At 47.0% G+C, this 285,569-nt stretch overlaps 7 protein-coding genes, 1 long non-coding RNA gene and 1 other non-coding gene across 17 annotated transcripts; 6 read left to right on the top strand and 3 right to left on the bottom strand.

The window, feature by feature from the left end:
• Positions 1-7,140: 7,140 nt before the first annotated feature.
• Lrrc14b (leucine rich repeat containing 14B) lies at positions 7,141-11,483 on the top strand. The gene is made up of 2 exons (XM_020174792.2): positions 7,141-8,127; positions 9,777-11,483. Exons 1-2 carry the CDS (start codon positions 7,175-7,177, stop codon positions 10,420-10,422), a joined length of 1,599 nt encoding a protein of 532 aa, XP_020030381.1. The 5' UTR covers positions 7,141-7,174; the 3' UTR covers positions 10,423-11,483.
• A 2,120-nt stretch (positions 11,484-13,603) lies between these two features.
• Positions 13,604-23,813, bottom strand: Ccdc127 (coiled-coil domain containing 127). The gene is made up of 3 exons (XM_020174784.2): positions 23,655-23,813; positions 21,054-21,184; positions 13,604-17,275 (listed from the first exon to the last, which is right to left on the bottom strand). Exons 2-3 carry the CDS (start codon positions 21,172-21,174, stop codon positions 16,617-16,619), a joined length of 780 nt encoding a protein of 259 aa, XP_020030373.2. The 5' UTR covers positions 21,175-21,184; positions 23,655-23,813; the 3' UTR covers positions 13,604-16,616.
• Positions 23,814-23,982: 169 nt separating this feature from the next.
• Positions 23,983-50,082, top strand: Sdha (succinate dehydrogenase complex flavoprotein subunit A). 2 transcript variants are annotated; one of them, XM_020174786.2, is made up of 15 exons: positions 23,983-24,140; positions 27,513-27,599; positions 28,917-29,078; positions 32,012-32,155; positions 32,567-32,731; positions 33,787-33,935; positions 36,299-36,423; positions 37,694-37,862; positions 38,807-39,002; positions 39,709-39,880; positions 42,900-43,018; positions 44,300-44,411; positions 44,628-44,758; positions 46,053-46,166; positions 49,786-50,082. In XM_020174786.2, the coding sequence occupies exons 1-15, from the start codon at positions 24,078-24,080 to the stop codon at positions 49,870-49,872; spliced, it is 1,995 nt and encodes a 664-aa protein (XP_020030375.1). In that variant the 5' UTR covers positions 23,983-24,077; the 3' UTR covers positions 49,873-50,082. The 2 variants fall into 2 exon arrangements, with proteins under 2 accessions (XP_020030375.1, XP_020030374.1); XM_020174785.2 differs by having other exon boundaries at positions 23,990-24,140; positions 27,510-27,599.
• Positions 40,194-40,300, top strand: LOC141424429 (U6 spliceosomal RNA). Its single transcript, XR_012449363.1, has one exon. It is a non-coding gene; the product is annotated as a U6 spliceosomal RNA (small nuclear RNA).
• A 6,165-nt stretch (positions 50,083-56,247) lies between the features above and the next one.
• Pdcd6 (programmed cell death 6) lies at positions 56,248-69,954 on the top strand. 2 transcript variants are annotated; one of them, XM_020174788.2, is made up of 6 exons: positions 56,248-56,427; positions 57,153-57,214; positions 59,856-59,900; positions 61,391-61,543; positions 65,899-66,008; positions 69,417-69,954. In XM_020174788.2, exons 1-6 carry the CDS (start codon positions 56,327-56,329, stop codon positions 69,513-69,515), a joined length of 570 nt encoding a protein of 189 aa, XP_020030377.2. In that variant the 5' UTR covers positions 56,248-56,326; the 3' UTR covers positions 69,516-69,954. The 2 variants fall into 2 exon arrangements, with proteins under 2 accessions (XP_020030377.2, XP_020030376.2); XM_020174787.2 differs by having other exon boundaries at positions 56,250-56,427; positions 61,391-61,549.
• On the bottom strand, positions 66,003-69,417 carry LOC141424243 (uncharacterized). Its single transcript, XR_012449261.1, has 3 exons — positions 68,875-69,417; positions 68,362-68,466; positions 66,003-67,297 (listed from the first exon to the last, which is right to left on the bottom strand). It is a non-coding gene; the product is annotated as an uncharacterized lncRNA (long non-coding RNA).
• Positions 69,955-89,336: 19,382 nt separating the features above from the next.
• Positions 89,337-182,087, top strand: Ahrr (aryl hydrocarbon receptor repressor). The gene is made up of 11 exons (XM_020174793.2): positions 89,337-89,431; positions 98,329-98,401; positions 106,666-106,847; positions 127,675-127,772; positions 163,292-163,381; positions 170,213-170,342; positions 171,609-171,742; positions 175,025-175,224; positions 177,481-177,542; positions 177,704-177,845; positions 178,625-182,087. The coding sequence occupies exons 2-11, from the start codon at positions 98,340-98,342 to the stop codon at positions 179,646-179,648; spliced, it is 2,124 nt and encodes a 707-aa protein (XP_020030382.1). The 5' UTR covers positions 89,337-89,431; positions 98,329-98,339; the 3' UTR covers positions 179,649-182,087.
• A 3,745-nt stretch (positions 182,088-185,832) lies between these two features.
• On the top strand, positions 185,833-212,105 carry Exoc3 (exocyst complex component 3). 5 transcript variants are annotated; one of them, XM_074077795.1, is made up of 14 exons: positions 185,859-185,913; positions 186,753-186,873; positions 187,605-187,794; positions 189,594-189,813; positions 194,593-195,274; positions 197,228-197,345; positions 198,188-198,313; positions 199,409-199,509; positions 201,438-201,548; positions 201,623-201,773; positions 203,131-203,253; positions 209,976-210,137; positions 210,715-210,842; positions 211,853-212,105. In XM_074077795.1, exons 3-14 carry the CDS (start codon positions 187,651-187,653, stop codon positions 212,022-212,024), a joined length of 2,238 nt encoding a protein of 745 aa, XP_073933896.1. In that variant the 5' UTR covers positions 185,859-185,913; positions 186,753-186,873; positions 187,605-187,650; the 3' UTR covers positions 212,025-212,105. The 5 variants fall into 5 exon arrangements, with proteins under 5 accessions (XP_020030378.1, XP_073933896.1, XP_073933898.1 ...); XM_020174789.2 differs by lacking the exon at positions 186,753-186,873 and having other exon boundaries at positions 185,833-185,913; XM_074077797.1 differs by lacking the exons at positions 185,859-185,913; positions 186,753-186,873 and adding an exon at positions 185,915-185,933.
• A 2,590-nt stretch (positions 212,106-214,695) lies between these two features.
• On the bottom strand, positions 214,696-260,996 carry Slc9a3 (solute carrier family 9 member A3). 3 transcript variants are annotated; one of them, XR_012449260.1, is made up of 18 exons: positions 260,647-260,996; positions 233,133-233,435; positions 230,757-230,917; positions 228,852-228,930; positions 228,085-228,262; positions 227,020-227,240; positions 226,412-226,614; positions 225,824-225,913; positions 225,633-225,703; positions 224,183-224,312; positions 221,341-221,456; positions 220,645-220,774; positions 220,219-220,395; positions 219,958-220,033; positions 219,428-219,541; positions 218,778-219,027; positions 216,559-217,143; positions 214,696-216,492 (listed from the first exon to the last, which is right to left on the bottom strand). XR_012449260.1 is itself a non-coding variant. In XM_020174782.2 (17 exons), exons 1-17 carry the CDS (start codon positions 260,861-260,863, stop codon positions 217,140-217,142), a joined length of 2,520 nt encoding a protein of 839 aa, XP_020030371.1. In that variant the 5' UTR covers positions 260,864-260,996; the 3' UTR covers positions 214,696-217,139. The 3 variants fall into 3 exon arrangements, 2 of the variants coding, with proteins under 2 accessions (XP_020030371.1, XP_073933895.1); XM_020174782.2 differs by having other exon boundaries at positions 214,696-217,143; XM_074077794.1 differs by lacking the exon at positions 260,647-260,996 and adding an exon at positions 242,145-242,553 and having other exon boundaries at positions 214,696-217,143.
• Between the last annotated feature and the right edge of the window lie 24,573 nt (positions 260,997-285,569).

The following is a 285,569-nucleotide window of genomic DNA, read 5'->3' as shown; positions in this document are numbered from 1 at the left end:
CTATGGAGACACAGTGAGTTATCACCACCCTTGCCACTGGGGTGTGTCCCCCGGACCACCAGGAGAAGATCCCACCAGGCACCAATGGACAGCTTGATCTGGAGGAGGGACTCACCCTCCTGGTGAGTGAAGGGTGAGAGCCTTGGATGCACAATGGAACCTGGTGAGGTGCAGGAGCCAGTGAGGGAAGGGGAACACCACTCATCACACTGGTAAGAACACAAGTTCGAATTCAGGCCTGCCTCAGGAGGTAGAAGGGGAAATTGACCACCTCCCAGAGACCACTAGTAACCACTAGTAGCCACAGTGAAACTGTGTCTCTCAAATTTAGGGAGTGGGGTGGAAGTACTGTGCTATGTGAGAGTGTATGAAAGTGCGAGCCTGGGATGCAGCCCAGCTGCAAAGTGAGTGAGGAATCCCGATCCTCGGGTCCACGATAAGGTCAAGGGTGAGCCCCAACAGGGCCTCCAGTCTGGGGTTTATACAGACTATGGCCAAAGAGATGCCTAAATCCTCATGAGGGGAGCGGCAGGAGATGGACAAAGCAGCTGCTTTTCCAAAACCCCTCCCCCTCTGTGTCTGTCTGGCAGGCTGATAACAGGAAGAGATGGGTGGAAATCAGAGTAAAAAAACTCCCTTGGAGTGTATGATTAAAAACCTTAAAAAGATATTTAATGGAAACTATGGAATTAAGTTAACTCCTAACAAGCTTAAGATCCTTTGTTAAGTAGATTGGCCTGCTTTTGGTGTAGGATGGCCCCTGGAAGGGTCACTAGCTAAAACTGTGGTTAATGAAGTCTACAGAGTAATTGTAAAAAACCCCTAACACCCAGGAGAATAGGAAAAGCCAAGAGGCTGAAATTGGTCTTCAAAAACCAGACTTTGTTGTTTATTTAAATTCAGTTAGCAATTTATTGGGCAGACTGAGGAGAAATCAGAGTCTTCCGGTCTTGATGGGTAGCTTTGGTGTCCCAGTTTGCACATCTTCACTCAAAATAGGCATCCTGAAGGAGGACTGAGGCTCAGCACTAACTAAGCACTAACTGAGCACATGAAGGATGGACTTGCACTGATACATAAGATCTGGTCTACTTGAAAGAAAAGGAATGTTGCAGAAGGGTTGCGAATGTAGACAGGGAGAAGTGGAGGAATGGAAACAAAATTGGGATGAGGTCTTCATGGACAAAATCTAGTAAATTGAAAGTGTAAATGTCATGAAATGTTTGGAGACAGAAAAAGGATAAAAGGTTTAATATGCTCCTTCAGTTGAGTGTATTAAAAATAAAAAGTAAATAGAAAACAATTTAGGATTATTAAAATATGTCAAAAATACTGAACTTGCTGGCACCTTTACTTCTAGGGAGCATAAACAGGGAGAACCTATGTAAAAGGGTGAGAAAAAAGGAAGCGACTTCAACTGTTGCTGGTAAAAAAAATAATAATAATAAAATAAACAAACAAAAAACCGTTCCAAAAGGTTGGTGCAGTGAGCTTGGTCTGTTATTGAGACAGTCATGAGATGCTTATATTTCCCTTGCTAATGGCTGGTCAGATTATGCATCCATCTAATGGTGTGCTCACAGTGTATGTGTATGTGTAAGCATCTTCAAAATAGTTCTTAAAGTGCTGCTATAAAGTTAATATGATATTCAAGGTAACAAAAAAACCCAAGGTATTTGTTTTAAAGATCTCTGTTACAAACTGCTTAGGGTTTTTACACATAAATATGTAAACATCTTGAGAACGGTTTTTATTATAGAGTTAAGAAAACAGGTTTTCAAACTTATTTCAATCAGGTCTCAGTAGGATACAGACCTTCAGGGGTTAACATTATGGCTCAGACCAGAAGAAAAAAAAAAAAGATAAAGACAAGCTTCCCCAGAAGATATAAAATAAGTTGTCATAAAAAGATGGAGCTTATAGATGCTTATGTGAGTGATTAAGTTAACTAGAATCCAGTTACACTGAAAGTTTTGTAAGGTCAAAATTTAATGTGCTGATGTTAAACTAAAACTTAATTCTCTAAGCTCATAACAAGGCTATCTTTAAAATATTGTACTGTTCTTGATAACATTTACAAAAAATTGTCTTAAAATGGTTTTTGTTTTGTCAAGATAACTGCCAGGAATTTTCGGTGCTACAGGTTAGTCCACAAATTAGTCAAGACAACAAAAGTTTATTAAAACACAGAAAGACAAGAGGCAGCTGAGCACAGGGAGTGCTGCTGCACTGATATGAAGATTGAGACAGATTTACTTATGTAAAACAAAGCCAAAGGGCACTCTCCAGACAGGATTTAAAAAACTCAAAAAGGAACACTACCCTGGAAGTCAAGACCTCCAGTTTTTATTGGACTCAACAGAGTGGAGATGTTAGTCCTACTCCTTCCACATGGCAGGCAGAGGGAATTTTTAGCCTGGGATGTCCAGATTGGGCCTGTTATTTTAGGGGGGTTCCATTGACTACAGGTGGGTGGGATCCTGTTGTATGTCATGAGCCATCTGTTAATGTCAACAATCTGGGATGTGATCCCTTATCAACATCTGAGCCATGGTTCTTGGCCACTATATTTCCTAACTCTACACTTAGTCCCCATAAATATTTACCTGTGTTCTCTGGTGACTTTTGTCGGGGTTTTGACTACTAAGGTAGCAAGTCATGTTCATTTAAGAGTTGGTTTATGTAAAATTTCCCAGATGACCTCATGGTTAAACTACTGTTGTCTTGGGTGATTCTAATGCAGTTGGCATCCTATATGTGTCTGTGACTGGGCTATTTGGAGTCACTGACCCTGTTCTCCTCCCCCAACTGATGAAAAAATCTAAGGTTTTACTTCAAGAACAACAACTAAACTAATATGTATATATAACCTCTATAGAGCTGTGATGCTGTTGCTGGTTCCTATATATTAAGTATATTTATGTTTTTCAAGTATATCAAACCTTCTAAAATACAAAATTTAGATAAACACAGTAACAAAAAGTTAGTGGTACTGATATACTGTTCTGTTAGTTGCTAAATTGTCCATCAGAATTTTAATCATGACTCTTAAGTTTTTGTCATTACAGTCTGATCCTTCTGAGGCATTTACAACCAAGTCCATAAAAAATGACTCTAATAACTACTTATGTATCAACCATGTTAGCTTTTTAGACATCCTCTTTTGTTAGATTTTGTTTTGTATTGTCCTTCTCTAAAAGCCCACTGCCTAAGAATCACTCCTTCTGAGCTTCTTTGTTGCTTTAATTTGGCCAAAAGAGTCTATTTGGCACTGACTCCCACTTGATCTGCTTGTTATTTTCCCCCAACGTGGGACCAAGACCAACCAAATAAACAAAATCCAGGAAAGAGCACATCCTGACGATGAGAAAAAAAATGGCCCATCAAGAAAGATTTTCAGTCTATGGCCATACCACCCTGAACACTCCTGATCTTGTCTGCTCTCAGAAGCTAAACAGGGCCAAGCCTGATTAATACTTGGATGGGAGACAGATCTTCAGAAGAGATTGCTGGGGGGAATGCCATCAAAGTTCAAACAGAGTCACTGGTACAAGACCTCTCAAAAATAACCAAGGCCGAGCGGATTGAGGAAATGGTTCTTATGCATGTGTGGCCATCTGGTATTAAAGCTCTTCCAGACACAAACTCATATTTTTATACAGGGTCTTCTACTAAAATAGAGACAAAATATCTATTTTTACTGGCTCTAAATATGTCCTTTGATACTTAAAGATGGTGGTTTTAACTTTCTTTAAAACAATCCATTTTCTTGCACATATATACTGATAATATACTGTTGCCTTGGTAATTCTACTCAGTTAAAAAAACCCAAAAGACGTTGTTAAAAAAAAATAAAATGTCCACCCATTAAAACCCCATTGGAGGGGCCCTTTTGTTGTTATCTTGTCTACTACCCCCACTGCAGTTAAAGTAGCAGAGATTGCTCCTTGGATCCACCACAGTCAAGTCAAGCCAGCTTCTCTCCAGTAGGAGTGCATCCCTGATCTGACTTCACTGTGCAGGATCACCCTCCAGAGCCTGAGCACCCTCCCTTAGCAGAACTCCACTTCCCAGGAAACAACAGGGAATCAAGAATGGTGGGAAAACAGCCCTGCTCTAGTCATCCCTGGAAGCTGACTAATTATGCACAGCAGAAGCTTGAGGGGTCCAGTCTCCAGTGGGACAAGTGGGTTGTTTTTCACACCAGTTATCTCATTGTCATGAATTGTCACCTCTTGTCTGTATCTGCTACTGTAGTTCTCACCCTAGTCTTCACCATAGGCTTGGCAGAAACCACCCCTGCTGATTGGTCTCACAGTTTTTATTTACTCTTTTCTATTTCTTTTAGGCAGGATACATAGTTACTATTTATTGTTACTGTGTGGTTTCCCTTTGTGGCCCCAGAGCCCTCTTCCTGTGACCTATATATGCATACTACTCGGGCAGGAAGTGTTGTCACTAGGACTTTGCTTTTCTATACTTACTATTCCTGTACAGGCTCTGTCATTGGGCCATGCACTCACAATAACACAACCTATCCAGTGTGCTCCCATGGTAATCAGCAAATCTGCTTCAACCCCACTTACCGCCCTCGGGAGCAATGGTTAGAGATCAGGAGCGTCTGCCACCCTGGGAACCTCATCAGCCACACCCAGGTGTTTAGTCCTGATAAACCAGCGTCAATGCTCTTTGATACACGTGCAGCCATAGACAAAGGTGGATGTGGAGATACAGGCTGTGGCTGTGGGGACCTAGCTTGAAAAAGAGCCTATACGTCAAATGATAAGTATACGTGCCGGGGAGACAACTCTTGGCCATGTGATGATGTGGGTTCTTATTATTGCCCTTATTGGGTTTGTGTTTCATGGGCCACATGGCAGGGGGCTAAATACACAGCCTTCTTCACAAGGGGAAAGCTGCCCCTGACTGCACCTGCGGCACCTGTATAACCCTGTAAATTTCACTGTACTTAAGCCATCTGATTGGACACAGGGACAAGTAATTATCATAAGGATAGATAGAAAGGGCCTTGACCCTAAGAGTCTGATGCACCTCAAATTAGTAACAGTTACCCATGAGAGTTCCTCATAACAAGTTTTTCACTCCTTTTGTGAGGAGATAAGGAGTGAATTTTCCATCTCTGCCAAAGCTAAAAATTTGTTCCTCTCACTGGCTGAGTCTATAGCCCAGACACTGAATGTCACTTCGTGCTATGTTTGTGGGGGGACCAACATGGGAGACCATTGGCCTTGGAATGCAAGGGAGCTGGACCCACAGGAGCCTTTTAATGAGACTGCTTTCCCAAAATGCAGGAAAGGCATCTGGCTCCTAAAAAACTTCCATCATTGGAAATGATTGTATCTCCTGCCTGGAAGGCCAATTCTCCATCTCGAGGGGTCATTTAACTTGTTTAGAACAGAAGTTTTACAATGACACTGCCCAAGAGACCCAATGGTGGGGAGCTCCAAACCATACAGAACCCCAGCCCCACCCACTGACCAATTTTTCTAATCTCCAAAAAAGCACAGGACAATCTTACTACAAACAGATTGGCGGGCACCCAGGAAGCTATATTGGATTTGTGGAAAGCAAGCTTATAGGGTGCTACCTAGAAGCTGGTTTGGGTCTTGTGTGCTAGGCTCAATCAGACTATCCTTCTTCTTGCTTCCCCTCAGACAAGGTGGAAACCTGGGAGTCCCCATATATGAAAAAAGATTAAGTAGACAAAAACAGGGTGCCTTACAAGTTGGCAATTAAAAAGATGGCAAATGGCCTCCTGAGTAAATCATCCAGTACTGTGGTCCTGCCACCTGGACAGAAAACAGGTCCTGAGGCTATCACACCCCTATATATATGCTCAATCACATCATCAGACTGCTGGCTGTTGTTAAAACAATAACTAATAAAACTACAACTAATAAAACTATAAGGGCTGTCAATTTGCTGGCAAGACAAAGCACTAGGATATACAATACCATCTATCAGAACCGCTTGGCTTTAGACTATTTGCTTGCTTCTGAGAGAGGAGTTTATGAAAAACTTAACCTAAACAACTGCTGCTTACAGATTAATGATTTTTAAAAAAAGGTCATAAAAGTGATCACAGACAAAATGAGAAAGCTTGCCCGTGTCCCCGTCCAGACTTGGAGAGGATGGGATACTAATGACCTGTTTGAAGGATGTTTTTCTGCCTTAGGTGGATTCAAAACTCTGATGGAGCAATGGGTCTAATTCTAAAAACATGCTTAATATTTCCTGCCTGGTTCCCCTGGTGCTGTGGTCTATCAAGACTATTATAAAGGCCATAATAAAAAGGAAAATAGCCACACATGTAATGATGTTATGAAAATACAAACCCCTAGATCAAGATGATGCTCTTTGACCCTAGGTGGGTCTGAGCATCAAAGGGGGGAATAATTTAGCAGGGAGGAGGATCAGAAGAAAATAGACTAGGCCTGAGTCCTGAGAAAGTAGCAGGGAGGTAGGGATGGCCTAGCAGAGAGATAAAACCTGAGGAATCTAAACATGAGGAAGGCCACGTAGCACTGGGGAGGGGGAAAAAGTCCCGTAGCACTAGGGTAAAGTAGCTATAAAATTAAACATAACCATATATGGATTAGACCTTTCTTTTTGCTTCTGTAACCTGCTTGCAAGGGTACATAAGGTGAGACCCCTTTGTTCTCAGGGCTCAGCCTTTAGACATGAGTCCGCTGGGTCTGTGCTGGCACAATAAAATGTTGCTTCCTGCTAAATTGCCTCAGTGTTCGTATCTCAGACAGATAAATCTCACAACACCATCCCTGATTTCCAAGTGTAAGGAAAAGTGACCTTAAAGGTCATTGCCATCAGCTAGTGTGCAGTTCAGGCTCTAGCCTCACTCTCCTTCCACTGGGACAGGCCAGTGCTGGAAAGCAGATCTGCAAAGATGCTGATGAGGCCTCAGGCTGCCTGTGCAAACACCCAAGCTCAGACTCTGACTAGCCTCACATTTGGCACCTGGAGCCAAGTAGCTCTGCTTTCACCAGCTGTGTACCACGAGGCAAAAAGAAGCCTTCACAGTCATAGCCAAACAGGTGCCCCAGGTCCAAAATAGCAGTCAGATGATCAAAAGGGCCAGCTCACCACTTTCTGCCCAAACCCTAGCTGCTCCCAGCAACAGCAGCTAAAAATAGGCATGAAAGCCACATACCTTGCAGAGGATCAGCAGGGACAGCCCTATCCCGCTAGGGTCCAGGGCACAATGAGGTCGCTCCGCTTCATTTCTGCTGAATCCCTTGTGTCCCACCCTCAGCTGGCTGGGGAAAGCCTGGACAGCGTGGCCCACAACCTCTACCCGCTCCTATTCAAGGCCAGTTACCTGCAGGAGCAGGCAGAAGTGACCCGCGCTGTGCTGGGGCACTGGCCACAAGAGGAATTCCGGCTGGCAGCGCTGCTGGGGCCAAGTGCTGACCACCCTGAGGACCTGCGTGACCGGGCCTGCAGGACCTGCCTGGAGGCCTGTGTGCAGGGGCTGGCTGACCATGTGCTGCAGGGCATGAGTGGCCGGCTCTGGATAGCTGACTTCACAGGTGTCCGGGATGTGCAGGTGCAGCGATGCCCTTGTGGGAGGGCACTGGGAAGGTGGGGCCGTACTGAGTTGCTGGCCAGGACCTGCTGCCAGTTGCAGGCAGAGGCCAGCAAAATCAGGCACACCATTGAGGTTCTCACTGACCTCTTTGTCACTGAGGGAAACTTTGAGGTGGTGGTACAGGCCCTGCAGCCAGCAGGCCTGGCTCCTCTGAAATTGAGCTGCACCTCATTCCGGGCAGACAGCCTGAGTCCTGGGAAGCTCCTGCAGGTCCTGTGCCTGGCCAGACCGGGTGAGCTGCGCAAGCTGGAGTTGGTACACAACGTACGGCTGCATGCTGGCCATGTGCAGCAGCTGTTGGCCCAGGTGGGCTTCCCTCAGCTGGCCTCACTCACCCTCCCCACCAAGGCCTTCAATGCGCCCCCGACCTGTGCCCCAACTCCTGAAGGTGAGGACCGCCTCCTCACCTCTATTGCCTTGGAGCTCAGCCACATGACCCAGCTTACTGAGCTGAGCGTGGCCTTCTCCACGCTGACCGGGAAGATTCAGACACTGCTCGGGTGAGTCTCAGACTGGGCAGAGGAGTGTCTGGGCAGGCTGGAGAGGCACTGAGGGATAGGAATGAGACCTGCTTACTCACAGTCTCCCACTTCATTGCTCCCTGGAGTTGTATTGGCCAGAACAGGAGGAGTGGAATGAGGGGAGGGTTGACCCTGCATTAGAGCCACCAGCAAAGAAACTGAGGGAACTCAAAAAACTGCTTTCATTTAGCAAAAGAGAACATGCCAGCTTGGATGCAGTAGCCACACTTGCAATCCCAGCATTTAAGAGGCTGAGATAGGAGAATTGTGAGTTCAAGGGCAGTCCAGGCTACAAAGGGAGATTGTCTCAAAAAACCAAGGGCTAGAGGTGTAGCTTAGTGGTGAAGTGCTTGCCTAGAACATGGCAAAGCCCTATCAGATCCCCAGGACTGCCAAAAAAAAAAAAAAAAAAAAGGGTGGGAGGAACAGAGAGGGAGGGGGAAGGGGGGGAGAAAAGAATGGAGGGGGAGAGAAGGAGAGAGAGAGAGAGAGAGAGAGAGAGAGAGAGAGAGAGAAAGAACATGTAAACTAGCAGGTCTACAAGGCAGAAGTAACTACAGTGAGTCCTATGCTTGACTATTGTACAGCAAAGTGCTCAATACTCATTGGCTTAAAACAACCAGCATTACACCCCAGGAATGTGTGGCTAAGACCGGCAGCTTCGACTCAGGGTTCTGTCAGCTGACTGTGGGCACTTCAGACTTATCTTAAGACCTGGCTGGACAGATGATCCTCCAGGATCATTCATGGGAGGACTGGGCTCCGAGGCATGTGAAGTCCTCATGGGGCAGGAGCTAGTTGTGTCTCCCCCACAGCAGCTCTGCTATGAATAGGGGCAGGAGGGCAGCAGCCAGAGAGGGCCACAATCAAGGTGGCCTCACATACAGAATGCTGTCACAGTTGCAGGCTCTCAGACAGGTGGGACCCAACATGGGCAGGCAGTGGGGAAGAAGCTAGAGCAGAAGGATGGAGGAAGAGGACACAGAGCAGGACCCCAGGTACATTCTGCCCTGTTCAGCAAGGATTGTGAGGGGATGTCCTCAGACAGGTCCAGGATCCTCATAGGGTGGGGTGGCATGACAATATACATTCTTGCAAGTCCTGGATGTGGATGCTGTTCTGGAGACCTTGCCTAGCTACTCCTTTACTGATGCCAGCTGCCTATGCCAACTGAATCAGAATTAGTGATTTTGGGATATAGAGCCCAAGTCGGGGTCTTTGGGTTCCCTTTCCAGCAATAAAATTGTGTGGGCTCCACTATTGTTAAGAGTGACAGCATCTTCTTCCTTGAGACTTCTTGTGCAAGTTGATTCCTGACCACACAGCAGACCTAGCAGCCACAGACAAGTGAGGGAACATGGCAGTGTCCCAATAAACCAATAAATTTATGGACACAGGTATTTCCATTTCATGTAACTTTCACATGTCACCAAATATTCTCGTCTTTTTCAACTATTTAAAAATATCAAAGTCACTATCAGCTCTCAAGCTGTATGAAATCAGGTGGCAGCAGGACAGTCCTGTAGGCCATGGCTCTTGTGACACACAAGTGGATGGATTGCTGACATCCACCTATTGCTCATCTGGGGACTTCCTCTCATCTGTGCTGTTTTCTGCCTGCCCTACAGCTCCCTCAGGACCCCACTGCGAGTGCTGGACCTGGCCAACTGTGCCCTGAATCACGAAGACATGTGCTTCTTGGCAGACTGTGCCCATGCCACCCATCTGGAGGTGCTAGATCTCAGTGGACACAACCTGGTTCACCTCTACCCCTCTGCCTTCTTCAGACTGCTGCGTCATGCTGCTCATACACTGCGGGTGCTAACCCTGGAGGAGTGTGGCATCGCAGACAACCATGTGGGCATGATGACCCTAGGCCTGAGCCCCTGCCGCCAGCTTCAGGAGTTCAAGTTCCTTGGGAACCCTCTGTCAGCCTGTGCCCTTAAGAGCCTCTTCTCTGCACTCTGTGAGCTCCCTGAGCTGCGCTGCATTGAGTTTCCAGTGCCAAAGGACTGCTACCCTGAGGGTGCTGCCTACCCCCAGGATGAGCTGGCCATGTCCAAATTTGATCAGCAGAAGTATGCTGTGATTGCAGAGGAGCTGCGTGTGGTGCTGCTGCAGGCCGACAGGGACGACATCCAGGTCTCCACGCCTCTCTTTGGAGGTTTTGATCCAGACATTCATGAAACCAGCAATGAGCTTGGGGCTTTCCTGCTGCAAGCTTTCAAAACTGCTTTAGAAAACTTTGCCAGAGCACTAAAGCAGATGGAGTAGAGCCTCGAATTATGCCAAGGACAGACCTGGCATTTCATCTGCATAGTGCCCTGTGGTCAGTACTGGATCAGAGGCTTAGGCCAAGCCTTCAGCATCAGCAGCACCACTGCCAAAGGCATTTCTTTGTGAAAGTCATAAGCGCACCTGTTTAGACACTGTAGGAGGATGCCCTGCCTTCTAGATGTGACATGAGGGGCCCCTGGGTGTGAGCGCAGCAAAATTCTAGAGCTGGGGTGAAGCTGCCATGGTGAAGGCTTCACCACCCTGGCAGAGGGAGGAGGACTACTCAGCTGGACTTCAGTGGACATCTGCCAGGGCAGGATGTGGGGAGCAGGGTCCACCTGACTCTGAAGCAGTGAAAGGGAGAAATGATAGAACTCATCACTGAAAATGAATAAAAGAAGTAGCCCCCCAAAAAATCTACTGAGAAATAGACTAAAAGTGAAAAGTAAACATGAAGACAAGAAACAGTGGCTCATGTCTGTAATCCCAGCTACTTGGAAGGCTGAGATTGGGAGGATCACGGTTAGAAGCCCACCTCCGCAAATAGTTCACAAAACTCCATCACCCAAATAATCAGAACAAAATGGACTGGAAGCTAGCTTTTAGTGTGCTTTGCAAGCGCAAACACCTGAGTCCCACAAAACAAATAAATAAATGAACATGAAAAGTGAACCAGATCCCTGGTCCCAGCAGGAACTCAGCCATCTGGTGGTGCAGGGAGTGGCTTTCAGTTGCTGTCAGTGGCTCTGTCCTCGCTGTGCATTCAAGTGGGTACACACCAGCTTCTAAGCAGGCCTGGACTGAGGGTGTCTAATTGTTGCAGGGCGCCTCAATGTTTCTCAGCACTGCTCCTACTACATTTTCTGCTGAGCAGCCAGACTCTAAGCCATGCCCCAGCTTCTTTGCTCCTCTGGGTGTGTGAGGCCAATTCACTGAGAAGCAAATTAACCTCTGAGAAAGACCCATTTGGATTTCGTTTCCTCCAAGATCTGCTTTGTCAAAGAGCTGAGTGTTAGGATGATCAAATGCTAATAAAACAAAAGCATGATTTACCCAGATACAGCATTTATTTATTGTAGTTCTGAATCTTTAAAAGAATCTGGAAATAAAACATTCTCAAGACAGAGGTGACAGCTTGGACCCAGGACCAACTGAGTGCAGGCCAAAGGGTCTGAAACTCTGCTCCGCTGTGTGTTACCTCTCTGACATGTATCTCCATCCCAGACCCTCCAGTGCCACGTCCTGCCCAAGGTGCCTCCATCCCAGGTCCTCACAAGCCACCTCTTCCCCACCACGTATCTCCATCCCAGATTCTCTTGTGTAACCTCCTCCCTCCAGATGTGTCTCAATCCCAGGTCCTCCTTTGCCATCCTCTCCCCTAGATGTATCTCCATCCCAGCTGTTTCCATATGGCCCCTGGCCTCAGGTATATTCCCAGACATTTTCTGTGCAGCAAAGTCGGGCAGTCTTGTGTTGGATCTCTAGCATGAAGCCATCACAGGGTCTGTCTGCTGAGGACAACTTCCTCTTGGCTCTAGGCAGCCAAGAACCACCCAAGTGCACAAGTATGTCTCCCAGGTAGGAAACAATGCCTTCTACCCCTCTACATCTACCCACTGCTTTCCCTGCAATCACCTCAATTGTTCTCATCCCGCTCTGTCTTACTAGAAAAGGCTCATGCTGGCAAAATCTTATACGAAGCCTTTTCAGCCCATAGATTTGGGTACTTTGGCAAGCTCTTAGAGTAGGCACCATGAAAAAATTTTAAATTCAACTTCAACTCTAAAAAAGCAGAGTAGCTTGTGCTGTTTTAAGTATGTGATTAAAGACATGGCCTCTAGTGGCACTGCAACTAATTGTATGACAGCCAGCCCACCCAGGAGGTTCTCATACCTTCCATGTGACTGAGTCAGCAGCTGTGGTAGAGCAGGGCCCATGATGTTTTATAAACTGGGCAGGGCAAGCACACAGAAGTCTGCAGGTGCTAAATGAAGACTGTGAAGGCAAATGCTCCAGGCAACACATCCTGTAGCCTGGCTCAAAGCTCTCAGGGCAACAGCCAACTCTTATCAAGCCAAGAGACCAGGGTGTATATTCAGCTCAGAGTAAATGGGTCTGTGCCTCTTACACCCGTCCCTGTGCGCAATAGTGACTTGCTCTACACCTGCTCGGCCCTGGCCCTAAATGTGCTGTTTTGACATCCAATGGATGTTTCTCATACCTGCCCCACCTTGGTAATGTGCTTCTGGCTAGATGGCATCTGGGACTGCACATCTGGTACCTCAGGGTCTAAGAACATTGTTTTTGTGGAAAGCAGATCTCTGATGCAGAAAGCAGGCCTTCCCACCCAAAGGCAATTTTTTTTTTTTTTTAAATGCATTGGCCCAAGAGTGTGCTGATTAGAACCAGAGACCATACGTGGTAGCTGCCACTGGGGCAACTTTTGGTGAAACTCTGGGGGGTGGGGTCCACTATCACCTGCTCAGATCCAGCTGGTCTTTCTAGGGTCACATGGGTGAATTGAACAGAAACACAATGTGAGACAGTATTCAGGACACCATGAAGTCCAGCATCAGAGACATGGGACCCCGAGGACCAGTGTTTGGGACATCATGGGGACCACTTGTTTTTTTTTCTTAGTGGTACTAGGGTTTGAACTCAGGGCCTCATGCTTGCTAGGCAGGCACTCTACCACTTGAGCCACTCCATGTGTGGAGGGGGGGGACCACCTCTTTGCATTCCTAGGTCTTCCATTGTCATGTTAATCACTGCCTGCAGTTCCCTTAGGAATATGGCAGTGCTTCCTGTTGTCTATCCTACAGGTGTGTGTGTTGGGGGACATCAGGGGCTCCCACTTGTGCCATTTCTAACTGTTCTTTGAGGTCTGACCTGCATTCTCCATTCTTGCTCTGAGATGCCCTTAAAATAAATCCCCTTCTTAAGTGTCTAAACTAGCTTGATATCTGTGCTTACAACCAGGGATACAGTGACTATTTTGTTAAATGTAGAATAAAGACAGGAGCACTTTTGGCATCACAACACAGCATGGGGGCCAACCAGAGGAAGATGACAGCTGTGTGCTGGAGTCACACTGCAGCTCGCTCCTGCTCCTGAGTTCAGGTGTGTTTATTGTAGTATCTGCTGCTGTTTAATCAAATTAAGACAGTAGAAGCAGCTAGAAAGTCTTTGCTTCCTTTATTTTAAAGAGATCATCTTGGTAAACTATTAAGCAATAAGGTTTTTAAAGTAATCCAACAGAGAAATAACTATACATTTCAATGCACGCAGGTTCTCTGAAGAAGCTTCTCCCTGTCCTTACATCATATTACTGGTACAGTATGTGAACTGTTATCATGAACTCAACACTCTGTAGTATATACACATATACAAAATACACATATAAGAATTATGTGTCTTTATCTGTGAGCTTTAAAAAGGGGAAAAGGCACCTCTACCAAACAAGTTGATGTGATGAATGCACAGAATTCTTGCTACTATTTCACCTTGAAGAGTCCAAGTCAATCATTATGTTCCCAATTTCATTCCAAGGCAAAGCAGCCTGAAGCAAGCACAGTTAGAAAGCAAAATCAGAATTGTCCCACCATTTCTTCCATTTTAAGCCATTGCAGCCTCATATACACAATTTGACACCCAAATCTAAAATAAAAAATACACAACGAGCTTCCATTGTCCACGAAGTGGAACCCACACATCTAGCCTCTCCCAGAGCACAGCTTGTGTCCTGGAGGTTTGATAATTATCAGGGCCTCCAGGACAGCAGCACAGACAAGTGTTGGACTCTAAAGTCCCTACAAATTTTGCACACACATCAACAAATACTTGGGTTTCTATCCTTTTCTGCAATTATAACCTGCTTTGAATGAATAATGTTCTGCTGTAATCTCACTATAACCACATATGCTTAAGTGCCTGTGAAGTCATTGAACAGCCACACTACATGAATATTCAAACCTAATGAATTCAATTTCAAAAGACAGACACCATCAAATTACACTCAGACTTGAGATGGAAGGTGGCTAAGCCACCCAGACACAAAAAGTCCTGATGTCATTCCTATGAAAACTTTGCCCTCATTTTGCAGTACTGGGTCAGTGTCTTGACTTGCATGATCTGAACATGCATTTCTTAATGCTAAAGAAAGCCAGGCAGTGAGCAGGTTGAACTTTAAAGTATAATAGGGGTTAACAATTCACCCTGAAATCCATTCATCTTGAAATTCAGCTATCAAACAGCTGATCATGTTTTCTTCACTTTAAAGACAGATGCCAGAGAAAAGTGCTAAATGCTCTACTGTGGTCACATAGCACATCAATGGAGCAACAGAAACCAGAGCCTGCAATCCAGCAAGGGTACCAGGCACCAGGAAGCAGAGAGCTGTTTGGTTCCGATGTATCTGAGAAAATAACTTTTTCCTCAAAGTTCCAGTGATACAGCAGAAAGATATTACAAGTAGCCACTGGAGATAAGCTTCAAACTAAGTGGGCAGAACTCCTGGAAATGAAAGTACCTTTCTCCCACTGGAGGCCTGTTGCCTATCATCATGATGGTTCTGAGACTATAAAACATGAAATAATGTGAAATCCAGTGTGTAACATATACTCAGCAAGTAGTAGCTCTATAACTGCACTTCAGTTTTCCATAAGCTTAGTATTTTTGACAGTTTTTCTTACTCCTACATAGAAAGATGGCTCAGGGCAAAAGGACACAGGATCTGATTGTAGATACTCCCTTCCTACTTGGCCACTTCCAGTAACTGCATGCAGGTTCCTAACAGTTCTGAAAACCAAGTACCTGGCTCAGACCAGTTCCAATACTGCTACCTATATGACCTACACAGCTCACCTTTCCCACACCTCAGTTCTACATTCCCCCCTGCCTCTGTAAAGTAAAGATATGTGAAGAGTTCATGCAGCAAAAGGCCCACTTAGAAGGCCGGCCCCTAGGAACCTGGGTTCTGCAAGCGTTCCTGGCACCATCGACCAGTAAGAGTGGCTCATAGCACTTAAAACTGGGTGCATAGCATGAACCACATCAATCCCTGCCTTCCTGTGGTGCCTGGAACTGGTATGCACCAGGCACAGGTGTCCAGTCTCCAGTGAGCTTCCCTGGGGGACCTGTCCCATATGTTGTCCCATCATGTTTCATGTGACTCTACTAGGAGGGATCCCTGGAAACTCAAGGCAGGTTCTCTCTGGACTCCCATGTGCCTTCTCCCTCTGCTGGTTCTGTATCTCTCACTTTAACAAATTCTATCCATGAGGATGACCACATGCTGAGTCCTAGGAGACCCCCCCAACCAGGTCACAGAACTTGAGGTGTTGTAGGAAACCCCCACCCAGAGGATAATAATAGTACTTAGCTCATAGGATCAGAGTGAGGATTATATGAGTGACATACACAGTGGCTCAACTCATATTAGTGTGAAATGAGTTATAAGTACTTGTGTTAACTTTTAAGTTGTGGTAAAAACTGAGATAATATATGTAAAAACATTTCAGAAAAAGAAAAGAGTAAAGAACAACACAAATTAAAAAAATTACACCAGTACTTTTAAATGGCAAGAATTTTTGATTATGCATCATTGCTCAATAATATCTGCTTACTGAAAACAGATACAAGCTAAATTCCAAACACACACTGGGGTTCCAACTGGACACAAGAAACATGTTTTCTTTCCTTTGTGGATGAGAGCTCTTCCAAACAAGATAAACCCTTGATGACATTACTACTACCATCTGTGAAGCAGTGCTAGACATGACCTGAGGCTTCTGAATGGACTCTAGGGAAGGAGAAAAGTAATTCTAGAACTAGACAGAACATACTTAAGATGAAAACCAACAGAAAATTACTTATGGTGGGGATCAATATTGTATTTGGTCTTTAAAAAACTATTTTTACCCCAGAACTAATATATGAGATTATACTATTCTGCTAAATATTAGCAGCTCAAAAATGCTTCAGAAAAACTGAATCCTTCACAGCTGCAGGGCACACAGAAGAAACCTTATCTGCCAAGGCTTTGCTACACTGTTCAGAGGGTGGCAAGAGCAGAGTCCCTGTACAGGGTGACTGCACACGGCTACACACAGGTGACAGGGAAGCAGAAAACTCTGGAGAAAATGCAGAACATCATGACCAACTGTCTGGCCATGAATTTCATTAATTCTCTCTTACTTTTCTAGTATGACCTTCTCCACTCTCTTAAACTTTTTCAATTCGACAACTAGTTCCCAATACTTGAGATATAGCCACATGAGCTTCCCATTTTGGCGTTTGTTGGTATTCCAGACATCACCACAATGCTTATCATGTTTAAATATGTCAGTTAAGCCAGATGCCACCTCTAGATCAGCAGCCACAGGGTCGACAGATGCACGCACAAGTAGGTTCTTCTCCAGCTCCAGTCGTGTGCTTCGGGGGAGAACTGGACTACAGTAGATATTCTGCCGTTCCATGAGAGCCTCTCCCACCTCCTTCAGCACAAGCCGGGCTCGCCTCTGCCAGTCCTCTTCTTCTTTCAGACAGTTCAGATACGTACTCCTCAGAGGTTGCTGGCTTTTTTCTTGCATTACCTGAGCCCATTCCTGTTCCAGAAGCTTCTTTTCTTCCACCAACTTACGTCCCTGAGAGATAAGGGCTTCTCGATAACTAGTTGTTCTGTTTTGCTCCTTTTCAAGTTCCAAAGACAGCTGAGCAACAGCACGCCGATGTTCTGAGATAACAGCATGGTACTTGGCTTCAAGATCCTGTTGGAAAGCAGCAGTTTTCTGATGATATGCTTCTCTCTCTTTTTCTATTTCTTTTTGGGACTCCCTAGACCAAATCCAACCTGACATGAGTAAATGAGAGGAGAGAAACACACATAAAGAAGAGTCGCAGCTCAGATCCTATAAGCTTTCAAAGAAACCATAAGAGTAAGGATAGCATTTCAGTAAAAGCCTAAGACAACAGTACCAAGAAGTTAACATTTTGTAGGAAACTGGAAAATAGGCATAGTTCTTATTCTAAAATCAGACCAGGGTTGGGTGCTCAAGGCTGCACATATAACATGCTCATTCCACCATCTAACTTCCATGGTAGGAAAATTTACCACTGCTTCCTTTGCCTTCAAATCTACCATTGTTTACTTGCTCTGGCCTCAATGCCCCATGGACTATTGGCTTCAAGTATTGTTGGAAGTGGTGCTTGGCTTTAGCCTGTCATTATTAGCAAACAACTTGTCTGCGATATTTGCTTATCTTCTACAAAAATAAGGTGAACAATTTCAACCTTGGGCTGAACATGGTAGTACATGCCTATAATTCCAGCACTCATGATGCTGAGGCAGGAGGATGGTGACTACAAGGCCAGCCTGGATACCCAAAATGCCCAGGTTTCAAAGGAAAATCATTGGACACACCAAGGGGCAGGAAGATCTGAAGGTGAATGAAAAAAGATAACATATGTCAGTGCCAGGATGAAAGATATTAGTATAATCTGACAAGACCTTAAAGCAGTTATCATAATAAAAAGTCTAAGCAAAGAAAACAGAAGATAAAAAGAAGGACTGGCGGAATTGCTCAAGTGGTAGAGTGCCTGCCTAGCAAGTGTGAGGCTCTGAGTTCAAACCTCAATACCACCACACACGCAAAAAAAAGTTAGAAGATAAAAAGAACTAAGTGAAAATTTTAGAAATGAAAAATACAGTAACAGAAATTGAAAAAAAAAAAAAGAAGAGAATAGGTGTGCCAAGAAACTGAAATACTTAATATAACCCTTATAAACAGGGACAAAAATATATATAATCCAACATATTAGTAGGGTACAGAAGGCAAATTGCACAATCATAGCAATTGATAACAAGATTCAAAACCAAGTCATAAAAATAGGAATAGAGGAAAACATTCTTGACTTGATAATGAGCCTACAGAAACCTAACACCATGCTGAGTGGTAGAAGTTTGGGTCTTCCCTGTAAATTCAAAGACTACTTGACAGAGCCCTAGATATCACACCAGCACAAGACAGCAAGTTTTTACCTTTTACCAGTAAAAGGTAAACAAATGATAAGTAGGGAATAAAACCAAAGTCTTACATCTTATACAGAATGAACTCAAAATGGGTAATATAAAATATAAACCTGAAACTTCAAGAAGAAACAGGAGAGAATCTGCAGAATTAGGGCTAGGCCAAGAGTTCTTAGACTTGGCACAACAAGCCTGGTCTATGAATGGAAAAACAGTAAATTGTGCTTCATGAAATTAAAACTTTTGCTCTTTGAATGGCATTGTTAAGAGAATGAAAAGTCCCAGGAACTGGTGGCTCATGCCTGTAATCCTAGCTACTTGGGAGACAGAGATCAGGAGGATCATGGTTCAAGGCCAGTCAGGGCAAATAGTTCACAAGACCCTATCTTAAATATACCCAAAACAAAAAGGGCTGAGTGGCTCAAGAGGTAAAGCACCTTCCTAGCAAACATAAGGCCCTGAGTTCAAACCCCAGTATGGGGGGGGGGAGAGAGAGAGAGAGAGAGAGAGCGAGAAAGAGAAAGAGGAGAGAATGAGAATAAAAATACAAGCTAGACTGGGAGAAGATATTTGCAAACCACTTATCCGACTAAGAGGATATAACCCAATGGCATGTGAAAAGATGCTCACATCATTAGCTATCAGGGAAAAACAAAATGAAACCACAGTTCATACCTGTAAGAATGGCTAAAATAAAAACCCTCAGAACACCACCAAATGCTGGCAAGGATGCTGGGAAACTGGATCATTCATATATTTCTTATGAGACCATAAAATGAATGGTATAACCACTTGAGAGAACATTTTGGCATTTTCTTTAAAAACTAAATAGGGTGTGGCCCAAGTGGTACAGCACCTCCCCTGAGTTCAACCACCAGTATCACCAAAACAAAACAAAAGCAATTGCACATCTAGCCATTTACTCCAGAGAAATGAAAACTTAAGTTTACATAAAAACCTGCACAAGAATGTTGGTTACAGCTTAATTCCTAACAGTCCAAAGCTGGAGAGAGAAGCCTGCCAGGGTGAAATGCTGCACACTCTCCCAGGCTAGCTAATCAGAGCAAGAACGCTGCTATACGGATTTCTCTTTCAAGTGGGCATGTCTACTAGTCCCTACATGTGTTAAAAGTTATGAAGTTTGGGGCTAGGGATGTAGCTCAGAGGTAGAGTGCTTGCCTAGTATGTGCAAGGTTCCTGGGTTTGATCTCCAGCATGATAGGAAAAAAGTTAGGAAATTTAAACGATCAGTACTCCATCAATCGTCAATCATGTTGACCAAACATAGCATTCATCTGTCCTTACTGCCAGCCCATGCTCTCCACAATACAACACAACTTCTCAGATGTATAGTAACATACTTTTGGAGAACTCTTATAAGAAGGCAAAACTAAAAAATTACCTCTGAACATATTACCTAAGCAATATAATCAAGATGAAAAAATAAAGCATTCCTCAACCCTCCTCAGGGACAGAAAGTATCAACATGAACTACTTAAGAAGTTCATGTGAAATGTCTTAAAGTTCATTTGAAAGTTATTACAAATAACTATAAAAGCTCAAATGAATCTGGAAAAAAAAAACAAATGGAAAATGAAAGGGCCTCTCCCAGTTTCAAAGCCAAATAATCATTATATCAGTTAAATGCAGTTTTAACAGCCACTGTGTTGAGTCACAGCTGTCTTTTCACGTTGAGCAGTACTGTGCAAGAGCACAGACAGCAAGTCTTGCCTGATTTATTTTTGGGATGGAACCCAGGCCCTTTACATACTAGGCAAGCACTCTACCACTGAGCTACAGTCCCCACCTCTGCAGCAAGGCTTTAGGTGGCACTTTCGAGGCTGGATCTGTAATGCAGCAGGCACTGCTCGGATTCCTGAACTGTGAATACCCCTCTACTTCCTCCATGGCAAACCATTGACCCGGGAAATCCAGGCACCTAACCAGTCATTGCATAAAAAGGATCACTACACAGGGATGGTAGTTTTTGCTTTCCTTCCACTCAATTATTCAGTTTCTCAAATTCTTAAGTGCCAACCAGAACCACAGGATGTCAGGAGATACAAACTCTACATCTGTGAACTGGCAGTTAAGGGTTGTGATGCTGTAGGCCTGTGTATGACTGTTGAGGGTCCCCGTGGTGCCAAGTCAGCTCAAATGAGAGTTCTTCTGGCCCAGCTGAACGGTGCTTTCATGTGGGAAGTATCCCAAAGACTGACTTCCCATATACACATCTAAGTGAGTTTTCTTCTGGTCTGTTTTTTCCTATCAATCCTGAAGAAGGCAACTAATATAAGGGAGTCCAGAGCAGTGAAGTCATAAAGGGGAGCTACAGGTTATTAAAACCTATCTTATACAAAATATTTTTAAATATTTTCCACAATGTATTGAGGAAAGTGTGACCAGCCATCTCCCAGAAACAAGTAAACTGAGGGTTAGAAAAGTTTAAGTACCTTGCCCAAAAGTCATTTCATGGGGTAAAACTGGGTTGTAACTGTCAGGTCCCAAAGTCAGTCTTTAGGCACCCACCCCATTATTCCCCTGAGCAGTACGCCATACTTTTAGCCTGGAAAACAGAAACATCAAGAAAACCATGACTTACGAAATGCTGCCAATCCCAACATTGGCACCAACAGGGCATAATTCCACCTGTTTCCGTCACCCCCATCGGCCCTGGAATTAGGCTGAATGTTCCAATTTGGGGGATCATTTAAGTTATTCATGGAGATATACCTTAAAGGAAAGAAAAAAATACTAACTATATGAAAGAAACAAGATTCAGTTGTTGTAATTACACCATCAACATAGATCACTTCTTTTATTCAAGAAAATTTTTTCAGTTCTGCCTATGCACACCCTATGGGATTTCAAGAAGGAAAAACACAACCTACTGGGGGAAAGAAATGTGTCTCAAATAAGTGAAGCATAGGTAGAATGTGTGAGTTCCTAGTGTAAGTATATTTAGATGTATGATGACTGTGATGGTTAATTGTATGTGTCAACCTGAGCCATGGTATGTTCAGAGACTTGGCTGAACACTATTCTAGCTATGTCTGAGAGGTGTTTCTAGATGAGGTTAGTATTTGAATCATTACACCAGTTCCTTATAACAAATCAAATGCTCTCTCGTGCTATACACACATACATAGTCAGGTACCCTCAAACATTATGGGCGATGATGATATAGGTTTCATAATATTGTATTTCCTAATAATATCATTGCTGGCTCAACTTGTGTTATGGTGTTCACACATGTTCAAAATCCCTTATCAAAACTTCTCAGAACATGTCTCTGTTAAGTGATGCTAGGTTTATGTTTATGTCTCTTATTGGTTCTGTCTCTGGAGGACCCTAGCATAGCTGTATATGAAGACATAGAATCAAGTCATTAAGTGAGTTCACTTATGAGCTGGGTTTTGAAAAATGAGCAGTATACTAAGAGGCAGAGACCAAAGGAAAGGGTCTTCTGAGCAGAAAGAGGAGTGAGGAAGACAGGAAGGCATGAGAACACTATGGACAAGAGCAGAGGCTGCATGTAAGGAGAAAGCAGGGACAGTCATGCCTCCTGACATGGTGGTTGTAGAGGTCCCTGCTTTATGCTCAGGGTATACCCTCCAAACTAGGCTTGGGGCTAATGTTAGCATGACTCTACTAGTTTACCATGGAAGGGTGTTTTCACAAAGTAAAGCCATGAGAATGTTCAACATGCTTATAAGTAGCCTCCACAAATACACTGATCATAAAATTGTTAATCATAATGCTTGCAAAAAAAAAAAAACAACCAAGGGCTGGGGAGGGGAGCATGGCTCAAGTGGTAGAGTGGCTACCTAGCAAGCATAGGGCCCTGAGTTCAAACCCCAGTATCTCTCTCTCAAAAAAAAGAGAGAGGCAAGGAATTCCTCTACAGCCATACTGCCATACCATCCTAAATGTGCCTGATCTCAGAAGCTAAACAGAGTTAATACTGGGATAAGAGAAAACAGGAATTTGATCCAAGTTTTGGAAATTTTTAATAGGTTCACAACAAATACTTGTTTAAAACCTAAAGATGTAAAATTATGATAGACAATAAAGATATGCCTAAAACATAGGGCTCAGAACTTAGTATTAGTCCTATGGTTCATAGAAACCATAGAACTAAAAAATTAGATACATACTAATTTTAAAAGTACTAAAACTGCTCAACTTTCAAAAATCATATAGTAAGTACAGCCATCCCTTGCTATCCATGGGGCATTTGGGTCCTGGACCCCCAGCAAGAAACAAAAGCCTCGTGAATGCTCAAATCTCTATGTAAAATGGTGTACTATTTGCATACAACCTATGCACTTACTTTAAATTATGTCTAGATCACTCAATATCTAACAGAACATGAATGCTTTTAAATAGCTGCTATGTTGTCTTAAGGGAATAATGACAAGAAACAAAAATCTGTATATGCTCAATACAGGTAACAATTTTTTCCAAATATTTTTGATCTGCAGTTGGTTGAATCCACCCATGGCAGAACTCCCGGAGGGCCAGCTGTATCATGTTTGTTCCTTCCACACCAATGAAGTTCACTTCTGGGGCATAAAGCCTAAGGAAACAATCCTAAAGATAAAGCTTTGTGTACAAATATGTTCCTACGTCCTTATTTGTTAATAGGAAGAAATGAAAACCTCAACATTAATAAAATGTGAATGGTTCGTTATAAACTTAATTCATAAATTTGTGCACAGGAGGAAGACTTTAATAACCTAAACTTAGGTACAAATGCAGGAAACGTAATTCTTTATGATTAGTGGTACAAGAGATTTCAGCCTGTCTTACAAAAATGCATACACTAGATAAAATACTATCCGAACCAGAGGTAAAATCTGAGCAAGTTGGCAGAAAGGCACGCAAACCACGGCCTAGGCAGTTTCCAAACTGACCCCAGGCCGGCTCTGAGCTCAGCGTCCCAGCAGCCGAAGCCGCAGGAAAGGCTTTGGATCCCGCCTCACGTCCAGTGTCCCCTCCTCGCCGCTGGCCTGTCGCCTTTGCTGGCCCTCTCCTCAGGCCGTGCCACTGCACTCGGACCTCATTCCCTCCGTAGGGATCCTAAGGCCCTTTCTGTCCTGGCAAACTCGGGCAATCCCCCAGGAACCTTTTAAAGATATCGGTGCTCGCCCCTCCCCTGAGAAGGGCCCAGTCCACCCGGCCCCCGAGCGCCTTGACCTACCTCGGCAGGACTCTGGCGTCCCCAGCTCAGGCTGACGCGGGTCCGCCCAGCTGCAACACTGCATCACCCGCTCCACAACGCGTGCGAAGTGGTGCGCAGACGTGGCAAAGCCCACTGGATCGGACAAGGGTTTGGTGCGCAGACGCGACATCCCTTCCCCCGCCCGCCCCCCTCCCTCCCTCCCTCCCTCCCTCCCTCCCTCCCTCCCTCCCTCCCTCCCTCCCTGCCTACCGTCGGACCCTGCGTGGTGCGCAGGCGCGGCATCCCACCCTCTACCCGGGCACGGCGTGGTGCGCAGGCGCGGCATCCCATCCTCTACCGGGCACGGCGTGGTGCGCAGGCGCGGCATCCCCCAACTCAACCCCAGGCGCTGCGTGGTGCGCAGGCGTAGTCAGGCGCAGGGACTGGTGGGACGGTGCAGACATGGCGGGGGTTGGGGCTGTGTCGCGGCTGCTCCGCACCCGGCGCTTGTCGTTGGTGGTTGGGGTGAGTTGGCGCCGCGAAATGGTGGGGCCGGGGAGAGGCGGGACGGTCCCGGGTAGAGCATAGTGGAGCGCATGCCGAGTCCCATGATCGCCGCCCCTGTCGGGCGGGACTAGGAAGCTTCTGGTCGGGAGCCGGCCGCTCTCTGGTGAAGGTCACGAGCCCGCGCTAGCCGGTCTCCCGGCGGCCCGCCTAGGCCTGGAGCGGCACCACCCAAGGTCACCGGGTGGGAGGGGCCGCGGGCCTGGCCTCCGGGACTCTGCGGAGGTCAATGGGTAGCGGGCGGGCAGGTGAAGGGCGAGTCAACGGTCTCCTTCTCCAGGGTAGTCGGTGGGAGCTGCTGGCAAATCTGCGTTTGGACACCTAGACTTTAAAAGTTAGGAGCTTTTATTTTAGGTTCTGTATGCTACCGTTTACGGTGACAAATTCAGCGTCAGTGTCCTAGCGTTTTATCTAAGCAAACCAAATTCGGAAGGTTTGGTTATTTAGATCTTTTAAATGAACTGGCCTACCCTCCTACTTAGTAATTTAATTACAAAGTAAAAGTTCCGATAGGAGCCAGGACATTTAACAATATTAACTTGTGTTATGCTCGTAAATATTACTGCAGTTTTCTCTTTTTTGAAATAGAGCTGTTAAAATTTATGTCCAATTAAATGTGAGAAGAACTAGTTAACAGCCATCCCTCCAACCCCAGAAGGCATTTTAAAAGCTTTAATCCTTGCTATGATTGGTGCTTACTGAGCAGAACCCTTTCCCACCACACACATATACCTTGGGCTCTCACAACACTGCAGGAAGTAGATTCATGGTCAGTGGGGCATTTAAGGGAAATAAATCACACGTTGGTAAGCTGTGATTGGAGCAGATAGTATGTACTCACCCGAGGCTGGTGCCCAGAGTTCTTCTGTAGACTAAATGACAAACGTTGATGTCTTTTATCTAGACCTGAGTAATCTATCTGCAAGTGAGAATAAAGTTCTGAGCAGGTAACAGGTCAGAGTCCATAACCTTGCCTTTCATAGGAGCTTGATTAGAAGCCATCTTTTTCAAACTTCAATTGAATCAGACATTAGCTGCCAGCATTTTACCTGTTTTGTCTTTTTGGATCTTTGCAGTGTCATTGGTTAGGTATTTGTAAACAGATGACAAGATAGTGATAGCAAAATTGTGTCCCAAGTGAGGCCTCCCTAAATAGGTTTTTGAGTTTTTGGGAAGTCTTTGTATCTGTACGAGGATAGCTCTGCCCCTATTATTGTTATTTAAGATTGGCTCTTTTCCTCAAAGAATTGGAGTTTACAAAGGAACAAGAATATCAGATTAGCAGAAAAAAGAGAAATATATGATGGCCAATTAAGAAATCTCTTTGCAAAGTAGATAAGTCCATAGAGAATTTTTCTTTATCTCATTTTGGTCAATTTTGTGGTGGTTTCAAGTTATTCTGTATTGCCACTTGCTTTCAGGTTATCAGCTTGCCATACTTCTCTTTTTGTCTTTTCATGGTTCCAGTGCACTAACAGAATTTGCAAACTGTTGTAAAGCAGTTTAATTCATAGGAAGAACAAAACCAAGGACCTAAGTAGTTGTTAATAGCTCACTTCCATGAAGTTTTCAAGTCCTCTAGGGCAAATATATAAAATGCTGTTCTAGAATAAGTCAGTTCTTTTTCTTTGAATGGATTGTCCTGAATATGTCTTAATGGTGTATCTAAAATTCACACTAATTAGGCTACTACAGGAATAATATCTTGCTTCTTGTGATTACTATAACACCAGTGACATTCAGTTCTGCATTCTACGTGATGTTTTTCCTAGTTCATTTGAGAAATTGTGACTTGGTTTTTATGTATAACCAGGATTTTAATCTTGGTTTGCAATCACTCAGATTTTTTCCATAGATCTTTGGATAGTGGGAAGGTATAGGATTTAGGGCCAGAGTCCCCCAACCTTCATTTTCTCTATGGGGCTAATGAGGACCATTTAAGGTAACCTCTGAAATTTTGGCTGTGCACTTGGGAAGCTTGTGCTCCATGTGAACTGTATTTTAAGCATCCCTATTTAAAAATTAATAAACATTAAAAAGTTGATGAAAATAATTGCACATAGTTCTAAAAAAAATGAGTAAATACAGAAAGGCTTATAAATAAATGTTTCATCAGTGGAAACAGTTCTGATTGTCTCATGTCCCCCTGGTGTTTACCTCCGTTTCTCTTAAGTTTGCTTTTCAATTTTAGACATCAGCTTCCTGCATGATAGAGAAGGGTGTAGTTCATTTTCCTTTTTCCTACTTCTCTTTCTGCTGCCCTTCTAGGATAAACCATTTTTAGGTCTTTGTTGGCTGGTTTTGTAATTGTGTAGGTTATACTTATGACTTAGTTTCTTGTTTGATGGTCTGGGTTTCTTGAGCTTACAGGGAGGTCTTTTGTCTCACAGAATTTTTTTTCCAGCCCCACAAGTCTTCTAAATTACAGAATACTTGAAAACATCTGTCCTTTCCTATCCTTTGATTGCTAAGTGTACTTTTTTCTTGAAACTGTTTTTCATGATACTTCCAAATCTCTTCCTTTTATCTTGGTATTCTAAAATAAAGTCAGCAGAATGGAGAACATATCCCATAACAGCTGACCAGTCTTAGTATGTGGAGAATGTTGTCTTTCAGATTGGGTAGTGATTTCACTACTAGTTTTTTGAGGAAATGTTTATAGGATGGGACTTTGGTGAGTTGAAGTTCACCAGGGAATGGCCTGGGCAGCCAGGCAGAGGGAACAGCTTGAGAGGGATAAGGGGTGACTCATAAGTGAGGGTGTGGCTAGAGCCTAGTAGGTGAAACTGGGGTCCTTTTGTGTAGAGTAAAGGGAGAAATAACGGTTTAATGCTAACAGCGTTTTCCAATTGTGAAAAGCAGTCTATTCCATGATAGAGATCTGATACACTGCTGAGTGCCTTTTCCACTGACCACAAGGCCTAAAGGACATTGAGGGCTACAGTATGGAAAGGGCAACTTTTTTTTCCAGCAAAAAATGCTTTATTATTAAACTTAACACATACAGTGACACAGTAGGGGTGTTTTTCCTGTTCTCCATTGAGTAATGCAGATTAAGACAGTTCAGAGCAATGTCAGAGGCAGTGAAACAAGCTTTATCCAGAAGAGGTTTTCCAGGAGTACCAAGTTAGGGGTTTGGGGGTGGGGACCTGAGACCTGAATCCTTATTCTTGGGTCTCCCTTCAGGGTTAAGTAGAGGGTCCTAGGTGAACTTTCTAGAAGAATGAGAGCAACTGGGTACAAAAAAAGGTTAACAATTTAGAAGGAAAATTTTGATTCATTCACCTTAACTTCTGTTTCTTCAAGACCCTAACACCATCTGTCTCTCAGCAGTGGCCTGCAACATTCCAAACACGAAGCCGTGGCTTTCACTTCACTGTTGGTGGGAGTAAAAGGGCATCTGCTAAAGTTTCAAATGCAGTAAGTCATTGCTTTTTGCTCCATTTTAAACACCTTTCTTGACTTAGAAGGGTGATAGTCTATACCAGTTCGTTTTAATATATTTGAGTATTGAACTTAATTAAAGAAAAAATTCTCTTGGGCCTCCATTGCATGCTAAAATTATTTTTAGTGTAATAATACTTAATTGTGAGGCAGGTGTGGTGGCACATATCTGTAATCCCAGCTACTCAAGAGGCAAGGACAGGAGGATCAGGATTCTAGGCCAGCATGGGCAAAGTTAGTATGAAACCCTATCTGAAAAACAAACTAAAAAGCACGGACTGCTTACGTGACTCAAGTGGTAGAACACAAGGCCATGATATCAATCCCCAATACCACACACACACAAAAAAAACCTTAATTGTGGTACAAACATAAACAGATACTAACCTTTTTTTTGCTTTTGCTTTTAGCTGTTAAAGTATCTATAGATTTAAGTATAAATCAAGTAAAGCAACAAAATAATAAGGTACAAGTGAACAATATTTGACAATATTGAACAAGATTGTGATGGATTGAACAAGATTGTGAAGATTGTGGTGGAATTCCTACTCAAAATAAGATCGTATATGGGGTATGGGTTCTTTTGTATTTAGTGTGCCTATTTGCCCTGTTGAAAAATGAAGTTTGCGTGCAAGTTCTTATGTCAGAAGCTGACAGTAGTCCTGAATAATGCTTGACACCTTCTCAGACCCCCTCAAGCATGGGCTTAAAATAGAGTTGTGTGGTCTGCACCTAGGTGAACTGGAACCTGGAAGGTGCTTATCTAAATGGAAGCACCATTATGCCATTTTTACAAGAATCGCAGCTCACAGTGGAGAAGCATTGTCTACACTACATTATAAGGTTAGGCTGTGTAAAACGGATAAGGATAGAGACAGAATATAAGTGACAACAACACTGGGAAAGAATCCATATTTACAGCAGCTGTGTTGTTGGTTTCTTCAGCCTCTACACTTCCTTGCTTTGGTAACAGAATTGACAGATTTGGGTCTTCATAGTTTTAAGCATTCTCAAAAGTGGATGTTTTGAGGGTGTGCCTCTTAAGTGTGCAGCATCTCAGCTAATGGTGGGTTTCCTTATCTATGGGACAGATCCTTTATGGCTCATACCTAGTTGTTGGTTCCTTGTCGCCCCCCATACCTTGACACCAAATGTGTGTGCTCAGCCTGGGTGAATAGGGGGTCCTCTGTGTATAGCAGCTGCCGGATATCTCTTCATTTTCTTCAGGCTAATCTGCTATAACTGTAGTCTTAAGACTGAATGCATGATTAAAAACTGAATTTCCTTTTCCAGATTTCTACGCAGTATCCAGTAGTGGATCATGAATTTGATGCAGTGGTGGTAGGTGCTGGAGGGGCAGGCTTGCGAGCAGCATTTGGCCTTTCTGAGGCAGGGTTTAATACCGCATGCCTTACAAAGCTTTTTCCTACCCGGTCACACACTGTTGCAGCACAGGTAAGAGAAAGACCCTTCATTGATGCTCTTGATGCCTACAGATCCTGCCCAATGAAACTCACTTACTCTCACTTTGGAGTCACTGCCTGGAGTCTCTTTACCAGGAACCTTGATGGGGCTGGACCCTCATTGTCACTCTCACACTTGGGTCTTCTGTCTCATGTTATACAAATTTACCCATTATGATTTGGTTTCCTCCAAATCATAATGTGCCTGCACAAAATGTGCCTGCACAGGCTAGGCTTATATTAGTCAGCTTTTTGTAATTCACAAAATAAGTATGATAATCAACTTAAAAGGAGGTAAGGTTTGGCCAGGCACCAGCGACTCAGGCCTGTAGTCCTAACTACTCAGGAGGCAGAGATCAGGAGGATTGCAGTTGAAGCCAGCTCTGGGCAAATAGTTCATGAGACCCTATCTTGAAAATACCCATCACAAAAAAGGGCTGGTGGAGTGGCTCAAGGTGTTGGCCCTGAGTTCAAACCCCAGTATGCAAAAAAAAAAAAAAAATCACAAAAGAAGAACTAGCAGAGTGACTCAAGTGTTAAGAGCACCTGCCTAACAAGCATGAGATGAGACTCTAACCCCAGTGCCCAACCCCCCCACCCAAAATGTAAGGTTTATTTTGGCTTGTGGTTCAGATATTTTAGTTCATGTTCACTTGATATGTTGCTTTGGGCCTGTGGCAGCACAGTACATCATGGTAAGAGCATTTGGTAGAGGAGGCTACTCGCCTCATGGCAATGAGGAAGCAGAAAAAAGGAAGAGAGGACTGGAATGCCAATATTCTCGAGGCCATACCCCCAATGACCTGACTTCCTTACCACTAGGCCCCACTTCGTGAAGGTTCCACCACCTCGCAATAGCACCATGAACTGGAGACCAAACCTTCAACAGATGGGCCTTTGGGGAATAGTCCAGGTCCACAGTGGCAACTGGTTAAGTTTGGGTGGCAATGAACTTTGATGATGGCATTGGTGTGCAGGATAAAAACCAGTGGATTTGAATGCTTTCAACTTAGAGAAGATAAGTAGGGTGAGGAAAAAAAGCAAGGTGGTTTTATAATTTTGTTTTTTTATTCTAGGCTCACTAGCACCAAGCTATATACAGGTAGCAAAGTCATGTTCCACCATCTTTCCTAGTATGTGGGTGTGTCTTTCTTCATAAAAACAGTAGGGAGTGTGGGGGCTTTCAGGAGCTCAGAAAGCCACTCTGATCCCTACTGTCACTGAGAACAGTGCTTCAGGCACTTAACTGCACAGGTGGCTTGTCTTACAGCTGTTTGTAAGCCAAAGAATAAATACACCTTTGTAGGAAGTCTACTTTGTAGGAAAAGTAGATATGAACAGATAATTCTTGCCACATTGTTAAGGTATTACAGTAGTAACGAAGGGAAAAGGTAGAGCTTGATTGAGTACTAGTTCTTAAGAATTAGCTAGAGGGGAATTTCAAAGAGAACTGGCAGCTCTCAGGAAACCAGTATCTGCAGCCCAGGTTTTCAATAGTAGGAACAGTGAAGTGATGGCCAGGATCAGTTATGCATGTGCTATGCTACATTTTTCTGTTATTTCAGGCTACCTTTCTGTGTTCTACTACTGTGGAACTTAACATTTGTTATCAGGAGGCTTTGCAAATGGAGGGGTTGGAGAAAGAGGGATAGAAAGTATCTGGGCAACTTTTATTGCCATAAATTTCTTAGGTCTATGCTAGTAACTCATCCTAACTGTTAAGTGGGGGCAACAGTTGGGAAAAGGAGAAGGAAGTTATAAGATGTGTGTATTTTCCATTGCTGTAACAAAATGCCCAAGGTGACGTACTGTGTAAAGAAAAGAGGTTTATTTAGCTCGTAGTTCAGGATGCTGAAAGTCCAAGATTGGGCAACCCGTGTATTTGACCTCTGGCAAGGGCTCCATTGGCCATATTACAATGTGGCAGATGGCATCGTGATGACAGCATGTGTGAGGGAGAGGTCATATAGCCAAGAAGGAAGCCTGATAGCAAGGGCCATTCTTGGTCTTTTACAAAAGCACTCTCCCAAGAACTAACAATCCCAAAGGTGTGCCCCCAGAGATGTAACATCCTCCTAAAGGTCCCATCACCTTTTAGTATCATCACACTAGGGACCACACCTCCAACACACAAACCCTTGGGGGACATAAATCATACCAGCATGCCTTTTGAAAAAGAGATTATATAAACAGGAGGAATTGAAATTTAAGTTGCAGAAGAGTGTGAGAGTAACTTGTCTCTGAACCTGCATATTTCATGACTCTGAGGGGCAAGATAGAGTGATGTCTACAAACAGCCAAAGGAAGTGGGATGCAGGGGTGTTTAACTCTGAATTTGGGGGTTAGTATGCGGTGGGAAGTACTTCTAGTCTTTAACACATGCCCACAAGTGCCACTAGAGACATTTTGTCACAAAATTCCCTAATTTGTTTAGTGCCTTTATGTTCCAACTTGTTAACAGGCAAGTTTAAGCTGGGTGCCATGGCTCACACCTATAATCCTAGCTACTCAGAAGGCAGAGATCAAGTTCTAAGCCAGCCTGGGCAAATAGTTTGTAAGACCCGTTGTTGAAAATACCCATCACAAAAAAGGGCTGACAGAGTGGCTTAAGGTGTAGGCCCTGAGTTCAAACTCCAATCCAAAAAAAAAAAATAGGCCAGTTTATATGCACCCTCTTTCCAGTCTTCCTGGTGGGCCTTGGATATCAGCTTCAACTCCATCACAGAGACAGATTAAATCACCCAACAAGTTAGGAGAAGAGGGAGTTGACCTAGCTTTGACCTGCCTTGCCGCCCCTCAACTCTCAAGGAAAGTCATCACACAAGGAGTTGACTTTCTCTAAGTTAAGTCCTGGGGGACGACAAGGATCAGGAAGTGTAGTGGGGATTTCAGTTAAATTGTGTAAACAGTGCATGGTGTTTCCAGGGAGGGATCAATGCTGCTCTGGGGAACATGGAAGAGGACAACTGGAGGTGGCATTTCTACGACACCGTGAAGGGCTCTGATTGGCTGGGGGACCAGGACGCCATCCACTACATGACAGAGCAGGCCCCTGCCTCTGTGATTGAGGTAATGAATTGGAAGCCCTTGGGTTCTTGTGAGCATGATCTGCTTCTAAAACAAAAGGAATCCTGGAAAAATAAGGAAGAGGGCTGGGGATGTGACTCAGTGGTAGAGCACTAGCCTAGCATGCGTAAGGCCCTGGAGTCCATCCCTAGCACCTCCAAAAAAGGAAAAAGATTGAGACAGATGTGATCAGCTAAAAGAATGACAATGAACGGAGCTAACAAGGTCAATATTTTCCTATAACTATTTAGTTCATTTAACAAGCAAACTTTCCTAAATCGTCAAATGTTTTTATGAAATATGTTAGCATGGTGTGTCAGATCTGTGCTAAAGTTGTTTGGTGAAAATCAGCCATCAGTGTCTTCACTCCTTTAAGGTAATAGGTTTTTGCTTGTTTGTTTTTGTGTTTCATAGCTAGAAAATTATGGCATGCCATTTAGCAGGACTGAAGATGGGAAGATTTATCAGCGTGCATTTGGTGGACAGAGCCTCAAGTTTGGGAAAGGTGGGCAGGCCCACCGGTGCTGCTGTGTGGCTGATCGGACAGGCCACTCGCTCTTGCACACCTTGTATGGAAGGGTGAGATTGCCATGGGGTTGTAAGAAATGGGACGCGGTTGGTCAGTTAGGCTTGTGGTGATGGTGGGAATGGCTTAGGTCAAGAGGGAGTCAGTTCTTGGGTGGCCTACATAGCAATAGAGAATAACTCTGCAAGACGTGTAGTAGTTAATGTGAAAGTATTGAACAGATATTGCGAAAAGCCTTCTTTAAGGCAATATGTTATTTGTCATATCTATTTGCATACCAGCTTGAACTTGTGGCCTGTCATACATGTCAAGTCTTGGAACAGAGCAAATATTTAGGGCTCTTTTACCATCTCTGAATTCTTAAACTGGTTAATTTGTTTTAAAATTTAACTTTAAAACTGGAGTAAGACTTGAGGGATAGCAGTCACTTGGATAATTGAGGCCCACTTACTTTACATTGTGTTGTCTTCGCATAGGTGAAGATAAGTGATTAATTTCCAAGTGTTAGGACATTAGTGGCTTCCCTGTGGCTGAGTACGTTGACAGGTGTGTGACAGGACCTGCCTGTCATGGAGTTGTCTCAGGAGCTGATCCAGGCTCCTGAGAGCCACGTGATTCACCACAGGGACTGTTAGATCCAGCCCAGGTGACATTATCCAGTGCTGACTGCTCTTAGGTATGGAAATGGGCTTATCTGTACTGCCCAGTCGGTCAGCTGCCAGCCCCACTTAGCCATTGCAGATGTGCTGGTATGACTGAGGAGACTGATGTTTTGTTTTATCTTGACTAATGAAATAGCCACATGTGCGTAGCATCTCTGGTCTGACCTGCTGCATTCTCTCCACTGGGTATGTTGTTGTGGGTTTGTGTTGTTTGTATGTTTTTTGTATACTGCCAAATACAGAATGCCTTTATGTCCTCTTGCACAAAGGCACTGATGGCCTGTCACTATTTCAAATTCCAGTAATCTCTTTATAGTTAACCTGTTCATTTGTTAACAGAACTGGATCAAGTCCCTTTACATGGTTTAGCCATTCACATTTTAATGATTTGTTGGTTTAACACTTATCCTAAATGCAGTTTAAAATGTGGAGTCTTTTTCTTGTAGTCTCTGCGATATGACACCAGCTATTTTGTGGAGTATTTTGCCTTGGATCTCCTAATGGAAAATGGGGAGTGCCATGGTGTCATTGCATTGTGCATAGAGGATGGGTCCATACATCGTATAAGAGCAAAGAACACTGTTATTGCTACCGGGTAGGAAGCTAACTTTTATTGTATCTCATTTCATTATAGAAAAGTTGAGTTTCAGACACTCTTTAATAAAAATGTGGGCATTACAGAAAAATGGTTTGGACATAGGCCTTGACATAACTCTGTGAAGGAGGTAGCCATTTCCAACCTTGGTGCCTCAGCTTAAAGAGGTGACGGGAATACACTGCACCTCAGTCACAGCCAAGGCAGTCACCTGGGCACAGCAAGCAACCTTGAAAATCATACAGCTTAACCCACCTGCTCTCAGGTGAGGAAACAGGGCTGGAGAGTCACATGGTGTTTTCTGGATATAACCTTTATTGCTGTCATAGTTACTGGCACACTGATTCCTGGAATAGAAAATTGTTATCTGTTCACATGATAAAAATAATTAAGTTTCACTTTATATGCTATCACTTTTACTATTTTAAAAATTAACTTTCTATACAGCAAAAACAGCAAAAGGAAAAAGCAGTCTACAAATTAGGAAGAGTTAATATTTAAAATATATAACGAATTCATACAAGTTGCAAAAAACCCAGACAACCCAATTAAAACATGGGCATAGAACCTGAATAGACTTTTTTCCAAAGAAAACACACAGGCCACAGGTTTACGAATAGGTGCTCAACATCACTTAACCGTTGAGGGAACTTACATCAAAACTACAAGGGAAGCTAGGCGCCAGTGGCTCATGCCTGTAATCCTAGCTACTTGGGAGGCTGAGATCAGATGATCGTGGTTCAAAGCCAGCCTGGGCAAATAGTTTGTGAGATCCTATCTTGAAAATACCCACCACAAGAAAGTGCTGGCAGAATTGTTCAAGTGGTAGCGCACCTGACAAGCAAGTGTAAGGTCCTGAGTTCAAACCCCAGTACCACCAAAAACCGCCCCCAAAAATACTAGACAATGTTACCTCATTCCTCCAAGAATGGTTAATGTCAAAATACAAGAGATAGCAAGTTTGATGAGTATGTAGACTGTTGATGCTAGTGTAAATCAGTCTGGGGGGCAGTTCCAGCAGTCCTACCACTGGGCACATATCCCAAAGAAGTAAAGCCAGCACATGGTGGAGATGTCTTCACACCCATTTTATTGAAATACTATTCACAATAGCCACGATATAGGATTGTATTAGTCAGACTTTGCATAGCTGTGATCAAACACCTGACAGAAACAACTGAAAGGAACAAAAATTTATTTTGGCTCACAGTTTCAAAATGTTCAGTCCAGGGTTACTTGGCGTCATGTGCTTGGGCAGAACATCATGGTGGCAGGAACACGTGGCAGAGGAGCTTCTTAACCTCATGGTAGACAGGAATTGGAGAGTAAAAGGGAGGACCCAGTTAGGCCCTACCCAAATTTTCCAGATTCTTCTAAAATAGCACCACAGGCTGGGGACCAAGCATTCAACATGAGCCTGTGGGAGACATTCAAACCATAACAGGGGTCAACCTACATGTACATAAAGAAAATGTGGAAAACCAGGAATATTATTCTGCCATTAGAAAGAAGAAAGTCCTCTCGTTTGTGACAGTGTGGATATACCTAAAGGTCACTGTCCTAAAGGAAATAGCCAGGCACAGAAAAATAAATATTGCGTGGTCTCACTTCTGAGTGGAATCTAAATAAATTCAAGCTCAGAAACACGATAATAGTAAAATGGGGGTTGCCAGGGGCTGGGGGAAGGGGTTGGTCAGAGGTACAACTTTGAGTCATAAGATGAGATCTAATTAATCAGCATGCTGGTAACATTCTGTTAGTAATAGTTACACTGTTAATAATAACTGCTAGTAACAGTAACACTGTTAGTAATAGTTACACTGCTAGTAATAGTAACACTAGACATTTGCCAAGAGTATAGGTCTTAAGCATCCGTGACACACATACATACAAAAAAATGGGATAATTATGTGAGGTTATGAATGTGCTAATTTGATTGTGATCAATTTCCAGTGTACACACATCTGGTCATGTGGGACATTGGACACCTTACATATGTGTAATTTTTATTTATCAATCATACCTCAGTAATCTGGGGGAGAGAGTAAGGAAACAAATCTATAAACATTTAAAAATTTTTCATTATAAAAATTATATATACTTAGGGAAATCCTCCAAATAGCACAGAGTACTAAGATACAAATAAACAACTGTTCTGTATCCCCTAGGCCCCCACATCCCAGGGAAGCATCATCAACAGGCAGTGTCAGATGTGGTGTGTGTGTGTGCACATGGAGTGGGTGTACATGCAGATGGAGCCTGAAAGATGATACCCCCAGGGCTGTGCTGTCTGTTTTGTGGTCCTGTAAGACAGGAGGTCCTTGCGTAGCTGCTGCATACTCACGATGTTCTCTTGTCTCCAGAGGTTATGGGCGAACCTACTTCAGCTGCACATCTGCCCATACCAGCACAGGGGATGGCACAGCCATGATTACCAGGGCTGGCTTGCCTTGTCAGGACTTAGAATTTGTTCAGTTCCACCCCACAGGTAGGATGGGGTACCTTGTCTCGTGCTGGGCTCCTTTGGGTTTTGCGTGCATGCTGTATCTAGTCAGTGTTCTCTGGTTTCTGGTACTAACACTTCTAATTATCAACTTCTCCTTCCTTGAGTCCTCTAAATTTTCCTGAGTTCCTCAGAGCAGGTTTTGTTTTCATGGGGGAACATCAGGCCCTCATGGTGGGAGGATGTAAAATTAAGACACAGCTATGACAGATGGGACTCCACCTGATGCTAAGGTTAAGTTAGTTTGGGAAGGAGCTAATGTGGTAGATTTGAGCTCTTCCTGGCCTTCAGTTAAGGATACAAATGTGGGGCTTTATGACAGAGAGAGTGAGAATGAAAATGAAAGGTATTTCTTGGTTTTTTAATAACTGTTGTTATCCACTAAAACGTCACTGAGCCTCTGGATTCTATTAGGTGCTGTGCTTAGAGCTGCATTTCTTAGGCTTCTTCACAATGTATGAGGAAAAAAACCACCCTAAAGAATATCACGGGAACTAGAAAACAAAAGCCTGGTTAAATGAAATAATTTGCATTTTTTTTGTTCTATTTACATTCTTTTAAAGAATGTGATTTTTTGATGTACTCAAGAAAATTGTAGCTTTCAGATCACATGTACTTATTTATTTACTTACTTGCCTCTTCTGGTAAAATTCAGTACTTGGCATTGTTTATTCATTACATTGAGAGTCACAGTCATGGTTAACAAGGCAGACTGCACCATAGTGCCTGGATTTGAATTTGGACTCTGCTGTCGCCAAGCTGTGTGACTTTAACAAGTTTCTAAGCTTTAACTTGCTTGTCTCTGAGCATGAGATGACAGTACCTAGAGCCATTGTAGAACTTGAGTGAATGTGTATGCAGCAAGTACAATATAGTAGTTGTCCTTGTTGGTTCCAAGCTGGTTATTCCTGACTAAAGTAGATACCATGATTTTATAGTACAAAATATGAAAATATGTTCAGAAATTGAAAGTCAAGACATTTAGCATACATGAGATTTAACCAGACTATGGACCTTCTTGTTGGGTGATGATGTTCTTCCTAGACTTGTTTTGCACTTTCCACTTTGTGAGTGCCATTTGTTATACTTTCTGGTATTCCTCAACTTCTTTGCTATATTCTGTTCTGAGTATAATGCACTTTGCATACATTTTCCTTTCCCCCTGCAAAAAAAATCTTAAAAAAGAATTAGGCGTTTGAAATATGTACCTAGCAATCATTTGCTTATAGTTGTTTAATGACCTGGCTTTTTGCAGGCATATATGGTGCTGGCTGTCTCATCACAGAAGGATGCCGCGGAGAGGGAGGTATTCTCATTAACAGTCAGGGTGAAAGGTTCATGGAGAGATATGCCCCTGTTGCAAAGGACCTGGCCTCCAGAGATGTCGTGTCTCGGTCCATGACTGTAGAGATCCGTGAAGGAAGGTCTGTGATTCACCTCTAGAGATGTGAGCACGTGCAGGCAGGCACCCCCAGATTCTCTTTTCTTGGCTTTCTGTTGGTCATATGTACATTTTAACATTGGGGCTGCTGTTGCTTCTGAGTTCCAGCACACCCCCAACCCTTGTCCTTGGGGGAAGGCACACAGGGCTAAAGTAAAGACCAACATTTTAAGGATCTTTTTTACATGGGTGTGGATGTGAAGAGGATGTGTGTGATAGGTACTCAGTATGGGGGGAGACACGCTGCCTGAAATCTACACATGTTTTCTAGGAGTTTGTCTTATATCATTTACTACTTACAAGTGTGTTGGTAACTTTCAGGGCCTGTGTATTACTTGCCCTCAATGAAACAATTTTAGGCTCCCAGTGCTGATCCTATTAATGAAGGACACTTATTAAACCTCTTTTGTGCAGCCCTTGGTAGGGTTAACACTGTTAAAAAAAAAAAAACAAGAAAGCTGAGTATGGTGGCACACACCTAATCCCAGCTACTCAGAAAGTGGAGGCAGGTGTTTTTGCCAGTCTTTGTCAACCTGGGCAAAGTTAGAGAAACCTTATCTCAAAGACAAAATAAAAAAAATAAAGGGCTGGGATGAGGCTCAAATAGTAGACTGCTTGCCTAGCAAATGCAGGCCCTGCATTCATTCCCAGGGTATTGAAATAAAAATGAGTCCGGTGGTTTTGAGGGGTGCTTAGCATAAGGAAATTTCTAATGCAGTGTGAGGCAGATGAGGGCAGGGATTTCTTGACTGTGGCCCAGCACAGTTGTCTTTGGAGCACTGTAGGTGCTTAAAATATACTTGATGAAGAGTGACCATAAAAGAAGGGGAAATTTTCCTCAGTATCTAAAAACATTGATGCTCACATGGCTTTGATTTGAGTTTGCATCACAGTTCTTTGCCTCATATTACAATCCTCCACTTGCAGAGGCTGTGGCCCTGAGAAAGATCATGTCTACCTGCAGTTGCATCACCTGCCCCCTGAGCAGCTGGCCACACGCCTGCCTGGCATTTCAGAGACAGCCATGATCTTCGCTGGCGTGGATGTCACCAAGGAGCCGATCCCTGTCCTCCCCACTGTGCATTACAACATGGGTGGGATTCCCACCAACTACAAAGGGCAGGTGATGGCACTGGGCCCACCTCACAACTGTCCCCTTAGATCTTAGAAGCAAAGACAGGCATTAAGTAGTTGTTCCTGGCAGGAGAGGGAAATTGGTTATATTAAGACTTTCTTGGTAATAACCAATAGTGTATCAATTCCCTCAGATATGTCAAGCAGTTTCTTCATTTTATAATTATTTTCCTATGCAATCTCAAGTTAATTTATGATGACTTTATAAATTGGTGATCATCATAATTGGTATCTGCGGTGGTATGCAGTTCATAAAAAGCTTAATAACCAGTCCTTTTGCTTTGGTTTCCTGGCTAGGGAAAGGGTTAGGAATTGCTACTCCCCCTTTATGGAGGAACAGTGAATGGAAAAATCTAAAATAACTCCTCCTTCCATTGGTGTTCCTGTACCTGTCATGTTCCTTATTAGTCTAAGCCAGGGCCACACTTCGGTCAAGTCAGATGACAAGTTGGGCTTTAACCTCAGACCTAGAGGTGATGTCATAGGAGTTGATGGGGAATCCTCTGATCTACTTGTAACAGTGAGTGTTCAGGGACAGAGGGAGACTGGGGATGTATTTAGAAGGCTTCCTCTGAGACAGAGCAAAGTCTTTACTTCCTCCCCCTCTACCTCAAGCATAGACAGCCAGTTTTGGGGGAGGAGACCTGGGGAGACAACAGACCCCTTTTAACGTCTCATCTGAAATCTTTCTCCAGGTGCTGAAGCATGTGAACGGCCAGGATCAGATCGTGCCTGGCCTATATGCCTGTGGCGAGGCTGCATGTGCTTCAGTACATGGTGCCAACCGGCTGGGGGCAAACTCCCTCTTGGACCTAGTAGTCTTTGGCCGGGCCTGTGCTCTGAGCATCACGGAGTCTTGCAGACCTGGTATGTGTTCTCAGCAAGCTGCCATGCTTTTTTAGGTAACAGGAGACTGCAGAGTCTTGATTTGTGGCTGAAAATTTGCCATAGTGATTGTAGAGGAAATCCTTTTTTTCCCCTAGAAGTGAGGAAACAAATCCAGAAATCATATGGAGGTGATACAGAGACTGGACTTGGGCAGGGTGGGGGTCTTGTTACTTAAGGTAAAGATTTTTTTGGTTAAATTTTTATATTTGCAATCATTATGTTCTGTTTTTAAAAGTCACTAATAGACAGTTATTTTGATGGAAGTTCATTATGCATTACAAATTGCTTATTTGTGCACTTCCTTTGGCAGCACATATCCTATAATTGGAATGATGCAGAGAAGATTAGCATGGCCCCTGAACGAGTATGACATGCAAATTCATAGTGTTCTATATTTAAAATAAATAGTAGGTACAAGTGAATATATAATTTCTTGGTACTTACAGAAAAGTATTAACCGGTTCTTAAAACAAAATATAAGCTGTTGTGTTTTGTTTTCTGGCAGTGCTAGGGATCAAACTTGAGGCCTAGTACATTCTAAACTAGTGCTCAACTGCTGAACTACATCTTTATTAATGAAGAGATGATGTAGGCAAACAGAACAGAGGGCTGGGTCACAGCCTCCCCTCCTCGGTGATAGAAAGGATTTCAGTTGATGTTTTCTTATGGTTGCTTAAAATAATGCATAGAAGAAAACATGCCATGCCCACGTGCTAGAGTGTGGGTCTAGTTATGTACACAGAGCAGGAGGTTACAGCAATCCAGCCATCCAGGAATCTCCCTGGTAGCTTTCTTGGAGTTGCTTGCTTAGAATACCAATGTTAAGAAGACATCTTGTGATGAGGATGATGGGCCCCCACCCATTCTGCCCATTACTCTTTGCAGGTGTTGACTATGGAGTGTCAGTTCTGTAGTTTTCACAAAGCATCTGCTTTCTGGGTGGGTTGTAGTGATGTCATGGAAACCAACACAGCCTTGACCCACTGGTTAAGTGTTTATAAGGAGGTGGGTGAAAGCATGAGGCCTTGAGTTCAAACTCCAGTCCTACAAACGAACCAAAAAAAAACCATAGATCATCAGAGGGTGGGTGCATCTTGACATTTCCCTGGATCAGGTCCTAGTGTAAGCCTTCATGTGTAGATGGTACCTGGTCCTTAGTCTCTGCTGACTGACTGCACAAGCAGGGTTCAGACCATCTTCTCTGACCCAGGGCGGGTGCTTGCCTCAGTTGGTAACACTGAACTTAGTAGTGAGGACTAGTACCACTTCTCTTAGAGAAAAGGGGAGAATTTCCCCTTTGAAAATGAGAAAAGGTTTTATAATAATACCTTCTATATCTACAACTGTGTGATCTATGAATACATTTTAAGACTTTTAAAACTCATTTCGAAAAGGAACAAATGGAAGGCAGCATATGTATGCTTCTGAAAAAGGCAACCTGGGGGAAGATGATGGACCACATTGGCCAGGCTGTGTCCCATTGTCAGTAGTGCTTAACTCGAGAAGTCCTTCTGTAAAAGCAGTAAAGTTCATTGTATCTTAATTAATACTTGAATTCCAATTTATTTATTTTTGTAGCACTGGGGATTGAACTCAGCAAGGCCTCATCCTTGCTAAACAGGCACTCTACTACTTGAGCTGCTCTGCTAGCCCTGCTTTAATTTTTTAATTGAAAAAATGTACCATTATGTCCCTCAAAATATTAATTTTCTAATATTTAAAAAGTTTAAGTCCAGCCAGGGGTTGGTGTCTTGTGCCCATAATCCTAGCTACTTCTGAGGCTGAGATCGGATTACCATTCAAGGTTAGCTCAGCTAATAGTTCATGGGACCTTCCCATCTCCAAAATAACCAGAGCAAAAATGGACTGGAGGTGTGGCTCAAGTGGTAGAGCACCTGCTTTGAAAGCTTGAAGCCCTGAGTTCAAACCCCAGTCCTACCAAAAGGAAAAAAGAAGTTTAAGTCCTATTATGTATCTTGATTATGGTAACGGTTACACAAATCCATATGAATGTTGAAATTTATAGAACCAAAACAAAAGCCAATTTTACTGAACAGTCTTTTTTTAAAAAAAATATTAAAAACAAGGAGCCAGGCATAGTGGTACACACCTGAATTCTCAGCACTCGGGAGGCTGAAGTCAGAAGGATTGTTAGTTCAAGGCCAGCTTGGGATACATAGCAAGACCCTGTCTTTTAAAAAAAGTAGGGGGGTAGGGGAGAACTAACAGAATGCCTTGAAGTATCAGCAGGACACACATGAGCCAGTGCCCTCATCCGTTGGAAAGAAGGTAATGGAAGCAGCTATTTGTGTTTTGTATTTCACATGAGAAAATGCTTTTTGAAAAATATACCAGCTAAAAATACTTTTTAAAATCCTCAAAACATCTGTTTAGAAAGTTGAGTTTTGTTGGTTTTGGGGGGGTTTTTTGTTGTTGTTTGTTTGTTTGTTTGTTTAGGGGGTAAGGGGCTTGGCAGTGGTGGGATTGAACCCAGTGCTTTGAGTGTACTAGGCAAGTGCTCTACTACTGAGCTGAATCCCTACTTTGAAAGTTGAAGTCTAGGTCAGAGGACACAGGAATTAGGACCAGCAGGTGACTACAAAGTATGCAGGGCAGCCACCTGTCCCTGCATGAAGATAGTTCAGTTGACCCCTTGGGTGAAGAACAACTTTCAGGAGGCTGTCTTATTTCCTTATTAGAGTAATAGCACCAAATCTATTTATACAAATTGCTTCTTTAATTTCAAACTTTATTTATTCAAGGGTTACTTATTGGGCACCCAGAAATTTTAACTCTGTATATGATCTTTAAAATTGTCTGCAGGTCAATAGCTGGGTCCTCAGATTCGGGGCGAAGACATTTTTCACTCAGGTTACTTGTGTATCTTCCAGATTACTGGAATAGCTGTGGTACAATTTGAGTGTCATTCAGAATCCATTTGGTTTTCCTAAATGTTTTTGAGAAGTTAAATTCCAGCTTTTTTTTTTTTTTAATAAAGGAGATAAAGTTCCTCCAATTAAGCCAAATGCTGGAGAAGAATCTGTCATGAATCTTGACAAATTGAGATTTGCTGATGGAAGCATCAGAACATCAGAACTGCGCCTCAGCATGCAGAAGGTAGGAGCAGACACCAGCCACAGCTGCCCTGCATGGGTGATTGGGGGTCAACACCAGAAGGACTTATTCCTTGCTGTCTTAGTGCATTTCTCTCACTGTAGAACACTGCAGGTGTGCAGTCCAGGGCAAAAACAGTGACTGCATGGCATGGGACACTGAGCCTGCTGTGGCACTCTGTGCTTGAGCCTGGTATCCATCTGCAGACCAACCTTAGCTGTCATGTGTGTAACAGGCAGAAAGGAAGTAACAGAGCAAGAGAAAATGAGCTCCAGTGCTCCTGGAAGCCAGCATACACACATGCCTACTTCTCATCACCCAGAAACTTAATTTTATCACCTTACCTAGCTAGCTTCCAGCAGCTCTGGAGATGTCTTCATATTGGGCCCATTGATGGGCCTAAACAAATCAGGAAGGGGCAGAGGGCATAGAAAATGACCTTTGACCGCTGAAGGATATGAAAGAATGTTTTACCAGTGTTTACCAAATTATTAAAATTTTTTTCATTTGTTCTTCTGAAAAACCATTAAGTGAAGGTGTACATCAGAAATAGACCTGTGTCCATGCCATGCTACAGCAAGGAGAGTGACAAGTAAGAAGAAAGACCATCCAACATATGGTGCCTGTACATTAGACAGGAAGCCAAAGGGGAACCCTACTTCTCAGTATACCAGAATGAACTTCAGCTTTGTTTCATAGCACATTTCTGATTAGCATAAACAATGTACTGTAAAAGGCACTTGACATCTGAGGAACTTAACGGAATAGTCAGAGGACCAGAATGTCCTTAAACAGCAAGGCCAAGCTGAGTCAGGCAGGTCAACAAAGGTTCCTAGGCCTCTCTCCCTCAACCTTATGACCTCCCACCTCTGCACTCACCACTGTGGACTCATCGATCCTGGTTATGTTTCAGAAACTTGCCAGGGATATAAAATGCTCCTCTTTAAATGATGTATGTGATTGATTTGTAATGAGATCAGTACATAATGAAAAGAAACATTTTTTAAAGCTTTAGTCAAAACTTCAATTGTAGCTGGGCGTGGAGGTACATGCCTGTAACCCTAGCACTCAGGAGGCTGAGACAGGAAGGTCTGGAGTTGAGTTCAGGGCACTGTCTCCAAAAAAAAAGTTTTCATAGTGTGAATTTCCTACTTTACCTATCTAATTTACATAAATCTTTTGTACAAAGTGAAATGAAATGCAAAAATAAAAGTCTAAAGATTTGAGAGTCTTTGCAGGCTGCTTCCATGGACTAAAAATTTACAGATGATAACCTTATTACAGTCGATGCAGAATCATGCTGCAGTGTTCCGTACTGGAAGCTTGCTGCAAGAAGGCTGTGAGAAAATCAGCCAGCTCTATGGAGACCTGAAGCACCTGAAGACATTTGACAGGGGTGAGCCAACAGCACAATCTGGGTATGCTGCCTTCTGTTGGTGGTGTGGTGTCTGTCCTGTGTATCTGTGACCTTGCTCCATACCTGCTGTCCACACAGCCCTTGCCTATGGCTTTGTAGTCAGACCAATAGCCCAGTGTGCTAGAGCCCACCGCAGCCCACAGCACCCCATCACTGGATCCTGCCTGCCTCTCATGGGTTCTTGTGTATCCCCAGGAATGGTCTGGAACACAGACCTGGTGGAGACCCTGGAGCTACAGAACTTACTGTTGTGCGCGCTGCAGACAATCTATGGTGCAGAAGCGCGGAAGGAGTCACGGGGTGCTCATGCCAGGGAAGATCATAAGGTATGCCTTTGAGATAGACTGCATGTACCTGGTGTTCTCCCACCTGCTGCTGCTCACCCCTACCTTGTGCTTTCACTCCATATTCCTCAAAAGTAAATCAAGGAAAATGCCTTTTGTTTTTCTCCTTTCATCTTTGTTCTCGCCATTTTTAGAGTCATTTGACCTTTTTCTTGGCTTTGGGTCAAAGTGTCAGTGAGTCATTAGCTCAGACCAGTCCTGAGGCGTGGAGAAGAGATCCTAGATCTAGCCCTAGTCATGTGTTTTTCAGGTGACTAATGTCTTTGCAGAGAACACGTGGGAATGAGCATGTGATGACAAAAGACACGGGGAAGGGCAGAGGTCAGGACAGTGTGAGCTGACAATGGGTGAATGGAAAAGTTGGCTAAGCAGGAGAAGTTTTAATTTATATATCAATCAATAGTTGTATTGACTTATCCTGCACTAATCAGATAGATGAAGACATAGACAAACGTATTGCTGTTATATGCCTAGGGCTGGGAGCTTCTCCAGGGTTGGGTGTTTGGGGCTGAGATGAACATGGCTTTGGATACGAGGTAGAATCTGCTTGCTCTGGACAAGCTCATCCTGTATTTACATATGTAGTGCTTGGGCTGTGCTGTAGCCCCATTGGCCCAAGTAAGGGGGCTCCCCTCTTTACATCCTCCCCTGTAAGCAGAAACAGCAATGTCTTTGGTTTTTATTTGAAGAGGCTTTCATTCATCTTACCCATTACCACACTCAAGATTTTCCTAATCAGCATTCAGCTTCTCTTTTAAGAGTTTGTGAAAATTTGAGCCAGGCTCCAGGGGCTCACACCTGTAATCCTAGCTACGAAGGAGGCAGAGATCAGGAAGATTGAAGTTTGAAGCCAGCCCAGGTAGATAATTTGTGAGACCCTATCTCAAAAAAACCCATCACAAAAAAGGACTGGTGAAGTGGCTCAAGGTATATGCCCTTGAGTTCAAACCCCAGTACCAAAAAAAATAAATAAAAAGTTTGTGAAAATTTTAAAATCATTGCTAAAAATTGAAACATTTTAAACAAAAAAGGCTGAAAGAAAAAAAATTAGGAAATTTCTCAGAATGCAGAGCAAAAAGAGAAAGTATTTGATGAACTATTAGGTGCACAAATGCTGCATCCATGATGTTGTAGAAGAAAACACAGAAATAAATAATTTGTACTCACACTGCTGGCTCTAAAAACCCACTGATCTTTGGTGGGTCCTAAACTGAGCGTGCCTGCCTCCTTGGGCTGATACTTTAATGTTTGCTGTGTTTCTGATTTCTTACTTCAGGTGCGAGTTGATGAGTACGATTACTCCAAGCCCATCCAGGGGCAGCAGAAGAGGCCATTTGGAGAGCACTGGAGGAAACACACCCTCTCGTGTGTGGACATCAAGACAGGGAAGGTAGGTGGGGCATATGTCTGCCCAGAGATGCACTGTAAGCTGCTTTGTAATCTAGTTTTTGGTGGTGACCACCTGGGGAGCAGCCCAGACCAACTGTTGACAGATCTGAGGTACCTTTGAAAAAAAAATTGCTGAATCAGGCTTCTTGCTAGAGACAACAATCCAGAGCCTTTGGTGGCTCAGGTTAGCTTTAATTCAGGGTCAGTTGGTATAGTGTAAGCAGGATAAAGGGGAACAGGGCAGGGATCAAGAGTCTGAGCCCTATGGCACGGAGGAGGTAGAGACTGTATTAGTTACTTTTGTGTCACTGTGACAAAATAGACAGAAACAGCTTAATGGAGGAAAGATTCTTTTTTGTTTCATGACTTCAGACAGTTCAGTCTATGGTCGCTTGGTTCCATGAACTTGGGCAGAGCATCACGGCAGCAGGAATGTGTAGCAGAGGACAGCTGTTCATCTCAGGGCAGATAGGAAGCAGAGAGAGAGAAAAGAGGATTGGGTATCTGGTATAACCTTCGAAGGCTCACTTCTAGTACTTCCTTCTACAAGGCTTCATCTTTGAAAGTTTCCGGCTGGGGACTAAGCATTCAAGACATGAGCCTGAAGAGAATAAATATTTACCCTCACAGCTTCACACATCACCTTTTCAGGGGCCTCTGCAGGGATCTTGACCCTACTTCACGTTGCCTGACCTCCCAGCCCTTCCTTTGAAATCTGGCTAGAAGCCTACATGACCCCATAACTCTTTCATTCTACATGCCTGCAAAGCCAGCATCATATGGATGACACCAAATTCTACCACCAGCTCCAGCAGTAGCTGGGCCCTTGGACCACAGCTTCAGCAGCCTGTGAATGCCTGAGTGACTAAATTAAAAAAAAAAAAAAAAACTTCTTGGGTTTCCCTGGGAAAGCAGAGTTCTCCAAGTAGCTCTCTTCTCAAGGGAAGGTCTTTCAAATTAGTTTACAGTTTTATACTGTGGGTAGGGTATGGCTAGTTACTGAGTTGCCCACCCTGTTGTCCTAGAAGAGTCCTTTTGTTTTGTGTTCCTCATGGTTCTCTGTAAACCTAGCTAAAAGCAGCCAGCAATAACCATGCCATGGCCTGGATGCTATGCTACTTGGAAATTTCTTCCACCAAATTAATTAGTCTATTGCTTTAAAATTCAACCTCAGTCAAACTCTGAGGACATGAACAAATACAGACAGATTTTTGCCAAAGTGTAACATGAATGGCCTCTCTCCGATTTCCAATAGAGGCCTCATTTCCACTTGCACCTTTATGAACCCAGTCTTTACCATACAGATTTCTGTTAATATTCCAGTGTTTTGAGCTCTCACTGGAATAACCCATTAAGCTCTATTACAAATACTGAGCCCATTTCAGCAGTCTTGGGCTTCTCTAGTCCACTTCTCCAAACTTCCAAATTCCTCCCATAAACCAGTTCCAAAGGCTTAAGACGCACATGGTCAGGTTTAGTCACAGCAATGACTGCACTTCTGTGGTATTAATTCTCTGTATTTGTTACTTTTGCATTATTGTGACAAAATACCTGACAAAAACAACTTAGGGGAAGAAAGGCTTATTTTGCTCACAGTTTCAAAGGGTTCAGTCCATGGTTGCTTGATCCCATGTACTTGGGCAGAATATTGTGGTGGCAGGAATATGTGGCAGAGGACAGCTGTTTACCTCATGACAGACAAGAAGCAGAGAAACAGGCACGGGGGACCATTTATAGCTGTCACCGTGGTCTGGTGGGAGCCCTGACAACATCCTGCTGAGGGAGTAGACTAGACATGAGACAAGGTAAGAAACTGACAGAGGTGTATTCAGCAAGCGAAGCAAAAGGAAAGACACCACTTCGTAGGCAAAATGCTGGCATATTGAAGAGACATACGGGGCCTTCTAACATCGAGAATTTATGTGCTAAAGTGGGCAGGGGGTTGGATAAGTAAGTACTCTCCTATTTTGAGCACTCAGTCATTCTTGTTAAAATGTTCTGACACTGTCAACCTGGCCCTGATACATTAAGTCTTGGACAGTTTTATTAAATCTAGATTAATGTCTGATTTTTTTTTTGTAAACATTTGTATAATCAAAGGAATCATATGTTTCTCTCAAGTGTTTTTCCTTTAAAATTTGCTTGCCTGGTTCTCAGAGTCCAGTAGTCACCTGAGCAAGGTCAAATATACCATATGTAGGTGTTTTTCTACATATGCTCCTACTCAGTAAGGGAGTATAAGACCAAAGAGAAAGGCATATGTGTTCCTAATCAAGTTATTTATTAATAAAGCATTTATCCTTAGTTCCTAGCTCTTGTTTCCCCATACCTTACTTTCCCTAATCTATCCTGACTCATAACCTTCTAAGGAACCCCATCCTGAACCCCAAGACCTACTTCCTCCTAAAATCTCCACAAATTTCCTCCCAAAGTAGCACCATCAACTAGGGGCCAAGTGTTCAAAACATGAGCCTCTGAGGAACAATTCATATTCGAACCATAATAGTGATGGGGGAGGGGCAGGAATACAGCCACTACCAGAAACCCACCTGGTGCCCAGGGAGCCAGAAGAAACCATTCCCCTCTTTGCCATTGTCTGGACCACCCAGAAGCAGCTTCAAAGGAGCCCCAAGATTATACTGCAGCCTTAGCATCCTGGCCCGCAGCGCAGCTGAGGAGGACCCAGCTGAAGTTATGACAGGCTGTGGTCACTAACGTATAATTAACCCCATTTGGCATTTCTCTGGGCATTAAGATTTAGAAATAAGTGAAGAGATAATACTAGAATCACTTACCTTTGTCTGCAGAAAAGGTGAACTCTTATCATTTTTGTATAGAAGCCTGGTGTCTTGAATTCAAGTAGTCATTTTCAGAATTTATTATGAAGGCTATTTTCCAGTATGTATAGAAGTCAAATTTCCACTCTGACCATAAGCCCATTTTTAATAGTGTTTGAAGTTTTCTTTTTGATTATAAAAAGTTGGAATAGCCAGGCACTGGTTGCTCACTCCTGTAATCCTAGCTACTTGGAGGTAGCAATCAGGAGGACCAAGATTCAAAGCAAACCCTGGGCAAATAGTTCTCAAGGCCCTATCTCAAAAAAACCCTTCACAAAAAAAGGTTGGCAGAGTGGCTCAAGGTGTAGGTCTTGAATTCAAACCCCAGCACCACAAGAAATATGGAAAGTACAAAAAGAATGAAACATTTATAAGTTCATTAATCAGAGAAGCCCATTATCATTTGAAGTGTTTCCTCTTAAGTTTTATGTATATGCGTACATATTAATGTATATAAATACTTTCAAGTAGGAAAAACTGAAAGTACATAGTTAATATGACAGTATGTACAGTGTAGCATGTGAGCATTTTTGTAAAGCATTAAGAATCTCGTTCAGTATTTTAATCGTTCTATTCCACTGTGTGGATTTTCCATAATTTATAGCCAGCTTATGGCTCCTTTGACATTAAGTTGACCTTTGTTAAGTTTTCCAATTGGTGACTCCTTTGTTGCTATGTTCCCATATCTATAAATGTACTTTGTTGGTTAAATTTTGGAGAAGTATGTAAGAGATGGCCCTTTATACATTCTTGTGTTCTTAACTCACTGCTCTTCTTTTCAAGGTCACTCTGGAGTACAGACCTGTCATAGACAAGACCTTGAATGAGACAGACTGTGCCACAGTTCCCCCCGCCATTCGCTCCTATTGATGGGACCCACAGTTTGCAGAACCAGCTTCTGTAATCATGTATCATAGCTCACACAGGCGTTCTGTCATACGGCCTTGGGAAAATTCTGTATTCCTGTCAACAAGTTCTCTTAATAGCCCAGTGACCAGTACTTAGCATGAGGGATGGCTACCCCTATGATTGTCCCTTCTTCATTCTTGTGAAGTAATAAAACCAGGCAAAATTCTTAAAGCATATGAGCAACATTTTATTTCCAAATCCATTTAAAACTGTGTACTGTTTGACATTAGGCACATCTGTTGAACTGAAATAGCAAATGTAATTATCTTCTTACTCTGTTCCATCAAAATCCAGAAAATGTTGTTTATTTTTAAAGAATTTTGTTGATGGCAAATGAAAAAAACTAACATTTCTTCCTTGTTCTTGGCAAATACTTTAATAGGTAAGCGTGTGTCCTAAAATGTTGAAATAACCAAACACTGAATGAAACTGGTGGAGTAAATGGATTTTTTTCATTCCTTTTAAAGGTCCAACTCACTTTTAAACAGTGAATCCATTTTTTACAGAATTTGTCACTACAAAATAATAACACGAATTTGTTCCTTGAAGTGTGTTTTGGTAAAAAACAGTTTTCATAAGGCAAGCAAAGTAGCATTGAATTAATTTTGCATTTGGAGTCATGGCCACTGTGGGGCATTGGATAGTAAAGGGATGCAGCTCCAACGCCCCTCACAGTTAAGTTCCTTATTTATTCCTTGTTCCAGACACTGGACTGGACTTGAGAATGTGGTATATGGGTGAGTACTTGACAATTGGGTAGGAAGTTTAGATGTGGTAAATACACAGCTAGTGTCTCTTTAGATTCTTGACCAGAAACAAAAGCAGAAGATTAGTGGAAAATTAGCCACTAAAAGTGAGTCAATTACATAAAGTAACTACAGAAAACCAGTTCATAACACCTAGGAAAGGATGGTAGGACACCTCCTAGCAAGCACTAGGTCCTGAATTTAACCCCAGTACTACCAAAAAAAAAAAAAAAAAGGAATGAACTGTTGATACATACCACAGGATGGTGAATCTCAAATCATGCTGAAGAAGAGAAGCCAAAGGTGTGTGCTCTGCAGTTCCACTTAGGAAGTCTAGAGAACACAAGCACACAATGTATGATAACAAAAAGCAGATCAATGGCTCCCTGCAGATTCTGAGAGGAATAGGAGGAAAGTTGTGGGTGCTAAATATGCTCATTAGCTTTTAATTACACCTCAAAACTTAATGCAAATCAAATAAGAAAGCTTTATATACTAAGATAAAATTTCCGGTGTGATCCATAAGCACACAGAAGTTTGCTGTGGTACATTTTCTGCAGAGCTGTGGCTAGTGGAAATGCAGAAAGTTGCAGCCATTGTGGAAGAGAATTTGGCAACGTGTAACAAGATTACCTACACATTTGCCCTTTGACCCAGCAATTCTTCTAGAAATTTACCACAAGTGAACCAACTTTATGCACACTTACATTATGGTGGTTTTTTAATATTGGAAACAACAAAATGTCCATCACCCAGAGGATAAGATACATTCATCTGAGCGGTAGGGGTAGTGTACAGCTGTGAGAAGGAATGAGGAAACCTTGATAAAAGCTGGGTGTGGTGGTACACACGTGTATTCCCAGCACTTGGCCAGCTGAGGCAGATGAACTGAGAGTTTAGCCTGGGCTACATAAGACCCTATCTGGAAAAAGAAAATTAGTGCACAGCAGTAGACTTAAAATGCAAATGTATATTTCCTTTTTTTCTGAAAACAAAAGGTGAAAAACTGAAGTAGGGGATTGGTAAGAAGTAGGGCCGAATACACTGGGAAGTGATACTTTTAGATAGGTGTTTTGCATATTTTAATTTTTAGACAATCCCTAAAATTAAAATTTTGAAATGGATGAACTTAAATGCCTTGAATTGAATTCTACAGAAGCTGCCGAGAAACATGAATTTAGAAGTTGACCCCAAGCAGCAGTTGAGAGGAAGTGGAATGTAAGAGGCACAGGAAGGAAGAAGTACAGGTGTGTTAGGAGCTGGCTCCTTGGTTCCATGGGTCAAGGGTCATGGGTGGCTTGAGGAGCTTCCTGGTACCCCAGTCTGCTCAACAGATTACTACACCACAGAACATCTGCAGGCATCGCAGGTGCTGGAGCAGGTCTGAGTGAATGCCTGGGACTGTGGCATCTACTGTCCAGCCTGCCTACAAGTTGAACTGGTGACAGTCCTGGAGGGTTATTTCAGGGGATATTAGAATAGCACTCTACAAATCCAGAGAACTTTAGTGTGAAGACTAGAGCCACCAAGAAATTCTAAATTTCAGTTAGTCTCGTTGTTACTGGTCATATTGGTATTAGTCCTTCGAAATTAGGTGCGGTGTGGGTTAAAGCTAATAACTATCAATGTTAAAATGAAAGTTTTTCTATGAAAAAGACAAAATTCAAGAGTTAAGTAACATACAAAAAATCTGTAGTTGAAACTTTAAAAAATACATGTTAATTATTAGCTCTGCCCCAGCAATATCGGACACCAAGCAAGCACTGAATTGTCCTTTAAGTACCATTCCCTAATGAGGTACCAGGGCTCCTTGAAATTGCTGGTTCCTGGATGGAGCCAGGAAATATGCAAGGTAGGCTAAAATGGCTTTCTGGGTCAGAAGGCAAGAAAACACAAAGTCTCTCAGCCAAGGTTGGAACAGGTTAAGCCTCAAGACAGTGATGACTACATCTATAGGAACAGATTGAGTATATTAAAAAGCATGAATTCAAGAAAGGCCAAACCAACCAAACAAAAACATTGGGCACTCCTGGAGGGAGCTAGGGTATCAACTCCTAACATTGAAAATAGACACAGGAAAATAAGCAATTATCTTGCCCTTTACCATGTAGCCTAGTGGATTACAGAAAGTTCTTTACAGAATTCCTGCAAGTGAATGAGCAAGGATGACAGAATTTAAAGTCACCATCTCCAAACCGTGATGCAAGGGCTCCAAGCAGCCTGTGTGTGCACCCACTGCTTGCAGGGCTCTCCCCAGGACTTGATTCTGTGGATTCTGGTTGCACCAAAGAATTGTGTTTCTATCATGACCAAAGACTGACTCTACCTTGAAAATTGGAATGACATGGTCCAAACAGCACTGATCTCAGGGTACATTCATCCCTTCCAAGGGGCTTAATGAAGAATATGCCAAAACAATTTGTAAGCAGGGCATACTAACATGGGCATTGGCACAACATCCCAGGTTAGGACATAGATTGAAAATTAGCATGGGCTCCCCTGACAGGCTGACAGCAGAAAGGCCTGGTGGGTTTCAAACGACTGACGGAGGATAGTTTTCTTAAGTCTGTTTACTACTTCTGCACCCAAAGCAAACCAAACTGTTTTCAAGAATATTCTAAGACCCAAAAAACCATCCCTGAGTGGGTAATGTGCAAATTTCCATGGTACTTTGCTAATGGGTCATGCACCAGAATATTTTATATTGGAAGTGTCTGATAAGTGCAGATCTCAGTTTTTAAAATGAAGCGTGTGTTTTAGAGAACTGACACACTAGAGAAGTAAAGAAAGGTCATAGGGAAAGTGAAAAACTTCCCAGAAAAGGTGTGGGTGATTTCTAATATGAATCAGATTAGCTTTGTCCCCAGAATTCTAGAGCTGGAGGCTATGAAGGGGAAAGTAACTTGGAAAAGAAAAGGTCTTCAGGGTGCAAATATCACTGTGCATCTATCAATGAGCCTGGGAAAGTAAGAAAATAAGCCAAAGTGGCTTCAGAGGGACACTTACGTTAGATGTATATAAAAGCACGCATGTCTGTGTGAGTGCACACATACCCTCACACGAACGGAGGATGGGGTGGGCACATAGCTCCTTTAGTCATCCATTCATTTAAAAAATATATGTTAAAGGCCTCTTATGTGCCAAGCCAAGATGTATAAGTAGATGCATTGTGGAAAGTAGCAGGCACCCCAGTCCCCAGAAGAACCAATGTTTAGAAAAGTTCCAAGGATGCAGTAGCTGCATTTGAGCATTTTCAAGTCAACTCAGAGAAATGAGGCCAAAGGAAAGACTGGCCCAATATGTGGACACATGATATGATTGATGATAATGTAGATAGGACAATAGTTATCTTTCATTTATTTCTCAACTCCTGGAAAGCTTAGAGCAGACCTAGTCAGGAGGAAATTGAATCCCGAACAGGCCAGGAAATAGATGGCAGCACCTGGAGCATAGCTGCCTCTGATATCCCTAGGGTGGGGGTGGGGTAGTAGTTAGTTGCCTCCCTGGGGCTGCATCTTCCTGGCATAGTGACAGGGCTCAGGCAGTGTCCCCTATCCGTGGCAACACCCCACCTCCATGTGACAGGATCATGGAAAGGACTTGTGGGTGGCAAGGATGTCCCGGGTAGTACAGTCCAAGAAAGATGGTGGCGTGACTCAGAGCTCAGGCTAAGGTGAATGGACTGAAGCTGTGATGTCTGAGGGTGAGAGGACCAGTATCTCTGTCCTCTGGACTCATCCATTTGTGCATTTATATGGGCATACATGGTGGTGTTTTTTCTTTAAACCTTACTTTCATGGTAGTTACCCTCCCTTTTAATAACCTTGCCACTGTTGATATAAGCACAGGAAGATCTAGGCTTGATCATTCTCTAAGGCCTGTTTGCCTTAGGCAAGTTATTAACCTCTGAGAGCCATGCTTTTCTCATAAGTAAAATGTGGATCGTAGTGAAGATTAAACAAAGTCACATTTAAACAGCACAGTGGAATTCAGCTCCTTGTAAGCATTTGATAAGTGCTTCCTTCCTTAAATGAAAGCATTTTCCTCCCTTGAATAAATGCATTCCCCACCCCCAAAACTAAACAGCAGAATAGAACACTTCTGTATGTCATGCATGGTGGCTGTGGTGTTCCAGTTTGGGGTCTTGGCCAGTGACTGGTGGTGCCCCAGATGCTATTGGGAGCATTCTGTCTCTTGCTAAAAGGAGCCAGAAATGGGAGAGAGAATAAAGATGGAAACTACAGATCAAAGATCTGTGGGAGATTTTAGAATTATTCAACAAATGAGATGAATAGTTTATGAGAGAAAATAAACCACTTCAATTCACCAAATCATGAAAAAAAACCCCACATTTTCAATGAGCGTGCAGATTAATATTTGAGTGCGTGCCAAAGCTGCAGAGTAGCTTAATTTCTTTGAAGAATTTGGGGGAAAAAGCCTCAAATAGACGCTTCATGGACAAGAGAAAGAAAAAATGGGACAGAGTACAATGTAGTTGGGAGCTGATGAGATCTATAGCTGTGCTGAATAATAAATTGGTGTTCAGATGGAAGAAAGTCTCAAGTGACAATGACAAAAGGCCATGTCCTTGGCTCTTGGTCTGTTCGACATTTGCAAGTGAGGTAAACCCCACAAAGCTTACCAGCTCTGAGGAAGATAAATCAGCCTTTATTGAATCAGGAATAGAAAAGCTGGGATAATCCTACGAAATAGAAATAATATTAGTGTCCTGAACCTACTCACTGTATATGCGCCTGGGTGGAAGGCTGGCTCGACAGCATAAGTGACAATGATTAAGAGTCCATAGTTGCCCCAAAAGCCGTGCATTTCTGAGTTTGGGGGATTCACGCTGAAAACACCGTGGCTTTGTCATATTAAAATGTTGCATTGTAGAATTAGTGTTCAGAATGAAGGCCGCCTTGTCTTTAACGACCGAAAAGGTCAGTTACCACCTGGAGTGTGTCTAAGGATGGGTGTCCAAGAAAGGGGAGTTGAGGTACCAGATCAATGAGGACGCAATGAAGACTGAGGCTCACTGGGGCCATTAACAAATAGTGAAATCATTTGTGCAAAACTGGGGAAGATCACAAAATAAGGAAGCATGAAACTGGGGTGAGGGGAAGAGAACTGAACAAAGTCAAGAGTACAGGGAACGTTACGCCTCTTCTTCGCCGCGAACTTTCAGTTGTTAGCATCCATTATATGCGCGCCAACACTTTTTTTTTTTTTTTCCCACGAAGAACCGGAGGTCATCAACCCAGCTGAAGCCTTCTCCACCACTTCCCATTCCGGGTAGCGGCCGTTCTGGAAGTCCAGGTCTCCCCGCGCGGTCTGCCCTCCTGGTGCCTCCACCGTACAGTCGCGGTCTCGGCAGGGGCACCAGGGTGGGGCGGGACCGAAGCGGCTGGGCAGAAGTGACAAGCTGGGGCGGGGCCAACAGGACCAGGGAGCCCCCACGCGGGCAGGAGCTCCAGCCCAGTGGGCCACCAGCACGCTTCGGCGTTGCCTGGCAACCAAATCGCGAGGTGATTGGTTGCACTCGGCCCCGTGATCCCGAGGACACGCACTTCCTGTGTTCCCGGAAGTCACGTGGGCTCCAGACCCCGCCCGAGCAGAGGCGGAAGCAGAGCCAGCCGAGTAGAGCTGCATTGCCGCTGTCTCCTCAGTCCATGGCCGCCTACTCCTACCGCCCAGGCCCGGGGGCCGGCCCTGGCCCTGCCGCGGTTGCAGCGCTGCCGGACCAGAGTTTCCTGTGGAACGTCTTCCAGCGGTGAGGCCGGGCCCCGCCCGGTTCCCCGGCCCTTAGGCCTGAGCGGTCTTCGTTGGCCTTCTCCCCTCCCTGTCCTCCTTGTCGTCCTCATGGGTCCTTCGTCCTCCTGGGCCTTCCTCCCTTCACTCTCCCTAGCCTCCCTCCTCCTTTCTGGCATTGGAGCAAAAGGCCCAGGGTTGCGGCCTCACCCACTTGGTCCTGGCGCTCAGGGCCGAGGGACTGGTTCCAAAAGTCCCAAAGGGTCCGTGGTGCTTGTTTTAGGAACATGCCTGATCCGGCGCTACGAAAGCCACAGCAGCCGAAATGGCAGCGTAGAATTAGCAATATCTTCTGCCATTCGACGTCCTTCTGAGTGTATGAGCGTTACTGCAGTGACTCATGGCCAGCGAATGACTTAATTGTCCCAGAGAATCTTTTCCTGTCCGTGAACAGTAACCAGTGCAGGTGTGAATTCAGACGTGCCAGGGGAAGAACAAAGGGAAGACTTGAGTTGGGAAAACAAGATGATTTTGCCTCTTTAGGGGATCTGGGATGGTAGTGGGAGATGTCTTAATCCCCAGTACACATAGGACATGGGAAATTCTGACAGAGCAAGTGAAAGGTCTGCTAGAGAAACATTCCAGAATTAATGAAGGTTGATGGAAGAGGTGAATTTTAGTTTTTGCTTTGTTTTGCTTTTCCTGTACTCTTCATCACTAGCTTACCTAGTCTTCTTGATTTTGTAGGGTTGATAAAGACAGGAGTGGGGTGATATCCGACAATGAGCTTCAGCAAGCACTATCCAATGGTGAGTTTAAGCCTGACCCACAAACAGTAAGCACTTTCCTTTCGTGATCTTCCAAGTATGAAGGCAACATTAAGACCAAGTTGCTATTAACTGATGCGTGGTGGAGGTGTTTCTAACTTACTGTGCCCATGGTTATTGTCATTTTTTCTGCCTCACTGTGTATGAGCTGTGAGGAACTGCTGCCTGAGAACTAGAGGCTAGGCTTTAGGTCTTAGGGGAAGAATAAAAAGGTCAGCTTTGTGCAGCAGAAACCTGTTAGGTGTCTTGGAAGGTCCTTGAATTTCTTGGGTAAATGAACCTCAGCCCTTCCTCTAGAAAGGATCATCAAGGACACTAAAGGGTTGTCAGATGACAGGAAGACGTAATTGTTTAATTGTTGAAGGGTTTGGAGAAGATTCATGTAGCAGTTATGTGGGGAATGTGATTGCTGTAGGAACTGCAGAAACTCTAGGACCAAATTGGGAAACGAGGGTATTGAAGCACTGTTAGTCTGGTCATAGGGTTTTGTTTTGTTTTTGCTGTGTTTGTTTGTTTGTTTTTAACTCAGGACCTTTGTACTTGCTAGGCACATGCTCCACCACTTGAGCCACACCTCCAGCCTGGGGAGGTGCTCTTATCAGCATGGTGAATAACAAATGTTTGGGATTGGGGAATGCAGCCCTAGTGGAGGGTCTTGGCTCTCCATAATGTCATGTTCTTGCTGGTGTCAGTGTGATTAATCCTTGGCAGTGCCATTATAGACATTTTTCTTCATTAAATTCCTTTTATAATCTCTCAGATGTAGCTGTCTTTTCTGATTATTAATAGCTTGATTTTCCCCAGGTCCCATGTAAACTGGGAAAAGGGCCAATTCTAAGATGTGATGGCAGTATCAAAAAACTCATCTTTGTTAACGGAAGCACTTTTTTTGTTGTTGATTGGACAAGGGAGTGGGCATCTGGGCTCCTGAACACTGCTCAGAGCATTGGAGCCAGGATTAAAGGGGAACCCCTCGCTATTGGCATGTGCTAGGCATTCCCTGTTCATATCTGAGGATTTTGTGTTCTCAAGGCAGCACATTTTCCTTATAGGATATCACTGACATTCCCCACTATGGACCACAGACACTGAGTGCTAGTCCACACCGTTTATTTGGAGATTCCATTTCCTTTGCCCTGACTGTTGAGCTTTCTTGATTATTCTTTTCTGTGGTTTGGACATCTAGTGCATGTCCTTCTCGGGCAGTACATGGCAGGATTACTAGAAAGACCTTGAGAACACCACAATACCAGTAGGCTACAATTTGGTAAATCCGGGCCTAAAACTTTCCAGGTGACCAGAATGGATGGTTTGGTCATACCGTGTTTTAAATGTGTTGTAGGTGATAGAGTCACAGAGCCCTTCTTGTCATGCTTTAGAGATGTGCATCTCTCATAGTTTCCACTGAGTAGTAAAGATCCATGAACCTTATAAACAGTCTCCTTTTTGTCCCTTTGCTTGCATGTTTGACTGTATGGACCAGGTTTAGGTTTTGCGTGAAACTTTCTAACCTGGTGGTGGTAATCTAGTACTCAAGCTCATTAACACAACAGACAGCCTATCACCCTAACAGGCCCTATTAGGGGCCCTGGATCTCCCTGCATTCCATTTGTTCCTCTACCTTTTTAGCATTGTTGACCTTGGGCAGGCACACAGCACTGGGAAGGGTAAATCAAGGAAATGCAGTCAAGGTGCTTCACAGACTGCATAAGCAAGACAAGTCCCTGTAGAATAATTATCAGTCACATCACCATCCTTCCCACACACAGGCCCAGTTACAAGGATGACATTGTTACCCTGTGTTAGAGCAGAGGGAGTTTGAGATCTCCCTATGGTTTTGATTCCTGGGTGGGGAAAGTAGCTCAGCAGGCTGGGTTGATAGGCCCTCACATTGCCAAGAATAGTCTAGATGACTGGCCCTTACCAGGCTCCTAGGAACTGAGCTCCTAGGAGGTTCTGACTGAGAACCTCCTAGGTTTTGAGCCTGCATTGTGCCACTTTGTATAGTTTATACCAAGGGTGTGATTTGTGGCAAACACCAGCTCTGCCTCTTGGTGGCCAGAGAAACTCTGGACTTCAGGCTCAGAACAGTTCCCTGCTGCAGCCTGTCCATGTGCTGCTTGATGGGTTGTGTCCTCGAGACTCTGGGAGCTTGTGCCTGGTTTTCCATTCATTTGTCCCCTGCTGCTTTTACTCTATGTCCCTTCTGTATAAGAAGCTGTCACCAGGAATCTCATCCTAGAGGGTTGTCAAGCCTGAGGGTATAGTCTTAGGGATCCTCAGCACAGCCTGCTATGTCTGCTGTCCCCCAAAACTAGCCCCACCAAAGCTCCACAGAGTTAGTATCCAGTCTCTGGATATTAAGAACATCTGGCAGGATGTGGAGGATTCCCACATATAACAGTACAGACTTGATGCTAAGGAGACGCACTTAGGGCTCCTGTGTGGTCATGCAACCAAAGATTTCCCTGGGCCAGGCCCCTACTGAGAATCTCTGTTCTAGAGTAGGCCACTGACTCATTATAGGTCACTCTCACAGAGTTCTTACTGTAGGTCAGGTACTAAAAGTTTTCTGAAAAATTATTTTCTTTTGTTTAATTGCTGTTGTGTCATTCATTTTCAGGCACATGGACCCCATTTAATCCGGTGACTGTCAGGTCAATCATTTGTAAGTATGTGTGCAGAAGGCAAAGTGGATCAGCTTGTGTTTCCCTTTTTCTCTTTCTGGAACCCCAGTCAGATGGTGTTGGGCCCTTGCATCCCACCTTCCCTGCCTCTGTACCTCCTCTCATCTGTGTACATTGCTTTCACTAATTCTTTAGTTTTAACCTAGAGCTTATCCTGTCCTTTCACTTCCTAATTTTAAAGGTTTTAGATGTATAAAATTTCTGGATTATTATGTAGTTATCGTCATGCCTTATTTAGTTATTGTTGACAGTCTTCTTTGTTCATTTTTGCCATTCCATCTTTTATTCTAAGTATTATATATGCTTGTCTTAAGTTTTAAGTAAACATCTCTACTGAAAAATTGTACACATGAACTTAGAGCTACTTTATGTTTGACTCAAGTCCATGGGAGGGTGGTCTACCATGTTCCTGCTGAACCTCATACATGTAGCTAATTACCTTGATTTTTTTTTGTGATTTTTTTTGTGTTTTGTGGGTGCGTGTTTAGTTAAACTTGATGTGTGAAAACCAAGGTCTGAGCTGGGGGGTGGGTCCTACAGGAAGGATTCCCGTAATTTCTGTCCATCAGGATGTGGGTTCTTTCTTTGGGTTGTTCCTGCTGCACAAGTAGCAGGGATTTGAGCTCCAGATGCAAGAGGGAATTAGGTATGCAGGCCCACATTCTCACAAGAGATTTGCCGTCCTTTCGATTTGTGGAAGGTTTCCTTTGCTGGGAGGTGGGTTTTTCTTTAGTCTTCCAGGGAGGTAGTTCCCTCCTAGCTTCCTTTTAATACAGAATCAGAGGCCCAGTTCTTCACAGGGGCCGAGGTATGTGCTCACGTTTTCCATCTTGCTTTCCTTTTCATGAGCATTTTTAGTTTCTTGAATTTCCTGAACTATCTTGTGAGCTCAGCAGAGTACTTCAGAGTGTGTTGGTATCAGATAACCTGAGTTCCAGGCATTGTATTGTGCTGATACATGTAAAGACTTGGCAGGATAGCTTGTGGGTTACTGGCCAGGGCTGAGCCTTCAGTAATAAGATGTTGACACATGGGGCAGGTGTGCATCTCCCTGCCAGAGGTGGGCCTGGAAGCAGCTCTTCTCCTTGGCCTTACCTGAGAGCTTTCCTTAGCATTTGCCTATGTGCAGCATATCCACACCATGCCTTCTGTGCAGTTCATGTCTCTAGGCATTGATGTGAAAAAAGCCCATGGTTGCAAACATGATTCTGCACTTTGTGAAGCAACATTGGTACTCGGTTTCTCACAAGTTGCTTCGTTAAATGAGATGTTACTGAATTGTAATGGGCTTCTGAACAAATCAAGGGCAAACTTGCACTAGCCTCTGCACCTGAAGAGACTAGACTGGCCTCACACTGGCACCCAAAGGACTTAGATCTGCTGTGAAGCTTTAAGTGCTGTGCTGTGATTAAGCTTTTTGCTGTTTAATATGTAAAGTCCTGATGTGTCACGGTCTGCCTCTGTGTCTCAGCTATGTTTGACAGGGAGAACAAGGCTGGTGTGAACTTCAGCGAGTTCACGGGTGTGTGGAAGTACATCACAGACTGGCAGAATGTCTTCCGCACCTACGACAGGGACAACTCTGGGATGATCGACAAGAATGAGCTCAAGCAAGCACTCTCAGGTTTTGGTAATTCACTTGTCTCAATTGTGTAGCATATTTCATTTTGGAACTCGGGAGCCCCTGGAAGCTTTGTTTTACTTTGTTCCACTTACTAATTTTTAATCCATATGAAATTTGTTTACATTGTATAGGTTCATATTTTGATATTATTTAATGTCATGAAGGCTTATGTTTATATAGAGTCATTTATGCAGTTTTTCATCCAAAATGAGATAAGGGCTATGCAAGTGGTCCACTTTTGTGAAATGGGGTGATGTCATGAACAAAATTGAGAATGTGGCTTTTGAAACAATTTAAAGTGGGTTAAAATAAAATGGTGTGGGGCAGCTTATATTTTATGATATATCAGTGTACAGTGCTAAGAAATGATTCTGTAAGTGATCAGGACTAACTCTGTCCAAATTGTGCCCTGATGAAAAATTGGAGAGGAAGAGTGCCCGTTCTCAAATACATTCAGCACGTATGTGCTCAGCATGTGTGCACATTTGTTGTGGGCATACCTGTTTGCTCAGGCGTGACAGTGTGCCGTGCTTCTCACACATGTTCATAGTACCTGTCCAGAGTGCATCTGAGGCTGCCAGAATTGGCCTTGGATCTGGGAGGAAGCTGGGATTTTTATTTACAAAGGAAATATTGAAATGTGTGGGACCAGCCCAAGCAAGGCTTTTTGTGATTACACAATGATTCTAGTTTGTTTGGGACAGTTTCACTCAGCACTCTGTTCATCTGCCTGTGTTACCAAACCCTTCTGTGTTTTCTTTAAAAGGATACGTATAAATATAATCTAACAGATTAAGGATATTCTTCATCGTACTTCCCTAAGTCTGTTATGTCCTATGGCTACTACCATGGCTTCTGCAGTTGTCCCCATCTCTCTTTTGAGTGTGTTTCAAGGGCCACTTCCTCCTTTTCCTTCTTGCTTTGAGATCACTAGATTTGGGCAGGGCAACTCTGAATTGGAACTTGAAATACAGCTTACTGGGTGGAAGAGTATTGGAAAGAGATCCTAGGACACAGGAAGGCCCCCAGTCCTACATAGGGCCACAAAGGACACAGGTGGCCCACTGCTGCCCAATAGAGGAAGCTACAGGAGCTTGGGATTGGCCCAGGCCCGTGAGTTACCTCTGGTCAGCTCACCTCGGCTTCACAGAGTGCCCGCCTATTCCAGACTAGAGACCCTCTCTTAGCACAGTGACCATAGGGTCCTCAGAATTCACAGAGGAATCAGTAGTGTGGACATTGTTCGCAGCCTCTTAAGCCTTCTGTTTCCTGGTCAGACCAGGGATGTCTCAAAAACTTACGGGGCATAGTCATGGTGGGAGGCTGCCTTGTTTGGGCAGTGCCAGCATGCTCTCAGCTTCTTAAGCATCTTGTAGAGAAGTGGTGCCCTGTGTACCACTCTTCTGGTGGTCCTGCCACATTTCTTCCTGTGTTTGTCCTGATTTCCCATGTATCTCCCCAGTTTTACATGTAGAAGAACATGGTTTTCCTGTTTGCATATTTGTTATTTTAGAAGGTTTTTGATGATAACTGTCAGGAAGTTGGCTTTAGAAGCAAGAGTTCCTGTTCTGTTTTGACTCCTGAAAATGGGTTTGTTGCTGTCAGGTAATGGGGGTGCAGTAGTGGCCAAGGGAGTCACTGCAGTGTCTCCAGCCAGCAATAGTAGTGCTGGTGACTCTGATAGGGCTATCTGGTGGGTCTGATCATCCTTCCATCCACTTATTTAAACCATTGTTATTAACATCTGTGGCCAGGTATGGAGTCCTGGGTGGGTACACACACCTCTCCTGCAGGCACTGTCGGCCAACCTGCAGGCATGGCTTAGGTTGCTTGTTGCCTTGAAGTTGGGTTCACCTATGGTAAACCCATCTCTTCTGGTGGGCAGCACTATCAGGAGGGAATGGGCCCTCACTACAAAGCCCCAGTCTTCTCTTGGCATCTCCCATCTCCACCCAGCCTTTGGCACTATCTGTGGTTTAGTTTTTTTATCATGAAAAGTTTGTGGACGTACAATGAACTCATCAACTACTGTCAGCATTTCTCATCTTTTTGTTGGATTTTTAAGTAAGTCCAAGGCTTGTACCATGCCTTCCACATTCCTCATTCTGCAGCTATAGCATATGACACCTGCTTACAAGATCAGTGCCATCAGTTCACTTTATAAGTGATGTTTTGCTTGAATTAGCCCAGTAAGGCCCTTGAGCAGGCTTGGCATGAGAAGAACATAGGATAGTGCCATGCACATCTTTTAACTTTCTCCCTGCTGGTGCTCACTGATTTTGGTCCAGCTATCCCAGGTTGTGGCTGTGACTGCAGTAAGATCCTTCAGGGAACACAGGCGATGCTGCTTCTAGTGCTGGGACTGCTGGTGGACCAGGGGCTCATAGCCTGGTGCTGACCACATAGGCTACAGGCTGCATGGCCTAGGCCAGTAGTGTCCATGATGCTGTTTTCTGGTGGCATTGTCCCTCCTGTGAGTTTCTAGGTAGAGAAAGACTTAGCTCCATCATCAAAGAAAGGCTGGTTGGTTCCTGGAAGTAGACACAGAGAATGTCTCCATTTAGTGAAGCCATCATCACCTCATTGGTCCAGAAGAATATACCTGGTGGAGGCAGGGAGGACTGAAGGGGCAGGGAGCAGCTCCACACAACCTCACTCTGACTCTACAGTCCTACTGTGAGGAGTGTACCTCTTCTGTCCTGAAGAGGAAGACAGACCTCAGAGGGTTGAGATCGACTTGATGGACACCCCCTGTGCTCTGAGTGGTTCTGCTGCTGTTCAGGCCAGAGGACCCTCTGGTGGCCTTGTCTTGTTGAGTGGGTACAACTCCAGTTAGAGTGAAATGTGGAGTGCATAGCTCTGCTTGACTCATTAGCAGTATTTTCAAAATCAGGGAGTTTTCCTCTGAGAAAAGAGAAGGGCTGTAGAAAGGAACCCTCCTGATTGGGCCATAGGACTGAGCACAGAGAGCACTTTGATGCTGAAAACATGATTCTCGTGTGGACTTTCATTGAAGGAGATCCCTGGTGGACAGTTTGCTGCCAGGTTTTGGCCTCTCAGATGAGTCAAAACCTGGTTCTCTTGTTCGTGGTTCATTTTAAAGTTAGTTCCAGGAGCAGTGGGGTTACGTCCATTGTTTGTACAGAGTGGAAATTCTTTGTTCCCGTTCATCTGTCCCTCCCCTGTTTTGGCAGAGGACGAGTGATGACTGTCATCACCCCATCCACACCTGGATAGGCAGCACCCTGTGGCCATGTCCCAAGTTCTGCCCTCAGTTGCCAGTCACAGGCTGGGTGTGAAGAGGTGAAGCATGGCAGCTGCTTCCCACCTGCTGTGTCTTTGTGACTTAAGTTCAGCACCCTATCTTTTCAGCATGCAGGGAGAGGGGCTCCTCTGTCACTCTTATGTTCTAGCTTACCCTGACCACTCTGGAAAGTGCTATGAACATGTTTGCATGTTGAGCCTTCATCAGTAGAATGATGAAGTATTCATACAGGTAATTAACTGTGAGATTCACTCAGACAGTCGGTGTGCAGGTCCTTCCAAAGATTCCAACAAGACTGAAAACCAGTTAAAATATGTTGGCACCTGGATCTTGACTCCTGAATCAGTAAGGATACTACGTTCACACAGGTAGTGGGTGATGAGGGAAGAAAGCAGGCAAGGTGCTGGTTAAGCATCACCTCTAGGAATGCCTCGCACATCAGGTGTGTCTACACATCTTTAGAGCCCTTTTTTCCTGTTGAGACCTCTTCCAGACATGCTTAGTAAGTTAGAAATGGAATCATAATGCTTGACAACTCTGAACTTTGTGAAGCCCAACCACCTTGTACTCTCAGTTCCCTGGTGTCACATGCACTGATTTGGGGAGGGGGGGTCCCCATCAGTTAACCTCTTATGTCAGCATATGTTCAACTTAGCCTTCTGTGGTGTTTTAGCTTTCAAAGCATTCTCTAATAGTGCATGGCCCAGGGCAGCAAAACATTTAGAACTTTCATGTCTAGATTAGGTTGTGTGGTGAGGTGGCTCCCCTGGGTTCAGAAATGCCAAGCCTAGTTGCCCTGTGGGATGGTTTCTGTAGGCAAAGTGAAGTTAATTAACCCAAGCTTCCAGAAAATGGTACTGGCCTTTATGTGAATTGCTTCACAGTACTGGAAACATAAATTTATTTCAGCATGATTTATATAGGCAATGTCTCTTAGTTCTTAGAGTGCATTTGAACACGTTTGCACTTTCATTCCCATTATTCCTGTTTGTTGTTGGGAGGCTGTGGGCTCTTGGAAGGGAGCACTTGAGCATGATGTACATCTTCTGCCTCTCCTGGCCTGTCTTGACTCTGATCTTCCCTCACCAAGGCTATCGGCTCTCTGACCAGTTCCATGACATCCTCATCCGAAAGTTTGACCGACAAGGACGAGGGCAGATTGCATTTGATGACTTCATCCAGGGCTGCATCGTCTTACAGGTGACTGAGTGACTTTGTTTGGGTTTGTTGCAACCCATGGAGGCCAGTGTGGGGGCAGAAGGTATAGCCATCACACCAGGATGCTTGGTGTTTGAGTTTATGAGCCAAGCATGTATAGAATTAGTTTTTAAAACTTATAATGGTTAGTCTTATCTTTAGAGAAGTAACTAGTTCTGTTAATGGTAGTATTTTCTATCCTTGGACATTTCAGTACATGTCCTATAAGATTATAATGAGCTGGAAAATTGCTACCACCAAATGATGACATAGCTGTTATCATACCATAGTTGTCATGTTGTCATAGTCCAAGGCATTGCACTTTTACAGTGACACTGGTATAAACCTTTGCTGCCAGTCATATGAAAGTGTAGTACATACAATTACATACAGGATAATCTTTGATAATGACGATAACTATGTAGCCAGCTTATGTAATTGCCACACTATACTTTTTATCATTATAGCATACTTATTAAGAAAAGTTTTACTATAAACAGCACATGTGGTAGCAACCTTTACTGCACCTCTTGATTATATTAGAGGCCATGCTGAGTGATTAACCTGCGCCATCTAGCATAATAAGCACACTCTAGTGTGCTTAACTAGAACATTGTTCTAGTTAGAACAATGATGTATCTCTCAAGATAGGTCCCTGTTAGATGCACAGAGCAACTTCCTCACAGGGCATGCTGCTGCTTCTAGGTGGAGATCCAGGTTCCGTAAGGTTAAGTTTTGAAAGTGTGGTGTGTTGATTGATCCTTAGTTATCTTATGAAAAATTTCAAACAAGAGTAGTAGCAGTGGAGTGTAATGATTAGATTCAACAGCTGCTAGCTTGGGGTGGACTGTGCGTAACACCTCCTCACACCTGCATGCCCGCCAGTTGATCTGAAGCAGATTCAGTTCATGGAAAGCAAATGTCTTCTCCATAAATACCTTGGTAGAACCTGTCTGCTATCACTGAGTTCCTATGAGGAATACTTTCAGTATTCTCCAAACACTTAAAGAGGTGCACTGTAAAATCTCATTGTGGACTGTCTCTGAAATGTTGTAGAGTTAGAGCTTTCATTTGTCCCATAAGTATAAACTTCATCCTTATGTTTCCAACTAAGTTCAGGGCTTTCAGCAGCTGGTGTAGCACAGTTGAGTCCTTGATGAGCTCTCCAGCCCCCACAGGCCCATGCCCTGCAGCCTGGTCAGGGGGTCATTTTCTCCTGTGGAGTGAACCTGACAGCCAGTTGCAATCTACCTTCATCCTTGGAGAATGACCCTAAATGTTAGATGAAGAATCTAAAAGAGAAGAAAATGGTGCATGCCTGTAATCTCAGCTATTTGGAAGGCAAAGATAGGAGGATTGTGGTCAAGGTGAGCCCAGACAAAAGTCAGTAAGACCTTATCTTAAAAACAAGCCAGATATGGTGCTGCATGCCTGTGGTCCCAGCTACTATGGAGGCCAACTCAGGAGGTTGCATTTTGAGGCTAGCCCAAGCAAAGTGTCAGACCTTATCTGAAAAACAAACTAAAAAGCACAAAGACTTGAGTGCGTGGCTCAAATGGTAGGACGTGTATAGCAAGCTGGAAGCCCTGAGTTCAGTCCCCAGGACTGAAAAACAACAACAAAAAGAACCCAAATTCCACATGTAAAAGTATCCTCAAAATGTTTTCCTTCAGCTGGGCGTCAGTAGCTCACACCTGTGATCCTAGATACTCAAGAGGCAGAGATCAGGAGAATCACAGTTTGAAGCCAGCCCAGGCAAATAGTTCATGAGACACTATCTTGAAAAACCCATCACAAGAAAGTGCTGGCAGAGTGGCTCAAAGTGTAGGCCTTGAGTTCACATACCAGTCCCGTAAAAAAAAAAAATGGTTTCCTTCAGCTTTTTTCCAAAAAGAAAAAGGCTTTTTGATAATTATTTTTTACAAAATGACATGAATACTTGTAGAAATCTTAGAAAAATACAAATAAAATATAAAGAAAAATTACCCATTATTACTTTTTTATGTTTTGTTTTGTGGTAATTCAGAATTGAACCTAGGACCTTGCACATGTTAGGCACATCCTCTACCACTGAGCTACATCCCCAGCTCTACCCAGTATTCTTTAAGCCAGAGTTAATTACTGCAGATGTTTTTTTGTGCAGCCATGTGTCACTTAGCAGCAGGAACACGTTTTGAGGGACACATCATTAGGGAGATTTGTTACTATGCAAACATCATAGTGTATGCTTAGACCTGAATGGCAAAGCCTACTGCACACCTGGGCTGTGTGGCATAGCTACTGTCCGCTTTCTCTTACTGTAACAAATATCTGAGATAAATCAGCTTCATAAGAAGAAAGATTTATTTTGGCTCACAATTTTGAAGTCCATGGCTGGTTGGCCTGTTGCTGGCATGTGGCCAGGCAGAAGTACATCATGGCAGGAGTGCATGGCAGAGAAACCCTGTTCACCTCATGGTGGCTGGGAAGCAAAGAGAGACACAAGGAGCAAGGATCTCATTATCAACATCAAAGGCATGCCCCCAGTGACCTAACTTCCTTCCACTAGCCCCCACCTCCTAGAGGTTTCACCACCTCCCAAAAGTGCTACTGGGGATCACTGTATCAGTCACTGGTCATACAATCCACCACTGACCAAAACAAAATTTTGTGGTGCGAGACTATAGTTTTTGTGCTGGCATTTTTCATACAGAAATACCTGTGGCTGACATTGGAGGTGGGGGTCACCTGTACTTTACTGGGTCTTAATGTACTGGGGCTGTTTTCTCCTGTTGCCACGTGGAATTGCCTCATACCTGTGTTTTCTTGTCATTATAATTTTTCAGAGCATGTCATGTTTGCCCCAGGTCCATCCACAAGTGGCACATACCTGTGTATATTACAGAGTGTGGATGGTCTCCTCTCTCTACTTCGAACCTGGCCTGGATCTTCAAGCTGTTAGAAGGGAGAGAGGCAGGCAAAGCAGGGGGTGGGGTGGGTCCTGCATATGCTTATACACCTTGTGCTGCTAGGCCCTCCCCTGCTGAGCATACCCAGGTAGAGTCTGGCATACCTCTTCTAAACTGCACCTGGCCCAGGTCCCCACCACAGCAGAGGCCAGCCATTTGGAGGAGCAGTTCACAGGGTGGTCATGGAGTGGGAGAAAGGACTCAGCTTGAGTCTAGTTGGGCCAGGCCTGCCCCACCCTCTGTCCCTTGTCCTTGTCCTTGTCCACAGGACTTTGCTGTCCTGGGGGTGGAGGCAGTGACCAGTATGCTCAGGGCTTGCGCCTCTCTGTATAGCATAGGTGTCCTTCTGGTGGATGAGGGAACACATGTGCTTCAGAAATTGGGTCTTTAGATTAATCTTTTAGCTAAGCACGCTTTCCTTATGTCCAACAAGCATCAGTCTGAATGCCTGTTCTTCTTCCAGAGATTGACAGACATATTCAGGCGCTACGACACAGATCAGGACGGCTGGATTCAGGTGTCTTATGAGCAGTATCTCTCCATGGTCTTCAGCATTGTATAACCAAGCCTTGCAAATATCAGCACAACACGTGAAGAAAAATCTGAAAATGCCAAATCCCTTACCTATGATAAAACGGGACAAAATAAAGTTAGATGCTGTTCCTCCTGTAGATTTTGTATAATTAATACTTGGGGACCTGGCTGTACATATGTGAATAAGCTGATTAGTGCTTTGCTGTAACAGTAGCTGCATTGTTATAATACAAACCTTCGGTTTGCTGACTGTGCCATGAGTGAAATGTAATAATGGTTCAGATATTCTATATGCAACAAGTGTATCGTGTCCTTTTCTATCTGCAATTCTGTAATTGAAATGCTTTTATTAGCCAGTAGGATTTTAAAATAATGTGGAACTTGCACAGACTTTTCATGTGCCTTACTTTTTTAAGAAGGTTCACTGGAGTATGCAACATAAGCAATAAAGTAATGATACAGACCAATGGCCTACTTTTGGTTTCTCACATAAAACAGGTGGAAGAAATGTGCCCATGTCTCCAGCTTAGATGCACTTGGGTGTCCAGTAGACCATTTGAACATGCGGGACAGGACGATAAGCTGTAACCAGAACTGTGAACATCATAGGAATGAGGGCTATGCACAGGAGCCCCATGCCAACAGGGACAGCATAGAGGAGTCCTTCCATGTCCCCACATGAAGGAGGTGGATGATATATTCAACTTTTGGGGGAGCAAGGGCTTGACATTTGGGGTGTCCAGTGGTCTTTTGGAGCCTGTGTTGTCACAGATGAGGATTTCTTGCCTGTGATGTCCAGTCAGTGGTGGTCATGTGGCAGAGGAGTTGTGTTCTCTCTGAGGCTTTGACCTTATGGCCTCATTGTGGGAGTCCCTGTGGGCCCTGAGGATTTCTCTCATGAGCTTTCTCATGAGCTCTTGTTCTACTGACCTAACTGGGGGCAACTGGAGATGCAGAAAGGACAAATGATAGAAGACAGACATGCAGAAAGTTGGGGTCAGGTGTGTTGGGCACTCAGATGGAGATGCACAACAGCCTTGTTACTTCTTTTCTCCTATTAACTATTCTTTTACTTTGTTTCTTTTCTCTTATTCTTTAAAACCTTACTTCTAAAGTCTTCTTTTCTGTTCTTTAAAGTCTCTTGCCTTAGACTCACATTGTCCCATGTTTTCTTTCATCTCTCTTAAAGTCTTGGTCCTTAGACTCACAGACACTCAGCCAGCAATCATCAGCAGCAGCAGCCTCACAAGCAGCCTGCAGGCAGCCAATCAAATTCCCCATCAATCAAAAACCTCATGTCCTCCTTCAGTGAGTCTTTTATATTCAGTGGTAAACAAGGAGGTGGGGCAGCAGTACTCAGGGAGGTGTGTGACATTGTAACAAGAGAAACCTGCATTCCTACTTCTCTGAATGTAAACAACTTAGGAAAAGTAGCTGTGCTGCATTTTGCCTCTGGCTGTCTTCTGTGGCAGGGGCCATGCCAAACTCAGCCTGTAGATCATTAAGCACAACTGTGCTTACGGTCAAGTTCTCATAAGCTTCTCATAATCCACTCCCCACAGATTTCCACTCCAGGCTGGTTGTGCCCCAAACATCTACCCATGACCCAGACCAGCAGATGACCACAACCTGCTCAGTGAATTCACCTACACCCCATAGCAATGAATCCTGCACTCAATGACACCTCTGACAGTCTTCTTGGGTACCTTAACTCATCTTCTGGCTAGAGTCCCCACCCACCTCAACTCTTTGCAGTGAGTGGAGAGCCAGGATAGCATGACTGGAGAACTGGTTATGATGGGTGAGTGGACAGCTGGTGAGAATGGATTGAGTGTAGAGATGGTGAGGATTTATGGACCAAGTGCACCATAAGGACTTGGGGTGGTGCCATAATGTCTCCAAGAGCAAATTGTGGCCACTGACTTGCTTACATTGGGAAGAAATTTGTTTAGAAATGACAGCTATGGAAGATGGCGACTAGGGTACAGCAGCAGAAAGCCTAAGCTCTGTGACTCCAAAAACCTCCCTGAGACATTGGAGCCACACTTGGGTAATTCTGACTGCTTCTAACCAAAATAATAAATGCCATCACATCAGGTGCTGGAAAAAATTCAAAGATTGATCCTCAAATCAGCCTTTAATTGCACCTAATGGCTGTGACCCACAACACAGCCAGCAAGGTGGGTCCAGCCCCAGGGAAACCTTCCTCCCCCATGGTGATTTTACTTTTTTTCTTTCTTTCATTGTCCTCTCCTCCCTCCATCAAGTGGAAATAAAGCATCAACCAGAATCTTTTGACATCCTGAACTCCAAGCTGGTGGAAATCCCCCCCATGCCATGCTACACTGAGAAAATTTGGCGCCATTTCTTGCCACCACCACCAGCGCCACCACCGCCAGTGCCACCACCACTGGTTCCAAACCTGCCTGCACGTCAATTGACAGAACAAACAGGTGAGCACCACGTGTCATGCGGGAATCCCCTAACCACCCATGGGAACATAAACCAGTGCAGCCCCTGGGCAGACTGATCCCTCCACCCCCCCAACAAAACTGGAAAACAGCAAACTGTAATCAAACATGGACAGTGGAAGTGGCAGGTAGAACACTGAACCTGCACTGGAGAAGGGGTGGGGTAAGGAGCTAAACCCAGAGCTGAATACTCAGTAAAAAAACACAGGAAAGGTAGTGAAGGCTGAGAGTGGGTGGACAATAAGTCATTCCACAAATAAGGACAGGAAGTGCATCACAGAGCTGCTCTCCTGAGCCAGAGAGCAGCATCCAAAACCAAACTGCCCACAAAACTGAAAAACAAACTGAATTGTAATCTAGAACGGACAGCAGAGGGGGCAGGTGGCACGCTGAATCTGCCCCAGAGAAGGGGTGGGACACAGAACTACACTCCCATCACTGAACTCTCAGTAAACAAACAGCAATAAGTAACTGAACTCTCAGTAAACAAACAGCAATAAGTGACCTCCAAAGCAAGGCAGGTAGTGGATCTCAGAGCTGATCTCCTGAGCTAGAAGGCAGCATTTAAAACAACTTCCCCACCTCGCTGGGGGAGGAGCTGACCAAACAGCTGCAGCTGAAGGATAACACAGCTATCAGGTGGGGGAAACAATAGCTCTGACCACTCTGCATGAGCTGACAAACCAACTGCACTTCACAATTTCCATTAAACTGGTAGACAGAGGAACAAAACACTACTCACAAGCCAGTCACCTGGTGAAACCATGTCAGACCTTCTGCTTATATGCCAATATCAGGACTGGATGCCGGAGGAGTAACTCCAGAACTTAAACTAAGACTGAAATTCTATTGTTCCTGAGCCTGGTGGATTTGTTTTTGTTTTTGTTTTTTTTATTTTTTATTTGTTATTGTGGGTTTTTTTTTTTTTTGTAGCCCAGTCTGGCCTTGAACTCATAGTCCTCCTGCTTTTTCCTCTTCACCTTGTTGATTACCAGCATGCACCACCATGACCGGCAGGTTTTTATTTTTATTCCTATTTTCTTTTTTTCTTTCTGTACTATCAAGTTTATCATCACTATCTCCTCATCCCTACTCTCACCCCCTTCACTTTCCCTCATTCTCCTGTGCTAAAATCCATTGCTCTCCTTCCCAACTACTCTTTCTGCCCCTTCTCCTCCACTCTCTCTCCCTGCCCTCACCTTCCCCTCCTATTCTCCCCCAATCTGTCACCAGACTACCCCTTCCTCCTACACACTCACCACCTGCTGACCAGCCTACTATACCAACTTTACACAACCCCAACCCCCTACAGTCCCTGACACAGGCACCCTACACAACAGAAATACACCTAAACACCCACAAGGGCCACAAAACCCAGCAGCCCCCACACCACTTCTCCCACTTAACCACCTCACTTACCTCCTCCCCTTTTAGTGCCACCCTTGCCAATCCCCAAATTTCTATAGCCTAACAAACGTTAACCCCCGCCCTCCCATCTCCTACTGTTTATAGATTTTACCACCAAGGGGTCTTCTATGTAATATATAAACAACTGGTCGGGTATTGAACCTGTGAATTAGTTATTGCTAAATTACACCTCCAGACCAGGGACAGAAATAGCACACCAACCTAGCTAACAACCAAGTGAGCCACAACACAAAAATTAAATCAAGGGAAAGAAAACAGGTGACTAAAACCACCAACTAGCCTATCAAGAACATAGTTGCACAGTACCAAGTGGAGTGATGGGAAGAATAAGAAGGGGTGGAAACCACTATCCTCAAAAAAATTTTTTAATATAGGATTCAGAGAGAAATGAAGAAAACGGATACCCAGTTCCTGACCCCCCGCAACAAAACAATGAAAACAACACTAAGGAACACAGTGATGCCCACAAAAAAAACCCTCAAAGAAAAAATCACTGAGAATTTCGTAGAGAAGATAGTAGACATGGTTAACCAAAATGTACAAGATGCACTCAAGAAATTTCAAGACACCAAAAGTAAAGAACATGACAAGACAGAGAAATGAACTTAGAGATGCCCCAAATAAACACCAAAGTGAAACAGAGAACACTATAAATAGAGAGAGAAAGATGAAAGTAAAACATATTAAAGAGGAAATGACTCAAGATATGGAAAACCTCAGAAACACAAAACACAGTGGACTGTGTTTTGTTTGTTCCAGCAGACTAGAAAAAATGGAAGATAGACTCTCAGAAATTAAAGAAAAACTGAAGAAATGTTATTCAAACACTCAAGAGCTGTGAAAGGAATATGCAAGAACTCACTGACTCCATCAAAAGACCAAACCTGAGAATCATGGGTATTGAAGAAGGAGAAGAGGTCCAAGCAAAAGGGATTTGTAATATATTCAATAAAATAATAACAGAATATTTCCCAAATCTTGAGAAAGTTTTGCCCATTCAGGTACAGGAAGCCTCCAGGACACCAAACAGACTTGACCAAAATAGAACCTGCCCACAGCACCTTCTCATTAAAACAACAAGTACAGAGAATAGAGAAAGAATACTGGAGGCTGTAAGAGAGAAAAAAAAATAACATATAAAGGTAAATCCATCAAAATCACAGGAGATTTCTCAATGGAAATTTTAAGAGCAAGAAGCAGATGGAGTGAGGTATTTTGAGCACTGAATGAAAATAACTTCAACCCTAAGATACTCTACCCGCAAAACTATCATTCTAAATAGATGGAGCAATAAAATTCTTCCATGATAAGCAGAAACTAAAACAATATATGACCACCAAACCACCACTACAAAAGATTCTCCAAGGAATTCTGCACACAGAAGATGAAAGCAAACAAAACCATGACAGGACAGGTAGTAGCAAACTACAGGAGAAGAAAAGACAAGGAATCAGAGAGTAGCATTGATTCTGCTACACACAAACAAGCCCTAAACAACAAAAACAACTAAATGGCAGGAATCATCACATACCTATCAATAGACTCAACTTCCCCATCAAAAGACACCATTAAAGATCCAACAATCTGTTGTTTACAGGAGACCCATCTCATTGACAGAAAAAAACACTGGCTTAGGGTGAAAGGCTAGAAGATTTACCAAGCCAGCAGCCCCTGAAAACAGGAAGGAGTAACAATATTTATATCAGACAAAGTAGACTCCAAACTTATATTGATCAAATGTGATAAAGAAGGACACTTCATACTAATAAAAGGGGAAATAAACCAAAAGGAAATAACAATTATCAACTTATATGCACCCAATGTCATCAAACATACTCTAAAGGACTTAAAAGCACATATAGACTCCAACACAGTGGTAGTGGGAGATTTTAATACCCCTCTATCACCAATAGATAGGTCATCCAAACAAAAAATCAGTAAAGAAATTCTAGAACTAAATCACACCATTAGATCAAATGGACCTAATGGATGTCTACAGAATATTTCATCCAACATCTGCACAATATACATTCTTCTCAGCAACCCATGGAACTTTCTCCAAAATTAATCATGTCTTAGGGCACAAAGCAAGCCTCAGCAAATATAAGAAAACAGAAATAATTTCCTGCATTCTAACTGATCACAATCCATTAAAACTAGAACTCAGCAACAAAAACAACAGCAGAAAATACACAATTGGAAGCTGAAAAACACATTGCTCAATGATCAGTGGGTCATAGATTGAAATAAAAGAGGAAATTAAAAGGTTCTTGGAAGTTAATGAAAATGAAAACACGACCTACCAGAACCTATGGGACACAGCAAAGGCAGTCCTAAGAGGAAAGTTTATAACCATGAGTGCATATATTAAAAGGACAGAAAGATCTCAAATAAATGACCTAATGCTATATCTCAAACTCCTAGAAAAACAAGAACAAGCAAAACCCAAATCAAGAAGAAGGAGAGAAATAATAAAAATAAGGGCCAAAATTAATGAAATAGAGACCAAAAAAAAAAAACATACAAAGAATCAACAAAAAGCTGGTTCTTTAAAAAAATAAACAAGATTGACAAACTCCTGGCAAATCTGACTAAAATGAGGAGGGAAAAGACCCACATCAGTAAAATCAGAAACGCAAAAGGGGAGATAACAAACAGCAAGGAAATCCAGGGAATCGTCAGAGACTATTTTGAGAAACTATATTCCAATAAATTTGAAAATCTTGAAGAAATGGAAAAATTTCTAGATACTTATGACCATCCAAAACTGAACCAAGAGGATATTAACCACCTAAACAAATCTATAACAAGAAATGAAATCGAAGCAGCAATAAAGAATCTCCCAAAAAAGAAAAGTACAGGACCTGATGGATTCTCTGCTAAATTCTATCAGACTTTTAAAGAAGAACTAATATCAGCTCTCCTTAAACTTTCCCATGAAATAGAAAGGGAAGGAACACTGCCTAACTCATTCTATGAAGCCAGTATTACACTCATCCCAAAACCAGACAAAGACACCTCCAAAAAAGGAGAACTATAGGCCAATCTCCTTAATGAACATCGATGCAAAAATCCTCAATAAAATAATGGCAAACTGAATTCAACAACACATCAGAAAGATCATTCACCATGACCAAGATGACCCACTACCAAAGAATGGATTAAGAAAATGTGGTATTTATACACAATGGAATTTTACTTAGCCACAAAGAAGAATGAAATTTTGTCATTTTGCAAGTAAATGGATGGAACTGGAGAACATCATCTTAAGCAAAGTTAGCCAAGCTCAGAAGGCCAAAAATTGTATGTTCTCCCTTGTTGCAGATTATAGACCTAGAATAATTGCAGTAATATTGGACATGGGTCATACGCTAAGGAAAGAACGCATACAGGAGGAATAGGGAAAGGGAAGGAAACCTAAAACTTGAAAGTGGTTGATGTGCCCATTGTAGAGGAGCAAATAAAGTAATCTTAAACGGACAGAGGCCACCATAGGAAGGTGAATGGGACATAGTGATGAGTTTGGTAGAAATGAACCAATTCAGGTTGTAATACACATGTTCATGGAAGCAATGCTAGGAATCTCTCTGTGTAGCTATCTTTAATCTCAAGCTAGCAAAAATGCTGTGTCTTCCTTATTATCGTGTATGTTTTCTCTTCAACAAAATTGGAGAAGTGGGCAGAACAGGTTCTTCCTGGAAGTGAGGGGGGTGGGGGGAGATGGAGGGGGTAGGAGGCAGGGGGGAGAGATGGCCCAAACAATGTATGCATATATGAATAAATGAATAAACAATAAAAGCTTTTAGGTCTATGAAAATGTATTACATTTTACCTAAAATTCAAAAATTCGAAGTAAAAGAAAGAAAGAAAGAAAGAAATGACAGCTATGGCCAGGGGACAATTACCAGACCCTAATCAACCCTAGCAAGTCAATGAAAGATCTGCCTCTTCTTCTGGAGGCAGTCTGATCTCTTCCTGTACCAATACTGCTTCCTTTGTCCCAGAGAAGCCTCCAATATAATTTTGCCTATGTGTTCTTTACTTGGTTTTGTTTCTACTTTGTTCAAGCTGAAAGTTCCTGCTCCTTTATCACTATGGCCACCACCCACACCTGCATCTGTGCATGTGAGCAGGTGCAGGGATCTAGCAAGTGAAATCAGGATGGAGAAGGGTAGGGCCTGGGATGCTTCACTTTCTGTGGGGTCACGGAAATACATCATCCCTCTAGGGAAGATGGGGACTCTAGGAAGGCAAATGTGGGACCCATTCTTCTACTTTGGGCTCAGCCAATCCCCAGAATGCCCATGTCACATTCTCTTTCCTGCCTCTACATTCCCGCTGACAACCCTAATGCCCAGACCAAGGGGCCTCCCTACAACCCTGGAAGGTGGGAAGCCAGGAGTAGGGCTTCTTGTCACTACCCTGTCACCCTCACATGGCCTAATGATGTGCAGATTGAGGGCCAGCCCCACACTCCTGGGCTTCTTCCCTGCACATAAATGCAGTTTCTACCTCCCTCCCCACCCGTCTCATTTGATCAATGAGATTCACTGAACTGAATATCTGCAAAGTTCATCCATGTTGTTCCATGTGCCAGAATGTCCTTTTAAAGACTGAGTAATATTCCATTGTGTGAATGGCCAGTTTGTTTATTCATTCATCCACTGATGGAAACAGGTTATTTTCAGCTTTTGTCTATTATGAACAATATTATACTTGTAATGATGATATACAAGTATTGCACATAAGATTTCCAGTTCCTCCATGTCTTTGCCAACATTACCTTCCCCCTCCCCTCCTTTTTTTCAATCAATAGCCATTCTAGTGGCTGTGAGATAGTATCACATTTGTGGATTTGATTTGCATTTCCATAAAGATTGGTGACTAAGCATTTTTCATGTGTTTATTGGTCATTTGTATGTCTTTGGAGAAATATCTATTTAGCTTTTTGCCCGTTTTTGAATTGGGTTGTTACTCGTGTTGTAGAAGTTCTTTATATATTCTGAATGTTAATCCCTTATCAAATATATGTGTAATATTTTGTCACTTTCTGTGAGTTGCTTTTTATTCTGCTGATTGTGTCCTTTGACACACAGAAGTCTAAAATGTGCAACTTGTGTACTTTTTTCTTTTGGTGTCTATTCAAGACATCATTGCCAAACCTAGTGTCATGAAGTTTCCACTATTTCTATTTCCCCTTTAAGAATTTTATAGTTTTAGCTCTAGAGTTTAGATCTTTGATCAGTTTTAATTCATTTTTGCATACAGTGTAAGAAGGGGACCAACTTCATTCTTTTACATACGGACGTTCACCTGTCCCTGCACCATTAATGAAAAGATTGTTCTTCCCACATTGATTGGTTTTAGCACCTTGTCAAAAATCACTCGAGATTTTTCATCAGGGTGAGATGGTGACATAGTGACATCACGTGGCATTCTTCCTTGTGAACACATCATAATGAACAACTTTTATTACACCTGATTCCCTACAGAATTGCTAAGAAGGTTGGTCTGGCAGTAAAATGGTTTTGAATCCATCAACACCTCACAAGGACACTGATAACTGCCAATAATTATGGATTCACAGTCCAGGGCAGCTATGGCAGCTGGGGGGAGAAGCTGCAGTGGGCAGTTGGAGTGGACAACTCAGGGTGGAGAACCCACAGCAAGCATCTGGGAGTGGAGAAGCTGCTGTGACATGGGGTAGAGATGCTGGGGCAAGTCCAGTGCAGGTCCAGTGCACAGCTCCATCTAAGAAATAATGGCAGCATGCACTTTGTTGGAGGATGTTGGGTTGTGCTTCCTGCAGAAGCACGCCACCAGAGCAGACATCTAACAAAGGACTGTACCCAGACTACAACAATAGACTGAATTGTTGGGGACCTGGGAGAAGGAGGCAAGCTGAGAGCCCAGCCTCCAGAAGCTCTCACTATAGATTGCATTCAATCTCTAAATGCACACACACTCTCTCTGGAAAAGGAGCATGACTGTGAATAGACACCATTCCAGGGCTGAGTTTCTGACTAGACTGTCATCTAGTGGACTGAAAGATTCAGACACTGACTCCAGAGAGCATTAGAAAATTCTGATTTTTTAATGCTAATTTGTTTTTTGTCACTGTTTAGTTTTGGATATTTTGGATTTTTATTCATTTGTATTATTTTTTCCATACATCTGAGTTGGGTAATTTTTTACTCTCTCATTTCTCTTTAGTTTTGCTTTTCCCCCCTTCCTTTTCTCTGTAGACATCATATGAGAGGCACAAAACTTGCCTTTCAGTGTTCAATCTTAAGACATCTTCTCCTTCCCTTTCCTATCACCCTTACCCATTTTTGCTTTCCTCCCATCTAAAAGTAGAGATGCTCTTGAGCTCACATTCTCTAGATAATTCTTATTTCTCTGTTTCTTCCACCATAACCCTTCTTTGTTACCTAAATTGTTAGTTGGTAAAAGATTCACAGATTGTCTTTTGTTTGTTGTATTTCTCTTTTATTTCTTTCTCTGCTGAATTTTCTCAATTTCTCTTCCTCCTCTGTTCCTCAGTACAGAATTGACTAGGTATCTTCTATCTATCTCACTCCACTCTCTCATTAGTCCCTTCTATTAAGCTTAGCTGCCTTTCCTTTTTACCTTATAAAATGATACACCTTTTATTATTCACTAGAGTCATCCCCCCATTTCCTTCCCATTACCGCATTTGTTATCTTGGGTTGTCCCAGATCATGTGCTCTAATATAACTCCAAAGGTAGTGGAGCAGTAGTAGTGGATAGTCTTTTTTAGGAATTGCTGTAATCTCAAGGCTGTAGCTTTAGCAGTCAACACTCCTTTCCTGGGTAGAGTAGGGGGTGGCATCCAGCATCTTAAGAACTGCTGAATGTTTGAATGCTGAGCCACACTCCCAAGCCTATTGACAAGAAATACATCATGACCCAGTCACTATCCAGTCCTAAATAATCTTTGAGAAATCCCCAACTAAAGGGACACAGGGGATTGGAACTCTAAAACAAAATGACTACAGATACATAAATCCCAACAGAGAAACATGAAGCAAGAAAGCAACATCTCTTTTCAAAAGCCAGCAATTCCATTAGTGAAGAGAAGAAATTTCAAATAACAAATTTTAAAAAATGACAAGAATGATCAATGAATTCAAAGAGGAAATGTACAAGCAGCTGAATGAATTCAAAGAGGATACAAAAAACTGACTGTACTCAGAGAACATTCAAACAGCTGAATGAAATGAAGATGATATAGGATATGAAAAAGGAATTCAAAAAAGACAAAAATTTTGAAAAAAAAATCAAATTGAAGTCTTGGAAATGAAGAGCTCATGAAGCAAAATAAAAACCTCAACTGAAAGTATAGCTAATAGAACAGGACAAGTTGAAAATAGAATGTCAGGGATTGAAGGTAACACCAGAGGAACTTGATCAATCAGTCAAAGAAATGGAAAAACACTAAGGAAATATGAATGGAACATGACAGACCAAACTTGTGAATCATGAGTATAATGAAGGAGAAGAACTACAAACTAAAGGCATAGATAATTTTTTATAAAATGGTAATAGAAAATGCCCCCAGTCTCAAGGAAGAGAGGGTCTTCCAGGTACGAGAGGTTTTCAGAACACCAAACAGGCAAGAAAACACCCCCAGCCATATTATAATTAAAATGCTAAATATACAGAACCAAGGAAATACTGAAAGGTGCAAGACAGAAGTGACAAGTTACTTATGAAGGCAAACTCTTTATATATGAATAAGGAAGGTATAGAATTATATATTCCAAACCCTGAAAGAAAACAGCTGTCAACCTAGATTAGTACCCAGCAAAACTATCCTTCATAATCAAAAGAAAAAAATTTTTAAATGTCCACAATAAAAACTAAAGGAATTCATGAACACCAAACCAGAACTGCAGAAAGTACTTAACGGAATCCTACATATAGATGAAGAAGATATATACATCCAGGAAAACGCAAGAAAGAATATACCTACCCAGCAAGTTGATTGGCAGAAGAGGAAAATTGTAAACACCATAAAAACAACAAAAAGATAGGAAACACTACATGCCTTCCAATACTAGCAATGAGTATTAATGGACTTAATTCTCCAATCAAAGTCATGGAATGGTGAGTTGGATTAAAAGCAGAACCTAACCATTTGTTGCCTATAAAAATGCATCTAACTGATAAACACTGGCTTAGGGTAAAGGTGTGGGAAAAGATCTTCCAAGCAAATGGGGCTCCAAAATCTGGTAGGGATAGCTGCACTCATATCTGATAAAGAAAACTTCAAACCAAAATTAGAAGAGACAAAGAATGTCACTTCATACTAATTAAGGAAAAAAGCCTAGAGGAGGAAATAATAATGGTAAATATGTACTAAATGTCAGTGCACCCAATTTCATTAAACAAACACTATTGGACTTAAAAACACAAAAAGACTCCAACATAATAATAGTGGGAGATTTCAATATCCCAATATCACAAATAGATAGGGCATCCGGATAAAAAACCAACAGAGAAACCTCAGAAATAAATGACATCATAGACCAAATGGACTTAACAGACATCTACAGAGTATTTCATTTAGCAGCTGCACAAAACACAATACACATACAAAGCAGCCATGAACTTTCTCAAAATAGACCAAATTTTATGTCATAAAGCAAACATTAGCAAATATAACACTGGTCTTATATTTATTCTTGTAGTCTATCAAACCATAATAGAATAAAACTAGAACTTAACAGCAAAAGAAACTACAGAAAATATTCACACGTGTTAACACTGAACAACACATTGTTGAATGACCACTGGGTCATTGATGTGATAAGGGAGGAGTCAAAAAGTTCCTAGAATCTAATGAAAATGAACACTATCAGAACCTGTGGGATTGCGGGATACAGCAAAGGCAGTAGTAAGGAAAGTTTTTAGCTATGAGTGTCTTCATTAAAAAAAAAGACCTCAAATAAATAGACAAATGATGTTCCTCAAACACCTACAAAACCACAACAAGCCCAACCCCAAACTAGCATGGAAAGGAATAATAAAGATTAGGGTACAAATTAATGAAAAGCAGGCTACATAAAAAAACTATACAACAAGGGCTCCAGAGTGGCTCAAGTGGTGAAGCACTTGTTCAGCAAGTGTGAAGCCTTGAGTACAAACCCCACTACCACCACACACACACACACACACACACACACACACACACACACACACACAAACTACACAAAGAATCAGTGAAACAAAAAGTTGGTTCTTTGAAAAGATAAATATTGATAAACCCTTACCCAATCTAACCAAAAGAGAAGGAAAAAAGACCCAAATTAATAAAATTAGAGATGAAAAAGTTGTTATCACAACAAATATCAATGAAATCCAGAGGATCATGAGGGAATATATTGAAAATATATAGTCAAATAAGCTGAAAAATCTAGAAGAAATGAAAAAATTTCCAGATGCATTTGACCAAAATTAAACCATGAACCGTAAGACATAAAACTAGCAATGAAATTTAAGCAGTAATAAAGGGTCTCCCAACAAAGGAAATTCCAGGACCCCATGGATTCACTGTGGAATTCCATCAGAAGAGCTAACACCAATAATTCTCATTTTTTCCATGAAGTAGAAAGGAAGGAATGCTACCAAACTTGTTCTATGGACTATACTATATTCATTCCAAATCTGGACAAAGGCACACAACAGAAAAGAGGATTATAGACTAATATCTTTGATATTATCTTTGATGAACATAGACTCAAATATTTTGAATAAAATTTGTGTGAACTGAATTCAACAATACAGTAAAAAATCATACATTATCATTCCAGGAATGCAAAGATGGTTCAACACACATAACTTCTAAGTATAGCACACCACAATCAAGGACAAAAAGAACATGATCACCTCAATTGAGGCAGAAAAAGCCTTTGACAAAATTCAACATCATTTTATGGTAAAAGCTCTGAAGAAACTAGGAAAAGAAGTAATGTACCTCAACATAATAAAGGCTATATATAACAAATCTACAGTCAATGTACTAAACTGGGAAAAAAAAACATTTCCTTTAAAGTCAGGAATAAGCCAAGGGTGTCCATTTTCCCTACTCTTATTCAACATAGTCCTGGAATTTCTAGCCAGGGAAATAAGGCAAGAGAAAGACATAAAAGGAATTCAAATAGAGAAGGCAGAAATCAGGTTACCTCTATTTGTAGAGGATATAATCTTATTTGCTTAAAGGACCCTAAATACTCCACCAAAAAACTAGACATGATGAATACTTTTGGCAATGTAGCAGGATATAAAGTCAACATACAAGAATCAGTAGCTTTTCCATGTAACAATAACTGCACTAAGAAAGAAATCAAGAAAAAAATTAGCCTCATAAAATATCTAGGTATAAAGTTAGCAAGTAGGTGAAAAGACTGCAATAATGAAGTCTATAAAACTGGGAAGAAAGAAATAGAAGAAGACTCCAGAAGATGGAAAGACCTCCCATACTCATGGATTAGAAGAATTAATATTGTAAAAATGACTATACTACTAAAAGTAATTTACAGATTCAATGCAATGTCTATAAAAGTCCCAGTGTCATTCTTCACAGAAATAGAAAACTCGATCTTAATATTCAGATGGATAGATAAAAGACCTGGAATAGCAAAAGTAATCCTGTGCAAAAAGAGCAATGGGACCGCGTCAAATTTAAAAGTTTCTGCAAACAATAGAAACAATTACCAGAATCAAGCAACATCCCACAGAATAGGAGAAAAGTGTTGTCAGCTATTCAAAGCATAAAAGATTAATATTCAGAATATACAAAGAGCTCAAAAAAACTAAGCAGAAAACGAACAAATAATCCAATTAATAAATGACCAAATTGAACAGTTCTCAGAAGAAATACAAATGGCTGATAAATACATGAAGATATGTTCAATAGCCTCAGCCATAAAAGAAATGCAAATCAAAACTACACTGAATTTCCCTCTTAGCCCAGTCAGAATGGCAATCATGAAGAAAACAGTAACAAATGTTGTGAAGGATGCCAGGAAGGGGAGGAACCCTCATATACTGTTGGTGGGAATGTAAATTAGTACAGCCACTATGGAAATCAGTATGGAGGTTCCTCCATACTGAAAATAGACCTACCTTACAACCATGCCATATCACTCTTGTACATATATGGGAAAGAGTGAAAAACAACATACAAGAAAAACACCTGCATATTCATGTTTATTGCAGCTGTGTTCACTACAGTCAAGCTGTGGAATCAGCTGAGTGCCTGACAATCAATGAATAGATAAAGGAAATATGGTATATGTATTATGGAATATTTCTTAGCCATTACGAAAAGTGAAATTATGTCACCTATAGAAAAGTGGATGGAACTGGAGATCATCATGTCAAGTAAGATAAGCCAAGCTCAAAACTCAAATAACACGTTTTCACTCATTTGTGGAAACTATACCAAAAATGATGATGATGGTAATAATAGTGGGGCATAAATGTGAAAGGGGGGCTGTCTAGGGGATTAATGGGAGTGGGACACAAAAGGATACTGAAGAGTGAGGAAGGTAGAAGTATGATACATACACATTTGAGGACAGTAAAGTCAAACCCACCAAACACGGTCTGTAAAAGGCTGGAGGAGGGAGGAGAGATAGGGAATAAAAAACAAAGAAATATTTCATCAGGAGAAAGAATCACATGAGCAGAAACATGAGAGATTATTTCTGGGATCTATTTCATTTTATTGATATCCATTTATTTGCTTTGTTGGTAAGTAGAATAGTAAATCATGAGGTATTCTAGAAGTGGAGGCTAGGGAAATTCTAGATGCAGGGGAAGGACATCTCGAAACCATCCTCTCCTATACCAGGTGAAACCACAGGCCAGCTACCAAGTCAGGGGAGGTTTAAAAATGGCAAATATCCTCTCAAAGTCACCATCAAACGATGCAAAGAACCAGAAAGAAAAAAGTTCAACCTTTGACTAAGATGGCAGACACCTGCCCCTAAATCCTGAGGCAGCAATTCGGGGATCCCAGGGAGCCTGGCAGGTCAGGCTGGGTAAACAGAAAGGATCTAGGAGGGTCTGAGGGAAAACCGGTTTCCTGAAAGTCCCTCTCAGCCCAAGCAGGAGGACAAAGAGAACCAGAGTCTCACAAACACCACATGGAGAGCAGTGTACCTGGCCCCCCAACATGTTCTTGCTCACTGGTTAAGCTACCCTCACCATTCAACAACTATGTGTGGCAAGGTTCACCTCATGCTTGTAAAAATGGCAATTTGAGGACCAGAAGGGTATCTTAAAACCTCTATAATTCCTGTCTCAGAGAGATGAGCAGAGAAACCACATCCATTAAAAATGGAAGCAGCACCTTTAAGAAAGTTTACCAGGATGGGGAATAGTTCAAGAATTAGACATAGATCACATGGAAACAAAAGGATAAAAACCAGAAAACTATAGGGAGGACATTTCAAAACAAAAGGGGGAAGAATTTTCCAGAACTCAGTATGAGGCTGGTTTGGATGGCACAGTGTATAAAGGGCACACAGAAGCCCTTCCATTCCTGGACTGGAAGAGATCCCAAGGCCTCCGAGGGCAGCAGAGGTCACAGAAGACCAAACCTGGTACAGCTGTGGCTTGCCAGTGTGGACACCAGGGCCAGCCTCAGGCAAGTGTGAAGAAAACACACTTTGCCAGGAACACAGTCAGCTGAATATGGACTTTCCTCCTGCGTTCAATTGCTTAGGGAACTTCTGGAAGTGTGCTCCAGAACAATCAAGTAAGAAAACCAGAAAGAGGAAGGCCTGGGATTCAGGATAAAACAAGGCAAGAGAGAGACCAGGTGGCCCAGGACTAGGGGCAGCATCTGAAGGAAAAGCTGTCCAAGGGTGCTGGGGTCGGATGAGACAGGGCCTGACTGGACGGTGGAGACTCACTGAGAGGATGTGGGAGGATGAAAGTCAACTCCAGAAAACCAAGCTAATGAGTCACTGCTCAGTCAGTCTCCAGTGCACAGGAAAGGAAATAAACAGTAAATTGGCCCTTCCCCCCTGCCCCTTCCGCCATCCCCTCTACCTCTGGCTTTCCCTCTCCCTGCTGTGCCCACCATATGCTGTCTTGGGCTTTAGAGTGAAGTGGGGGAAGGGACAGAACGTTCTGCACTGGGGTAGGATGGGGTGGCCTCAGGTGGTTGCTTTTACACAGAAGGGAAGGAATACAGGCAGGGTTGGCAGAGACGAACAACAGGCACTGGAACAGCACCTGACAATGTCCTTAGCCAGAGGAGCCTTAGTCCACTTCCTGCTTTATCCCCTTCCCAGATGCCAACTTATCAGGCAGCCCTCAGTCTACACCTCCCTTCCCTCACCTGTTGCAACCCAGAGCTGTGAAGTGCAAGGGCATGAAGAGTGTCCCAGGAACGACAACCGCCTGGCCTGCCATAGTGCACATAGGCAGAATGGGCTTCACTGCTGCTGAGTGGGGGAAGCTGCCCAGTGGCTTTCCACAAAATACCCAAACACTTCCCTGTCCTCCAGGAAAGACAGAGGGGTTGGGAGAAGAGGACAAAGACACGACAGAGGCTCCTGAGACATCAGTACTGGGCGACACTTGTCAGGGCAGCAGCCAGCCCCTATGCTGGGTGCTGACCTGCTGTAGAGGAATCAGCATACCTGTCTGTCCCTGGGGAGAGGCCCTGGCATCTCCCTCCCAATCCCAGAAACGTGAATGGAAGAGGGCAGGAGACAGGGGAGCTCATGGCCCAGCTGAAGAGAGAGCAGTTGTGCCCTTCTGCGTTTGTGGGAGGTGACTCGGGCCTCTTTGGCAAGGGCAGGGGCTAGATACACCTCCTATGTGGCTTGTTACTGCAACAGCAGCTCTCTCAGATTGCCACATCTGGGACATGGTGCCCAGGGCTGGGTGTGGCACCTGAGGTTCTCTCTCTTTCCTGAGCTACCATTCCTGGTATGTCAGTCCCTCACACGCAGAGTTCTGAAGGGCAAGTGGCCCAAGGAAAGGGACAGAGCCCAGCAGGTGGAAGTTTGGGTGGTGAGAGCTGAGTTGCACTGTGCCTCTAATTCCAGTTGGGGTCCTGCTGAGGAGAGGACAGAAAGAAGACACAGTGAGAAGGCTCTGCAGACAGAAAAGAAACACTGTGGTTAGGGTCCAGCTGCACTGGGACCTGTGTGGTGAATGGTCATGACTGTGAGAGAACAGGGACCCTGGACACCTGTCTGAACAGGGTGTTGCTGAGGACGGTCTCCTGTGCCCATGGAACACTGCCTGGGAGGCCCAATGCCCAGAGAGTTTGGGCTCCTGATATAGTGCTCTGCCTGCTGGGCCCCTGGGGTTAAGGGCAGCTCCTCCTTTGGAAGAGTCTCTCTACAGAGATCTCAGACTATGGTGACAACACAGGGGAAGGCTGGGGTGTGTAGCCTGTGGCCCTCAAGGGCAGTCTGAGGGGAAGAGGGGAAGGCCCAAATTCCTGCTGAGCCTGGGCAGGGCAGCCTCACCTGCCTGAAGTCCCATATCTCAAGTCCCTGTCTTGAGATATGGGTGAGGGGTGCTGTCTTCCAATGCAGGAGGGGTGCTGGCTCTTTCTAGAAGCTCCAAAGGTTCCTGGAGGGTCTGCTGACCCCAAATTCTCAGGTTCAGGCCTCCAGGCCCAGCCTTGGCATGAAAGAAACCCTCCTCTCTGCCTCTCCAGGCACCCACCATGGTTCCATATTTTCTTCAGCAGATCACCAAAGTACTGCATGCTTCTTACACAGGAATCACACAGACATTGTGAAAAATGAACAGAACAAATCAAAGTTCACCAGCAGCATCAGAGGTATCCAGCTAAGTTTTTCTGACATAGTTCAAAGAAATCGGATCAAGATACAATTAATGATTTTTAAAACTGCATTATTTCGTGTCAAAAACTAATACACACCCTTTACTCAGTCACTATTCTTAAGTTTGTGCTGTCTGTTGAGCAGAGCTGTTTCAAGGGTAAAGAAGGAATAGACCCAACTCCTGGCTTCACCTGTTGAATCCACAAGCAGGGAGGAGATAGGTGCTGCAGTTTCAGGGCTGTGCACAAGTCCGGGAGGCAGCCTCCATCTGGCAGGGCGCCTCTGAGATTCAAGGAGCTGCCCCTGTGAGTTCCTGGTAAAGAGCATAGACTTTAGCAGGCAGCCAGTGCGAATGCCCTGAGCACACAGACAGCATGCAGAAGGCACAAGGAGGCCTGGAGGACCCGCGGGAAGGACCCCGTGCCCTGTCACACGGGGTTCAGGTAGCCTTGGCACGAGGGGCGGCAGAGCAGGGATGTCCAGGAGCGTGCCCACCAGCCGTGTGGGGCCCTGAAATGCCCAGACTAATACTTGTCATAAAAGACTCCGATGTACCTGGCGCCGTTCTCCTTCCTGGGAAGTTCACAGTCAAAAAACATCATACTATTATTTTATGCTTGGCACAAACCTTTAGTCCTCTTGACTCCGTGGAGCAGGGGCTGCGGGACACGCTGTATACACGTTACCTGTTCAGACGCGCGCCGCCTGGCCTGGAAGCATTCCAAGAGAGCACACCCCGCACGTCCGTCCCGCAGGCGGTGCGAGCACCGCCTCACCAGGCTCCTCGCAGGTGGGAGCAGGCGCGTCTGGGACTTTGGCCCCGAGCGCTGGGGCCTCCAGAGGCACAGGGCGCCGGCCCCATCCCTCCGCAAAGGCACGCAGGCCCGGAGGGACCTCGAGGTCTCGAGGGGCGTAGGGCGACCCCACCCTGGCAGACGGAGGCCGCGCAGGACCCCGGTCCTGGAGCGACGCGCGGCGACGCGGCCCGGGAGAGGGTGCGCAAGTGCGCCCCCTGCCGCCTCCGCGCCCTGGCCGCTCGGGGCGGTGCGGCTCGCGTGCCGGGGTGGGGCCGTCCCTTTGCGCCCGCCCCGCCGCCTGGTCCCCGAGATGCGAGCGCTGACAGCCGCGCGGTCACAGCTCCTGGCCCTGGCAGCTACCTCCGCGGGCGCGCCCGAGCCTCCGCACCCCGTCCGCCCCGGGTAAGTGTGCCCGGGCTCCGCCGGCCCACTCGCCAAGGTGGCTGCCTCCGAGACGGAGACCCGCCAACGTCGCCCCGGACCTCTCCTCCCAGCATCGAGGCCCTGGGGCGGCTGGACGTGGCGGGAACTCTGAGGTCCGACTGGGGGCTTGTTACTCACACCCGGTCCTTTGTGGGAAGCCAGTACACTTCCACTGTTGGAGGACCTCAGTTTCTCTGACTGAGAGTATTCCGGTCCTCTTCACTCCTTGGGACGCAGATGGTCATTCCTGTACCACTTTGGAGAACTGGGCTAATTGCTTCTTGCACTCACTGTCTTTCAGAAGTGTTTTGGGCACATGTTGGCAGGGAGCTACCCTCCCCAGGGCTGGGACCCTGTGAGCAGAGCCAGGTGGGTGGCGGAGCAGGACGCTCCATTTCCATCAGGCCGGGTCTTACACTTTGGAGGGAACTCCGTGGTTTGAGGAATTCACCCAGTTAGTGGCACCAAAACTATTTTCCCCGCAAGGTCTTGAGCTGCCGAAAATCCTAGTGTGGATACTATGAGAGAGGGACAGAAGCCCTGGTGTTGCTGAAAGTCTGGATAGCCCAGACCTGGGTTCCCAGCCCTGTGTTGCTGCTGGATCCCTGGTGGGCAGACGGCTGCCATGGGCTGGTCCCGCAGGGCTCTTCCGGGCCAGCAGTCCAGGCCTTGCACAGTTCCGGCTCATGAGTCCCTGTTTAAAGGCCCGTTTCCAAGTTGGTTCCAGAATTGGTATCCAGTCAGCCTATCCAGCTGTGACCACCCCAGGCACCATAATGAGGAGGAAGAGTGCCTTTTCTGGACTCTGTGACCAGTCATAGGCTTTGGCCTATGAGGGGCTTGCAGAAGGTATGTAAGCATACCCTAAGGTGTCTGTCCCTAGAGCTAAAGTCCTGGAGAGTGTATTTGGTTGTCTTCTCCTTGTCTGGCCAGTGAATCCACAGGAGGGGACCCTGAGGTGATGTGTGGTAGCCATCCCTGTCTTGGGCAAGTGACCAGCCAGTTGGACTGTGCTTGTTCAGCTTGCCACCCACATTAGAGGACTTTGAAGTGGGCAACTTGTCCATGCCTTAGCAGGGAGCTGAAGGTGTTTGGGTTCAGACACAGTGTGTCATTTTCATTCTGCCTTGGTGGTAATTCAGCATGGTCCCAGGCTTGTTGAAATGCAGATGTGGAAAGAAGACCGTTGGCTGTGAGGAGACATGCTACCTGGAGAGTAGTTTTTAGTTCTATGTTCTGCTTATCTGTGCTTTCCAGGTATTACTTTTGCCTCTTATAAAAATTCAGATTCCCTGAAGAAATGCAGTCAGCTCACTGCTCAGTGGGTAGAAGGCCCACAGGTCACCCAAGGCAGGCCCCTCCGTGCAGCACACAAGGCTTATGTCCACAAGCTCTGCCCCTGGCCTTGGGTGGGATCTTGGCACAGGTCACCGACAGCCCAGTGGGGAGGGTCCTCTCCTCCTGTCTTCAATCAGAGAGGTGGCTCTCCACTGGCCTCTGAGGCATGGAAGGGGGCTGCTGTTGGCAGGCTTGGGTAACTGTATTGTGTCTCAGAGAGGTATCTGTGGGGAGTCTGGCCAAATTCCACAGAGAAGGGCACATAGCACTTGGTAAAATGAAACAGTCTGGTGTAGTGACACCACTACTGTGTTCACGACACAGGATAGGAACTGTGGCCCAGGGGAAAATTCCAAGTGGTTATTTCAGGATACTTTAGGGAGACTGTGGTTGTGGGGGACTAGCAGGCTGCACCTTACCTCCCCCACACCCCCAGCTACAGCAGCATAGCTCTTGGTGTTTTTTCCCCCCCAGAACTTGCCTTTTAGGACCATTCACTAGTGTTGCATTTGGAACACCCAAGAACATGGCTTTAGGGTGGTGTCTCAGGCCTCAGTGGTCACCAGAGAGTGGTTGTATGTGAGGCTGGGTGGGATCAGGCCCATCCAGATCTTGGCTCTTGTTACTCTTCCTGCTGGCAGAAGGAGTTTGTGATGTAGGAAAGCAAGGGCAGTCAGCGCTGTTTTCCATGGCGGCTCCTTGCCCTACTTCATCTTCCTGGTCACTCACTCCCAGGACCCTTTCTGCCGTGAGGCTCTGGCTAATTTGGCCATGAGAGTTCTTCAGGCTCATGGTGCCTGGAACTGGGGTTTTCTGGACTGTGTGGGTCAGCCCCATCCCCTTCCCTTTCTTTCACCTGGGGGGTGGTCTGCTGGGTGTGTTGTGTGCCTGCCCCACTGGGAGTACTGGAAAGTGTCCCTGGTCTGTTCTTCTCCAGGCTGTGGCCAGGCCTGGGCGAGGCTTGGGAGTTTCCTGTCTGAGTTAAAAGTCCTTGTGGCACTGATGGGATGGCCTTATGTGCTGGCCTTCAGAAACCACATGTCCAACCTGGTTTCTTGGAGAAGTGCATGTGGTTAAGACATGAGGTGGGGCTGGCACTCTACACCTGTCCCTGAGACAGCAGGCCCCTTCCAAAGTGTCCCCCCACACCTGCGCCCCCTCCAATTCCTGTGTCCTGTCTGTCCTGCTCCAACTCACAGCTACCCCCATCCATCCCTCCTGTTCTCCCCCTCTTTAGATATCATTCCACCTAAAGACCCTACTGCCTCCCCTCCCCCTCCCTAAAGCCCCAGGGTTTCTGTTCTCACTAAGCCAATTTCTCTTCTGCCATTCACATTTCTTAACACACCAGAAATTGTCTTTACATTGATATGTAAATTTGTATTTTATATGTCTTTTTGCTGAGGCAAAATTCACATAAAATACAAGTGAACAATCCAGGGCCATTTAGTACATTGGTAAAGGTACACAGGAGTGTGTTTTCTGTCCAGTTCCATACAGAGCTCACCCACCAAGCACCATTCATCTCTCACTCCCAATCCCTGGCAAACATCGATCATGTTACCTATGAATTCTGGAAATACTGCATACATGACCTCTTTGGCTTCTTTCATGTAATTTTTCTATTGTAGCAAGTGTCAGGGTCCCATTCCTTTCTATGACTGAGTAATACTGCTTTTTGTGGACCAGCCCCATTTTACTTACCTGTCTATCCTGCACACTTGGATTGCTCAGTTTTGCTTTTTGTGCATATTGATGAGTATCTGTATGCAGGATTTTGCTTGAACCTATACTTGCAGTTCTTTTCGGTCCAGGTGATTCTGTTTAACCTTTTGAGGGACTACCAAACTGACTGTGCTAGCTTATATTTCCACCAATAGCATGTAACCTCCAACTCCTACACCTCCCTACCAACACTGACTATTTGGCTGTTTTCCCCCTTTTTTCCAGTGGTACTGGAGTTTGAACTCAGGGCTTCAGACTTGCAAAGCAGATATTCTACTACTTGAGTTTCATTTCCAGTCCATTTTGCTCTGGGTGTTTTGGAGATAGGATCTTATAAACTGTTTGCCTGGGCTGGCTTTGAACTGTGATCCTCCTGATCTTTGCCTCCTCAGTAGCACTCAGCTACTTTTTTGTTGTTGCTAACGATAGTTAAGCTAGTCTGAGTCGTAAGGTGAATCTTGTATGGATTTGATTTGCATTTTCATAATGGTTTATGATGTCATGTGCTGGCCATTTGTATATCATCTTTGGAAAAATGTCTATTTAAAACTTTTTCCCATGTTTTAACTGGTTGTTTGTCTTTTTGTTGTTGAGTTGTAAACAGTTCTCTGTGTGTTCGACCCACATCAGATGTATGAGTTCCAGTGTCTATTCCCATTCTGTGTGTCATCCTTTTACTTTCTTGATACTGTTTTTGAAACAAAGTTTTCAATTTTGATAAAGTCCAATTTGGCCTTTTCTTCTTTTGTTACTTTGTGCTTTTGGTGCCAAATTTAAGATCATTGTAAGATCTAAGGCCATGAAGATTTATCCCTGTGTTTTTGAGAGTTATAGTTTTAGCTCTTACATCTTTAATCAATCTAGAGTTACTTTTATCTATATAGAGTCATTTTTTCCTATGGTGTGAGGTAACCATCCATCCTCACTCATTGGCATGTGGCTCTCCATTTTTATCAGCACCATTTGTTGAAGAGACTATTCTTTCTTCATTGAATGGCCCTGGAACCCTGGTTGAAAATCAACTGACCATAGTATGACCATTCTTATACCATATTTTCTGTCTTAATGCTTTAAAGAAACCCACATATTTTTTGAGACAGAGTCTCCCTATATAGCCCAGGCTGGCCTTGAACTCACAATCCTCCTGCCTCAGCTTCCCAAGTGCTAGGATTACAGGCAAGCACCACCATGCCCAGCTCCTATACTTTTCATTAAGGAAATTTACAGATCCCTTAAAAAGTAGAGAGAATTGTACAATGAACCTATTTTACTCATCACCCAGCACCAGTAGACTCATTGACCCCCCCCCCGCACTCTGCCAGTTCCAGACCGGTTAGACTCCACTGTCCTTCCCAGTTATGTAAAACAAATCCCTAACATGTCATCCATATGTATTTTAGTGTTTATCTCCAAAACATGTGGACTTGAATCACCTTTGCACATTTTAGCTTAATTTTTTATTTGAATTGAGAAAACTTAATATTAAGAAGCATGAACTATAACGGTAGAGTAACTAAAAATTTGGCAAGGGAACTCAGAGTGCCTGACGAGGTGCCCTCCCCAAAGCTGGGGTCAGGCCTTTTTGGAGGTATTGTTTAGCCTTCTGGACTAGAAGGTGTTGCTGAGTTTTCCAGCCTCTACAGTGCTGAGCAGGAGCTGAAAGAAAAACCACACCAGGCACGGTGGTTCACGCCTATAATACCACTATTCAAGAGGTGGAGATTAAAGGACCATGGTTTGAAGCCAGCACTGAGCAAAAGATCGTGAGTCCCCCCATCTCAACCAATAAAAGTGGGTGTGGTGGTTCACACCTGTCATCCCACCTATACCGAAAGCATAACTAGGAGGGTCACAGTCCAGGCTGGCCTGGGCATGAACATGAGACCCTATTCAAAAAATAGCTAACACAAAAAGTGCTGGGGTGTGGCTCAAGTGGTGGAGTGCCAGCCTCGAAAGAATGAGATACTGAGTTCAAACCCCAGTACCACCAAAAAAAAAAAAAACCAAAAAAAATTGAACTGGAAAAGGTCCCTCCCTCCTGCAGGGTCCACTGGCACCTTCTCCTGGCAGGTGCAGCATCATGCTCACGCTAAAAAGAAATGCTCAGAAGGCACAACCCTCTCATGCAGACCAGGCAACGAAGGGTGACTTAGAGCCTAGAGCCACAGATGAATGAATAGCACCGGTTCTGCAGTGCCACTGCCTGGGCAGTGTGTCTCCTCTTCTGGCCTTTGGAGTCTAAACATGTCAGCTCCACAATACACTGTCACTGTTGTTTTAACAGTCAACTATCTTTTAAGTATTTAAATAATAGAAGCCTTGCATTCCTGTAGTTACTGTTTCCAGTGTCTTGTGTCCTATTTTGTACATCCATGTTATATCTGGTATCATTTTCCTTTGGCCTGGTGTGGATCCTTTCATCTTTTGTGCATCTGAAACACTTTATTTTGCCTTGGTGTTGGAAGGCATTTTCACAGGATATAGAATTCTAGTTCTGGGTATTTTTCTTTCAGGGCTTTAGATGTTGCTTCCCATCTTTTTTGCTTGCATTGTCTCTGATGAGGAATCTGCTGTTGACCTTCTGCTTCTCTGTACCTAATGTAGTCTAGATTTTAGAATTATTCTGCTTGTTACTTGTTATGAGAAATTTGGTTATGAAGTACCTCAGTGTAGTCTTGGATTCATCAAGCCTCTTGGATCTATAGGTTGACAGTTTTCATTACATTTTGAAAAAATTATATCATTCCTTAAATTTGTTTCTATCGTGCCTTTCCATCCTGTTCTTCAGGGGCCCACTTACACACATTAGGACTCTTGAGATACCCAAGTATTTCATTTTTATTTGAGTGCTATTTTAAATGACAATTTTTTAAACTGAATTCCAGTGGTTTGTTGCTAGTATGTAGAAATACAATTGACTACTGTATACTGTCCTTTTACCCTGTGACCTTGCTTGACTCAATATTTAACTATAGGAGTTTTTAAAGTAAATTTTCTACTTGTATGATCATGTTATATGTAAACAGATAGTTTGATTTCTTCCCTTTCAAGTTTTGTGACTTTTATTTATTTTCTCACCTTATTGCCTGGCTAGTACACAAACGTGGTATGTGGTGGGAGTTGAGACACAGGACATCTTTGCCTTTGATCTTGGGAGAAGCTTCAGTCTTTCACTGCTAGGTAGGATGTTAGCTGTAGGCTTTTTGTAGAGTCCTCAGTCAAGTTCATTAAATCCCCTTCTATTCTGAGTTTGATGAATCTTTTAAATTATAATAGGTGGATCTGTATTTTGTCAAATGATTTTTTGCAAGTATTGAGATGATAACATGTATTTCCTTCTTTATTAATATAATAAATTATAGTTATTGATTCACAGCCCTGAATTCCTTGGATAAATCACACTTGATTGTGCTGTTTAATCCTCTTTGTATATTGCTGGATTCCACATGCTAATATTTAAATGAGGATTTCTGTGTCAGTGTTCATTAGAGATGTTGACATGTAACTTTTTTGTAATGTCTTTGCTTTGATATCAGGACAATGCTGAATTAAATATTTCATCTGTTGCTGTCTGTCAGAGATGGTGGAGTTGGTCTTATTTCGTCTTTAAATTGGTAGAATACAGCACAGAAGCCATGTAAGATTTGGGTTTTCTTTGTTGGAATGTAGGACTATCTAAGTTTTCTGTTTTTTTCTTGGGTGAATTTTGGTAGCTTGTACCTTTCAAGGACTTGCTCCATTTAATCTAAATTGGTGAATTTATGGTGAGATCATTTGTCTTAGTATGTTTAGGCTGTCCTGGCAAAACACTGCAGACTGGACGTTTAGAACAACAGTCCTTTATTTCATATAGCTCTGGAAGCTAGAAGTTAAAGATCAAGGTTTTGGCTGATTTGGTTTCTGGTAGGGGTGTCTTCCTGACTGGCCGATGACCTAGTTTTCCCTGTGTTCTCGCATAATGGGGAGAGAAAGGACCCTATGCATTGTACTCCTAACACACAGCCTGTGGGCCAGTGAACTCACTTCCCTTGGTCATCTCCCTGCAGGCCCTGTCTCCCATACAGTCTGGAGAGTAGCAGCTTAACTGAGTGAATTTGGGGGTGGACATAGTTCAGTTCACAGCAGTCCACTCTCCATGGGATCTGTGGTGGTGTGCTCTCTCAATACTGATTCTGGCAATTTGTGTCTTCTGGCCAGAGCTTTACCAATTTTGTTGATATTTTCCAAGACCAACTTTTGGTTTCATTGATTTTTGTTTATTTTCATGTTTTAAGTTTCATGACTTTTCTTTACTAATTCCATCCTTTGCTTGATTTGGGTTTATTTTCTCTTGTTCTAGTTACTTCATTTAGATTATATGAGACTCCTTTTCTAATAAGCACTGAGTGCCGCATCTCACAAAGTTTGAAATGTTTGTATTTTCATTTTCATTCAGTTTGTAATACTTTAAAATTTTCTTTGAGACTGTCTTTTTGACCCATGGTTATTCCATGCACTTGGAGATTTCCCAGCTATCTTGCTAGTTTAATTCCATTATGTCAGAGAATGTATTTGTATGATTTCTGTGTCATAGGTCTGTGAGGGAGTCTGTAAGTCTTAGAATACTGTCTTGGTAAATGTTCAATGTGCACTTCACTGTCAGAAGGTATGTTCTGAAACTCTCATCAGCTCTAGTCTGCTGCTATCTGCACATCCCACATCCTTATTGATGACTCATTGGTCACTGAGAGAATGGCAGTGTCTCTGCTGAGTCATTCTTTCACTTGTATTGCTTTTTTGCTTCATGTACTTTGAAGCTCTGTTGCTTGGTATGTGCACATTTAGGGTTACCATGTCTTCTTAGAATATTGGCCACCTTGTTACTCTGTGACACCCTTTTTGTCCCTGGTGCTTACCCCTTGTTCTTTAGCGTCTGTCTGAAACTCTCAGTGCCACACCAGGCCTCTGCGTGGAGGTTCCCTATGCAGTTGCTTTGCTTGCCTATGTTTTTGTACCCAAAAGGGGGCGGTCACATATTTCTGACATTCTCACAGCCACTTCTAGGGATGAAAATTGGGTGTGAGTCTACCTCTTCCATACGACACACTCTTGAGGTCAGGTGAGGGCTCTCCATTGTCCTCCTGAGGCTGCTGGACTAGAACTGGGTGGGTGCTATGTAGGGCTCTGCAGGGAGTTTATGAGGCTTTCCTCACTGCTGGGAAAAATCAAGGTTCTATGATGAGAATGGGGATGTCCCCTGTTCCCAGATGGGGATGGTGGGCTGCCAGCTTGGGGCACAGTTCCTGGGCTGCTTCAGGGACCTCTGCTGTAGGCTTGTGGGGACCTCTGCCATAGGTCTGTGACTGTGTCTAGCTCCACTGTGCATGGCCAGCTGGGTTCCAATGGCTGTGAGTTGGTGGCCCAGTGTGTGGAGCTGGGAAGTGACCTTGCAGAGAAGAGCAGAAGCTGATTGGCTGGAGCACAAGGCCAACAAAGAACATGGGAAGAGTAGGGCCTTCCATAGCACGATGGTGCTGGGCTGTGGCTCTGCTGGGTGCCAGGACCTCTGAAAGCAGCAGTTCCCTGGGCTTCAGCCACATGCGCCCTGCTCCCAGCATCTGTGTGATGATTGTGCTCAGAGTGGTTCTCATGGGCAGGCACCTTGCTCTAGATAGTGCTTGATGGTCAACTCTCCCACCTTCAGAGCTGACCCATGTAGGGTGAGGGCTGCCAGCGTGGCGTGTGCCTTGGCTGCCCTTCCTGCATTTGGCAGGCCCTGGACGTCACAAGGGATCCTTTGATGTGACCCACCTGATGCCCCCTTCTTCTTTTAGGGTCAGCAAGGATGATTCCTCCGGGGGAGTGCACATACGCCGGCAGGAAGAGGAGGAAGCCCGTTCAGAAGCGGTAAAGCCCCCTCTCCTCCTGATCCCCAGGACAGGGGAGGTGCTGTACCCTCATGAAGAGAGGGAATTTTAGGGACACAATGGGCATGGGAGTGGCTTCTGGGGCCTTCTGGTAGGTGACATCATGGTCACTTCTGGGGCTTGTGCAATTGTGATCTCTTGTTGGCTTTCTGTAGCAGGCAAGCTTGTTTTGGACAGCTTTCCTGATTGACATGAAGGACAGGCCAGGGTTGATGAAAGAAAGAATTTGGCCAGAAATCATCTTGGATGAGGGACATGCCACAGCATGTGGACCTTTTCCCGCTCAGCACTGGGAGACCCTGTCCAGGGAAGATGCAACCCTGCCAGTTTGCACTCCGCATGAGGACAAGGCTCACAGGTTTAGTCCTCCCTGTCCAAGGATCTCTGCAGGTGTTGAGATGGGAGAACCTGGGGTCCAGGATGCCTGTCCCACTACCCATGGCCCCTCTGCCTGCCCTTCCCTGGGCAGCCCCTTTGGGCCCTTGAGGTGGCCTCAATGACAGCATTTAGAGCCAGCCCCCTGCCAGAGGACAGAGAAGAACAGCTTCCTCAGGAGGCCCATAGTTGCCTCTAGCTCCTTGTACTGAGGAGAGAGAGAGAGAGAGAGAGCTTTCTGGATGTGTGATGCAGCTGTGTGTGATGCTGTGTGACACCACGTTTGTGTGCACGCACACTTGAACAATCACACACGCCTGTGGTGGTTGGAGTGCACACCTGCAGTTCTGTACATGTGTGCTCCTTGTGTAAGTGATGGAGCTGCTCCTCCTGATCTCCAGGGCTGCATGATTTTGTGTACATTACAGACAGTATGGACCCCACCAGCCACACTTCACACCAACTGAAGCTGAAGATTGGTGTGAAGCTGAGATTGCTCTGTGTGTGCAGCTGGGATTTGGAAGGTGGTTTGTCCCCTCGTTGGTTGTGTGAAGATGAGGCCTCCCAGGCTATGGGGCTCAAGGTAGTCTGGATGCAAAGCTGTGGATAAGAGGTAGCATCTTAGGGACACTGAAGAGGGGCAGGGGATGCCCCTGGGTGGTGGTTGTGGAGATGTGCTCTGGCATGGCAGAGACTTGTTTAGGTAATGAATTTGTCATATTAAATAAGGAAAGAAAATAACTGCTGTTTGGCTCAAACTCAGTGGTCTCTGGGTGGTGCGGGAGGGTGGGGGGAGGAAAGGATAGAGTGATAGGAGCTGAGTTTCATGCTTTATCTTGTTTTTATTGTGGTGCAAAGGCTGGAGGCAGTGAGTTTTTCAAGGCTTGGACATTTTCATTTTACTTGTGGCTATTCTGACAGACAGAATGTTCATGGGGTCACACCTTAGGGGATATCTCTGCAGCATGGTTCCCTGCCTGGAGCCTTCTGATTTCCCAAGTGCTTGTGAGCCCTTCTTGCGATGCCCTGTGAGATGACTAGCAAATGTGAGGTGATGTGTATGTCCTTCTTTTCTGTACATGCTATGTTCACATGCAGCTGCACTCCTCAGAGACTGCAGTACGTCAGCACATGCCTCCCTGATGTGCTATCTGCAGCAATGGTGGGCACTCCTCCAGCCCATGTTAGCACAGTCGGCCAGCTGTCTACCAAGGTCCATGTTCCTTGGCTACCACACAGATCTGTAGCACACATAGCATCAGCCCAGACCCTGCCACCTATCCTAGGGGACCTGGAGACATGGGTAAATGACAGAAGCAGGCTGGTACTGGTGTCTTCTGCCAGCTTCTACAGAGTTTACACAGCAGGTAAAATCAAACCCAGGCCCAGTGCTCATCTGTGGGGAGGACAAACTCCTAGGGATAGTATTGCTTTCAGGGACATGTGTAATTCTGATGGATGTCAACAAGTGCCCAGCGCTTACACTCCTCTCTCCTGCCCTCCCCACATCCTGGCACGTGATGTATTCTGGACTTTGAGATTTTCATTAATTTTCTTAGTATAAATGAAGCTTAAGACCTATTTGTACTTCCCTTTCTGTGAATTCTCTGATATCTTTTGCTCATTTTCTTGGGTGATTTACGTTTTTGTGCTTGGCTATAGGAGCATGTGAGCTCCTATGAACCCTAACTCTTGAGCGAGCTTCAGACACTTTCCCCAGTTCTGATTTTACTTGTGATATTATATGCCATGCAGAAGTCTTTAACTTCTATGAAGTTGAATTTATGGGTCTTTTCCTTTGTGGTTAATAAAAATTTCAAATCATGATTACAAAGGTCTTCCATACTCCTAATAAGAGAATTTTCCATTGCATTTTCTGATACATTCTTTTTAAAATATTTTTTTAATTTAAAACCTTTTTTCTTTTGCAGTGCTGGGGTTGAATCTCAAAGCCTCTTGTATGTCATGCAAACACTCAACCACTGAGATACCAGTCCATTGAAAATCTTATTTATTTATGTATTGAGACAGGGTCTTGCTGGGTAGTCCAGGCTGGACTTGAACTCATGATATTCCTGCCTCAGCTTCTCAGGTGCTGGGATTATAGGTGTGTACTACCACACCTCTCTTCTGAGCATTTGATGTTTCCCTGATGTAAGATATGAGTATGAGTTGATCTCATTGCCCTACGTCTGACAGTTGTCTCAACATTTTTATTGAAGGATCAACTTTTCCTCACTGATTTGAAATGGCATCCTAGTGACTCAGGAGGCAGAGATCAGGAGGATTGCAATTCAAAGCCAGCCTGGGCAAATAGTTTGCGAGACCCTGTCTCAAAAAAAACCAATCACAAAAAAGGACTGGTGGATTGGCTCAAGGTATAGGCCCTGAGTTCAAAGCCCAGTGCCACAAAAAAAAAAAAAAAAAAAAAAGAAAAGAAAGAAATGGCCTGGGATTGTAAAATGGTGACTGGGGGGTGATGAAAGACAGTGAAATGACTTGAATAGTCACTGTGTTAGTGTATTTTCTGCTACTGTGATGAAATGCCTAGGCTTGGAACTGTATAAAGAAAAGAAGCTTCTTTAGCTCACACTTTGAAGCTGAAAGTCTAAACAGCATGATGGAGGGTCTGGTGAGGGAGGATCTGATGTTTGAGGGGCACACTCAAACCACAGCAGTCACTGAATGTTCCATGTGCTCACCCTGTTGTGTGTGTAGATACCAGGGCGAGGCGAGGGGAGTGGCCAAGGCTGGCTTGACAAAATGTGGCATCTATGAATCTTTTAAGGTCATTCTATCCACCCCACGGGAGACATGCTCTGTGCCTCCTCCTGTGGCCCCTAGTGTGAGCTCCTTCCCTGCTAGCTCTGGCCAGCCCATCCCTGATGTGCCTCATAGCCACGACCTTAGGCTGAGGGCTGTAGGTCAGCTGTGCCCTGCATTCTGGTCTGTGGATGGGGTGGGCTAGGGTCTATGTGTGCCATGTCTTCTCACCTAGAAGAGTAGAAAAGGCTGAGGGGAATAGGGGTGAGCATGCAGTGGGGTTGGATTAGATCCACACTTACAAGGCCTGGAACCTGGGCTAGACCCTGCTTCTGAGAGCCCTCAGGGTGTGGGCTGTGCCACCAGCAATGTGTAGAGGCTATACCTAGTCTTCAGAGACCCCCGAATTCATGACAGTGTGGAGGCTGAGGAGCTGTCCTATTTTTCTCTCAATTTTTCTTTATTGGAATATAACTGGAGGAAGTTTAAAGACCCATTAGTTTTTACCCATGAAACCATCACCAAAGTCAAGATTACAAACATTTCCATCACTCCAAAGGTTTCCTCATCCCCCCTGGTGACCCCCTCTGTCTCCAGAAAGCTTTTGATCTCTTCCTTCACTGTCACTGTGGAGTTCACACTTCTGGTGTTTGTGTGAAGTGTTCTGTGGGGCCCTTCACTTGGCATAAATTCTGAGAGTCATTGAGTTTGTGTATTCACGTTGGCTCCATTGTGTAACATACCAAGCTTGATGAACATCTGGGCTGTTGCTGGTTTAGGGCTATTACAAAGATGCTGTGGATGTGTGTGGACATCTGGGGACAAGTCTTTGAATGAACAGATGCTTTCATTCCTCTTGGTAAATACCTAGGGATGCAGATGCTGGGTCAAAGGATGTGCTTAACTTTTTCAGAAACCATCACGCGTTCTCTGAAGTGGTCACGTCATCTTACCTCCCAGCAGCAGAGTCCCTCCACGTTCTCTCTAGCGCTTGAATCATCCATCTTTCTAGTTTCAGCTATAATGGGTTGGTAGACTCTTATCAGGGTTTAATCTATATTAACCTAATGAATAATGGTATTGAGTATGTATTTATGTGCTTGTTTTTCTTTTGTGTATCTTCTCTGTTGAAGTGTCTGTTTAAATAATTTGCCTATCTTCTGTTTGGGTTACCTGTCTTCTCCATATTAAGTTATAAGATTTTTTACATTTCCTATGTACTAGTCCTTGTATTTTCTTCTAATCTGAGTCACCTTTTCATTTTGTTAATATTGACTTTCAAAAAAGATTTTAGGTGCACAGCTATAATCCCAGGACTTGGGAGGCTGGGGCAGTCCAGGTTACATAGCAAGACCCTATCTCATACAAATAAAAAAAAGCATTTAAAAAACTTTTGATGAAGAACAGTTTATCCATTTTGTGTGTTCTAAGATCACCTGCAGGTCTGAAAGATTCTTGCACACGTATCGTAGATTTTACAGTTAGATCTCAATCCACTCGGCTTATTTTGAGGGACTGTGTGAAGCAAGTGTTGATGTTCCTTGTTTTTATGATGCTCAGTGGACCTAGAACCACTTATTGAACGGATTCCCATGAGCTGTGTTAGTGCTGCTGCCAGTCAACAAATGGATATTATAGCAAGTCATCTTAATGTTAGAGGTTTAGGGAAGGCTTAAAGTCAGGGGTGAGTCCTCTAACTTTGTTCTTTTTTAATTGGCTATTCTATGCTCTTTGCATTTCCATGTAAATTTTAGAGTCAGCTTTATAATTTATATAAAGAGGCCTATTGGAATTCTAGTTGAGATTATGTTAAGTCTGTAAATCAGTTTGGGGAAGAATTGCATTTTAACAATACCTCTTCCAACCCAAGAACATGACTTATCTCCATTTATTTAGGTCTTTTAAATATTTCCGCAGAAACACTTCATAGTTTAATTTAGATGTTTTGAATGTCTCTTGTTAGATTAATCACAGGTGCTCTACAGTTTTGGTGTTCAGGGCTTCCTTTTTAACTCTGGCAGCTGAGCCAACTTTCTGCAACTTCAGGCCAGTTTCTGCTGACAGGCTGGGTTGAGCCCCTGGCCTTGTGGCTTCCTGCTTTTCTCTAGCTGGATCTGCAGGAGCAACCTCCTGTGCCTCTGCATTTGCCCTATGCTCCAGCCCACCGCCAACCCAGAGGGCTCTGTCTTCTCTGCACAGCCTCATTAGCCCCCAGCCACAGTCCTTTCTCACCCGTGGGGGTGGAGTCCCTACCTGCTTCATGGGGCTGGGATTGGGTGCAAGGTACAGCAACAAGGAGCAATCAGGTGTTCTGAGAACCAGAGGAGGAAAGCCAACCATGCTGTGCTCTGCACACCCATACCTTTACCAGGCAGTGCCCCTCCCTGAGCCCTGCAAGAAATGCCTGGGATGCATGGGCCAGCTCAGCCACCCCACCCCACATGGTGAGGCAGGGCCACCTTCCCCCCACCTCTAATGGACGTAAGAAGTGATCCAGGCTCATGACTCTGAGGCCCTGCCTGGGTGAGGACTGCCTGGAGGAGAGGGGCAGGAACAGGAGGGTCCATGCATGAGGGTGGATGGGCCCAGGGTGGGGTGAGGAGACAGACATGGACCCTGCACTTGGGAGGAGGTGCTGCCTTGCCCACAGGGTGCTCTCTTCCAGTTACCTGCCCACAGCCAGGTTCCATGTCTGTGCCCCCCCCCACTCTTTGCTACCTCCTCCCCATTGTTTCTGCCACCCCCGGGTTTACTTTTCCTCTCTGATCCCATCCCCATCTGACCATGAGGTGTCCTTTGTTTTTTGGGAGGCCTGAGGGGGGGCAGGCTTTCTGTCGCCCACAAGGTGAGGCCTCTTGTCTAGCCAGGCCACACAGTCATCAGTCCAATCCCTCCCCAAGTTCCCAGCTTATTTAAATTTTGGTGGCAGCTTGAGTGATTTTGGGGTGGTATCACATTTTTAAAAATCAGCAGAAGCAAAAGGATAACCAAGGGTAATCCACAGAATAGAGAAAGTATTTACCAACCATATATCTGAAGATGGCTTAATATCCAGAATACATAAATAACTCTAAACAACTCAAAAATAAAAAAGACAATCCAATTAAAAATGGCAAATAACTCAAACAAACATTTCTCCAGTGAAGACATAAATGGAGAACATGAGGAGATGCCCAGCATCACAACTAAATCAAGACCACAATGCAACACCACCTACACCACTGAAATGACTACGGTAATTAAAAAATGGACCTGAGCAGGTACAGGCAAGGATGTGGACAAATTGGAACCCCTGTGCATTACACTTGCTCTGGAAAGCAGTTTGGTGGTTCATCAAAAAATTAAACATAGAATTATCATTTGTCCCAGCAATTCCACTCTTCGATAAACACCAAAGACAATTCAAAGTACACATTCAAATAAAATCTTGTAGATGAATGCTCATAGCAGCTTTATTCATAATAACCAAAAAAGGGAAACAACCCAACTGGCCATCAGCTGATGAATGGATAAACAAAATGTGGTCCATTCATACACTGGAATATTACTTAACCATAAAAAGGAATGAAGCACTCATATATCCTATAAGGGTGGATGAACCTTGGAAACATTTTTCCACAAAAGGAGCACAGAATGTTGCTGTTGTTTCAATTTATGTGAAATACCACAGCATGCACACAGAGACAACAGACCGGGTCCAAAGGAAGGAAAGCATGCTGGGTGGTAAAGGGCTTCCCTTTGGTGACAATAATCTCTAGGACTAGGCAAAGCTGATGTTTGCACAGCTTTGTGACTATACTAGTGACGTGGAGCTGCTCACTTGCAGATGGTTAAGTTTATGTTGTGTGAAATATATTTTGTGGCCTGGGTCAATAATGATAAAAGTGCTGTAGACCTCCTGAAAGAACAGATTTTTTTAAATTGTACTGGGGCTTGAATTCAGGGCTTACACACTTCCTACACAGGTGCATTACCACTTGAGCCACACCTCTAGTTACCTGTTCTTTTATGTCCTTACATGTGACAACACCTAGAATGAGGGATTAGTAATGCTGTTTCTGTGCCACAACTAAGAGGGTGAGACAAGGGATGGTCACCATGACCTGGAGAGTCGGAACAGGATGGTCCACATAACCTAAGGTTTAGAAGAGGGACAGTCACCATGACTTAAAGGGCCAGAAGAGGATAAACATGACCTAAAGGATCAGAAGAGTGATGGTCACTGTGGGTTAAGAGGGTTAGAGGATAGTCATCATGACCTAAAGGGCCAGATGAATAACAGTCACCATGACCAAAAGGGTCAGAAGAGTGACGGTAACTGTGGGCTAAGAGGGTCAGATGAGGGGTGGTCATTGTGAAGGGGTACTAGGGACTTGGGCCTGGGTTCAGTGGTCCCATATTCAGGCAGGTAGGCAGGTGACTGAGGCTGGATGACCTGTCTGTTGGTGAGCAGGCCTCCTGAGCTACATGGAAGGCTAGGCAGGGCCTTCCTGTCCTTCACTCAGCCTGTCCTGTGGCCTCTGGAGGCCACGGGTCCTACCTCTGCCTTCAGCCTGCAGTGCAGAGAAATGCTCACAAGCCCTGCTCAGATTTGGACTCTTGGGAGCTGCAAGGCCCAAGAACTGTTGAAGTGTGCAGGTATGGGTCAGGGTCTGCAGGCCATCGGCACATGGGGATGGGAACTAATATTTTTCCTGAAATATATTAGGTTTTGAAAGCACATTTTTCCATGAGCATTATGATTGCCCTGGCCAGATGTCTTCCCACCTCAGGGCACCTGGCACAGAGAGGATGGGAGATGTGCCAGAGTCACACAGCCAGAGGCATGCCCTTCATTCTCACCCGAGACTCTCATGATTACTTCTTTCATTTGCTCCAAAAGCCAAGGTGTAGTTTACTACTGTGCATCGTCGGTTCTGAGGTGTCATTTAATGATGTCCATTGTAGGTTTCGATGTGTGCATGTTCAGGAGTGACTGAGTTTTAGCTCTTTCTGTCTTGGTAGCTGCTCAAATGCTCCTGGTAAAGGAACTACAGAGAATAGGTTTCCAGCCTATGGGGCCAGGCGGCCTGGCTGAGAAACCTGAATGAAGTCTTTTCCTCACAGGAGACCTGCCATGGGTACTGAGAAGTCAAACCCTTCTAAGCGACATCGAGATCGCCTCAATGCAGAGCTGGACCACCTGGCCAGCCTGCTGCCCTTCCCACCTGACATCATCTCCAAGTTGGACAAACTTTCTGTCCTACGCCTCAGCGTCAGTTACCTCAGGGTGAAGAGCTTCTTCCAAGGTAGGACTCTCACTTGTGCCCACTTCTGTTCACCTGGGTCTCACCTGGCTCCAGCTATGGTCAGGAAGAGTGTGTATGGTGTGTTGTACTGTGCACACATCCTCCCTTCCTGACCCAGCTCTTGCTGGCCTCGTCCAAGTGGCCTGGCCCTTGATTATAGTCTTCCACTGGATCCAGGTTAGAAGTGGCCCTGGTGTCCTTCGTATTCTCAGGTCATCCACTCTGCTAGGATGGTCCTGGGTTGGCTGAGCACGTGGAGCCAGAGCTGCTCTTGTGGGAGGATGGGCCAGACCTGCTCCTATTCTGCTTCACGGGTTTCCCCACAATCAGAGGCTCCAGGGAATGAGCGGGTCTGCTCCATGAGGGAGCAGGATGAGCCATGGTTGAGAGGTTGAGTGTCCATGGTTAACTCTGTGTGATCTTTGCCTGCTGCCCCAGGTACCATGGGGTACTGTCAGGACTAGCCTGGTGTGTTGTGGCAGCTGGGGTGTGGGATGATAACCCACTATTCACTCCAGGACTCCCTCCCCTTAGAAGCAGCTGCTGCTTGTCACTGCCACTTGATGAAAGTCCGAGGTCTTCCTGTGTCCTAGAGCTCCAGCCCACATGGGACTGAGGGGTCTTCTGCCCCCTTCTCCTGTCTTTCCTGGGCTGTTTCTGGAGTCCTCAGGGATAGCAGGGTTTGTGCCATTGCTAGCACGCTGGCCCCTGGCTGTAGGCTTCCACTGGATCCAGATTAGAAATGGCCTTGGGTGTCCTTCGTATTCTCAGGTCATGGCCTGAGGAAGAAGGATTGGGGAGCCAGGTGCCTATGAAGGATTAGAGGGTCAAATGTCTGTGAAGAGTGTGGAGCCAGGTGTCTGTGAAGGATTGGGGCAGTCAAGTGCCTGTAAAAGAGTGGGGTGCCAGATGCCTCCCCCACTGGGCTTTGTCCCTGTCTCTGTGTTACTCTCACAAGTTTCATAGAGGGGCAGACCCCTGACTCTGTGTGCACAGGTCTTCTGTTTCCTCTCACTGACCTGCGTTCAGAATTTTACCTGCTTTCTCCTTCCTGATGTCCACAGTGTGTGGCCTGTGTTTTCTTGTACTCATGTTTCCTTAGATTTCCAGGTTTCAGCTGCCCTGGGACCTTGGATCTCTGATGGGCTCAGGAAAACTTGCAGACGAAGGACTGTAGTCTTTCTTATTGGAAGGTAGAGTGAAACTGAGGGCAAACAGGCCTAAAGGGGTTTGAATTATGCAGGGTGGGGCCTCCAGTACTTGGGGACACTGGCTGCTCAGGTCCACTGCGTCCAGCATGACCAGGACTCCTCTGCTCAGTACTTTCTGATGGGGTGGGGGCACTACTGGGCTTTCAAGTCTTCTCCCATGCCTGCCTTGGTATGTGCGGCACCCTTAGAACTGGGTCCCATGGCCTCAGTGAATTCTCAGACTTCTGAAGGTTTTCCCTAGGAGGCCCATAAGAGGATGCTCCTGACGAATGGTGCTGTCCAGGGGAGGGTTGAGAGGATGCCCTGATGAAGGGGGGCTGCCTTGGTGGGGAGGACATCCAGTGAAGGATACTTTCTGGGTGGAGAGAACATCCTGATGAAAGGTGCTGCTCAGAAACCTAGAAGCTCCACAAGGTGTTCATAGTCTGACAGTGCCACCACCTTGTCTGGGGGTCTTCCATGGAGCCTCCCAGTCTCAGCCAGCCCAGCCCCTACTGGAACTGTGTGACAGTGCTTGTCCTGGTAAAGTGCTAATAGTACATTTTCTTTCACTCACAGGTTTCCAGTGCCAGACAAAAGTGTCTCACTTTTATACATGGTCTGCCCCAGGTTAGGCCCCATCTCATAGTCTCCATCCCTTCTGGGTCTCCCCAGCCTTGGGCTGCCACTAGTCACTCTCAGCTCCAAGGTGCTGTCCTCAGTTTGCCTCTGAGACTCAGTACTTCACATACACAGGATGTGCTTTTCCAGTCAGGTGTGAAGAAATCTGGGCAATCTTTGAAAGCATGCAGTGACACCTATGCACAGAGCCAGGACAGAACTGAACTTCCAGAATTGTTCTCTGTGGAGCACCCTCTCATAGTGGGCAGCTTGGCCACGTAGACCCCCTGCTGCCACAGGGATCATTAGCAAATCTCCAGGGCAGCCTGGGGGTCTGGATGCTCAGGTTAGGTTGAGGCTGCCCTAGGTGGGGAGACTATTTGCAGCTGAAGTGGGCCTAGTTCTCCTTCCTTGCACTGAAAGGACCTGATTGTGAACCTAACCTTGGGATGGAAGTGGGGAAGGAGGCCAGGGTCACTTCCTCTCTGAATGGGTTCAGCTGTGCCCAGCCAGGTGAGAGCCTGTCAGCTCAGGAAAGCTCTGATTCTGCTATTTCTGGCCAGTTCTCATGGCTGCCCAAGTGTCCACCAGGTGTTAACTTATAGGCAGAATGGTTTTCCCACCCACTCCAAAGCTTAGTGACTTGAACAGCTGACCACCAGCTGATGCTGGCTGACACCATGGCTGTCTGCCTGCACCATTGTGTGCACTGAGGCCCCCATGTGTGTTGGACTTCATGAGAATACTTCAGCTTTCACAGTTCAGCAAAATAATACCTTCTTGATTCCTCTATTGCATGTTTTCTACCAAGGGTTTGAACTTCGTGATTCCCTCTGAGCTGCACATTGGAAAGGAAATTCCAAACGCTTTCCTGAACTCATTTCCACTGTGTGGTTAAAACAAGTGAAGTTACAAAAAGTGGATTCTAGTCTATGCTTTCTGACTCAGAAATGGATGAACCAATTTCATTAGAACTTCCATAAGAAGTCACATCTGGGAAAGACAAAAGCTGGGAATTTCAACCTCAGAGGGTGAAAGTGGCCTGAAAATCTCCTTGTCGTGTTTAGTGTGACTTTCATGGGTTGTTAGAAGGCAGTGGGGTTACTTTGTTTTTATCTGGTTTCTGTGTAGAGCAGGGGCTGGTGCTTTTCATTTACACACCCTCAACTTCTCCCATCTTCTCTTGGTACCATCTATTCCATTTACCAAAGAGGAAATTCGGGGTGAAGAAAAAAGTAGGGGAGTGGTTAGAGGAGACTGTCAGACCCTGTTACAGAACAGGGATCAGCCTGGGCCAACCTTTGGGTTGGATGTGTGGCCCTGAGCACTGACAAGGAGGGTCTGAGAAGCCCCATCCCTCTCAGTGAACCAGCAGTTGGCCAGTCACCCTGTGAGCAGGAACACTGTAAGTAGACTTGTTGGGAGGCCCTGCTGTCATCAGAACAAGATCCAGAATGACTGCCTGGGAGTGGAGAGCCTGAGGGTATTGATGCCGAAGGGATCAAGGTCCACCCAGGCCTGTCATGTGGACTGTGCCCACCCAGTGACTCATTGGGATAGAAGCGTCAACTGCGCAAGCAGATGTGCGTTCTTGGGGAGTGACAAGCCAGAGAGAGAGAACAGTCCCCAAAACACAACAAATAAGGCAAGAAGAAAAGGCTCAGCTTCAATTTTCTAGGAAACCTGGAGGTTTTAAGGGGAAGTTACTGTTGCCTCCTCCCTTGGTCCCTCACTCACCCAGGTGTATCTGGTCCTTTTTCCTTTGCTCTGTGTACCTGTCCATGCACACCTGCCATTCAGGAGCCCTTGCCCAAGGTCTGTCCTGACTCCCACCCTCACCTGGACTGAGCAGGGCACATTGCTTCACCACAACCAGCTGGAGCCAACACAGAAGCTCCATGACATCATGAAGGTGGGTCCTGGAATCTACAATTAGGGAATACCTCTTATCACTTAAAAAATCAAGTCTCCTTGAGACCGTAATGACTGAAGTATACAATTATTAAGCTAAATGTACCAATTTTCTGCTTTCAATGAACAATTATCCTTCTCTTGATGATCTGCATTGTGGAATGAATATTTGACTGTAACACTGGAGCAGATGGAGGTTTGGTACTGAGAAGTGGGATGCTTCTGTGACAGACACCTAGACATGTGGACAAGGCTTTGGGACCAGATGGCAGAGGCTGCAGGAGTACTGAGGAGTCTGCTGTGAGGTCTGTGGTGGGAATGTGATCATTAAAGGTAACTCTGGTAAGGAGCAAGCTCTGCCATCTTGAGAACACATATCACCTCGAGCATTCTCTTGGTAGAAATGTGCACATTAAGCTGATTCTGGCAAGGAATTGGAGTGAGGGGCATGCTATTGGGAAGCAGGAGAAAGTGGACCCCTTGTGTAGGCAGCCAAGCATGTGGCTTGACTATGCCCTGACATCTTCTGAAGAGCAGAAGCTGCAGGGGTTCCTCAGCAAGTGTTGAAGGTACCCCATGCTGCTCCTCCTTGCTGCTTATAATAAAATGCGAGAGGAGAGAGGGAAATTGAGGGGACTGAAAGAAAAGGAACTTGAGGAAAATCCTCAGCCTATCCACAGTGCAAAAACATAAGAGAGGTCTCAGCTGAAGAGATTGTGGTATGAGCCATGAATTTAACCAGTCACCTCAGCAAGGCAGGCAAGAGCTGAGGATATTGCAGTGGACACTGCCACCTTGAACTGCAGAGGACAGGATGGGACAACAGAGCTATTCAGCTCTGAGGTACTTTAGCCTTCAGTAAAGGGACAGAAACCATGGGGGGGGGCAGCCTCCCACCATTGCTCCCCTTGGTCTCAGAAGGGGACAGGCACAGGGAGCTGAGGGCAAAGGATGCCCACCCAGACCATCTGAGGGCAGAGCTTCAAAACCCACATGGGTTACTCTCAAGCCTCAGGGTTCCTGGGGTTTGCTCACCAGGTTTTGGCCTTTTCTGGCACCCCTTTCTTTCCTGATCTCTCCCCTTTGTAATGGGAATGTCTGTCCTGTGCTTGTCAACCACTGAATAGAAGTTCGTCACTTGTCTGCTCTCACAGGTTCACACTATGGGAACTATGCCTCAATCCCAAGTGTGTCATAATTGCATGAAAAGATCACTCTGTTATTTTACAAGCTGATTTTATTTTTTCCTACCTCTTTTAATTACTTCCAAAAGATAAATCTAGCCAAGAACAGATGATCTTGTTCACTCCCTCCTTCCTTACCCAGGACACATGCAGGGCCAGCTGAGATTTTATTCCTTCTCTGGCTGCCCCATTAGCCTTCTTTGGGGCTTGTTCTTCTGTCCTGGGAAGACTGGGATAACCCAAGGCCTTGCTAGCTCTGCTAGGTTATAGTTTTTCAGTGGTCCCCCATCACATGGCCCCAGAGGCTATCTTGGTCCAGTGGCACAGTTAAAATTTGGAATGTCTTTTAAGTGGGAGCCCCTCCTCAGCCTCACCTAGGGCTGTGGCAGGTGACCAGCTGGTTGGCTTCTTCTCCCCTTGATTATCTGCAATGGCACCTGTGGTTCCTGACACCCTGGGTGGGAGCAGCAGAACGGAGAAAAGGTAGGGACAGGAGGCATCCCACATGCTGTTGTGGCTGTGAGCTGGCACACAAAGCAGCAGGAGACTCCATGGGGCTCTTGGGGTGTCTTGGGGGTCTTAAGAAACCACCATACCCTGCAGCATCTGCTGCAGCTGAGCACAGGGAATTCTCCCCTCAAGCTAGCACTTCACTTCCTTCCTTGCCCCAGGTGGCAGGTGCCCCTCTGCCTCCTCTTGCATGGTTTGCTTTCATGTGTCCTGGGCAGGATTTACTCCTCCTCAGGTTGGTGTGAAGGCAGCACAGCCCCACCAGGTCTAGAGGGAATGTGTACCTTCAACAAGGCAGGTCAGCCCTTGCTTCTACCTGCAACCTGTTGCCTACTGGGAGCTCCAGGAGCTTTTGCCCCTTAGAGTTCTCAGTGTGAGAGTGACAGCAGCCTCCACAAGGTCTCTGTGAAACCCCTTGCTGGGCATGAGGTGAGGAGGGCCCTACCCTCTCATGGTGCAGGTGGAGGTGGACTCTGAGCACAGCTCTCTCCTTTCAACCCTGAACTCTCACTCCAATGCTTCCCCAGTCCAGTCACCCCAGATCTCACTGGGGCATGGGAGCAGCTGGTACCTGTTGTATTGAGGTCTCAGCTGAAGTTCAGACTGGAAGCATCCCTTTAATGAGAGTGAAGAAAGGGCTGCTATGCCCTGTCCTCCTGGTGTTTAGACTCTAGTCTAGCAGCATTTATCTGCTCCTAAACATATAGACTGCCATTTCCAGTAGGTGACCAAGTTACCCATCTACCAATGACAGTCAGAAGTACAAGATAAAGTATTTTAAATATTTAAAAATAAATTGATGAGCTGGTAGGAAATTAAGGAATAGTCAGAGACCAAAAATGAAGGGAAGCTGAAAACCCAGAGATAATGTTATCAAGTGAAATTATTTACAGGTGTATTTCATGCAAGAAAGGAATTTCAGGTGGAGGATTTGAGATGGTGACTGTATTTGTGGACTTAACATTGACTTATAAAACAATGGAAAAAGAGAAATAAATGTATAGCCATAATAACATAGATTTTAAGAGGGTGATTTGAGTTAGAGAGTTCTAAGGTTTTTGTATTATCTTGGGAGGTTGATTATATCACTTCAAGATGAAAATGGGGTTTAATTTTCAAACTAATGGAAGAAAAAAGAATAAGCAAATATAATCAATCCAAAGGAAAAGACAAAAAAATAGGAAAGCAACACTAAATGGGCAGAATGAACAGAAAGTACATCCGTCTAAGCATATCAGTAATTACAATAAATGTAAATGGATTAATTATGATAATTAAGGTAATTAGAGTGGATTATTATATGCTGTTTCCAAGAGCACATCAAACCCTACAGGTTCAGAAAGGGTGAGGAAAAGTTGGGAAGACACACTGGGAACTCTTAATAGAAAGAAACCTTCTGAATATATATTAATGTCAAAAAATGGATTTTGGGGTAAAAAAATCATCATTTGAGGGAGAGAGACACACAGAGAGATAGAGACACAGAGAGTCTAGCCACACAGAGAAAATCACTTCACAGATATTTAATACATCATTTCATAAAATGGATATAATTGTGTTAAATTTGTGTGCTTTTAATAACCCCAAAAATCTATAAATCAAATATTGACAGAATTACAGGAAGAATACATAAATTCATCAAAGAGAGAAAGAGTTTAAATAACTCAGTATTTAACAGAACAAAGAAATAAGAGTAAAAATTATAGAAAATTTCAAAAATGCAAATAATTAAGGTTAATTTAGTGGGCAAACATAAAGCACTATACCCCAGAGTCTACATCTTGTAACTATATTGAACTCATATTGTCAATAAAGCAGTTCTCAACAAATTTCAAAAGAAAAAATCATGAAGGACTTATTGTAGGCCCTCAGTTGCACATAAGCTGAAAATCAGAAACAAAAAGAGAACTCGAAACTCTTCTTCTTTGGAAGTAAAGTTACTTGGGAATAACTCTTAGGCCCTGGAAGAAAACAAGATGGAATTTAGAAATAGTTACAACTTACAATGTTCAGGATATACCTATAAGGATAAGATTATTTATTTAGAAGCTAATAACCTTACACTATGCTCCTTTGTGTAGCTGCCTGCCATTCTATCCCCTTTAAATGGTGTCCTAATAAATCTTTGCTTTCTCCTACTCTCTGCCTCAATGGAGGGGCAAGGATGGCAGAGCTTTGGCGTCAGGGAGGCAGCTGCTGAAACTGTAGTGGAGTCTCTGGGAAACGTATTTGGGGTGTGTGTGTTGTACTGTTCTCAGAACTTTTCTGTACGTTTGACAGAAAACAAGCTAAGAGAAGAGACAAAAGAAAATAGAACTGAGTCGTGAGGAAGTGGATTGTGAGGGCTGAGTTCAAGGTGGGCACCCAAAAGGCCTCGCTGCTTCCATCCCTCTTGGGAAGAGTAAGATGGGGAGGCAGAGTATGTGGAACCTGTAGAGAGGCTATGTCCCTGGGAGCTGTGTGCACATGTGTCTGTGAGGAGCACAAGCGTTTTGTGAAGAGGAGTATAAGAATAACCAACACTTGACCACCACCATTATGACTGCCATGCCACAGATGCAGGCCTGGGCATTGGCAAGTGGCCACAGGCAGAGGATTGGGCAGTGGTGACTGTGGGGACCGGGACAAGCCAGCTCTGAGTGAGGCTTGGATGTGGTATCCATAGGGAATGGAGCTGCAGGGAGTGAGAAGGGCACTCCCTGCTGTGCAGATGCTGCCCTGATGCCCACACACCTTCAGCTCTTCTGTAAAAACCTCACCATGTTCAGGTTTTTCTATTTTTACTTTTCAAGTTTTTAGCTGACAGAATATTTTATTTTTATTTTCCTCTTTTTAATAGCATGTATCAGTTGTACAAAGGACTTCACTGTGAAATGTCCATGTATGCACTTAGTGAATTTGGATCAAATTTACCCCTACTACTTATCTGTGCTTATTGATGGGGTAAAATATTATATGATGTACAATGATCAAATCAGAGTAATTCACATTCCTGTCTCCTCAAACATGATCATTTCTAGGTGCTGGGATCCTTTGAAGTCTTTCCCTTCAGATATTTTGAACTATAGAGTCAATATACTACGATGGTGTACATCCAAACCACTTCCCTGCCTCTAACTCTGTTTTTGCACCCATTATCTATCCTCTCTATTTCAGCCATCCCACTGCCCTTCCCCTCCTCTAGTGTATTTCTATGTGATCAACTTTTTTAGCTTCCACAAATAAATGAGGACACGTGGTATTTGGCCTACTTTATTTAGCATAATATCCTCCAGCTCCATTCATGTTGCTGCAAATGACATTATTTCATCCTTTTAATACTTGCATAGTATCCCACTGTGTTTATACACCACATTTTCTTTATCCATTCGTCTGTCAATAGATACCTAGGTTGAATCTGTACCTTGGCTATTGTGCTGCAAAACATGGGAGTGCAGGTGTCTCTTCTAAATAATGAGTTCACTTCCTCTGGCAATGTGCCCAGGAGTGGGTCAAAGGATTACACAGTAGCTCTAATTTTAGTTTTTTGAGGAGTCTCTTTATTGTTTCCATAATGGCTACATCAGTTTACATGTCCCATTAACTGTGTATAAGGGATTCCCTTTCCCCACTTCCTTGCTGTTTGGCCGGTGGGCAGCCACCCCATGGTGATCAGGGACTCTCTGCTCACTTTCCACTCCATCCCCTCCTTCCCTTCATGATTACCATGGCAACTCCTGCTGGCAGGCAATGGGTCCTGACCCATATTACCCCGAGCTCCTCCCCACCAAACCTCGACCTAGCCCGATGCCCCATTATACCTTAAGCTCTTGACTTCACCCAGGATATAAAAACTGGGCTGCCATTTCTCCGGCGCGACTTCTCCGGCCCTGCTCTTTGGGGACGATGAACCTCGCCAGAGAGCGCGCTCTCAATAAAGCCTGCTTAAAGCCTGCTTGCTTTATTATTTGACTCCAATTTGGCCTTCCCATCAGCGTCGACCTAACACTTGCCAGTGTTTATGTTCTCTCTCTCTCTCTCTCTCTCTTTCTCCCTCCCTCCCTCCCTCCTTCTCTCTTCCTCTCCCTTTCTCTGTCTCTCCCGCTCCCTCTTCCTCTCCCCGCCTTGTACTTGAACTCAGGGCCTCATGCTTGCTCACTAGAGCCATTGTGCCAGCTGTATCTTTTTTTTTTTAATAATAGCTGTGTTAGTCATTTTTCATTGCTGTGACAAAATACCTGAGAGAAACAACTTAAAAGGAGGATAATTTATTTCAGATCACAGGGTTTGAGGTTTTAGTCCACTATAGTGAGGAGGATGTGACAGAACAGAGCAGCTCAGATGGCAGGCAGGAAGCAGAGTGAAGAGCACTGGCTGGTATCTCTCTGTTCCTTTTATTCCATCTGGGCCTGGATCTGTTAGATTTCTTCACCCACATTCTGAAAACCCCTCGCAGACACACCCAGAAGTATGCTTTACTAATCTCCTGTGTGCTTTTCAGTCCAATCAAGTTGTCTATTAAGATTAACCATCACAATAGTCATCCTAACAAGGTCAAGTTGGTATTTTATTGTGGTTCTGACTTTCATTCCCATGATGATAGTTAAGATGATGAACTTCTGCCATAAACTTATTGGTCATTTATAAATCTTTTCTTGAGAAATACTTATTCAGGTCATTTGCCTGATGATGACTTGCCTAGTTAGATGATGATGAAGATGGTGGTGGTGGTGGTGGTGGTGGAGGTGGTGATGGTGGAGGTGGTGATGGTGGTGGTGGTGATGTAATGAGATTGTGGTTATGATGGTGGTGGTGGTGGTAGAGGTGGTGATGGTGGTGGTGGTGGTGGTGGCGGAGGGTGTGGTAGTGGTGGTGATGGAGGTGGTGAAGATGGTGATAGTGGTGATTGTGGTCATGATGATGGTGGTGGTGGTGGAGGTGGTGATGGTGGTGGTGGTGATGATTACGATGGTAATGGTGGTAGTGATTTTGCTGTTGAGTTCTTTGAGTTCCTTATATCTTCTGGATATTAATGCCTTGTCAGATGAATAGTTTGGCAAATGTTCTCTCCCATTCTATAAGTTGTTCCTTCACTTTATTGTTTCTTGTGTTGTACAGAAGCTTCTTAGTTTGACATAATCCCATTTGTATAGTTTGCTTTTGTTCTGTGGTGCTTTTGAGGTTTTATCCAATTTTTTCCCCTACACTAATGTCTTTCAGTGTTTTCCTATGTTTTCTTCTAGTAGTATCATAGCTTGGGAGACTTACATTTGGCCCTTGTTCCATTTTGAGTTGATTTTTGTAGATAGTGAAAGACAGGAGTCAATTTTCAATCTTCTGCATATGGATATACAGTTTTTACAGCAGTACTTACTGCAGAAGCTGTCCTTTCTTTAACATATGTTCTTGGTGCCTTTGTTGAAAATTAGTTGACTGTAAATATGTGGTATAATTTTTGGATTTTTCTATTGGATTCTGTTGGTTTATGTATCTGCTTTCCACATTTATCATGATGTTAGATGTAGGTTTGTCATATATACCCCTCATTGTCATAAAATGTCCTTTCTATCCCTAATTTGTTGAGGGTTTTTATCATGCAGGGAAGTTGAATTTTATCAAATGCTTTTTCTGTGTCAGTTGACATAAGCATATGATTTTGTCCTTGCTTTACCACTACCATTTTGTTAATTATTTTCTGGCTGTTTTGTATATTCTTCTTCCTTTTCATATCTTTTTATTTGTTTTGTGTTTGGTGGTTTTCTGTAGTGAGAAGGTTTGGTTCTTTCCTCATCTTCATTTGTGTATCTGCTTTACCAGTGAGTTTTTTTCTTTCTTGTGTTTTCATGATGTCAGTTATTGTCCTTTTACTGCCAGGTATAGGACCCTTTTGAAACATTTCTTATAGGGCTGATATAATGCTGATGAATTTCTTCAGCTTCTGCTTGTCTTGGAAAGTGTTTCTCCTGCATTTCTGAAGGGCATCTTTGCTGGGTGTAATATTGTTGTTTAGGAGGGTCTTTTCTCTCAGAACTATGAAATGTCATTCCATTTCTTCTGTCTTGGGAGGTTTATGGCAAGAAATCTGATATTAGTCTAAGGAGGAGTTCCCATATATGTGACCTGGCGCTTTTCTCTTGCTCTTTTTAGGATTTTCATTGTCTTGGATTTTTGACAGTTTAACTGTAACATGCCTCAGAGAGTGCCCTTCTTGGTCAAGTCTGTTGGGGTTCTTTGAGCTGCCTGAACTTGGGTGTCCATTTCTTTCCCAATACTTGTAAAGTTTTCAGCTATTATTTCATTGAATAGGTTTGTCTATGCCTTTTTTCTTCTATTCTCTTTCTGGAATATCCATAAAGTAAACATTTGTTTACTTAATAAAGTCTTATAAGTCTTGTAGGCTTTTTTCATTCTTTTTTAGTTCCTTTTCTTTTTCCTTTTTGTCTGACTAGGTTATTTCAAAAGACTGTCTTCATATTCAGAAATTCATTCTGCTCAGTATAGTCTGTTATTGATGCTCTCAACTGTGGTTTTATTTCATTCATTGAGTTCTTCACCTCCAAGGTTTGTTTGGTTCTTTTTTATGATCTCCATCTCTGTTGAATTTTCTTTCAGATTGTGGATTGGTTTTCTCAGTTTTTGAACAACTTGACTGTATTCTCCTGCATGCTGCTGAGTTCTCTCAGGATCATTATTTTGAATTCCTTTTCAGAAATTTAAAAAATATGCTTACCATTTATGAGAAATTATTGAGTCCTTTGGTGTGCCTTTTCATGCTTCTTGTGTCCCTAGATTTATGTTTGCATAAATGGTGCAACTGCACCTCTTCCTATTTTATAGAGTGAAATTTTGTAGGGAAAACTTTTCCCTGTAAATGAGATGTAGGGTGTTGGTGGGGTGGGGCGCTTTGACCTTGGTCCTAAGTGAACTCAGAGGTGTCACCTCTGTGTGAGCCCTTCAGCTGCAATCAGTGTCAGTAGTAGTATCTGCAAGTGTCTTCTGGTTTACACCTGTGGTGTTTGTGGAGGGAGTAGAGGCTTGGCATTGGACATGGGATGCTGAGGTTGTGTGAATTCAGGCTGGGCTCTAGGCCATAGCTACTCTGGAGCTCCAGGAGCCAGGGTTGCTGGGTGTCGGGCCTGGGGCTCTGCTGGGACTACTGCTCACCCTCCTTCCTTCCAGGGAGTGGGAGTCATGCATTCTGTTGCCCTCTCACTGCCGCCATGCAGGTTCCTGTGGCCTACAAGCTCTCATCTCTCCCATGCTGAGTTCCTGTGCTCTCCCTTAGCCACTTGCCTAGAAATGAGGCTGTCTGTTTGGTGAGCACTGGGCACCTTTATCCAGCCATCTTGGAATGAGCTTCTCCAGGTCTTTATTCAAAGGCCACCTGCTCAGGCTGCTTTCCCTGGACATGCTCTTAGCATCAATCCCCCCACCCCAGGCTCTGAATAGCACCTTTCCTCATCCCTGCTCAGTTTTCTCCTTACACTCAGCTTGTCAGTTCTGTGCATCTCATACTCTGCTGCATCCCCAAGACAGGGATGGGTAGTAACAGATGTTGAAGAAGAGAGACACCCCTTAGGTAGATGAATGCTACATCCTTGTGAAGTCCCTGTTTACCTGAGAACATTGCAATACTAGAACTTTTTTTACTCTGTCCAGTCTGTATCTGTTGATTTTGACTTTATGGGAGCCAGGGACTTAAAGTGATGCATGATTGATTTCTATGAGGAAGCTGAAGACAGGGTGACCAACAGGAAGGCCAACTCCATGTTGCTATCATTTGCAAGTTCATGAAATGTAACTATAAGTTTACTTATAAGATTTTTTAGAGGGGATGCTAGGATTAAACAGAGCACCTTGCGTATACTAGGCAAGTATACTACCTCTGAGCTACATCCCATTCCATGAGTTCACTGATTATTTATAAGCAAGTCAGATACTCTCTCTCACCCCTGAGCAGGGCAATCCTCTTGGGCTTGAGCAGGGAAAGAAAGGTCTGCACCTGAAGAGTCATTGTGGGCTTCATGTCCTCTACTAAAAGAATGCGAATCAGTTGCAAGGCTTATCTTTTCTGAACTTCCAGGCCAGTGCCTAGCTGTGGGCCACGAGAGTGTAGTGGGTCCCACAGATACCTCATGCATGCAGGTCTTCACACCTGTGCACTATGCATTATTAATTGAATAAATATTTGACTTTTAAATACTTGATTTTTAAAAGCATTTTTTTGTTTTGATTTTGTTTTGCACAACATTTCTTGAGTCCTGACTGACACTGGTGTGCTTTCTCTTTCTCTGTCTTGTTGAAGCACAAATAGTTTGCTTATTCCAGATGTTTCACATCATGAAGAGAATGTGAACCCTCACTGTGTACAAATAATGTTCTTTTTGGTTTCATCTTCCACGATGTCGTGGGGTTTAAGGCAATAGTGCATTTCCTCTATAGGATGAGTGTGACTGAGTTCCCACAGAATCTTGCAGTTCCCGGGTTGTGTGACCTCAGAAAGTGGTCAGGAAGACATGTGTGGGCACTGCCAGCCCCGGCTCCCAGCTCCTCATAAGTTCAGAGGAAATGTGTTTTTTGTGGTTCTTTCTGAGTTGTATGGAAGTGTGAAATCTTCAATCTCATTGGTGCATTTTGAGAAATCTGACACTCTCCCTACAGAAAATGCAACAACCTGACACAATATGCAAGTTGAACTGTGTTCCCTATTCTCTAAACACCGTGTTTGAGTAGAACGAGATGAGTGTGTTTATTCATACCCCTGATGTCCCTTCTTGCCTAAGGGAATTTGGGCTTCAAATGGCATTTTTTACCTGTTTACTCCAGATTTTGGAAGGGCTCACACCTGTGGGACATTTCTGCTCACTTACCCTTCTCCTCCCTGTGAGCACCACACACGTGTTCACATTATAGATCACAAGCACCATAGTGCAACAAGCAATCATCTCACAGACCATCTCTCAAATTCTCTCTTCCTGTTTCCTCTACCTTCTACCCCCAACACATTGTCCACAGGTAATGCTCTCACACATCATTCACACACCCCAACACCAAGTGTGCACACACTGTTCACCCCCAACACACAGCATCCACACACACCCTCACACACTGTTTTTACGCACCCTCAACATACACTGTTCAGTGTTCACACATACACTCGCATACCATTCATACACACAGTGTCAATGCACGCTGTTCACACACATGCCCCTGTATACAGTGTTCACACCCAAGCCTTCACACACTTTTCACAAACATCCTCACAGTTTAAACACACCCCCTCCCTGTTAACACCCCCCTCATACACAGCATTTGCACACCCTCATCTCTTGTTCACACATATGTGCCCTCATACACAGTATTCATTCACTCCCCCACGTTATTTGCAAACACCCCTCAGTGTTCACATACACTCCTATTTCATACAAACACACCTCCGCATGTACACTGTCAGTAAGGCACTCACACACAGCATTCACACACATGCCGTGTCAGTGTTGACACACACCCTCACTCGCTCATCTCATTCATATGCCTACACTCACAGGACTTACACACATACACACATATCCACACACAGCACTTGCATATTCACACACACATACACACACACACAGAGCCTCTTGCTCACACATATACATTCACACTGTCTTGTGGGCACCTGCTGTCATGTTTATGGTCAAACTCCAGAAAATAGCCATGATACCCAGGGTGGCAAGGGGTAACCCTATCATCTCGTAGACCCTCAGAGTCTCACAGTAGGCCAGGCACTGGGTAGGTGGTATGATGGGGGACTCATTCCCTTCACATTTGTCTGACCTTCCCAGATGGCTACAGGAGGAAACAACGCAGAGGTCGCCAGCCCAGAGTGGAGCCTGGAGGTCAGACATAGTGTTCAGCCCTGGTGCAATGATGCTGAAATGCTGGATTTTCACCTTGGGCCAGGCTTGTTTAATTCCTCAGGTTTCTCAACAGACCAACTAGGGGGGTGGAAAGTTATGAGGAATTGGTCTATGTGAAGGTGGAGAATCTCACAGGCTGCTGTCCACAGGTTAGAGACTCAGGAAAGAGAGTGGTGTGATCCAGCCCAAGTTCAAAGGACTGAGAATCCAGCCCGGGGCTATAGAAGATGAGACAGGATGTCCCAGCTCACACAACAAGGCAGAATGAAAGGGAAGGCTATACTTATTAGGCCCCCAACTCAGAAACACCCTCACGAACACAATTGGGAGCAGTGTGACTGGCCCACCAATGTGCAGTCAAGGCAATGCATAACCTTAACCATGGCACTAAACATTGTCCTTAACAAAGTAAAGGCTAATCCTTGTGCGTGGACCTGTTCACCCCAACAGTAGCTGCTCAGAACCAGGATTTCAGTGTGGCTCTTCTAAGGGCGTTAGGCCTCTCTCTGAGTTAATGTGACCCCAGGTGGCAGGAATCCTGTGTCCTAGTCACCAGAACAGGCAGCAGGGGCTAACCCTGAGGCACAGGTCAGCCCTATGCACCCTACGTTCAATGAGAATGAGTACCCTGGACTACCTGTCCTGGACCCACCTGTTCTGTTTTGAACTCATCTGTCTTGGTCTCATTTGTCCTGAATCCACAGGTGGCTGTGGAACCAGTTTCTGCTGTGGCACCAGTTTCTGCTGTGGCAATGGCAGCTTCTCCAGCTCTAAGGTGTCCCAGGGACCACTCAGCAGTATGACTGAGGTAGCTTCCTTGGAGGGAGTTATATCTGCCTATTGATCACATTCTGTGAGATTCTGGCCCTTTGAACCACCATTATTAGGAGCAATGTGCGTGCTAGGGAACAGAGGGCACCCTTGGACTTTCCTCTCCTTGGTAGTGCCCACCTTCTAGGCACTGTTGTGCAGACAGGTCTGGGCAGCTGTGTCCTTCAGGACCTTCATGATGCACCTATATTGCTATCAGCCCTTACACTTTCTCCTTCCCTCACAGGGAGGATGTGGGGCAGATTTTGGTTGATGAAGCCCTGAGGCATGGCACATCCTAAGCACACAGCCCCATCCCCTGGGTGGCTGTCCTTATCTCCAGGACCTATCCTTTTGGCCTAAGCTTTGGGACTTAGCCTGAGCCAGTCTGAAATTCTAGCCAGGGCCCCTCCCTGCCCTGGGGATGGATCAGAAAAGGCAACTGCCTGGGAGGACATTCCAGCTCTGTGCAGAGTCTGGGTGCATCTTGGGTTAAGGGGCATGTGTGTGTCCTACACCCTGCCCCTGCCCCTGCCCCTGTTCTGAGTCTGACTCTCCCCCTTTGCTTCTTTCCTACCCTCTTCTTAGCTCCCCCAACTCAATCTGGGGCCCATCTCTATCTACTGAACATCTAAAATAAACTTTCCTTAGCCTTGTAAACACTCAGGAAACTTTAACCTCAATTCTGGAACATTTCTGTTGGAGCTGGCTAATCCAGCCTTGCCTCTGACCACAGCAAGTCCAGGGGAAGAGTGGCTGCAGGCGGTTTGCTGACTGCATTCCCCATGGAGGAGGAATTGGCTTCACTGGAGTAAGGAGGCTACCACTTTCTGGGCACCACAGCACCACTGGTAGAAGAAATGGCCCAGACTTTCAGTTTCTCCATCACCTGGAGCACAGATGGACAGAAAAGCATGACCCTAGCAGGTGCTGGGGATGGATGGCCCCCAGGACATGGGGTCCTACCAGAAAGGACACCTTGCTGTGTCTGCTGGAGTGAAGAAAGGGAAGTCTCTCAGGTGAGGTACATGAGAAGCCCACAGGGTGCAGTCTCCCTGCTTTCCCCACCCTCCCTGCATTTTACTGTGCGTGTAGCAATTTCAACTGTCTTCATGGTAATTCTTCAGATTCTTGCTGTTGCAAATGAACCTTTTCAGGGCTGCAGAAAGTTTGTGAAGTGGGAGTTAGCTGGTTCCTACTACTACTGGGAGATTAGCTGGTTCCAGTCTACTAGAACCTGCTTGAGGTGGCCCTGAGAATTGCAAACGTGGCTAAGTTCTTGGGGCAGGGGATTGGGCAGACCCTCCCTATCCTGCATTCAGAGTGGGACCGGCAGAGGGCTGGCAGGACACCTAGGGTGGATTTAGGCACAGCTGGACGCAGTGCAGAAAAATCCTGCTCATTTCCCAGTGGGCCTCCTCTTCCTGCCCTTGGCCCCAAAGGAGCTGGGCAAAAGCAGGAAGGCTCCTGCCACTCTCTACCCTAGAGGCCCGCAGGGCAGGGGGAGACCTGGCTGCTGCAGGGTGCACCCGTGGGATGTGGGGCCCAAGGTGGGCCTCGGTTCTGCAAACAGGGCTTGGTTGGGGGGGAGTTGCAGTAGGCTGAGGCGCCAAGGCATGAGGACGTGGACCCGCGTCCTCCACAGGCCGTTGGTCACCTGTCCGCTAGCTGCGCCTTGGGGAACCCTTCCACAACGTTCATCGACCAGAAGAAAGTACACCCCGTTCCCGCTGCTGGCCACGGCAGGCCCCAGGGCACGTGCGGGAGGGGCCCTTGCGGTGGGCTCTTCCCGCGTCGCCCTCCCGGTGCCGGTCCGCCCGCCGGCCGGGGCTCCGCTCGCACGCAATCCGCCGCCATCGCGTGACGCCCTGGTGACCGCAAGAGGAAGCGGGTGGCGCCGGGGGCACGCGATGGGGACCCGGGGGTGGGGCGGTGACGTCACAGCCCCTCTTCCCCGCCGCGGGAAGTTGGACCCAGGCTGGGCGTGGGCCAAGCGCAGGGGGTTTGGGTTTGTGCACAGGTGGCCCAGAAACCGCGAGGTGGAGCGCTGTCCCCCAGCAGCCGTCATGGCACCTCAGCCACCCTGAGCCCAGATCTGCCGGCGTCACGGGAAGGCCCTGATAAATCTGAGTCCATGCTGGTGGTGTGGTCCCTCGCCGGACCCCTGGGTGAGCTGGACACCCACCTGCCCTGGCTGGCCCCTGTGGGACCCAGCCAGGCCCAGGTCCACCTGTTCTGCTTTCGTTTGGGTCCCTCCCACCTGCGGGGAACAGAAGCTCAATTAGCCTTTAACGCTGCAGTGACCAAGGGCAGCAACGCCTCTTCCCTGCTTCTCCTAGTAGTCTCCACCTGGGAAGAAAGAGTTTACCCTCCCTTGTACGCAGAGCTGACAGCCCTCCGAATACCAGTGTGGAGCAAGCAGAGTGTACCCCCTGGGGATTAAAATGAAAGTGGGCCCCTCTGAGGCCTCTTTGGGACACATCTCCAAGCTCAATGTGTTGTGGAGGCTGTGGGAGAGTGGCTGGGCAGGACTCAGGGAGCCTGGCTCTACTACAACGGGGACCCTCAGGGGTATATGCGTGTTTCCCAGGGATGGACCTGCATTCTGGCAGAGAAAGCCGGTCTCTTCTACACTTAGTGTGGTGGACAGAACTCCAGTCACATTAGCTGTGGAAGACCAGGGTGATGGTGTGATGGCTTTTGAGAGAGGGAGAGACAGAGACACTGGGGACCAAAGGCCACAACATAGCCATGGTGCAGTCTTTTGGGCCTCCCTGTGGAGGGTGGCCTCCCGCATCAGGCCCTTTGTCCCTGTCAACTCCTGCAGGTGGCATCAGAGGATCTGAATGCTTAGTCCCAGCATGGCTTCCTGGGTCCATGGAGACTGCAGTCCAGCACAGACACCAGCTTTCAGTGAGGGTGAAGGGTCTCCATCCACAGCGGTCTGGACCTATCTTGAAGACAGGCCCAGGTCTGATGGGAAGGTGTTAAGCAGTGTCTGGACCCCAGAGTGACAGAGTGAGCTAGGAGCCTGCATTCCTAATCTCCAGGGATGCCTGGGCACAGTGGTGTGCTGAAGCCCCAAGGAAAGCAGAGGAGTGAACAGGAATCTGGGAGGAGTCACTCAGAGCTGGGAGACTGGGAGAGCTGGGAGACAGCGAGGTTCAGACTGTAGACATTCCAGAATGATCTCCAAGTGATACCACCTCTTCTGCACATTAAGGGATGTCCACCTCAGCCTATGTGACACATAAATTATAAAACTCATTCAAGTACTGCTTTTATTTGTTAATAATATGCTCAGCCCAGGAGCCTCATCCTTCCCAGAATACAGTGGGCTATGAATGGATCTTGATGACACATAGGATGCTGTAGCCCTTGAGGATGATTTTCTACCTGGGCCTGGTTCTCCCAGAGAGTGGGGTGGAGTCTGTATGCAGCAGATCTCTGGAATCTGGTTCAGTGAAAGAATGAGGGGTTTCTGGGATGCTGGTTTGGAAGCAGAGCCTTGTGATGTCCCTAGACATTGAGGGTCAGACTAGGTGGATGGGGCAAGTCTGATGAAATCAAGCTACCTGAGTAGACAGTCCTTACCAGGGCCAACTGCCTATGAATAGAAAGTTCACAGCTTGCTGGTTTTGAAAAAACAATGCTGATGATTCAAGCACCACATGTAATAATACTAGTGTATGTTCCATCTCAAAGTCACAAGTTGCAAGGGTCACATCTGCCTGGATGGAAGGGACCCATTGAAGTGAACTTGCAAATAATGTCACCTGTAGGTTTCCTCTGTGCGTCAGAAATGAGGGAGCTGATTCTCTGGCCCGGCCTTCCTCCAAGGCAAAGCCAAGAGTGGCCATCTGTGGGCCACCCTCTGAACATGTTGGGCCAGCTCCTTGCTGGGACCTTCTTATCTATCTATCCTCTTGGAAGCCAGGGAGTGAGGGCCCTCTATAACTCCCATGTGCCCATGAGGATGCTAAATGCAGAGTTAGATGTCCAAGTAGGGTCCTGAGGTCAGCACTCAGCCAGATGAGATGTGAGTGATGTCTGTCCGTTTGTCTGAACCCTGAGCTCTTTACCCCAGTCTGGGGGTGTGGGAATGAGGGAGGCACTAGAAAACTGCCTGAGGTGGGCATCCCTGAGGTCCTTCCTTTTCTGCCAGGTAAGGGATCTGTGCAGTCCTTTGAGACCCCTGTGTTTGGCCTCCAGTGGGGGTGAGCCCAGGGGACCATGGCCGAGCCTAAGAGGAGACAATAGATAGACTAGTTTTCAAAGGGTGATCAATAGTACCAAGTTGGGATCTACTAGTGTTTGGGTCTCAGAAGGAACTGCAGGAATCCTGGGGCCTGCAGGAAGGTGGACTTTGTCTCAAGACAAGACTGCCCCAAGCTGGGTGGGGTTGGGAGGCCAACAGCATATTCTGAGGAGTGGAGTGGGGCAAGGTGGCCCTTGGGTTAGGTCTGCCTCCACATTCTGGTCACTCCACACACACACTAGCCTGCAGTCTGACCTGGCTCCTCCTGCTCTTCCCCCATGGAACCACATGGCTGCCTAGAGCTGTATGGAGACCCTGTGTGTCCTGCACAGGACAGTAGTCCAGGCTGGACATTGGCAAGAACCATGTGGTGGACATTGGGAAACATAAGAATGTGACTTGGGTACTACCAGCAGGCCTGGAGCTGTGGAAGGGGCTCACCTATGTGTTCTTTTCTGACAGCCTTGCAGGAGATGCGTGTGCAGCCAGCGGGGGCCCTCTCACCTGGAGACAGCCCACCTGGAGAGTCCCTCGTGCAGGAGGGACGGCTCCTGCTAGAGGTGAGTGCCCTCCGCACCATGGTCCTATGAAGTGGTACGCATGTGTGGCTGTCACCTTGGAGGCCCTTCAGTAGAAATCATAAGGCTCCAAAATGCACTCAGGAATAGCGATGGAGAATGTGCCCAAATGGCTTCAGCCGAGGCCAGCAGTTGGTGGTCAGCTCCCCAGAGGTGAGTCCCCCCAGGTTGGAGCAGATAGCTGCCCATGACCTGCGGGCCTGAATGTTAAGTCTGAGAATCATTCCTCATTCTGCATTCTCTGTGTACTCATCAATGAGAGAACCTAGTGAAATATTAAGCCATTGATTTTGCAAATTAAAGATGCAGAAAATTCAGAATTGAGCTCCTGTGACTTTGACCCAGACTGGCAGCCAAGCTAGGTGGGGTAGTACTGACATCTCAAATTAGGAGTGTGGCTTGTTGGGAAGCTCCATTATGGGATGCTTTTCCCACCTGAAATGAACATGGAGATTTTGGGGTGCTGGGCTGTCCTTGAGCTGGTCACTCTGGGCCTGTGGCACCTCAGGAGAGAGTCAAGACAAGAACAGTCTCTGGGGGCTGAGGTCTGGTACAGGGGACTAGAATTCAATAGGAGTCTGACCTGGGACAGATTGATGGGGCAGCTTTAGGGTTTAGTGGGCAGTGTCTCTTTGTCCCCCACACTCACTCAGCCAGGCCCAGGCTTGACCCTCTGCTGGCATGCAGGTATAGGAGCTGGCCAGTGGGCCTTTGCTTTCCTGACTCAGTGGTTGGGGAGGGGATTGGCTTTCTGATCCTTAGTCATCAAGCAGTCCCTGAGGTACCATCCTTGTCCTCAAGTCACCCTAAGAGCAAGAATAATCTTTGTACCCCACGGAAGGCTGGCACTGCTCAGGGTGAGGCCACACAGTCTCACTTCCTTCACTTTTGACTTCTTATTGGAAAATTTCACATACATGTACAGGAGAGAGGCAAGAATCAGGGATGGCCAGGCACAGATGCCAGCCTCAGCAGTGGTCGGCTTGGGCCAGCTTGCCTTCCCCTGCTCCCAGGCCCCTGAGTTCTGTCTCTACTTAAGTCCCCATTGCTGCTGTGACTCTTCCAGCCTTGATCTCTCACTCTGTACCTTCAGTTGGTTCATGTGAAGGGCAGTTGGAGCCCTGAGCTCTGTGTCCACCTGGCCTTGAGCAACTAACTTCATGACACTTCTAGTTTCTCCATTTTCCCCAGTATCCATAAAGGGCAGTGCCTCTGGGGACTTGGGCTCAGAAACTTCTTCAAGGTCCCCAGACTCTGCCTGAGGGGTTTGGGCTCTGATGAGAGTCAATGAACTTATAAATCACATCCTTTAAAAAAAAATCCTGAGGTGGCCAAGCATGGTGGCTCACACCTGTAATCCTAGCTACTTGGGAGGCAGAGATCAGGAGGATCATGATTCAAGGCCAGACAAAAAGTTAGTGAGACCCCAATCTCAATCAATAAAAGCTGGGCATGGTGGCATGTGTCTGTCATCCTAGCTATGCCGGAAGCATAAATAAGAGGGTCATGATCCAGGCCAGCCTCAAGCATAAATGTGAGACCCTATTCAAAAAATAACTAAAGCAGCTGGCACCAGTGGCTCACACCTGTAATCCTAGCTACTTGGGAGGCTGAGATCAGGAGGCTTATAGTTCAAGGCCAGCTGGGGCAAATGGTTCAGAGACCCGCATCTCCAAAATAACCAGATCAAACTGGGCTGGAGATGTGGCTCAAGCAGCAGATTACCTGCTTTGCATAGGGCTTGAGTTCAAACCCCAGTCCCTCCCCCAACCAAAAAAAATCTAAAGTAAAAATAGGGCTGGGGGCATGGCTTAAGTGGTAGAGTGTAGAGTGCCTGTCTAACAATTGCAAGATCCTGAGTTCAAACCCTGATAACACACATACACACACACACACAAAACCCTGAGGAATTAAATTCTCATAATTTCCTGAGTTCATCTTTGGTTTCAGGGGTATCTGGGGGACCACAAGTCATGCTTGCCCAGCACACCCAAGGTCCAGTCCTGTCTCATTGTAGTTCAGTCTGGAAGCCAGCCATGTTGACAGTTCCTTTGGGGAACATTGTCCCTCAATAGAGGAATAGGTCCAGCTTCATCACTTACCACCATAGGATGAAAAGCAAATTCTTAAGTATTTTTCCTTTATAATTGTTCCTTCTCTCACTAGTAAAATCAAAGCTCAAGAGTTTGAACTTTATTCTTGGCAAAGGTGTTGCCCCCTTTCTTATATCATTTCAAAATTAAGGTTCATAAAATCCTTCTTAAACCTTTGTATAAGCATATACACAGCACAGAGAGCCTGAAACGTCTGACACCATCCTCACCATGTATTCACCCAGGGGCTACTTCCCCTGCCCACCTTCCAGGAGGAGAGAATGGCCACACTTCCACAGCCAACCTCCCTCCACTGTCCACACTTCCACCCCTCCCTCCTCACTCTATACACGTCATTCCGTCCTTCTTACCTTTATACTTCAGTTCACACCTCCACATCCGCACATCTCCCTTCACACATCTTCCTGCACACCTCCGTCCTCACCTCCCTCCACACCTCCCTCCACACCTCCATCCACACCTCTGTGCATGCCTCCATCCATACCTCCATCCACACCTCCATCCACACCTCCATCCACACCTCCATCCACACCTCTGTCCACACCTCCATCCATACCTCCACACCTCCATCCATACCTCCACACCTCTGTCCATGCCTCTACACCTCCCTCCACACCTCCCTCCACACCTCCATCCACACCTCTGTGCATGCCTCCATCCATACCTCCATCCACACCTCCATCCACACCTCCATCCACACCTCTGTCCACACCTCCACACCTCCATCCACACCTCCATCCACACTCCCTTCACACCTCCCTTCACACCTCCATCCACACCTCCATCCACACCTCCATCCACACTCCCTTCACACCTCCCTTCACACCTCCATCCACACCTCCATCCATACCTCCACACCTCTGTCCAAACCTCCCTTCACACCTCCATCCATACCTCCACACCTCCATCCATACCTCCCTTCACACCTCTATCCACATCTCCATCCATACCTCCACACCTCTGTACACACCTCCCTTCACACCTCTATCCATACCTCCATACCTCTGTATACACCTCTACACCTCCATCCACACTTCCATCCACACCTCCACACCTCCATCCACACCTCCCTTCACACCTCCATCCACATCTCCAAATCTTCCTCCACACCTCCATAGGGCAGCTGCTTGGCACAACAGGTTCTCATGATGTCTCAACTTGTCAGTCTGTGAATCAAAGTCCCAAATATGCCTGCTGAAGCCCTGTCTTCTGTCCTAGTCACTTCCTCTGGGCCTTAGGCCTAGAGCAGAGGCCACTAGAGCCCAGGCCCTGACTGCACCCAGCAACCAGCAGCCTGAGGCCTGGGAGGCCAAGAGTCTGGCAGTGGAATAGGTGACTTGGCTCTCCATTTAACTGCCCCTGGATTTCTGTGTCCTGCTGCCCAGTGACATGAAGATGCTTCTGTCTCGGTGGGACTTTCCCAAAAAGACTTTGGCAGAGGCCCCAAGGCTGGGGATCAGCCTGCTGTGGACCCTTTCAGGTCCCCTGGAGCCCCAGCTACCTCTCTGGTGCCCCAGTCAGGTCACATCACACTGCTTTGGAGGAAGAAGCCAAGAGGTTCCTAAAGAAATCAATGAACAATTGTCATTTCCACCACATTAGCTCACATCTCTGCGGCCCCTGGAAGTTTCTGGAAATCTTCTCTAATTGGAACCGTGGAGGCTGTGTATGGGAACCCTTCTTGCATTTCCAGGGCAGGAAACTCAAATCAGTGATAGGGATGCTTTCGGAAGTTTAAAAACAGCAAAATAAGCAAATCAACCATAGAATCCCGTCTTTTACTCCCAGTCTTCAAGCTTTGTCTTTTCCAAAGCCTTTTTCCTGTGTGGACTGGAATCTCATGGTCTCAGCTTGCACTTCCCCCAGCTAAGGGAGCCCAGCACCTCCTCTGCTACTTCCCTGACACCATACTTTTGCTAAGCTGTTCATATCTTTTGCCCATATACTGCTTGGTTTGGAGAATTCATTGCACAATCTTGACACTCTGGCTTGCCTTTTGATTCTCTTGTGTTTAATTTTGATGAAGTTCAGTTTATCAGTTTCTTTTTGTAAGTCAGCCTAACCTAAGGTTACAAAGGTTTTTCTTTAATGTTTTCTCCAGAGTTTTCCAGGTTTACATTTTACATTGTCTGCATTCTGTTTAAGTCTAGCCTTGCACCTGTTCCACATTGCCTAGTTCCGGTAGAAATAAGCAAAGTAAGGAAAATTATTCTTGGCATCAGATGGTCTGAATCTTCCAATTTTGTTCTTTTTCCATGTAGTCTTGGCTACTCTAGTTCCTTTGTCTTTCCATATATGTTTTTGAAGTATCAATGTCTACAAAAACTCCTGCTGGGAGGTTGACTGAGATTGTTAAACCAGTAAGTTAATTTAGGGAGAATTGACACTCTAACTGTCCCCTAAGCACAGTGTGTCTCTGTTTATTTAGGTCTTTAGTTACTTTCACAGTGTTTTGTAGTTTTCAGCACACCGATCCTATGTGTTCACGTTAATCATACCTGAGTCTTTACAAGTTTGTCCTTTCTATAAATGGGACTGCTCTGTGGTTTCAATTTTCAGTTGTTCTTGATAGTATATAAATATACATTTTATTTTTCTGGAGTTACCTTGTGTCCTGTGAGTTTACTGAACTCATTAGGAGTTCTTGGAGCTTCTCATAGATTCCATGGGAATTTTTTACATTGATTATTGTGGATTATTGTGTCATCTAAGACTAAGACAATTTTTGTTGTTTGTCATTGTTTATTTTTGTTTTTGTTTTGCAGTACTGGGCATTGAACTCAAGGCCTCTTGCTCTACCACTTGAGCCATGCCCCCAGCCAGAAGCAATTTGATGTCTACTTTTTTGATACACATGCCTTCTTTTCCTGCCTGCTTGCACCTCTGGGACTCCCAGTGCCAAGTGGAATGGGACTAGTGAGAGGACATCTTTGCTATGCCCCTTAGTCTTAGTGGGGAACCAGCTTAGATTTGGTTTTCTCTTATATTTTGTAGATGTCATATAGCAGATTAAGAAATTTTCCTTCTATTCTTTGTTTTGGGGAACTTTCATTACAAATAGATGTAAAATTTTGCAAAATGCTTTTTCTGAATCTAAAATGATCGAGTTTTTCTTTAGTCTGTTGATGTAACCTTGCATTGCCAACATAGGTCTCACTCATGTACTGTTGGCTTCAGTTTGCTAATTTTTTTGTAGGAATTTTTGTGTCTGTGTTCATGGCAAATACTTTTTGAAGGTTTCTTGTAGTGTTAATCTGATTTTGGTGTCTTGGAAATGCTGGTGTCACTAAATCAGTTGCTGACACCCCCTTCCCATCTATTTTCTGGAAGAGATTGTGTATTATTTGGTATTATTTCCTCCTGAAATATTTATTAGAATTTCCAAGTGAAAAATATGGTTGGGGAGTTTTCTTTGTTAGATTTTTTAAAGTATGAATTCAATTTCAAGTTATCTATTCCTGTGTGAACTTTACTAGTTTGTGTCTTTCAGAGAATTGGTCAGTTTTGCCTATCTTATTGAATTTGTGGGTTCACATAGTCACAACATTCTCATGGTGATCTTTTACTGCCTGAAGTTTCTGCAGCAATGCCTCCTCCTTCATGCATTGATGATTTATGTATCTGCTCACCTTTCCTGTCAATTTATCACTTTCATTGACTTTTTTCTGGGTTTCATCAATATCAGTTCTTATCTTTATAAATTTCTTCCTTTTGCTCAGTTTGACTATTATTGCCTCTCCCTTTTCTAGATTTTTAAGGTAGAAGTTATATTATTTGTCCATTTTGTATTTCCACTCTTACATTTGTAATTACTTTCTTTTCACTTACTCCAGATTTAAGTATCCAATTTTTCTCTAGTTTCTTAAGCTGAAGATCTAAATCATTGATGTTAGGCCACTCTTGCTTTGTAATACAAACATTTAACATTACATCACACAAATTTTGATATGTCATATTTTCCTTTAGTTCAAAATATTTTCCATTTTCCTTGGGACTTTCTCTCCAACTCATGAGTTATTTAGAATTGTGTTGTTCAATATACAAATATTTCTAGATATCATTATGTTATTGAATTCTAGTTTAACTTCATTATGGTCAGAGAACATGCTTTTATGATTTCTATTTTTTTAAATTTGTTAAGAATGATTTTATGACCCATAACATGGTCTGTCTTGTTGAATGATTCCGTATGTTCTGGAAAAGGGATATTCTGCTGTCATTGGTGGTCTACAACATTAATTATATCAAATCAATTGATAGTATGCAAGTCTTTTGTATCCTTATTATTTTTTGTTTAGTCTCAGCCTGAGAGATGAGTATTGACATTATGAGGTATAATTAAATGTTTTTATTTCTCCTTTCAGCTCTTTTATTTTTGCTTTATGTGTTTGGGAATTCTGTTTTAGGGAACATACTTATTTGTGTAATTATTATGTTTTCTTCATGAATTGATCCTTTATGTTAAATGCTTCTTTATTTCTGGTAATTTTCCTCATTCAGAAGTCTAGTTTATCTGGTACTAATGTAGTACTCCAGCTTCCTTTTTATCAGAATTATGTTGTTTAATATACAGATTGGAATTGAACTCTGGGCCTCACACTTGCTAGGAGGGTGCTCTGCCATTTCAGCCACACCCCACCCCCCTAGCTTCCTTTTGATTCATGTTTGCTTGGCATATCTCATCCCATCTTTTCACTTTTAGTCTATTTATATCATTATTTTTAAAAGGTATTTCTAGTTGGACTTTTTTTTCCTTCTTTAAATACAGTCTGACATCCCTATCTTTTATTTGGTGTATTCAGGCCATATTTTAGGGTAACCACAGATGTTATTGAACTTAAGCTTACCATTCTACTTTTTAACTTTTTTCTTTCTCTGTTTCATCTTTTCTGTCCTCTTTTTGATTACAGGAAACTAAATTTCATTTTAGTTTATCTATTAGCCTTTGGGTGAATGTTTCATTTTGTAATTTTTATTATTTGCTTAAGGTTTATTACACATAAATGTCACTTTTATCATTCAAGTTTAGAGTTTTACTACTGCATGTAAAAACAGAAACCCAAACCCTTCCCTTGTGTTATATCCACCATATATACTACATCTAGGCACACTTGTTTTAAGGATCTTGAGAGGTAAAATAGCCTGTCAGTCACATTTCTTCTGACAGTAGCTATGTGTGCTTCTCTCTTTGACTCATCTGCAGTAATTTCTGTCCTTAGCATACTTACAGTCCAAGTCTGCTGCTGATAATTTCTTCACCATTTCTTTGCTGGAAGATGTCTTTATTTTGCCTCCATTTTGTTGGTAATTTTGCTGGGTGTAGAATTCTGGGCAGTTCTTTTTTCCAGCACTTTAAAGATGTTGTCCACCTTCTTCTGGCCTCTGCAGTTTCTAATAAGAAATCCACAGTCATTCAAATGACTGCTCCCCATGTGTGATGTGCTATTTTCCTCTGGTTACATTTAAATCTATTTCCTTCTCTTCGAATTTAATCTTGAGGTTTAGTTATGAGGTTTAGTATCTAAGTTTGAATATTAGAAATTATCCTGTTTTATATTCACCGATTTTCTTGAACCTGTAAATTTGTTTCCTTTACCAAATTTGGGGGATTTTCAGTCATTTATCTTCAAATAGTTTTTGTGGCACTCAGTCCTTTGTTTCAGATACTAAATTGAAACAGACATTAACCATTTTTATATTGTCCCAAAGGTCCCGAGACTCTGCTCACTTCTCCAGTATTTTCTCTCAGGTTGGATAATTTATATTGACTTGTCTTTATTCTTTTCCCTGTCACCTCCATTCTGCTTTAGAGTTCATCCAATGAAATGTTTATTTCACATTTTCTCATTCTAAAATCCCCACTTAACCCATTTTTATTCCATCTATTTCTCTGCTTTTTTACCTTATCTTTTTTTCCCCTTCATTTCAAGAGTGTTCCTTTTCCTGTGTAGAGTGTGGTGAAGTTACTGTTTCAGAATCCTTATCTGATAGCACCACCATTTGCATCATTTCAGAGTTAGCATCTGCTTATTTTTCTTTCCTTGAGCCCCAAATTCTACTTTTAGAATGTTCAGTAATTTGAATTGTGTGATAGGCAGAATAACGGCCCCAAAGTTGTCCACATCTAATTCCCAGAGCCAGTGAATATGTTTCTTTACATGGTCAAAGGGACTGAGAGAGGTGATTAGGAGAGGAGAGCTTGAGTGGCGAGGTGGTCCTGGGTTGTCTTTGTGGGCTCAGTGTAACTTCAGAGTATGGAAACGAGAGCCTCCCCTGCTTATTATGTTCTGTGCAAACAGAGGACAGTCTGTCTGAGAGACTTTACCCCTGCCTTTGGATGTGGAAGAAGTGCGAGCCAAAGAATTTGGGCAGTCCCTAGAATCTGGGAAAGGCTCGAAAAGGGATCTCACCTCCAGACTCTGGAAGGACCACAGCCCTGCCGACACCTTGATTTAGCCCCTGCTATGAGTTAAATGTAGGTTAATTGTTGAATTGTGTCCCAAGGGTCCCCTGTGCTTGAATGCTTAGTCCCCAGTGGCATTCTGGGGAGGTGGGAAGTCCTGAGCTCATTGGGGTGTGCCTTTGGAGGGAACTGTGGTACTCCATCTCTCCATAGCTTCCTGTCTGGTGGTGTATCTCTTCCATCACACACTCATTCCTGCCATGGTACATGCCATCCTCTGCCCTCACCAGAGGCCAAACCACTGGAACCACCCAGTCTTGGACTTTGAATCTTCAAAACTGTAAGCTAAATAAACATTTTCTCCTTGTAGGTGAGATGCCTCAGGTTTTCCATTATAGTGACAAAAAGCTGACTAACATATGCCTACTAAGACACTGCAACTTCTAATCCACAGAACTGTAGAAAAACATGTCTGTGTTGGTTTTAGTCACTATGTATGCTGGTAGTGATTTCTTGTAGCAACAGGAAGTACACAGGCTGGTTGGTTCCTGGCTGGTTCCCAGATAGTTTTCATGTGTGCTATGAGTCTAGGGTCCATGACACCCTCTAGGGAATGCTAACTACCTTTTGTTTTGTTTACATTATTAGCAGCCTGCACAGTCAGTTCCTGTTGTGAGTGCCAGTTTCAGGCTTGACTTGACTGTCGGGGCCATGGCTGGGCTGTGTGGATCTGACCCCTGGATCCACAGGTCCTAGCCCAATTCCTATCACATCCAGCTCTCAGCCTTCCCTCTACTTCTCCTGTGTGCCCTACACATACAGCTCTGGGTGAACTGGATTCATCCAGTTCATACAGAGAAGCTTGCATTCCTGTCTCCTGTAGGACCACTGTAGGACCCTCATACACTTGCTACCTCTGGGGACTGCTTTCTTGGCCCTGACTAGAAAGGTGATGTTTCTTTTAGAGTTTTCCCTCTATCATGGCCACATGGTTCTATTCAACAGGATTACAGTCAGGGTATAGTTCTGGGAGAAAATGGGAGAAAAGATGACAGGCTGGCCCTTATATGTCCAGCAGGCATTCTTTTCCCTGGGCCCCTCCAGAGGGCACAGAACAGGCCGCAGGTCACATACGCCCCAGATGGGCCCTTGCTCTTCCTGTTGGCAGATAAGGGCTGTGTGAAGGTCAGCCCCACACACAGAGAGGGTGATACTGACCTCTGATCTCTCCAACACAGTGACAAGGACATCAGTAGACGTGGTGGCAATGGAAGTTCTTGGTGTCATCGAGGGCAGGGCTGTTTCTGTCAAGCCTCAGGGGACTTGTTCCCTAGTCTAACACATTGCAGAGCACTGCTGCCAGTAAGTACTCACTCTCAGAGTTCAGAGGCCAGAAACTGAAGGCAGCATCCTGGCCTGAGGCCCATGTGGAGACTGGGGTTCCTTTCTGAGGGCTCCAGGCAGAATAGACTTGGCCTTCCTCTAGCTCCCTGTGCATCTATTCCTGTGTGTCTGGGTCCAAATATCCTCTAACCAGGTCCCTCTTTGGTGGGTTTGAGGCCCACACCAATCCAGTGAGCCTTGTCTTTTACATCTGATGATCCCATTTCCAAATGAGGTCACATTCATGGGTTTCAGTGGGCACGAATTGGGGCCAGTGGTAGCTGCCGTGACCCTGTGGGCACCCAGAACATTTGAGAGCTCTGACTTCAAGCCTCAAAGCCACTGGGAATCTGGACAGTGGTAGCTTGTATCAACTCTGTGGCTGCAGTCACAGAGGCCAGATTGAAATAGGGAGCTGGCAGGAGGGCACTGCTGTTGGGTGGCACACCTAGGATACCAGTTCTCACAAGGAGACCAGTGGGTGCACAGCATTTCCTCTAGGCCTTCACAAAGAAGACAGAATGGATCCAGGTTGGAGACCCAGGGCTGAGAGACCCAGAGTAATTGGGGTTTTTCCTGGAAGCATAGCTCACACATCAAATGCTCATGCAGGCATGTCCTCACTCCTGAGGGGACTCCTTGTGGCAGGGTTTAGTGTCCAGGAACTGGGTGACAATGCCAATAAGAGCTATGTGAAGAGAGCCTAGGGGCAGGGGTCACCAGGCCAGCTGGAGTGGAGTTGGGGTTGCAAAACTGATAGGCGAGGCTAAGTGTGGATGAGCAAGGTCATGGCAGGTCAAGCTAATGGGTGCATTTTAAAGTAAAGAACCTATGAATTCAGACTGTTAGCAATGGCTTCATGATTTTTCACAGCCCTTAAAGACTAGAGAAGTAGCCATGGGAGTGACTGGATACAGTGACAATCAGGTATCCAACACTGGATGTGGATCACATTCTCAAAGAGATTGGAAGAGAGTAACATCAAATCCCAGTTGCTACAAGAGCTCACAGGCCAGAGAGACTCAGAGACAGATGAAAATACTTCTAAGCATGGCTAGGAAGTGCTTAATGGTGCAGGCTCTGCCATTCATCAAGAGGGAGGGGTTCTAGGTGGCTGGGCAAGGCCCTGATTCAGAGGGACATTGAGTGGAGCACTGGATGTTGAGCCTGAGCGCTCCCTCTGCTCCAAAGCACTGATTATCCACTGCCAGGTGACTCCCCATGCAGGAAAAACCAAGAGACACAGACACAGAGGCTTCCCCTCCCCCCACCCCAGAACATAATGCATAGGCTCCATCATGGGCCCAGCACCTCACCTGTAGTCAAGCGTAGACAAGCATCACTGTGTCTTAAGAAAGAGGTGAAGGAGGAAGAAACCATGAAATCCACAACTCAGGAGAAAGGGCAGCTTGAAAGAAACAAAGACACACAGAGTGAGAAAATGGGAAGAAAGACAGCAGTCATCACCAGGTCTGCAGGCAGAATTCAGAGATTAAGATGGCTCAGCAGTTAGAAGCTTGAGAGCAAGACCTAAGAATGTGGCAGAAGGTTGAACATTTCAAGTGGGAAGGTCTTTCCAGGAGAAAAGGGAAGAGGAAGAAAAGCAAGTAGAAGGGAGTAAGGGAAATTTCCAGCCCCCAAGAGGCCCCCACTCTGCCATCAGAATTCCCAAAACTGCCCAGAGCTGAGGGATGAGTTTCTGATGGAAAGGTCCCATGAAGATCTTTGGAATTCCATATGCTTTAGGACAAGGGGATCCTAAATGCTACCAGAGGAAGAAGGATTAGGAATTAATGAGTGTTCTGAAGGGGGGCGGCTTCCCTCACACACCACACCCTCTCCTGTGGGACAGGGTTATTTCCAGACATCCTAGGACTCGGGTTTTTGCCCTCTGCATTGCTTCTCAGGAAGCTGCTGAGGGATATCTCTACCATAGTCAGGACACAGAAGAGGCAGGTATGGGCCCTGCCAGAGAAGGCAGATCCATAAAGCCACCAGCTATGCAGCAAAGGCCCTGAGAGCAGATGGAGTAGCCAGGTGTACAGAAACAGATGCCCTGTCTTTCCATAATGTCAGAAATTATTGAATAACAATAGCTCCACAATCTGTATCAATTTCATTGACTTCATCAAGTCCTACTGAGTTCACTTGGTAGCCAGAGCCATTGGCAACACAGGTTCTTTTATCTCAATCTTACTTATTAATATCAACTCTCAGACCACACATTACACTTGTGTGTGACATAGTTTATGTACTGTCCCTTCTGGAGGCTGGGGGGATCCAAGGTGGAGGGTCACATTTGGCGAACATCTTCTTACTGATGGGGACACTGCAGTCTGAGGTGACACAGGGCATCACATGGCAGGGGAGTGTCCAAGAGCCAGAGCCAAACCGGCTGTCATAACAAACTCATTCTCAAGCAAAGCTATTGACCTGCAGATGGGTTAGTCCAATCCCAAGAGCAACAGCCTTTTGACCCATCACCTCCTAAAGGTCTTACCTGTTCTTGCCTCTTAATACTGCACATGGGGATTAAATTTAACATAGCTTTGGTGGAGACATCCAGCCATAGCCATGGTGAGTCAATGACAGGATAAATAAATACACAGAAAACAAAGTGGACAGGGACAATTTTTTAAGTCCAGGCAAATGGAGGCCATGGGCTCAGAGCCTGTCTGGCCTGGCTCTGGGGAAAGCCAGGTGTGCTTGAGTACAGAAGTGCTCCTGGGGACACTGGGGAATTAGCAAGGAAGTCACTGTGTCAGTTGCCACGTGAAACCCCTGCAGACAGTGACTTCCCCACAGGGCAGGGCCAGTGGTCTGGGGGAGCCAGCAGCCTCCTGCTGTGTGAGCATGTGACAGAGAGTGGAGGTGATAATATGTGGAGGGCGCAAAGCCATTGCTCTGAGGAAAAGGAAACCATACGGGAGGAAGGTCAGTAGTGGCCATCTCTGTGGCACTGCTCATCTTTGTTGGAGTCTTTGGGAACCACGTGCCTCTTCGGGTCTTTTTTTGACTTTAGCTCCTTTGATCCCAGTAAATTCATTTCATCAGATGCTGAAATGGCTGCCCCAGGTTTTTCTTGGCTCCCAGCTGCCTAGGGCAACTTCTTCCATCTTTCCTGTTCAGGTTTGTGGAGCCTGCCTCTTGTGGACAGTGCATCAAGGGACCCTCTTCCCCACACAGAGCTCTGCCCTCAGGGTGAGTGGCAGTTTGTACTTCTTGCTCTTGGGACTGATTTCTGTCATCATAATTGTATTTCCCTTGCTGTGCTTTCCTTTGCTTTCTTCTCTTCTGACTCTCCCTCCATTCCTGTGAGAGAACCACACAGTCTGCTGTTCTGTCTGCTCTGAAAGAGGCAGAATTCCTTCCAAGGAATTCCTCACTGCTTCCTAGACTTTCTGTCACCTGCACACACTTGTGTACTTGGACCTCATGTCATCTGTTTGATTAGTATGCATTAATTGTATGAGAGGTTCCATTACTGAACAAGTTCACCCTCTGTTTTACTCTCTACCCCCTCCTCCTCTCCTTTGTTCCAGCAGTATTTAGTGGATTTCATTATGCTGCCTTCATGTGTGTGTATGTATATATATATCTAACAAACTTCGATCCTGTTCCTTCCCCCAGCACCCTCTCTTTCCCCCCTGCCCTCCCCTTGATTTCCCACCAGATATCCCCCCTTTATGTTCATGTCTCATTATTATTATCATTATCATCAATTTAGGTCTAGATTCCACAAATGAGCAAAAACATACACTATTTGCCATTTTGAGCTTGGCTTATCTCACTCAACATGATGATCTCCAGTTCCATCCATTTTCTTGTAAACAACATAATTTCATTCTTCCTTCTGGCTGAATAATACTCCATTGTATATGCATACCTGAGTGGTATGGCAGGGTTATAAGTGAATCTTTTAACTTTTTGACAAACCTCCATACTGGTTCCAATGTAATGTAAGGGTTCCTTCTCTCCACATCCTTGCTAGCATTTGCTGTTGTTTTTTTGGTGGTAGCCATTTTGGCTGGAGTGAGATGGAATCTCAGTGCAGTTTTTATTTTCATTTTCCTTTCTGTTTAGAGATGTTGACCATTTCTCCCTGTATTTATTGGACATTTGCACTTCTTCTGAGAACTGTCTGTTCAATTTCATTTGCCCATTTATTAATTGGATTATTTGTTCTTTTGGTGTTTAATATTTTGAGCTCTGTGTATATTCTGGAATTAATCCTTTAGCTGATGTATAACTGGCAAATATTTTCTCCCACTCTGCAGGTTTCCTCTTCACTTTGGTAATTGTTTCTGTTGATGTGCAGAAGCTTTTTAACTTGATGCAATCCCATTTGTCAATCTTGCTCTTACATCTTGGACAATTGGAATCCTATTCAGAAAATAATAGCCCATGTCTTCAAGGGTTTTGCTGTGTTTTCTGGGTAGTTTCAAAATTTCAGATCTTTTATATATTTTGAATTTGTTTTTATACAAGGCAATCTGGGGGTCTAGGTTCAGTCTTTTACATGTGGATATCCAGTTTTCCCCACACAATTTGTTATAGAGAGGCTGTCTTCTCTCTTTTGTCAAAAACCAGACGGCTGTGGCTGTGGAGCTTGATTTCTGGATCTTCTATTTTATTCCATTGATATTTGGGTCTGGTTTTGTGCCAGTACCATGTTGTTTTTGTTACTGCCTCTGTAGTGTACTTTGAAGTATGGTATTGAGATACCGCTAGCATTGCTCTTGATTACTTTTGCAATTCAAGGTCTTTTATTCTTTCATATGAATTTTAGCATTGGTCTTTCTATTTCTGTGAAGAACATTGGCATTTTTATGGGATTGCATTGAAACTGTAGGTTGCTTTCAGTAGTGTAGCATTTTCACAATACTAGTTCTGCTGGCCGTTCCGTCTTCTGGTGTCTTCTTCAATGTTTTCAGCTTTCATTGTAGAGGTTTTCACAACCATAGTTAAGTTAATACCTAGGTATTTTATTTTTGAGGCTCTTATGCTGGAATTGTTCTCCTCATTTCTTTCTTAGCCTCTTAATTGTTGGTATGTCGAAAAGTTACTGATTTTTGTATGTTGATTTTATGTCCTGCTACTTTGCTGAAAGTGTTTATCAAACCTAGCAGTTTTTGATGGAGTCTTTGGGTCTTTTAAGTACAGGATCATCATCTACAAATAGGGATAATTTGAATTCCTGTTTCCCTATTCATAACTTTCATGTCTTTCTCTTGCCTTACTGCATTGAATGGAGGTGGGAAAGTGGACACTTGTGTCTCTTCCTGACTTTGGATTTCAGGTTTCCCCTGTTTAGTGTGGTACTGGTTTTGGTTTGTCATAGATAGCCTTTATTATGGTGAGGTACATTCCTTCTATTTCTAGTTTCTTCAGAACTTTTTTCATGAAAGGGTGTTGAATATTGTCAAAGTTTTTTCTGCGCTGATATGATCATGTGATTTTTGTCCTTGGTTCTGTTTGTATGCTGTTACAAATTATTGATTTACATATGTTGAACCATCCCTGCACCCCTGGAATGATAGCATATGATCTTTTCAATGTATTTATTGTTGAATTCTTTTTGCAAGTATTTTATTGAGAATTTTTGCATCTATGTTTATCAAGGATATTGTTCTATAATTTTCTGGAGTTTGTTTTGTTGTATTCTTCTCTGGTTTTTGGTACTGACACAATGCTGGCTTCATAGAATGAGTCTGTTAGCGTTCCTTCCCTTTGTACTTTTGAAATATTTTGAGGAGCCTTGGTGCTCGTTCTTCTTTAAAGTTCTGGTAGAATTTAGCAGTGAATCCACTGGATCCTGGGCTTTTCTTTGTTGACTCTGTTACTGCTTCAATCTCATTACTTATTGTAGATCTGCTTAAGTGGCTCAATTTTGATAGGTCAAATATATCTAGAAATTTATTCATTTTTCTTGGATTTTCCAGTTTATTGGAATGTAAGTATTTGAAGTATCCTTTAATGGTCCTCTGAATTTCATTAGTATTTGTCATGATATTCCCTTTTTATCTCAAATTTTATTAATTTGGGTCTGTCCCCTCCTTCTTTTGGTTAGTTGAGCTAAGGGTTTACAAATGTTATTTATCTTTTTAAAACACCAACTTTTTGTTTCATTGATTTCTTGTGCTTTTATCTCCATTTAATTAATTTATGCCCACATCTTTATTATTTCTTTCTACCTACTAATTGTGGGTTTGTTTTGTTCTTGTTTTTGTACAAGCTTTAGGTGCATAATTAGATTATTTATTTTTAATTTTCATATTAGATTCTAGTAATTTTTTATTTACTCCTTTATTTCTTCTATGATCCACTGGTTGCTCAACAGTGTTTTTCTTAGTCTTCATGTGATTGAATATTTTCTGTAGTTTCTTTTGCTGTTGACTTCTAGTTTTTTTCATTGTGGCCTGATAGAATACAGGAAGTTATTTTAATTTTCTTATATTTTTAAGACTTGCTGTATATCATAAAATATGATCTGTTTTGGAGAAAGTTTCATGCTGAGAGGAATATGTGTTTTGCAATGGCCTTATGAACTATTCTATACATATCTGTAAGTCTATTTAGCCTGTAGTGTGTCATTTAATTCTGAAGTTTCTTAGTTGACTTTTTTGGTCTAATGACCTATCTGTTGGTGCTGGTGGGTATTTAAGCCTCCGACTATTACTGTGTTGGGGTCTATCTGTGCATGTAAGTCCAGTAGTGTTTGTTTTAAGAAGTTAGACACACCAGTGTCTGCTGTGTATATGTAATGATTATTAAATGTTGATACTGTGTATATGTTGATGGATTGTTTCCTTTATTAATATGAAGTGATCTTCTTTGTCTCTTTTGATTAATTTTTGGATTGAAGTCTGTCTTATCAGATATGAGTATAGCTGTTGTCTGCTCTCAGGGTTCATTGGCTTGGAACATCTTTTTACATCCTTTTACCATATGGCAATGTATCTTTTTGTCAGTGACATGTGTTTCTTGAATGCAACAAATGCTTGGGTCTTGTTTTTGTTCTAACCTGCCATTCTATGTCTTTTGAATGGAGAATTGAGAGGTTGGAGGTGTGGCTCAAGAGGTAGAGTGCCTACTTTGCAGGCACAAAGCCCTGACTTCAAACCCAGTCCTACCAAAAAACAAAATATTCAGTTTTATTATTGAAATGTATATAGTGTATCCTCCCACCCATTTTGTTTTGTTTTCCTAATCTTCATTGCTAATCTAGTGGGATTTATTCTTTCCTGTGTGTTCTTGGTTGTGTTTATCTTCCTCTTCCATGTGTAGGATTCCTTTAAGTATCTTCTGCAGTGCTGACTTAACAGTCATGAATTCCTTTAGTTTTTGGTTTTTTTGTGTGTGTGGAAGGTTTTGATTTCTCCTTCAATTTTGAAAGATAGCTTTGCTGTATACATTAATCTAGGTTGACAGTTATTTTCTTTCAGGGCTTGGAATATTCATGCCTTCCTTGCATTTAGAATTTCGGTTGAGAAATCTGCTATTATTCTGATAAGTGTGCCTTTATAAGTGACTTGTGCTCCTCTCTTACAGCTTTCAACATTCTTTCTTTGTTCTGTGTAGTTAGCATTTTAGCTGTAATATGCGGGGGTTGTTTCTTTTCCCATCTTGCCTCTTTAGTGTTCTAAAAGCCTCCTGTACCTGAATGACCCTCTCTTCCTCAAGATTGGGGACGTTTTCTGCTATTATTTTTATTAAATATGCTTTTGATGCCTTTAGCTTGTGCTTCTTCTCTTTCTTCTATCACCCCTGATTCATATGTTTGATCCTTTAATTGTCCCAGATATCTTGCATGTTCTATTCATGTTTTCTTAGTATTTTTAACTTGTCTTTGGTTGATCTAATTCCTCTGCTTTATGTTCAACCCTGGATATTCAGTTTTCAACTCATTCCATTCTATTATCAAGATTTCAACTGGGTTTTTTAATTTGGGTTATTGAGCTTTTCATTTCCAGGATTTCATTTGATTTTTTCAGTTTTTCTCTATCTTCATTGAATTCTTTTTTGTAAACTGCATTGTGTTCTTTATTTCATTCAGCTGTTTGCTTGCACTCTCTTTGGATTCATTTAGGTGTTTTAGCATGTCCCCTCTCATTCTGTTGACCATTCTTATCATGTTCTTTTGAGCTCATTATTTGAAATGTCATCTGCTTCACTGTCATTCAAATCCTTTATTGTGAATTGTTGACTTTTGGAGGAGGCATGTTGCCTTGTTGTTGTTGTTGTTTTTATATTACTTGTGCTTCTGTGTTGGGATTTAGGCATCTGAGGCTTCTGGTTGGAGGTTTTAATCTCCTGTGTCCTTTCAGTCAGAGTTTTCACAATGTTTAGGTAAGACTGAGTGTAGTGTATTTTCTCATCACTAGACTGGGGGATGTTGCTCAGTAGTCCATAATCATTTAACTGCAATGCTCAAGACACTGGGTCTGGCCTCCTCCACTTAGGGATAGGAAACTTAGCTTCAGAAGCTAACACAGAGACACCCACTATGAGACATGAGATTAAAGCAACCCCTAATAAAGACCAATAACTACTACTACTCCAGCATCTTAAGAGAAATAAAGGAGCAAAGACAATCCTTTGTGAACTAAGAAGACCATAGTTAACAGGGTAGTAATGGAAGGAAGCTACTAGGGATAATGCTGGTGTATGGTGCTGGAAGGGGAAGCAGCTAAGTTAACAGAGGGAGATAAATCAGAAGGCAATAGGCAGTAGGTAGAAAAGATTTATCTAAAGGTGTACTGAGAAAGAAAGAAGAAGAAAAACAAACAAGCAAAAATGATCTTGCAACCTAACTCCCTGATAAAAAGGACTGTGGATGGGAGAATAGAGAGAGAAGAAAAATAAGAGAGAGAACTACTCTAATTGTAGGTGGAAAGAAAATTGAAACATGGGAGGATGATAGGTGAGAGAGAAAGGGAGAAAATATGATTAAAGATGGATATTGAGTCGGGTGCTAGTAGCTCACACTGTAATCCTAGCTACTCAGGAGGCAGAGATCAGGAGGATAGTAGTTCAAAGCCAGCCTGGGCAAAAGAGTTCCACGAGACCCTATCTCAACAAACCCTTCAGAAAAATAGGGCTGGTGGAGTGGCTTAAGGTGAAGGCCCTGAGTTTAAGCCCCAGGACCACAAAAAAAAAGATGAATGTCGTAGCTCACATATAGTTTCTGCAAAAAAAAAAAAAAAAAAAAAAAGGAGAAAGAAAAAGCAGAACTAATGAAAGTATGAAACAGAGTACAAAAATGCCCCCAAACAAGTGTGTAAAAAATAAAAAAGACAAAGACAAAAAAGTCAGTATTTTCTTCATTGCTCTCCTATACAGCTGTTTTGCCTTTTTTTTTTTTTTTAATTCTTAAAGTCTGAACCAATTGTTCAGTAAGGGCATCCTGGTTTGGAGTCTTAGCTCAGTGAAAGGGTGGCTGCTCAGAGCCCTGTGCTGGCTTCCCAGTGCAAGAAGGTAGAATTAGAGTTCTGATCACGGGATCCGGCTCAACCTCCCCAGCCCCCAGTCACTGCTCACTTAACGTGACATTCTCCATCTCCTTGGCCTCCAACAACACACAGTCTGTTCTCTATATAAGCACTGGAAGTTTTTGAAGCTTTTTCCTTTGACTTCAGTGTTCTTAAATTTCACTATGATGTGTCTTTTTCTTGTGCACCCTGCTTGTACTGTCAAAAAGATTTTGTTGTCCTGGTCCCCTCTTGATTGTTGTTTTGTTTTCAGAAGCTGGATTTGTCCAGGTGTCATCCCTACCACATGTCCTCCTACCCCCTGGTGTTTCTCTTGGTTCCTGCATAGCTGTCCTTCCTCACTGCTCTTCAGTGTACTCTCAAACCATGTTCTTACTTGCTGTGCTCTGTCACAATTCCTAATATTTCTGTTTGATTTGCCCATATCATTTCTTGTTCTTGTTTGCTTCATTTACATCTTTATGTCCTTAGGTATATTTACTTTTGGTGGTACTGGGGTTCTATTTCAGAACCTCATGCTTGCTAAGCAGGTGCTCTACCACCTGAGGCCACACATTTTTGCTTTAGTTACTTTTGAGATAGGACCTGAAGTTTATGCCCAGGGAGTCTGGACCATGATCCCCCTATTCACATTTCCCATGTAGCTAGGATGATAACCACACACCCACCATGCCTGGCCTTACTGGTTAAGATGGAGTCTCACTAACTTTTTGCCTAGGCTGGCTTTGAACAGTGATCCTCCTGGATCTCTGCCTTCCCAGTAGCTAGGATTATAGGTGTGAGTCACCGCACCTGATACTTTAGTTGTATTTCTTTAGAGTCACGCTTGTCTTGGCTCTTTGGCTGAATCCAACAACGCCCTGCACCTGGTGTCTCTGTGACTCCTATGCTCATGTCTGGGGGTGCCAGGTACAGCTGGTCCAACAGGCCTGGGACCTGGAGATGTCAGCTGGCTCTTGTCTGCTGGAGGGGTAGAGGGAAGGGGGCTGGGCAGTCAGCCTCCTGCTGAGGGCCACCAGTGGAGAGGGACTTGAGAAGAAGCCCTGTTCTGTGAGTGGTCCCAAGCAGGGAATCTGCATGGGGTGGGGTGAATGCCCAGGAGACAGATGGGAGGCCCTCTGGATCTTGCCCCTGTACCCCAGACTCCATATTCACTGGTCCTATCAAGCAGAGATGGTCCCAAGTCACCTGGGGAGGGGCAGGTGGGAGCAGACCCTTGAAATGATTTCCTACAGCCATTATCCGACTGCTGCCCCAAAGCACAACCCCTGGATCACATCCCTGCCCCAGACAACCTCATGTGCCTGGAGTTCCTTGGTCTTTGTGGGTATAGCTTCTGGGCCAGATGTGATGTGAATCAGAGGCTATGTGACATGTTTCTGTGTTTCATGGAGCAGACCAAGTTGATGCTGAGTGAAGATAAAAGCAACCCTGGAAGGCAGGTTTGTCTGTCGTCTCGTGCTGAGTGCCAGGCTGTGGCAGGGCCCTTAAAGTGTGGTAGTAGAAGTCTTCTGGGGGTGGGTGGGGTACAAACAGGAAGACTTGCTGAGTCACCCACCCAGATGAGGGGAATTTCTCCAGTTCCCTGAAAGAAGCAAGCCCAACCCCAGACGGACAGGGCGGCCCGTTCTGAACACCCTCTTACGGCTGGATTCCAAATGTCTGCTGCCCAGGGCACCCTGCGCAGGGCCTCATGGAAACAGCTGGAGAGTGGCCTTATGTGTCACGGAGCCCCAGCCACCTGGCCAAGCAGCAGACAGTCCTGAGCCACAATGGTGTTCTCTTGGGGTTTCTGGAAAAACCACTATAGATGCCTCAGACTTTTGAGAAGTTCCCAGGAGCCAAATGCCTCCAGCACTTGGAGTGCAGCAACTTGGAGACTTTCTTCACAATCACACTGTTGTTTTTTCCAAAGAAAGATCCAGAAACTCACCTGCCCAGCTGGGATTTCACAGGACATTGCCTGGAGCCCCGTGGGTTGGATTAACATCTGGCCACGTTCCGTGTGAGGGACGGTGTGCTGGCCATTTGGAAGAAGACTGATCAGTTAGGGCTCTGGGGTGAAGCAGAAAAGATGAGCACCCATCTTCTGCCTTCTTCACTTTAGTGGTGCATGTTGGGAGGTTTTTGTTACACGGTTGGGAGACGTGGTTCCTCAGAAACCAAGCCAGAGAATAGGTATAAAACCCCAGGGAACTCCCGGCCTGGTGGCTTCTGGGGTAGAGGGGAGAGACAGAGTGGGAATTGGCCCAGGAGGGCAAGGGCTTAGCTTCTGGGGTTTGGAGGGGCATACAGCCTGAAGCGGCAGGTCCTGGTCCCTGAAATAGGCTGAGCCAGAACACAGGGGGACCCATAGCCCTGAGATTAGGGCTTGTCCTTCTGGCCAGGACAGGTAAAGGACATAGCTCATGCTGCCCATAGGGGTCTTGCATCCTTGGGCTCAGTGAGGTACAGGGCTGGCAGGGGAAGTAATATGGGAGCCTGGGTGGAGACAGCATATCTCACAACCACATCTGTCTCTGACTTTTGGGGTCATGGGGATCAAAGCCCCACAGTTCAGAAACCCAGAGCGAGGACTGGCTCCTTGATGCCTCCAAGGTTTCTCCTCTATTTGATTCTGGGACCCCTTAATGAGTATACTGCAGAAAGTGCTTGCTCCATCTCCTGGCCCAGGACATCCTGCTTCCTCCTGGGCCTTTCTGCTCAGAGAAACCCACATTTTATTACTGTGTATTATAACTGCTGGGCCTATTGTTCTCAGGGATTCAACAGATAAAAATGTGTAAGCAGAGGTTTCACTGAGGAATGACCACCTAGCCCAGCGGCTGGCCTGAGTGGACAGAACTGGGAGGGGGGGAGACATGATCCCTGTGGTGCCCACCCAAAGGCAGTGCCCACCAGACGGGGCCATACTTCCCCATCCTGCATAGGAAGTGGTGCACTCTGCTGTCAGCGGCCTCCTGGCTGGTCAGAGGGCATAGCTCTTGGTGTGGTTTTTGTCTGGGGCTGGTCCTGGCTTTTTTGTGCCTGTTAGACCCCCATCAACACTGACTATCCATAAGCCTCTGACTGTCCTCTGTCAGTCTCTGACCATTAGCCCCTGACCATCCATGGTTTGAGCTGGGAACACTAGGTTCCACTCTGGTGTAACTCAGCCCCTGGCCTGCCCTGGGTTCAGCTGGTCCGGGACACATATCCAAACCCTGCCTTGTCGAGCTCCGGGTGATGGCCCAGTGGCAATTTTATCAGAGACACTGCCAGAAGATCAGGGAAGGAGCAAGCATGGACTGGACTGTGCTTCAGGACTGTGTGTTGTGAAGCAGTGACATTCTGCCAGGGGAAAGACTCTGATGATACAGCTGCTCTGTGTCAGGTTCTGGCTCATGCTTGCTCCATCAGGACAACTCAGCCTCAGGACCTCTGCTCCTAGACACCAGCGCTATCGCTTGAGCTGCTCACCTGAAAGAAAGATCACAGACAGGTTAGCCTCAGGCACTTATACCCTGCAGGAAAGAACACAGCCCATCAGTTAGATATTAAAGGGCCTGACATCCTGAGGACAGTGGCCAAAGCCTCATCACAGTCCCCAGGTTCCATCGCACCTGCTGTCTCTATGGCCATGGTCTGCACATCTTTCAGGAGCTGTTTTCAAGTGTGCATCTGCATTGTGCAAAGAAGTCAAGGCCGAGTTTACTGTTTGTGGGATCTATAAACAGCCAGTCATTCCACTCCCCCACCAAGAACGTTGCTCGCACGCACATACGCCCCATGGAGCGGCCCCCGCGAGTGATCTGGCTCCAGGAGGCTGAGCCAGCTGCCCTGACGCCTGCCCGGTGCCGCCGCTCGCGTGACTAGCCGGCCTGTTGCTGCATGGTCGCTGTGGCAACAGCTCCCAGAGGAGAGACTGGCTCCAACTTCCCCTTATGCCAAGGAGGAGCGATGAGAAGGGCTGTTGGGAATTGTTCCTTTTTCCCTCTTTTTTCCTTCTGCTATGACCTTGACAAAATAATCTTTGAAGTACTTGCTGGCTATTTTTCTGCCATGGGACTGGAAGAAATCAGGATATTCAAAGAGCTTGCCAAAGGAAGCCGTCTTCTCAAAGTGCTTGCCTCTCTCCCTGAAAGAGATGGGCGGGAGTGCCTGGGGCACACGGAGGGGGAAGCAGCCTGCAGACCCTGGACTGCACTGACCATTTTCACTGACTATTGACCCTGGACTGTGCTGACCATTGGTACTGACCAGTGACCCTCAGTACTGACCGCGACCCTCACCTGTGCAGACTGCTGACCCTTGCCTGTGCTGAGTTCTGATGCTCATCTGTGCTGACCACTGACCTCGCCTGTGCTGACTACTGACCCTGGCCTGCACTGACGACTGACATTTGCCTATGCTGACCACTGACCTTCACTTGCTGTGACCACTGACCCTTACCTACTGTGACTGCTGACCCCTGCCTGTGTTGTCCATTGACCCTAACTTGCACTGGCCACTGACCCTCATCTGTTCTGACCCTGGCCTGTGTTGATCACTGACTCTTGCCTGCTGTGACCACTGACCCTGTCCTATACTGACCGCTGACACTCACTTGCACTGACTATTGACCTTGGCCTGCTTTTACCACTGACCCTTGCCTGCTGTGACCTCTGACATTCACTGCACTGACAACTGACCCTCATCTGATGTGTCCACTGGCCCTCACCTGCACTGACCAACGTCCTCAGTGGCAGGTGCACCGTGTCATGACTTTCAGTAATTAAACATAGATGTGATTTTTTCTCCTGAAAAAAAAAGTGCAACCTTAATCTTAAGGCCAAATCCTTTTTCCAGTTGGAAAAGTGATCTCATTTTCCATGTACCACGTTTAAAAAAAAAAAAAAACTCTTGTAGGATTAAAAAGAGAGAGAAAACAAACGTTCGAGATGCATATTTGAAAGATGGGCCCACATGTGTAAGAGAATTTGGCATGACGATTCTGGAACAGAAAAGCAATCTGATATTGAATCCATATGATTACACAAACAGCATTTTATGGTCTTTAAAAAAATTTTGCCCCACAAGTTAAAATTAAGATTGTTTTTGCTTGTGACTAATCTCATAAAATCTTTTTTAAGAAGACATTTTATATGCTCAAGCCTTGAAAATTTCTTTGGTCTTTGAAGTATTATTAGCAGGACATCGTCAGTATGTAGCAACTGCTCCCCCAGCTGAGCTGGGAAAAGCCATGGTGGGAGCTGTAGGCACAGCCCAGGGTTGACATCTTGACTCTGAGTGTCAGGAGGGCTCCAACACCTGCCCTGGCTCAGCCAACTGCACACCTGCCGCTCCCCTCAAGAGAGAAGCAAGGTCCTACATGGAGTGGCTGTTAGACTCTGAAGCCATTCCTTTCTATTCCTTACCACAGCACTTATTGCACTGGGTAAGTTCTCCTGTAATACCTAAGCTTGGTGCTGTGAAGCACCAAGCAACAATCTGTTAGCAGAAGTGAGGCCTTATTTTCTAACCACCCAAGCAGCAACCCTATCTCTGCCTGAGTCCTAGAGTCAGGGCTGCAGGGGCCTGAGAGCAAGCATGGATAGCAGCCAGTGGTGTGCATGTAGGAACCTCAGTGGTTTGGGTCTCCCTATTCTGGGACAGAGTCATCAGCTCCTGACTAAGTGTGGGCCATGGTGGAGATGGTGGCCCCATCATTGAGCCCTGTGGAGGGCTCACACACCTATCATGCACATGAGAGGGTGACATCAGTGTACTTCCTACCAAGCCACAGCCCAGGGCTCACAGCTAGCTATGCTGGGATCCTGCTTGAGGGCCAGCTGGAGAGATGCAGGCAAGCATTGAACTCATGGATATCCCCCATGGGGATCAAACACTGGCAGGACAAGAACCCCAGGATTTCCCAGGTGAAACTCTGGAAGCCAGCACAGTGAGGTGGCTGTGACATGCAGGTTGAATGTTGGGTACCATCTTCCTTTCTCAAAAGCTCAGAGTGACAGCCACACTTCATGACAAGCTTCTGAATCTTTTTTTATCCCATGGAAATGCAGAGCAAAGTGTTAAGATGGACTTCCACCTCCCTTAGGAAGTTCCCTTCTGGGAGCTGCACTGCCTTCCTATGCCACATGCACACCAGCACTCTTCACCAAGCCAGAGAGAGGGGCCAGCGACCATGAATGAAAAAGCAAAATAGATGAAAAAATAAAGCAAAAAAGAGGGTCGCACTAAACAAAAACCTTCCACCCAGTGAAGCAAACAGTCAACAGAGTGGAGACAACCTGCAGAACGGAAGGGAACATTTGTGAGCTATTCAGCTGGTGAGGGTTTCATATCTAAAATATATAAGGGACTCATCAATCATAAAAAAAACAAATAACTTGATTAAAAAATACAAACAACCTGGAAAAATGTTTCTGTCCAGGCTCTAGGACATGAGCCAGCCAGCAGGCACATGAAGAAACGTTCAGCATCGTTGGTCATCAGGGAAATGCTTATCAAAACACATGAGGTGTCATCCTACTACAGTAAGAATGCCTGCTATCAAAATGACAAAAGACAGTGAGTGCTGTCTGGCAAGGAGGTGGAGAAAAGGGAGTCCTTGCATACTGTTGGTGGCAATGTTAGTTAGTACAGCCATTATGGAAAACAGTGTGGAGAGTTGTCCAAAAATTAAAAACAGAACTTGCATATACTCCAGCAATCCTACAATTATAATCCCTCTGCAAATCCAAAGGAAGTGAAATCAGCATGTGAGAGAGACACCTGCACCCCATGTTCACAGCAATACTGTCCACAGCAGCCAAGACATGCAAACCATCCAAGTGTCCATCAGCTGATGAATGGATTAAGACTTGTGGTACATCTACCCAGTGGAATGCTGTTCAGTCATACAAAGAAGGAAATCTGGTCCTTTGCAGCAACAAGGTTGGGACTGAATGGCATTCTGCTCAGTGAAATAAGCCAGAGGGAGAAAGAGATTTACTGCCTGATCTCACATGTTCGGTCTGAAAAGGTGGAGCTCATAGAAGAGGAAAGTAGAATGGTGGTTGCCAAAGGCTGAATGGAGGTTCCAGGGACAGGAGCTGCTGTTTAATGGGGAAAGAGCTCAAGTTTGGGAAGACTCTGGAGATGGATGATGGTTATGTCTGAACCACACTGTGAACGTGCACTTAAAATGGTTAAAATGGGACTGGAGGTGTGGCTTAAGTGGTAGAGCACCTACTTTGCAAGCATGAAGTCCTGAGTTCAGACCCCAATAATACCCTCCCCCCAAAAAAAGGTTAAAATGGTGAATTTTATGTTTTTGGTATTTTATCACAACTTTAAAAACTTTTTAAAAAGTTAAACAAATTAGCTTTCATTTAAAAGATACCCTGTCTTGGTGCAATGAGTGACGGAAACCTGGGCCTCAAGCATCCCAGCCTCATCACAAGTGTTGAAACTAAGATACCTCAGAAAAATCCTCCAGGAACAATCTCTGCAAGCTGGAGAGCTTGGACAAGCAGGTCTCAGATTTTTAGGTAAAGCTTTTCCAAAGTGGTGCCAGAAATAGTGAGAAATTATTTTTCAAAGCCACTGTCTGCAGTGGGAGTCATGGCTGTGAGTGCCCTGAGACTGTTCACACCCTCCAGAGGCCACTTCAGCACTGACAGGAAGAAAGCCATTTCCTTTCCATGGATCAGCATAGGAGGTGAATTTGGTCTTTTGTTCACAGTATCAACAAACAAATCCTAAATGTGCCATAGTTCCCCTCCCCACAAAGAAATAGTATGTAGCTGAGAACAGAGACTTTCGGGGGGGACACTGGGCATCTTTACAGACTCATTCATAGCCTCTGGACAGTCCAAGCAGACACTGAACTCTTATTCTCTGTCCTCCAATGCTAGCAGGGAATTATGCAGGAATCAAAGTGCACAAGCACTTGTCTAGTTACTTCCTTGAGACCTTCTGGTGGGTGCAGAGGATATGGGGGTCAATTTCACAAAGCAACTGCGACAGTCTCTGCCAGTAAGTGTTGTTATTGTCCTGTTGCCAGACCACGTGAAGAGCCAGCCTGTTGTGTTATCCCCCAAGGCAGTAACTTGCTCCCCTGTTTGTTGTGAGGGCAGCCAGGAGATCCCCCAACTTCTTCACTGGACCTGGAGGTGCTTCGAAATGCTTGGATTTCTCACTCAGACAACACAAAATTCAGATCCTACTGTGAGTCACCGCCCTGGAAGTAGAACCTCTGTGCCATTTGAAAGTTATCCCATGTCTCAAGAGAAGGCAGGAAGCCTGTGGCAAGTCCTTCCAAGGTCGTGTGGGAGCAAGGCTGCTTGAGAACCATCTTGTTTTGCATCTAACACATCAGTGCACCTACCCTCCTGAGACACCTTGCACCCCAAAAACTCCAGATTGGTCTTAACATCTCACCCCTTCCCTCATTGACTATTGAGTAAATGAGGTTCCCAATAGGACTTCATTTCTTTTATACTTTCACAAAGAGCTATAACATTTCCTTCTTTTTTAAATGATGAAAACACATAGCTTTTCAGCAGAGCAAGATTCTAAGTTTGAGGCAGGAAGCAATGCCCTTCAGGTAGAGCACAAACCTATGAATTGAACTGGGTCCTGCTCCAGGTCCACCTCCCACAGCCATGACCCTGGATAATGAAAACACAATGTCTGAAAACTAAGTTGCTTCCTACATTCAACAAAAGGAGGTGGGACATTCAAAGCTAGCTGGAAACCATGACAAAGTAAAGGTGACAGGCAAGGCACTGCTTGGCAGAATGCTTTCACAGTGTGGACTCCTCAGGCCTGTGCCAGGCACATTTGGAGAGGGGATTGAGTCTCTTCCTACAACAAGCATCCCTCCATATCCTGTGTCAGGAACAGAGGTCCCAGCCCCAGTCTCAGCCCCAGTGGCCATGCTGTTCCATATGGCAGTCTGGGAGATGTTCTGAGTAGGTGTGATGTATGATGTTATCTGCACAGAGTTGTCATGCTACTGGCAAAGGAAGAACAGGAAGTAGTCTCAAAAAAGGGGGTGAGCCAGGTCTGGTCCACTAGTTTTTATAAGCAAATTTGGAGAAACCTTTAGGAAACTGAAAATAGCCCAGCTATTCAGCCATCCCAAGCAGGGAAAAGAATGGAAAGCTGAGCAGCTGGTTCCAGGAGGTGTGAAGAGCCCTGGATCCCAAACCCAATAAAGATAGACATTTAGCCTGTCTCCATGATGACACATGCAAAATGATCATGAAGAATGCAAGTCCACCACCTGTTCATAAAGGATGGATGGAGCCACAATGGCTATGGGCAGGACAAGGAGAAGATTGCATGCCACTCAGGAAATGTCTGTCCCTAACTGAGCAGATAAGAGGAGAAAGAACCATCTTGTAGAAGGTTTCCCAGCCCTGATAAACTAACAAAAAGTAATGATAAAGTCTCTTCATAAGCACTACATCGAACCTGGCACCGTCCTGTGGTTTGAGACACCACCTTTTGCAGGGACCAGATTTCCACTGGTGCTTGAGTCTGGGTCAGGACTTCCTCTCTGGCCCATCCATTTGCTGTCCGGGACCAACCTACACTTGCAAAGCCTTCGTGGTATGTTTTGGTTCTGAGTAATTCAGTCCCCATGCTAGCTTTTGTTTTCTCTGTGTGCTTTGTTTCGTTTTGTTTTTCTTTCAGTACTGGTATTTGAACACAGTGGTAGGCAAGGCACTCAACCACTTGAGCCATTCTCCCATTCCTTTTTGCTTTGGTTTATTTTTCAGATTGGGTCTGGTACTAACTTTGCCTGGGCTTGAACCACAATCCTCCTACCTCCAACTTTTGAGTAGCTGGAATTACTGGTGTGCCCCACAATGGCTGACTCTAGCCTTTTTCTTACTGGGTTTACCTTGAAGTTGCTGCCTTAAGATTAATACACACACATAGCAGCAGCAGCATCATAAAAAAGCATTCAGCAATTTCTATTTTCTTGAGCGTTTGTATTAGGAATGAGTGTTGAATTTGTTGAAGGCTTTTTCACATCTGGAGAATAGTCAAGGTATTTCTCCATAGATCTGTAATGTGGTATATCACATTAGTGGATTTCTTAATATTGAAACAACCTTGTGTTCCAGGAATAAATATGAAAACTGGAGTCTGTTTGTTAATATTTTATTTAATTCATTCATATCAATAGTCAAGGATGATATTGACCTGTAATACAGTTTTCTGTATCGAAGTTAAATGTCAGTGTTATACCTCCTAAATGGGGCATTGACGACATCTGATCTTTGAAGGTTTGCTAAAATTCCATGTTAAAACCATCTGGGCCTGTTGCATTTGCAGGTGGCAGGTATGGGGGGTGGTTTCTTAATAATCTGTATTCATTCTAAAGAAATTGATCTTTTAAGGTGGGCATGGTGGTACACTCCTGTAATCTCAGCCCTCAGGGGGCTGAAGCAGAAGAATCACAAGTTTGAAGCCAGCCTGTATTACATACTGAGTTTGAAGCCAGCCTGGGCTACATAGCAAGAACTTGTCTGAAAAATAACATAAAATAAATCTCTAATGGAGTCAATTGATAGATTTTATTTCCCTAAGAAATTATATGCTTTCTTCAGGTTCTCAAGTTTGCTTGAACAGAGGCCTGTCTTCCACTTTTATTCAGTCACTTTCTATCTGCTACCCACAGGGAACCCCTTTCTGATGTCTACCCCTGTAGAAATTTGGCCTCTTCCTGGACTTCATGTAAATAGATCGGGAATATACCCTCTGTGTCTGGTTGCCTTCACTTAGCATTTTTAAAAAATATTTATCCGTGTTTCTGTATGGTCAGTAGTTTTATTTTAGTTAGTTTTTATTTTGTAATAATGCACTATTATATGATTATTCTGCAATTTATTCACTCATTCTCAAATTGGTGGGCATCTAGATTGCATCCAGCTTTTGGTCATTATGCATACAGATGCTATGAACACCCTTTTTGTGTATTTTTGTGAGTGTACCCATTTCACTGGGAAAATATAAAAGTGGTGTTTTATTGGCATATTTGTGGGTACCATGAGATAATGGGGCCCCTATATAATGTGCAGTGATCAAGTTGAGTGAGTTTTCACCTCTTAAACATTTACCATTTCTCTGAGTTGGGAACCTTGTGGTTGCTTTCTTTCACTTCTTTGTAGTGTATGTGTTATTTCTTGTATGCTGTAGCCATCTTGTCGTCGAACCTATCCCCCCACCTGACTTTGGTTGTCCCCTGCCTAATCCTTGGTGACTTCTGTTCTCCTCTCTACTTCTATGAAGTTAATTTTTTTAGCTTCCACACAGGTGTTAGAACATGAAGTCGTCAACTTTCATTGTCTGGCTTATTTAACTCAATGCAATGTCCTCTAGTTCCAACTGCATTGCTACAAATTGCAGGATTTCATTATTTGTATGGCTGAATAGTAACTCCACTGGTATATGTACACATTTTCTTTATCCATTCATCTGTCAGTGGGCACTTAGGTTGTTTTCCTCTCTTGGTGCTTGTGAACGATGCTGCAATGAACATGGAGTATTGATGCCTCTTCGACATACTGATTTCATTTCCTTTGAACGTATACCCAGAAGTAGAATTGCTGGATGATGTGGTTATTTTATTTTTAAGGTTTTGAAGAACCTCCATACTGTTTTCCAAAATGGCTGTATTAATTTATATCCCCACTAGAAGTGTGCAAGTGTTTCCTTCTCCCCATGTCCTCACCCACACTGCTGTCAACCTCTCATTGTGGCTTTGAGTTACATTTCCCTGAGGATGAGGTGTTGGCACTTTCTCACATACACACTGACCATTTATATGTCTTTGTGAGAAATGTCTACCCAGATCATTTTCGTGTTCAAATCAGATGATGTTTCTCTTCCTTGTGGAGTTGTTTGGGTTCCTTGTATATCCTGGATTTAATCCCTAGTCAGGTGTGGTTGGCAGACATTTTTTCCCATTCTGCAGGTTGTCTTTGCACTTTGTTGTTGATGGTTTCCTTTGCTGTGCAGATGCTTCTTAGTTTGACAGGTCTAATTTTTCTATTTTTGCTTTTGTTTGTGTACTTTTGGGGGCTTATCCAAAACAAATCTTTGTCTATACTGATTTCTGGAAGCGTTCTGTCCTCCCAAGGAACCCTTCGAAAAGGAAATAGATGAATATTTTAAAACAAACAAAAAGGAACAAGCTACTGTTAAGATGTTTTAAATGTCAACCTTAGTGAGACAGAAAGTTATTTGCACACATACTACAAGAGAGGATTTCTGGATCATAGAGTAGATATACATACATGGCTGGGCATTTCTAGTCCCATGGTTGTGCCTCTGGGCTCTCAGTCCCTTTGATTGAAACAGTCCTGGCATGTGTTACAGTGTCATCTTCACGTGGTTTTAGTTTGCATTTCCTGGATGATTCACTATACTGAGAACACTTTTATGTGTATTCTGGGCATTACTCTTTCTCCTTATGTGTTCAAATATAAACAAGTTTGGACCTGCTTTTAAAAACTGGATTGTTTATCTCTTTATTATTGATCAGTAGAGGTTCTTTGCATATTCTGGGCAAAGTCCTTTGTTAATGTACTATGAATTTTTCCCCAGTCTACAGCTCATTTCCATGCTTTACTGTGTCTTTTAATAAGGCTGATTCATCTAGCTTTTTCTTTAAGGTTAGAGTTTTCTGTCCCAAGAAAATCTATCTGCCCCAAACTCATGAAGATGCTTCCCTATATTTTCTTAGAAGCTCTGGGTTTCTGGTTTGATGTTTGAGTTTATCATGATTCTTAATGTTTATGTGTGGAACAAGTAGAGATGGATTGACCTCCTATCTTGACTGAAGCTCAGTCTTCTATTCTACCCCAAGGCTGAAGTGTCCTGAAACTGGTGGGTCATGGGGCCAGATGGCCCAAATCCCACCGCTCTGCTCTTTAACATGAGTACTTCAGCAAAGCCACTCTGCACTTCCACGTAAATTTTATAATCAGCTTGTCAGTTTCTACACAAGAGAAAACCCACCATGATTGTACTTGGGGTTGTGATGTTTCTATAGACTGTTTAGGGGGATGGCTGAATTCTATTGAGTCTCTTGACCTAGGAGCATGGCAGCTGTGGACTGGAGGCCTCTTGTCATGTTCCACAGTCTCCCACACACAGGTCTCGCAGACCTTCGTGAGACTTACTCCTAGGTATTTCATGGTTTTTTGATCTAGGCCTGGAGTTTTCCTCATGGGAAGGTTTTGATCAGAAATTCAATTTGTTTAATAGATATGAAGTGAGGGTAGGGTGTAGCTCAGTGGTGAGTGTTTATCTAGCATGTGCAAGGCCCTGGATTCCATTGCTGGTGCTGAAAAAAAAAAGCAAACAAACAAAAACCAAAAATAGATATGCTATTTAGATTTTCTACCTCTTCTATCACTTTTGCTAAGTTACGTATTTTGGGGAATTTGCCCATCTTATTTAAATTGTTTAACTTATTAAATATACTCTTAACATTTCCTTAGACCTTTTTAACATTTGCAGGGTTCATAAATCCTGCATTTGCATTTTTCTTAGGGACTCTTGTTGGGGTTGTCACCTTTTTTTTTCAGTATGGGTGTTTGAACTCAGGGCCTTACACTTTCTTGGCAGTTGCTCTACCACTTCAGCCACTCTGCCAGCCCTGTTTTGTGTTGGGTCTCTGTAACTGTTTGCCCTGGCTGGTTTCCAACCACAATCCTCCTGATCTCTTTCTCCTGAGAAGCTTGGATTACAGGCATGAGCATCTGACACCTTGCTGGGTTGTCACCTTTTAATAAAATTTTAAAGAACCAAATTTTGACATTTTGGATGATCTCTCTTGACACCGTTCTCATTGGGTTTTCCTGTTTTTGTTTCTTCTCCTTCCACATTCACTGGATACAGAGGCTCTTCCTCCTCTACTTTCTCGAAAAGGTATCATCACTTTTTTCTTATGTAACAACTATTTTAAGCTACTAGGATTTGATGCTGTTGTGCTGTTCATCCATGATTTGAAGTTTTCAATAACATTTCACAAGCTCTTGAAAATTGTTATGTGTAAGCCCTAGTAGAGAAATCAGCACATGACACACACAGGTGGTTTACCAAAAAAGAAATACAAGTTACCAATGAACACATGAAATGCTTCTCAGTCCCACTGTAATCAAAGAAATCAAAATTGTAATGGTAAGATAATTCACCACTTAGCAAATTGACAAAGATTTCAAACAAAGAGGGGAGTGTTTAGCATGTTCAAGAATTAAAGAGCAGTGTGGTGGTTCAGGCTGGTAATCTCAGATATGTAGGAAGTGGAGATTGGGAGGATCATGGTTTGAAGCCAGCCCAGACAAAAGTCAGCAAGACCCCAACTCAATCAACAGGCTGAGTGTGGTAGCACACATCTGTTATCCTAGCTACAAAGGTAAGAGGATTGTAATCTGAGGCCAGCCCCAGGCAGAAACATGAGACCTTATCTGAAAAAATAACTAAAGCATAAAAGGGCTGAGGGGCATAGCTCAACTAGTACAGCACCTGCCTAACAAGCACAAGGTTCTGAGTTCACTTTTTTGGGGGGAAAGCAGTACTGCGGTTTGAACTCAGGCCCTAAATTCAAATCTTAGTATCATCAACAACAATAATAACAAAAAGAATTATGGGAAATGAGTGTTACAATGCACTGAGAAGCATGACATACTTCATGTGAATTATGGTCTCTGAGTGACTGTGTTCCAAATCTACAAACTGAGCCCCTAACCCCAGCTTCTGCACTGCCCAAGTGCAGTCATGACTGTTTTGATGTCGTGTGATGACATGAGATATACCACTTAGTATGTCTAATGCTTAATGTCTCCTCAGTCAGTCATTATCACAAGGACAGAGGAAAGGGTAGCTAGCTCGATAGATACAGATGGTGAATGGGAAGGCAATAGGTAGATAGGTAGATAGAGGATAGATTTGATAGATGATAGATGATATAGATAGGTAGATGATAGATAGATAATAGGTAGAAGAAGATGGATGATAGATAGATAGATAGATAATAGATAGACCAGTAAACAGAGACAGAACATTTCCTGATTGTGCTGCTGGTCTCTTGTGCATGTCTGCTGGTGATGGTTCTGGGGGACCATGTACTGTGGGGCATGGACTTTTCAAATAAAGGGAGGCTGTAATTTATGTGCAATGCAGCCATAGGCCTCGAAGAATCCACAAAAATTACAGATGTAGCTGAGATGTAATAATCATAAAAATATTGTGAACAACTTACACTGATAAATTTAAAGTCAAGATGTTACAGATGCCTTTCTAGAACATAGTTGGTGTAAGAAAAATAAAAATTTGAATACATTGACAGCTATTAAATTGACAAGGTAGATTTAAATGTACCCCCTTTTCACTCATCATTTCCCCCAAATGACCCCAGCTGGATGATCTTTGAGGTGAGAAGAACCAAAATTTCAAGGAAGATATTGTCTTCTCCTTGTCCGAATACATAAGTGAGGAAGGTGGGGGTGGGGTGATTGTGTTACTTGACACCAAAGTTAGGACAGAAATGACTTTTAGGTAAGATTAATCAGTTCCAAGAACATAAAATGTCACAATCACACATGATTTCCCCCAGAAATGCAGGAATGATTAATCAGCAGAAAAACCTATCAATTAAAGACTAAGAAAAATTATGGGATTGTTGCAGTAAGCATAGAAAAAATACTAGATGGAACTCAATATTCCTCATAATAAAAACTCTTAGAAAGCTAAAAATATTTCCAAATAGGCTACAGAGGAGGGCACATGGTGGGGAAAGCCACCCATAGTGAAATAGAAGGTCCTCATTTCACTTCATGTTCTGATGATGTCACTATGCCATCATGGTGACAGGTGTATTTCATGAAACATACATTTATATTCATTAGAGAAAAGAGAACAAGTCTTTAGCCTTACAAGCCATGCCCTGTTGCCTGACAGTGAGGACCTGTCACAAAGCGATGATAAAAAAGTCAGAGGCAAGCATGTCTGAAGGCCAGGAATATGGCAGCAATGCAGAAGGAATAGCAGAAATGTAGGCAGGACATCGCTTGCCCTTTTTCATTTTGGGTGAGCCAACTAATTTAATTTTCTTGTTTTTTCTAGTCTCTCAATGGCTTTGCTCTGGTGGTAAGTGCAGAAGGGTTGATTTTTTATGCATCGGCAACCATCGTGGACTATCTGGGCTTCCACCAGGTAATGAAGCAAAGATTGCCTTAGTGTGCTAAATGTTGCATTCTGTCTCCTTCACACATGTATGTTGTCCTCAAAGTTTAAGGATATCTAAGATCAAAATTCTCATGTCACTGAGCTTTTATCAGCTAGGTTTCTACAGCCCAGCTTCATCTACAACAGTGTGTCCTCCAGGCTCAGTGGAGGGGCGACAGTGGTGGGTGCACCTGACTGGGCTGTGACTCTGCCTCTGACCTTTCACACTCATTGCACTGTTGGCAGCATCATCTATTCAGCACCCTGTGTCTTAGACTGCAGATACTCAGTACATTGCAGATGCAGTTTGTTCAGGAATGCCTTTATTGATATGCAAATTATTCATTTGGAGTTCAAGCCACCCTAGGTTGGATGGTTCCAGACCTTGGGGCAGAGAACTGGGGCTCTGCCATGGAAGGATAACTCATCCAAGAACAGGTCAGGAAGGAAGAAGAAGCCTCTGATGGGAAGTAAAAGGTTGAGTTCAGAATCCACGTCTGTACTAGATGAGGGCTCCCAGACCTGGAAATGAAACAGAGACAGACAAATGAACTCACGGGGGCAAAGAAGCAAAACTGGGGCCCTTTAGTTGCCCTAAACAGGCTACCCCACTGAAGATGAGCTCAGTACAAAATTCTAAACACTCAGGAAGCCATGGATGAGAAGCAGAAGACAACAGACAAAATAAACAGATCTGGCCCTTCCAAAAGAACCTAAAGTAATAAGGCACTCAAGAGAAGCTAGGAAACAAGTGCATTTGAAATAGTAAACGATTAAAGCACCCTGTGATGAAAAAAAAGAACAAATAGAACTTTAGAAAATGAAGAAGCTAGGATATTAGTCAGATTGGGCTGGGGGCAGAAACTGTGCCATCATTTTGCAGCTTAACACAGGAGTAAGTCAGTTGGCAAAGGAAGTATTGACTAGCATTGCAGAATTATCAGTAAAGAGCAAAGAGAGCTCTGAAGGGCACCAGGCACCCAAAGGGCCATCTTGGGGACCCCATCCAAGGTTGAGAGCCAGATCATGTGGGTACAGTGGAGAGGGTCACTGAGGGGGGTGCCAGTCCAGGGTGGCCAGCAGGAAATGCCCCCCTGAGGCTGCTGATTGGAGGGACCATAGGCCCACTGAGCAGGCAGGAGCATGATGGTCCTGCCTGGCACCTCTGTTGGCAGAGGGTAGATGCTCTGGGGTTTGGGACTGGCATCAAGAAGGGGAGTGTAGGACAGCAAAGCAGTGTGGAGAGAAATTAAAATCAAAATCTCACTGTTCAGGCAGAAAACCAAGAGCTACACAGAGCCAATTTAGTGGAAGCCAGATCTGAGAGTGTGGGTCCCTGACACATTACTAAAATTCAAGTCAGCCTGAGGCCAGCTTAGCGTTTTATCTAATTTCCAAAAAAAATCGTAATTTTGAATAGTTTTCCAGAACTGAAACAGCTGTAGCAATTCCTTACACTTGCCTTTAAGTTTAACTTCCTGCCACCTGAGCCCAAGTCCAGTGTCCCTATGAACTGGGGACTTAGAACTTATCCTGATTCTTTCCTGTCCCTGGTCCTAGGAGATGATGCATGGTGTCATATGCACACACATCGCTTCTGCCTGGGGCAGTCTCTTCTCCAAGGTTCTCTCCAGACACAGCTCATCACTAGTTCTGGATCAGCACCCATTGCCATGTGGAAGACCCCAGGGGATAGCTGTGTGCAGTGAGAGTAGAGAACATCGTGCAGTGGATATCATTTCCAGGGCTCTGGCAGTGTTGTGTGTGGGGTGCAGCTCAGGCATGCTCTGCCATCCAGAAACCACCTGTCTGCTCTGAGCCTTATTTCCTTCTTCCCACAGTGGGCAGCAGTGCCATCTTCCCAGGCTGCTTCTAGGACCACCTGGTAAAAGATGAACCCCCCCCACACACACACAGAAGGAGGCACTGGCATTTCTCTGACTGCTCTTGGCCTGTGACACCTTGGATCTGCCAAGTGCTGTTTGTGTGGAATTCTTCATGTCCTGGAGATGCACCCAGTCTATGGGAACCTGAAGTTAGGGCATGAGTCCCTCCTCCCCAACAGGATAGCAGTACCTGGGGTGGCCTGAGGCTTCACTGAGTCATTCCACCTCCTAAACTCAAATCCATTGAGTTCATTTACACAGTGATAGGTGGAGAAGAGTGGACACTGTGTTTGCCACAACTTGATGCCTCCCTTATTGTGGTGTCCCAGTGCCCTGGATGGTGCAGAGCTTGGGGATGAGGCAGACAGGGATATGGTTCAGTGACGATTATTTCACCTGAAGTAGACAGCCCTTCATGTAATCTCTAGCCCTGTGTACATGTCTAATTCTAGACAAAGTCATTTGCCTGTCTTCCACATGCTCACCATCACTTTGGTTCTAGTCCCTGTCTCCTGAGCAGCCAATGAGCTCCTCAGACACGGGACCGCCTCCCTTTAGCCCCAAATGATGGTCCCACCATAGGATCTGGTGCTGGGGACAGAGGCAGGTGCTGTGATGAGAGACTCTGACTCTGGACCAGAGCTTGCACTCTGGATCTTTGTTTTCTTGGAGTTCCATTATTTCCCTCCATGTGTTAGAAGTATAAAGTAGTATTGACTTTATTACAAAGAAATTGTTTCCAAATGCCATTAAAGCAGGCATTGCCTGCAGTTTATGCAAACTATTTCATGCGAATGTCACAACAGCCTGTGCTCTTGCAGCCTCTCGTGCCAAATGCTTTATGAAAACTCAGAAGCAGCTCCTTCCTGTTGCAGCCCAAGCATACCATCCAGCATAATCTCCAGGTCAGCATGCCTATGATAACCTTGATCTTTAGGTATGTGCTTTATACCCTGATGTTCATTAATTCAAGAAGCTACCCACCCCTCACCATAGCTGAGAGCAGAGTGAACTAGCACATTACAACCCAGTAGTCTGAGCAGGCACAGCTCTGCAGGCACAGTTAGCAGATGCACATACACTTTTGTACAAAAAAGTAAAAAAGAATTGCTGGGTATGCATTATTAAAGATGGTATGCCACTATTGTGAGCTCCATTCATGGAGCTCAAAGCCAAAATGAAGACTGACTTCCCTTGATGGAAACAGTGCAGTCTGAGTAGCTATGTGTCACTCTGTCCCTCTTCCCCCCACCCCATTATTTCTCTTGATGTCCCTTTGTGTCACCAGCTCCAGGATATCAGGAAGGAGGTCAAGTGGTCAGATCTGCTGGTTATTGAAACACAGGAATTTGTTTCCTCAACCTAAAAGCCCTCATTCTACCCTGTCTTCAAATTTGTCTTAGAAATGTCCTTCACAGTTTTATTGTGCCCTCTGCCAGGTCTGTCTGTCCCTGTTGTGGTTAACTGTAGACTCACACTCGTGTTAACTTGAAGCCCTTTCATTAACTAACCAAGGTATGTAGAGATGACAGATGAGGCTTTTTGGGTTATCACTACTCTCCAGGGCTCCTACAAAACTCAGTCACCGGCCAAAACTCATGAGGTCGTGTGTGCGTCCAGGGCATGCTCACTGCTTTGTTCTGAGAACTGTGGCTTTCCAGTCAGCACCACAATTCCTCTAATCAAAACCATAGAGGGAAAAACACCAACTGCCACAGGATTAAAACACCAAATTCCAAGGAATGAATCCATCAAACAACTAACAGTATCTCCACACAGAAAATAGAAAGCGTTGTATTTAAGGAAATCAAGGCTGGCGTAGATACATGGAGAGATATATCATATCCACAGGACTCAACACAGCTGTAAGATGTCAACTTTCTCCAAATCAAGTTACAGAGCTAATGGAATTACAACAGAAACTAAGCAGCTTTTGGTGGACGTTGGCACTCTAGACTCTCCATGGACAGGATGAGGCTAAGAATGCCAAGGCATACAAGAAAGGAGGAGAAAGGTTGCAGGAGGGATGACTGTGGGTCCTGAACACAGTTGCAGAAAGGCTCAGGTGACAGCTGTGTGGGATTGTGTGAAATCAGGTGACCACAGTAGCTGATGACCTCTACTGCCGGTAGCAGGGAAGGATGGTCGCATCACATCCAATGCTGCATAACCTGAATCCAAGCTGGCAAAGGACTCTCATGTCCTTCCTCAAATCCAGAGTAATATCAGGGGGCAGACAGAAGTTTCTAGAAGGTGTCATGGCAGAGTTAGGAAATCCATGGGAAAGGCTTCTAAAGCAGGACCAAAACCCATGAGTCAACTGTGCATAGTCCTTGGAGGGGGTGGGCAGGTGGTCTGAGCAGCAGAAGGTGTGCCATGGAGCATGTCTATGGGGTGCTCAGCCCACAGCCAACAAAGAACAAGTGAGCAGGACAGCTCAGAGGGGGCCTTAGAAAGACAATCTGACAGCACACACGCATCAGAACACATTCACACATAGACAGACATACACACACATGCACACACAGACACAAGTGCACACACACACCAATGCACACAGATGCATGCACACACATCTAAAAACCAATAATTTCAGGAGAAGACCATCATTCTTGTTAGTCTATGTGGCATGTAGATTAAAACCACAAGAAGCCACTACACATCCACCATGATGGCTAAACTGAAAAAGACTGAAAATCCAAACGTTGGCAAGAACGTGAAACAACCAAAATGTTCTACACCACTGCAGTGGGAGTGTGTGTTCCTACAGCTGTTGTGGGAATGAGTAGCTATGAACAGGGGCCCCTTTCTGCCCTGTGACACACAACCCCGCTGTGTCCTAATAGACATGCAGCATCATGCAGATGGCCGGGGGACCCAGCCAGCATCCATGGGCAGGAAAACAGCTGCCCAGCCATGCAGTAGCCACATAGCAAAGTGTCACAGCACAAAGCTGAGAACATGATGCCATATATGGGCCAGTCTCACAGTTGTGACACCCAGGAGGAGGGCAAGACCCCAAAGAACTCAGTATCCCTTTGGAGGACGGTTCAACCTGTGCTGGGGGGCATGGATCATGATTCAGGGGCCAAAGGGGACATCTGAAAGACTCCAAGGTCCAGCTTCCTGAGAAGGTGTTTTAGACAAGGTTTTCTCAGGCTGCTTGTCAGCCTCTATATTTCACTCCAATCTCAAAAGTTCATCATGGCTAGGCACTAGTGACTCATGCTTATAATCCTGGCTACTTGGGAGGCTGAGATCAGGAGGATTGAGGTTTGAGGCCAGATAGGCAAAAAGTTTGTGAGACCCCCATTTCAACCAATGGCTCAGCACGGTGGTATACACCTGTCATTCCAAACTATGAGGGAGGCTGAGACGAGGAGGATCATAATTCTAGGCCAGCCCAATAAAAGTTTGCAAGACCCCATCTCAACGGATAAAAGCTAGGCATGATGTCATGTGTCTGTCTCCCACTGAAGACTGCAAGCTTGAAACAGGCTGATTGAAGACCAGGCCAGCCTGGGCAGAAAGCAAAATTCTATCTCCAAAATAACAAGAGCAAAAAGAGCTGGGTGTGTGGCTGAAGTGGTAGAGCACCAGCCTTGCAAGGACGAAGTGCTGAGCTTAAACACCAGTACTGCAAAACGGAAAAGGAGAGAGAGAGAGAGAGAGAGAGAGAGAAGAAAGAAAAATGGAAAGACAGAGAGAGATAAGGAAAAGAAAAGAAGAAAAGCCCATCAGGAAAGCTAGAGAGCTTCTTCCATGGGGGGTGAGGAGTCTGTATCTGCCCATCAGCCTCACATTCCCCTTCAGAATCTTGACCCTGGGCTCTGTCTAACCACTTCTTTCTGTGAAAAACGCTTTCTCCAGACAGAGGATGCCAACTCCTCGCTTTGGCTGCACTCCTCTGCTGCCTCCCTGAGGTTGCAACTTGTTTGACGTCTGAAGTCCTGCAGGGTTAGCCAGACAACAGTTAGTTTGAGGGGAAAAGATGGTGGATCTCATCCACTCTGGGTGAGTTTGCTAGTTGCATTCTTAAAGGGTAAACATTTTCTAAGGTCTTGATTCCTATGGGACTTATTCCCTATTGTGGAAGAATCCTCTACTTATAATGATCACTTCAGAAATGATTTAGAGGAAAGCTGATTATGAGAATCCAGTCCCACAGAAGCCCAGCAGTGGGTGGTGGGTGTTGACAGGCCGTGTTCCAAGTGCGGATCAGAAGCTCCATTGTTACAAGAAGGTAGAGGGAAGAGGGTACCTGGGCTGGGCCTTTGTGGTTTATCAACACACTCTGAGAACCTTTTCACCCATTATGGCACAGTGGAAACTCCCGTGTCAGTCTTCATAGCTTGAGGTTTTCAGCTCTGTCCACAAGACCACAGTCTTTCAATAAGGACCTTGGTGCCTAAAAGGGTTGACTTCCCCTAAGCCCAGATTCACTTCTCAGAAGGTGTGCAGACAGAGGACCAGAAAGAGGCCTGTGAGTTGGTGAGCCCTTCTAGGCATCTCATACGTGGGCAGGTCAAGGCATTTGGCACAACTGGCCATGGGACATGCAGTAATAGGAAACAGAGGCTCTTGAACCATAGTTTATTTAGGAAAGTGAACATCTTGACCCAAAGCACTTATGGCCCAGATGTCCATCTCAGCCCTGAGGGTAGGTGCGTGGGCACTACTAGATAGGCCAGGGCCTGGGGATCACCAAAGTGCACCTGGCCTTGAACTGGTGAGGCCTGGAGGGCCACACAGCTCATGGAGTCATGTCCTTTCAAAAAGGGGCTGTCAGACCCCCAAGGACAAGGGTCCGTTTTTCTCTACACAGACATAACTTACTTTTGACAGAAGAACATGGAGAATCTGCAGTTTTTAATCGCAGGATAAGCATGAAAATTCAGAGTAGGACTAAAATAACTGTGTTTTGATATTTCAGACAGATGTAATGCATCAAAACATTTATGACTATATACATGTGGATGACCGCCAGGACTTCTGTCGGCAGCTACACTGGGCTATGGACCCGCCGCGGATGGTGTGTGGGCAGCCCCCACACACGGAGACAGGTGGGCCAGCCCCAGCTCTGAGTACCTCACGTATATGCGTGTGCTGCACTTTCCTCTTTGTCCTTGTGGGATTCCCCCAGAATACTCCTCCCCATGCCCCATGTCCTGCAAAGGCCCATCACACGGGCTTTCACATCCTTCCACCATATGACCAGTACTTGAGATACTCAGCTCATGCAGAGAAAAGGTTTATTTTGGCTCAGTTTTGGATATGTCAGTCCTAGAAGGGGGAGAATTGCTTTAGGCCTGCAGTAGGACACAGTACATCATGGCAGGAGTGCCTGGTGGAGCAAAGCCACTTACCTCATGGCCAGGATGAAAAAGAGAGGAAGAAAAGGTTGGAGACCCACTGTCCCCTCAAGGGCACACCCTCAATGACCTAAGACCTCCCACTAGGCTCCACCTCCTAAAATTTCCCCCACCTCCTAACAGTGCCATGGGCAGCGGACAGAGCCTTCAGCACATGGGCCTTTGGGAGACACTCAAGACCCAGATTGTAGGGGCTCTGCCACACTTGAGACTCCCAGTTCTCACCACCTCGCAAGAGCTGTGGTACATGTCCCGCGTATCTGCCAGGAAGTTTCTTTGGCCCAATTTAAATTTATCTAAAAAGCCCCCAAAGTGTTGACTTTGGGGGGAGGGTAGCTATGCTTTGTGCACAAAAAACCTGTAAACTGCTCCTTGCCAGCCCCGTTCTTAAGCTCATCTTAAAGATGAGCTGGGCAGGTATTAGAAGCCTCAACAGGCAGCAGACAGAGAGTGGTGGGCTCAGAGGGGAAGGGGACAGGTACCTCTGGGCTTGAAGGGAGGTCATGTTCCCAGGGGTCCCTGCAGAGGACTGTTCCCTGGTTCTTTTACACACATGCACAGAAACTAAGTAGTTCAAAGAAAAGTTTCCACCCATCCTCATACAACGATATTTACCTTACTAAGCTGAAAGTAAAGCACAAACCCCAGGTGCCCACATGCAGGACCATTTACAAAGCTCAAACAACCAAAACTGAACAACAAATCCATAGTCTCAAATGCATAGAACTAAAAACTGTTTGTAAGGGCGGGGGATGGGGATGGTGAAATCCATCAGAGCGCTATTTCTCTGGGGGCCATGGGGGATGGGAGGGGCTCATGGAGATCACCTTGAACCAGCTGGGGTGGCATGTTTGTCGCAAGCTTTGTGGCTGACCACTACACCTTCCACCTGTGGTTATGACTGTCTCTGTCACTGTCTGCTTGGCCTCACCACCATGCCCTGTGCTGTCTTGGCAGATGACACTGTGCTGGGGAGGCTGCTGAGGGCCCAGGAAGGGGGAACAGGCTCGCCCTCGGTGTACTCTGCCTTCCTGACGCGCTGCTTCATCTGCCGTGTGCGTTGCTTGTTGGACAGCACCTCTGGCTTTCTGGTAAGTAGGCAGACCCTAGGTGGCCCTTCTGCCATCTGGGGTACCTCTTCCCTGGTGAGGAGGAGGCAGGAGCACCTTGGGTGGTGGGAGGGTGAGCTCTGTGTTGAGGATCCAGCACACAAACCAGCAGCACCAGGCCTTGAAACCTCTGGTGCTGGGTGAGTGAAAATGGGAGGCCCACCACAGGACAGGCAGAGAAGCAGGTACAATGTTTAAAAACCAACAGCAGGCTCTTATTCAAGTTTAGTTGTAACTTTATTTAATATTAGTTTTAAACCCTTTTACAAATGTAACTTACATCCTTCAGAGTGTCACCCACGAGAACAAGGGGCAGAGGGGTCCTCCCACTGTGGTTGGCCCTGGCCGAGGCCCATGGTTCCTGCCCAGCTCTCTCACAGCCAGCATGTGTGTTACCACTTCTCCTACTTGACCATTTCCTCCTCCAGCTCCACGTTGAAAGGGAGGAGCATCCTCTTAGGACCAAGCAAAGCCAAGACCCCTCCCCGACCTTGCAGGCCTCCAAGGTATCTGTCTTTCTAGAGTCTCAGCGCCTGGACCCCACACTATCTCTTCTGGGTCACAGCTGTCCTGAGAACCCCTGGGACCTCCACATGCAACCCCCCTCTGACTAACTTTAGCCCCTGATGGGCAGGCTCCTCAGGCTTAGTGTCCCAATCTGATCATGGACTTGAGACCATGAGCTCCCATGGCCACTGCATGTTGTCCCTGCCACCCTGCCTAGACTGTGGACCCAGTGGAGGAGGCCCTCTCCACCACCTGAATCATGGGCCATGAGGATCACATCTCCTACCTGGACCATAGGCCCATGGGGTCCTGTCTCTCCCACCTAGACCATGGGCCCTGGAGTGGTCTTGTCTCCCTCACCTGGATCATGGGCTTTGGGGGTCCCGTCTCTCATATCTGGACTGTGGAGCCCCAGAAGTTGAGCCCTGGTATCTGCAGAACCCAGAGGAGCTCCCCAGGGCTGGGCTGACAATTGTTGGGGGGCAGTCTTAATGCATCTTAGGGGATGAGACCTGGAGATGCCTAGGCTGAAGTCTGCCTGGGAGCCCAGATTCCCTTGGAGATTTTCCTGAATCACTCTGGCCTCATCCTGCTCCACACCACTGGCTCTATGAGTTACCCCCCAAACTGGCTTTCAGGGATCATTCTACACATTTGAGTTGTCATCCTTGGCTTATCAGAATGTAAGATCTCATCCATGTTGTTAACTCAGAACCCCCAACCTCTGTTTCTCTCCAAATAGCTCAGGGGGAGAGGGTCCTAACCAGCTGGTGGGCCACCGTATCTTGTTTTTTATAAGCTTTTCTGTTCATTGGTTGATTTTGTTTTTGCACTAACAGCTCTTTTTAAAAATAAAAACATTAATTATATCTAATGCAAACTCAGTCCCTTCAGAAGAGTAGAGGAGGAAAAAAATGTCCCATCCTTGGCCCACTCCAGGCTCACTCTGGACATCAGTTCCCCAGTCCTTCCTTAAACCTCAGGGCAGCTCCCAGGCCCCACAGTCCCCCTCTTTCTTCTCATGTCATGCCTGAGGTTGTCCTTGCCCAGCCCCTCTGCTTAACCCCACAGAGTTTTTGATAATATTTTGACTCCAGCCATTTAGCCAAGAAGTGGTGACTGATTCTTGCCTTCTAGATTTTACTTTGCTGGTCATTTTCCCCACCGAAAAATCCACATCTGTATCTTTGATTTCAAAAATTGAGATATTAATCTTTAAGAAGTATAATTTAGCTGAAATAACTTTTGGATTATATGGTCCAAGGGAACAGGAAAGAGGCTGCTGGAGGGACGATGGTCCCTGCTGGACCAGCCTTCTCAGACCTTGAGCCCAGGATGACCTGCACATCTCTTCAAGAGCCCATGCAAGAGGCCTCTTTTCACTTTATCCAACACCCTTAGCTCTGCTACTCCTACATACAGGATCATTCATCTTTTATCTAAACAGTTGACAATTAAGTCTCTTAATTTGAAAACATTTTATTCTAAATTTGAGGATAATAAAGAGTTAGTATTTATTGGCTGATAAGAAATGTTGCTGGTAATTGGGTTTTTTTTACTATGCAACAGAGAAGAGATTGAAATATGGCTTAGAGTGAAACTGCAAGCAGCCAATAGAGGAATTAGTTTGCAGCTAAAGTTGCCATAAGGCCTACAGAAATAAGTGTCTGATTGTATATTGCTCTTAAAATCATTACTCCACACCAGTTTACAGAGAATGATAGGTCATGTGAGTCACAGGTGACCTGCATAAGTTCACAGGCTCTCCCCACGTTAATCCATAGTCTAGACAGGGTGCTGGTCCAGTTGCTGCTTCTGTGGTGCCCAAAGGACCACTTGTTAGCATTCTGGGAATTTTGAGATCTGGTTGACTTTAGGTCGATATCTTGAATCAGCTATGGTGGGAATATTCAGAATATTTACATCAAAGAAATTGGAAACACTGAAAATTTGGGATTGTTTTCCCTGGATAGCCAGATGTTAAGTATTTCCTAGCACACCAACCTTGAAACCCCCACACCAACTATGTGGCAGGTGCTCAGTAGGTGCAAACGTTTGTTCATTTAATAAACCATGGGTGGAGGGAGGGACAGATAAGGTGGGTGAAAAACTGGAAGGACGGATGGATGGAAGGAGTATGCGTGGAAGGACAGATGGATGGGTGAGTAAGGTAGATGGAAGAAGGAAGGAAGGAAGGTAGGGAGGAAGAGAGGGAGGGAGGGTTAGATGGGTGAAGACATGGAAGGTTAGAGAGAGACTGTGGCTTCTACTGAAGGCAGGTGTGCCCTGCAGGCACTTGGGTACTAACTCAGTTACACATCAGCCTTCCCTTTATAAAAGTTCTTTTATATTACAAACTCCTAAGCTATTTGCTTGCTTTTTAATTCACACAATACATTCTAGATGAATAAAATCAAGCTGTCCTTAAGTTCAAACAGCCAGACAGTAGCTGCTGGCTCAGGGATGGGTTTCTATTCTATGCTATTCTGTGTCCAGGTACATGTGTGTTCATGCCCACATGTGTGTGGTGGCACACACACACACACACACCTACACAAACAAGAATATGTTGCCCTCAAAAGGTCACAAACACTGCAGAGGAACCTGGGGTAGAGCTGGTCCAGTAGTCTGAGCTTGGCAGATCTCAGTGGGAGATTGAAATGAGGCCTTCTCCACAACTTTATCTGTGTAAATCAGTTGCCTTCACACACTGGAGCCTGCTCTGTGAACACTCTGCTTTTCTCTTTAAAATGTCAGACCATGCAATTCCAAGGAAAACTAAAATTCCTGTTTGGACAGAAGAAGAAGGCGCCATCAGGAACAGCCCTGCCCCCTCAGCTCTCACTGTTCTGCACTGTGGTGCCAATCATCCTACCTTCTGTGGCAGAGATGAAAATGAAGAGTGTGTTCTTGAGGGCAAAGCACAGGGCAGACATCGCAGTCACATCAGACCCAAGGTGAGAAAGAATCGCTACATTGTAGCCACAAAATGTCACAGCAAAGGCCTCCAGGCTTCCTAGTCTCTTAAAGCTAGTATACTGTGTAGACAACAAAAGTGCTCTTCAAACACATCTACAGACTGTGCACTACACTCTGCTAGTGTGACAGATCTGAAGCCGTCCCATCACAGAGCCAGGCTCAGAGGCAGTGCCCGGTGAGAGGTCAGGGCTGCAGTCTCTGCCTCTTCCTTGGGCTGTGCCTCATCCTCACACAATCCAGACACTGAGAACTGGCCACTAATAGGACTTGTCAGAGGAGACTAGCCTATCTACAGGCTACACCTGGCAGCCTCTGACGTGAGCTCAAAATCAGTGCCCAGGGACTACCACCCTCCTTTTGGGGTGTGACTTCAGCCCACCACAGCACCTGTGACTTACCTCTGCCCTTTGTAGACAGCTCTGTGTATGGCAGTAGTCACTCAAAGGTTTCTATTCTGTGTTCTGGGTTCCTGTGTTCATTGTGTTCCTTCAGCTCATGTGACTGGCCTCCTGAGTCAGCGCACCTTCATGTCCTACAGTGTGCAGGGTGGACAAAGGCAGTGCCTACAATGGAGGTGGGGCCTAGGGCTTTACTTCGAGCCATTGAGCTGAGAATAGCAGACTTCTAGAATGTTCTAAAACTAAACTTATATGCCTACTTATTTTTTAAGATACAGTATATAAAATATGAGGGAAGAAAAGGCACAAAGATAAGAGATGTGGCCGATGCCAGAGCCTAACGATAAGGTGGACCCCATCTTGCAGGAATCAGGGCAAAGGTCAGGGTGTGTGATCCCTGCAGGGTCTGCTCTGCTAAACCTGAAGTGTTATGCCTTCATTCACTGTCTGAGTTTCCTGTGTTTTAAAGGCTGAGTTAGCTTGTTTTTTTCACAAAGTCATAGGAGTTTTCTCGTTCCCATAGGCTTTTCTAGCCCTAAAGCAAAACGCTAAGGGGTCCTAATGTTAGCTCAGAGCTGAGCCAGGAAAGCAGTTTCCTGCTCTCTCTGGTGTCCAAGTGCGGAAGTGCAGGACTTGGTGCCTGCCCACCCCATCCTTGGGCCCAGGTGGAGGCAGGTTGGAGAATGGCCTTCTCCCTGTGGGTGAACACCTAGATGGACTTGTAGGATTTGCAAGGACAATAGCCCAAAAGGTAGCTGTCATACTATACAGAATACTGAGATTCAGAAGGGAGAAAAATGTCCAGGTAGAGAATATGGCCCCACCCCGTAGGTGTTTAGGGATCCACCCTGCTCTGATCTGAATTCAGAGCCGGCTGTCTATAGGCACACGATGGTCCACTGAGTCCATGTGCAGAGACATGTGAGCCCAAGGTCCTGAGACCAGGTCCTGGTTGTCTGGGGAGCAGCCATTGCCTTCATGGCTTTTCCTGATGGGATTTCATGGCAGGTCCTTCCTCCAGTTTGCTCCAGGAGCCCATTGTGTGCTTTTGCCTGTGCGCTAAAACTTATTTCAACCCCCAAACTAACATTTGCTATACTGTTGTGACCTCTCATAGACACACAGTGGTGAAAAATGTGATTTTCATGAAGCTCACATTCCCATTAGAAAGCTATGCCACCAGACATTCCTCCCCCTGTGCCTGGGTCTCAGCTCCTCCAGGATCCCAGGCACAGAGGGATCAACCATGCAACACAAGAGGCTTTGACTTAGGACAAGTGGATTGCTGGAGTTTAAACCCCAATGCTGGCACCCACTAACCTATCACCTCACATTTCTCTTTGGAAAAGTAAAATGAGCCTATCAGGATGATTCAAGATTATAGCCCACTTACCATATGCACATGCACATGCAGACATCCGCACGTGTATACACACAGGCACAAGAGTAGGCACATACACATACTCTTCCCCTAGAAGCTGTGGCTTGGGGCTCATCCATTCATCATTCATGGTGTCTTCAGAATAGAACTTCTTTGAATCACAAGAGTAAACTGTATTCTGGACTTCCAGAAAAAATACAAGCCCTAAAAGTCACTTTAGTGCACGTCTACCTTCTGAAGCAATTTATTAGCCCTTTATTGGTTCAAAAACTTATGATTCTGAATTTTAGTAATCTGTAACAGAGAAAAAAGACTTTATGAGCCATAAAGATTGAAAAGTGTTATTACTGTTCTGTTTTCTCCTCTCAGGCATGACAGTGATACTGTAATTGATTATCCCTTCCATCAACGTATGTTTAACCTACATTTATTTTGCTATTATCTGTTCTTTATAGGGCAAAATCTACCATGAGTCTGTGTGGATCAGAATTGCACCGAAAGCCCAATTACTTAGCAGGTATATCTAAAGCTTCTCTGTCTCACTTTTTTAAGTGGATAAAATGCCTGTCCCTGGGAGAGCTCTTCACCTATGGAATCCTGTGCATTCCATGGAAATGTCACTCAACAGCTGCCAGCTGCTACCACTGATCCTACTCTTCCCTCTATAAACCCTAACAGGGAGGAGCAATGGAGAAAATGGCATCTCAGTGTTCAGAGCACCAACAGATGGTGGCCACTGGACTCGGGTTCTAGCCAGGGCCCCATGCCTGTGCTTCAGGGGCAGCCCTGATCCCATCCTGGACTCCGAGGGGGCCACAGGGTAAGTGGGGCTGGGTCTTTCAGCCTCCACCCCTTGTTAAGTTACCATAGAAGCCAAAATGAAAGTGGGTATGGAGAAAAAAGAGCCAACATGGTCCTGACTACCTGAGGGGCCATCTGAGCCTTCTCACTGTCTAGTCTGTGCCCAGATACCCTCTCAACCAGGGCAGCACTGGATGGGGGACAGTAAGGAGGAGTGGCTTGGTTCAGACACCCTCCCCACTCTTAGTCCCTCCTGAAGGCCACCTGCCTGCCTGCCCCAGCTGTGCCCCTCGCCCAGTCCCACTCAGTGGTCTTGCTTACCAGACTGGCTGCTGCATCACCCTCCAACCACTGTTTCCCATCACACAGGTGCCTGACCTGAGATCATGTAGTGTCCTGTTGGTCAGCCACAGGGCCTGGCCTTTCAGTTTGCCAGCCTCTCCAATCCCATTTGCCTGTGTTAGTCACGACCCATGTGACTGATACTGGACACTGATGCCCCAGAGATACCTTTCTTCAGCAGGGCAGGCAGCATGCACCACTTGTTGTCCAAGCACCTAGGGGCCGATGCAGGTGAGGGAAAACAAGGGAGGGTCCACACTGGCCTCTCAGACTGCCAGAGGGCAGGGAAGAGGGGTCTGAAAGGAACAGTGTGGTCTAGGCCTGGCTTGAAGTTTCTGCTGGAGATACAGCCAGTGTCATGTTAAGTCAGTGTCCACCTGTAGAGAGGCTGAGGTTCCCTTCAGGGATGAGGTCCATGGCCTCTGTCATTGTTTGATGGCCATCTCTGATCTGCAGGGACAGGGAAGAAGAGGAGCAGGAGAGGATGCTGAGTGACTCTGCCAGAGTGAGGAGGCAGAGGGAGATGCACAGGTACAACTGCCACTCAGAGACATCAGCACCTGAAAGGCATCTAAACTGGATGACAGAACAGCGAGGCCAAGAGGGTAGCACCAAACTGAGGCTGCAACCCAGTAAGGGCGAGCCCTTCCCTGTGCGTGCCATGCCCCATGGCTCCTGCATGCCCTACCCAGGGGCCCAGGGCACATTCAGTGCCAATGGCCTGGCTACTTTCAGAGATCTGCCAGACCATCCCCCCAGTGCCTACTGCAGCCGGATGGGCAGAACCTTTCGGGACGTCTACCAGGGCCAGGTGCACCCACCCACTTGCCATGTCTCCCAGGGTAGCCTGGGGACCCGGCTCCCCCCATCTGGAGTACAGCGCTTCATGGCTGGAGGCTTCTCCACAGAGGACGCAAAGTTGCCCAGCCTGCCAGTGCCCTCCGATCCCCCATGCAATCCAGCACTGTCGCTGGAAGTACAGATCAAGATGGAAAATGACTCTGGGTCCCAGGACACAGTAGATGGCCGCCTCCCCGGCAGGGTGTGGTTGGGAGCTAGCGATGTGGCCAAGGGACATCTGGTCACATTCCCTGCCAAAGTGAACCTGAAAACCGAGCCAGACTACACGCATCAGGTCTGCACCCAACACTCCGGGCATGGCATGTTGGGGGCTCATCCCCACAGCAGGCCCACCACTGGACCCTGCAGTGAGTTGGCCCCAGTCTATCCTGCACACTGTGCCTGTATGGAGCCAGTGCCTCCCCACCACCTCTGCACGCAGAGCGGCAGAGAGAACCAGCAACCCCCTCTGGGATGTGACTGCAGAGCACCTGGGGCTGCCCCTGTGGTCAAGTGTGAGCCCATAGACTCACTCCCATGGGCTGCCCCTGGCCAGGGGGCTGTGCCTGGGATGTTCCCCAAAAGTGCCTCCATGACGCTGATCCCGCCCAGAGCCTCTGAGGCAGCTTTCCTGCCTTAGAGCTGCCACTCTTCTGTAAACTGCACTGTCCATGCTCAGGTCTACGCTGGCAGGGCTGCCTCTTCTAGTAACACTCTTTGAGGAGTCTTGCAGTGGTGCATTCTAAACTGTGCAGGATTCACAGGAGTTCTTACATGTAAGCCTGAGTCTGTTCAAGAAGGACAGTATTTCTCTTAGAGGAATTAAAACATCTAAGAATGCAGCCAACAATGTCCCAGCCTGGCCACCCCTCAAGTCAACAGTCAGGACAGCCACTCAGGCCCACTGCAGCTGCCTGCCTGTGTGCTGTGGGGGTGGAGGGATAGAGGGCAGCACAGACTAGATGACAAGCAGAGCTCACCTAGGGAAAGTGAAGGTTAGCCCACCCATGGGGGCATCTAGAAAGGTCCAGGCTGCCAGTACCCAGTCTTGTACCTTGCCACCACATGCAGCAGGTACTTGTGGCTCTGAGTCAGAGTTGGAGGCCATACTTGGCATGGAGGTGGACAGGGCAATACCCTGTTCCTCCCAGTGTTTTCTGTGGACCTCTGAGGATGGCTCATGGGCCTCTGTCCCTGACGTAGCACTCGGTATAGACCACAGCATCCAGTGTGGGAGCACAGGGAAATGCAGTGCAGGCCAGTGCTGCCTGCAAGGACTTCTCCTGGGACTGGCATCCCTGAGGTCTCGGTGCAGATCAGGCTGTCAGCACAGCATGCATGCAGCAGGAGCCAGGCAGACAGGTGCTTAAGATCTGGTGCAGTCCTGTGTGGGGAAGACAGTCTTCCTCAGAGATGGGCATCTGTCTCCAAAGTCACTTCCCCAGTGGTTTTGGGAGTGGCAGGAGCCTGCTGGATGGGACCTTGACTTCTTCTGCTGCATATTCTCTGCAGCAGGAGCTTTCTCTTCATCATCTGTGGCTTTACCTCCAGGATCAGTGCAGAAGCTGTTTGGTAGATACACAGTGCCTTGCCAGAATGTGGGTTTGGTGGGCAGCACTAGGTCTTCTGCATGGCCCTGCAGCTGTCTGACTCTCAGGAGGACCGGCCATGGGCATGGGTGGCCAAAGATCTCTCAGAGTTGAGAAAACTCACCCACCTGAGCCCAGGATTAAGAGTGGTCACTTGTGGCTTCTTCATCCCTCTCAGCCCACAGCAGCCTTTCAAAAGGCGGGACAGGCTGGGGGCATGGCTCAAGTGGTAGAGTACCTTCCTAGCAAGCGTGAGTCCCTGAGTTCAAATCCCAGTACTGCTGAAAAAAAAAAAAGAAAATTTCAAAAGGTGGGACAGGGGTTGCACTGTCCTGGGTGTGAGGCCTGCTGGTGTCTCCACTTCCACTAGCCTCCTCACCCAAAACCTTCTGAAGTCAGAATGGCAGCCCAGCCCCCGTGTTCATCACATGCTTCCCTCTTCTCCCATAGCTGGCCAGCATCTGCTTTGCCCAGTTCTCCTGCTGAGCACAGCTCCCCTGAGCTTGACATTTATGCATTTACTCTTAAGACAAAGGGTGGACTTTGAGTCATCCTCTTTCCTTCTTGTCCTAACCAAGTGCTAGGTTCAATCTCAGACTGGCCATATGTGGCAAAGAGCACCAGTGAAGTGTGCCATCCTTGTATTCCCTTTCAGCAAGGGCTCAGCTGCAACCCTGTCTTCAGCCAGCCTCAGCAACCCTGGTGCTTTCTTCAGAGTAATACCTGCTCCTCTCACCATGAACTGATGGGCAGAAAGCACAACAGGCAGGCAGCACTGAACATGTGTGACATGTCCCCAGTGCCCTGGAACCAACAGACAAAACCCAGAAAGCAGGAGGCCAAGAAGATGGAATTCAGAGACATCATTACATGTTTCCATCTGTAGCCAGAACCCTCCTGCCAAGGTGATAAGTACCAAATGTAGGTTCTGGGCAGCTGGGCAGGGAAGTGGGCTGCCTGGTAGAGGCCATGCTTTGTGGATATTGAGTTCCACATCTATATGTCAATTCTGCAGGTTTTGTGCTTTGGGAACACCATGTAATGCTGACAGACATGGTGCCAACACTGCATCTGAGGTAGCAAAAATCCCCTCAAACTCCAAAAATCCATGTAGAAAGGTGATCATGGTACATAGAAGGTGCATAGCAGTCACTTCTGCTTTAGGATGTCATTATCAGTACTAACTGCAGGCTTGTGCTTTAATGTGGAATGTACCTCTTGCCTATATAGCTGACAAATATCAAAATAAATATAATGTTGGATGCGCTAGAAGGGAGAGGGTGAACACAAGCTATAGTCTATATTTTGCAGTTTCTGTTGGAAGAACAAAGATCCCAGTAGCTAGACTGTCCTGATGAACTTTTAAATGGATGCAGTATAATGCAGCTGTCTGCAGTTTCTCAGTGCCTTTCATAGAGCTTTCAAATGCATTTCTTATACTGTGGTTTGTATTAACTTGGCAAAATAAATCACTTGTTCGTAAGTGGAAACGTCCAAATGTGGTCACTTTAGTTCCTCAGAGAGTGTGTTGGATGCACATGCTAAGATAGCCCTTCACCACTAGGTAGATGGCAACAAAAGTAAAAGTAGAAACTCTACAGGGGGTGGGGGGAGACTCCCTGAGGGTTAGGAACCCTCCTGTACCCGCAGGACACCATAGTCTCAAGCAGAGTTAAAGGCACTCTAGTGACCCTGTCACGGGACATAGGGGCCAGCATGTGGGAGGGGGGAGGTAGTCATCAGGCCCCAGGCAGAGGTCAGGGAGAGGGGCTTTCCTTTCCTTCATTTGGACAACAGGTACCCCCAAATTGAATGAGTTCCAGGCCCTTTGCAGAGCCTCCCAGATCTGCTGCTGCTGGCAGATACCACAGCCACAAATAACAATGAATGAGGTCTCCATCCTAGACCCTATATAATCCCTAGGAGTCCAGGTCAGGCTCCACCTCTTTCCTGGCCTACCCACCCCCAGCTGCCAGTGGGGCAGTGTGGCGACCTTAGATATCTCTACATGTACCTTACCCAGTTTCTGATTTCCTCCACTGGCCCAATGCTCCCCACCTACATACTTACGCAGGACTTCATATCACCAGTGCTACCTTTTATCCATAGGGCTGCACTCCTTACCCTCATCGTCACCCCCGTGAACACCTGACTTAGGACTTCCGAGCGGGTGAAATGGCAGATGTCTTACTGCATTTCACTTACTCACCTATTCTGAGTCCCACCCAGGCCTTGCACCAGACTCTGGATCATTCAGGAGGAAAAGCACAGTTTGGGCTGTCTCAGACCTGAGTGTGTGTGTATGAATGTGTGTATATGTGTGTGTATCCATGTGGGGGAAGAGGAACAATTAACAGTGGGCACAGGAGACAGTTAAATTCTGTAACTCAACAAATAGAAGAGCTGGGGTAGGGGCAGCCCAGATGGTATGGGATAGTTTATGGTTGCAGAGCTGGAGCTAAAGGGGAAAGGAAGAGGGACATGTGCCACATAAGGCAGGCAGGTCATACTGGGTGGGACCTGGGACCTGGGACCTGGCAAGCCTGGAGACCTAGTTTGTGGACTGAAGTCTTCAGCAAGGCTGGGGTAGGTCCAGGGTGGGCTGGGGAACCCAAGGTCACTTTCACAAGAGCAGAGGGAGGCACCACACAACTGGTTTCTTCACCCAGAGTTAGTTTCACTGTACTCATTTGCCCTTGGGGGTTGACTTGCAGACATTTTTATAGTCTGGATAGTCTTTGGTAAATTATAAACATTTCAATGTTTTCTCTCCACTTGTGGCTTGTCTTTTCACTTAGATATTTTTATCATAAAGGTTTGAAAATTTAGCACACCAATTTTTTTCTTGTGCATTATGGTTTATGTACTTTGTGTCTTCGTAACTGTCTGACATGGCTTTTGACAAACCCCAGGCTGTTTGATGCCACTGTCACCCCACAAGCTTTCTCAGTCCTCACTAACCTCTTTATGTTTTAGATGTCTTCTCATAAACAACTGTTGCAGTATTTTTAACCCATTTTTTTGCATTCTGATTGGCAGTTTGAGCATATTTCTTTTTATTGCTTTCAATCACGTATGTTCTGTTCTCTCTGACCCTCTCTGGAATCCCCTGCACTCTTCCTTCCTTCTCCTTTGACTTGTTTCTTTAGTGGTTATTCTTAACATGCTCATTAATAATGTCTAAACTGGAGCTAAGCAAGATCTCCACGCTCCTGGAACAAGTCCCAAATTGCAGCCTCATCAGTGCCCCCACCTTCATTCCCGAGCTGCTTCTGTTGAGGTTGAGGAGGGCACAAAACACCTCTGTCGGGTTGCTCTGCTAATGGCTGAGCCTTAGAACTAGCCTCCAGGCTGAAGCGGGGGGAGTAACCCCAAGTGAAGTGGGGAATCTAAGCTCTGTGCGTTTATGACTTTTCCCTACTCCAGGGCCCAGAAGAGCCAAGTGGGCCTCCTGGTCATCCCCAAGAACTAGAAGCTATTTGTTGTCATTTTGGGGCACACCCTTTCATTGAGGATCCTCCCCTCAACTAAGCATTTGGCTTCATACAGGAGTCTCCAACTGCTCTCTACCTACTGGGAGCCTGAGACCCCCCCCTTACACTGGGTGGGTGCAAGAACCCAAGCCCTGGGCTAAAGGCCTCTCACCTCCCCACCCACCTGCCAGCTTCAGAGCAGCACAGCCTCTACTCATTGCTCCACTGTCTCTTCCTCCCTTGCCTTGGCCCTGGTCAGTCCCCTGCTTGCTTATGAACCCACCTGTGAATTTTAAAGAGTACTTGCTATATTCACCCATTATTCCTAAACAGGAATATAGGATGCTCTTCTATTATATCGTCTGCCAAAAACAGAAGTCAAGACTTTTAATCCATTATTTTTAGTTGTAAGGAAAAATAACTTAAATCCTTCAGTGAAGCACCCATCTCTAACCAGTATGGTTAAGTGAGGAAGCTGTTGGGGAGTCCAATGTACAAACTCTCTGTCAGCCTTCACAGTACAGCCTGGAAATATTAAATGCTGCTACATTTTGAAGGAACAGTGCTAAAGCTTTGATCATTTTTAGCAATTTTTCATTAGTTTCAAGACGTCTATAGTTAACTTCAAACATAATGTTAAATTTGTCATTACTCAACTTGTTGCTGTACTTTCAGAAGTTACTAAAGATAAAATCATAAAGTGAGGAGTCAGTTGTCAGAGCTTATCAGCCTGTGGGCAGGTTGTGGTTGGTATTAGGGAGCACCCTCCTTCAACAGCTCCCTTCCCTGCCAAATCTAGACACTTCATTTCGTACTGTCTTGGCTGATCTGAAGAAGGACTGCACAGTTTAGCAGTTGGTAACAGTGGAAAATTTCCTTTTCAGCTGGTGTATTAAGGCAAGCCCCATCACAAAAAACCCTGAAATCTTGGTGGCTCAGCATATGCTCTGCCCAATGTGGGCCTTCCCTCCATGCAGGCACCTGCCTCCTGCTCACACCTGCCCAATTCTCCCTACTCTTTGCAACTTCCTCCAGTGTCAGGTGTCTTCACCCGCCTGCTCACACCTCCAGGGATTTGCTTTCATTTCACGATGGGCCTCCAAGTCCTGACGCATTCTGTGACCACCAGACCCAGCCGGGTTGTTCCCACGAGTTTCTGTTTGTGCACCTTCAGGGACTGAGTTCATTTTTGATTCCAGAGGCAACAAAAGCAGCTCATTAAGCAACTTCTCAGGTGTCCGTGCGCGGCATTTACGGCAGGTGTGACAGTTTACAGGTCACCCACGTTGACCTTCTTTTACTGAATGCCCGCGCTGAGCATCCACCGGTTTAGGAAGACGCTGGGCTAGCGAAGGACCCAGTCCTGCCACCTTGTAGTGGCGAGGCAGCGGGAAACAAAAACACATTTAGGTCAGTAGCGGAACGTTGAGCACAAAACAGTAAAGAGCTGAAGAAAGCAGAAGGGCCGAGAGAACTGCGGGCTAGGGCGAGCACGAGGTGAGTTCTGAGAAGGGGGGGTGGGACCCAGAGGGGACAGAAGATGCCTGGGGACAACAGAGGAGAAGGGAGGGAGAGAAGGGCCAGAGGGCTCAAAGTTCTGGGCCAGGCCAGGGGCCCCAACCCAGCACAGAGGACCCCTAGCCCGTGGGCAGCGACCCCGCCCTCACGTCCCCTGGTTCCGCACAGAGTCCCGGTCCACGCATCCCACTCAGCGCGAACTCACCCGCGGTCCGCCGCCCAGCCCCGCCCTTCCGGCCCTGCCGCCGGAAGCGGAATTAGCTGTTCGCGGGTCACTTCCGGCAGGGTTCCCGGAGGCGGAGGCGGCCGCGGCGCGGCCAGTGAAGTGAGTTGGGGCTGACAGCCGTGAGTTCCGGGTGGAGGTCGCCGGCCCCGCCCCCTCTCGTGCGTCCCCGGGGTCGGGGGGCGACGGGCCTCGGTGCAAGTGCCCACGTGGTGGTCATCCCCCGCAGCGGGGTCCGCCTCAGCAAGCGTCACCTCCTGGTGGGGCTCCTCCCTCGGGGGACGGCCCCCTCGGTGGGGAGGTCACCTCCCGGCAGGGTGACCCCCTTGGTGGGGCGTCACTTCTCGGTGGGGTGTCCCCTCCCGTGGGATGTCCCCCTCCGTGAGGACGGCTCAGGCGGCTTGAGAGGAAGGCCCAGCAAAGCCAGGGCAGAGATTAGACCCCGGGGCTGTTTCTGGCCTCAGAGGCCCCTGGGCCCCGTGGCAAAGTCTGTCATTCTCAGGCAGCCATTGGAACTGTGCTTCTAGGTGGACAAACCTGCGTCATTTCGTACCTTCCCATTGTCTTTTTCCGTTATGATTGGCGTCTCCCTTTCCAGTGCTTGGCCAACCCCTGTTGTCCTCCATCCAGAAAAGGTGGTCCCAGAGGGACCTACCGTGAGACAGGTAGAGTGACCTTACTATGTGCCCAGAGCAGTGGTGGGCTGTCCACTTCCTGAGGTTGATACCCAGCGCTGTGGTTAGAATCAAACAGATTTTAATGTCAGTGGAAATGCCAAGGGTAACATGTCAAAGCAAAGCAAGAAGACAAAAGCATGCAACTACAAATTCATGTATGCCATGGAATTTCAGCTTAAAAAGAAAAGAAAAAAAAGAGAAGAAAGAAGAAACAAGCCCTGTTAGAAGTGGTGGTGTGTCATCTTTCTATTTTTCTGTCCTCAGATTTTCTGTTGGTGTACATAATTTCATAATCACAGAAAATAGAGGAAAGTGGAAAATAGTGGTTGCAGTGTTGTTTCATTTGAAAGAGAACTGGAAAGAGAAGTCATGCACAGACTGGGAGGTATTATTTACTAAAAATCCACCATGGACTTCAGTGTTTTGAATGTGAGAATGGTGGGGGAAAAATTCCAGAAGGTGGGTTGCTAAAGTCAAAGGGAATAAACGTTGAGTCCCCTCACTTGCCAGATGCTCAGCAAATCACCCTTTTGGCTCCCCAGTTAGTATGGTGATGGGCCTAGGATTGAAAGCAGGTTCATCTGGAGTCTGAACATCTGTGCTCTCTACACTGGACCTGCACAACATGTACCTTTGTTTTTAGGGCTGTTAAAAAAAATAGGAAATGGAATCTTGGATACCCAACACAGTAGTGATTTTTGAAGGGAATCAAAGAATTTGTATGCTAGGGAGGTGAGAAATGGGTGTGCATGTGTCCCTGTCATCACAGATAAGGGTTTCACAGGTAAGTTAGCCCTGACCAGGGAAGAGAATTGTCAAAGAGATGCCATGTGTCACGGTCTGGGGTCCACAGATAGGCAGTCTCCATATGTTCCTATCTCATATTTGTGAGATGCCCCTGCTTGTCCCTTGAGGTAGAACTTGCCTTTCATGAGTTTTGATGGTTTATGTTCTTGTTAAGGAGTTTGTAATTGGATTTCAGCTTTCCTTCAGGTGTACTAGGTTAAACATTGTCAAAATTCTCCTATAGCTCCATGGTGGTCAGTTGACCGTTGGGAGGTAAATTTGGTGCCAGCACTTCTACCTTTCTAATCCATCTTCCCCTCATGTACACAGGTACTTGTGGTGTGACACATGCAGAGATTCTGCCTGCTTATTGACCATGAAGGAAACAGACCGGGAGGCTGTTGCAACGGCAGTCCAAAGGGTTGCTGGGATGCTTCAGCGTCCAGACCAGCTAGACAAAGTGGAGCAGTACCGCAGAAGGGAGGCTCGGAAGAAGGCCTCTGTGGAAGCCAGACTAAAGGTAGGGGACCAGAGAGATCCTGTCACCTGCCTCACTCTCAGACAGGACAGAGCCATTTGTCTTGAGTTTCTGGTTCCTGCTTGAAGTCATCATGGTGATTTCAATTAATTAGACTTTGTGGTGATGTGGGAAGAGGTGTAGGTGGACTTTGCTTAGCCATTCTTTCCAACAATATATTGCCAAGTAGTATATTTACAGAGAAGACTGTGGGAATATTGTAAACACCATAGGAACAACTGTTTTAAGCACCTGAAAGAGCTCAGGTAACTTTTTAGACAATACCTGGAGAATGACAAGTGCTATTTATTTAAACCTTTTCTGCAGAGCATTGTGAAAGAGTATTCTTTCTAAATCATTTTAGCACATTTGATAGTAGGCTGACCATGCACCAGCATTCTGTGGAGGAGAGTTAGGCATGTTTATGAAGAATGTGTGAGTGAGCTGGCATGTTGGACCTCACTTGTACTCCCAGCACTCAGGAGGCTGAAGTGGGAAGATCGCTTGAACCCAAAAATTTAAAGCCAGCCTCAGCAACACAGTGAGACTCATTAAAAAGTGGGGTGGGGGTCGACGGGGTAGGGGGGCTTGTGCTGGGGATGAGGCTTAGCGGTAGAGCACTTGCCTAGCATGCATGAGACCTCGGTTCGATCCCCAGCACCACAGGAAACAGAGTATGTAGGAGTACGATAGGGAAGAATGTTGTTCTTCAAGGTACTTTATAATTTGGTGGGCTCTCAGCTGATATGAAGAGGTGAAGTTTTGCTAAAATACATTCAGTATAATTATTAGATGCTAAAACCTTGCTGTAGTTGACGTATAACAGAATGTTTTTTGGGGATTTTAGAGACTGCCTTTGAGGAAAGTCTAGTCTCACACTGACAGGGTAATGAGTTCTGCCTGCTTGAGAACCATGTAAGTGCCCAGGGAACAGCAGGCTTGACGAGGCAAGATAAGAATTCAGCTGGTTCAGCAAAGCATCCAGATACTCTTCTTCCCTAATTTGAGGTGGCAGTTTCATATTCATTTAAAAAATATTTTGAATCTACTGCATTTTTTTAGTGTGATTTTTATATGTTTTAGAAACTTGTAGAATTAACTAATGCTTATCAGTAGTGACTTAGAAATATTGAGTGGTTGTTATCATAGTTAAATATTTCTAAATATAACTCAGGATCCTGGGTGACAGTTGTTCCTGGGTCTGGATGGTGCTACCTGGTTTTTCCTCTCTTCCCATCCACCTGCTGATATTCTTTCACACCCTTGTCCTGTGTAGCTCTCTGGCTGGCATTTCAGCTGGTCCATGGAGTGGATCTGAATCTCAGATGTGCTGGTCAGTGCAGGTTAGCCACTGACCTCCAGCCAAGTCTGGAGCCCCCTATCCCTGAGCTGATTAATTACTGACAGGTTTCTCTACCTAGATAAAGCCTGCTAGGAACCTGAGGGATGCCTAGGGAGAATGAGGGTGATATTCTTCTGAAGATACTATTTAAGGTGGCCACAGGCCCCTCGTGTGCCCATGGTGGCATCCTGTATTACCAGGCCATAAGGCTGGATGATAAGGTTTTCTCATTGAAACTTCAGAATGACTCATCATTCTGTTCCCAGGCAACAGTGAGAAAAGGAAAAGTTACCATTGAGTCAACTAAATCTTGTTAATTTTATTCTTTTTTCTGGTATTCACTTCCTGCTCCTCAAATGGTTCTATCTGAACTTGGTCCTACTGGGAAAGGTTTGTTCCTCAGGAACAAACAGAGACATGTGGCTGTCTCTGGCTCTGCTTACCTGCATTTCTCCCTTAGGCCGCAATCCAGTCACAGCTGGATGGGGTGCGCACAGGCCTGAGCCAGCTTCACAACGCACTGAATGATGTCAAGGACATCCAGCAGTCACTGGCCAATGTCAGCAAGGACTGGAGGCAGAGCATCAACACTATTGAGAGTCTCAAGGATGTCAAAGATGCAGTGGTACAGCACAGCCAACTGGCTGCTGCTGTGGAAAACCTCAAGAACATATTCTCAGGTAATCAGCAGACAGCAAGGGTTGGGGGCTTTGTGGCTTACTGGAACACTCATGATGGTACATTCCCATGTGCACACCTATTTTTCCCTCTAAACCTGACGAGCCATGTAGGCAGTGGAAAGGCAGGCCCAGTTCTTAGGCCTATCCTCCAGTGGATGATTAGCTTGATTCCTGCCTGGTCAGTTAGCATCTCTATTTGAGGATGGAAGAAATAATCAGTCAAGCCAATGAGAGTTAGTGGAAAGCACACAGTTCTGAGTGGGCAGAGCACAGAAGTGGACAGTGGAACCAGCACTGTTGGAAAAGGTGGCTCTGGATGAGTGGCTGGGAGTCTCCTTGTACACAAGAACAAAGAGACAGCAGCACATGCTACAGGGGCCGTGGCTTGGGAGAGCAACCTTCGATATGAGGGGCTGCTGCTGAGGCAGAAGGGCTAGGACAGCAGCAGTTCCCAGACTGGGTGAAGCAAGCATACAGGCCAGGAAGCAGATGGAGCAGAAGCCAGGTGGGCAGGGTAGGGCAAGAGTCTCGTTCCAGTGTGACTGGAATGGACCTGTGGGGAGAAAGTGGAGGACTGGCTCTGTAAGCTGTCTTCCCGATACCTGAGTTAGTGAATGCAGAATGCTCCACAGCCCAACCCTGAACGGCGTCAGCTTTCGCTTGGCTTGCTGTGCTCGTAGTGCTCCCTCCTCTTCTGTGCCTAGAAAAGTTTGAGAAAGTTTGGTGCTAGATCTCTAAATGTTTGGTGAATCACCAGTGACATCACTAGGTATAGGGGTTTTCTTTGTAGGGAGATTTTTTCTTTTTGGTGGTGGTGGTGGTGGTGGTGATAGTACTGAAGTTTGAACTCAGAGCCTTGTGCTTGCCAGGCAGGTGGTCTGCTGCTGAACTTTGCCTCTAGCCCTTGTAGGGAGATTTCTGGCTACTGATTCAGATTTTCTACTTCGTGGTTTAGTCCAGTAGGTTTTGTGTTTCTAGGAATTTGTTTTGTCTAGGTTACCCAGTTTGTTGGTGTCCAGTCTTTCATCATGCTCTCTTACAATCCTTTTCATTTCTGAAGAATCAGTAGTTGTGCCCCTACTTTCTGATTTTGTTAATTAGAATCTCTTTTCTTCTTAGTCCATTTAAGCTAAAGATTTGCCAATTTCATTGATCTTTGTAAAGAACCAACTTCTTAATTAATTTTTCTCAGTTGTTTTTGTATTTGTTTTGTTTACCTCTGCTCTAAATCTTTTATTTCCTTTTATGGGCTTTGGGTTTAGTTTATTTTTTTAGCTCCTTTATTATTTATCTTTATTCTCATTTTTTGGTAGGACTAGGATTTGAACTCAGGTCTTCACACTTGCTAGGCAGGCACTCTACCACTTGAGCCACTCTACCAGTTGGGTTTTTCTGAGATAGGGTCTTGCGAACTGTTTGCTAGGGCTGGCTTCAAACCGAGATCCTCCTAATTGCTGCCTCCCAAATAGCTAGAATTACAGGCATGAGCCACTGGCACCCAGCCAAAGTCTTTCTTTTTAATGGAAGCATTTTCATATGCACACTCTCCATTTTAGCATGGCTCTTGCTGTTCCCATAAGTTTTGGTATGTTGGGGTTTTATTTCCTTTTTTCTCTAAATACTTTTAGATTTTCCTTATGATTCTTTTTTGCCCTGTTTATTAAAAGCATTGTTTAATTTCCACAAATGTTTAAATTTTTGATTTTTCCTTAAATTTGTCTGTTTTGTTTGAAAAAGATACTTTGCCATGTCTTTTTTAAATCTTCTGAGACTCAATTTTTGACCTTTATACAATCTGTCTGAAGACTGTCCCTGTGTACTTGAGAAGAATGTGTGCACCATTCCGTTGCTGCTTGTATCTTTATGTGTCTGTGCAGACCTAGTTGTTCATTGTATTGTACAGATTCTGTTTCCTTCTGCTTGTTCTGTGCATTACTGAGAAGAGATACTGACGTCTCCAGCTACCATTACAGAAGTATCTGCTTCTCCTTTCACTTCTGTCACTTTTCACTTCCTACATCCTGATGGTCTATTAGTAAATGCAGAAGTGTCAGTAATTATTATTAGCATATAATTATTCCATCTTTCTGGACAGAACCTTCTATTAACATTTAATGGCCTTTTTCTCTTCTTAGCTTTTTGGCTTAGTCTGTTTTGTCAGGTGTTAGTGTGGCCCTTGCTCTCTTTTGTTTACTCTGGGCGGAGAGCATCTTTTTTCCACCTGTTTACTTTTAGCCTATTTGTGTCTTTGACTCTGAGGTGAGTCTCTTGTAGACACATATAGTTGAGCCATATGTATATGTGTGTATACATATATATGTACATACACACATACATGCACATCTATGTTTTGTTGGGACTGGGGTTTGAACTCAGGGATTCATGTTTAAGCCACTCTACCACTTGAAGCACACCTCCAGTCCATTTTACTGTGGTTATTTTGGAGATGGGGGTCTCACCAACTATTTGCCTCTGCTGACCTCAAACTGATCCTCCGGATTTCAGCTTCCCAACTAGCTAGGATTACGGTGTGAGGCACCAGTGCCCAGCTGACTCATATTTTTGAAAATCCGTTCTGCTATATCTTTCTGTTGGAGAGTTTAATCTGATTACATTTAAAGTGATTACTAATAAGGAGAATTTTCTGTTGTTTTGCTGTTTTCTGTATGCCATATAATTTTGTTTCTTCCTGCATTACAGTTTTTGTGGGTTTTTTTTTTTTTTTTTTTTTTTAGTGAAACATTTATTTTAATTCCCTCCTTATTTCTTTTGTGTGTAATCTATAGCTATTTTCTTTGTGGTTGCCATGGAGATTATATTTAACATTGGAATATCATCTCACTACAGTTTGAAATTTTATCAGCTTAACTCCAACAATATATAAAAACTCTGTTTCTGTACACTCCATCTCCAACCCCTTTTGGTTACATATTTATACATTCTGTTTGTTCAAAAATAAAGACCAGTTTGGTTTTTTTGTTTTTTTACTGCATTAGTTTTTTAAATTATATAGAAAACAAGAAGCTGGATAAAAAGCTGAAGTTATATCATGCTATATTTTATAGTTGCTCTTGCATTTACCTTTGTTGAGATCTTTATTTCTTTGTGTGGGTTCTAGTTGATGACTCTTACCTTCACTAGGCACTGTCTAGTGTCTTCATTTCCCCCCGCAGGGCTCCCTCCAGAGTTTTCTGAAAGGCAAGTCTAGTGGTAAGAAACTCAGCTTTTGCTTTTCTAAGACATTAAGAATGTTTTAATTTCTCTCTCTTTTGTTGACAGTTTTTCTGAATATAAGATTCTTAGTTGACAGTGTTTTCTCTTAGCATCTTGAACCCATCTGCTTCTGGCCTCCAAAGAGGCCTCCAAAGCTTCTGATGAGAAATGTGCGAGTTATATTCCTTAAGAGCTTTGTATTTAACAAGTCACTTCTCTTGCTGCTTTCAAAATTCCCTGTCTGTATTTTCAGAAGTTTGATTACACTGTGCCATGACATGGGCCTCTGTTTACTCCTGCTGGGAGGTCATTGAACTTCTGGGATGTTTATATTCATGTTTTTCACAAAACTTGACAAGTTTCTAGCTATGATTTCTTCAAAACGTCTCTGCCCCATTCTCTTCCCTGGAGTGCTCACAGTATATGTGCTGGTCCATTGTGTGGGCCTATTAGGGTACGTGGGTGCTGTTTACTTTCTTCAATCATTTTTTCTTTCTGTTCCTCACACCTAATTAGTGCCCTTGCCCCCATGTCACATTCACCAGTTCTTTCTCTTGCCTGCTTACATTTGCCCTGAACCCATCTAGTGTATTTTTTTATTTCAGGTATACTTTCAGCTCCAGAGTTTCTTTTTGGTTTCTTTTTAGGTTTTCTGTCTCTTTATTGGTATTTCCATTTTGTTCATACATTTTCTTTACTTTCTCCACATCTCAACTTTAGTTAGTTTAAACAGTTTTCAAGTCTTTTCCTTATAGACTTGCCATTAGGTCTTTCAGGGACAGTTTCTGTTGATTTACTTTTTCCTTTGAATGGAGCATATATTCTTCTTTTTAGTGTATGTGGGAGTTTTTGTTGTTAAAAAAATGAACATTTGGATCTAGTAATGTGGTAACCCTGGAAGTCAGATTCACCCCCTTCCCCAGGTCATGCTGATTTTGGGGATTATTGTAAACTATCTCTGTGCTAGGATCAGTCTGAGGTGTGAATGTAGGATCTTCTCAGGTCTTTTCTGAATGAGCTTTTGCTTCTACCTGGGCATTCATTGTGACTTTTTGACATGCCCTATATGTGCAGTTGCTTTTGAATGTCCTTCTTAAGTGTCTGGCTTCCAAAAGAGGATAAAGAAAAATAAGTGGTGGGAGAAAGGTTCCAGCCCTCTTCATCTCCTGGAATTCACTGGAACAACACCCCACTGCACCTGTGTAGTCAGAAGCAGCCATTAGTAGTCAGAGCACGGATCCCCATACTTGAAGGGTGGGGTTCTTTTTAAAGCCCACCCCAACTCCTGAGAGTGGACACATGCTGCTCTGGGAACCCGTACATGGCTGCCTGCCCTGGACTGGAGTGGGGATGGGGAGAAGCTACTGTGCAGAAGGCTAAAATTGACCACAGTTAACCCAGTTTTCACACAGGCCTTCCCCTGGGAGCTGCCAGCCTTTTTATAGACTCCAGAGTTCAGAATAGTTAGATAGGCTCCACCAGGTACCTTCTGCCTACCTGCCATCATCCCTGAATCCATATGCAACCATCAAGTGTTTTCACAGTGTCACTTCTGCCTTTTCCTAGTGCCCGAGATTGTGAGGGAAACCCAAGACCTGATCGAGCAGGGGGCCCTCCTGCAAGCTCATCGGAAGCTGATGGACCTAGAGTGCTCTCGGGACGGCCTAATGTGTGAGCAGTACCGCATGGACAGTGGAAACACACGGGACATGACTCTTATCCATGGCTACTTTGGCAGCACACAGGGGCTCTCTGATGAGCTGGCTAAGCAGTTATGGATGGTGCTACAGAGGTCGCTGGTCACAGTCCGTCGGGACCCCACCTTGCTGGTCTCCGTGGTCAGGATCATTGAAAGGGAAGAAAAAATTGACAGGCGGATACTTGACCGTAAAAAGCAAACTGGGTTTGTTCCTCCTGGGAGGCCCAAAAATTGGAAGGAGAAAATGTTTGCCATCTTGGACAGAACTGTGACAACTAGAATTGAGGGCACACAGGCAGACACCAGGGAATCCGACAAGATGTGGCTGGTGCGCCACCTGGAAATCATTAGGAAGTATGTCCTAGATGACCTCATTGTCGCCAAGAACCTGATGGTGCAGTGCTTCCCTCCCCATTATGAGATCTTTAAGAACCTCCTGAGCATGTACCACCAAGCACTGAGCACGCGGATGCAGGATCTTGCATCAGAGGACCTTGAGGCCAATGAGATTGTGAGCCTCTTGACATGGGTCTTAAACACCTACACCAGGTAGAGCTTCCTTCAAACTTTACATGTTATTCTACCTACAGCCCTCTGTAAAAGTATGCTGACAGTCTCCTGAGTTATGTTGCTCTGAGTAGACACTTATTACCCAAGGCTTTGTTTTCTGGGTTGTGAAGGTCTTTCTCCTTCACCTGTCAGGGACTTATCTTTGAGATTGGGCTTGGTCTCTGGTGTGGGTCCAGCCATGTTTGAGTGGTACCTCTGCTCTCTGCATCAAATATCTTTGTGTGTACTTTGGTGTTAGGCTGTTTTCTGTGTTGGTTGTGTGTGTTCTTGCTTCCTCACAGTGATGCTCTGAGGCAGGCATGGTGTTACCCCATTTTACGGATGGGAGCATGTAGCCCTAGAAGATGCCATGACCTGCAGAGTCACTGTGGTGGTGAGGATACCACCAGATTTTGTTTCTCCTAACTTGTACACTGCAGCAGTTAATCTTTCAAAAACAAACAGCTGTAAGTTAGGCATATACCCAGTAAAGTACCAGCACTTAGAAGGCTGAGGGTCCCTGCTGTGGAGAAATGAAGTAAATCTCTTTTTTTAAAGAGGTTTATTTTTTTTTTACAGTGAGGCTTATTTTTTTATTTGTGTTTTTCTAGTGGCTTATTGATAGCTGCTTATAGTAGAAACTATACACTTCAATACAGAAAGATGTAAAGAGAAAGAAAATGTCAGCCATGGATGATGGGCATTGTTTTGAAGCTTTACCATGCACAGTGCCTCTTCTGGTCCTCACCACAGCTGTGAGGTCAGAATGGTCTCACTCAGTCCTGTTCTATAGATGTTACTGTGTGTGGCCTTGACCTCATTGTGTCATATGTGAACACCCCTACAAGGCAGGAGTTATTGCAAGCATCTCTGTTTGATAGTGAGGTGCACAGGGGAGGGAGTGCCATGCTCTAGCTCTCATGGACAACAAGTGGGGAGCAGGACTCAGCAGGGCCCTGGACCTCACTCTGCTCTGTCCACTGGATTGTGGGTATGCATTGGAACCTGCACAGTTTTGTCTGTTGGTTTTGTTTCTCTGCTACCACACAGTCAGCATCTCTTGTTCTTGGGACTTCTCTTCATGGTGGTCTCCCAGACTAAACTGGAGAAGTTGAGCCATTCTTAACTCTGGAAATGCTTACATAGGGCATCCAGGTTCTTGGTGCAAAAATCACCTGTGCTTAATAAATAGTCTTTTAATTTTATTCAGAAAGATGTTTGGTGTCTTACATGTATGGACTAATAGTAGTAATATTGTTCATTGTTATTCTGAGTACATATTTGAGGATGTAGCATTAAGGCATGTGACTTTTCTGTGTGATCAAGTCTCAGACTTTTAAGAACCATATACACAAATTTTAAGTGTTTCTAATGAGACCTTTTCCTGGAACCTAGCATGCATTTTCTTGTCTTCTGCACAGAAGACCAAATGTAGTCCTACTTTCCTTGCAGTGAGTTTTTGTCAACAATGTCATGTACTCTGTGCCCTAGCCTACAACCTCCTGCAGAGACTAGTGATGCCAGCTGCAGTGGCTCGTGTTTCCACATTACTTGCGCATTATCTTCTTAATTAATAAAACAGAACCATTCAGCACCTCCTGTTTGCCAGGCTCCTGTCTCAACCCTGGAGACACAGTGAGTGGGAGAGACAGTTCACCGTGTGGGCTCTTTGCTACATTTGAGCCCCAGCTCCCTATGCAGCTGGCAAGTATTGAGGTGACTTAAGTGGTTGCACTTAAGTGAGGTGATATCATGGAGGGATCTTTAGTTCCTAGACCCCTCATCCAGCATTCTCCAGGAGGCCTTCTGTCTTCTTCCCTAAGTTGCAGAATGTGGTGGTTTTAGGTCCCCAGGGCAGGGCATTTGCATATCAGATTGAATATGTAGACTCACTTGAGAATGTTCTTTCTGTGTCCACTGTGGTTTGTCACTCATACTTGGTTTTTTCTGTAGTGCAGAGATGATGGGGAATGTGGAATTGGCCCCAGAAGTGGATGTCAGTGCCCTGGAGCCTCTGCTCTCTCAAAATGTGGTCTCTGAGCTGCTCGACACATATATGTCAACACTCACTGTGAGTAGACCTGGGTTGCAGTCCCAGAAGTTCCCGTGGTGGTTATCTGTGAGGCAGTGGGATGTCTGGCTAACCCTGCTCAGTGGCCAAGCTCTGTCTGTAGGTCTCAGTACATTCATTTGTAATTAGAGAAGGGTGCCTTGCTCTGGCCTGAGGTCTGGGGCATCCATTTCACAGACAAGGGAACCTGCTGGGGGTGCCAGCCTTATGTTGTCTGTTATGCTGACAAGACTCTAATATCCAGGCCACATGTGGTACTACCTGCCAAGTTCTTAGCACTTAATCCTAGTGGAGTCAGTTGGGGTGGGGGGAAATGTGTGTGTGGGGGGTGGAAATGTGTGTGGGGGAGGGAAATTTGGGAACTGATGGCACAGTCTGAGGCCTCATAACCAGGCAGTGTCAGTAAGATGGGAGGGTCAGAGTGTGCTCAAGTGACCAGACAGCATTTTGGCCCAGTGCTGAAGGTTGCTAAGGGGTAAGGAGCCGTCTTCTGTTGGTGCCTGAGCTGACTGGGCTGCCATGTCTGATCTCAGAAAACCTGACCAGATTCTTGAACATCTGGCCTCATCCTCCAGTACAGTGTTTATCCACAAAGTCTCCTGGTTCATTCTTCTTCTTCATAGGTAGTGAGGTTTTGGTCTACATCCAGAAACTGGAGTAGTCCCAACTTGCCTCTGGATTGCTCCTGAGGTGCTCAATCTAGCAAACTCTTTGCTTGAGAACAGGGATCACAGCAATGTGCCATATCTGGTCTGTGCAGATACACGCACTGTAGGGAGAGCGTTGAGCATAACTCAGGAACCTGTTCTTCCCTTCCCTTCTCCATGATGCCAAACCTCTAGTCCAACATCATTGCCTGGCTGCGGAAGGCCCTGGAAACAGACAAGAAAGACTGGAGCAAAGAGACAGAACCAGAAGCTGACCAGGATGGCTACTACCAGACAACACTCCCTGCCATTGTATTCCAGGTGTGAGCCATAGGAGTCTCCCAGTCCCATTTCCTGGGTGGTTAGCAAGGACCCATCAGTTTCAGATACACAAAATATCTTGATCTTCAGTTACACAATGCACTAAAGATGTCAAAAACTCTTTCTCCCTCCTTCTTTTGTCTCAACTGAAAAAACTGAGACTGAGAATCCTACTTGCCAAGTAGTATTGCCCAGGGTCACTTTAAATTTTCCAAAAAGTCTTTCTGGGTTTGAACTGGAAGCTAATTACTTGTTAATCATATGTGGCACTCCTATTCTGAGTTTCCTATTGCAGTAAACAGTCAAGTTTGTCTTTGAAATGCTATATAACTGAGCTTAATTAGGAGAGTCTCATAGCATTTTAAAAGTGCATCCTTGTACACTCATCACAGTGCTAATATTAGACCCATATCCATTCTTACTGTTGGCTCACTCTTTGGTACCTGACCCATGCTGTTTCTTTTTGTTCCCCCCTCTCATTTCTTGCTCTGTGTAGCACTACCAAAGGGAGGAACAGCATCAGGTGTTTAGCCTACAGCAGGCAGGAGAAAGGGCTGGTGGGTGTGCCTTAGTGATGGGGGATCCTCACCTCTCCTTTACTCTGGAAACTGGCATCAGACATGAGATTCATAGCTGGCCAGCCTCGGGGGCACTCTATTGCCTTGTGCTTCTCTGCCTCTTTGAGCCTAGCTCCTCCGGCTCCAGCATGTCCCATTGTGGTTCTTAGAAACCCCCTGAAGTCCCTACAAGTGGATTGGTGAGACTGCTCTGCAGAGCAGACGGGGGGCTCAGGACTTTGGCCCAGCCCAGCCCTGAAACCACATGACCTGGCATCACCAGCCTCCAGTCAGCACTCTCATCACTCCTAAACCCAGGGACACAATGAGGGTTAGGCACTTTTTCCCTCAGGAGAACCCATGTGCAGGTAGCAAGGAAACCATACACTAAGAAAGTTGTTTGTTTAACTTTCTCAAGTGCTTTCATTTTTTTCCCTAAATTTAGACTCTCAACTGCCAGATGGGGTTTTACTAATGGGGAACCTGTACAGTGGGCTCCTGTAAGATTGTCAGAATTCATAAGTTCTCCAATTTTTAGATGTTTGAACAGAATCTTCAAGTTGCTGCTCAAATAAGTGAAGATTTGAAAACAAAGGTACTGGTTTTGTGTCTTCAGCAAATGAATTCTTTCCTAAGTAGGTATGTATTTTTGCTAGTGCACTAATTTAGAAATTATGTTTTTAAAAATTAAAAGCAAAAATTTGCTGATCCTTGCCAGGCATGGTGACCATATCCATAATCCCAGCACTCAGGAGACTGAGGCAGGAGGGTTGTTGAGTTTGAGGCCCTGGGCTACATAGCAAGACCCTGTGTCAAAAACCAAAAATTGTTGATCCTAATGTGCTGTTGTTAAAAGATAACTTAAGCCTTGAGATTCCCCATAAGTCACCTTTCTTTGTTATTTACAAATGCAGAAGGGTGGAGTAGATCTTACAGTCTTGCTTTTGAATAGACCATGCATTCCTTTTGGGGTCCTCACATGCAATGTAGTTGTTAGATCACATGCATTGGGGTTGGAACAGGAAAAATAGACACTCCCTGGAGTGAGGGGCAAGCTCTGTAGGTGAGTGATCACCACTCAGTGGGGAGGGAGCCCTGGGCAGATGGAGCTCATGGGGACATATGTTTTAGCGGGCACCTCCTTCTGAATTGTTCATGATGAATATTTTCAAACCTAGACAGAAGAAAGAATGATATAAAAATCTGTGTTCTAAGCTAAAGGTGTGGCTCAAGGGGTAAGGCACTTGCCTTAACAAGCTCAAGGCCCTGAGTTCAATACTGAATACTGAAAATCAGTGTTTTCCCTCTTCCTCTCCCAGAAGCCAGCTTTTCCAAATCACCCTGTTCTGATCTCTTTTTCCCCATTCTGTGCCTTTCTCACTCTTCATTCCCTGCTTCCCTCTTTCTCTATTTGCAAGATGTTGTGGCCAATCTTACCCTATATTCTCTACTATAACTGCAATGCCATCAGCCATACATGAATGGGCCCCCTTATAGTTTGTATTGGGGATCCCAGTATCAGTCACTGAGTTAGCAGGTCTGTGTTATTGTGGTCTTTAGGGTTCTTAGGTCTCAGGGGCATGAATGCTGTCCCTTCTCCTCTTTAAGCCACTTGTCTGTACACAAAGTGGGCAGAACACCATCCTGTAGTGTCCAGGATCCTATTTTGTTCCTCATCCTGGTCCTCACACTGCCATCTGCCCTCAGACCAGAAACCATTCCAGAGGCTGGCATTGGTCCCTCTGTTTACTCACCAGCATATGTGTTCCACATTGCAGCTTAGTGGACATATATCATTCCTGCTGTAGCAGTTCAAGTGAGTTCAGGGCTCTGAGTCCGTTCAGTCCACCCTTGGAGTTACTGCCAAGATCCCTCTGTCCACCCTAGATGTCATGGCCTGAGTCCCCTTGGACATCCATTCCTGATATCATGGCTGAGTCAGTCCCTTCATTTATGAGGTGTAGTCTCTGTAAACTTTCCCTGACCATCTGAACTGGTTTATATGGAGCCACACTTGACAAGAGAGGCAGAAAAAGCACCTAATTCTTACTCTTTAATTGCCCGTTTTCAGTGTACTCCTTCTCAACATCTAGAAGTACATACTGAATACTCATGGTGCTGCTCTGCTCTCATTCTTTCTTGAGACTTTCTACAGCATGTCAAAAAGTAAAGTGTGTGCCATCTCAGTTGTTTGTTTTCTTGATGTTTCACAAATCTAAGTTATTTTTAATTTGATTTCTTCATAGAGAGTTTTAGGAAAGGGACATTTTACCTAACTTAAGTTTTGGGGTGAATTTTCCTAGTTACTCACAATCACATGTTTCAGAGTTTCTTCATAATCAGAATACTGGGCCATATTTCAAAGTCTGATGTAAGATTATTTTTAACATCCACTTAAAGTAATCAACTTCTTTGTTCTTGCACTGGTATGACCTTCCAAAAGTGCATTTTATGTATGAAGATCCCTGGTCCATTGGTGGTAGTGTAAGTTTCCTGTTAGGCATGGTGTCAGCTTGGCTCTTGAGACAGCTGTAGGGCTCCATTTGCTAACACTGTCAGTGTTGCAGATACAAAGATGAAGCCCAGCTGTACAAAGAAGAGCATCTGAGGAATCGGCAGCACCCACACTGCTACGTGCAGTACATGATCGCCATCATCAATAACTGCCAGACCTTTAAGTGAGTGTGGGTGTGGGTCAGAGAGAGCGGAGAGCATGTAGCCATCTCCCTGAGCCTGAGATGTTTCCTTGCAGAGAGTCTATCGTCAGCTTGAAGAGGAAGTACTTAAAAAATGAAGTGGAGGAGGGCATGTGTCTGAGCCAGCCCAGCATGGATGGGACTCTAGATGCCATCGCGAAGGAGGGCTGCAGCAGCCTGCTGGAAGAGGTCTTCCTGGACTTGGAGGTGGGCCTGGCTCCTCTAGCTCCAGGGCTGGAGCATGAGGGTCTCATCCTGCCCTTTAGGACACACTGTCACCTACCCAGTGTGAAAGTTGCACATGAGCTGAGCTGTACCCACACGCCTGTATTAAGCTTGGATCAAAGGGTCTCTGCCTGCTTTGTATAACACAGGGCCTTTCCTAGACACACCTTGGTAGAGTGCCCAGTAAATCCTGGGCACCCAACTATGTTGCAGGTTACATGATAGGTAAAGTATGTGAAAATCTGTCACAAAGCCCAGCTGAGGGCACATGCCTCACATAGGTCAGCCTCACTTTAGGATAAAGACGACACATGCATACAAACAACATGAATTTCACTTCTACTGAAGGGGTGCATGGGTCCACTTCAGAATACAGAGATGGCTTAGCACTGTTTTGATGCATTGGCAGAAGCCAGCATATATTTTAAAAATGGCCATCATGTGGGTGATTATGATCCCTTAGTTGTTAAGAGTGAAAATGTGCTGGAAGGAGTCCAGGGCTGAAGAGGTGTGACATCTGGAGCTTTCTTAGAAGCATTTAGAATAGAAGGAGGTGTTTGCTTTTGAGATTATATTAGAATTTTAAAAAATGAATGACCTCATACAGAAAATGAAATACAGTGGTCACCAGAGGTATGCATGTTAATACTGAGTGTTGTCTGTTGCTTAGCAGATAGTGGGGATGTGATTTTTTTTTTTTTTTTTTTTTTTTTTTTTTGTGATGCTGAGGATCAAGCCCAGGGCCTTGTGCATGCTAGCAAGCCCCCTGCCATGGAGCAACATCCCCAGACTGTAGATATCAGAAACTGAATCCACAGATACTACTCGGTGTTGAGCCTATATTCTGTGTAGAGCCAACTGCAGTTTTTGGAGGGCGGTTTCAAAATACCTATCACTGTTTTCATTTGCATACTTTTTAACTAAGGAGTACCACTGTAAGGAATATTATCTGCAAAGCACAAATCCACTGCAATATAATTTATGATTGCAAAATATGAAAAATATTTCAATGTCTATCATAGAGAATTGGGTAAACAAATTATGGAGTACCCATATAACAAATACATGTAGCCATTAAAGACAAAATGCACACATGTACAGATATTTACGGATTTAACCTGTCATTTTGTTACATCCTCACAAAGGATGGACATTATATAGACCTCCTAAATTTAAAGTACAGTTTTGTAGAGTATGTAAAAGTAGCATTTTTACCTTAGTTTATTGCTGCCAGAATCAGAAAATCTGTGACAAAAGATACAGCACCCCCTCCCAGATAGGGGTGAATCCTGGGCATTGTGCAAGGTGACAATTTCTGTGATCTCTTTGTGTTTTTCAGCAACATCTGAATGAACTCATGACAAAGAAATGGCTGTTAGGGTCAAATGCTGTGGACATCATCTGTGTCACTGTGGAAGACTATTTCAATGATTTTGCTAAAATTAAAAAGCCATATAAAAAGGTAAGCATGGGGGCTGTAGCATGCTGGAGCCTACATCCTATCTGGTTTAGAATTCAGTATAAGATTACCTCTTTTGATGTGACTGCTGTTGCCAAGGAAGGCAGGTGGTATTGATGTTCATGTGATCTAAAGGTCAGGTGGTATGTGCTTGAGTGTTCAGCTTCAATCCCTCCTGGAACCTGACTCAGCTTCCGCTGATGATAGTGGGAGAGGACATGCCACAGACCTGAGACTGGAGGTAGGGGCTATCAGCACCACCGTCCCACCACAGATTCTCAGTAGTGCCAGGACCCACAGAAGAGGGAGTGAGTAGGGGATATGAGGATGGAAAGAAACAGCAGTCCTCAGACTCCCAGCAGAGGCCCAGGATTTCCTGGCTGGATGGTGCAGACTCAGTAAGAACCTGTAGTGTACTGCAAACAGAAGGAAGTATATGTCATATCTTCTGCTGCCTATTGTGTGCAGAGCCTGCCCTTCCTCCTGCCCTACTGCCTGGGGTCTGGTGGCTTGGGGCCTCCTGACTGGCCAGGTGAGCCTCCAAATCTATGTGAATTCTTTGTCCACGACTCACACATCTGTGTTGCTGCTGTTACTGACAGTGTTACCTTTTAGAACTGGGCTTTCTGCCTACTTGCTTCTGATTTATAGAAAGTGGTTTGATAGATTGATCTACATTCAGTTAGATCTGTACCATGTTCTGACTGTTCCTAGTGAGCTGTCCCTAGGTCCTTTCAGTAGGTGTTGCACCTGTGAATTGTGTGCTGTCTCCATTTCTGATCCTAACACCTTCTGTGCCTTTTCCTCACCCAATGCCTAATTTTAAAGAAAAATCAAGTACTTTAAACTGACTGCCTAATGTGGTCCTTCATGACTATCCAGAGGCCTCTGTGGAGGTTGGTGTGGGCTTTGGATCCACCCCCATCTGTGGCCAGTTGTTAGGGTCAGTGGAAGCAAAACTTTGGCCATAGTCTTCCAGAATGGCCAGTATATATTTGCAGTGGGCACAAAAACAGCTGTGTGTTCTTGCAGCTCTTGTCCTTGTCCAGAGGAGGAATTCAAACACTTCTGATGAAGCTGCTCCTGGGCTCAGATGGTGAGTCCTAGGAGACTAAGGCCTCAGGTACCTCATGGTGGGACCCACATGCCTTCAGCATCACTCCTCCCCTGTCCCTGGGCCATCTGAGACTCACAGTGATGAAGTTGGCACCTCTGGACTGTTGGCTTCTTGGAAAGGGTTTGGGCACTCATTGCCTGTGCTATGGGTGAGAGTCACTTGTACATCCATGGTCATGCCACACACAATGGAGTGCCTTCAGAAGGATGACCTCAGACAGTGGTGCATAGGGAAAGAGGCTTAGCTGCAGTCACAGCATGTGCAGGGTCCATACATCCTTCTCCTTAGCCACCAGCAGGGCCTTGAGTCCAAGCAAGAGACCAAAGCGGAAAGAGGCTGTGCAGGGCCTGGGCTAACCACCTCTAGTTCAAGGTTTCCCTTCTAGGAGGAACAGTGTAAAAATTAGGAACATAGCCAATCAGTTAGTGCATGGTACCTTTGCATGTTACTGATGAGTGGTCTCAGAGGACCTCGTCAAGAAGATCTCAGGTCCTTGGCATCCCAAACAAAGAATTGGATGGAGGCACACAGATTGCAAAGCATCAGCAAAGGTTTACTGAGAGTGAAAAGTAGGAAAGCACACTACCCAAGGAAGGGTGGGGAGCAGGCTCCCGTGAGGTGGCTTAAGAGCCACCGGTACCTCAAGAGTGCTGGTGTCTTGTTTTGAGTGGGTGTTTATACACTCCCGGGGTGATCATGGTGGGGATTTGGGTGGTACTTAGGAATGACTTTTGGTGGTTGATGGTTGATTGGTTACACATGTGAACCCACTGTTTTATAATGAGATGCAGTCCATATTCATTAGGCTATAATTAGGGGCCATTGTATGTGTACCCTAATTTGGGTATAGGAATGAAAAAGTTACTTCAAAGGAGGTGTTTTGAGGTTGTTCTGGGTGGAGCTAGACCACCTGTTCCTTGTGAGATGATCTGCAAGGGATGACCTGGTTTGGATACTTTCCATGAATTTCCTGCCTATGTACATTGGGGAGTGTGGTCACTGTAGCTTCCTCCCAGGACCATATCGCACACTAGTAAGAGACACATGACTGAACTGGCCTCTCCCTCGCTTTGTGGAGCTTGTGTGTTCTTATTCCTGTTATTCTACACAATAGTTTGTACTTGTCTGCAAATACAAACCCTTATGTCAAACAACGAATGGCTACCCTACCGTTACCTGCTGTTACCTACTTCTTTCTTTGCTTTCTGACATTTTACAAAAAGCAAGGAACCTTCATTTAAAGAAATGATACTTCAGGTTTTGGTAATTACCCTTTCTTCAATTAAGAAAGAGCCCTTCTATTCTTGTGTTCTAAGAAAACAAGTGTGAGTTTTTGGTTTGTTTTCAGCCATGATCTAGTGTTGAGTTTGTTCAATACTTTTTCTACACCCTCTAAGATAGTCATGGGGTCTTTCTTTCTCCTTTACTTGGTGAAGTATGCTTAAAGATTTTTCTGTCATTAACATTCTTTTGCATCTCTGGGATTATCCAGCTTCGTCATTGTGTTAGTTCTTCATTCTTCATTACTGTGACAGAATTCCTGTGAAAACAATTAAGGGAAGAAGGTTTATTTTGACTCACAGTAGTAAGTTCATCATGGTGGAGGGGGCATGGTGGAGCAGAGTATTCACTTCATGCCAGCCAGGAAGCAGAAGAGAATGTGTGCATTTGCTGGCTTTCTCTTTTTCCCCTCTTCCATCTGAGCTTCTAGCCTGTGAGATGGTGCCCCTCACGTTCAGGATGGTCTCCCACCCTTAGTTAATCCTCTCTGGAAATGCCCAGGGTGTGTGTTCCTAATCTCCTAGGCACGTCTCAGTTCAATCAAGTTTTCACAGCCAAAATTGACCATCACAGTAATGCCTTCCTAGTGCTTCACTGGATTTAGCTTTGCAGTGTTTTGTTCAGGCCTGTTTTTATACATGCACACAAGGACAGGACATGCAGTTTCCCTCCTTCTTCCAGTGGCCTCATGAGCTGATACAAGGAGGGCCACCTCTTTGACATCACCTGGGAAAGTCTTTATACGGTTGGAATTACTTTTCCCTTGGAAGTCTGGTAGAATTCCCAGAAAACACTGTGAACCAGTGTTTCCTGCATAGAGATGTTTTATTTTTTTGTTTTGGGCAGTACTAGGGTTTGAATTCAGGGCCTTGTACTTGCTAGCCAGGTACTCTATCACTTGAGCCATACCTCTAACCCTTTTTTAGAATATTTTTCACATAAGGTCTCATATTTTTGCCTGGGGCCAGCAAAAATCCTTCTACCTACAGCCTCCTGAGTAGCTGGGATGACAGGTGCATACCACCACATCTGGCTTGCTGATTGAGATGGGGTCTAGCTAACTATTTGCTTAAACTGGCCTTGGACCTCAGTCCTCCCAATCTCTGCCTTTAGTAGCTGGTATTGCAGTGATGAGCCACTAAGCCCATCCTAATGTGAAGATGTTTTAAATGTGGATTCAGTTCTCAAATGTTCTGGGACATATCCACCTATTATTTTGGGGGGTGGGGTATTACTGGGGTTTGAATTCTGGGCTTGTCACTTGTTAGGCAAAGCACTTTACCACTTGAGCCATCCCTCTAGTTCTTTCTCTTTATTCTTAGGTCAGTTTTTGTCAGCCTCACTTTTCTAGGACATGTGCATTTCATTCTTCACATTAGCCTCTGTGGCTGGTTCCATCATTTCCAATATTGATGTCCTGTTTCCTCCTCCTTTATCAGTTAATTTATAAATGCATTAGCCAGGCACCAGTGGTTCATGCCTATAATCCTACCTACTTGAGAGGCTGAGATCAGGATAATCATAATTTGAGGCCTGCAAAAAAGTTAGTGAGACCCCCATCTCAGCAGAAAAAAAACTTAGGTGTGGTGATATGCACCTGTCATCCCAGCTACTACAGAAAATGTAAAATAGGACAATCTCTGTCCAGGCCAGCCTGGATTAAAAAGTAAGACCCTATCTCTAAAGTAACCAGAGCAAAAAAGGCTGAAGGCATGGCTCAAGTGGTAGAGCACCTGTGTAGCAAGTGTGAGTCCCTGAATTCAAACCCATTACCACCAAAAACAAAAAAAAGTGCATTACAGTGTCAAGACACGGTCCACTGACTAACCATCAGCTGACTACCCCAGTAACCAGCACCCAGATTGAGATAGGCAGGGCAGCCTGTCTCCATCCAGGTTTTGGTTTCCATGACAACCATGTCCTTGGATTTTGTAGTAGAGGTTACCCATGTGTGCATCCTTAAAAGTACAGCATAGTGTTGCCTGTTTTTAAACATAGGTTGGGCTTCTCTGAGTGCTTACTCTTGCTCAAACCAACCGAGAGAGCTGTGGCTGTAGTCTCTTTTCACTGCTGTCAGTGTTGTCCTCCACACTACCACCCCATTCCTTCTGGTGCCAGGCATGTCTAGATTGTCCCAGCAAACCTCACAGCGGGGGTTGTGAGGTGCTGTGTGCAATGTTGCAGATAAATGGACCTCGCACCCATGTTGCTGAGGAGCTCCTGTTCTTCAGCCCCCTTCCCTGTAGCACCAGCACCTTGTTTGCCAGTCATCAGTGGTGTTGCGAGGCCTTTAAATGAGTTTTTAACTGGCAGTTCCCTCATCAATGGGACTGAGCACCTTTTATCTGGTTGATCATTTAGAGTCCCTATTATTAATCATTTGAAATCCCTCTTTTCTGATGTGGCATCAAGGATATTTCTAGGACATTTCTGTCCTAGGCTATTGTTTTTATCCATTTTCAGGATTTTTGTGTGTTCTAGAAAATGAGTTTCTACCTGGCTTGATGTATTGAAGGTCTCTTTTGCTCTACATTTCTCTGTGATTGGCTGAATCATGTCTTCTCAAAAAATAGCAAAGCCCTAACCCTAGTTCCTGAAAATGGAACTGTATTTGAAGACAGAGTCTCTAAAGAAGTAATGTGGCAAAATGAATCACTGGTGGTGTTATAAGAGATCAGCACACAGGCCTTCACAAAGGAATGAGTGTGTGAGGACACAGAGAAAAGACATGTCCACTGTACATGCCCAGGAGAAAGGCACCAGGAGTCAGTCCTGTGGCACTTTGCTCTCAGACTTCAGCCACTGTATGTGAGAGTGAATTTCTATAGCTGGACCCACAGCTCAGGCACTTTGTTCAGGCAGTCCAAGTGGATCAGTACAAATCTCTTAACTTTCTTCATGGTTTCCCTTGAGGAACAATACCCTTAATTTTAAAGTAGTCAAGTTTATCTTTTTTCTTAATGGTTAATCTTTTTTTTAATCTTAAGAAATTTTTCCTAACTCCAAGAGCATCAAAATTATATTGAAAGTCAGCCATAAACATAGCATTAAACAGAGTTCTCCTGTCAAGCTTATATTTTAGCAATTAATATTTTTTACTTCTAAAAATTGTAGTTGTTTATTTTCCAAACTTATATGGTCCATTTTGAATCTTTGTACTTACACATTTCTGCACCTTTTTTTCCTTTAAATATTTGTATATTTTATTAAATGGGGTCTGACAATCCTTGTCTGAAGCCTTCATGCTGGGTGATTGCTGCCCATAGTGGAGCTTTTTGTCTTTGCAGACCATCTTTGTGGCTTGTCTCCTTGTATATTTGTGCTATGAGCTCAAGAGAGGAGACTTTCCTCCAGGGAGAGCATGGGCTCTTCTGGCACAAATTAGTTCCTCTCTTAACCTCCCTCCCGCTTTGACCTGGCTCCCATGGGGTAGCAGTGCACTGCGCATTATCCACAGGTAGATTTAGCCTGTAGTACTGCCTTCTTTGCCTTTACTGGGGCTTCAAGTTACCCTCACTGGCATGATAGCATGCCCCGACCTGTGGTCTGTGTGGGGTCTCTGTTTTGCACCAGGATGGTTAGCCCACCTTACCCATGGGGAGCAGACTCCAGTGCAGAGGACACAGTTCCCGGGATGTGGTGTAGTTGCCAGCTATCACAAAGGTGGTTTCATAGTTGGGGGATGATTAGCTGAAATGTCTCCTTCAATAGGGCACCCCTGTGCCCTAGGTCACCCCTGTGGAGGAGACCTGGCCCTCCAACAAGCTGGTCTACCCATGTTGGCTCCCAGTCCTTTCTTGTAATATATCATAGGGGCTTCCTTTCCCATTTGGACTCCTTGAGCCCTCCTCTTTCCACTGACCTGAGGCCACCTGTGGGCCCTGCTATGGGGGCTCCACTGAGGTCTTACCAGGCCTGTCATCTCATGAGGCTAGAGTGAGTTCATCTGACCTCAGGTCATTCCCCCCTGGAGCCCGCATGGCTGTGAGATGAGAGGTTAAGGGATGGTAAGAGAAGACACTTGGGCCCTTGAGTGCTTTTAGAGTGAAGCGTAAGTGTGGGCCACACAGGTGGTATGTGGGCACCCTGCCTGCTCCTGTGCATTGATCTCCTGTACACCACATGCTGTTAGGAATGTCTAAAAGTTCATAGTGAAATTCAAATGTGCCTAATTGACTTAGTATGTTTACTTTAAAGTCCTGCTGACTGTGCTGATAGAATTAGGAAGACCATTCTCAGGCCTGTTCGCACATGGACTTGGGTTTGATGAGAGTGTCTATGACTGCCAGAGCAGTGAGTCTGCAGCTGACCGCATGTCTCTCCACAGACAATGATGGCTGAAGCGCACCGGCGCATCGTGGTGGAGTACCTGAGGGCTGTCATGCAAAAGCGCATCTCCTTCCGGAATGCAGATGAACGCAAGGAGGGTGCTGAGAAGATGGTCAGGGAGGCTGAGCAGCTCCGCTTCCTATTCCGAAAGCTGGCATCTGTGAGTGTCAGGGCGTGGGCTGAGAGCTCCATGTATGGTGACATCCTGTGACTTGCTTTCAGGTTCCATACCCAGGGCACTTAGGTCAGTGGATAGGATCCAGCACATCAAGACCCAGCAACAGGTTAATTCTCTTTCAGGAAGGAGGGCCTGGGTCCAGAGCTCACATGGCCTTATGGTGAGAAATGAATTTCCACAGAGGCTAACACTCTTGGGGTGTGGTACCCCAGAGGTTCCTGGCCACAGACCACAGCTTTGTGGCACAATACTTCCCTTCCATCCCTCTACCCTTATCAGTTTTGTTCCGTAAGATGTTGGTTGCCACCCAGCATACTGATTCCATGTCCTAGGTGTGACCAGGTGCTCCTCATCCCAGGCTTTCTGCCCCAGCCAGAGGCCAAGTCCCTGCAGGATATTGTCCCCTTTCCCCTGTTCAGAATGAATCATGAATCGTGTTCATGTGGAAGAGCAAGGCTCCTGGCCAGAAAAGAGATTTGGGGGTGTCAGTATCCAGTGGTCATTCTGCTCTGGGGCTATAGAGTCAGGAGCTGCCCTTAATCCTGCTGCTGTTTTCCAGGGATTTGGTGAAGATGCAGATGGACACTGTGACACGATTGTGGCGGTAGCAGAGGTTATTAAGCTCACAGACCCTTCTCTGCTGTATCTGGAAGTCTCAACTCTGGTCAGCAAGTATCCAGATATCAGGTAATGGCTGAGCATTTTTGATCACTATAGCTAGCAGGCCATTCCTGCTGTTATTAGGAAGATGAGCTGTGTGCAGCAGGGTCAGGGCAGAACAGTTGGGTGTGTGGAGGAGGGTGGCCAGGGCCATGCTGCTAAGGATGCAGCAGGGTGCCTGTGTGCAGCCTTACACTAGCACTGCCTGATGTTGTGGGGCCCAGACAAGACTCATGCATCTGCCTGGTAGCCAAGCCTCTGTACCTGAGTGGGTACATGTTGGAGGGAGTGTTCCAGCTACACAGTGGACGGTGTTGGGCAGGACAGCATGCCATAGCTTTGATGGGTGGGGAAGGTTAGGTTCCTGAGAATGGCTTGAATAGGGATCTTAGGAAACTCCAACCCATGGTGTTTGTGGGTACCTAAGGAAGGGATCTCATGTGTCACGCCAGCCAGGACATCTTCCTGCATGTGTGATCTTAGGGAATCCCCAGTGTCAGGCTGAGGAAAGAGAGAACCTGCTTCTGTAGTGCTGGCTCCAGGTCCCAGGCCCAGCCTTTGTGATCCTCAGGCATCTGCCACTTCCTCAAGGGCTGAGTGTGGCCAAGTTGTCTTGCTGCTCCTGCTCTGTTGAGGTGAGAAGAACTGGGACTCTGAGCCCTCTGGTTAGGCAGTTCTTGAAACCAAGAAAATTTTTGTTTGTTTGTTTTTAGGGTTTTGTTTTTGTTTTGGGCAGTTTGGGGGTTTGAATTCAGGGCCTCACACTTGCTAGGCAAGTTCTACCATGTGAACCACACCCCCATCCCTAAACAGTGATCTTTTTCCACCATTTTGAAGAGTTTAAAGAGAGATGTTTTAAAAAACCTTTTGCAGTTACAGGTGTAAAAAAGGCCATACAAAAATAAAAACCTGGGTTTCTCTTCTCTGAGAAGGAAGAAGTACCTTTTGTCTACAGCTGTCAGTTCCTTGCCCTGTGGGGACCAATGGAGGGTGGGAGTGGGCATGGTCTGACATGAATCTTCCCCTCCCCTCCACAGAGATGACCACATTGGTGCATTGCTGGCCGTGCGAGGGGATGCCACCCGGGACATGAAGCAGACCATCATGGAGACGCTGGAGCAGGGCCCCACGCAGGCAAGCCCCAGCTATGTGCCCATCTTTAAGGAGATCGTCGTGCCCAGTCTGAATGTGGCAAAGCTCCTCAAGTAACCTTGTCTCCTGCGTGTGCATGTCACTGTGACTTTGCGACCCACCCTCAGAAGTGCATTAAAGAACAGTCACTTTCCAGGAGCACTGTTTGGTGTTAGTCATGGATGCCCATCTTTTCTAGTGCTAAACTGCGGGTAGGATGAGGTGCTTTGACGTGACTGCTGGAGGGTAATGATTCCACAGGTTTCCTCACCTTGTGAAAGTGCTTTGTGAGTTCTTTCCTGCTGTGAAACCTCTCTCGATTGCTTGTTGTGGTGGAAAAGTGTGTGGTAGGCATCCCTTGCTCTTCCCCACTCAGGTCTTGCTCTGCCTGGCTTGTAGGACCTCTGCCACCTAATTAAAAGGAAACAAAAGCCAGGTGACTTGTCATTCCCAGCTGACTGGTGGTGATGCAGCTATGCCCAGAAACTGAAGAAGCAGGTCAGTTCCCAACAATTGTTCGGGCATGGTTCTGCCCCTGCCTTTCTGACTGTCCCAAGAGCAACTCCTCAATTCCCTTGATGAAGAAGAAACTCACCTGCTGGACCCAGTGAGCCCCACTCAGAGCAGAACCCCCAAATGGGTTGGGTGCAAGCTAGGCCATATGTACCAGCAAGTTGAGCAATGTCATGAGTATAAATTTTGGTAAAGTCGTGTGTGAAAGTGAATGTTTGGAATTTATTCTAAGATCTTTGTATCATGCTTATGATAGAGTCCCTAAAGTCTCCTTCCCTAACTTAGTCATCCTTCTACAACATTTGCCTTCAACGGTGTCATCATTTTGCACATTAATTTTAAGCTAAGTTAATTAAGGGATTACACCCAGAATGAATGGTGATCTTGTGGATCCCCCATGCTGTCCTCAGAGAGCAGACTGCTCACATGTCCACAGAGCAACACTGATGCAGTTGTGTGAGGGAAAGGTGTGGCCTGTGTTTCCTTGCCCTAGATCTCTGTGTACACAAATGGTCATTCCCCCATCCTTGTTTCAGAGCCTCAGGGACTTCCCGAGTCAGGAGGTGGAGGGCATAGCCCATCCCATGGGCCTCACCCTGTATGACCACTCTGTGGGGACAAATGCTTTATTTTCTCTCCATCTTTGAAATGGTAAAGTTGACATTCTGCTTTTATTTCATCCTCACAAGCTATAAAGAGCTCACAAATAGGCCTTTTCTTGAAATAATGAAAACCTAAGTGAAGTTGGTACAAATTAGAGAGTTCTCTTGAGGCCTGGGAGAGATGCCCAGTGGGGTACACCTTGATAGTTAGCCATCAGCTCAGTGACTGGCACACAGCCAGTGCTCAGTGAAAGTGTACTGAGTTAATTACACCCACTAATTATTGTCCTTGCAGTAATAAAGATGTGTTCACTCTCCACTGAAGATGTCCACATGGCACTTGCTACCTATCCTTGCTGGTGTTTGTGCTAATAATAGTCACGGTCACTACAGGGCCCACTATGGCTAAGTACCTGGCTGGCCAGCTGGCCCCGGAGGTCAAGAGGACAGACATGAGAACATTCTTGAACAGCAGGTAAGCGTGATTGTGGAGGAATATTGGAAGCCAACCTGGCATCTGGTGACACACAGTCCCCTCTCTAAAGAAGAAAGGATAGCATCCTAGGCACATGTGACCCAAACCCAGGGGAGGTTGGAGAAGCAGAGCTACCTTGGCTCACCCCCTTCCTCACTGCAATGGACTGAATAAAGAGAGAGGTTGACGTCTGAACCTCAGGACTTTGAGTGGCTTTGTTTGGAAACAGAATTATTACAGATGTGACTTGTCAAGGTGAGGTGAAGTCACATGGGCGTAAGGCAGGCACCACGTGATGCTGGGGGAAGAGGGCTGTGTGGAGACAGGGTCAGGGTGGTGTATTCACAAGCCAAAGATGCCAGCAGGCACAAAAGCTAGAAGATAGCCAGAGAGGATTTCCTGCCAGCACCTGTGTCTCAGACTTTGCCTCTGGAGTGAGATAGACGTTGTAATCTGTGTCCTTGTTTTTCTCTAGTTCACTTGTTATTTATATCTGCTTTAAGAAGGCTGTGAATTTCCCTGTTAATGGTCTTATAAACAGTGTCTAGGATTCTTCTTAGATGTACAATTTTTAAATAGTAAGCATTTTAAAATTAAAATACAAATTGTGTCTTTGGGACACCCAGACCCCTCACATCTGACCAGTTGGTGGCTCCACTGTGCACACAGGCGGGCACACAACTCCCAGGTTCACCCATATCCCTGCCTACCACTGTCCTCATCTCAACCCACAGAGATCTTTCTTGACCACCAGGCACTGGACCCTGCTGATGTTGTCCACCTCTCCTAACTGCCACCCGCTTTGGTGTTTCTGGTCCCTCGTTCTCCCCTTAGGCCCAGTGGACACTGTTCCAGCCACCACTCAGTCACTGTCCAGATAGCCATAGGGTATCTCCAACTCATTCTCCCTGAGAGAGGTTTGGATAGGTGTCCTATGCACATGGGGGACTAGCTCTAGGGTGTACTGTGCCCAGTACCCAGAGTTACTTCGTAGTTGTGTGCAAGGACCTCCCAACCAGCCAGGACTGTCTCACAAGGCAGCATGTGACAACACAGCCTATGCTGATGTTAATGTTAATTAGCAATTGTGTGCCTAAAGAGACTACGTAAGTTCTCCTGGATAAGGTTTTTCACTTACAAACAAAATCTTCACCCAGAGTGCCTTGAAATGTTTTTAATAGAATTGGTCAAGCAGTTGTTGCAGGGTTTCAGTGATGGGATCCCTACACAGATACTGCACAGCACATCTGCAGGGGATTTAAGGCACCTCATTCTGTGATTGGAATTACACAAAGTTTGGCTATGATTAAACTGACGACACAATTTTCACACTCAAAATACATTACAATTTGGTTTTGATGGGATTCTTTAAATTTCCTTTTGCAAAAGAGCAGTAATACACAGTATATCGAACACTGTAACAAAATTATTTTCAAGAAAACACAAAAGTGAGAAATAGCAATTTCCTAAATTTGTGTACTTTATAGTACCACAAAGTAGGCCAAAGTTCAGTATTAAATAAATAGATATTCTCCCTAATAAAAATCTTTACAACAGTTTTCCTAAGGAAATACATTCATGGGACTGTGCTTACATTCTGTTTACAGTAGTGACAGAACAGCAGGGTACTTGGCTATGAAACGCAGCCATGGGTCATTTGAGTACAGGAGATGGGTTTCTACAAATGGGGCTTCCTGGTTTGAACTGTGATTCCATGTAGCTGTGGCCAGCTGTGTGATTCAGAAGCCCAGAGAATATGGCCTGCCCACTGTAGAAACACCTGTACAGAGGGCCAAGGGCGTGTGTCCCCCAAGAGATTGACTACGTGGCTGCTGGCTTTGGTGTTCCTGGGTGTCCAGGGCAGGGTAACTGGGATGCTCAGCACAAGCTCAGTTTTTGCCTGCAGTGGGAACAACTCCATGTCCAGCAGACGTGGCAGGGTGTTAAGGCAGTACCCTGGCACAGGCAGGCCGGGGATGTTGGCTGCAGGGTCTCTCAGAGCACCCCTGGCGCAGCAGCCAGTCCCAGCCTCCCCAGGATAAGCTGCAGTGGGCTGCTTTAGAGCTGTCTGGTAAAATCACTGGGAGCAGCCCTGCTGTGCAGTGGCTGGACTTGCCAGAAGAAAGGCTGGCAGAGCTCAGTGATGAGCCAGTGGGTTCCAGTCAGGGAACACTGCTCTGAGGCAGAAGCAGGGGTTGTATGTTGGGCAAACCAGGAACTACCTGTCCAGCTTTTGGAACACAGCATTAACAGTCTGCTACCAGCCCTCCTGTGACTCCTCTGAGAACAGGACCAGCCACCTTATCTGATGACAGTTTAGTCTCCTGAGCAGAGAGCTGAGTGGCTTGTTTCAGGAAAGCCTCTGGGAGGGGCCTAACCTTTCAGCCCCTTTTCTGTCTCCCTCAAGTGAGTTTCAGGTGAGCTAGAAGCAAACCTCACAAGTAGACCCAGAGCAGCTGGCTGTAGTTCTGAACAAGGTCGCTGTGAGGCCCGCTGTGAGGCCCTCTCCAGCGACCCATCCAGCGTAGCCATCTGCAACCACCTCAACACTGGAGAGACAACTCAAGCCTGATACCTTCTCTATGGGGGCAGGGCAGCCCTGAGGCAGCGAAGGGCAGGCCAACGTTGGGCTAGAGGGTGGTTCCACAATTGTACCTACAGGCCACATGGCAGCGGGGACAGTCCAGAGAACCAGCTGGCAAGTGGACATGAAGGGGTCAAATAGGGCCCCAGGGGCTCACAGGTGGTCCAGAGGCTGTGCAAGAATCGATTGCCCGCCCCTCGGGGTGAGGCTGTCTGGGCGGTATCACTTAGGTAAATCTCATTTTCTCCAGTACTCAGTTGTCCCAGCAGAGATGAGAGGACCGCCACAGGCCTCTGGGACCCTCCCTGTCCCTGAGTCAGGGTAACAATGAAACAAGAGTTGTCAGCTCAGTTGCAAACGAGCAAGTGGACGCTGGGGCCCACGACGGAGCACCTGCCAGACCTCCGTGGCTGGAGACCAGGCCGCGGGCCCCAGCACCTGGGCGCCCCGAGTGCAGGCACACCTTGCAGGGAAGCGGGGTCCGGGGCTAGATCTAGGGCAGGAAGACGGGGGCGGTGGGAGGGAGTTGTCATGGGGAGACCCCACAGAGGCCATCAACCGGAAGACCCCTCCAGGGGGTCGGGGCGGTGGACGCGAAGACCCCAGGGCTGGGCCGTCGTAGACCCTGGGGGGAGGCGGTCACGGGCCAGAACGTCGCAGGCCCGCGCGGTCACAGCGGCGTTTCCTCTTGCTCCAGCGCGTGCGGCGCCAGGTCCATGGGGCCGGGCAGCGACGCGAGTTTGAGCAACGCGGGACGTCGACGGGCGCGGGGCCGCTGGAATGAGCGTCGGCTGTGCACGCGGCGCGCCGCCGCCGACCGCGCATGCGCACTGAGCGGTGCCCGGCGCTCCGGCCCCGCCCCCGGCTCGCGGGAAGACTGCGATGCCGGCCCAGCGCTCTCGGGTGGCACGGGACTGGGGGCACGCGGGCGCCGCGCGAGAAGCGTGGGAGGCTGCATGGCGGCGGGTGGTCCCAGGCGCGGAGACGAGCTTCCGGTCAGCGGCGTGTCAGAGCCGGTGTCACCTGCGGGAAGACCGGGTGTCAGCGGCTGCCAGGCCCCTCTGGCCCGCAGCCCAGACGGTCACTGGCCGCCTGCCAGAACAATTGGATGCGACTAAAGATTCCCTTCCCCTTGATTTTGCTATTCCTGAGGTGTCACCCAGGGACTTTCCCAGAAGCAGGTGCGTGACCGCGGATAGGAAGCCCTCAGGCTCATATGCAAAGAGGGTCCCCTAATCTTCCACAGAAGACCCATCAAGCCCTTTCAGCTGTACGCTGTCCCCCTAAATGGTGCGCTGATCTCCAGCCCATGTCACTGAACCCTTCTGAATGGCCCTGCAATGGACCAGCAGGCCTGGACCACTAGGAATGTTCTGTGACACTTTCAGGCCATGTCTTTGACAGCAGTCCCCTCTACAAGAGGGCATGCAGCATCACACCTACCCCCAGATATAGCTGCCCTGCCCAGGAAACCTACGGAGGCTTCCCTAGTCACAAGGTAGCACCCTGCTCCTGTAAGGGCAGTGGGATTCAGAAATGAGACCAGAAATAAGGGAAAGCCTGAGATTGAGAGGCAGAAGCAAGGAGCAGGTGGAAGGGTGGACTCCACAGGTCTTCTGTCACTGCTGCTCTTTTTCTTCTCTCAGGAGAAAGTTGTTTCTTGCATAAAGTCCCACTAAACCATGCCAGCAGCGATTGCTGGGATCCTAACAATGAGATGACAGCTGCATTAACCAGCTGGATTGACAAAGGCCTCTCTAAGTGTCCAATAGAGAGAAAAATACTTCCCTCTTCATTCCATGAAAATACTTTCATCTTCATAACCTGGACCAGACCCATCCCACCTATAAGTTTCTACCACCTGTTCCCTAAGCACCCAAAGGAACTTTGGGATGAATGAAGACCCTCTCAAAGTGTGCTTAACCCTCTTCATAACATGGGGCAACAAAAGAGCTCTTTAGGCAACTGTTGAGGCACCTCACCCTATCCTGAGCTTGGGGAGAACCCCCACCATGGTCCCTACAAGAGGTCACCAACAAAGCTGCTGAGCAGCCCTTGTGGAATTTTTCCCTGCCCCCTGTCTGTAGGTGGCTAAAAGGAAACCACTGCCTCTCTCCTGGACTTGTTACCTGGACTTGTTCCCTATCTCCTCTGTACACAGTCCCTAGCCTTGCCCACTTTTAGTTCCCTCTGGGCCTGTGAATGAAATTCAGAGATAACTATCCCATTAAGCTTGTGACCTAGCTGACAGTCTAAAAAAGTAAATTCTCATAAGATAATATGCTAATGTAAGTCAAATTCTAAAATGCCTGTGTTTTGAGACATAGCCCAGGCTGGCCTGGAACTCACTATATAATCCAGACTGGCCTCAAACTTGAGATCCTCCTGTCTCTGTCTTCCAAGTGCTGGTATTACAGATGGCACCAACACAGCAGGCCCTCAAACCCTCTCAATGGTACATCTTAGCAGGGGAAGGAGAAACTCAAATGGGTGTCCATCACCAGTCTCCTAAAATATGCAGCCAGAAAGAGGACCTGGAGATGGTTCTAGAGGGGAAAGAAAGCTGCTGGAGAGTCTGGAAAACGCAGGCCCAGGAGAGAGACCTGAAGGAAACAGCTGAGGAGAGAGCAAGTATTAGGAGACAGGGAGCCAGTTACATGTGCGTGGACTCTGGGAGGACAGTGTGGGGCCGCTCCTCGGGGACATCAGCCAGCAGAAAGGAGTCCACCGACTTGTTGCTGAGGCGGAATGGCGTCAGGCGGCGGAAGTTGCTGGGAGAGTGGGGGATCTGCACGCGGGCCCTCTGGGAGGGTACCACAGTCTCCCCAGGGGACAGCCAGGGTGGCACCCTGGACAGGATGCTCGGGTCCAGGTCCTCATCCGGGGAGAACACAGGGTTGTCAATTCCTAGGAGGAAGGGCAGCGGCTGATCAGCCTCCCAGAAGCACCCACAGAGGCTGCAGGGGGTGGAAAGCACCACCTTGGGTGCTGCAGATGCCAGTGTGTCCTGAGGCCACCACCTGCAAGATCACCTGGAAGGTCAGTCCTGCACCTTTTAGCTTGCAACCCTCACTCCATGCCTTCCCTGCACATTTTCGACCTCATACACCACAGGCAGGTCCAGCAGCACGTGGAATTGCTTCCCTCCTGACACAAAGCTCCAACAGAACCATGCCTACCTGCCCTGGAGAGAGCCACCCTGGCCAAGGAAATGCTGATTCACTGCCTCCAAGACTCGGGCTAAGCTTTCCCAGGCTCCACCCCACAACCCCACATCCCCTACTTGGCCACCTGCTCCTCTCCTCACCTGCTGGAGAGTCTGAGGCTACATCCTTCGTGACGCTCGCTAGGAACTCAATACCCCCACTGGTCTCCTCGGCTTCGTAGTCGGGGGCCTCCTCATGGTCCGAAAGTTCCAAATCTGTGCAGCGAAGAACCAAAGGAAACAGGCTGAGGGTAAGGGTGACCTGGGTCCTTGTTGGCTGTTCAAGGATTGTCATCTCGGCCACCCCGACCCAGCAGCACCTGGGCAGGTGGCCAGGTGGGCGGTGCAATGGTGGAGCCATCCCTGCCATCGCCAACCATACTTGGCCTTTGTGGGGAAGGGGGCGTTGGAAAAAGGAGCTGGGACCTCCATAAGGGAAGGGTGGGGAGAGAGCGCTTCTCTGTGCCTTGGCAGCTGGGAGGTCAGGAGGGGGATGCAATGAAACCAGTCATTGTGGTCTTCTCGCCCAGGGGACCCACAGAGCGTCAGCGTCAGCGGGGTCAGAGTCCCCGGGGACAGCCCCAGGCATTCGTCCCTCCCGTGACAGGCACGCGCAGTGGCGCATGCCATACCTTTCTCCTTGATGAAGTTGTGCGCCGGATTCGGGTTCTCCACCGGCAGCTTCCCGTTGGGGATGCTGCTGTTCCTCTGCGGACAAGCGCGGGCACTTACAGACAAGCCCATGTCCAGGCCCCGAGAGACCCCGCCCGGGTAAGGGGGCCTGGCAGCCTGCGGCGGGAGCGCTGGCCCTTTGTGCCAGTAGCGCTCCATGACCCCGCCCCACGACCCTGACCGCCCCCTTCCCGGGACCTCTGCGCCCGCCCGGCCCTCACCCGCTTCTGCGCCCGCTCCCTCTTGTACAGCTTGGCCGCCTTCTTGCTCTGGTTGATGCCCAGCTTGGCCGACTTGAAGGACTCCAGCCGCTTCCGCATAGTCCTGTGGAAGATCTCCTTGTCCTGCTTCTCGTCCTCGTTCGGCGTCAGCTCGTGCCGACTGTAGAGATGCTTGTACTGCGGTGGCAGCCGTGGCCATTAGGCTGCGCGGGCCAGGCCACGGGTCACCCTAACCTCCCGCCCACTCCGGAGCACGGTGCGGGGCTGCGCCAGCGGCTGGGACGGGAGAGAGTGGGCAAGCCCCACTCTCATAGGCAGGGAAGGCTCTGGGTGGACCTCCACCCCCTACAACAGGGCGGGGCTCTACATGGACCCCACCCACATCGCCCGGGCAGAGCTCTGACCCACCACCCTAGCCACACCCACCTCCTGCCGTGGCTTGTACAGGTACTGCTGCAGCGTGTGGTGGGTGACCACGTCCTCGGTGTCGCGGATGCTCTTCCTCCTCTGCTCCAGGGACTGCATGTCCAGGCACACCGCGCTGACATTCTCCCTCCTGGGCAGAAACAACAAGCCCAGGGGCTTCGAAAGAGCAGCCACGCGGGGTCTCCTCCCAGCCCTTCACCCTGCTGCGGGGCTGGCCGGCTTCTCCCCACCCTCCTCAAGGCTTTGAGAGCCTTGACTCCCACTGGGCCTTGCAGCCTTTTAGTTAAGGTTGACCCACCCACACCTCCAAAGCCCAGCTGTGAGCCCCAGCGTGGTACTGGCCATAAGTTGCCCAGAGCCAGCAGGTGTCATAGTGTGCTGCCTGCCCCCTCCTGTCCTCCTTCACTCCCTCCCTTGGGTCCTGCCTCAGTACCACAGGAACATAACCCCCGGCTGCCTAGTGAAGCTGGCTTCTACAGGGGAGAACCAGGTTCCTTTCTGTACCCCTCCCCCACCCTGGGCCTCTTGCTCATGTGTGACTCTCCATTGCCAGAGGGCCTGGGGGAAGAGCTGGTCAGTGATGGATGACTCCTGCTCAGAAAGACCCCTGCCCATTAATAAGTCCCAAGGTTATGACAGAGGTGCTAGTGAGAGGTGTCCTCTTCCACAGGGAAGTTCACCCTTGGAGACACGTACAGCAGGTAGGAGACAGAAGCCTCCACTGTGGATGGGCGTGGCGTGCTGAAGTCCACGTTGACCATGTTGTCTGTGCTTGGGGAGCGGATGAAAGCCAGGGACCCACGGCGCTCTCCCTGTGAGGAGGACATACCCTCATTAGCACAGAGTGGACCCTAAGACAACACCTGCCCACATAGAAGACAGAGAGGGTCCTGATAACCATGTTTGGGGGTCCTGTAGGTTGTGGGAGGCAGAGACAGAGCCCAGGGAAGGCCAGCCCACCCAGAGCCCCCAAGCTATGTCCAGGGACATCTCAATTCTGTGAAGGCAAAGATAGACCAGGAGCTATGGTTAACTCAGTGCCCAGGCCAAAGTTGCGCTCGAGGGAAGCACAGCTAAGGGTTGGGCAAAGACAAAACCATGGGCAGAGGAGACAGAACCTCTTGGAGGGCAGTGGAGAGCTAGGAAACACCACTCAGACTTGCAGATTAGGTAGGTGACTCCTGTCCTTCCTGGGGCCTCCAACCTACAGCCAGTCCAGAACCATCTCTGAGGTCAAAACAACCCAGAACATGGCCTGACAGGGAGTGGAAGCCATCAGAGGTCGGAGCACCCATCCCTTGGCCAAGACTGGGTCAGGAGTTTGTGGGAAGGAGCACCATGGCCTGTGCTTCTTCCAGGCTCATGGACACATGTACATGTGCACTTATACATGTACACATATGTGCGTGCATGCATATATACACATACATATGCACACGTGTATGGTATGTGTAGACATGTGCATAGACAAACAAGCATGTGTGCGTGCATATGCACACACGCACCTGTGCACACAGGTCTCCAGGGTCCCCAGGGGAGGGAGAGTGACAGATGGTCAGGGGTTCCTCCCTTCTTAACTATATCCCTATGCACTGCACTTTACAGTTTGAAAGGTTCTCCCTTGGGAGCCCTTGGAGGAGTGGAGATCTGTGGGATACTTTGGTTGCAAAGAAGAACTGCCTGCTCCAGGGTATTTGGCTGTCATTGATATGGGTGGGGGCTGTTTGGTCTTTTGCTTCCAAACCAATGTTCTTTGTGCCACCCATCCACCTGCAGGTCAGGTATCGGTGATTGTCTGCCTCTGTGACATCAATGGTGCCAAGCACACCCTACCCCAAGGGGACATCAGGAGAGAAAGTGGATAATAGGCAGGAGCTAAATGTGGGAAAGGCAGCTTGAAGTCCTGGGCAAATGCCAGCGTGGGGGATAGGCATCAGTGTAGGACCAGAGCTGTGGACTCGCCACCTCCAACAGTGATGGGGAAAAAGGAACAGAGCCCAAGGTCATGAGTTGAAGACACTTGGGCTGGTGGGGGCAGAGGTGGGACTCAGGCCCTATCTGGTGCCCCCACCTGCACAGAGGTGGAATCTGAAGAGTGTCTCAAACTGAGACCCCAGCCCACCCCTCCCTCCTGTCCTCCATCCAGACTCCAAGGTGACCAAGGCATACAGGGTCACAGGAAGTTGGGATTTTTGCCTTCTGTATTATCTTTACCTCAGAGTCTGGCAGGCATTTGAGGTTGAGAACCACTCTGGACCTAAGCCTGTGCAGGATGTCAGAAGCTACAGGGCCCAAGAGACACAGAAATGTCCACATGGGACACAGGTGCATGGGTCATGAATACACTGTCCACACAATAGTTATGTGTATTACATGGGCAGGGGCTGGCCTGGCTTCTCGTCCTCCCAAGGTGGGGTTTGACTGGGACCTGCCATGACCTGCACATCACTCCGTGTGCCATCCAGCACACCCTGAGTCCTGACCAGAGCAGTGCACGTGGCATCAGGCTGTGAGAGTCACAGCAGTTCAGGGCCCCCCCCTTCTCCATGATCCCAAGACGGCTCATTTATACCATGCTTGGACATGTCCAGCCAGCCACTCTTGTGTGGACAGAGTCCACTCTGGCTCCAACAGCCTGGGAGACTTGGGGAATTGATCTATTTCATGGGTAAAGCAGGGGATGAGGAAGATGTCCTTGTGCCTCCCTTCTGTGTGTGTGTACTAGTGTTTGCATGCACATGTGTGTATGTGTGTGCAGGGGCACATGTGTCATGTGCCTTATGTGTGCACATGTGTGCACAGGTGTGTGTGCACATGCATGCAATACACTTGTTTGTATATTCATGTGCCATGTGTCTACATATATTGTGCACATGTGTTCATGTGTCATGCATGTGCATTATATGTACTTGTACAAGCATGCACCTATGTACCTGTATGCATATGTGTGTACATTTGTGCACATGCCTGATTGTGTGTATAGATGTCTGTGCATGCACATGTGTCCATGTACACACGTGTATATGTGTTTGTGTATGTACATATGCATACACATGTGCACACGTATATGTGTCCATGCACCTGCACACAGGTGCATGCATTACACCTGTATGTGTGCGCACATGCGCATGCATACATTATCTGCACGTGCTTGTGTGTATGTATGTAGGCATGCATGCATGTGTGTACTTGTGCATGCATGTGTATGGGGGGGCCCTCAGCCCATTACTCCCTTTCTACTTCCCATCCTTTCTCATCTCCAGAAAATGCAGTCTCTCGGGGGCCCTTCTGGGGCCTGGCCTTTGTACTCAGACACACCCGGGGACAGGCACTGTGACTGTACCTCCGTGAGTGACAGGGAGTTCTGAGATATCCTATTTCTGGACAAGCCTCATGTGAGCTGTCAGGGTAGGCAGCTTGTGCATAGGATGCAGGGGACTCCCCATCACCCTTTGCCTTTGCTCCAGTCCATCTCCAGTGTCCATGTCCTGTTTTAGTCCCCAATTCCAGCAGAAGAACAAACGGAATGCTGCCATACCTCAGCCACATAGCTAATGGCATCCTTCAAGTTCAGCTCGTGGAAAACATTCAAAATCCGATCTCGAGACTTTTGTGCTGACCTTCTCATGAGGACCTTGCTGAGGAACTTCCTATCAAAATTGGACCACCTGGGGGACAAATGCCACAATGTCAGCACTGGGGCCACCTGCCATGCATTGACAGGGACCTGGATACATGTCTCCAGAGCTGAGCCCAATGCTAGACCATCCCCTTTGCGGCTGGGTTTTCTTTACTGTTCCCTGAAGGTAAGTTTTAAGGCCAAAGACCCTCAGTTGTGCTACCTGGCACTGTTTCACCATTTGCCTTTCTGATACTTGACAGTGGTTGTCACTGAAAAGCACGTGTAATGGCAGCTGTTTTCTCATTTGTGACAGACATTACAAGCAGGTTTCCAAGTGAGCCCCTGACCCTCAAGGTGGCTTGGGGCAAGCCTGGGGTCATGATGCCGGTGACCATAGTTCAATTTCCTGGGGCCACACTGCCTAGGGTATTTGGCTTAAGTTAACTCTGCAGCCTTATGTGGAACGTGGATAATTTTTCCATAAAACATGGACCAATGTGTATGAATTTTTAAGTGCCTTAGTTGTTACATTTATAATATGTTTTATTTTAGCAGTGCTGGAATTTGAACTCAGGGCCTCATGTTTTCTAGGCAGGTGTCTAGGCCTTAGCCTCTTTTTACTTTTCCTATTTTTCAGATAGGATCTTGTGTTTTTGCCCTGGGTCAGTTTGGGCCAAGATCCTCCCTATCTCTGCCTCCAAGTAGTTGGGATTCTGTTGGGCTTTTTATAATAGTTTTAAGTGTCAATGTATGTTCTAATAAAATATAGGTGATTTCAGTTTCATGAACAAAATAATTTTAAATATTGACCAACTAACACACTCTTCCTCTGTTTGTAGAATGGAGAAAGTGAATTTTTTTTTCTGATTTTCAAGTCTCACTTAATTTAACAGTTTAAAATGAATTGCCCAGTAAAAGCACATCTCTATAGGTGCCAGAAAGAGCAACAGAAACAAGATTTGGATCCCTGGCTTGTCTACAGTGCCACCTGCTCTACTAGTATTAACTTTCTTTTTCACCCATGAGTCTGGTGCATACCTGGGCCCCCAGCTTTGTGGGCACACAGATCCTGACCAGGTGTTTCTATGACACCCCCCAAACTTCAGGACCAGCCTGGAACCCAGACAATTCAGTCAGTGGCCTCTGACTGTTTTGAATGGAGGCTTTATGGTACTTGAATCGTGGGACACAATGGATGGGGCTTCCCAGCGTCTGTTGGTGTCCCTGTCAGCACCTATGTGTCCACAGTCCTATGATCAAGGGGCCACTGGTTGAAGGAGGAATGTATAGGAAGCAACAGCTGAAACAGATGTGCCTCACAAGTTGTACCCATTTTAGCCCAGTCCTGGCGGCTTGGACCACTTACTTATCTCTGAGATAATTGTGTCCAATTTGTCCTGAGATGTCCTCGATGGCCGAGAGGATGTGGTCGAAAGCCTTTCAGAGGAAAGTAACTTGGTTGCTGTCCTTCCTGGCCTCTCCTCAGTCGCCCCTCTACCCTCCCCGATGCCTCTTCCCCTACCCTTCTTCTCCCCCTCCCCCATGCGGTCCCCCTACCCGGCCATGCAGCTTCTCATTGAGCTTTGGCTCGCGATGCTCACTCCTCTTCACCTTCAGCCACTGCACCAGGGGCTTGATGGTCAGGCCCTGGGAAGACATCTCACTGAGCCTGGCACCAGGCAGGACCTCACACCCTCAGAGCCCATATGTGAATCATACAAAAGAGGAGGTCTCTCCTCCCACACAGGGGAGTCCAGGGACCTAGGCATCCATGGGCACTGTCCTGCAGAAAGCACCCATACCTCTGTGCCATATGGACATCCGCACCCCCCCACCAGCCATTACTCCTTTGAGCAACCAAATGCAAGGGAAGAGCAGGTTCCTGCTGGTGCCTGACCAAGAGCAGCAGCCAGGAAGTGCTAAGTGGGGCTTTGCTTGTGGGCCATGGCCTGGAAACAGTGCTGAGGACAAACTGTGCTGCGTCCTCTGGGGGGACCAAGAAAACCTACAAAATGCTCCTGGTTACTAAAATTACAGAATCCAATTAGAGTCTGGAGTCTGGAAATGCTGAGCTGCTGTGCTCATGGTCAAGGGTCAGAGCCTGGAGACCACAGGGGCAGCAGCCTTGACCAAGCCCTACCATACCTGGAATATGACTGTGAAGAAGACCACAATGATGGTGGTGCTGACAAACAGGTTCTTCTCCTTGATCTTGTCCTTATCCAGAAGCACAACCAAGGCATATGCCACGGCTCCACGCAGGCCGCCATAGGACATGACCACCTGGTCGATGGTCTCCAGCTGTACCATGCGATAACGGTTCAGGATCCAGGTCTGCAGGACGACGCCTGCAGTGGGAAGTGCACTCAACTGCGTGGCTTCTTTTCCATGGCTTCCCCCCAGCCAAACCCCATAGCTTTTCTCCTGTAGCCCTTGTCCCTCAGCTGACTGTGGATGGCTGGGCAGTGGGCATGTCTCAGGTGCACCTCCTGATTGTGCTTCCTACAAGATGGGCTGATGGGGCTCTCTATCTCCTGTCCCCCTGACCCTATCCCTGGGGAACACATCTAGAGTAAATCATTGGGAACAACATGGGTTGCTTCTGGGTTCTGGAACCTTTCACCTTCTCTCCAGGCTGCACTTTGAAGAAGTCCTGCCCTTTATGGGGGTTGGACAGGTCTTTGGGGTGCTGCCTTCTGCAGACAATGGGCTGAGGGAGACTGAACATCGGCATAAATGCCCCTGGCCCTCACCTATGGCCCGGTACACAGAAATGAAGACCAGCGTGAGTAGCACAAAGGCTGTGTTCCAGGTCCAGATGAGGGGGTCCACAGCTGAGATGCCCAGGAACATGAAAATGATGGTCTCAGCTCCACTGGCCAGCATCTTCATGGTGTAACGTACAGTGGTGGCTGACTGCTCCGAGATGTTGGCCTTCACGTACTTCTGACAGCAGATGCCACAAAAGGTAATGCTGGGGATTGGGGGGGGAGTGTAAGGCCATAATGCAGCTGCCACTCAGGTGGGCAAGGGCTCAGTGCCAAGCATTTCCGGGGCCTGGCTGCTGCCATGCCCTGGTTCCTCTAATGCCATTTCAAGTCCTCTGCATCCTGGGCAAATGTCATCCCATTGGTCAGCCCTGTTCAGTGGAATTGGTACCCTACCTCCCCAGCTGTCTGTCTCCTCCCACACCCTGAGTCTGGACACACAGAATTGCAAGGATGCATTCATGAGCCTTGAGGGGCAGCCTACACCTCTGTGTGCAGCCCCGTGAGGCCTGTTGGCAGTTGTCACAGCCCAGCTGCCAGCCTTGGAGGAATCTGAGAGCTAGGTTTCACCTGAATGTGGGGCTGTGTGCTGGCAGAGGACCCCAACAAGGGATTCTGGAAAGATCACTCTTGAATCTTCAGGCCATAGCCTCTCCATCCCCCTTACCCAGCAGAGGCTACAGTTAGCTATGGACAATTCTATGACAACACCAACTCCTTATTTTAAAACCAAATAAGTCAGATTCTTCCAACCAGCCAGGTGATGAAACAGCTGGAAAAGGCACTCTGAAAGTTGTGTCCCAAGGAGGGAGTATGGGCCCCACTCTGCTTCCCCCTCACCAGGGCATGGCTGGGCATGAACTTCTCGGTGTTTGTGAGCAGGCCCTTCACCCACACACTTTCTGGAGGACCTGGCCAGCCTGGTCCTGCTTTTCTGGGGCCAAGTGCCGGGTCACTCTGGCCTGTCTCCAGCTCAGTGGCCACCCACCCAGCTCAGCTACATAGGAGTTGTGGCTCCGTGCCCATCCCAAGGGAAGAGGGGACACTTACGCCAGGATAGCCGACAAGGACAGCATCTCAGACGTCAGATAGGACAGGTAGGAGATGACAAAGACGAAGCCCGGCTCAATGATGCGTACATGCTTGGTGAAGCGGGTCACCAGGGACAGCAGGAAGGCAAAGATGATCCCCACCAGAGTGCCCCCAAGGCTCACCACGAAGAAGGACACTGTGGGACAAGGACGCCAGACTGAGGCTGCCTGAATGGTCCTTTGTGGCTGGGTATGTGGGCGAGACTAGCTAGGCCATTCCTGCTGGAGGGCGCCTGGTAACTCTACCCACAGCAGTGTAGAGAGTTTAGGAAACAAGAGCCCAACTCTCTGCTCCTGAGTCTGGCCTCCATGCCAGCAACAGTGCAGAAAGGAAATGGAGGGTGGAGGCATAGCCCATAGGAAGGAGCCTGGCCCCTTTGTGGGGAGTACTGCCCAAGCAGCCCTGTGAGCTAAGTTTGGCAAGCAAGGACCAGGCCCTGTGTCCTCAGACACTATCCATCTGTCCTTCCCCAGGGAGACTCAGGTTGGCTGTCCCTGTCCCTGCCCAGAAAAATACCCAGGATTCCCCAGGACCCTCATCCAACTGTGTTTGTGAGGTGCTGTGGGAAGGAAATGTGTTCAGTGAGTAAACAGAAACATCTTTTCCTACATGGGCTGCAGGCCCCATAGCAGCAGAGACCCCAAGGAGTCTGAGTTGGGGAGGAGCTATGGGACTCCCTGACTGCAGACGGAGAGTGGGTTCCGTAAGACCTGCCTGGTACATACCTATGCCTTTCAGGCAATCCACGCCAGTCACATTGTCAGCACCCAGTGTCACAAAAGATTCAAACACATTGTATAGGACCTGAGGGGACAGAGATAAACAACACACCCAGTCAGCCCTTGCTCAAAACTGATCCTTCCCTGTCTTAGTGCCTCTGCCTCCATTTACTTGGGCCCCAGTGTGAAGCCCTCAGTGGCTGGTGACCTTCTTCAGGACAGGTTAACTATGGTCACCAGGAAGAGGCTGAAAAGGAGCCAATAGGTGGGAAGTGTGGCCGAGGGAACGCTCAGTGGCAAAGCAACTGCCAAGCTAATCCTCTGCATATTAATTCTCAATTTCATTTGCCAAGACAAGCGCAGAGGTCTTTCTTTTTCTCCAATGGTGTGTGATGCATGACTCAGCCGTGGGGTTACACCCAGTGGTCCATATGTCAGTGTCTAACCAGATCCCTCGTGACAATGTTGGCAGTGAGCTAATACTGAGGGGTGCAGGCTGTCTCTGTGCTGTACTCTGTGCTCTGTGGGTGTGCTCAGGAGACCCATGGGCAGGTGTGCCGACTGTGAGACATGGCCACAGCAGGCATGGAGTTCCCACAGGGCCTCAGTAAGACTTGCACTCTGCAGGGTCAGGGAAGCCACTTGGCTGGGAGCTACTTGCTGTTTTTCTGACTAGTTCTCAAACTGGCTCTCAGATTCCCCTGAGAACCGCCTCTGCTGCAGAACACACTCAGGGCTTTCTCTCTCCTCAGCTTAAGGGAGCCACGAGCCCCCTGAGGGCACAGGAAGACCATCACACTTCCTTGAGCATCTGTATTCGGCTGTCTGCAAAGCCCTTGGGGCTGGTTCTTAACAGGCAGTGATTCTGCCCACACCCTCCCCTTCCACAGAGCAGCAGCCCATCTGGGGATGGGGTTTGAAACTTCTCCAGGGCTGTGATGAAGTAGCAGTCGTGCTCTGCACATCCATGAGCCTGTTGCTCACTGCCAGTATGGTGTGGTCTCAGCTTCTGTGGAGGCCTCACCCACCCTGCCCACCCTCGGGCCTGGGGAGCTCCAGGTGCCATCAAAGGACTGAGTTGTACCCTCAACTCCCATGTTGAGTGAGTGCTGACCCCAGGACCTCAGGACATGACTGCGTTTGGAGAGGTGATTAAGGTAAAATGAGGTCCCTAAGGTAGCCCTAATTCAATTTGACTGTGGCCCTTATAAGAAGAGACAATCAGGACAGACACACAGAACAGGTCCCTGAGAGGACACAGGGAGACACCACATGCATCTACAAGCCAAGGAGAGAGGTCACACCTGGATCTCAGACTTCAGACTCCAGACTCCAAGGCACAAATTCCTGCTAAGTGTCCACTGTGCTGCTGTGTTATGGCAGCCACAGCCCGAGATTAAGCAACCCCTATGAGATTTTGTTATTTGTTTATTCATCTGTTTTTTAGGAAAGCAGGAAGGGTGGCACCAAGTGTAGTCCAAAGCTAAAGACCCCTGCTCTGGGGCATGTGGCTTTGGGATTTTAACACTAGCAGCATTAACCCCAAAGGCATGAAGAAGAGAGAGGGAAAGAGAAACAGAAACAGGCAGGAAGGGGGAGAGGCTGGAGGACTCCACCTGAACTGAGTTAGGAGGGAGCAGGACCAGAAGAGGAGCAGGTAAGAAGAGTGGGTGGGGCCTGTCTTTCACGCAGGAAGGGACATCATCCTCACAGGGAGGACATCACACACTGTGCAGGCTCCAGGCTTTCAAGCAAGGCTGTGAAGGAAAGCCATTTCCAGATAGCAGACCCCCCTTTGAGTTTCTCATCCCAGGGACACTGGTGATGCCCACTGGGTGAGATGTCCCTGCCTCTCACAGTAACAAACACTGCAGCCCTGTAGCCAGCTTCAGGGACCCTGTCACCACTCACCACAGTCACAGCATCGTTCAGTAACGACTCCCCAAAAACAATGATGAACAGAACCTCATTGACATGGACTTCCTCAAACACAGCCAGCACGGCCACCGGGTCCACAGCAGCAATCAGGCTGCCGAACAGCAAGAAGTCCAAGAGCCCGATTTGCAAGTCACCTGCAAGACACAGCCCAGGTGAGCGCCCAGGCCAGGTGGTGCAGGCTCCCCTGCAGCCTCCCTGCAACCAGTCCCAGTGGCAACTGGAATAGGTGCCAAGCAAACCTTGCTCAGGGCTACCCAAGGCTGTGGCCTGGTGACAGGGGCTGGAGGCTCCAGGGAGGAGCCCAAAGAGCAAGCTAATGGTAGGACACCCTCAGGATGCACAAGGCCACTGAGTTTCCTACGGAGGGGCTTCACTCTCCCACTTGAACTGGGACAGAACCCACACTGCCTTCAGGGCCAGGGCTTGGGGCTCTGGGAGGTTAATACTCTAAGCAGATAGTGGATCCCCAGGAAGAAGCAGAGAGCAGGGGACCCTGAGGTTCCTGGGAACTCTAAACTCTGCAGCCTCCAGCCAGTGTCACAATAGCCAGAATTGTTTCTTCTTCTTCTTCTTCTTCTTCTTCTTCTTCTTCTTCTTCTTCTTCTACTACTTCTTTTTTCAGTATTGGAGATCAAACCAGAGCCTTGCACATGCTAGGCAAGTGCTCTAAGCCAAATCCTCAGCTAGAATTTCCATTTGGAAAGAAAATCACACCCTTTGCTTCTTCACAGGGCCCAACCTGGCCTTGCAGACACAAACTACTTTCAAGGCCAATCTTGAAACACCTCTAGCACAGCTAGCTTCTTGCTCCAGAACCTTGATAGACCAAGGCACATTCCAGAAATCATTCCAGAATTGGGACTGCCCTTCCAGCCTGACAGTCTACCTACACTAACCTTTCAGGGGTGTCTGGGATGGACAGGCTCACCAGAGTCTCTCTCCACCTCTAGCAAGAAGACCTGCAGGGGCCTTGACAGCCATCCTAGGCTGACCCTTCCGTGGTAGGTGAGCTGTTGGCCTTGAGCCGCTGGACTGCAGAGACCAGTCACTGCCTATGCAGCTCAGTGGGCCTTGGAGCAGGGCTGAATCGGCCCGTAGGCAGTCCCAAGGGCTGAGCACAGGCTGCTCTCCTCTGTGTCCACTATGGAAGAGTGACCCTGCCTGTCATGTGTGACACAGTGATGCATGGTGACACTTGTTCCCAAGGGACATTGTGGCAGGATAATCCTGCACAGCCACAGCAGGAAGATGGGCCTAGATGTTCCTGCTGATGGGAATGTAGCTTACAGGTGTGGTAAGTACATTTGCCAAATCTCTGCCAATTGCACCTGAAGACTGGTGCTTTGTATCATGAGCTGGGTCTGTTAGAGAGTTCTCCATGTGCCCTCAGAACAGCCCTGGGGACATGCCATGGTGGGACCTGTGGGTGACACGGTTATCAAATGAAGACAAGTATGCCCTTGGGAGGCTGTGGACTCCAAGTCCAGGAGTTCCTGATCCAAACCCCAGATGTCTCCTTGGATCCAGTGGCCAAAGGCTACTTAGGTATGTCCCCACCCCTTCTGGTATCACTGAAGTGGCAACCATCACAGAGCAGGTGCCTATATATCTCAGAGGCTGACCAGGTGCTCACCCTTCGGGGCTCAAGGACAAGGTCCCCAGGGGACCGATGTGCCCAAGAAGGCTACTCCCTTCCTTCTCAGCACATCTCCTTGGTCTCTAGGATTTCCAGGTCTTGATTCACAAAGTGAGTGTCACCCATGTTCTCCCTTGAGCCAGTGAGAAGTCCCCAATAATTCTGGGTCTGTTCCTGTGAATGTCTGCTCATATCTGCCAGGACCACACATGCTCAGTCTCCCATCAAGACAGAGAGAGTGGGAGTGTGCCCAGAGGGTGACCAGGGCTGATAGCCACCACCATGTAGGAGCCATGCTTGGGGATTCTGGCATCACAGGTATGAGTAGAAACAGCACCAAAACACCCAAGACTTTGGGGTGCATGTTTAACTCAGCCTTGGGACCAGCTCCTCAAGCTCAGGACCTGGTCACGGCCATTTCCTCCTTTTTCCCTGGATGTTCAGTGGCCCCCACTTCCCTACTGAGTGTTCTCTGAGGAGAACAGTCATCCATGCCCACCTGCCCCACCCATCTGCCAACCTGGTTGGATGGAAATCTGTTGTAAACAGGGCAGGGATACCACAGACACACTTCTCCTTACACATGTGGAGTGGTATTGGAGCCCACCAGCGATATTCCTCACCCCTCTAGGTCTGTGATATGCACCTTGACCTCTGCTAAATAGAGTGACAGGAGCCCCCCTACACACACAGTGGGCAGCGCATTGACTCACCCATTAGGCCACTGAGGAAGACACCATAGAGTGACAGGCCGGTGGTGGCTGCATTCCACACGGTGCCGATGACAGCATACAGCAGAATGGTGCCCAAGTTGCCAAAGAAGAGCCGGTTGGGCATGAAGTAGCCAGCATCCAGTACGATGGGGGGCAGCAGGTAGAAGAAGAAGACCGTGGGCGTGAGCGTGAACGAAGCGATGTGGTCAGCAGCCCAGACGATGCCACCCAGCACCAGGCCCAGGACAATGAGCAGAGCACTCTCAGGGACAATGCTGGTGACCTTGTGGGACAGGTGGAACACTGCAGGGAGGAGAGAGGGTCAGGGGTCCATGGGAGAGAGGAGAGGGTCAGGGTCCCACAGGGATGAGGAAGGGTCAGAGGAGCCAGGATCCTCTCTAGCAAGGCACCATGGGAGAAGGACCAGGTCCTCATTCCAGGACCTCAGGGGTTTTGGCAAAGGCCCTCCATTCCCGTAAAAGTTACCCACAGTTGATGGTAGGTGACAGCCATGTTGATGTAGGCAAGAGCCACTGGGGGATGGAGACTAAATTACCCCCAAAAGCTGACACAGACAGATGGAGCCAAGACCAAGAGCTGGGTGGGGCTGTCTACACCAGTCAGTGTCCTCACCTCCTAGGGTCTCTATGTTCACACAGGCGGCAAGGCCTGCATCTCCGGGAGCAGAGCCCCCCGTGTCAGATCTGGGCAAAAGGAAACTGTACTGTGGTTGAAGGAGGGAGGGCTGGACTGGGTAGATGGCCCATCCCATGCCCCCAGGTGGGAGACCCCCAAGCTTGGCCCCGCAAGGGACAGATTCCGGTCCTCAGGGCAGCCAAATACACTCAGCACTCAAGACCTGACCTGACCCCGCTGTTGTTCAGGTCCAGTGCCTGCTCTGTTGTAGTCATCTTCGGGGGACCTATCCTGTCCTCCTCCCAGGTTCTGTCAGCCTGAGAGGTCACAGATCTTCAGAAATAGCAAGTCCTAAGGTGGGAATCTCCAGGTCTCCTGATGGGAGCCAACTGAATTCCCCACATTGGAATCCCCACATTGGCTCTAAGGAGCCAATGGCCATCCACCTTTGGGTCCCTTGGCCCCGTGGGCCCTGTTAGGTTCTTGGAGGTGCTCAGCTCTGCCTGCAGGGGGCACAGCCTTGTCTCCTCTGTTCATCAAAAAAATGCGATCTGGATTCCTTTGGTAGGCATGATTTCAGAACAGTTGCAATGCTGATGGATGACATTGCTTTCTTTGGCTGAAGCAAGATTTGTTACTATCACCTTCACTCACTGCACTTGTATCTATTGAAATTTCTGACTTCTCTGAAAGTCAAAGGAAGGTTGCATCCCAAGACATCCAGGCTCCAATTCAGCCCGGAGTGGTGTGGGGACAGGAAGGACCCTTGCACTAGGGTCTCAGCACAGGAGAAGCATTTACCAGGCAGGCTGTAGGGAGTGGTGGGGCCTGAAGGCTGTATCTGGACTCACCCTTCCTAACCGGGTGGCCCTGATGGTGCTCCCTGGCCTGTTTCTCCACGTTTAATTACAGGTATTGCAGGGATTAGGTGCAAGCTCCCACAAAGGACTCCTGCACCCAGGGGGTGGAGGCCGCTGGTTTCTTGCAACATGGTGCTCTGCACCACACACCAAGGACATGTTTCCCTGTCCAAGCCTGGTGAGATACAAGTGACAGGTATGCTCGGAACCTTGCAATGTCAGCCTTCTACCCTGTCACCAGGACGGGGTCTCTGCTTGCCAATCCCTTAGTCACCAGGCTGTGGTCCCTGTCTAGATCACAGATACCAGTTCCAGGGCAAGTCAGGTTTCAGCCATCAGAGGCAGGATAGGCCATGTCTTTGGGATTGGAGGAGCCTGCCTGCACGTGCCCCATAGCTGCTTCCCTTCTGGTTGTACATCTTACATCCAATCAAGGTTCCATTTCCCCTCTGTAAGTTTTCACACATGTCAGGCAGGATCAGTGTGAGGGCCCACCCTCCTGAAACCCAGTGACACTTGAGACCAGGAAAGCTGGTGCCACGTGACTGACGATTGCCAAATACACGTGAGGCATGCCAGACACACATGAAAAATGTGTCACAGAAGGTGAATGCCCAGAATAAGGGAGGCTGCTGCAGAACATGGAGGTGTGGCTGGGAATTCTAGGGCCTGGCCTTATGCTGGCTGGTTCTTAGAGGTGCTAGGAACACCAGTAGGAAAACATCTGGAGGGCTTAGCGTGCCTGGGGTTTATAGGCTCGTACTCCTCTATAGGGCACTTTCCCCATGCTGGGAAGAGGCTATGATGTTGGTGGGAAAATTTTGTGTTTTGTTCACACATGACGGGTCCCAAGAGCCCCAGCCCTCTGTAGTGCCCTGGCCTCTGATCTAGGCACCCCTCTACCTGTGAGCTGCCCTGTGGCAGTTGGAAGGCATCATCCAGCCCCACATAGGAGGCCAGGTCTTGCCCTGGACCCTGTGGTCACAGGCACAGGCAGCCTGAGAGCCCCAGCAGGTCCTGGAGTCCCACTCTAGACCCCAGCCTCAGCAGGCCTGGGGCAGGCCTAGAACTCTGCATTCTGAGGGTTCTAAGGCCCCAAGAATCGTCCTGACAAGTCCTCTCTGGTGGCCCCTGGACCAAGGCTGCACTGCAGGAGGGAGGCTGGCAGCTCACACCCGCTGCGTTGCCCTCCTTACTCCTTGCTCATCTCCTGAGACAAACTGAGGGGTCAGTGTCCAGGACTGTGTTCAGAAAGGCCCAAGGTCCCTGCCCAGAGCTGACACCCTCCTGCCGGCTGACAGTCGTGGTTCCTGCATATTCCGTTTGTGATGTGTTACCTCAGCTCTGTCCTCACATGCCCTTGAGCTCTGCAGACAGAACCTGCTAGAGGATGTGTAATGCCAATGTCATCCACTCAAGCAGTGTGAACGTAGTGCAAAGGCACTTCACATCCTGGGCTGACTTCAGTCATCGTCATGTTTGTGATGGCTGCACCCACCTTCCCCGCTGCTCAGAGTCTCTGGGCCTGGGAAACTCTGAGCCCGTGCCCATGATACTCCAGAAATGGGGGTATAGGCCTTTTTGATCATGGATTAGACTGCAGAAGGACCAGGAGACCTCTGAGTTCAGACCACACCAAGGTTCAAGGTAATCTTCTGCTCAGGACTTTCGGTCTTTTCCTGAAATCTCTTTCCATGGTGGAGATCCCCAGAAATGAAACCTGCATGGAGCCCCTTCCACACCAGCGGTCTGGGAGCCATGCTTATCTCTTGAACAACAATGGCAAAAGCCAGGGCGGATAGGAGTTTGGAATGCTTCCAATGTTGCCATCTTGGTGTAGCAGCGTCCCTGTTGGAAGCACATGCCCTGCAGGTGTGTGGAGTGTACACAGGGGTCCATCAGTGTCCCCTGCAGGGTCTGTTGCCCTGCCCACCTCACTGTCTAGCATCTCCTGGTGGACCTCCTATGCCTGAGGTCTAATTTCCGTATTTGACGTATTTCTGTGCTTTTCTCACAGGGGTCGCTGGCTCCTTTACTGGGGGTGCTAACCCTCTTTTTATGAACGTGTGGCTCTTCATAGGCCAAAACAACCTACCCTGCCCAACCCAAGCAACATCTGTTCCCACCACCCTGAACCTGAGAGTGGATCTGGGGTGGCCCCTAGATCTAGGCCTGCCTCTGCCTGTGTGCAGCCATCATCCCTCTGCCTTGAACATGAGTCAGGTAGCTAAACCTGTGAATGGATATTTCTCTGGGGCTACCTACCAAGCCTTGGCAGCTTTTGTACAGGTTGTTCTCTGCCATGAGCAGCAGGGTCCCATGGGGAGAGGTCTTCAGAGACAACAGACCCTGGGCCTCAGTAACCTTGGGCTGGCAGTTGGGAATATGAATCTGGCACTGGGGTCAGCTCATCCTTACCCAAAGGCCAGGTGTCTGGTGGACAGGGGCCCACAAGGCATGCTGGCCAGCCTGGGGCAGTCCAGTCCATACCAGCTCCCCCATGTACCCATGACCATCTGCATGGGCAATCTGCATTGTAATTGCTACTTAAACTGGAGACTCAATTAACTTTAAGTGGCAATTTGCTAATGCCTCAGCAATAACACCATAATGGGCATTTTAGAAGCTGGTGAACCAGCTGCCACTGCAAGCCTATGGCGCCTGACTCCTGAGGCTGGGCAGTTAGAGCCCTGCACTGGCCACATAAGCCTGATGTGGGCAGGGGATGTCCATATGCACATTCTCAGTTATGCTGCCTTCCAAAGGACAGGCAGGATGGAAGGACATCCATCTCACTGCCATAGGTCAGGAACCATCCCTCCCAAGAGGCTGAGTCTTACAACTGCCATACACAGTCTGATGTTTCAGGGATGGAGATACAGGTCCCAGGTCATTGTATGTAAAACACACCCCGTACCCCATGCCTTTCTCTAGGTCAACATCACAGGTGCCATGTGACCATCCAGCATCTACTGCAGCCCCCTCTGTTCTGAGGCCAGTCACTGCTGCTCTTATAGTTTAGTTTTCAGGGAAGGAGGACAGGAGGGAGCCATATAGCCTGAGGGGATGTCATTGTGACTCCTCAAGACCGTCCCCACTTGCACATGGATGTCTCCTAAAGAAGCCCATCCTCAGAGCCACTGATCTGCCAGTGCAGCATGGAAGGAGGGCATCTATCCACGGGGAGAGTGGCCTGCCTCCATCCACATGCCATTAGAAGCCACACTCCAGGTGGCAAAGACACAGAGAGCAGGCCTGTGGTGCCACTCTCCCCATTAAAATTCTCAAGTCTGAGATAGGCTGAGAGGGCATGCTATAGCTTGTATCCTCAACGCCCCTCCCCCCAACAGCCATGTGGTGAAGGCTTGCTCCCAGGAGGGTGATGTTGGGAGGTGGTGGGACCTTTACCAGGTAGAGCCTGAGGGGAGCATGTCCTCCAAAGGGATTGTGGTATCCCGGTCTCTTTTCTTTTTCTTTTTGTTCTGGGCTAAAAGGTGAGCAGATTTGCTCTACCACCGTGTGCTGCCACAGGCCCAGAACTCAGCATGGACAACCACGCACGGATTGGAACCTCCAAAACTGTGAGCTAAAACACAAGATGACTTTCCGAGTGGTTTGCATAGTGACCAAAAGCTGACTGGCAAACAGAGGGTGTCTGACGCCTCACCCAGAGCAAGCACCGCTAACAGCCACTGTACTTCTTGTCAGAATGGTCCAGAATTTGTCAGAACATGCTGTTCTGGGGTTGGGCTTAGTCGTGCAATCACCAAAGCCAAAACTAGGGTGAGCTTTGTGTAAATGAGAGCCAGGGCTGGCAGGAGGCAGGGAAGGGTCTCCAGAGGACAAAATGAAACACATCCAGAATAGGCAGCTAGGAGAGCTGTGTGGACAGAGCTGTTCCCCGATTGCCTGTAGCAGCTGTGCACCTTCCAAAGGACAGGCAGGATGGAAGGACATCCAATTCCACACGTAACTGATTGTTGAGGCCCAGAGAGTCACAGCTAATTAAGCACAAAATGACACAGCTGTCCAATGGTGACAACAGGTAGTGAACACTTTAGTTCTAATTACACACCCTCTGACTGAAGTGAAAGGTTGCAGGCACCTCACCAGCCATTTGTGGACTGGGCACCAGAAAGCGCTATGTGCCAGCTACTCAGGAGCTCAGGACAGCACTGGCTGACCCCCATTGCCCCTAGGAACACAGCCGGGACAGGCAGTAGTTGGGCCTGCAGTCACTGTACAGCCAAGGGTCTTTCAAGGTGACATGCACATTTACCTGAGTCCTTGCAAATTCAGCAGCATGGTAAATCCCTTGGTTTTACTTTAACAGACTCAAAGCCTTAAAGAATTAAACTCTGCCTAACAGAACAACTGGACCGAGCAGTGAAAACCTGCCCAGAGGAAAGGGGACAAGCTGGCTGGGAGGGGGCCTTCCTTGTGCTGTCTTACACAGAGAGACACCCGTAGACATACTCACAGCTAGATAAACATGTGCACACATGAGGGTCCCCATTGTACCCTTCTAGGAGAGGGCCTGGGTTTGTGACACAACCATCCAGCTCACACATAACAGACCCTATTTTGTTTGACCTCAATATCTTCCCCAGTTGCTCCAACTCAGCACGCTGGGAGAATTTCAGTAAGTGTGTCAGACACAGATCCAGGACAAGAGGTAAAGATTTTTATAGTCTGCCTCTGAAGACATTACCTAACCAACCCCAGCTCCTGCCTGCACCCTGGTGGCTAGGCAAGTGCCAAAGATTCACACTTCCTGGTGCGAGGCTGGCTTCCCAGTGCTAGCTGGCCGCCCCTCTCTGAACCAGGCTTTCTGCCTGGGCTGAGGAAGCTGGGAGAATTGCAGCCCTCTTGCGAGTGGCAAGTGACCATGTTTTCAACATGGTCCATTTATAAAATTCAGACAAACCTTGACAACATTTAAGTTGGACAATGAAAACTGCTGAAGCAGAGGCTCTGAGCCATGGTGAGCAGCAGAAGTGAGGGCAAAGAGGAGTCTGTGCCTGCTGCCACTACCCAGGCCCTTGGCCAGCACAGCCTGGTCTCTCTGCCTGACATGGCCTTTGGTCCAGACAAACGGAAGTTCCTACAGCCTTGGTCACTAGCCATGGGCAGTCTAGATGTCCTTGGTTCTGCACTGAGAGATGCACCAGCCTAGAAGCACTAGGCTTCATGTGCTTGTGGGGCCCCTCACTGGCCATGGAAACCACGGATGTCACTGTTTTGACTTATGTCCTAATTACCATGTAGCTCATCTGTCCCCCACATCTCCTGACCAGTATTTTTTGTGAAAATTGCTCAGTTGCTTGAGTGTAGCTCCAAGATCCCATTTCCTATGATTCAAGTTACCCAAAAACTCCTCCAGGTGGGAGATCTTCAGACGGTTTCCCCAGGTACCTGGTGCAGTCACTACTGTGCTCCAGGGGCCTTAACCTGAACAGGGTACATGGAAAAGCAGGATCATGGAGCCTGAAGTTCAGAGTCAGCTGTAAGCACTTGGGAAGACAGGTGTCTCCACTGTTCAGTTTGTGTAAGGTGACTCCTACTTCACTCATGATATTCCCCAGATGCTGTCCACGCAGAGCAAGCAGCAGCATGCAGTAGGTTCCAGTGGCACTGTACACATCTGTGCACACTAACAGCAGCGCACAGCAACTGTTTATTAAGTGCACTGATGTAGGAATGACTCGGGCATGTCATGTGCTCACAGGAGCCAGAGCCCTGGCAACGGCTATGACCCTCCTCACTGTAGCACCTTCCCCAGACCTCTGCCTCTCAGCTTCTTTCTAGGTCATTCCTTGCTTGAAATCCACCACTTTTAAAGGCTTGTAGAGTTATATTCTTATGATCTTACTGTTAGTTGCAACTTCAATAAAACTTGAGAGAAGGATTGCTGCAATCACACCTTCATGGTTGAGTGATGGAGAAGCCACACCTAGTGTCTAAATTCACCTACAAGTAACAACTAAGAACTCTGAAAAAGCATGTCAGCAACCTCTCACAAGGATGAAGAAAGGCCAAAGGCAGGCAGGAAACCAGAGGGGCCTCTAACCTAAAGAAGGCATCCCTGGTACCCCTGCCTTTCCACAGAGCTACCTAAGTGCAGGTCCCACTGGGTCTGTGCTGAGTAGCTGAACTCAAAGAAACCTTCAGGTTCACTGGCTGGAAAACCAAAGGACACTGAAAAGTGAGGGCAAATCTCAGAAAGGAAAGGGCCAGAGAGGGAAACCTCAAATTCTCTCGAATCTCTGCTGCTCCCTTAATTTCCTGTGAGTCACACAGGGGTAAGGTGGGTCCCACACTGCAACCAAGGGAGAGGCATGGCACCACAGAGACTTCAGCCACAACTACCACAGGGCAGATAGACGGTATTGGAGGTTTCAGTCCACACAGGTCAGTTGCCTGGGCAAACAACCACTACTACAAACGTTAATCCTTTACAGAGGAACATAACAGAATACAGTTTCTACAGTGAATGATTCCCAATGTCCTGGATATGATATAAAATTACTAGAAACTAGAAAATATGATACAAAAACGAGAAGATATGCTTCAAAATTACTAGAAACAGGAAAATGGGACCACACACAAATCAATTCATGGGCACCTCAAGATGATCTAGATATTGGATTAGCAGAAAAGGACTTAACAGTAGCTATTATAACTATGCTCATTAATTAAAAAATGGTCATTCTTAGCAGTGGCATAGGATAGGGTCTGACAAATTCCCTCCTGAAAAACAGGTAATAAAGCACTGTAGGATCTGTGGGTTATCCAGTCTATTCAGAGTTCTGCAGATCACAGTCAGACCAGATGTGAAGAAAAGGTCAGGGCTGAGGGGATGTGTTCCAGTTAAACTTTCTTTACATAAGCAGGTGTCTAGTGCACAAGTCATGGTTTCCTGATCCCCACAATAGACTTAAAAGAGCCAAATTCTAGAGTTGAAGAATGCAATATCTGAAATAAAAATTCAATGGATAGGCTTAAGAGCATAGAAATAGCAGAAGAGTGAGTAAACCAGAGTTTGATCAACAGAAAGATCTAGCCTACACTGGTGGTTCATGCCTGTAATCCTAGCTATTGGGAGAGGATCATGGTTTGAGGCCAGTCTGGGTAAGTAGTTTGTGAGACCCTATTTCCAAAACAACCAGACTAAAATGGACTCAAGTGGTAGAGTACCTTTGCTTTGCAAGCCCACGCCCTGAATTCAAACCCCAGTCCCACCAAAAACAAAACAAACAAATAAAATAGAAAGATCCAATTTGAAGAACAAAGGAAAAACCAGGGTTTTAAAACTGATGAAGACTCCATGGTCCATGGGACAAAATATCAAAACCTCTAACATATGTGTGGTTAGAGCTAAAGATAGGCACAGAAGCAAGGGAGAGGACATTTTGAAGAAATAATGCCCAAAATGTCCCCAACGTGGAGAAAGACATAAATTTATAGAGTTGAGAAATTCTGCAATCTCCAAAGAGGGTAAATAAAAAGAACTTACATCCCATAGGCCCATCAGAGTCACTGCTGAAAGTAAAAACAGCCAAGAAAATCCTGTACAATCTGCGTAAGTTACCGAGACTTTTCTTTTTGTTCTCTTCCATAAAAGGACAAGGAAAGAATACAGGCCAGTTGAAAACCTCCTTGACTGATGTAGAGTCTCTGCAGCTGGGGGTGGTGAGCTGGGATCCTGCACCTGCCTTCAGGGCTGGTGGTCCTGACAGAGGCCCACCAGTCCCATTTTCTTAGGACTGCCCACATTTCACTATCTACTGCCTCCCCCTACCTTTACCCTTATAAAATCTAGATGATTTTGAAGCAACTCTTGTGAAAGATGTTTTAACTAATCACAAACACTTAGCATTCCTAATTTTCCCTTTGGTTTATCAACAACCATGAAGGTGCTCTGCCAAAGCTGCAGATGTGCAGGACAAAGTCCCACGAGCCAGAGCAATGAGGCCACTGGATGCACATCCTGCAGTGGTAGAGCCTCCATCACGGACGCCCACTCCACCTGAGCTGCATTCACATCTCCATGATGTTATAGAAAGATTTCCAACCCAAAAGCAGCTAGCACCTTGGGGGGACTCAGGGCTTGGTGGGTCATATTGATGGGCTGAGCTGTGACCCCTCAGCCCCACCTGGCACACACAGAGGCAGCAACCAAGGAGAACACCACCTTCCCATCCCTTGCCTTGGCTTCTCCTCCAAAATGCAAGAGACCACTTGGGAAGGCTGCAGTGAGGATGTAAGGAGATGGACACAAGGAGTCCAGGATGGACTGAGCTCAGTCCCATACAGAGGCCCTACTACAAAGGATGTGGGATTATGTTCCCCTGAGGAGTCTCCAGTGTGGCTCAGAGACTACATGGGAAAATGCCAGGCTCCTTTGGGAGGCACCTGTATAGATGAGGGGCTCCCTAAGGCCTCCACAACTCTCAGGTCCCACCCTCACTTCCTGCCATACATGAAGCTCCCAATCCCACAGCTCACCAGGTCTCCTAGTGCTCGTCACACTAGGCCCAGAGGGCACTGAGGTCAGCCGACAGCCTGGACTGGGACAGGCCACAGATAAGCCCTAGATGCCTTAAGCAATGTCTCCCTTGGGGCCGTGGGCACCTCCACAGCCCACCCCTTAGTGCTGACCAAGCTACTTGTTCTAAATGCGGGGGCTGAAAGGCAAGTGAGAGTCACACCCTAGTTCCTGGTCAGCAACAGGATGTGGCCAGGGTGACTTTGCCCTATGTCCCTCCTACCCAGAGCAGGGTCCTCAAGGAGGTTCCTAGTCCTCAACTCACAGGGGCCCCCAACCCCATCTCCTCTGCACTGTGGGTCACCTGGTTGTTGACTCCCTAAGAGCAGTGCTTGCTTGTGGGAGGCCTGGTGAGGGTCTTGGATAAGAACAGAGTCTCAGGTGCTTCCCTAGTGAGGATGGTATGAGAGAGGCTTGGCCCACAGCAGGCAGGTGAAGGAGGGACTCAGCAGCAGAGTTCCTCACTGGTCAAATGACACAAGGGTAAGTATGGAAGGCAAGGCAGAGACAGGTCTCTGGGCCAGCTGTGTTGGCTGCAGCTGGCAAATACCAGGACCAGCGGGGCAAAAAAGCCACACCAGAAGCAGCATGACTGACTGACCAACCAATCAACTGATCACACTGTCCTAACTCCCCTGATTACAATGCAAAAAGGCCAGGCAAGCCATGAGCAGTCTCATATAGGAATGCACAGTTCATCACATAGGGGAAGCCACTGTAAAGGGACATGCTTGTAGGTCAGGGAAGGTAACATGGCAAACATGAGAGGATTCTCTAAAAGCTACACCAAGTTTGCAGGTAGATTCTCTGCCTGTTGGTGTGAATCTCACTGACCTTCGTACCTTCATGTGAAAAATTCCAGCAAGGAGGTTTTCTCTGAGAACTTCTTTTGTGCAGATAAACTCTGGCAACATCCCAAGGCCACTGTTTGCTGGGCCTGTGCCTGCCCATGTGGACGTGGTGACCACTGTCTGGGAGCTCCCAGCCCATCCCTGAAGGCAGGACTTTGTCACAGCCACTTCCTGGGCACAGAGAAGGACGCAGTCCAGAGTATTGATCTTTGATATTTGGGTAGCAGGAGAAGAGGATAAGGGGAGCCATAAAGTGACCAGGAGACTAGAGGCCCTCAGCAGGGGCTGGGTCTGGAGACACTGAACTGAAGCAGATGGAAATGCTTCTGGGCAAGGCAGCCCTCACACTGATAGCCCACCCTCTGGCCAGCTTCTCCTCCAGAGGCTGGAGGGTCAGGGTCTGTGGGATTCCCAAGGGCCCCTCCACCTACCTTCCTATGGGGCTCACTGGAGCAAGCTGCCACGTCAGGGCACAGACAGCTTCTATCTACAGAGTCAGAAGTCCATGGTCCTTGCATACCCGAGAGCTCTCTGTTCCCAGGGAACCGTGTGTCCACTTCCCAGCAGGCAGTTTTATCTGTTGGACTGGGTTTCCTTGGTGTAAGATGATAATTTCAGCCTCTGTAGACTGTTGTGAAGATGAAAATAGGATCCCTGCCAAGCAGGTGCATTGGCTTTGTTTGTGGAACCCCAAGAAGACAAAGAGCAGTAAGGCGGTTTATAGTCTTTATTTCAGGGTTTTGGCCTGGGCCAACAGGAAGGAGGGAGCCAATGCCTCTGGTGTCCCTGTCTCTGCACGGACACCACGACCAACATGTGCCTAGATTCCCACACGGCTCTGTGCCCAGCACATGGTCCTGCCCAGGGTCTGGCCCTGGGGCTCTCAGGCAGTGACAAGACGCACACAGACAGCTAGCGAGGCACAGAGAACTGTGAGCAAAAGCATAACTCAGACCAGTGCTATCCTCGAGAAAAGAAGACATGTGTCCAGAAGAAAGGACATGTAGAGACCAGACCTCCTGGGTTTGGTGTAGTGGCACACGCCTGTACTCCAGCACTCAGGAGATAGAGACAGAAAGACTGCAAGTTCGAGGTCAGCCTGGGTTACATGGTGAGACCCTTCCTCTTGGAAGTTAACACAAGAGCAGAAATAAAAAACTCAACAGAAGAGTTGATAGATAAAGTTAAAACTTCACTCAAAAGACAAAGACAACTTGGAAGAGGAGCAAGTGGCAGCCACACCATCAGAGGGACCTGCAGGGAAGAGGTGGAAAAGCTCTGGACTTTCCCCACCAGCCCTCACTCCACAGAAGTGAGTCCACCACCAAACTCCCATTACAGGGAGGGCAGGGAGAGACCCCGTAAGAGCCCCAGCCAGGCAGCGGCTGTACCGGAATGCCTCATCCCTTGAGGTGTTCTTAATAAATCAATCTTTACTATCTTCAAAAAAAAAAGAACCCCAAAAAGGAAGTTTCCAAGACCAGACTGTAACCCTGGAAGAGACCCAGGCAATGCCTTATGATGAGGAAATGAAAGCACTTCCTTCCTGCCCACATTTCTACACCAACCAAGTGTGACCACATCACAGCATTCCAACAGCTGCCAAGATGCTGGCAGAGTAGAGACTGTGCTCAGAAAGAGAAGAAGGGTCTTGAAAGGAAGCCCACTGAATAGAGGGACCCTACAGTAGAGAAGTACAAGTGTGAGAATGGGCCATATTTGGGGGCATGTGGGACAGCATGAGCAAGGCAGGAGACTTTATGTCTCTCAAAAAGAAAAGGGGAGAGCCTCAGAGCTCAAGTACAGTGCAGAACACAGAGCCTGCAGGGAAATGATGCCAATAGCAAAAGATAATTGCTAACTTCAGAAGGCTGTATGGGAAGTGAGGAAGCTATTGATGCTGTCACATGGCTATAGAGAGAGCTGATGTAGTCCCAGTAGCCACAGCCCTGGAGTGTTGTTGAAAACACTGGAACCTATAGCACGTCTGTAGGGGCTGGAGTGGGGCAGCAGGAGCTCATCCCCAATCTATCTGGGCAGGACAGGTGAGCATCACACTCTCTCACTGACCTTTACCTGGCCACCTCAGCCAGTAGGGACCAGGGAGGGGTGGCAGGAGCTACTACTTTCCAAATGATCCCTAGACCTGCTTAAGTCTTCATCCAGTGATGCTAGCAGCTCAAAGAGGGAAAGGGGGAGTTGAACTATAAGAAGTTCTCTGACTGAGGTATAAGTGATATGTGTCATTTTGTGGCATCCACTGAAGGCCTGTGTGTCTAGGATGGAGACAGATGGAGTGCAGACAAGGCTCAGGTAGGAAACAAGGGGTCAGCAGCCTGGTGGGACCTAGTGAGGCACAATGCAAGAGAAAAATAAACGTGTGAAGGAATGTGTAAAAAGGCTCAGGGTTGGGAAGGGGACAGGAGGCCTTATGTGCAGTGCACACCACTTCCTCTGGTCACTAAGGTGCTCCCAGATTAGCCATGGCTCTCACTGTCCCATATCTGTGCCCTGTCACCTGCCATCCCAGGTCTTCCTGTGTCTTTCCTGGCCAAAGCCCCTTCCCTTGTCTCTGTGGGTGCCACACTCTTATCTCATAAGCTCACACCAAAACTCCCTCCAGCCTCATAGTGAAGGGTCATTTTTTCTCACACTCCCCCCGCCCTGGTAAGATCTTGATCATGACATGCTAAAATATCCAACTCACATCACCATGGGCCACAGAAAGCACTGAGCTCCCAGTGGCAGGAGAATGTATTCACAGATGGAATGGCTGCCCATGCAGAAAGTCCCAAAGAATGCACAGAGACTTCTTTCTGGAGTGATTGTAGCAAGGCTGGAGTACAAGGCTAATATACAGTCAGTTAGCCAGCAATGAACTGTAGAATTTGAAACTGAAAACACACTGCTGTGTGCATTAGCAGAAAACAAAGCAGGCATAAATCTAACAAAATATGCTCAAGATACATACAAAAAAAAACTACAACCATCTGATGCAATAAATCAAAGAAAAACTAAATAGGACCGTGGGTGTGGCTCAGGTGGCACAGAACTTGGCATGAGGGCCTGGGTCCAATCCCCAGTACCACCAATAAAACAAAATTCCTCACTAAATAAATACGTTCACGTTCATGGATAAGAGATCTCGACATTGTCCAATGTCAGTTCTGCCCAACTTCAATGCAATTCCAAATAAATCCCAGCAAATTTTTCTTGGATATGGACAAACTGACTTTAATGTTTGTATGGAGGGGCAGAAAGCCTAGAATACTGGATGGAGAAGGAGAAGTACAAAGTAGGAGGACAGACAGCATGACTTCGAGATCCACTCTCCAACTACAGGTATCAAGACTGCATAGCGTTGGGGAGAGGGTAGGTAATCAGATCACTGCAACAGAATAGAGAGGCCAGCGGGAGGCCCAGGACGCAGTGAGCTAAGGAGAGAACAGTTTATCAGTGAAAGGTGCTGGACACCCACTTGTGTAAAAATGAACCTTACACCTTTCACTCAATGGACCAAAAACTTGAAAGTAAAACACAAAACTACAATTTCTACAATAAAAGGGAAGGAAACCTGGACAATCTTGGGTTTGGTGATGAATTTTTATAACACCAAAAGCTTGGCCCATCAAAGAAAAAACTGAAAATTTGAACTTCACATTGAAAACTTTTCTGTTGTTTTTTTGAGGCAGTCTTACTATATAGCCTAGGCTGTCCTTGAACTCTCCATCCTCCTGCTTCAGCCTCCCAGTGCTGGGATTACAGGTGTACACCCCTAACATCTTGTTAAAATTAAAAACTTTTGCTTGCAAAAGAGACTACCAAAAGAATGAAAAGACAACTCAGACCAGAGGAAAATATATGCAAAACACATCTGATAAAGGCTTATATCCAAAATATACAAAGGACTCTTAAAATTCAATAACAAACCAAATAATGCAACTGAAAAATGAGCCAAAGATCGAAACAGGTACCTCACCAAAGATATACAGATGACAAATAACCATGGGGGAAGAGGCTCCACAACATGTCACCAGGGAATGTCAAGTTAGAGTGGTGAGATTCCACCGCACACCTATCAGAATGGCTCAAATCCAGAACGCTGGCCAGGCCAAGTGGTGGTGGAGGACATGCAGCAATGTCCGTTGCTGGTGAGAGCTTTGCTGTTTCCTCCAAAACTAAACATGGTTTTAGTACCCTATCCCCAGGGCCCTTGGTATTTCCCAAAGGAGTTGAAAACGTACATCCATAAAAGAATCTGCACGCAGACATTGATGGTAGCTTTATTCATAACTGCCAAAACTTGGAAGAGATCGGGATGTGCTTCAAAAGAAGAATGAATAACTGTGACACATCTAGACAATGGCATATATAACTCAGCACCAAAAAAAAAAAAAAAAAAAACAAGCTGTCAGTCATGGATAAACAGGGAGGAACCAAAATGCAAGTGCTACATGAAAGAAGCCAGTCTGGCTTCTAGATTAATTAAGTCTGTTAATTTTTTGAGAACCACTGTCTCATTCTATGAGATTCTATGAAATTCTGGAACAGTCATAACTGCGGAGAGGCTCAGTGGTTGTCAGGAACTTGGGAAGGGAAGGATGAGTAGGTGGGGCCCAGAATGGTTTGGGGGCAGTGAAACTATTCTACAGGGTACTACAATGTTGAACGCATGTCAAACATTTGCTAGTGCCGTCAATTAATAATAAGATGTCAATGCTGACTTGACTGTGACAATTGCCCCCATCTAACGCAAGTCCTCAACAATAGGGAGGCAGGGCATGTTGAAAAGGGGTAAGACACAGGGAACTCCAGCCAATCAATTATTCTGTAAATCTAAAACTTTACTAAAAAGTAAAGTCTACTAATTTTTTGAGAATCAGTGTAACCAAGGCCATAGTGGGTACTGCTCTGGGAGCTGGGTTGTGAGAGGCTAGGCCAGGCAGGGATAGTGGCTCTTGGGTCTAAGAACAGCAATGCCTGCTGTTCTCCTGGGTGTGAGCAGTCCTAGGCCTGAAACTCCATGCCAAGCCAGCTGTCTACAGTGATCCCATTGTGCTGACCGTGCCTCAGATTTCCCCAAATTTAGAGCAAATGATAGTCCCACTTCTCACTGGAAAGTAATACAAGTTCGTGCCTAGGTCCCCTGCAATCAAACCAGAAGAGTGGGCACTCCTGCGAACTGTGGTCCACAGGACCCTGAGGGCTGTGAAGTCGGACACCAGGATATATGGTTGAGTGGAGAGGAGGTGCCCTGGAGCCTCCTGAGAGGGCAGGTGTATGGATGTGAGTGTGCAGGGGTGCAAGCAGGTGCAGTGGGCAGAGAGAAGCATCAAGCTAGGAAACCCTCTGCCAGTGACTACAGCAGAAAAAAAAGAGTCAGATGTGTGAGTGATGCTCAGGGTCAGCCGCCAGGAGCACAGGCAGGACTTCCGTCCTAGCCCAAAGCCAGCCCAGTGGGTCCTGACCACAGAGTTCCTTGGTCCCCTAGACACTGCTGATGGCATGACAGACCACGTGACTATAGTGCAGCCCCGACTGCATGCCACTGTCCATTCCCCCAGACCCAGCCTTGCCCTCCATGGCAAGCCTGTGCATCCTAGGGAGGCCCTGGTATACAAGCCATACTAACAGCTCTGGTGGGTAGGACAGTGACTGCAGGCCACTGTCTGAGAAGAACAGTCCTTCACCTCCCCACCATGGCGTGACAGGTAGTATGCCTGATTTAGGACCTTGTACCTAGGGAGAGTGGGCAACTCTTTCCTTTTAACCCCCACAATTGGGGTGGGGCCACACGCTATTGATTTGGGTTTAAAGCAACCAAACTGGATGCTGTGACTAGAACAGGTGCCAGGCTGGCAGCCAGCTATATACCCTAGAGTCCTCCCTCTGATGGAGAGGCACAGCCCTATCTGTCCAGGGCAGTAAGCACCCTCATCAGATAATCCCTCTTCACCCAGCAACACAGCAAATGTGGAAGGCACTGTGCTCTTGCCCTGGGAACAGACTGACTTCCCAGTACCAGTGCACTCTCACCAATACTAAAATTAACCTTCTGATCTTGAAAAGTCACATGGGTGGGTTCCCAGTGGTCCAGATGGTGACACCTCTGGCAGCCCAGCCAGCATCAGAAGAGTCTTTTCTAACTGAGGACTAATGGATCCCACCAGGACCAGGTGCAAAATCATCCCCAACTGAGGAAAGACCAAGGAAGGGCAATGGTGAAGGGCCATGTCCCACCCCCACACCCAGTGCTGCAGGAGCCCCTGCTGGTCAGGCTCCCCCAGTGTACTCCTCAGATATGCATGTTTCTAGTTCTTATGTAGCTGTCTTGTCATTTTTATTTCCATACAACTATTATTTGTTGATCACCTTCACCGTGCAGAGTAATCAACACCCTTGCAGACGCTGGTACCTGTTCAGTTCCTCCCCTGCCAAGTCCACTGTCACCACCTCTCCTGAGGGACATGCGGTGTTGGCTCATGTCCTGTTAGGACTCCACACTGGAGGGGTGACAGAATTTAACCAAGCTACTACGAGTCCTCAGATGCTGTGGCAGACCAGGTGGTAGTCAGGTAGAGACAGTCCAGGTGTGGTAGGTTCTGGAATCTGTTCTCATGGGCTGGCCTCAAGTACTCCTGGCTGCATGGGGAGGGTGCTGTTAGCCTCCTTCATCTGTTCCTCCCCAATTCTCCCTAGGGGTCCTGGAGCTTTGGTTCTAGCCCCAGATTCGGCCTCAGGAGTTCTGATTTAAAAGGTCAGAGCTAACCCCAGCGACAGACCTGGGCAGAGAACTGCTGGTCTCCCAGCTGCAGATGAGAAGATGGGGCCCAGATATGGGCCCTGCAGAGGCTCCTGCCCCAACACCAAGAGGCTGAGAGCAGCAGCAAGGTGTGGGACCCCAAAGGGGCAACAGGTTCAACACATAAGGGGTCCTAGCGTGAGCTGTCCCTGACATCAGCTGGCTTCTGGAGGCTGGCCCCTGTGATGTGGTTGGAGGCTGAGGCCCCTAGGGCCCTGGTGTTGACCCACATCTGTTCTTGCGCTGGCTCCAGGATGCCTGGTGGCTTTGAGAGCTGGACTGGGCCTCTGGGACCTCACAACACAGACCTTAGGACTCAAGCCTATAATGGGAGAGCTAAGGGATGTTCTGTTAACCTCCTGCCCCTAAGCTGCACACTTTCTCAAATGTGTGAATGTGTGCGTGTGCATGTGTGAAGGTGACAGTCATATTGACCTCCAACAGTTCCCCTAGCACTCATCCTGAGTCATCCTTCCCTCCACAGGCCCCTGTAGGATGGCCACCGTGTGAGGAGTGGGGATAGGAAGAGATGGAGCCAGGATTGGAACCACAGCCACGAAGCGAAGAGATCTTGGTCTCCTGGGTGCAACACTCAAACCCCACTGAAAGGCAGTGAATGCAAACATGTACAACACAGATGCACACATGCACACACAGAGAAATAAACACATGGGCAGATGCACACACATGCACATGCGTGCACACAATGCATGCAGACATGCACGTATGTACAAGCATGCACACTTCATACACATGCAATCACACCTGGAATCACAGGCTATCTCCCCCACAGTCACACATGCGGACACACCCACACCCATGTGCACACACACAAAGCAACTGTGTGTACATCCTGCATGTACACACCCCACCTCCCATCATGCAGCACATGCCTCTCCTGCTTCCACAGGCGCACTCCTTCCTCCCAGAGTTGCAGCTTCCTGGGCTGTGTCTCACGGAGATCCTTCCACATCCAGAACCAGCCTGCACCCTTCAAGTTTCTGTGGTCCCTGCCATGGACCCCTACCCTGTCCCCATCTGAGCCCTGTGGTCATAAGAGTGAATGTGCTCACTCCAATTCCTCCTTGGGTAGCTGCCGAAGGCTGTCTGGTCAGCAGGCTGGGGGAAGGGCGGGTGAGTGCCCAGTGAGCTGGGCCTGCACTTGGAGGCCCAGATCTAAGGGCACAGGACATAAGGGGGCAGCCACAGACCCAAGTCCACTGATCAAACATGGGGTAAAATTTTAAAACTGAGCCCTCAGAGCTGGTGATGTTCCACACTTTCTATCTGTGCAAAAGTTCCTAAAAAACAGGCATTTTCAATGTCTCCATTCTGCCTTTCAAGAAACTCTTTCCCAGCTGAGAACTCAAAACTGGTTGGACTTTGGCAGCTCAGCTCTGCAGGTGGTGAGTCCAAGCAAGCTTCCTGACTTGCCAGGAGGGAGAGAGACAGAAGGAACGGACCCACCCCCACCTTGCTCTGAGATTTCCCTTTCAGGGTGAGCCCTCAATCCTGTGTCCTGAAAGGGACCCTGGGCTCCCAGAGCTCGGCTGATGGCCCCAAGCTGGGATGGCCCCACACAAAGCCCCAGGAGGTGCAGATTCAGGTCCTCCTGACCACGCCTTGCCTGAGGCACAGCATTCTCTGGGGGACACTGGGAGCTGACTTGGCTCACCAACCCTGGGCAAAGTCCACACCCATCACCCTGCACTGAGTGCACTCCATTGGCCCGACCACCCCCTGTTCTGCAGCACCATGGCCCTGAGTTTATCCCATCTGTCCCCACTTCTTTTGTCCTTGGGACTGGGGCTTGTGCCCCCTCCTGCCCCTCCTTCCTACCCCTCTCTCCCCACCCACTCCCTTCCTTAAGGCCCTGATCACTGTGCCTCAGAGGCAAAGCTCACTTCTGCACCCCTGGTCACAGTGACCCCTTGCTCTGCATTCTGCCCCCTGCATCCAGCAGTCAGTAGGGCTCTCTCAGTTCTAGAGGATGCACTTGGTGAGGGTGTGGACCAGCAAAGGCCAGTGTACTGGAGATTGGCAGATCAGCCCAACCTAGGTACTTCACAGGACAGTGTATGAGTTTACCATGGCAGCAGCCACAGTCAGCTCAGCATCACATCACCACAGAGTCAGAGTGGTCCAGGCCCCCCTCCCTCCTCTCTTGTCCCATTCTGCACCCTCACAGACACTGACACACCAAACCCCAAACACAGTAGGTTGATGTGCCTTTGGCTCAGTCTTGGGGCCTTGTCTTACATCTTAGCATGGACTCTGGGGCCCATACACATTGAGAATACCCACATCAAATCAGAGAGGCTGGGCAGGACCAGCTCCTCAATGGCAGGACTAGTGCTGTCTCTTGCTGGGCCTCTGTCTTCCTGCTCCAAAGGCCTGACCACCTTTCTTGGCTCAGAAGCCCCTGGGGCCCCACTTCCCTGAAACACATGTTACCCCTGGTGACAACATGTGGCTGGTCACCTTGCTGGTCCCTCTGACTTCTTCTTCCCTCCCCACTCTGTCCATCTGCTCCTCAAACACATCCACAGGTGCTGCTTCACGGCCTTTGAACTGGCTGCTCTTCACCAGAAGATGTCCCCAACATGCATGGCTGCTGAGATTTACCCGCTCTGGTTCATTGCAAATGCTGCACAATGTCCCTGACTCCCACACAAAAGCTCCTGCCACACCATGCTTCATTTCTAGTTTGTCTGAGGCTGCCTCAGAAGCATTGGCACATGAGAAGCACTAAATATTTGTTGAATGAATATTCAATGGGGGAGAGCTGGTTTATAGCCCAGAACCCTGGTGCTAAAAGATCAGTGAGCTTTGTTGATAAAACAGATCCAACTGTTCAAGCCCCCAAAACACCATAACTATGCTGGTGGCCAAGGTCCAAATTCATTCTGTGTCTCAAGAAGTGCCCAGTGGATCCTCAGCTGAGACCTGCTCAGGGTGTATCTCTGGAAGCTGGGCTGTATGGAAACAGGATCTCCCAAAGGCACACCTATGGTGACCCGGGTCCAGGACAGTAGATTTCAGCCACCACAATGGAGCACAGCTCCCCAGGTACCTGGCCCACCCAGCCTGAGCGCTGTGTGGGGAATACAGTGCTCCACACTCAACGGGACCCCTACCATGCTTAGAGTGATGGGAGCATCCCTTACCTGTCACACCTTCACAGGTTTCTTCACTGGGCTGCCATACACAGGAAGCTGGGGGGCAGTTTGGGGAAGAATCTAAGGATTTGAGATCCTTCTTGGCCCCAGCATTCAGGGAGGTTGCAGGAAGATTTCAGGAGGGAATCCAGGGTCCATTCACACATGCGTCTGTGCATCTATCTAGCCATCCACATGGCCACAGACTCCTTTGCTCCTGTGTCCACCCACCAGAACCAGTCCATGCAACACACACTCCTTCACTCCTGCACCCATTCACAAGTGCATTCACTTGTTCACTACTGCACTTGTCCACCTGTGTGTTCACTTCTTCACTCCTGCACCCCTGCACCTGTCCACATGTGAATTCACAAACTTCCAGATCTGCAGGAGCCTGCTGGGCACAGGCCACAGTGGGAACAAACAGTGCTGACCTGATTGAGCCTAAAGAGCTCGGAGTTGGGAGATTTGTCCCAAGAGCTGGGGTGGTTCTGAGCTGGAAGGGTAGAGTATGGAGGAGGGGTGAAGCTGGAGTGGGCAGGACTCAGCACATAACTAGGGAGATGAAATTTGGGCTCCAGCTGCAGATGGTGGAGGACTCAGCTGGCATGGGGGCTGGCAGGCACCCACCAGCCTCCCTGCCCTCATTCCCTCTTGCCCCTCACTAATGGGCCACGGATGAGTCAGTACTGGTCACCACTCTGAGGGACCCACCCAGCACCTGCCCTGATGCCTTCCCCTGGCTGGAGCCCTGAGGAGAATGAGGAGGGAGTGGAGATGGAGGCACACAAGGGAGATCAGAATGCAGAGGGAAGGACAGTAGGGCAGATGCACAGCTCAGGCCAGCACTGAGAGGTGAGTACCCTGAGGCCTGGTATCCCTGTACCTCCTGCCCCTGGGGCCTGAGCCCAGTGCTCAAAGCAGTGTCACCACAATCTTAAGGCAGGTTTCACATGGCACCCACCCCACACCCCAGTGGGAACAGAACCAGAGTTGGGTGCCCTCATCTTCCTCTAGGGAAAGCACAGCCCTGCAGTGCAGGGTGAGTGTTCAAGGGTCAGCCGGCCTGATCCTGGTATCCTCAGCACACTGAGACCCCATGAGATTCAGCCCATCACTGGGGAGACCACACACTTGATGGGAACCCCAACTCTAAAGCACCCCAAGCTCAGAGCCTGACTCTGAGGAAATTCATGAAGAGCCCAGCATTTGCAACAGGAAGACCTCTCCAGCCCAGGAGAAGAAGTCCACAGCCATAACACAACATGTCCATGTTTATAAAATAGAGGCTAACCTCTGCTGGGCTAGCAGAGCCCAGAGGCCTGTCACAGCAAGCAGCCTGCTGGAGGCTGGTGGCGCACCTGTGCCAGTGGCCAGGCTTCCTAGGGGCCCTGGAAGACCTATGGTTCTCTCCAGGAAGTTGGCAAGTGTAACATGCTGCACGCTCACCTATGTGAGCGGGCGGGACTGGTCAGGGCCATCCTGAACACTACCAGCACTTCCCAACCTTTGCTCTCTTTCCTCAGAACCCCAAGGCTCCAAATGCCACCTGCTTTTACAGCCTGCATCCTCTCCCAGAGCCAGTTCTGGGAGACTTTACACCTTCACTAACTCTGATGACACCAGGGACAGTCCTTGGTTCCAGACTTCGGGTGAGCAATCCTGGCTCCAAGCCCATTAAATCCACCTCTTCTGCTGGGACTCCTGCCCTCAGACTCATCCTCTACTGGGAGGACTGGGGTCCACTCAACAAGGCCACTCACCCTGGCCTCCAGGGTTATCCTCATCCAAATGCTCTTTCAAGGAGACAATGGGTTACAAGGTGAGGGAACCAGGAGCTCCTGGGGAAGACAGCAGGACAGGGCTAGCACATGGCAGAGGATCCTATCTCCAGGGTCAGAGCACATAAGGTCAGAGCTCAAGGTCAGAAGCCTCGAGCTTCTGAATTCACCCCTCACAGGTGAATATGACCAACATCTCTCCACCCATGGCCTGGAAGCACAATCAAAGACATGTGGGTCCTGATGACACTGTTCCTGGGAGCAACCTGCATACTAAGGAGAGGTTACAGGGGCAAAGCCCCCCACAATGTTTCAGAAGGGACAGGAAGCCAGTGTGAGAGCCAATATGCATGCCCCATCCCAAACAGTAAGAATAAACTAACAGTACCTAGGAAGTAGCTAGGATTTGGGGGCCAGGAAATGGACCTGGGGGTCAGAACTCTGGACTTTGGAGACTACCCTACCCACTGGAGAGAGAAGACACCTCAAGGTCAAGACTCCCACAGTGTAAGGGCTGGGGAAGCAACACAGAATCAGGACATGGGACAGGAGGCTCCTCCTGTCCTGGCTGCTGCCTCTGGAGCCAGGCCACACTTCCCCCTGCAGATGTGAGGTGTGTCCTGCCCCTCCATGAGCCCAGGGCCCAGAGGGCAGTACCCTAGAAGCCACAAGCCTGCAAGGGCCCCAAGGATGGTGAGAAAGGCACAAGGTGCAGGACACAGTCTCAGGTGGTGATGGGAGCTGCCGCCCACCACACCCAGTCAGTCCTGGGCCACAGGCCCTGGGCTCCTTGTGTATTTTGCCCGGTGGGCCTACTCCTTATGACTAAGAAGGGGCTACAAAGACAGCTGAGTCAGACTGTGCCCTACTCCCCACCTCAAATAGCAGGTGAGCAATTAACTCAGGCCAAAGTCATGGGGTAGGCCTGGATCTCTCCACCCTGGCCCCTCAGCCATGGGAGCTCTACTCCAGAGCCTGTCCCCAGACTGATGTCTCCCACTCACCCCTTACCCCTTCCACTTCCACTGGCCCCTGTGGCCCCCAGATAACCCTGTCCTCAGTTGAGTATCTCTTACTGGTGGGGACTTGACTGGGACATTCCTGTCACTTTTTGGACCCCTTCACTGAGCACCTCTGGGGGACCTAGAGGATGTCCAGTCTATCCTCTGTGGTGACCCCCATCACCCCTAGTTTCCTTAGTCTAAAAGGCAGTGACCTCCTAATTCCCTCCCTGGCTTCAGATAGAAGATTGAGGTTCTACAGCTGAGGGGCTGGACCTGTAAGGACAGCACTGTTCACAGGGCAGGGCTGAGGACTCAACTACTGCAGACTGCACCACCCCAGTAAGGGCAGCCTCCTTGCCTCTCTGAAGCCCAGGGGAAGCTCCCTCAGATTGTTCTCCTTGTGCCCTCCATGGTGCTGTTCTCCATCCTGTGGCTAGAGCAGTGGTCTAAGCCTAGGTCTGGCTGAGTCCCACCCCTCCACACAACCCTGACCAAAGTCCTCTGACACCAGAAGTTGAATTGGCTCAGCCTCACCTGGCTTCACCTGCTCTTCCTCAATGCCCCCTACCAACACATACACACACACACACACACACACACACACACAAACACACACACAACCTCCCCATGGCCTTCCTTCAGCCTCCTCCAGATTTCCTCAGCCTCCCCCATTGCCTCTTCTTGCTCCCCCCAGCCTCTCCCTGGCCTCAGCCTCCCTGAGCCTCTCCCTCAACCTCTTCCTGCCCTTCCTCAATCCCTCCCCTAGCCTCACCCTGAACCCTCAGCCTCCAACACTCCAATATCCCTCTTCCTCCAGGGCAACCTCTCTGCCATGAACTCCTGAAGTACCTGGGTCCAATCCAGGTGGAGTCTGCCACTCAATCTGCAGAGGCCTGAGACAGAGCCCTGTGCCTGCCCAGCCTTTGGCTCCAAGGGCTCAGGAGGGACTCCTTGTGGGAGAGGAAGGCTGGCCCAAAATGAATCTCACTGGGGACCCCCATGGGGAGCTCATGGACAGAGAGGGAAGCCCCTCACCCACCCAGAGCAGATCCCAGCCTTCAACCATCCCACTGCAGTCACTGTTTGACCTCCTTGCCTGCCATCCTGCACTGGAGACAAACACCCCGGGCATGGATCCCTGACCTCTGTTTTCCTTAGTCCCAGCTGCCAGAATCACACTGCCTGGGTCTCAGGGTCTGTGTCTTACTCCCCAGCAGGGCACAGGTGGCTGGAAGAAGTCTGACCCTCTAACCACAAGGCTGGGTTTGGGAGTTAGAGATGCTCAGAACAGTGTGTCAAAAACTCAACAAGCATTTGGGAAACCAGCAGAAATTTACTCTTGTTGGAAGACAGTGTCTGTGTAACTTGAGAATGCAACAGTCCAGACAATCCCAACCATTTTAAACAAGGACATGGGTTAAACTGTGGGAGCCATGTCTGGTCTGCAAGGCCACAGAGGAGCCCGCTGGAGCCCAGCAATTGTGCAGGGCTCTGATGCTATGTCCACGCCCAGGGGCCTCAGGTGAAGATATGGATGCAGTCACTCTGGTAGGGGTCCTGGAACAGGCTTCGGAGGTTGGCTACATACAGGAGGCTTCTGAAGGGGAAGGTCGGGATCAGCAGGGATCTGAGTCCAGAGTCCACTGAGAGAGGAGTGGCAAGGTGGGGGCTGGGTGTGGGGGTCCCTGCCCTCAAGAGAGGACACTCAACACTGTTGGGGCCAGGCTGGATCTTCAGCTCTTCGTCCATTCAAATCTGGTTTCTCTGAGTCATGGGGGGTCCAGGGTGGACAATGGGAGTGGGCTACAGAGTGGGTTGGGGTCTGATCTGAGTCTGCCCTGGGGCCATGATGATGATTCCATGTGACCCCCATTGGTGGGGGCTGAGTGTGAGCAGGGGCTTCTCTCTGGCTAAGCTTGGCTGAGGAGTGGGGGCAGACATCTGGGCATGTGGAGTCTGAGGTGCGAAGAGAAGTCTGTGAAGGGTGCCTGGTGGGCAGCCACACTTGGGGAGCCCCCTGAGCTGGGCACCTGGAGGTGCTGGTATGGCCTTCAGTGCAGAGTGAGGGAAGGGTCGGTCACAGGGTGGAGCAGGCGCAGGCAGGAGGGAAGTTAGGGACAGGGCAGGATAGGGTGGCACACTCTGAAGGGAGAGCAAGGAGGTGGGGCCACTGAGGGCCACATTGAGTCACCAAGTTCTTGGGGACCTGGACAGGGTCAGCTCAGCAAGTTCTGGATCAAGAGTGGGGTAAGGGTGAGTGACAGGGAGAGGCCAGGTTCCAGGGAGGGCCCAGTGACTGCTTAAGATGGAGATGACTTTGTCCTCACAGGGCCTCCTATTCATGGGTGGCCATCTTAAGCAGAGCCAACAATCCTAGGTTCAAAATAACACTGTCCTGCACATGGCAGTTTCACAGCAGGTCTTGTTAAATGGCCAGTGCCCAGCAGGCCCTCCCTACTGTGAGAGTTATTGCTGGCTCTGGTGGTCACCCATGCTTGTGGACATCCTCTTTGGGACAAGTCCAATCAATCAGGGGATTTGCAGGGCTATGGCCTTTGGGGGCCAGGCAGAATCCTGGTCAGTGTGCTTACCCAATGGCTCCCTATGCGGAGCACAGCAGACCAGGCTTTCAGATGCCAAGTTCCAAATCTGTACTCCTGAGCTGGATGGGAGTTGGCCCCTGGCATGCATGGAAAAGCACTTGCTCACTTTCCACATCAGGTGCTGCAGTCCAGAGAGGAGCAGCAAGGGGTTTAGGAAAGGCTCCCTGGACCCTTGGGAGGCTGGCCCTTCCACAAGCAGTCAGAGTTGGTCCATTTCCCCACACCTGACCTCACAGACCCTGACTGGAAAGCCCAGTGGCAAGACAGAGCAAGGAGACCCAGCGCCAGAGCCAAAGGAGGCAGGATGAGGCAGAAGGATGGAAAGAGCTTTTAAGATACACAAAGTACAAACAAAAGGGATTAAAGGACAGGAGCCATGGGCACAAACAAGACGGGCAGCAGGCAGACTGAAGGGAAAGAAGCCTTCACCAACAGGTACGCTAGTTCTCCAGGCCCAGGAGACTGAGTCTTCTCACCTGCTCTCTCTTCCTCAGTCTATCCCTCCCCTGTCATGCTAAGGACTCAGAGGCCTCTCCTGTCCCTCCCATTCCAGAGCCGGGGTGGTGGAAACCTCCCAAGGATAAGTAGCTTGCCTCTGGTCTTGTTTGTCTTGGCCCGGACCTAGGATTGTCCTAGTAAGTTACACGTGGGACCACATCCCCTCCACCTCCAAGAAGACCATTCCTCCAGGAAGACACTGAAGCTCTGATCCTCCTGAGCTCTTAAGAAAACTGACCTTCCTCTCACCTTGCCAGGAGCTGCCTGCGATTCCCACCTTCCTGCTAGCTGACCCAGTGGAGAGAAGAGAAATCTGACAGACAAGGAGTCCTGGGAAAACTGCTCAAAGTTAATGGCATTTTATGAGTAGCATGCTTTTTCTTTTCTGCTCTGGAAGCAAATATCCCTGGGATATCCCAAATATGGCTGGGACTGCAGGTTTGCTCTTCTCAGTGTATTAAAAAGCCCCAAAGATTCAAGCTGTAGGCGCCCTGTGGCAGGCTGCAAGGCAGGCAAACCCAGGACCTGAATGGCCACGGGAAGCTGTGCCCAGGGGTGACCACAGCCCAGAGTCTAGTCCTTCAGAACCCAAGAACGCGACTCCTCAGGTTTGGTCCTTGCTTTTCTAGGGCCCACCGGGGCTGCAACTCACACTGGACGCGCCCCTTCCCCCACAGAAGGGGAGGAAAGGCTAAGGCAAAACGCAGGTCCTGGAGACACAGAGGGCCTAGTGGAGCTGGGGACCCAGAGACCCACAAAGCCCCCCCGCTTACCGATTTTAGCCAAACTGGCCACGAGGATCCAGAGCGCAATGATGTACGGGTCCTGAACGTGGTGCCATTTGAAGGTGACCACCTGGAAGCCATAGCTGGTTCCATTCGCGCCGCCGTGCTCCTCATGGACGCCCCTTGCCTGCGGCAACCCGCCCAGCGCCAGCGTCAGCACCAGCAGCGGTCCCCAGACAGGCACCCGGACCCCACGCCAGGACATCGTAGCAACCGGTCAGCTCCAGGTCCAGAGGCGCATGTCGCGGCGAGTCCCCGCTGCGTTCTGCCGGAGGCTCGCGCTGCGGCCGCGGAACGCGTCGGGCAGCGCAGAGCTCAGCGCGCTGCGGGTCCCCGCCCGCCCGGGTGGCCTTTAATCCCGCGGCCCCTGGGCGGGGCCTTACCGCCCCCGCCAAGCACACGTGAGTACAGACACCGTCGCACGCTCGCGGCACGCCCGCCTGCCCTGCACACGCCCATCTGGCTGGACTGGCCCCCGCCCAGATGCCCGCGCTCCCCAGGACCAGTCGGATGGGGACCCGCAGCTGGAAGGCGCCAGCGAGGAGGTCCGCGAGGTCGCACCGCGGACATCCAGGTCGAGCCCAGACCCTGCGTCTGCCTAGGATGGAGCGCAGCTCAGAGTGGCCTGCTGGGTCGGGTCCTTGGGACTCTACCCTATGGGTGGGACCTGCGTCTCCATGGGCCCTGGCCCTGCCGTTCTCCAGGTTCCCCACTCACTTCAGCCGCTCCTGGTCTGTGCGCGCAGGATACCAGAATAGCAGAGCCCACACAAGGGTCAAGGCCCTTGCTAGAAGGGGAACTGGACTGTGGGTGTCAGCCGTGTCTTTTACCAGAATCTGCATTCCTGAGCACTATGGAACACTTGTGGCGCTAGGACCTTCCTCCAGAGTCCTGTGCTGCACTCCGGGAAGCCTCTCTGCCCCTCACAGCTTCCTCAGAGGGACTCCTTTGTCCTGGCCGGAGTCCACAGGGCATGGTCCCTCCAATCCCAGAGACAGGACTGGAATATCCTTTATGCTCCTAGGTGTTAGATTGACACTTGTGTTTGTGCTCAACCCCTCCTCACTCAGCATGGCAACCTAGGACCTCACTTGGGCCTCTTACCACACCTCTCCTGCCCTCCCCAACCCACATGTGCATACAGCCCTGGGCAGCCCCTCTCTTAACCATGCCCAAATCTTGGAGGCTTGAAAGGCTTAACCCCACTCACCTGTCCCCTCAGGCCTTCCTGTTAGGATCTCCAACCCAGAGGGAAGGCCTCCCCAAGGTCAGCCCTCCATTTGACCCCAGCCTCTGTTGCCTCCCCCCTGTAGGCCTCTGCTGAAGGCCCTTGCAGACCTCCCCATGCTCAGTCCCTGATCCCTGAAGTCTTGGCTCCAAAGTTCTATCCCTGACCCTGAGCTCATGGTTGTGATACTGAGGTCTGGCCTCACTGGCTCCTCTCCTCATCTCATTTACCACGTCCTGCACTGTCTGTCACAGGCTGCCCTCTCCATGGGATATCTGTCTATGAGTGAGACAGGCTCACAGCTGCACCCACAGGGCTTGGAACTTGTGAAATATGATATGGGTGGATGCAAGTGGAGGTGCCTTTAGTATGAGCATGGGTCTGGGCTCCCAGAAGGCCCAAGGAAGACAGCACTGAGCTATATGACTTTGTCCCTTGGTGTCCATATTTCATGCTGATAGGAGGTAGCCTATGTAGCAGAGAGGGTGGATTCAAATCCTGCTCAGGTAGGTGGTTCAGTCAGGTGGCTGGGTGCTGAGTGGGGTGGGGGGGGGTGACTGGACTGAGCTAACCACAGGGTCTGGGACACAGCACAGGGCCACCACAACTATGTGACCCTTGTGTGGTGAGCCACTGGAGTTGCTCCCCGCTGGTGTGTCTCAACTCAATATGCTTGTTCCCAGCCCTACTCCCAGCATCAACTCCCGAGAAAGACCATCTGGACAGAGCAGACTTAGCTTCAGCCCAGAGACCCCTCACTTCCCTTTTCTATGGTTTCTGGATGCAGCCTCCAAGAGGGGCATCCTTTTTTGGAGATGCTGCCTTCGGGTTCCACAGGAAGGTCAGATCCTGTGAGAATGGTACGTGCTATATTACCCAACGACCCTCTTGTCACCTTGCCCTTGGGGCAGCAGAAACCCACCTGACCTAAGAGCCTGCAGCACATGTGCCATGAGCCCACACAAAATTCAAGGGCAGCAGAGCGTGTCACTGTGTAGACATGAGACCATAAGATGAGCACCATTTCCGTCCCCGGCCATCAAGGGTGTGCTGCCACACTGAAGCCCCCACTCCTCTGACAAGGGAAAAGAATGACTTGGAGGGTGGGAAGGCAATGCACCCTGAAATGTCACCAACAAGAGCAGGGAGCACCCCTGCCCACCACTTGTTGCTCAGGTGAGAGTCTGGCTTTGTGACAGAGGTTATGGGCAGGCACTTCAGAATGAAATGCACCTGTGTGGTGTGGGCAGCCCTCATGGCCTCTTTTCCTCTAACCTCGCCGTGATTTTATGAGGCCCAGAGCATCTCAACAGTCTAGGGCCACCACCCATCTCAGCAGACTGTATGAACAGAAGTTGTGGACACACCTGTAAGAATCTGATGACTGCCCACTCCCTCCTCCATCAGGCAGACCTGAACAGCCTTCTGGAGGCCCGGCCTCTCCTATGGGTTTGCCTGCACACACCCGGAGGGACTGTGTCCATACAAGGAGCCCAAAGATGTTGAAGCAGTGCAAAAAAGCAGTCAAAAAACAACCAATCTTCCCACATGAACTTTAAAATTAAAGTGAAAAATACCTAGTCCATCACACAAACTCCTGATTATGAATTTCATTTGCATGAGTTGTGAAAAACATTTTGTGAATAAAGAGGCAAATGGTTTAGAATATAGCTGTGTATTTGTTGACAATACTTGAGAAATGAAAGTGAGTTTTTAAGTGTAAAGGACACCTTACACCTGCCCCCTACAGGTTTATCTATACACATAGAGAAACTGCTGGCCAGCTCTGTGCAGAGAAGGAAACTGAGCTGGGACGGGGCAACCTTCTTCCCCTGATCATTCAAGATCCTCAGTCGCCAGACACTTGGAGTCCTCTCTGGGGCCCTTCCAGGAGCCAACATCACCAGCCAGGGCAGACTTAGTGTGTCTCACAATTGCTGGAATACAACTGTATTTCTCAGAAACAAGCGCCTGTGTCTGCCTGTTGGTGCCCTTGAGACCCCAGGTTGCAGGCGCGTCTGATCAGGCACGGGCCTTCACAGACCTAAGGCCTTGCAGGGCCTTCCAGTGTCCAGGCAGGCCGGGGTCTCACTCCCTGTAGCGGCCTCCAGTGTGTTCTACCTTGCCCTCCGTGAGAATCACCTTATGTTGTCCCTAGGACACGCGGGCTCACCGGGCCGACTCGGCCTGGACGAGGGGCGATCCCGGGAAACCGCGGCCCCGGCTGGGAGCACCGGAGTCGCCGCCAGCACGCGGGCCACTGCCGGGGCCTCGGGGATCCGGAGGTAGAGCGTTAGGGGCCGCCAGCAGCTTGGTGCCGGGGCTCTGCGGGTGCGGGGTCCACGCCCTAGAAGTGGGGGAGGGGCGGGGAGCACCGGCTAGGGGCTGGGTCGCGGCTGGTGGGGGTGTGGGGGGCAGAGAGCGAGGCTGGGGTCTGGGGGCGGGGTAGGGGCGGGGAGCACTGCGGGGGGGGGCAGGGGGCGTGGCTTGCGAGGATGTGGGAGCAGGGGGCGGGGAGCGCTGCCGGGGGGGGGGGGGGAGCAGGGGCGTGGCTTGCGGGGATGTGGGGAGCTGGGAGCGGGGCTGGGACCGTGGGGGCGGGCTGGCAGCGAGCACCCGTCCACACGTGACCCCCTCCCACCCGTGGCCCAGTGCATCCCGACCCCAGAAGCCCTGCGAGACCCCTCTGCACTCGCGGCCTCCGAGCCTCATCGGGACTACTGCCCACCCTTGGGGGCGCCAGGGACCCTTCCGCGAAGTGACCCCTCAGACGCCACTCTGCTCCCCGGTGGCCGCATCTTCCCTGGGAAGGCTCCTCTCCCAGACCTTTCCACAGGATCCCCTGACGGGACTCGTGCCACGGACCATGCCCCAGCGCCAGGGCTGCAATCCCTCTCTCCCCTGCATCCGTGTGGCCATGGACTGGGCCGCCGTCCCCTTGTCCCAGGGGACACCGGCCTCCCCGGGACTTTTCGCAGGCCGGAGGCCGCGGCCCTCCTCCCGCCACAGCCGCGGCCACCGCGGTCGCTTCTTGCAGCCTTGGACTCTGACCTGGAAGGGCTCGGCTCCGGTGCAGCCTGGGGACCAGATGGAAACAGACCAGATTGGACCCGCTGCTCCACTGACCTTGGGTGGCTGAGTGACCAACCGTCCCCAGGCGAACAGCTAAAGGCAAGGACAAGACTTGTCTCATTCGTGAACAGAACTGGAGAAGCAAGATTCCAAACTGAACCCAGCAATGGAGGAAGGAGCTAATAGACCTTGACTAAGCTGGGCTTGTCCACGCTGTGTTGATGTTAGAAAGGCAGTTGGAGCAATTGATTCATCACTGACAGATGGGAGAAGGGGCAAATCCCACTAGCCTGATAAATGCCTATGACAGCCTGTAAAATCTGGGAGGACCAGTCACTGAGGAGTAGGCAAGGGTTTCTCCTGACAGCAGAGACAAGGTGCCTGCTGCCCACTAATGGGCATCCTGGTGCCTCAGATCCTAGTCAGCACCTGGGGCAGAGAAAGTACCAGGTGTGACAATCCAAGAAGGAGAAATAGAACAGCAGTCCTGAACATATAAGGTGACTGCCAACAGGTCAGACAGACCCCAAAGAGCTAGTAGACAAATCACTGCCTGGTGTTTCCCAAGATTATATGGACTACTGACCACAAAGCAGATTAGTTGGTATAGCTACACACAAGGGCAGGACCTGTTAAGGGTTCATTTCTCAAAATGACTCTCTGTCATTTAGCTGTGTGCCACAGTGTTAGAATTACTAAGAATCAGTAAGATTGCTGTTTTCGAAGTCAACATTCCAAAACCAATTATGCTTCTATACACTAGCAATAAAATTTTTAGAAAATGAAAGTTAATTTAAAAATACTATTAATATAGCATCAAAAATATGAAATGCCTTGGAAAAAATCTAAGAAAAGGTGTGGGAAATACTAATGCATAATGGATTAGTGAATCGTCAGCTCTGGAGTTTACTTTGTGGAAAGATTTTAAGTTATGGATTCAATTTCTCTGATAAATCTCAGATTATTCAAACTTTATTTTTATGTTCATCTTAATAAATTGTATTTTCCAAGGAAGTTTGCTCATAACACCCAAACTGTCAAGTTTATTGACATAAAGTGTGTAATATTCCTTTAATGCTTTTTTATGTCTGTGAGACTCACAGTGATGTTTCCTTGTTTATTCCACATCCTGGCAGGTGTCTTTTCTCATTTTAATGATCACTATTGCTAGAAGCTTATCAACTTTATTAATCTTTTCACCAAATCAGATTTGAGTCTGGCTGGTTTTCCCTGTCACATCTGTCTTCTGTTCCATAAACGTCATCATTTCTTCTTTCCTTCTACTTTCTTTGCATTTATTTTGATGTCCTTTTCCTGATTCCTTGAACTGGAAGCTTGGGCCATTGATTTTCAGAATGTCTCATTTTTTAATATTTGACGTTTCCAATAAGCTATAAATTTCCTTTGATAACTAGTTTTCTGCATACCAGAAGTTTTTATATTATATTTTCCTTATTCAACTCAAAATATTTTCTGATTTCTCTTGTGGTTTCTTCTTTGACATACTGTTTATTCAGAAGTGTGTCATTTGATTTATAATTGCTTAATTTCCAAATATTTGGAGGTTTCCTGGTCTTTTTCTGTTACTCACATAATTCTACCATGGCCAGAGAACATGATTTTACAATTTTGCTCTGTGGTTGAGATCTGTCGTACTTTGGCAAATCTGCCATATGCCCTGGTAAAAGTGTTCACTCTGCAGTTGTGGAATGTAGAGTTCTGGACTGCCCAGGTGGCCGCACTGATTGTGTTGTTCCCAGCTATATTCTTACTAATTTCAGTAACTGAGAGAGGTTAAAATCCTTATCCACACAGTGGTGACTTTGTCACTTGAGTCTCACTGGTCTTTGCTTTCTATACGGTAAGCCATGTTAGTAGGTACATGTCACTGTAAGACAGCCATGTCTTACACTGCCGTGGCTTTCTGTCATTGTGAAATGTACCTTTTCATCACTCTTAATTTCTCGCCTAAACCTACTATAGTTTTCTTCTGGATAGTGCATGCAGGTATATCATTTTCCATTCTTTTCTTTTTTTGAGACAGAACCACCCTGTGTTGTCAAACCACCTGGAAACTCCCAGAGGTCAAATGGTGCCATTGAGAGCAGATGAGGAGCAGGTGGGCCTGCTGTCTGAGCAGTGGGTCTCACAGGACCACCCAGGCTCTCTGTGTCCTATATTCTCTCTCTGTGGAACGAGGAGTCCTCAGCCACAGGCTGTGTCCACCTGAAGGCTCACATGCTGGATGGACGCTGGTGCATTGTGGCACATGCTGAGCCCACCCCTGGTTCTTCGTGCTGTCTCAGCTGCACCACTATGGGAGACCAGGGCCTCAGTCACCATGTCTACCACCAAGCCTCTTCACTCTGGATAGCTTCAGCTAATCAGGAAGTTGTCCAGTCTTAGCTCAATTCCAATCAGCAAATCCACTTGGAGATGAGACTCCTTCTTAGGGCTTCCTTTTTGAATTAGAAAGGCCAGGCAGTCCCCAGGTACTTCTGATAGACATCCTGAAATGGGGAGAAGGAGCTTCAGAGCTGGCTGGGCCCAGATCCCCACCTGCCTTGGTGAGATCTATTTATAGCCATGAGCCTCAGTTTCCCCCATGTGGCTATGGTGTACAGGTGTGAGCAACTCCAAGTGCACCCAGAGGCCTTGCTCTGAACCCACATGCTGTGCACCTTGGCAGATCTCAAACTGTGGGAGTGACCAGTGGCAGGCAGTGCCAGCTCATCCCTTCCCTATAGCCCTCTTGAAGAGGAGCAGCATGTAGCTCTTGTGTCAGCTGGGGAGAAGGCTCTAGAGCAGGAAACAGCCCAGGCTGCTGGACCAGGGCCAAGTCCCCTTGAGTCTGAAAAGTGCAGCTGTCCCAGGCAACAGGGCCCCCGCCTTGCCTAGAGATCAATGGTCTCAGGCCTTGAAAGGCTGGGGACAATAGGCCCAACAGAGAGAGGTCACTGGACTTTGTCTACAGTTGATATGGTGTGTACAGAGGATTTGAGGAGGTGCTGCCCAGGATCACAGTGCATGTGGAGAGCCCCAATTGCCGAGGTTGAACCAGGACTCTTGGTCTCTGGTGAGCCCTGTTCATGGTAGGTGGGCATAGTTTTGTTCATGTAATCACTCCTGATAGTGTTTCTTCTCAAAAGAATCCAGGGAGATTTCCTCCAAAGAATGGCAGTTTTGTTCATAGGAGAAGGTTCAGAGTTCCTACTAATGTACTGTAAAAACCGTTGTGCCCTTGTCACCACATACACATTCCTAAGTGCAGACAGAGGCTAAAGTCTTGTGGGCAGGCTTCCACATTGTCCTGTATTGTGGATTCTGTTCGGAGATGAGCCTCCTTCCTCAGCTGGTTGGGGTCACAGCCAGATGCCCACCCCATCCAGTCCAGGGCTCCTGATAGCCCCAAGGTTGGGCCTCTGACAGGAGGAGACACCATCCAGGATTTTGGAGCTCAGGCAGGACCTGGCTGCAGAAGAGGGTGGAAGCTATGGTCCTCATGTCGCACTGTTGCCTCCTCTGTGTTGCTTTTGACATGGAGCTGCTATGGATGGGTGGGAACCAAACAGCAAAATCAGCAGCTGGTTACCACAGAACCCAGAGCAGTCGGGAAGGGGAGGATGCTAGGCACACATTCTGGCTCTGGGTTCCCTTTGGGAATCAGGTGGGGTCTGAGGCCTTTCTCAGGCAGAATCTCTGACCTGAGTCTGAGCCCTAGATCTCCCAATGTATAGGGCAGTGGACAAAAGGCCCCATTAGTGATGCTGGGCCTTATGGTCAGGACAGCTCCATTCCCTGCGGTCACCAGGACCAGCCCCGTCAAGGGCTCTGATCACTTGAGAAGGGAAAGGTGTTGGCCTGAAGCAAAGGCCACAATGGATACTTGGAATAGGACTGGGTTTCAGCCATCACCTGACATGGAAAGTTTTCACAGAGAAGAATGTCTAGAGCTCATGCATGGGAAGGGGAATTCCTAGGCAGAGGACAGAACACAACACTCATTTGCACAAATTAACCTTTCAGATTGGAATGTCACTCATGCCAGACCCTGGCAGCCCATAACAGCTTCTGGGGCAGGACTCCCCGTCCTAGCACACAAGGCCCCCTCGGTTCTCTTCTTCCTTCAAAGCCACTGGACTCAAAGCTGACCCTGCCATCACATTCAGGGGATGTGGGGACAAAAGGTCCTTGGTCACTTGCTCACTCCCAACTTCAGTGCTACAAGACAGAATTATGTCCTTACTGCCCATCCCACTGCTGCGGGGCCCCGTTCAGCTCAAGCAGGGAAGGGAGGGATGGTAAGCCCATCATCCTGAGGGGCAGTAGGGTGGCCTCTTGCCAACCTCCCTCTGCATTGAGTTTTGGGTCCCCATGGGGTGCACGTGGCTCAAGCTGGAGCAGGTTCTCCTGAGGCTAACTGTGCTTCCTGCCCCCTGTTCTCACTCTTGAGGGTAACTGCTCCATCTTGAGCACAGCTCTAGAGCCCCACCCAAAACCTTGCAGGAGTGAAGGTGTGCGCTCACACCAGGTGGGTACAGGCTGTCCTGGGCCAGCCCTGGCCGAGCTGAGGTCAATTAGGCCATAAAGGAGACATGGTTGTACTAGGCATAAACCCTGACTTCTTCCCAGAAACAGCCGTCGCGGGTTTATGGAATGTAATACTAAGGGAGGATTAGGATGCCAGCAACATCTGAGTCACCGTTTAGTGGCCCTGGAGAGGGTGTGAGAGCCACTCCTCACCTGGGCAGCCCACCTGGGCCAGGTGAGTTCAGGCTTCAGGGGACAGGGAGCCCTCATTTAAGATCTAGAGTGAAAAGACCATACAGCAATTCAAAAGAGCCTCCCCAAAGCTTCAGCCCAGCCAGGGGGGTAGAAGGTGACCAGAGCTGAAGCCTGGCTGCCAGGAACACCAGCTGTGAGTTTAGATTTCAGGAATAATATTTTCAAAAATCAATCTCAAGCTTATGCTGTTTCAGCTTGTGAAAACAAGGGTGTTTTCCTTGGACGTGGGCATGGGGCAAGTGCCCCTCCTGGGCAAACCAGTCTCTTGGCAGCCCTGGATGCAGACTGGTGTGCTGCTCCTACCCCAGCCTAATGTCCAGGCATAAGCATGCCTGAGTATGTATTGTGGAGATTCCGATGCCAGCCTGGATGGTGGCGAGGTGCTCCCAGGTACCACACCTCCCTTGAATGACAGCATTACATAGGGGTCTCACACAACGTTCCCAAGGGTGGGGCCCAGCACCCCGAGTGAGCACAGCCCTTTTCACTCAGGAAAACCTGCTGGCTGGGAGGGAATGTCTCCCTCAATTCAGATACCCATCATGGCCCACTGCTTCCCATAGTGCTGGCCACATGAGCCCCTGACGTAGGCTGCATGGATGCCCTTTGTGCTTGTGTGCTCATGAATATGCTCATTGTTCTGACTCTGAATTTCCCTATTTAGAGACTGGGTATTATACATGCAGAAAAACAACAGCAGCCCCCAACCGCTCACACCCTCATGCGGCCCCACCTGGGGTTCATTTGATACCCTGGGAATGGTGAGAGGCAGGTCTGTCTGGCACTCACATTGTACTCGTAATCCCATTTTAAAGCCAGGAACCTGGAGGCTTTGGTGGCTGGCCCAGGGCCTCAAGATCATAGAGCCAGGGCTCCACTGTACCCACTCTGTTGTCTGGGCCTTGAACATTTTCACTGAGAGGAGGGAGGAGCTGCCTGGGTCCCAGCATCTGGGGAAATCTGTACCCACCACTGGCCAGCTGTGCTGCCTTGGGGAGTTACTTAACTTCTCTGTGGCCAACTTCCAGATGGGAGGGGTGATGACAAGCTTATCAGCCACCCGTTCCATGAGATGGTTCAGGATCCAGGGTCTAGGACTGCAGGGTTGGCTGCCCTATGCAGGAGATGTATGGGGGGGGTGCTGTCTATGTGCTCGGAAAGCCATTTGTGAGCCACCCAGTTGGACCGCTGCCCAGTCACAGGGCCAATGTGGAACTCAGCCAGAATGACACACTCTCCCTACCAAAGCGCGGGTGGCTGGTAGATCAGAAACAGCAGATTATTAAAGAAGATGGTATGGACAGTGACTTGACTTACTTGTCCAGATGGCCCTGGTGACAGCATTCTGCTAATGATTGGTCAGCCACTGACCACAGTCAGCAGACCCAGCCTTGAAATGCCATACCTTTGAGCCTGGGCTCAGGGTCTCCAGCACTCCTATATCATCAGGGCCCCTCCCCCAAAGCCTGGAGGCAGCATGGAGAGGTTGGGGGAGCTGCGACCTTATCTACCTCAAGCAGTATTCAAAGCTGTTGTGTGGACAAGTGAGGAGAACTGAGGAGTTCAGCTCCATGCACACTCAGCACTGTCCACACTCAGCTCCATCCACACTCAGATCTGGCACACTAAGCTCTGTCCATACTCAGCTTTGTGCACACTCAGCTCTGTGTGTGCTCAGCTCTGTACACACTAACTCCATCCACATTCAGTGCTGTTTACACTCAGCTCTGTCCACACTCAGCTCTGTGCACACTCAGCTCCATGCACACTCCATGCTGTACATACTCAGCTTCATCTACACACAGCTCCACTCTCATTCAGTTCCATCCTCACTCAGTTCCATCCATGTTCAGCTCCATTCACGCTCAACTCCATCCTTACTCAGCACTGTCCACACTCAGCTCCATCCATACTCAGTTCTGTGCACACTCAGCTCCATGTACACTCAGATCTGTCCACACTCAGTTCCATCCACACCAGCTCCAACTACACTCAGCTCTATCTACACTCACCTTTCTGCACACTCAACTCTGTCCATACTCCAAGCTGTCTACACTCAGTGTCATCCATACTCAGAGCTGACCAAATATGCCCAGGCCTTGTGATGCTGCTGCCCTCAGGGCCAGAGCCCTTCAACCACAGTTGTCTGACTGACTACACACATACAGGCAGGCAGGAGGGCATCTGTGTTGGGAACATGGCCTCTCTTGACCTCCATGCAGCTCCGGCTGGCCGAGTGACTATTTAAATATTTGTGAAGAGTGCAGTTGCTTTTCTAGTGCCACAAGTGCCCAGACCTATAATCCAATGTGTCAGTCTGATGGCATGGTTTGGGTTGGCTAGACTGGGCTTGTTCTCAGTGTGTTCCAGAGGTCCAGCTCATGCAGGCCTATGACCACAGGCCTGGTTGTGGTCACCTAGAGCAGATGTCAGAGCAGCCAGGGCAGCTGCTCCTCCAGCTGCTTTGTCCACCAGCCTGAGCGCAGGAGACAGTCAGGACAGGGTGTAGAGCTGGTCCTAAAACTATGTCTGTATGAGAATGTGCTCAGTGGAGTCAGCTGTCTGAAATAGCCATGATGCAGTGTGTGTGGGTGTGCATGTGTGTGAGTGTGTGTGTGTTGGTGCATGGTGATCTAAACTCTGTGTTTCAGCATCTTTAGATTAGGATGTCTGGTGGAGCAGGCCCCGCAGAACCTGGACATTTGAGCTCACTCTCTGAGACATACTTGTGCCTGCATATAACTTTCCTTTCCCTCCTATGTAAGGTCATCCTGGCTGGCTAGGCTCTGAGGGAGTTACTCACAGGCTCTGCCTGGCTCCCTCCAGGAAGGGCTCCCTGTGTTCCTAGCCTGAGGACTCCTAGTTTGTCACAAAGTCACTGAGTGGATATTGTGATGAAGTCCGGACTGGGGAAAACCCCAACCCTTCCCACTCCTTTTCCTGAGATGGATTCTGCCCTAGGAGCCCCAGCCTCCCTGCTGGCAGCCAGGCTTATACATGGTCCATGCATCAACCATAGCACCTTGGCATCTCCCAGACTCTCAGGCCGTCCTGGGAGGGGCCCAGTTTATGGCAGGCCATATTCCTGTGTCTGCCTTCTCCTATGGCCAGCCAAAACCTGCCTGCAGGAAGGGATCTGCCTTACTACGAGTCACTGGCTTCCTGAACTTGCCTCTCAGCACTGCTGTCTATGAGCCAAGAGGGAAACTACCATGGGCAGAAGGGCACTGTCTCGGCCTGGGCTTCTGTGTGCCTGTGTAGAGAGCTTGAGTCCGGTGTGGATAAACAGTATAAGATACGACAGTAGCACAACCCCCAGAAGAACTTTCAGTAGAGACATGAACTAAAGCATCCCAAAGCTTCCTCCCTGAATAGGCAAGTAGGACACTGGGTGCAGGACACCAGGACCTGGACTACCTCGACCACTCCTCTGGAATGCAGCCAGGGGTTGCTGGCTCCTCTCCCTGTGACCTTGACATCTCACAATGAGAGAGGGCTCTTATCAGCTTTCCCTCCTACTTCTCATTAAATCCTTATCGAACAATAGCCCCGACACTGAGGCAATACTGCAGGGTGTGGAATTATATATTAACTTGTGCTAATTAATGTTTATGGCACAGGGCGCTACACACCACTGGCCACAATCACAATAGTGGCTTCCACCCAACAGTGTGTGTCCTCCCCTGCTATCTTGGGCTGTAGGGCTGGCCTGCCTGGCCTCCCACCCAGGCTGGCTGGGATCTCCATCTGAGCCCCATCCCACTCCTGAGAAGCTGTCCCCAGATGCCTCTTCTGCCTCCCCTCTGAGAGCAATAGGCAGAGTGAGGAGATGCCCTCCCTGAGCCAAGTCATTCTCTACCCTAAACCTGCAGAAGGGCCTGGTTGCAGTGGGAGAGAAGTCCCTCCCCATTTCCAGGTCCTTCACCTGCATCATTCACCCACCATCTGTAGATTGTCTCCTCGTCCCTCCAACCAAAGTGTCCAGGCTCCACCTCCACCCTCCAGTTCTCCTAATCAACTGCCCTTAAGCAGCTCATCCAGGATCACCTGCAGCTTCTACACTGCCCTCTCCCATTTTGGATCAGGACAACTTCACCATCTTCCTCCTTCCCACCCTTTGCTTCCCATGGACCTGGGGCAGTCCATGGGAGCTCCTAGTGGCATTTCTCAGGCCTGGGCCATCCTGCCTTCCAGGAGGTCCCTGATCTCAGAGATGTCCCCCTCGATGGCTCACCTTTGAGCCCCTGCAACCCCTCCCCAAACACTACATCTTCCCTCCTGGGTCTGCTGCCCCTTCCCCACACGGCACATTGTCTTGACACAATGTTACCTACAATAATAATGAAAATAACCACTATGAGTGTGGCAAGTGAGTCATAATAACTGGGAACCAGGTCACTTCAAGAGCAAGTGGGGAACATGCATGCAGTGAACTGGACGCTATCTGACTTACATAAAGTGCAGGAGCAGCAGGACAGGCAGGCGCACCCCCTAACTACTCAACCCTGGGAGCCACCCAGAGGGGATTCTCCAAGAGAGTCCCCTGCCCTCATGGAGTAAGGCTTCCGTGTGTGGGTCTTCAATTCAGAAAATGAAACTTGCTATTTCCAAGACTGCACGGGCCGTAGACAGAGGCTTATGGGCACTTTTTTTCAACATAGTGAATTTCAGAACCCCAGCCAGTCCTGTCCAGAGATGGAGGCCCCAGCTCATCTCCCCCACACCCCCCACACACTACGCAGTCCTCACCGAACCTTAACCCTTTCAGGCCAGCACAGACATGAGGTTGCACTAGGAAGCAGTGCAACCTGCCCCTGCCTGTCCCCAGTGACCCCAGGGAGTGCCGCAGGTGTCCCCCACTTCCCAGGAGGAAGGGTACATCCTGAGGGCCAGGCCTCTCAGGACTACCCTGCAACAGGCCTGGGTTGTGCATCTGCTTCCCTGAAAGCCACCTCACTTCAGGTACTCAGCCCTGGATGGGGTAAGAAGATCTGCCTGTTTGGACCTCAGGGGTCACTGTGGCCTGTCTTCTAAGAGACAGTCACAGGTGGGCACCTAAAATAAGCAGAGAACCAGGCTGCATCCCAGCCTCCTGGTGCCCCTCTAGCCCAGGAAGCGTTCCTGGGTTGGGGAGCATCAGGCGTGGGCAGTGAAGGGTGGACGGGAGTCTGAGCACCCCCACACTTTGCAACGCACCACACTGGCGAGAATTCGCGTCTGTTTGGACTGCTGCTTCTTGGCTATTTTCTTACTGCAAAGCAACCTGCATTCTTTGATGGTCACAGACACAGAGCTCAGTGGACCACAGGGCTGCTTTCCAGGTGGCTCCTTACCTCACCAGAGTTCAGAATGTTCCCTGCACTTGGCTTTGCAGTGTGTGTCTGTCTGTCCCCCATGGGGCTGAGCCTGGGGATGCTGCCTCTCCGTCCAGCTGCTGTCCTGCTGCTTGTACTTCACAGGGGATCTGGGAGAGGGAAAAGGCAGTGAACTCTGCAGTGCCTGGGCAGACACGCCTGAGGGAAGCAGGTGTCTGGAGAGGGAGCAAGCTCTCCCTGTCTAGCAGGACCCCTCACTGCCTCTTGGTTCTTGATCCCCTCATCCTTCTGCCCAGTCTCCTGTACCAATGCCCCCTTCCAGCCACAGCAGACCTGATGCTGGGACCTAGAGGTCCAGGACTAGAGGAAGGCAGGGCTGGACAGGGAGGGTTGAGGGTGAGTGAGACCTGAGGATGGGTGGGACCCAGGCAGAGTTGATCACAGTCACTGTCAGGTACAGGCAGGTGGGCAGCAGGGGACATGGAAATGCCCATGCCTGTGGCCATGTCAAATGGGTCTGCCCAGGCCCTGCTTAGGTTATAGCTGTCCTAAGCCCTCAGTTGGTGGACTTAGGATCTGGCTGTCCTCCCTGGGGAGGATTTGTGTTCTAGTAACAACCTGGGATGCCTCCAAGACTTGGTGGACCCCAGCCCTAAGGTTGAAGGCCCAGGCACCCCAGGTGACCTTCCAGTTCCTGGCTCCCAGAACAAGCCAAAAGACCCAACAATGCCTCAGTGGCAAGGATACTCTGGGAAGCCAGGCTCAGCAGGAGCAGAGGCAGGTGCCAGGTCCAGCTCAGGGTGACAGGTGAGCCTCCAGTGGGGACACAGAAGCACAGAACAGTGGGAGGGAGGTCCCGGTGTGCATGTGCTTAGGAGGGAAGATCTTTGAATGTGCTTACATGGTGACAGCAGAGTCATCAGAGTATGGAGAGGCAGATAGGGCTTAAGGCCCCCACAATGGAGGACAGGCCAGGAAGGGTGTGGCTGGGTATGAGGGGCCTGAGGAAGATGCAGTGGAGGTCGGCTGAGGACCCTTACTTTTTGAGTTTGCTGATGGAGTGTGCAGTTCTATGGCAGCCACAAGAAAGACAGGGCACAAGATGGGAACTCTCAGCATCACAGCAGCTGAGAGTCCTGCAGGGTCAATTGGGTCTGTGGGGCAAGCACTTGAGGTTGAGAGGAACAGGAGGGATGGTGGGCAGGGCCAGCCTAGCATGTGGGGGGTGAGGGTGAACCAGCCACAGAGTCTGGATGGCACTATGCCCAAGAAGAGGAAAATGAGAAAAACAACCACAAGTGCACCTGTACAGGACACAGTTGCTCAGATGAGCAACTGCTCCCAATGGGGAGCAGAACCAAGATAGGACAGAGGGAGCCAGGCATTGAAGGAAGACACTGGGGAACGTGGCACATGGTTTGGGGTTTCTCACAGGCACCTGACTTCCAGGATATTGGAGGCATGAAGGCCATTTTCCCCAGGATACCTGGACACAAAGCTCCAGGAAAATTGGTTCTGATCATTTATCACTGGGACAGATACACTTAGAACTGAAAGACACCCAAGAGAGTCAGGCCAGTGTGGTGTGACTGCCCTGTGGCCCCTGCCCTGGTCCTGAGGAGGCTGAGTGATTCTTTTCAAAGGTCGTCCTCCTATCACAGACCCTGGAGAAATACAATGCATACCCAGACATGGACCTGCTGAGGGAGGGCTGGCTGTCTCCACCTGCCCTTCCATTCCCTAGCTTTTCCAGGGGAGTAGGTCCAGACCATAGTGGGAAATGAAGCTTGCAGGACCCTGGGCAGGCAGGAGTGTGGGGTGGAGGCCTAGGATGAAAACAGAATATCTCCTGACACACCTCCTGCAGCCAGGAGGCTGTCCACCACCCTCAGGCCTGTCCTATCGGCCTCTCAAGGAGAAACGTGCCCCTTCCAGGAACTGCACCTGTCCTCAAAGGACACAGTCAGCCTCACATGGTTTCCTAGTCAGCATGACTTCTGACAGGAATGTCCATCATGGAATTTTTAGCCAGCCTTGTCACTGAGAGAAGGCAAAGGGTAAGGAAGTCACCAGGCCACCCAAGCTCAGGATTTGCGCTATGGCCAACCAGCCAAGGGAGGGGCGGGTACCTCTCATTTCCACTTCCTCACCTTGTTTAGGTTTTATGTGCTTTTAAATTATACAGGTGGAGCAGGGAGTGTGGCCCTGCCTCTGAGCTGTCAGATACTGCTTCCGGCCTGCGGAGCCTGGCACATCATCCCCAAGGTGAGCAAACGTGGAGGTCCTCCCCTGGCATCGGCCTGCTTCACGCAGATGCCCTTGCTATTGCTCAGCACTGCCATGGGGCGTCCTTGGTGGGACAGGAGGCCAGAAGCAGCAGCCCCAAGTGCATCCGTTTTTGTTGTATGGTCAAGACTGCAGTGAAAGAGCCTGTTCCAGAACACTGTCCAGCCCTGCAAAAGGCAAGTCCCAGTTGTCAAATGAACCTGGTAGAGCACAAAGACCAAATGGGTCCATGAAACCACAGAGGGTCATCACTCACAGGCCAGGGCAGGAGGAGCCTGGGCCCAAACCAGCTGGTTCTGCCACAGTGATTGTCATCTTTTCCTCAAGGTCCTATGGTTGCCAGACCCCAAGCCCATCAGAGAGGAGTAAACAAGATTTGCCCATTTTGGAGACAAGGTCTCTAGATGTAGGCCAAGCTGGCCTAAAACTCTCAACCCTCTTGCCTTATTCTCCCCAAGTGTAGGGATGAGGTGTGTCTCCCATACCTGGTTTCAGGCCATATCCTGTTCAAGGGTGCTAGGAGAGCCCTGAGGGGCCCAGATCATTTGGGGCCCAAGTTAGTGTGAAGTCCTGGTCAGTGAGGGACCCTGCTCAGTGTGGAGTCCTGGTCAGTGTGAGGCCCTGGTCAATGAGAAGTCCTGATCAGTGAGGAGCCCTGATCCATGAGAGACCCTGGTCAATGTGGAGTCCTGATCAGTGAAGGGCCCTTGTCAGTGAGGAATCTGGGCAGTGTGGATCCTCTGGTCAGTGTGGAGCTCTGGTTAGTGAGAAGCTCTGATCAGGGAGAAGTATTGGTCAGTGTGGAGTCCTGGTCCATGAGGAACCCTGGTCAGTGTGGATTCTCTTGCCAGTGAGGGTCCTTGTCAGCGAGAGGTCCTAGTCAGCAAGGAACCCTGGTCAGTGTGGATCCTGGTCAGTGAGGGGCCCTGGTCAGTGAGGGGCCCTAGTTAGTAAGGAACCCTGGTCCATGAGGGGCCCTGGCCAGTGAGAAGCCCCTGGTCAGCAGTCACAAGCAGCTCTCTTTGGTGCATAGTGCTAGCTGTGTGCAGGCTGGGGTCAGTGTGGTGAAAGTTTCCCCTGATACTTCAGGGTCATCCGCAGATGACCTCTTGAGACTAAAGTCTGGCTCCAAATTAGTCCTGCTCTCTTGCAGTCTTTCCCATTGAACTTCAGTGCCCTAGCACCCCCCCCCACCCCCAAGCCCGAAGCCCTCACAATGTGTGTGATTAGCACTGAGTGTGGATGGAGCCTAGAGGTCAGACACCCTGAGTGCCTGAACTCAGTGTGTATGTGTGTGACCCCAGGCCAGTGTGGGCTTCAGGACAAAGGCAACCTCATGTCACTTTCCTCAAGTTTGGCCAGACCTGCTCCTGTGTGACATCCGGTGGCTCAGGATATCCCATGGGTAGGAGCTTGTTCCCAAGAGCCATGGTTGACCCCTTAAACCTGGGTTGACCCATTGTGACTGGAGCGTACTGAGTTGGGGTAGTGGCTGGATTTTTAAGAGCAACCAGGAATTCAACTGAGGGCAGGGTCTCAGGTCCCAGCCTACCCACCCAACCTCCAGACCCCAATCCTGCATGTTTGACTCTGGAATCTGTGGAGCCAATGCAGTGGGGCCTGTGCACCACTGTGGCTTTCAGTGGTGGTGAGAACATGTCATCAGGCAGGGATGGGGACATTTTCACAGCCCAAAGTCTATTCTCCTTTTGTCCTGGCCTCTGTGGTTTCTGGGAAGCTTGTGCAGCCTCGGGAAGATACCGGGAAGAAGGAGGTCAAGGAAAGTGACTTTGTCAGTCCTTGCCAAGGTCCAGAGCAGCTGCCAGGGGCTTATCAGGAGGAAAGTCCACCCGGAGGCCACACTTGTCCCAGTGTGACTCCAACACTGACATTGGAGGAGCTTTTCTCAGAAGTGCGGGTTTCTCAGTGACAGAACTGTGACAGGGTGTCCCAGCTGTGATTCCAGTGCTAGCAGCTACTGCCCTGTGGGATCAGCTTTCATGGTCTTCTTGTGGCCTTTCCCTGTCCACTGCCCTTTTCCCCACTGGAAACCAAGTTTCATACCCTTGGCAGCCTTGCACAGGGCTGGGACATCATATGCTTGGTGCCAAAACTAAGTTTAGGATGGGTGAGCGGGCCAGGAGATGGCCGCTCCTACCAATAAAGTGCATAGAATTACAGAGATTGGACTTTGTGACATCTGATTATTCCTGCCGCTCAGACAGCTACACTGACTTCCTGCTCCTGAGTGACAGGCAGGAGACGTCCCTCTGTAGCCGTCTCAGCATCTTGGGTCCAGGGGCCTGTGGGTGACAGCAATACAGCTCCTGGCTATGGCTGCCTGCATCCAGAGATGAGTCAGGACTGGGAAGCCTCATGTTTAAAGCTGTGGACCCAACCTGGAGAGCCAAAGGACCCTGAGAGGTGACCTGGAGAGCCCCAGGCAGAAGGAAGAACCAAGGCCACTCAGGAGGAACAGGGACAGTGCCAAAAGACCTCCATAGAACCACAGGACCTGGGGTTGGGGAGGGAGCTTCCTGTAATTGGAATTGTGGGCTGGAGTAAACATTGCAATCAGTGAATGGGCTCTTTTGCACTTCAAATGTCCTAGACGAGGGCTTTCTCAGCCTCCAGGCCTCCTCTGTGTACCCAGGTTCAGCCATGTAGTGCTGGCTGGAGGCCATTCCAGTAGCCACAGCCCGTAAGCCAGTGCAGCACCAGGGACCTGGACACCAGCTGTGAGTGATCAGGCTTCTACTTTGAGGATACGGGAGACCAAAGGATGCTTGCTCTGAAAGAGCTTGTGACAAGGGTCCCTGTAGTCGAAGAACATGTCAGCTTAGTGCAGGGCCTGCCAAGCAACAAGAATCCTCACAGGTCCCAAAGCACAGGTGCCCTTATCCTTAGGGGATACTGAGTCCTGAGAGTGGGGTCATTGGGCAAAGGAGAGAGGAAGGTCACCCTGCCAGTCCTCTGACTATGAACAATGATTCATCCTCACACTGTTCATGCTGGCAGAAGGAATGGTACATGGTCCCAGCCTTGTCTTTCCCAAATGCCCAGTCAGCAGCCACATAACCCAGAAAGAGTAATCCATTTCCCACAGACTGCAGCACTGCCTCTGTGATATTCCAGATGCACCTCTTTCTGGAATTTTAGCTTTCCTAACTTTCTTTCATATCGGTCCAGTGTCAATCAGTTCTGCTGACCAATATGGTCATCTATGTGAACCCAAAAAGTGGAAAATTATAAATAAGCAATGCTAAATTGTTCCCCACATGATGTTAGGAGAAAAAAATCAGGACCGTGTGTGTGTGTGTGCATATTGTGATTTTCACTAAACAAGAAAGGAATATTATATAGAGAACAGACACAAAAGACACCTGGGCAGAAAGACAGCCAGGCCTTAACAGCACTCTGGACAGTGTGATTAGGGATGGGCTTTATCTTTATTAACCTTTGCTTTTCTAATGCTTCCTTTAAAAAAAAAATGACCACACATGAGATATAAGCAAATGGAAAAAATTATTTTTAAAGTGGGCTATTTTAAAAGATTATTTTTTAAAAATTATTTTAGCTGGGTCCCCATCCAGCTAAGATGGAGTGACTTCACCCAGGGTTACCAGGGGTCCAAACCAAATAAAAACTCAGAAATAACACATGCAACAAAGGCTTTCAAGACATTGAACACCGGACATAGAAGATGATCCTTAAGACACAGGAAACAAATAGCGTGCATAGTCAGCACTAAGGCCTGGAGAGGACAGATGAAAAGCACTGTCGTGACATTCTTAGAATGCTGTCACTTGAAGGCAGACCATAGTTCACCAAAGATGTGCACCAGAAATCTTAAAGTAACCCTTTAATACAGTGAACATAAGAAAGACTAATACCCAAAACCCAAAGGAGATAAATGGAATCATAGGAAAATACTCAATCCAAAATAAAACAGAAAAAGGTGAAAGAAAGAAAGAGCAGATGGAACAAAGAGGAAAAAATGGTATGTTCAAACTCAGCCTTGCCACAATCACATTAAATATAAATGGTTTAAATATCAAATTAAAAAGAAAAGTTTGTCAGATTGGAAAAAACAAAAGTCCCAATATGTGCCCTGACAAAAGACGCTTTATAAATACACTAATAAGCTAAAAAATAAAGCCTGACAAAACCACATGAGACTCATTGGAATTAAAGCAGAGCATGTTTAGTAAAGGGATGTTAAGGCAGGAAAGACCGAAGTGAGAGTCGGCAGGATAAACAGGTATGGCATGTCCACACAGTGGAAGGCAAAAAAGTCCTTCTGAGTGAGGCAGGCAGGCAGGAAAATAAAAAGGTAGCTCACACTCCTGTCACGCTTGTGAAGCATTCTAGGAGATGGTCACTAGTCGACCATTCTAGGAGATGGTCTCTAGTCAACCATTCTAGGAGATGGTCACTAGTCAACAGAAGCACCATGGCTGTGTGGAAATGGGTCAGGGATGGGGGTGAGAGTGTGGGGGAGCTGGAAGGACAGGAGGACCTGCAGATGACGGGCAGTCCCTTGCTGTGTTTATGGTGATGTTTTCTCCTATGGACACACATGTCAGAACATCAAATCAACACTTTATGGAGTTGATTGTATGTCTATTGCACGTCAGTAAAACTGTTAAATAAAGAGTGGATGAGTGAGAAACTTTTTATTATTCTTATAAAAAAATGACCTGTATAGTCAAGTGTTGTGCGAGTGTGTCACTCGCCAGGATGAATGGCCCTTCCTTTCTGCCTTAGAACAAGGTTCAAGCCTTTCCGACTTTCCTGGTGAATTGTAGAATTGTCGCTGTGCACAGGAGAAAGAGGGTGCTGTGGACCAGGTAGGAGACTGGGCTCTGGCTAGGCAGCCTGGCCTAACCTCAGTGCACTGCAAACTCCAGCCTCTGGAAGAGACTCTGATGGCTACTGGAGGCTGTGCAGCTAGGGAGTCTCCAAGTCCCCACAAAGCACTGTCTTGAGGCGTGAGCCTCAGAGGCCAGCCAAATGCACTCAGAGGAAGTACTGAAATTAGGGACCAGGGGATCAGCCCTCATTCTGTTCTTGCTAAGTCATTTCCTTCCCAGTTGAGCCTTGTATGCAAATCAGCCATCTCTGCCTCACACGCCAGCCTGCCCTAGTCCGCAAGGCGCCCCCAGATTGGCTTCTGTTCCACTCAGATTGCTGGGCAATTTTATGACAAGGGGCATAAACAAGCCATTACCTTTCACCAAATCACACGTCATCTTATTTATTTAGGGTGAACACCCTTGCCTACTTCCCAAAGGAATTTCGAGCAGATTATAAAATTATCCTTAACATAGAACAAGATGACTATAAATAGAAAAGAAACTCAACAGTGATCCCGTGACTGGGGCATCCATGAGGCCACGGAAAACCCTGTAGTGGGCTCAGAAATGACAGGCGGCTGCCTGACATTCAGCTTCCACAGCCACAGCCACAGGCAGGACAGTGATGCCTCTACTTATTGCTATCCTGTGAATAAGCAACCCTGAGATTCCAATACCCAGGACAGGTCCAGGACACATGTCGAGGGCCACCCAGGTCCACTTCCCTCAGGGACCATAGCCCCTGGGGGGTGCAACTGGGTAGGCCAGTGGCTGACTCCTGGAAGATAAGCCTCTTGGGGATTTGCTGTCCCCCCTGAGGGACAGTCTAGCCCTCTGTCTCCCAGAGTGGGGCACCAGATTCTCTGCTGGGATGCCAGCCATGTCTAAGGGCATCCCAGTTCCAGGGCTCCTGGTTCTGCCTCATAGGTGTGGATCTTTCGAGTTCTCCCCATAAATCTCTGTCCCCCAAGACCTGACAAGGGCCCAGTAAGCACAAAAGCACAAGGTCAGCAGCCCCCTACCCCTCACCACTGTCCATTTAGAAAAGGACCAGTCCAGCATGAGGAAAGGCCAAACTCCCACTGAGCACCATATTGGGAAGTATCCACAGCAGACCCCACGAAGGGTCTGTGAGCCACCTTGTCTTGTCTCACGCACATGACTTGACGACGTCTCAGAATGGACAGAGAGAGCAGCCAGAGGTGACAGCTCTCACAGGGAGTCCAGCTGCCCTCAGGGATGCCACCAGAGAGGGGGTGGCAGAGATGGGGGTCAAAGAGATGGAGGATCCTGGCTCCCTGGCACTCAGAACTGTTCCACATCAACATGGGTTCAATTCCTGGCACCACCATGCACTGCTGTGGAACTGTGGGCGAATATGCTGACCTGTCCCTGGGCTAAGGCCTGTCCCACAGGTGGATGACAGAGACACACGCCCAACTTCAAGGCACAGGAGCCATGCAGAGGTCACAGATTTGCTGGCTCTGCTAGGACAGAGCCAGGAGCAATCTTTCTTGCTCTACTTATTGCTATGAGCATACTTCAACCTGAGAATGTAGAAACATTGAAAAGTGGCACAGAGGGTCTTTGTGGTGACAGAATTGGAGCCAGGTAAGCCTCAATCTCAACATGGAATTTAGTGAGTTTTTTTTTTTTGATGGAACCAGGGTTTGAACTCAGGGCTTCATGCTTGCAAAGCCGATGTTCTAGCACTTGAGCCAAACCTCCAGTCCAAAGTTTATTTCCTTTTTTTAAAAGTGTTATTCAGATTTGCACTCAGGGCCTCATGCTTGCTAAGCAGGCGCTGTACCCCTTGAGCCACTCCACCAGCTCAGCAAACCTTCCCTGCATCCCCGAGGGAGAAGCCAGGCAGAATTTTGGATTCTGGAGACATGGCTGCCCAGGTCACAGATGTGGTGTTCTGGGGTTGACCCTCATGTGGACCTGCGGTGCTGGGCACAGGAGTCACAGAGGCACAAGGGCTCAACGGGATCTGGTGCCCCACGTCACCTCAAATTCTCTCCACAATTTCCCAGGGTGATTCTTTTGGCTGACTTCTGATCCTTGTTTCTGATAAAGAAAGAAGATGGAAGGAGGGAGGGAGAAAGGGAAAGAAGAAGGGAAAAAAGAGAAAGAGGGAGGGAGGGAGGGAGGGAAGGAGAGAGGAAGGGAGGGAGGAAGGAAGGATGGAAGGAAGGAAAGAAGGAGAGAGGGAGGGATGGAAGAAAGGGAAGGGAAGGAAGAAAGAGAGAGGAAAGAAAGAAAGAAGGAAGGGAGGGAGGGAGGAAAAGGAAGGAAGGAAGCTGAAGGGAAAGGGAAGAAAAGAAGAAAAAGAGAGACAGAAAGAAAAAGGAAGGAGGGAGGAAGGGAAAGAGGGGAAAGAAGGGAAGGAAAGGAAGAAAGAAAAGGAAAGAAAGAAGGAAGGAAGGAAGAAAGGAGGAGGGAGGGAAGGGAAAGAAGAAGGAAGGGAGAGATAAGAGGGAAGGAGGAAGGAAGGAGAGAGGGAGGGGAGGAAGAAAGGAAGGGAAAGGGAAGGAAGAGAAAGAATGGAAGAGAGAGAGAGACAGAAAGAAAATACAATCCCAAGACAAGTGAGCAGGACAGCAGAGTCCTCTCTGCAGTTGCCAGTGGCAGAAGGCCAGCTGGTGGCCCTGAGAAGGTGACCACCTGCCTCCTGCTGGCCAGACACAGCCTCTGCCAGCTGTGGTGTGGTCCAGGCCCCTGGCAGGAGCAGCCAGTATGAGAATAACGCCCAGAGGTCACAGACGGACTGAGATACTCTTGACATGCAAGTGGCTCGAGCCATGGTGTACGGCCCTGCCAAGAAAATGGACAGAATTTGATGTCTCTATTCAATCATGCTCTGCCCTATCCAGACTCCAGCTCTGTCCAGTGTCCAGTCCTATCCAGACTCCAGACATACAGAGTCCACAGCCTGCCCAGACCATAGCTCTGTCCAGACTCCAGCCCTGTTCAAACCCAACCCTACTCAGATCACAGTCATATAGAGAACACAGCCCTGTCCAAACTCCATTCCTGACCAGACCCCAGCTATGCACAGACCCCAGTCCTGCACAGACGCCATGCTCCTGCAGGCTATGCCCCAGGAGAACCCAGCCCTATCCTGCAGTGGAAGGTGGTTTGAGGTTCAGGTGACATTACCTCCTCCAGACCCATGCTGTCTGGCAGGTGGCTGAGCTGAGGAGACCCCTTCATCTAGGCATTCCATTCTTCCATGCTCACAAGCCCCTAGCACCGTATAAAATGTGGTTTCTGACCCAGCAGACCAGAGTAGGCTAGGACCCTGCAGCCCCAGATCCCAACACAGGTGGGATGAGACCCATGGCTGCCTGTATCCTGCTGAGACAG

This window comes from Castor canadensis, chromosome 6, assembly GCF_047511655.1.
Source record: "Castor canadensis chromosome 6, mCasCan1.hap1v2, whole genome shotgun sequence".
Taxonomy (NCBI): domain Eukaryota; kingdom Metazoa; phylum Chordata; class Mammalia; order Rodentia; family Castoridae; genus Castor; species Castor canadensis.
Note: the sequence above shows the minus strand (reverse complement) of the source record. Positions and strands in the feature narration are given on the sequence as shown.

Bases quoted from the DNA above. Each gene is read 5' to 3' on its own strand.
- Lrrc14b (XM_020174792.2), top strand. From the start codon at position 7,175: ATGAAAGCCACATACCTTGCAGAGGATCAGCAGGGACAGCCCTATCCC. The intron at 8,128-9,776 runs GTGAGTCTCAGA...CCTGCCCTACAG, and splicing joins AAGATTCAGACACTGCTCGG to CTCCCTCAGGACCCCACTGC.
- Exoc3 (XM_020174789.2), top strand. From the start codon at position 187,651: ATGAAGGAAACAGACCGGGAGGCTGTTGCAACGGCAGTCCAAAGGGTT. The intron at 210,138-210,714 runs GTGAGTGTCAGG...GCTGTTTTCCAG, and splicing joins TATTCCGAAAGCTGGCATCT to GGATTTGGTGAAGATGCAGA. The intron at 210,843-211,852 runs GTAATGGCTGAG...TCCCCTCCACAG, and splicing joins AGCAAGTATCCAGATATCAG to AGATGACCACATTGGTGCAT.
- Sdha (XM_020174785.2), top strand. From the start codon at position 24,078: ATGGCGGGGGTTGGGGCTGTGTCGCGGCTGCTCCGCACCCGGCGCTTG. The intron at 39,881-42,899 runs GTATGTGTTCTC...TTTTTAATAAAG, and splicing joins CACGGAGTCTTGCAGACCTG to GAGATAAAGTTCCTCCAATT. The intron at 44,412-44,627 runs GTGAGCCAACAG...GTGTATCCCCAG, and splicing joins CCTGAAGACATTTGACAGGG to GAATGGTCTGGAACACAGAC.
- Slc9a3 (XM_020174782.2), bottom strand. From the start codon at position 260,863: ATGTCCTGGCGTGGGGTCCGGGTGCCTGTCTGGGGACCGCTGCTGGTG. The intron at 227,241-228,084 runs GTAAGTGTCCCC...CCCAATCCCCAG, and splicing joins TCCTTGTCGGCTATCCTGGC to CATTACCTTTTGTGGCATCT. The intron at 224,313-225,632 runs GTAAGTGGTCCA...TTTGTCCCCCAG, and splicing joins CACAATTATCTCAGAGATAA to GTGGTCCAATTTTGATAGGA.
- Ccdc127 (XM_020174784.2), bottom strand. From the start codon at position 21,174: ATGAATAACTTAAATGATCCCCCAAATTGGAACATTCAGCCTAATTCC. The intron at 17,276-21,053 runs GTAAGTCATGGT...TACTCATGTCAG, and splicing joins GTTGGGATTGGCAGCATTTC to GTTGGATTTGGTCTAGGGAG.
- Pdcd6 (XM_020174787.2), top strand. From the start codon at position 56,327: ATGGCCGCCTACTCCTACCGCCCAGGCCCGGGGGCCGGCCCTGGCCCT. The intron at 57,215-59,855 runs GTGAGTTTAAGC...ATTCATTTTCAG, and splicing joins TCAGCAAGCACTATCCAATG to GCACATGGACCCCATTTAAT. The intron at 59,901-61,390 runs GTAAGTATGTGT...TCTGTGTCTCAG, and splicing joins GACTGTCAGGTCAATCATTT to CTATGTTTGACAGGGAGAAC.
- Ahrr (XM_020174793.2), top strand. From the start codon at position 98,340: ATGATTCCTCCGGGGGAGTGCACATACGCCGGCAGGAAGAGGAGGAAG. The intron at 170,343-171,608 runs GTGGGCCAGCCC...CTGTCTTGGCAG, and splicing joins GCCCCCACACACGGAGACAG to ATGACACTGTGCTGGGGAGG. The intron at 177,543-177,703 runs GTATATCTAAAG...AAACCCTAACAG, and splicing joins AAAGCCCAATTACTTAGCAG to GGAGGAGCAATGGAGAAAAT.